This window comes from Chaetodon auriga, chromosome 3 (assembly GCF_051107435.1).
Source record: "Chaetodon auriga isolate fChaAug3 chromosome 3, fChaAug3.hap1, whole genome shotgun sequence".
Lineage (NCBI taxonomy): Eukaryota > Metazoa > Chordata > Actinopteri > Chaetodontiformes > Chaetodontidae > Chaetodon > Chaetodon auriga.
This window is the reverse complement of record NC_135076.1, coordinates 10,127,985-10,389,787: the sequence shown is the minus strand read 5'-3', so window position 1 is coordinate 10,389,787 and position 261,803 is coordinate 10,127,985. Positions and strand designations below refer to the sequence as shown.

The 261,803-nt window shown below is 41.5% G+C and overlaps 6 protein-coding genes across 10 annotated transcripts; 3 read left to right on the top strand and 3 right to left on the bottom strand.

Moving 5' to 3' along the window:
* The first annotated feature begins 17,961 nt into the window (after positions 1 to 17,961).
* Positions 17,962 to 41,038, top strand: tie1 (tyrosine kinase with immunoglobulin-like and EGF-like domains 1). 2 transcript variants are annotated; one of them, XM_076727019.1, is made up of 24 exons: positions 17,962 to 18,255; positions 19,500 to 19,796; positions 19,923 to 20,033; positions 20,232 to 20,387; positions 21,122 to 21,253; positions 22,229 to 22,369; positions 22,502 to 22,630; positions 22,799 to 22,944; positions 24,494 to 24,638; positions 24,782 to 24,940; positions 26,027 to 26,167; positions 27,747 to 28,049; positions 28,567 to 28,857; positions 29,447 to 29,640; positions 29,807 to 29,953; positions 30,061 to 30,124; positions 30,325 to 30,435; positions 34,820 to 35,010; positions 35,515 to 35,628; positions 36,331 to 36,401; positions 37,611 to 37,651; positions 37,960 to 38,056; positions 38,151 to 38,250; positions 39,146 to 41,038. In XM_076727019.1, exons 1-24 carry the CDS (start codon positions 18,210 to 18,212, stop codon positions 39,215 to 39,217), a joined length of 3,399 nt encoding a protein of 1,132 aa, XP_076583134.1. In that variant the 5' UTR covers positions 17,962 to 18,209; the 3' UTR covers positions 39,218 to 41,038. The 2 variants fall into 2 exon arrangements, with proteins under 2 accessions (XP_076583134.1, XP_076583135.1); XM_076727020.1 differs by lacking the exon at positions 27,747 to 28,049.
* Positions 41,039 to 45,121: 4,083 nt separating this feature from the next.
* Positions 45,122 to 52,369, top strand: mpl (MPL proto-oncogene, thrombopoietin receptor). The gene is made up of 13 exons (XM_076726315.1): positions 45,122 to 45,323; positions 45,525 to 45,645; positions 45,871 to 45,885; positions 46,082 to 46,251; positions 47,070 to 47,227; positions 48,152 to 48,296; positions 48,462 to 48,576; positions 48,921 to 49,090; positions 49,336 to 49,478; positions 50,024 to 50,183; positions 50,436 to 50,517; positions 50,653 to 50,740; positions 50,955 to 52,369. The coding sequence occupies exons 1-13, from the start codon at positions 45,212 to 45,214 to the stop codon at positions 51,423 to 51,425; spliced, it is 1,950 nt and encodes a 649-aa protein (XP_076582430.1). The 5' UTR covers positions 45,122 to 45,211; the 3' UTR covers positions 51,426 to 52,369.
* A 1,346-nt stretch (positions 52,370 to 53,715) lies between these two features.
* On the bottom strand, positions 53,716 to 127,628 carry ddah1 (dimethylarginine dimethylaminohydrolase 1). 3 transcript variants are annotated; one of them, XM_076726110.1, is made up of 7 exons: positions 127,385 to 127,628; positions 121,358 to 121,684; positions 75,284 to 75,383; positions 72,358 to 72,431; positions 66,356 to 66,475; positions 60,880 to 61,023; positions 53,716 to 56,965 (listed from the first exon to the last, which is right to left on the bottom strand). In XM_076726110.1, exons 2-7 carry the CDS (start codon positions 121,649 to 121,651, stop codon positions 56,849 to 56,851), a joined length of 849 nt encoding a protein of 282 aa, XP_076582225.1. In that variant the 5' UTR covers positions 121,652 to 121,684; positions 127,385 to 127,628; the 3' UTR covers positions 53,716 to 56,848. The 3 variants fall into 3 exon arrangements, with proteins under 3 accessions (XP_076582225.1, XP_076582224.1, XP_076582226.1); XM_076726109.1 differs by lacking the exon at positions 127,385 to 127,628 and adding an exon at positions 121,835 to 121,961; XM_076726111.1 differs by lacking the exon at positions 121,358 to 121,684.
* Positions 127,629 to 128,774: 1,146 nt separating this feature from the next.
* ccn1 (cellular communication network factor 1) lies at positions 128,775 to 131,555 on the top strand. The gene is made up of 5 exons (XM_076727296.1): positions 128,775 to 129,011; positions 129,198 to 129,423; positions 129,761 to 130,105; positions 130,222 to 130,424; positions 130,542 to 131,555. Exons 1-5 carry the CDS (start codon positions 128,964 to 128,966, stop codon positions 130,842 to 130,844), a joined length of 1,125 nt encoding a protein of 374 aa, XP_076583411.1. The 5' UTR covers positions 128,775 to 128,963; the 3' UTR covers positions 130,845 to 131,555.
* A 7,337-nt stretch (positions 131,556 to 138,892) lies between these two features.
* znhit6 (zinc finger HIT-type containing 6) lies at positions 138,893 to 169,677 on the bottom strand. Of its 2 annotated transcripts, XM_076722837.1 has the most exons (10): positions 169,504 to 169,677; positions 168,948 to 169,013; positions 166,026 to 166,132; positions 165,703 to 165,788; positions 162,510 to 162,613; positions 151,395 to 151,463; positions 151,024 to 151,104; positions 148,321 to 148,401; positions 142,135 to 142,259; positions 138,893 to 140,241 (listed from the first exon to the last, which is right to left on the bottom strand). In XM_076722837.1, exons 1-10 carry the CDS (start codon positions 169,617 to 169,619, stop codon positions 139,886 to 139,888), a joined length of 1,191 nt encoding a protein of 396 aa, XP_076578952.1. In that variant the 5' UTR covers positions 169,620 to 169,677; the 3' UTR covers positions 138,893 to 139,885. The 2 variants fall into 2 exon arrangements, with proteins under 2 accessions (XP_076578952.1, XP_076578959.1); XM_076722844.1 differs by lacking the exon at positions 151,024 to 151,104 and having other exon boundaries at positions 138,899 to 140,241; positions 169,504 to 169,675.
* A 954-nt stretch (positions 169,678 to 170,631) lies between these two features.
* On the bottom strand, positions 170,632 to 255,325 carry col24a1 (collagen type XXIV alpha 1 chain). Its single transcript, XM_076727297.1, has 60 exons — positions 255,238 to 255,325; positions 245,067 to 245,137; positions 239,211 to 240,592; positions 235,966 to 236,019; positions 231,849 to 231,902; positions 227,498 to 227,551; positions 226,234 to 226,287; positions 223,603 to 223,647; positions 222,908 to 222,961; positions 222,392 to 222,436; positions 220,888 to 220,941; positions 220,293 to 220,337; positions 219,378 to 219,431; positions 218,906 to 218,950; positions 214,725 to 214,778; positions 214,361 to 214,405; positions 214,028 to 214,081; positions 213,625 to 213,678; positions 212,753 to 212,806; positions 211,103 to 211,156; positions 210,945 to 210,998; positions 209,900 to 209,944; positions 209,648 to 209,701; positions 208,727 to 208,771; positions 205,415 to 205,468; positions 203,999 to 204,052; positions 202,146 to 202,199; positions 201,385 to 201,438; positions 198,868 to 198,921; positions 198,704 to 198,748; positions 197,534 to 197,578; positions 195,270 to 195,323; positions 194,620 to 194,673; positions 194,475 to 194,528; positions 194,128 to 194,181; positions 192,911 to 192,964; positions 192,509 to 192,616; positions 191,671 to 191,724; positions 191,239 to 191,346; positions 190,150 to 190,203; positions 189,207 to 189,260; positions 189,022 to 189,078; positions 187,956 to 188,009; positions 186,756 to 186,809; positions 186,223 to 186,276; positions 183,681 to 183,734; positions 183,332 to 183,439; positions 178,236 to 178,343; positions 177,990 to 178,097; positions 176,653 to 176,706; positions 176,449 to 176,511; positions 176,115 to 176,168; positions 175,972 to 176,007; positions 174,937 to 174,972; positions 174,492 to 174,518; positions 173,504 to 173,569; positions 173,152 to 173,320; positions 172,930 to 173,039; positions 172,397 to 172,633; positions 170,632 to 172,017 (listed from the first exon to the last, which is right to left on the bottom strand). The coding sequence occupies exons 1-60, from the start codon at positions 255,288 to 255,290 to the stop codon at positions 171,871 to 171,873; spliced, it is 5,181 nt and encodes a 1,726-aa protein (XP_076583412.1). The 5' UTR covers positions 255,291 to 255,325; the 3' UTR covers positions 170,632 to 171,870.
* Positions 255,326 to 261,803: the final 6,478 nt, after the last annotated feature.

Here is a 261,803-nt window from a genome sequence, read left to right as displayed (position 1 = left end):
AACCACTTCATACAATTTTGAAGTATCTGAGTACTCCACTTTATGCATATATATTGTATTTCATTACATTTATTCCCCTACATTGACAACCACAGTTACTAGTAGTTACTTTAAAAAACAGTGGTTTCCAACCTGTTTTGGCTTGTGACCCCTCACAAAGATGGAAAGTCTACTTGGGGCCACATTTCAAATGCCAATGAGTTGCAGTGTCACCAACAACAGTTGTATTTTTCTTCAGAACTTCTCAGGTGGTTTGAGGGCCAAAAGGTCCAATATTTCACCAATACAAGCATTTTCTCAGTGTTTTAGACTCTGCATGGTTTCTATATTTGCGGCATGGTTGCTTTTAATGTTTTTTTTTTAGTCTTTCTGCGGCACTTTCTTTTTTTTTTAGATGTACTTGTTTTGGATTTTTGTATGTGTTTTTAATTGACATCGTTTCTGAAGCTGCAGCACGTTTCTCCCAGTGGAAATGTTTTGGGCTTTTGCAGTGCATTTGCCCTTGTCGGCCACCATACCTGACCCATTAATCAATTATATCCTCTCAGATTTTGTGTGGCTCATTGGAGGAGGCCAGAAGCCACACAACTAAACTACCAAAGTGTATATGATGTCATTAAAACTTTCTAAAAAGCTCCACCTTCAGCAGCTACAAAAAATGCTACTTACACATTGATGCATCAATATTAACAATCAAACAACAACAATGTAATTCATAATAATATACCGGTCAAAAGTACCACTACTTTTAGTACAATTACTGATAATACTTAGGTACTTTCACTGAAATAGAAGTTTGAATGCTGAAATTAACCTGTAGTGGAGTGTTTGTACAGTGTACACATTACAGCACTTTTACCAAAGTATCTGAGTTTCTCTTCCACCTCATATGCAACAAAGAGCTTGATTTGAATAAAAAAGATAAAAATGTACATCCTATGACATCCAGTTGCATTTTGAAAACTGCTTACACAAAATATATTGGCTTCATATCAAATGCATCATACTTGACTGATCAAACATCTCTCTCTGTCTAGCTAAGACAATTACGGTTATTCATAGATCACAGAAATCAAAGAGCCGTCCTTCAGTTGACCCTCAGACCCCAACAATCCACAGAGCAACATGCAGCAAGCCTCCCTCTTTCCGTCTTATCCCGCTGCCAAGATCGGTATTTTTGTCTTGCTTTGAAAATGTGTGGAGGAGTCAGACTGAGGCATTGTTTGTCAAGAATAATGGCTTAAGGTCTGATAGTGCAGCGAGTTTTAAAAAACATCTTGCAGAGATATTGTTTATGAGCATGATTATTTAACTTACACGGTATTAACCGAGCTGACAGAGCCTGTGTAAAATATGAAAAGTACATCTTTGAATAATGATTAACCTAATATTGCCTTTTCTCCTCCTTTACTTTTTAATTGCAGAAGGTCATAATAGCTTATGGGAAGTGCCCTAAAATGTCATGTTTGGTTTTTGCCTTCTGGAATAATGGCAGTGTCAACAGAGAAACCACAGGGACACGAGTAAAAGCTCACCTTTGTGACATTAGGCTCATAAAAAACACACCTCCCACCTGCACCATGACCAAGATATGATATTTGATATTTAAAGATTAGCTTTAGCACCTGCTTCCTCTGTTAAATCAATAATGTGGATGTGAACGTGCGCTTCTTAGAGCTTGGAAAGACAACAAACAAGTGAGCTTCCAGTGGTGTGTTACTGTTTGGGGTGAAAACAGCAAGTGGCCAACATGCAGCAGGTGCAGGAAATGGTTTGAGCACCAGCTCACTGAAATCCCTTTTGGCTTTGTCTTTTCTGTATTGAGAGAGACTGTCCCTCATCAACTGCTACAGCACCGAATAATACTGATGTAGAACAGTTTCTGTGATGGTTTCTGTTGTTGCTGTGCTCAGAATTCAGTATCAAGTCGATTTTACTGGCAATGCCTTCTTCAGTGTGTCCTCCTTGTTGGTTAAAACCAGAAGTAAACCTACAAATATATCAGAGTTTGTGGTTTGTGGGTACTTTTAGCTCATTTTCAAAGCACATTTTCAAGCACATTATGACATTTTACTGCATGATTTGGTCATTACTGCACTATCAGTTAGATACAAGATAAGCTATAGCTAAACCAACAAGCAAGCCAATATAGTCATATGATCATTGCAACACAGTGTGTACAAGACTGTCAAAGCTCCTACTTTGAAGGACCAGCTGTTTTCTTCCGTCTTACCTGGTCACCTGTCTGTGGAGTTTCCTCTAGCTTCACCTGCTGTCGTCCGCTCTCACGTTTCACATCAGCCGTAACTACATTTTCTCGTGCTTTGCCTGTAAAATGGAGAAATGTTGTGCAAAGGTTGAGCGAGGTGTGCTCTGCAACTGCTTCCCAGAAGGTCAAGTTAATGGCTAACTTTGTAACTAAGGTGTGCTCCCTCCCGCCTGCTGTTGCTTCTCTCCGTCCAATGGCACAGCAGACCTGGTCAGAGGCAGTGCCGTCACTCAGCTGTGCCAAACCAGGAAGAGATTAAACGTGACTTATGAACAGTATGTCACATTTGAAATTATTATTACCAGTATGCATTCATAAGTGAATCTGTCAGAAACTAGTCAAACCGGCTTTTTTGCAGATAGATGTTTGTGTAGATGTGGTTCCAGAGGTAATCAAATAATATTGTTTGATATTTGCTTTGCGCGTCATCTGCCTCTTCTTGTAGCGTAGGTGAGTTTAGTTGAGTATGCCTGCCAGGCACCACACTTCGCTTTGTTTATCTAATGTATGAATCCTTTTCTCAGCCTTTTTCTGACGAGGGAGGAAATCAGACAAGATACAGTCTGTGGTGACAAGGAGTTTTGTTTATTTAAGACGTACAGCCTGAGGGGAGAGAACAGACTTCTGGTGGCTCTGAAAGGAAAAGCGAGGTGACCCTGAAAACAATAGGGCCACTTCCTGGCCGCTAGGCAGTCCACTCTGCATCTTTACATCTCCCTCCCTTACTCTTCCTCCTTCCCTCCCTCCCTCCGTTTGTTCCAGGATGCTTCAGCTGCATGTCTTGGGGGCAGATGGCAGGGACGAGGATGGGCGGGGACGGTAAAATGATAACTCAGCATCAGCTGAAGAAGCAATATGGGTTTCCCACCGTAGATACTAGGGGCTGTTCGCTGTCGGCTGACCTTTGGATTACAATAGTCATGTTTTTTTCAAGGAGGCTTGATTATTAATTACAGAGGTTGTTCTTTAACGATCATTGTGGGGAAATTTGGTCATGATGTGTAGAGTTGAATTAGGATAAGAACAAGGCCAGTTAAGAGCAACTGTCTTTATATGAAACATGCATTCATTAATTTTTTTCAGCCACTTGGGGGCAGCAGAAACAAGATTTTTACACTGTGGACATATTATCACCTTTATTATATACCTTTATTTTGTTTTCCACCAACTCATGACACACACATTTATCTCTTTAGCTGCTAAATGCTGCACTGTGTTCCCCAGCTAGCGGCTAACTAACTGCTGTTTGGTGCTAGCCCGGTCAAGTACAGCAGGTTAGCAGAGCCTTTTGATGAAAACGGCCGCCTGCCCCAGCTAGAAATAACAATGATGAGAACAGAGTGAACCAAAAGATTGAATAAATAAAACTGAAGCAATGAGCTCAGAGACGCTAAAAGGAACTGGGGTCTGTGTGTTCACTACTGCCACTACTACAAACCTTCACTCTACACATAGTCATTTGTTCCATTGTTAACGTGAAAATATTGATTGTAGCAGCTTTAAGTTTTTACAGGAAGCACACCATAAATAATGCAGCAGTTAAATAGAGAAAGGTGCTCCATCTTTGATGTGAATTTTACAGGTATGAAGGTGCAAGTGTTGATTTATTAAAATAAGTGATTGTTAAGAAATTCTTCATAGCTGTTGAAGTATTGTTTCATCTGACTGGTGTTAGCTGAGCTGCCATGCTTTCATGGCTTCTGAAGAGTTTAATATCCAGTATGGCAATATTTTTACCCCACAGCTACCATCCTGATTGCACCAAAAGCCAAGTCTGTCAATTTCAAAATAAAATAGCCTCTCAGCCATTTGACACACGGCTTTGTGCGGGAGTAAAAGTTGAACATCAATCTTCAATAGATGAGCACAGAATTGATAAGGATTTATTATGCATGCAGAAAGAACCAAAACAATCCTGATCACTTGTTCTCACTGTGTTTACAATATTTCAGTCCAAATGAAGGTCAGAGGACTAAAATTATCTAACCCTCTGATCAGCAGTTTGAAGGAGCTTTTTATAGTCACAGTTTATGATCCAAGAATTTCTGGAGTAAATGTGACCTTATGCACAGAGAAAGAAATCCCACCCAGACAGCTGTGATAATTCTCTAATCAGAGGGTTGTTTAAGTTCAGTTTTTCAGAATGATTAAGACAGCAGCTATGGACTCATGTTTAATGTCATATGTTTTGCTTGCAAGTGCTCAAGTCCATTTACAGCAGGCAAACATAAACAAGGTCAAGGTCATTAGTGGCACCGGTGGAGCTGCAATCAGATTCTGGATAAGATTTCTGGAGGAGATCAGGGGCTTTCCCTGCTCTCTCTAATGTGGGATGTTTACAGTTTGTGCTCTCAGTGAGGTGGTGGGGGTCTGAGGTCCAAGCTCCTTGGGAAGATGAGAAGGCCCAGCGAAGTCCTTTAGGCAGAGGGAAATAACAACACGTGTCGAACTGTACATAACAATGGACGGTGGGACTTGAGGAAGAGCTATGTGACAAACAAGCCTGCAGCGGGCCATTAAGTGTCGAGATGAGACAATCGGCCCTCAGCAGGCTGGAATCAGGGGTGGGACTTACGGACAGGCAAGCCAGGCAGTTGCTTGGCGCCCCCGGCCACTAGGGGGGCCCCGGCCACTTATTTACAACAACACTTATTGATAGGCCTGGGCTTTCAGGGACCTCTGTTGGTCCCTGGACCTCACTTTGAGAACCACTAATCTATTTTTTCAGTATTCATCTCAAATGTCCCGGAAATTGTGCATTTATGTGTGCAAAAACCAAATTTTTGCAGCATGCACGGGTGGGGTGGGGCCCCAGGGATTTTTGCTTGTAGCCCCCAGAGACCTTAGCAACACCACTGGCTGGAATGAGTGTCATATTTTTTTTTCTTGCCTCTCACAGACTTCCATGTTGTAACCATTGTGACGTGCAACAACCTAAGTGTAAATTTTACAAGGTGATAGCTGCACATTGTTCATATTTTTTGCTAGATTGTGAGGCCATATGTGGCCTCCATCTGGAAATGTGATAATGTGAGTGAGGCTCTCTGCACATCTGCTTTAAATCTGTAAATCTGTTAATGAAACAGCTGCAGTTTTATTTAAATTCAGCATTATTCTCTGAGTGGTACTTTATTGTAAGGCCTTAAATGCGATACTCTCTGTCTGGGCTCTAATTTCATTAATCAAGGTGCTGTTTGAAATGCGTTTCTACACACAAAAATGGTCCATTTAGTCTTTCTCTCCTTCACATCCTTCACTCTGCCGCTGTGATGACCCAGTTTCAGGACTGAGGTTGGTGGAGTTTCATCTCATTTGATCTAATAGAAGAGTTTCCTGACTATATGTGTCACTGGTGTAACATTACATCCCTCACTGGCTCTAACATGCAGTTGGAAGAGTATGAGTCTGTGTTTGTTTGGCTTGAGCTCCTGCCATCTCTTGCAGGTGTAATACTGCATATATAGAAAGACAAGAAGTGGATACTGTTAGTATCAGACTTCCAGCTTCTCTCTTTGATGGTGGGTGGTGTTTATTATTTTTTTTTTTTTCTCTTCAAGGTCAATGAATACTACTGATTAAAACACATAGTGTGTATAAAACATAAAGCTTGATACCTTCCTGCCCCCAGAAGTCCATGTTTAATGACCCGAATGCTTGCTCAGTGAGGAAAATGATTTATCCAAATGGCGTGTTAATCAGTAGTTTCTGTTACCTTGCTGTTTGTTTTGGATGTGATGGTTGTGTGAACATGCTCTAACAATACGCTGACAGATAAACTTGCAGCAGAAAAATGCTCCCACAAGCACAGAAACACCTCCTTTGTGGCTCACTGTGTTATACCTCTGCTCAGTTGCTATAGACCTGTTCGCTTCAGGAGATTCATGTAGAAGTCAACATGCTTAATAAGATCCAACTGTGCAGTTTTCGAGTTCCTCTATGAATGCTCTGAGAATATTTATGTGAGTAGTGAAAATGCTGCAGGATTCAGAAATGGTTCGGCGAGGAATCTGTCTTTGAAATGTGTCACATGATGGTGATACTGATAATACAGTAGAAGATACTTTTTCAGGTTTGGCTTGCAGAAGAGATCTGTTTCTGCATCTCCCTCCACAGGTGTCCAGTCTGTGAAATTATTTATGGATGCACACGATTCAGCTTTAAACCAATACACAGGTTTTGCTGGTGTTAAATCACTGGATTGATCCACTCTTATGGGCTGTTGGATGGAAGCCTCAAGAATGCTTTAAAAACAAGCTATTTGTATCTAAAAATGCTTTGGTGGTCAATGCAGCAGCTGATTGTATAATGCAGAACCAGCTGCGTCCAGCTGCTGCCGAACAAATATTTTTGTTCACATTGTTAGAAAATATTCAGATTGCGGTTTAAAAGATATCTCAGTTTAAAGAAGGCTTTCAGAAAGCTTTATGAAGCCAGTGTTTACACCCCAAACACATTTTGGAGTTCCATGTTTTGGCGTTCATCCTTGATAAGTGCATAAAATTCCAAGATCTGAGAAGCACTAGCATTAAGCTTTTGCCTGAAAGGTACATTCAAACCTGTTCTTGTTTACATTAAACAGCAAGGCCAAGCCAATGAATAATTTCTTAAACTAATGCCTTTACACACCAAAACCCAATACAAGCACAGGGAATATTGCATTTCATTTTAGCCTCTTGGAGATTAAAAATGGTTTCTCCTTCTAAAGCAGAGGTGCACTAAAAAGTGGATTTCCTACAATGACTTGCACTTGGCAGAACTAGTGTATGCAGAGCGGCACTGTTGCATGTAAGGAAATGTTTTAAACTAACTTCCCCAGTGGGGGTGCATGCATGCTTTGGCACCAGCTCTCCTCCTACTTGCTGGCTGGTGGGAACGAGAACCTATGGACTGCAAAGCTGTGTGAGCATGTCTGTGTGTTTGAGTGTGTGTGTGTGTGTGTGCGCTGAGCAAACAGCTATGAGACAGGAGCCGAGACCCTCCACCTCCGCCCCCGCCATCACCTCCACAGGCCTTTTCCTGCCTGTAGGGTGATTCCTGCCCCTGCGCTCCCTCCACTTCCTTCACACACATATCAGCCTCCAGCAGCAGTACCTCTTCCTGAATCTGGATTAAGTTCTCTGGACGCTGTGGACAAGCAACAACAGCTCATCCATCTCTCTGTCTCTCTCCTTTTCTAACTTGCTCTGCTCTGTTCACTTCAAGTATTCCCTGACTCACTATCATTTTCACTCATTGTCTCACATCTTTTCCCCAGGTAGCACCTTGTTGAGCTGTCCTTCTGGGGCTTCTCTGCAACTACAGTATCAAGGCACATTTGCACAAATTCTGTGGTCTTGCATTTTTCTGCCTTTCAGCACAGCACTCCTAGGGTGTTATTCAACTTCCTTAAAAATGCCTGTAATATTCCAGAGACATGTTGGCTGGATTCAACACCACTCCCTTTCCACAATTTCCTTGATACCCATGTTCCGATGGGATAGATATTCTATTTCTGTAATTGGGATTTGCGGCGCTAACTTGCAGGATAATAAAAACAGCTGTTTCATGTTTAGTTTCTGACCATAGCTAACAAAATAAAAATATTGTGCCAATATTTCCTTTCATTCATCTGACAGTTTGGCCATTTTTAAAAAGAATGTGGAACATTTGTTTTCATTCTGATGATATAAAGAAAGTCAGCACTATAACCTGAACTGCAGCCAAAGCTGTGACCAAACAACACAGATGGAAATGTTGGCACTCACAAAACCTCTTATTATACGTGTGACCTCCACCTTTATAAACAAGACAGTAATTGCAAAACCTTTTCTACTAATCTGGAAAATATAGCCCCCTTCTCCTGTTATTCATCTGCTGCGTCTGCCTGAAATCATGTGGTCCTACATGATCCTAAACCTGCGCTAGAGGTCGACTTCATGCTGTTATGATCAGAGCTTCCGCAGTCTGATCCAGAGGCTTTCCATAACACCATTAATGAGGTGTGTGTCTCTGTGTGTACTCTATATCTACCTGTGCGAGGTCAGTAGAGGGTATAACATCGACATCCATCAATATCCCTCACTACATGGATAGTTTGTGTCAGACTGAAGGGTCAGCCTGCACTGCATCTGGCGATGGACCCAGATCACCCCATCCCCATTCCCAGTGCCCCAGCTTCACCCCAGGAGGCAGACTGGGAGACTGGTTTCGGTTGGGGGTCACTCTGCCTCAGTTCAGGGCCATGTTTTTTTTTGTTTTTTTCCAGTGTGGGACTGATGAATGGACAGGAAGAGAAAGGTTACGAACATGTTGCTTCATTCCAGTCACACTTGTGCGAGTGCATGTACATGTGTCTGTTTGTGACCAGTTTCCAAACCAGGTGACACAGGAAACGCTGGCGTTTAGAGGTCTTTGATTTGATCATTGAATCACTGTAATTCTCCATCTTTTTTTTTTTATGAGACATGCACTTTTCAGAGTTGGATGTTAGCCTCCATTCAGTAGAGGACCCCCCCCCCCAACACCTTCATCACCTCCATCACCAGAGTAGGCAGACGTACCCCTCAAACTGCAGGAGGTGGAGGGTTAGCTGCAGCGTACACTGACTGGGAAGCACCATCATCAGTTGCTGAAACAGTCCACTATAAAAGGTCTTATACTCTGGAGCTGTCACAGAGACCACTTTCCTCACTGTGAATGAATTATAGCCAGCAGGTCTGTGACCACAGGATTCTGAGGGATCAGAACGAGGTTTGAGGGGGCGAACACCTGAAGACACACTGACGTAGCACGCTGTTGCCAGCTAGCTAACTCATGAATCTTATCTCTGAGGTGGAAGACTGATTGATGGGTGGATGTCGTGACATTATTGGGTGAAGCTGGTTGGTTAAAGCTTACATAAGCACATGTCATGTTTTGTTTTACTGGAAGAAAACGTGATTGGATTTTTTTTTTCTTTTTTTTTTCCCTTTTTTTTGTCATATATTGTTAAATCCGTGCACAATATGACCAGGGATGTGATACAAAAGGATTGAATGATTGAAGGGCATTTTTCATTTCACCTTGACTTTAAAAATTACTTGTTCCTGTGAAATGGATGTGGCCCATGCAATGTCCAAATGCAGACACAATTTTGCCATATTGCTTGAAAATAGGCTGAGACTGCTAGTCAAAACATTGTAGTAATAATCAACTCCCCTACTACTGTAGGAGAGTTGATTATCGTAGGATAAAGACGGATCACAGGAGGAAACAGCTAACTTGAGGCAGCTCGTCACATGCATTGGCTCTGGCTTCGTCTCCTGCTGACTCTCATAGACCTTGTGCAGGATCAGAAAGAAAGAAAATGGTAAGAGTTTTTGTTTCATTTTTTCCATTTTTTTTTTTAAAATGCTTTCTTAAAGTGACATCCTACCTGCTCCAGCTCACTCAGGCGGACAATTGTGCACTGAATACAGTTTCTCACATCAGATGTTGGCTAGAGAGAGGAAATGTTTCAGTGAGCTAATTTGTTCCAAATGCAGGGACAGACGAAAGCACAGAAACATAAATGTTGATATAAACACAGCTAGATGAAGACCAAATAATGCTACCAAATATATCCACGGGCCTGGTGTTGGACAGAAAATCTACCTCGTTTACCGTCCAGCATTCAGCAAATGATCGGGAGGTTTTCCAATGGGGAAGATGTGTCTCATCTGTGGGGACAACATAATGCTGTGTATACTTCATTAGCTAGAAGCAGAGAGATCTTTTGGTGATGAGGCATGGATTTAGTGTCTCGAGCTTGAAATGTCAAGGTTTGTCTCATAAAAAGTTATCATCCTATTCACATGAAAATGTTGAAAGCAAGTTGCACTGCAATAATTGAATATTATCTCTCGCTGTTGTTACACAATGTGGGAATTTTCAAAAAGAATACAGACATTATGGCTTTAAGTATGTTGTGTTTTAAGTGGGATCCTGTTAAAGTGGAATCCTTATGAGATCATTTTCATCCTTGGCTGGAAACAATGGAGCGTCCATCAACATTTCAGCAGCAATGCAGCACAGAGACCACACGTCGATGGCCTTATTGATGGGACATCCAAGCAGGACCTCTGGAGCTCTTAGGCAAGCAAGAGAGACACAAACACATTACTGTGATTATGAAGACTAACAAAGACGTAAACCCTTCTTTACTGTCTGCACTTTCAATTTCAATTTCTTAAATATACAATGTTCTGGTCAGACATAAGCCTGACTATAAAACTTGAGATGCCAGCATGCAGGATTTCTTCCATTTGTTATCCTTTCTGACACAGCTGTCCCAGATATCCAGATGTGCTGTCAGTTACCTGCTCTAGCAGATCTGCTTACCTGAACCAAAGGGCCTGAAGAGTGATATCCCTCCATACTGTGGGATTGGCACAGGCTAATCCAAAGTCAGTGACTTTCACCCTCAAAGGCTGACGTAAGCGGTCCACCATCATGATGTTTTCATGCTTCAGGTCTGCATGAATGATCCCTGCACTCCTCAGAAACTCCAGAGCTGTAGCCAGCTGGAATCATGAATTACAGTAAAAATCAGCTGGACTACAGTGTTTATTTCATCAACAAAACTATGACAAAACATCTTTATTGATGGATGTTTTTCCACAATGAGAATTCAACCATAACAAAAACAAACTTTTGTCAATGAAAACTTTGCAAAACATATTAGTTGACGTAATCGCAAACATGCATAACCAAAAATATGAACACATAAACAGCAATTTCCCTTAGACAGTGTTGAGAGAGGCCAACATTTGCAGCCACAGTGAGAGGACACAGTGAGAGTGCTGACTGCAGGAACGCTGAAGATCTTTTACCTTCATTTGAAAGAAGTGAAAATGTAAATGCATCAACCATCTCCAGCCTTTGGTAACATTGTTTGGCTTAACATTCTTTAAAATCCTCATTTGTCATTGTTTTGCTATCTAAATATGCTGATCCACACTTGCAATTGAATAAGAAGAATGTATTTTGATGGACATTTTGACAAAACTATGATCCATGCATTTAAGTACACCCTTTAGCATTATTCTAGGCTCAGGAATACAATTTATGTTACAAATTTTGTGTTGCAAAATCAAACCTGTTGCACGATGGGGCGGCTCTGTTAGAGACTGAGAGAGGCTCCGCTGAGAGATCTGGCGTGAATGCAATGCATTATTGAATTGTTACACAAGAGAAATATTAATAAGCATAATTTGTGTTGCACATCTGCCTTTGCCTCCACCATGCATCACTTGTTTTTGCCACATCTGCATAGGTGCCACTCCCCAGGAGCTCTTGCAGCTTGTAGATAGAGGAGGTGGAGGGGATCAGGCCTCCTGCAACAACCTGAAAGCCCTGATTGTCAGTCATGGTGTACAATGAAATGTGTTGTTGTTTTCTCACACCTGAGAGTAGAAAAGAAGGAATTTAGACCTATAAAGTCATGTTTTTCCTCTCAGGGCCCGGCTGCCAGTACCCATGCATACAGCAAAACGTTGACAGGATGTGATTCATCAGGTTCAGTCAGGATCAATCAGTCGTCTATCATTTTGACTGATCTCAAACCACATAAATCTAACTTAAAGACTTAGTAATATTGCTTACTTCTACTACTACTACTCCTTAAATAAATAAATATACATATTAAATGTAAACACTAAAATGGTCCCATACTGTCAGCTAAATAGACTTAAAATAAAATCAGAAAAATACATGAAGATAAAACTGCAAATAACTCACATGAAAACATCACAGACTTTTAGGTCCTTTACTTCCACTTGTTTGATTTTTTCCTGCTGTTGTCATATTCATGTTCACGTCCCTGCTCATCAGTAAGCACACAAACAAAGCTGCATGTTATTGTACATTACCAGAATTTTATTTTCAACGTATTTAAAATACAGATGGAAACTTTTACAGTTCAGTTTAAGCTGAAAACGGTAACCAGTGAGAGATGGGATTCAACTCATTTCTCACAGTATCTGCTCCTTGTAGTGTTAATATATTGTATCTACTTATCTGAGCGATGTCTGTTTTCACTGTTACTTCTAAAAACAATCTGCAAATGTCAGCTATAATTGTTGTGACCCAAGTGACGTAGTTTTATATCTATGTTGCAACAAGGGGTTCATGAAAACTTGACTCAAAGAGGAGACTTGTGATTTTTCTCTGTAGTAACTTGGCATTTGGAGAACGTCCAAAGGTGACTCGATGTCAGTGATGTTCTGCTGCTGTTATTTTGTTGATCTTGAGTTTATAATAACTGCTCTCAGACAAACCTTTCAAAGTTGTTTGCAAGTTAATTGGCCAACAAACAAGGTTGAACTGACTGAAATTATGAAGTCTAACATATATAATAATTGTCAGACACAGTTCAGTTCACAGTTCTTTTAAGCACATGCATGCATCCACATGTGTAAATTGCAGTAAAAAGTTTAAAAAAAAGAATGGATTCACCGTGTCAGAGGTTACTAATTATACATTTTTAATTCTAAAGTCCATTTAATGAGTCCAGTGAGACCTCAGCACCCTCCCACTCCACTGAAGTCCATACTGTGACAAAGCAGGGATGAGGTTTGCAGTTTGATGGCCATCGCCAGGAGTCACCTCCTGTGCGGCTCCGTGGGACATGTTGGGGGTTTAGGTCCTCAGTAGAGTTGCAATGTAACCTGATTAGTGTTCATTGAAGCTGTGCACAGTGCTTAAGTTTTCAAGTTACTTCTTCTTCAGTCACGAGCACACGGTTAGTGAGCAGATTTCTAATTAATAACAATATGAAGTTATTATTATCATAGATTTATTTGTAGAAGTCATCAACAAAATAAGAGAAACTTAAAAGTATTTATTATGAGGAAAATAGATCAAAATCAAATACAACCATCTTTCAAACAATTTTCAATCACAAATCAGATACAATAATCCAAACAAACAGGAAAGAAGTTGTGAGAAATGGTGGGATGAATTCAAACTAATAAACAGCAACCAAATACAGATTTTCTTCACATTATTTGCTGTAACAGCTCAGCACACAGTTCTGAAACATGAATGTGTCTTTTATCTTAACCTGCAGTATTTCCATTAACTACATTTGACCAAAGAAAGATTCCATTGTTTACACACTGTGGCTATTAATGGAAAATCAGAGCACGCTGTCCTCTCTGATGATGTGATTCACCTCAGGCCGACTGAGAGCATGACGTGTCAAACTGTAAATCAGAGCATTTAAAACAAAAATGACAGAAAACTAAGGAGACATGCACATGTTCATAAGACAAAATAAATGGATTTTCTGGAACTTGGCTGGTACAGTGTGTACTCTCCCTCTTTTTATCTCTCCTGCTTATTCAGTGTGTGTGTGTGTGTGTGTGTGTGTGTGTGTGTGTGTGTGTGTGTGTGTCTTTGAGTTAGAGAGGGATTATTAATGTGTGCACATCTTCGCAAGCATGTGTTCATATTTATATCTTACAGAGATAAGACGATACAGCACGTCGTCCATAACTCTGTGTGTCTTATCAGTTGTGTACATCCTGCTCACCCTGTGGTCATGCTGACTTACATTTTCTTGTCCCTGTCAAATCGTTTCCCATCATTCCATGCGTCAATCCATCTGTTGGAGGCTTGTGCTCCTTTAAGGTTACTTAAATGGCAGTTCTTTGTGAGAAAGTATACAATGGAAAGTGACAGGAAGTGTGGGAGAGGAAAGGAAGCGACTGAGGTTGGAACCAGTGTCCCATTTGTGGTGGACTAAATACACTCTTGTCTTCAAGTCCTTTGGCCAAGGAAGTCATAGATTGTACCCTGATAATGCCACATCAGTGTTGCTGTTTGGATGCTTCTACTGAAGACATACTAGTCCTTGATTAAAACTGATTCAGAAATCAGCAAAGCTTCACATCTAAATGAGACTGAAGAGTCTACAGTCATGCTAACAGCTCTGTGAGGCACAGTGGTGCTGTGAGCTCCATGCTTTTTGTATTAGTGTCTGATTTTACTTGCTTCAGTCCTGAAATGTTTCAATCCAGTTTCAACCTTGTATTTATTTTGAAAAATGCTGTATAAATAAAGTTTATTATTATTATTTATTATTACATCGTGGCCTCAGTCAGAAATGCAATTCTTGTGACACCCACTGGCTCAGCTCCAGTGGAACATAATTGGCTGACTGCCTCAGTTCAGCAAACTGAGTGGGAAATGTAGCCGGGGTGATAGTGTGTCAACCTGTCAGTTTGTCACCATGTAGTGTTGGAAATATCCTTCCTCTTGAAAAACACAGACCATTTGAGAGTGTAAACACAGTCAGAAGCTCCACAGAAGTAATACTGGGGTTATCAAGGCCTTATAGCACTTTATCTTTGGGAAATCCGACTTTGTGAGATGGGGGTTGTTAAATTCTACTAAGAACGCTCACAGACGCCCGAAAATCTCTTTGTGTCTTTCATCATCTCATTCATTCTATGGCTTCAAGACTTATCTCTCACACACACAAACACTCATGTAATCACATGTGATTTATGTCTCAGCAGGTCGGCATGATCCTTGAGAAGGACTTTCTTTATCTGACAACATGGGGTACGTTGAGATGGAGGGATTGTAACTGCAGTTCAGGAGGGTAATTTAGGGGGCCTGGGAGGTGTGAGCGACACCCGTGTTTAGGCTCCCAGGGCCCATCAGGATCAGTGCGTGTGGAGCCGGGCCAGCTCACCACACAATGAGAGGAAATGGGAATTTAATACAAACTTTCTCACAAAGTCTCAGAGACCTCCCGCCTCTGTTGCCGGTCTCACTTCCAGACACCCCCAGCATCACCATCAACACCCCCACTGCAACCACAACAAAATGTCAGAGACAACTAAAACATGGCAGCAAACGTGCTATAAATTTACTGTTTCACTCAATTTAGGTGGCCTTTCCCCACAACCTCCCACTTTACCACAGTGGCTTTTCTCAGTGGAGTAGCATTGTAAAGAAAAGAAAATATGACAGACAGAGAATGATAGCAGGACTTGAATTTTCTAATAAGATTATTAAGCTGTAAAAAAAAATCTCACTATACAATACCTTAGAGGAACACCAGAATGTAAGCTAGCATTAATATGCCTTTTCATGCATTTATTTACACCCATTCACCTCAGTTAAAAGATACATACTGCTCTTTAACCCTACACTGCAGTGTGCAGTGTTGAAGAAGACTGCTCAAGACTTTCATTGTTGCACTGTTGTTATTCCAGGGGAGGCACTGTTTTGCTTCTTGACCTCAGCCAGGAGACGCACTGAGCCCAATCTTTGTCTGGTAGTGTCATAAAGCGAGCGGCAGACACTCAAACAACAAACACAGTTCATAATTACTATAGAGTAACAAAGACTTTTGGACACAATGGCTAATGTCTGAGAAGCACACAGGGTCCTCCACCCTGCAAGTTCACCCCACCAGACTAATTTCCTTCACACACACACACACACACACACACACACACACACACACACGCACACACACGCACACAAACGCACACAAACAGTCGTGTTTCCATAACTTTAGGGGGCGTTACATGATGCTAATCACTACTTGCCTAAACCTAACCCCCCTCACCCTAACCTTAACCTAAAACTTCACCTTAAAATTTAATGATTTACATTATGGAAACATACATTTTGTCCCCAGAAAGAAGGCAAGTCCCGACAATGTGTGTAAACAGATTTATGCCCCCACAAAATGAGTAATGCATGTCTACACACAGACATACACATAACAGTCTCTGCACACACATACAATTACACCACACATGCATGCTGACAGTCTGTTTCTTCCCTCTGACTCCAAAGCACCATGCACACACATGTTCATGCAGATATACACACACATACAAAAGCACCCACCCCTGGTTTCTGGCTCTTGACAGCCTTAATGCAGCCAAAGGCTGAAGCATCTGTGTTGACCCAGCCTTTGGTCTTTTCCCTTTTGGCTTCATGTAGAGGCTCCGCCAAGCTGTGTCTGCAGCATGCATCACTTCTCTGTCTTTTTTCTCTTTGCACTTCTTCCTTTCCTCTCCTCATTTGTCTCTAATCACAGTGTACACCATTGTGCATAATCTGCAATAATGATCAGAAAAGTCCTTCAATTATGTGCAAAACTAGCTCAACAGTGCAGTTTATTGCGCATTGTTTTATTGTAGACCTTTAGTTACAGCACTTCTGTACATACTGGGTGTGCTGCAACCAGAACTGTGCAGTTAGCAGTTTGTTCTTGACAGTGCAGTATTATTGTTCTCGCTGTTAAGTCCATTCCTGTCCTTGTGTTTTTGAAGTGTGTGCAGAGGAAATAGGAGGCTCTTTCAAAAGAAGTCGTTCTGGCTTCTGAGCTACACAGGTCACACTAACAGGCCAAAGGGACAAGACAGATCTGAGCGTGGGCGCCAAGACACCTTGTTTGCCAAGAGTCAAAATGGAAAGACCGTGATATGTAGACAAAACAATTCCAACCTGGGTATATCCATTTCAGTATTCATTTGATTTCTTTTTTACTTCACCTAAATGAACCTACAGTACATCTCCTTCCTCTGATTCAGGCTTTCAGTTTGTCATTTGACTTTTTTTTTTCAACATTGGACATTAATATGCTGGCACTTTGCAAAGAATTATATTATTTTATTCTGCATTTTTGGACAATCCAGATTACAATACAATATTCCTTGCAGGCCAAAGAAAGCCACGTGAGGTCCTGAAATCGAAAACAGGAAATCTCAAACAATAAGAAGTTGACTCAACTTCAAGTCGATTGTCTGAACCCGCAAGGAAATGTAATGAAAACATCAATTCAGCCTCAGTTTTTTGGAGAGAAAATGAGAAAAGGCGTGTGCAGCTGTTCCAATGGTTCAAAGGGGGACAGTGCAGCACTTTTTAAAGATTGCAACAGAAATGGCAGAATAGACACAACAAGCATATTGTTCATCATTTCCTGAGGCTGATTGGTTCTAACACCGAGGGAAGGGGGAGGCTGACCATGAAAGCTGCAGGGTTCGTCACCATCACACTGAAGTAAATGAACAAAGCTGTTGGATTTGGCAAAACACGATACCAGCTGCTACTGCGTTTGTCTCTTCAAAGAAAATCGGCAGCATTAAAATGCAATATCTGCCTCAGAGAGCACATAGGGCATACAGTGTAGGGCTTGGCCGCATAAATGCATCTAAAGTATAGGTTGATGTATTATGGTCGAGTACACTATCAGCATGTAGGAGATGTGATGAAATATGGGCATATTTCCAAATCTCTGACATGCGCAAAAATCAGGATGCTTCAGGTTTTGCGACATGAAAACAAGTGTTCAATACGTTTCTGATAACATGGAGCTAAAACATTTTCGCACAATTTCAGAAATACTTAAATTACTACAACAAAACCTTAGACAATGAGGGTTATACTATCCTGTAGTGAAAATCGACTAATAGTCGAAGACTAACCAAACATCATTTCACTGCTTCACTGTCATTTGTAAAATATAATAAGAGCGAACTGTATGCAAATACTGTAACAGTCAGAGTGGTTGGCATTGTACTGGAACAAAAAGTGACAAAGTTTAAAGTCATAAATACATTAAAAGGATCGGGGAGGTCTGGAGCGCCAGCAGTCCTCCGCTGTCTGGTGACGCTCTTCCTTCCTTTCCCACCCAGAGAAAGCGGGGCTTTCGCGCAGGTCCAACTATGTGCTTAATGTGACGGACCGCGATACCATCTCTGAAAGCTGTATAGGACCGCTGTAGTCAATACCGAAGAAACACTCAAGATAATTCATATCTGATCTGGAGCTAGGTGTTCCGCCAAGTTATGCGTAAAAAAGCGCACTACTCGTCGTGACGCAGCGTCACCGCTTTGGATGTACAGCTCTCAATGTAAATCTGTAAATCTGATTTAATAACGTCAACTTTCCGCCTGTGAGGATTATAAATATCATGAGGATCTTGTGGTTGTTTGTATCGTGCCTCCTGTCTTTATCAGGTAAGGGGGAACTTTTTTTTTGAGGCTGTCTGTGTGGCTCTTAAACTGAGCAAAGCATTAAAGTCGGCATTTGTTCTCACGGATTGTGATGTATGTGAAGACAGAGAAATTTGTCACCCTAGATCTACACTTTTTGATTGTTAAATGGCTTTTAATAATTCATACTTTGTTAAAGTCGTAAACACTCTCTGAGTGTAGATGTCTGAACCCTTTGGGAAAAAAGGAGCTCATCCATGTTTCCTGCCATTGTTCTGTGGATCTGGGGCTTAAATACCAGGGAGAAGGAATGCAGAACAAACTGACAGTATTGGGTTTGGCACTTTTATTCAAATAACTACATTCTTGGAGGCTTTTTCGCTTTTCAACCGAAATTTTGGACAAGGGTTGGAGGTGCTGATGTTACCGGTTTCTCAATCCCTGTCTCAGGTGTCAGCGTTTAAGATGTCAAAGAGACACTTTCATAATTTGAGCACAATGACATTCAAGAGTACTCCAACCTGTGGCAGAAACAATAACTTGTTGGCTGCAAGCTACATTTTTGCTGTCATTTTGTATCGTACCTCATGTGTCCGGATGGTCTACAGCACAATTGTGTGTGTCAGGGGTTCATGAAATGTATTTGTTTAATAAAAATGCGATTTCTTTTAATACATTTATTGTAGAACACAAGCCAAACTTTCCCTTGTGAACTAACTTTACTATTAGAGACAGGATAGAATACCAACATTTCTACTGAACCCTGCACCAGACATGTGAAAAACAGAGCAGTTGAATGGTTCAAGGTGAAGAGTGAGCTGAACAATAAGACATCACTGAGATGCTGAGACAGATGAGATCGTGATGTTTTTAACCAGCTGAACAGTATGTATTTCATTGGTTTCACAGAGCATTGCAAAAACCCAGTATCCAGCCCACCTGCACTGAAAATGTTCGAGACCATGCTGTGTATACATTGTGTGTTGCCGTGTGAATCAGATAACTTACAGCAGATTTCATAATGATATTTGTGAGCAACAGCCCAAACTAAACAAAGAGGTTTGCAGTTATGGGTCTTCTCCTGAAATGGTTTATTTGTCTAGAAAAGAAAAAAAAAACTGTGTACCCTGGGGAAAGGTGACGTCAAAACTCCTGACTCAAAAGGTTTGTGAATTCGTGATAACCAACCCAAGTCCGTATGACTCCAGTAAGTTTCCCGTATGTCAGAGAATGCCAGCCTGTTTCAAACACACTGCCCTGCCCCACAGATGCCGTGATCGACCTGACCATGGTCTCCACAGCAGAGGTCACCGATGTCAACCAGTTTGCCATCTCTTGTATCAATGGAGAGCGCCGCCCTGCCCAGGTGGAGCTGGACATCAAGAGAGACAACAAAATCCTCATATTCCCCAAGAAGCCAAATTTTAAAGTGCAGAAGACCAGGAACAAGGAGGTGGTGGCCAGAGACTTTCGGGACCTGGATCATGTTGGTATCTTCTACTGTGAATCCACTCAGGAAGTTCCCCCACTTGAGTCAGTCACAATGATCAACAACTTTGGCAGAGGTTGGTTCAGACTTCATCTAATCAGTTTTATGTGTTTTTACCTCTTCTTATGACCAAACCTGAACTCTGACCTGATTGTTATTATGCCATGTCTGGGAAATAACTGTGTATCTGTGTTCCTTTTAGCAAATTTTGTCCCAGCTCACCTTACACTGACTGCTAACAAAGGAGAGACAGTTGACCTCAGCATGCAACTACTCAGCCCCCAAAAGAGAGATGTGACCTGGAAGTACAATGGTAAGCCAGCTAAAGATGGAGGCAGGAAATTTACTGATTAAGAGACAACAATCAAGAGACCGTCCACCAATAACAACAATACACTTAACTGTTTGGTTTTTTTTTTAATTAAGGATCCTTTGCAAATAAGGATAGAAAACTATTTTTTTTGACACATTGGAACCTATGCCATTATTGTTTTCTATGTTTTTTATGTAGGAAACTATTATTACATGACTCACTGGAACGATATGATCAATCGCACAGCTGTGCTGACAGTGGAGAATGCAGCTTTTGCCAACCAAGGCATCTACAGTGCCAGCTATGTGGGGGACAGCCCACTTCAGGGAGCCTGGATGAGGCTCATTGTGAGAGGTTTGTTGGATCTTGACATTCACACACAGAAACACACACACACACACACACACACACACACAGCCATTTACTGTACGCACACAGGGTCAGATTATGTCAAGGCCTTTACAACATTTGGTGTGGTGCAGATGTGACTCATGCTTAAAATGTCTTTCTATTCCACAAAAAGATGACCAACACTTCAGAAATATTTAAAAAAAAAAAAAAAAAAAAAAAAGATTAAGAATGAAATAATTCCTGACAAGACTCAGAGAAGGTCCTGTGCCCAGCCAAGAAATGGTTCAGCAAGTAACACCCTGCAAAACCACAATTTGTCACCATTACACTTCCTTTTCCGTATGGATTAAAATAAGAAATGCATGTTTTTCAGTGAGCTTTACAGGTGCTGATTTTTGAACAGAGCCAGGCTAGTTGTTTCACCTTGTTTCCAGTCTTTATGCTAAGCCAAGCTATCATAATAAATGTTGAAATGTACCTTTAAATGAACACATTTTTTGATAACAGGAAAAAACAGTGGCGAGTTGGTTTTGAGCTTATTGAATTCAAGCTTGAACATGCCATGATGGCAGGTGTTTGTTTCAGTTCCTGAACCAGAATCAGTATTTTAAAGACACATCAGCAGTATCAACACTTACTCCACCCTCCACCTGCTCTGCTTTAAAATCCCCCTGCTCTCTCTCCCTCTCTGTCTCTCTCTCTCTCTCTCTCTCTCTCACTCTCTCTTTTCCCTGTAGACTGTCCCAGTAAGAGGTGGGGTCCTTACTGTGAGGAGGACTGTCCAGAGTGTCTCAACGGCGGGGTGTGTCACGATGTTGACGGGGACTGTATGTGCCCTCCAGGATTCATGGGAACACGCTGTGAGACAGGTATGTACTGTACTCAAGGTCCTCACTGGTATAGTTGTACAAATATGTGTGCAAGTAAGAGAATGAGAGAGAGAAAGAGACAGACCGACAGACAGACAGACAGACAGACAGACAGACAGACAGACAGAGATAAAGGATGTGCATGAAGTCGGATTTCCATCGCAGTTCTCAATAAGCGTGGCCTAAATAAGACATTTTAAACAGAAAGCTAAATTTTTAATTGCATGGATCAATACACTCAAGCATTTCTTTCATACGTACTGGTAACTTGAGCACCTTAATAAAGAGCTGGAGTAAAGGTGTGCACTCTACATATACAATAGTTAGAAATACCTGACTCCTGCACATGAGCTGCATCATAAACTACTCCAACAAGACTAAGCACTAAACCAAAGCTGTGGCTGATGGGACTGCCATCAGTTTTCCAGGTATTTGATCACAAACTCAAAGGTTATAATAAATCAATATTCTAAAGCACAGTACTGAGCCAAAGCAACCCATTGTCTTGGGTTTGATTGGTGAGGCGGTGGTTTTCTATCCATGGCTACTGGGTAAAGTTAATCCAGTATAGAGTCTGTGCCATGCTGACCCAAACTGGGTCCATTTTGAGTGTGCATGTGGAGCTGTTAGCACTTGAAGTAAAGAGACTACATTTGTGGTACACTTCACTTAATGGGACATCATCACTGCATTTGTTAAATGACTGTACCTGGGCTGTTAGTCTTTGAACTTTTTAGCGGTGACGGTTTAGTTCTCCTGATCATCATATATAAACAGCACATTGCATATTATTTTCTAGACTGCATGAAGATATTGCAATCAAATACAACTATACCATCGAAGTCTATGGGATACACAGACTAGTTACACTGTCCTCTGTGGTGTTTTGCAAAGCAGGTTGAGGCATGATACAGCAAAACTCAAGGAATTTATATAAACATATTTGTGAATTTGTCTTTCTCTCATGGCTTGCAGCCTGCAGAGAAGGAATGTTTGGCCGAAACTGCCAGCAGTCATGTGGCTCCGAGCTAAACTGCAAGGGTCTTCGCTTCTGCCTACCGGACCCTTATGGCTGCTCCTGTGCCAGCGGCTGGTTTGGGAGGCGCTGTGAGGAGGGTGAGTACTACATACATCACTTCAATTTGTCCTTGTATCTTTTACTGAAGTAAAATGCGTTTTGCTTATATAACATGCTTTTACCCTTGTGTGCCACCCCATGCAGTATAGTGTTCTGCTTTCTGTTGTCAGCCTGCCCGAACGGCATGTATGGACCAGACTGTACATTGAGCTGTAACTGCCAGAATGGAGGAGTCTGCAACCGCATCAGCGGATGCCAGTGTCCAACAGGATGGAGAGGACAGAACTGTGAGAAGTCCGGTAGGTGTCGTGACACATCATATTCATTTGTTTACTCTGTTTCTTCTTCTTCTTGTTTTTTCTATCCAGTGATTTTTCTCCATAATCATTTTCTCTACTGTGACATCCTCTGTCTCTATCCACATTGTCTCTTCTTAAGCTCTGTTCCTTGGTTCTTTCTTTTCTCAGACTGGGTTCCCCAGATCTTGGACTTGGAAAGTCATTTGGAGTGGAATCTGAACTCCAGCCCCAAGATCTTTTGTTCAGCCACAGGAAACCCCCTGCCCAGCCACGACAGCATTGAGCTGCGAAAGTTGGACAGTACTGTGCTCAAGGTAGAAAGACCTTGTTACTAAATTACATGCAACTAGATAACTTAAAGTAAGCCTGAGTAAATATGAAAATAAAACACAGGTTGGATAAAGCTTAAGTCAAATACAAGGCCCCATAGGGAGAGAGATTTAGTACAGGGGCTCCCAGAGAGGGGGCACCCTGCAGTGCTTTGAGGATGGGCCAAGAGTGCCACAACATTTATCATGTCCTTATTCGTTTATTGTGCATTTAATAATTTTTCATTAATAATGTTTAAAAAAATCAGCAAAATTTGCATCAACTAAGTTGTATGTTACACTGGAGTTTTCAGGGGTTCAGTAGTGACAAAAATAATGACCATAAGAGCAAACAATGGACAGGTTTGACTCAGTGAACAGAAGAAATGCAGTTACATCGCAGCCCTCAACAGTCAGATGACTGAACCTGAGCCAACCAACTAAACTAAAATCAGACTGAACATTAACCTGTCCATTAAACTAATGGCTTAATAGACAGGTTTTGGCTGCTTGTGAAAGCACGGTGTCCACCCCTGTCAGATGACACATTCCCTGTGGTATTCCACATACCCAACATCAAAAGATGTGTGATCTGACTCTCATCCTTAGTATTCATGAAAAGAAGCCCAGAAACAACCAGTGGGGTCAGACCTGCGGGTTATGTTCTCTTCCTTCCCACATCACAGAGCGTGTGCTACAGCTGGGTCACATGTTACATTAAAGTGCCTACAGCAAATTTGCTGAGCATCAGTGTATTAAATTGTATCCGCTGTTTATTTTAAGTGAAATACAGGCCTGATTCCAGAAAATTAGGACGCTGTGTAAAACAGAACAATTTTTTTGCCCAACAAAAGTTGAACAACTTCCCAGAATCTCGGTGCCACTGTGAGGTTGAAGACATCTGCACACAAACAGAAATGTTGTCTTACAGGTGCTGACTTTTAAAGTTGGAGAGAGCTGGCTCCTTGTCTTTATGTTAAGCTAAGCTCCTGGTTGTAAGCATGCTGCATACACACAGACATGAGCTGCAGCTTTGATTTTCTCATCTAAGTCTCTGCCAGAGAGTAAATAAAAATGTCTCTCCAAATGTCAAACTGTTCTTTAAGTGCATGAAAGGTAAAGAATAACCCTGTATTTGTCACATAAAATGAATAAAACTGTGTGTGGACCTTGGGGAATATTGTCAGGTACTGTGACATCAGATGAAGAATAAAGTTAATTTGTACTGTGCCTTTAAGATCAGGCTGAAGCTTGAGTCATGCTCAGAGGAAGTCTCCAACACAATGGCCTGACCAGATAAGGCTGTATCACTCTACACAGCAGCAGTTACTGCGTGTTGCCTATAAGTGACATGTTCAATTTCTCTGTTATTCTTTTTGTACAGTTTCCTTGATAATAGAAACAGTCTGATAAAGAATTGGACCAGCACTTCTCACAGGGATTTAGGACGCTCTTAGCACAAATTCAAGCAGTGGTGAAAATATGCACAGGAAATGGAAATGTGGTTTTCATGATGCTTTGCGTTGCTATTGTGTGTTATGTATTTTTCTCTCAGGCCACTCGCACTGTCATGGACTCAAATAAAAGCACAGCCATGTTTGAGATCCCTCGTCTGACTGCTCAACAAGGAGGGTTGTGGGAGTGCAGGGTGTCCACCAATGGAGGCCAGGACTCCCGCAAATTCATCCTCACCATTAAAGGTCTGTGTTTGTGGTTTATTCTGAGCAGAATTTGAAATAACAAAGAGGAAAATATGTTATTTTGCAACTTTTTCCAGTATACAGGCACATCACACCACAGCAGCAAAGATCTACATATTAAATCTTGTGTGGTTTCTACTCAGAGCCCCCTGTGCCTGCTACTGCTCCCAGACTGTTGGAAAAAAGGAGTAAGCAGCTGCTGGTGATGCCAGTGGACTCCCATAGAGGAGACGGCCCCATTATCTCCACCAGGCTTCTCTACAAGCCTGTGGAGAACGGAGACTCCTGGTCCTCCATCATAGGTAAGCAGCCAGAGATATCAAAGATGTCATTTAGTCCACCGTTTTCACAGAAAGCAATGCTAACTGGAGTGCATTCACAAATACAATCTGACGCTCTACACTATAAAGATGATAGAAAGATGATAGAAAGAAAAAGAAAGATTTATGATAGGATAGGTTAATGTTTAATAGTGAGTATCAACAGTAAATTTACTCAGGTTTTATTTATCATTAATCAACTAAATGTGTCTAAAGATAAGGCAATCCTTTATTAATCCCACAGCGGGGAAAATTATTGAGTTCACATTATTGCACATAGGGAATGTTGATATTGCACAATTTAGTCTACACTGATATTTCACCTGAGTGGATTTGTTAGTTTGGGTGTGTGTGGTCTACTGGAAGCAGTGTTGATTGTAAACTCTGAAAGCAGCAGGAAGGGAGGATGTACGGTATCTCCCCTTCACACACCGCGGCTGAAGCAGTCTGTCACTGAAGGAACTGCCCAGCTGTGCCAGAGTGTCGTGCATGGGAGGGGACATGTTCTCCATCAGGGCTGATAGCTTAGTCATCATTCTCCTTCCTCTCACCACCTCCACTGGGTCAAGGGGGCACACCAGGACAGAGCCGGCCTTCTTAACCAAGTCTCTTCCTGTAAGCAGTCAAGATTCTGCTGCCACTTCATAGAAGATGGCTGGTGCCACCACAGTGTCAAAAAATAGATGAAAGCATTATCCATCCCAGTGCCAGGTTGTAGTGGGTCCATTGACGGGCTCACCAGGGGGCGGAAATGGACAAGGACCAGCTTCTCGTCAGTGCCATCGGCCTGTAGCTGTTGAGGGCCTTGGGGTGTGAAGTCTTTGGCATTGGTACCATGCAGGATGTTTTCCACAGCTGTGGCGCTCTCCCATGCTTCAGGCTCAGGCTGAACATGTGTTGAACTATCCCGCACAACTGGTCTGCACAGGACTTGAGAAGCCTTGAGTTGATGCCATCCACATCAGCTTTTCTTGCCGTAATTGGTGTATAGGTTGTAAGCAAAATGTTACCCACAGTTTCTGCTGTGAAACCATGTAATCACCATTTGCTACATCCACTTTCTATCAGTTTATAGTGACAAAGAGCCCATCACACTGATGAACCTGGAGCCTTCAACACGCTACAGAGTCCGTGTCCAGCTGAGTCGTCCTGGGGAAGGTGGAGAGGGGGCCCCGGGGCCAGAGACCATCATGGAGACTGACTGTCCCGGTAAGACCCACAGATTACTGCGCTGTCCAGTTCGAAGTGATCCCTCACTTACTGTACATATGTATATTTATCTGCCTGGGAACAAATGTCTATGGTCAGGACCACAGCACTTAAGCAAGCATAATTATCTTGTGTCTGGTTAGATTATTAGTAAATGCCCATCATTTCTGCTGAGCAGTGCTTTTCTCAGGCTTTAAGGAGCCAATTGTCTTTTCTCCAGTGAGCATGTCTGTCCCAATGACTCAAGTACGGGGCAAATATAGAAAGATGTCAGTGGACTGAAATGATCTGTGGACACTTTGTTTGGATAAGACCTTATGGGATCCAAACTGAAATAAAAAAAAAAAAATTGTCATCAGTCATTTAGGGATCACAAAACTGACAAAGAACAGCAAGAGCCGCAATTCAAGTGGTAGAGTCTGGCATTTTATTCCTCATTTATTGTGGTGCAGAGAGAGAGCATATCTGAGTGTTCGCATTCAGAAAGGATCATGGGAAAAAGTTAAATGTCAGTATGTGGCTAGGCCCATGTTTAAAATGCCTCTTGCACAAGCACAAGTATTTGTAATAGGGTGTTTACTGACTCCTACTGATTTTGAGAAGGACAACACATCAATTTAAGACTATAGTCTATGGAATTATATTTAAAATGGCTGTAATTATTAAAAACGCTGTATTTATGCTAGCCATTCATCAATTTTCTCATGCTACTAAATAATATAAGTTGTGGGCTCCAATTCCATACTATATACTCACTGTATACATTAGTATGTACTGCATACTGATCTTTATAATACACTGTTATACAGTTAGTAACATAAACAAAATCAACATAGTTTGTTATTTTATACTGGCAGGAAATGATACAATACTTGCAGTTGGACGTCAATCATACTGTGAAATAAAATGCTTCTGCCAATTAAACTTAACAAAGAGGCAGCATGTTCTTCACATAAAAAAGATAATATTTCTAGTTTTGGGAGGCATTCCTGCAGCTGTCTGTCTACCATCCACAGTTATTTTGTATTTTTTCCAGTTGTGAGTTCCTCCATTTCCTTTGTGAGATGCATTTAGAGAAAATAGTCTACATCGCTAGGCACCAACAGCACACTCAGAACTCAAGGGTTTTATAGCATTCATTCTAACTGTTATGAGTATGCGTTATCTTGTCAGTTTTTCCATGTAAGGAGACTGCATGCTCAAAGCCTGCTCAGGCTCCAAACTGCATACTAATTGTATGCAGTTTGGATTTGGGCCACAGACATGCAAACACATTCAAACCTGCAATCAAACTGCATTTCTTTGGACTGTGGGAGGAAACCAGAGCACCCTTACAGTTAAATTCACAAAGGACCAGGGCCAAGATTTAAAGCTAGCACTTTCTTGTTTTGAGCTAACAGTCCTAACTGCTGAACAGCAGCCAGTTGAAATATAAATTGAGGTCACCATCCAATTCACTTCAAAATACTTTATCCGTCCCTCACGGGGCAATTTGAGGAAGCCGTTATTGACCTAATGAGAGAAATTCACAAGGAGCTGTCAGTCCCTTCAGCTCATCCTGTGTTCTCTGTCGCCGCAGAGCCCATAGTTCAACCTGAGATTGACATCAGCTCGGTGGAAGGCCGCAATGCCACTGTACGCTGGCGACTGCCCGCCAACAATGGCATTAATGCTGGCACAGCCACTGGCTTTTTAGTGCAGCTCTTTGGGCCGCCACCCTACAGTGAGAAACTACAGGAGGCGACCACCCTACCCAATGTGCTTTCCACAAAGTTCCACAACCTGGAGTACCAGCAAGACTACACCGTGGTGGTGCGCATCATCAACTGTGGCAGCCAGGGACCACCCTCCAAGCCCTACCAGTTCCGCATCCACAGCCAGGGTAACTAGAAGCTCTGCCATTAATAAGCTGCAAGGAAGGCTCCTTCTAAATGTTTCTAGATTTTCAATGCACTTCATAAGGCTTTTACAGCAGTTTGTGGCAGAACATATGATGTAACACAATATAAAACATATTAAACATGTATTCAAGACATATATAAAATAAATAAATGGGATGATAAGAGCTTTAAACACTCAGGGAAAGACTAGGGCTGGTGCTTGCTGGTTGCCTGGTGACTCTCTCCCTGCCCACAAACTTTAATAGGAAAAGTTTAGCAGCTGATTTTGTGTCAAGGAATGATCCAGTTTAGTTGCAATCAGTGGAGATCAACAAATTTACAAAAAGATGCATCCGACAAAGCAGCAGTGAATGCTGTTAAACCTTTGTCTTTGGTATTAAAGCTTTCCCAGAGAACCTAAGCATAAAAGCCTGTGACTGGAGCAGTAATTTTATTGTAGAATACAGTTTTACAGAATCACCGTTGATTTTCTTAACTGTCAGCATTTCTGTGTCTCAGGTCCGTCATCCCCACGCAATGTGCACGCCCTGCCTCTGTCCATGTCAGCCATCCAGGTGAGGTGGCAGGCCCCTGAAGATCCCAATGGAGGCATCATTAAATACATCATTGAGTACCAGCCAGTTGGCCAGGGGAGCCCTCACCCTTGGGTGGACACAGACGATGGAAACAAGACCACCAAAGACGTGACAGCACTCAACGGCAGCACGCTCTACCAGTTCAGAGTGAGGGCTTTCTCAAAGGTGCCAGGAGAGTGGAGCAAGTTTGTTCAGGCAATGACACAAGGGGATGGTGAGTATAGGTTACTGTCTGTTCATGCACCGTCATCCAGCATTACTATGGCAGCATCTAATATGCTGCAGTAGAGATCATAGGAAACCTCCAAGACTGACATGTTGATATTGTCTGATCAATTCAAATTCTCATAATGAATTTGAGACCTAAATATGGAATGTGAGACCGGAAGCTTGAGAAAACCTTGTTACCAGTCTTTCCTTTCTGGGTTGGCTCACCATAATACAGAAATGTAAAACTTCTGGATTACTGGAATGGGTAATCCTTTGAAAGGGAATGATTAAATAGTCCAGTGTATTGAAATACTGTATAGTAAGGACTTTTTATGATTTCTTAGCAACACGTTTATTCCCTCTTCAAGCTAAAAGTAGCTCTCTGCGGAACATTTCTGCACTCCCATGCTTTTCCCAGGTGGCACTGAACAAGACCACCCACACAGGGATGGGGATTTACTCTAATAATACATAGATGGCCTATTTATCTCCACTATCTAAAATCATTTCCATCTGCCTACTTGTTTTTTTTCTCAATCTTCCATCCTGCCCCTCTGTCCTCCCTTTCCATCTCTTCCTCGCTGCCAAAAAAGGCCTCCAGAGTTTAACCCCGACCACCCAGGGTGTGGCTAGGATGCCTACTGCGGACGGGTACCAGCTGTTGGTGGCAGTTGTGGGCTCGGTAACCGTCACCTGTGTGACTATCCTGCTGGCACTGTTGGCTCTCTTCTTCATACGCAAGACTCTGCTCAACCGTCGGCGCACATTCACTTACCAGTCCGGATCGGTAAGGATGCACCAAGATTTTTTAATAAGAGTTTCGCAAAGCTGAGGAATTTACCGACATCATAACTGATCTGACAAAGCTCAAATGTGTTTTGAGAAAATTCTGCTTTAGAGAACTTTAATATATTTGTATTTATTTCTGAGCTTAAGACTGTTTATACCCCTAGGGTGAGGAGACTATTCTGCAGTTTAACTCAGGAACTCTGACCCTCACAAGGAGGCCCAAACCCACACCAGAGCCCCTCACCTATCCAATCCTGGAGTGGGAGGACATAAAGTTTGAAGATGTCATTGGGGAAGGCAACTTTGGCCAGGTGATTAGGCTCTTAATGGCTCTGAATATTTAAAATATTTTCTCCTTTGGTTGCTGCTCTTTATTCTTAGGGTTAAACATTTATGCAAACAACTGTTTCAAAACTAGGTCATCAAAGCCATGATCAAGAAGGACGGCAATAAAATGAGTGCAGCCATCAAAATGCTGAAAGGTAACTTTTGCACACATTCATTCAAGCACTCTCAAACATATACAGATACTGTACATGCTTCACACACAGACACAGACCAAATGTAATAGCAGTGCAGTGCATTCTTTGACTGATGTGAACATTTCATTTCAGAGACGCCAGCTGAAGCTGCTTTGCTTGCACTTTGTTTAATGATGCTGTGTGTGCTGATCTTCCTGCAGAGTTTGCCTCAGAGAATGACCACCGAGACTTTGCAGGGGAGCTGGAGGTGCTGTGCAAACTAGGCCAGCATCCCAACATCATCAACCTGATAGGAGCCTGTGAGAACCGAGGTGAGTGAGCGACACCTAGTGCCCATTATGGATATTGATGTGCTTTTGAAAACAAACTGATGGTTAGGATGTGTAATGCTGTACTTAGCAGGCATAGGAATTCCCATGTTGTACAAATCTAAAGGCTGTTTGGTGCAACACTAAGAGGGCAGTATGTAATTTACATGACTTTACTCATCTGGTGTCCAGACCTTATAAATCATGTGGTGTAATGCATATTTCATGTGTCATTTTGTGGACACTGGCCATATTTTAGATCCATCAAGACACCACTCACGGAAAAATATATTTAGAGAAATGTATGTTGAGATCTAATGTATATCTACTGAATGTTTTCTTTTATGTACAGTAAGACTAATTATACTATTACCTTATTATTTACCATATAGAGCATATATATGAAAGAAAACAATCTTAATTCAGTGTCCACATACACACTTTTTCAGCAGATGAAGTTTGCTTAGCTGTCATGGAGCTTTGGTGCATTTTTGTTCCAGATATGTCAGTGTTGACTTGTAAAGTATTGCCTTCATGCTGATACACTATTCAGTGGCATGTAGACTACATCCTGATCCTACTTCTATCTTTCCCGACTGAACTAATTGTACCCCTGTGTGCACTTCTGCAAAGGAACAGGTTAAATTCTTCCAGTTTGAGATCCAAACAGATACTCCCATTTGATCCTCTGTCATCTGCACCTGGAAAGCACCAGAATGTGGCCAATCTAAATAATCCTTGCCTGCCAGAAGCATTTTGCACGATCACATTTGTTTGATTTGTCCATCGCCCCACAAGCATACTGCTGTGTCATGTATTTATGTATTAGTATAAGGTTTCTGTGGCCCAGTTTTCACCACAGAGTATCAGTTTCCCACAGCTACATGCAATGGCTTCTACATTGAATAATTGAATTGCTTTTGTTTGATCAAAGCTTGATAAGGTATGGGAGAGGAAGTTTAGGATGGAAAGTACATCAGTGAGGACATTACCAAACCAAATCAGCCTTAGAAAATAAACATCTGACTAGCTGAGTGTGTCTCCTCCACCGGTTTCACTCTCAGTAGCACTTGACTGTGCAGACCTTCACTCTGCTGTGTTAACATCTGTTGTTTGACTCAGGCTCACTGCTTTTATTTATTGATAAGAGTAAAAAAAAAATACACATGGACTGTACTACCCCAATCTCGACCAGAAGAGCAAAACCTCATTCTTATTAAGGGCATAATTTTGAACAATCAAACATTATATGTAGTCAAAATGTTTTTGTTATTTTTAACTAAGTCCTTATCCTCCCATCATACCCCTGATTTTCTTGTCTGATAGTATTGTTTATTACAAAAAACAATATTATCATATCAACTGTAGAAGCAGTTGGATAATCCCTGTTTTCCTGTTTGTTTGGGACATTTTGGTCTTTTATGATTCAGCTGTTAGCCTGCGTCCTTTTAACCAACATTTTTTAAAATTATTATTATGCATGCCCTGTGCAACAACTTGCAATTTGCAAAGTGTGCTAATTTCTTAGAAAATCAATTTAAAGGGTCAACATGCATTTTCCATTTACAGAACCAAAAGAGTGGCTTGGTGCTCAGCTCACAAAGTGGTTGTAAAATGGAGGAAAAAGAGGGCCAAAGTAAGAGGGCAAGGAAGGAAGGAAGGAAGGAAGGAAGGAAGGAAGGATTGTTGTGGGGACGAGGAGAGGGAAGAAAGTAGGCTGGAAAGTAAAGATGGGAAAATAAAGAAGGAAAGAGGCCAAGAAGAAAAGCAAACTATTTCTATGATATACAGTTTGTCTGTGCTGCTCTTTCTCTCATTTTGCCCAGACAAAAGCTGTTTAATGTCTTTTATTGCAACAGGGAAAGTCACTGGCTTGCAGTGCAGTGGTAACACAAGATATTGCTCAATTGCTGGGTTTTTTTTTTTTTTTTTGGGGGGGGGGGGGGGCATTTTGGGAGATTTCTGCTTCATCTTTTTCTGGTTTCATGCTTTCATTTATTTGATCTGTTCAGCATCTGTCTATAATTTAAAAAAAGAGGTGAGATATATGGTGTTGTTTTCAGCTCACACACTTTCTCATCTTACAGAGATCTGGAATAAATTCACTCTTCAGATATCACCATTGTGAAAGGATTAGGTGTGTGCAGGAGGAATTGAGCATTGAACTGTTGAATGGTCTGGGAGGGGAAGGAAATGAACATAGACGATACCTGACAGATGCTCAAATGTCAAGGGGAAGATAAAGATCTGAAACAACATAGTCAGCTCTAGATTTTTTTCTTTCCTGATCTCTCTGGTGACTATATGCTTTTCTATACTACCATAAATAGACATATCGAGCATGTTTTAATAACGTTGGTCCCAGGACACGATAATTCAGTGTTTGATTCTCCTCTTATTTTGAGGAGGAGAAAGCACAATAATTCATAAACAGAATTTCACTCTGTTGATATTTTTGGTTTGAGGGAAAGATCTTTTGCTGTTTCATTTTGGGCAAAGAAATCGTTTTGCTGCAGAAAACACAGCATGTCCTGATTAGCATATCCTCTTGTAGCTGAGGAGCGTAATTGCATTAGGTTCCAGTCCTTTCACTAGTCCATCACCCTGTTCTTCTTTCCTTCCACATATGGTATTAACAAATTGTGTTGGCACTCTTTCTGGTCCTGGTGAAATCAACATGAAACCCTTCCAACAAGCACAAATGCCTCATGACCTGTAGGAACTCTGGCTTTGGCTAGAAGCCGTCATCTACTCACAAAGCCTCAACCATCTGGTTGAGCTCTGTAAGGATTTCATGAAAGGCCTGGTTTTCCTCTGTCAGTGTCAAGACAGAACTGTTGAAGGCCAAGCCCCTTACCATCTGTAGCTGCATCTCTCCCCGGCCTATTGCAGGCAGGCCAGCCAAGGACACAGTTTTTGGGAAGAAGAAGGAGAAGACATTCTCACTATGAAGAGTCTTGCTGCGCTGCTAATAACTTATACAGATAGGAGGTGAAATGTTTATTAGCAGCAGCCTCAACCTTATTATTGTATGCCGTGAGACTTTCCTGTCATGTCAAATACATTTAGTTTGGTCCCAAAATGGTTTTAAATTTTATATTATAAGACTGAGAATGAGAAGAGACATTAATGGCACATTTACCTCCATATACTTCTGTATATAACTGTATATAGTATATAATCTACATACTCTGTCCTCTTCCTAATGCAGTGGTGGAAAATAATCTAAGTATTTCCATTTTCTGGTACTTTATGCTTTACTTAATAGGTACTTGACAGGTTGCATAACTGGGTTGGCCTCTCTGGTACAGCTTTAAAATGGTTCAATTCCTGTTTGACAAACAGATATTTTAATGTCTGCATCAACATTTGTGTGCTCTCAGCTCCACTGCTGTGTGGTGTCCCTCAGGGGTCGATCCTGGGACCACTCCTCTCCTCATTTGTTTAGCTGCTTTCAGGACATGTCACATTGCTGCTATGCCGATAATACACGGATCTATATCTCTTCTATTTCTCTGCTAAACCCTAGAACCTGAATCAACTGTCCTTCCTCCATGATTGATTAGCTGCCACCAAAGACTGAATGTGTGTTAATTTCCTCCACCTAAACCATGACAAAACAGACATTCTTTTATTTGATCCTGAGAACTTTTCCTCTGCAGTTGATCAGTTTATTGGTACATTTCACTTTCATATCAAATCTGATCGGTATATGACTTTTGACCATCATGTTACTAAGCTTGTTCAGTCCTGTTTTCTTCAGCTAAGAAATGTTGCAAAAATCTGATTTATGTTGCCTTTGAGAGATCGAGAGAACTGTCAATTCACTCTTACATTTTCTCTTGCATTGATTACTCTAATTCCTTCTACAAATGTCTCAGTCAAGCCACACTAAAAAGTTTACAGTTAGTTGACCTTGCCCCCAGTTTCATTTCTGATGCTGTTGTTCCTCATTCCACTTCACGACCACTCTGATCCTCTCATCCTCTAATCTCGGCCTTTTATCCATCCCCTGCTCCGAGCACGCATTTGTGCTGTGATTTTAAGCACAGTAACTGTGTGTTTTTGACTTACTCCATTATGATTATTTTACTTTTTACTCTATTTCATGTATTTGATGAACTTTACTTACTAGTTACTTTGTAGATTCAGTTTAATAATACAAACTATCACAACATGTATTATTATAGGTTATGATAAGACTTCATTGAGACTTTGGGTGAAATTCACTAACTGGGAGTATCTAAAGTAGTAAGAATTAGTCCCACCTTTATCAGAGGCAACACTAACATTATTTCTACACTGTGGTATGGCTACTTTTATCTGAGCAGATCTGAGGACTTCTTCCACCTCTGTCCTAATGTTACTCCATCTCTGTCTTCTCCAGGTTACTTGTACATAGCCATCGAATACGCTCCCTATGGTAACCTTCTTGACTTCCTGAGGAAGAGTCGAGTGTTGGAGACCGATCCTGCCTTTGCCAAGGAGCATGGCACAGCCTCCACCCTCACCTCCCAGCAGCTGCTGCAGTTTGCTGTAGACGTGGCAACAGGGATGCACTACCTTAGTGACAAACAGGTAGGAGGAGCAGAGTGTGTGTGTGGGTGGCTGTGTGTATATTCCTCTGTATGGATGAGTAGATTTTCTTGGAATTAAAGTCTCTCATAAGACGCTTTTCACTAAATTATTGTTTTAATTAATGTTGCTTTTAATTAATGATAACTTAAAATAACTAAAGATTAAAATGAATTCCTAATGGACAGAAATGTAAATGAAATGTCCTACTTCATAAGTACATTAACCCCATTTTAAGTAATAAATGCATATAAGCGTAATGATGTGACTGTGCTGCACCAAATATCATTGTATTATTATTGAATGGCAAGCTTGTTTATATCTTTGGTCCTTTTAGAATAATATTTTATAATGCTTCAGTTCTTAAATCATGCAGATTCAGATATTATCACTAACTACGCTGTAATGAAGCTCATATTCTGAAACATCATGCTTATATGCTACATGTTTGATTAGTTTTATTGCTTATAATAATGCCTCTTGTCTCTTCCATTCTTTTGGTACAAGTTCATCCACAGAGATTTGGCAGCCAGGAATGTCCTTGTAGGGGACAACCTTGTGGCAAAGATAGCAGACTTTGGCCTGTCCCGCGGTGAGGAAGTTTACGTTAAGAAAACTATGGTGAGTGCTGGGGTCATGCAATTTTTCAGAAAATGTTGATTTTGTTCCAGTTTCAGCCAAAAGAGGGCACAAGTTGTTTGAGGGACATGGATTTCTGTATTCCATGTATCTCCCCTTTAATAAGATTGGATTAATGCTTTTACCATCAATTGCTCTTGCATTGGCTGTTGTAATGCACTCATTTCCACATGTTAAAGGCAATAAGTTCCTTTGTGAAATAGCAAAAGATGAATCAGCTGTGCCTATAGGTCTCTACACATGACATCTGTGACACCACAGTGTAATATCTTTGGTCAGTTTATTAAAAAGTCTGTCAATGTATAGTCTGCCACACAATGACTGTTATTTTAGTCATACTGTTGAGATATGTTCTTCATAATTTTAACAACTCATTTTGAAGATTAAGAAGAAAGCATACTTTATTAATCCCTCTTTGGGAATTTCTTTTTTTTCCACTCTGTTTTACACACACAGGATTAAAATATAAAATACGCATGCACAGACACCACCTGTACACATGCTTTAATGTATGAGGAGACACACAGTCAGGTGTTCTACATTCTACTGTACATGATCTCCATCATCAACTTGTGGCACCACAGTAACAAAGTGGATTTTATATTTGATACTTAACTGTTAGAGTCTTCACATGCTGATATGTCAACATAGCACAAGGTTTGACAGTCATCTCTTGGTTTTCAGGGGAGGCTGCCTGTACGCTGGATGGCCATTGAGTCCCTGAACTACAGCGTGTATACGACCAAGAGTGATGTGTAAGTTACAGTGTCAGCTCATCTGTTCAGCTACTGTAACATAAATCCTGACTTTAACTCTTGCACTCACTGCAATAGGTGGAGTTTTTCAGCTCAGGCCAAGCTCACAATGTTTGTCACATTGGAGCTTCGACATCTGGAGCATTATGACTTTGTTTGAAACTGCTATACCAAAATGCAAAAATATTTCTGAGAACTTGAGGGACATATCGAGGACCATGGCAGGCTTCTGATGCTGCAAACTTGAAACCATTGGCTTAGTGGTTCATGCACACTTCCTGAAGTACAATCTGTAATCAACAACTTTTCACAATCACAATTCTTCCTTCTCATTTCTTCTTTAGCATCACAGGAACCTTATTAAAATAATTTTAGCCTTGAGGGAAGTTTTGATTATGCACACCACAAAACGCCTGCCCACAGAAAACAACAAATCATCCCTCTGTCACTGGTGGAGTGATACCCGTGTGCTGTGTAACTGATAAGCGCAACCAGGAAGCTTTGGGTCCAACTTAGCAGACAGGCCGAGACGTTGGTCTGTCAACTGGTGCCTATATATACACAGCGGAGAACAAGTTAGAGAAGCGTAGGACAGCTAACGGAAGTCGTGGGAAGGCTGCCTGCAGGGTCAGAGAGAGTTGTAAACAGTAAGAATAATAATAGTAAGAGTGTGTATGTGTGTATAAGAGAGAGAGAGAACAAGATGTGAGACAGTGAAACGTAGAGCATGCATGAGACGAGATAAACATAGACAAAGGGACAGGCTGACAGCATAAACAACACATGATCTACCACATGTGAAACTAGTGGTTTTTCTCATGAATTCATTGGCTTATCAGATTGCAGGGAAGATGGTGGTTTCGTGCTGTTGAGACTCTAAGTGGTTCCTCATCAGTTTCCGTACATATTTATTTAATTACATTTCAAATTGTGCATTTTTTCTGCGCAGTGAATGGCAAAAACATTAAAATCAAGAGGTTTTACATGCAACAGCACCATCTTTATTCATTTTAGCGTGACTTAACTAAATACTGAATTCAAAATTTACTGTATGTGTAGATTAGCAGATGCTGCTATCTTTACATATTTAATCTTAACTCACATATGATCAACAAAGGATGGAAACATTTAATTCAGGATTATTTTCAGGTGTTAACTAATGAAACTTGCCCTTCTTTCGTCCTAACACTTCTGTCTTTGCATCCCCAGGTGGTCTTTCGGTGTACTCCTCTGGGAAATTGTAAGCTTAGGTAAGTAAGTGTACAGCCTGACACGAATCCAGTGTCTTTCTGTGCAGAAGATTTACCATTTATTTCTATTACTGTAAATTAGTAAGTACATATTTACACTTGCTAAGATATCCAAGCCTCAGAAATGCCAGAAATCTAGTAAACTGATGGACAGTGCTTAATATTTCAGGAAATTTTGCTTCTTTTATCATATCTGTGTCTGGTTTCGTGTGTTCCTGTGGTTGAATTGATGATATGATGGCGGTGACCCTTATCATTGCTTGACTCACCATCATAATGATTAACACATTTTCTCCTGTGTTTGTCAGGTGGCACACCATATTGTGGGATGACGTGTGCTGAGCTTTATGAAAAACTGCCACAAGGCTACAGGATGGAGAAACCCAAAAACTGTGATGATGAAGTGTGAGTGTTGAGTGTTTTGTAGCTAGTGACTAGTTTATTCTGTTTTTCTTTCCAGCATTTTACTGTATTCATCTACATTTCTCCCCCTGTTCAGCTATGAGCTGATGAAACAGTGCTGGAGGGATCGGCCCTACGAGAGACCCCCCTTCTCCCAAATCTCTGTCCAGCTCAACAGGATGCAGGAGGCCAGGAAGGTAATGCTGCATTCACATCATGTCAGCAGATAGGGAAGAGTAGGAAGAAGTCCTGTTGTTACTGCTGGGGAGTGTTCAAACGATCATCCAAGATGGTTACCCCATTGCAGAAACCATAGTTACAGTCACATCAGATGATTGTAAAAATAGTTATTTTGTCTGTGACGTTTCAGCTCATATTTACAGTCTGTACAATAAGACATAAAGGCAATATAAGGCTTCAGCATTTTTTTGGTTTTTAGTACACAATCACATACAGACACCAAAAATGAAAACTGAAATCACACACAGCAGCACAGCCTCTCCTCGTCCCCACAACACACAACTCCCTACGTGACGTACATTAAGCTTTTCTAAAACATACTGCTATCTAATCGTGAGTTTGATCCACTCCTTACGACAAGGTGTGCTTGTGTTTCTCCAGTACCATATTATAATGCTGGCTGCATAGAGGCAGCCTGCAAGAGCTAACCCACACCTTGCCTTTGTAAGTCCAGTTGGTAGAACAGAGATGGGAAAAACATGGTGTGCTTGGCAAGGACCGAGCCAACCACCCCTTAGTTGTCCCAACCACTGGAGTCCAAAATGGAGAAACAGCAGACAGTCTTACATGAGGTGTAGAGAAGACCTCTTACATTTCCAGCACTCATTGCTCTGGATTAGACCAACCTTTTTAAGTCTAACTGGAGTGCAATAATACCTATGAATTATTTTACAAGGTAGAAATTTGCTCTTACCTGTACTGGCAAACCTACGTCATGGACAATAGTATCCTCATGACATAGGGCTTCAGCATTAAGAAACAGATAAGCCATCATAGTTGCATGCCAAATACCTTGAAATTTTGATTATTAAAAAAAAAAAACTCACATGGAAAGCTTCTATCCATTTTCAGGCTTATGTGAACATGGCTCTCTTTGAGAACTTCACCTACGCTGGGATAGACGCCACAGCCGAGGAGGCCTGACTACCAGCCCCCCCAGACCCTAGCATGCCACGTAGCCCCAAGAGGAAGTCCCGAGGATGGTCGCCCCGTTACTGCCACCTCCCTGCCGCTCAACGTCGAGACAGGAGGACCAGGCACTCAACCAAAGCCACCCAGCTATAAATGGAGGACTGTGAAAGGACACTGTGTGGAGATATCAGAGGCACTAGGAGATGAGGAGTATCACTGGGCCTTGGATGGAGGGATGCAAACCTTTTGGGAAATACTGACCCCCCCCCCTGTCAAAACACACCAGTCCCAGAAAAAAAGACACAACATTGTACCTCTTGTTGTGGCAAAAGTTACAATGCTGGACCCTTTTCTCTGAGTGATGAGGGGAAGCGGCAAATAAAGGAGCTATGTGACTTGCTGAAACACCACAGGGTCTGTGGGGTGTCGACGCTGGACTTTTCTGTTTTCTCTCCATTGCCCTAAATGGAGAGGGATGTCTTTTCATGAAAATGAAATTACAAGGATACAGTGTGGATCACAAGCATTCAAGTTCTCAGACTGTTAGAAAAGGATTAAAAACACATACAATGTAGCACTTAAAAACAGCCTCATTCATGCCATCTATGTTTTACTGTTTGAATATCACTGCCATGTGGATGTAACTACTACTGTATGTATTTTGGCTCTTTTTAAAGGACACATAGATGTATCGAAGCCTCTTATTTGAATGTAGTTGCAGACTGACATACTGTAAATGCAAGCATGGTCAATGCTCGATGTGTTGCAGGCAAAGCTCCACCAAAAAAGTAGCTGTTTGGGAAGTGGAACTAACAAGGCAGATGCACAGCCAGTCATCCAGCTATCACCGATATAGTTTACCTTTAACACTATGCAACCTAACGTAATGTATGGAAATATACCCATTGTATGAGAATGTATAGTATTTTTTCATTAAGTGGTTCCTTGAATAAAGGTTCTTACGTGGTGACTGGAATCACCACAAGTATTGTGCAACCCTGATTCTAGAAAAGTTGGGATGCAGAGTGAAACCAAAATAAAAAAGAATGTGATCATTTCCTCACACCTTTTGACACATTCTCAATTGAAAACAGTACAAAGACAATATATTAAATGTTTCACCTCATCAGCTTCATTGATTTTTGTAAATATGTGCTTATTATGAATTTGATGCAGCAGCAAGTTGGGACAAGAGCAACAAAAGACTGGAAAAGTTGTGGTATGCTCCAAAAACACCTGTTTGGAACATTCCACGGGTAAACAGGTAAGCAGGTGATAGTATCATGATTGGGTATGAAAGGGGCATCCTGGAAAGGCTCAGTCGTTCACAACCGAGGATAGAGCGAGGTTCACTTTGTGAACACATGATTGTATAAAAGATATCACTACATTGGCTTGTTAAACATAGTTCATTTAGAAATTATTGCATTCTATTTTTATTTACGTTTTACAAGCATCCCATTTTTTGGAATCAGGGTTGTAGTTGTCCATTTGCATAAGTCCAGTTTCAGTGAGAAAGACGATGCTAACTTTAGCAAAAATTTTTGTGTTGTGTTTTTGTTGTTTCTGGCCTGCTTAATAGTGAGCATGATGGGAAACCACAGGCCAGGCTACTGGGGGCCAAAGTGTCCTAGAAGAGTTCAGGAACACTGATCTCCCCTGCTGCACAGAGCTGATCTGTCATTGCGTTTCCTCCACAAAGCAACCACAGGCACAAAAGTGTCTGTCAAACATGGTCTCAGTGGGCCAGCTTCCTGTTGATTCCCACACATAGACACTGCCTATACAACAACACAAATGTTTAATAAAGAAACAATGAAATTTATTTTCATCCACGGTCTGAAAACCTTGAGTAATCTATCAAACACTCGCCCTTTAGGCACCACTGTATCTCAAACTGTTGTTCCCTGATTCAGTCACATACAGTGTTATGAAAAGGGAAAATTCAATGCTTATTTAACATGCTATCCATCCAGGTTTAATCTTCAAATGTATTTTTGTTAAAGTTTTTTTCTGGGGCAGAACCAATGTTGAAATCCAATATAACACTGCCCCAACCTGCTGACTGCTGTTAGAACTGTGAACCACCTTAACAGTCAAGAAAGAAGAACAAAGTCGTTTAGTCTGTGGAAAGATGCAGACCGTTGCTGATAACAGGTAAAAGGTAAAGATTTTTTTTGTTCTGTTTGGGACTTCTCAAATCAAGTCCATCGAGTGTGGTTCCCGTTGTTGTAAACAAATAGCTAGCTGAGCTGTTACACTTTGTTGCTTACAGTTGTTACCCATTATTGGCAACCTGTTAGTTTCAAGTAGTTCATGAGGATTTGCCATGACACTGGGTCATGTTGGAATCCTCTCGGCCTTGTTCCTTCTTTTTCCCATTTGAACAAATCTGAAGAGAAAATTCATTGATCTTTTGAACAGTTATCCTGCAGCAAGTTGTATATTCATTCATATTTTTCTAATCTCATGTTTTTCGTCCACCCAGAATGTAGAATGTTTGCAGAAACAAAATGTTAAATCCAGTAAACCCAGGACACTGTGCCACAGCTGCCCCGTTCTGATATGCTGGCTTGGACAGGTTGGTGTAATTTAGCAGATGTGATTTAGAAACGTTGGATTTAGACCTTGGTTTTGCCATGAGCAAACATTTTGTGATGCTGGGAACACAGACATCATGTTGTGAGATCACAGCCATACCTTTGAAGATGCTGAACAACATGTAAAAAATAACATTTGAATTTTCCTCAAGTTTGTGCTATGTAGTTAACTTAGTTAACACAATAATGAGGCTTGCATTAGAGTCCCTTAACTGTTGCTGACACCAAATTGACTTCATCTACCTTCGTCTGCCAAGGAGCAAGCTAACGTTACACTTGAGCCATTTTCAAGCCAGCAGGTGACGAATGTTAGTGAAATGTGGATTTTCCTTGGAGTAGTTCCTTTAATAAACATTTTTGTAGTCGAATTTTGTAGGTTTATATTTGAGTCGCCTTGTTATGTTTTTGGCAGACACACTTAAAGTTGAGGATTAATGATGGTTTATCAGATCTTAAAGTGTTAACCTACTTGTTTATTAACGTTCCCCTGTCAGTCATTGCATCAGGAATTGTGTCCTTATTTTAATCTGCAAACTCTGTTGCCGCTCTTATTCAGTCTTGTATGAATTTTAAGCACTGCTAAACACTGGTCCAGTGATATGAGAATGCCTCCACCAAGGAAACCTGAGCATTTCTGCAATTTGTCGCATAAGTAGCTTGACAGACATTTATGCCATTTACGGCTGTTTGGTGAGTTCGGCTTATTGTTTTAGAAGTTATGTAGTTGTCAATGTCAGAAAACCATAGAAACATCTAGTTTCTTCAGCCTCGCTATGTAGGTAGAGATTCTATCAGTCTGTGGTCAGCATGCATCTGCAGAGAACTATGTTTTCCTGGTAGTAACGTGTCATGCTCATTCTTGTCATTGTTAGTGTAGAGTCAATTATTCGTTTTTGAGCTTGAGAAAATTCCAAAAACTGACGTTTTCTTGAACCACTTTTTACTAGTTTACAGTAAGATCTTTTCATGGCTGCCCAATTAGACAAGAAGTACACTGTTTTCTGAAATTTCTGAGGATAAATATCCTGCACAAAACAACAAGCACAGAAGATTACATGTTACATTGTAGGGGCACATATTTGATCTGGTTATGGTTGTTATTGGGGTTATATGTAGTTATGATATGGTTTTGTAAATAGGACACAGAGTAAATTTTACTGATTACCTTTACTGAAATGTCCATTTTTAATCTTGCAATTAGCTTTCTAATGGACTGACATTGATTAACATGTGATAAGCAGGGAGTGAGAACAGGTTGGTTTTCAAACATGGTGTTTGCCACTGCTTTATTAGGTCATATGTTCAACCAATCAACATACACTTGTGTCTGGAAAACTTAAAAATTACTTAATAACTTATTACTTACAAATGAATCAATTCATCATCAAAATATCAACCAATCAATTTTCTGTTGATCAACTAATCAATTCAAAGGGTTTCAGCTGAATTAAAAGGGTAAGAAATGTATTAGAACAGCACTTTGCATTAAATTGTACAAGATTACACAACAAAGAGGAGACTGATGTAAAAGCGATGGTGGGCAGAGAGCTCTGCACTGTAAGTAAGCATTCTTAAAAAAGATCGTATCTAGCAATCCTGTAAATGAGATAGTTATCAAGGCATAGCTGCTCTATCACACCCCTGTGACAAATGTAGTGCAACCCAAGTACAGGAAGCAAAGTGCCAACTGCAGACTAAATTCTACAGGACCACTTGGTTGGTTGCTTGGTTTAGTTTAGAGCTGGAGGTGACATACCTGCATCAGCAGCAGGTACAAGCTGTATTTGGGGTTTGATGTCTTGGTAGGGGGAGTTGAGGCATTGTTTAACAGTAGAGTTTGGCTGGATAACAGCTCTGGGTGGAAGCAGTGCTCCACTGAGAGAACATATTTGGGGAAAAAGGTGTTTTGTTTTTTTTTTAATGACTGAGCAGGCATTTATTGTCCTGTAGTGTTTGGTAAGTGAAAGGGGAAGTGGCTGAGGTGGGTAACGTTGAAGTTTTTTTTTTTTTGTTTGTCTGCATCATCAGCAGCCGACTAGGCCCCTGTTCATATGTGTGGGTAACTGCATAAATAGGCTGTTCAATGAAATAATAATTCATCATCACTCAATCAAATGTTTTGATGGGAATTTCTCACTTAAGCACTAAACTGCAGGCACTTTCAAGTTCACATTGGAAATACTTGGAATGAAACAATCAGTGAATGTTTGTTCAGTTGGGGTCTGTTGATTCAGACAGGCATTTGCGGTACAATATTTTTTTCAGATTTTTTTTTTTTATCACATATAATAATTTGAAGGGAAGAAAAAGAATTGTCTGTAGCAGCCAACCAGTGCAGTCATACTGGAGATAAATATATTTTCCAGTCATACTCATGTTGCCTTTATTTCTAAATAAGAGTGAGCTGTTCTATCAATCTTGATCAGCTTCTTAGACTAACTCATCAATTCTCTAACTGCTTGAAGAATCAAGTTAGCTTGAGGATGAGGAGCATTTCAGTTGACTTACACGATGAATACCTGGATTAGCAGGGCTATGTTTGAATTTTATTTTATTTTATTTAACCTCTATTTAACCAGATAAAAACCCATTGAGATCAGGATCTCTTTCACAAGGGTGACCTGGCCAAGAGGTCTGTAGCACATGTCATAAGAGCAGTTACAAGGAAATGATGGTATAGAATAAGAATAACAGGACCTGGTACAGCTTCTTGTTATGCTGTGGGTCAGGATGTGGTAAATCAGCAGATAAAATCAAGAGACACTTCTGGGGTAGGTTAACTTTTTCAGCCTCCTCAGACGGCATAAGCACTCTTGTGTGTTCTTCATCAGGGAGGAGGCATTGAGACCCTGAGAAAGGGTCTTATGTATGTGGGAATCGAACAACTTGCAGCTTGTGAAGCTCTCCATGACATCTCTAAGTGTTCTCCATTCCTAGATTTCCCAAAGTATATGAGCTCATAAAGCCTTTGTGATTAATCTCTCTCCATGCCCTTGATTAATTGCTCTTCTTTTTTTGTAAGAAAGAAGTGCCAACCCTGCCAGATGATGGACTGAAACTTGCACTAGTTTTCATCAGCAGCAGCGTGTGCTGTTAGCTATTGTTTCAAATTGTTCACTGAAAGTAATGAAATATGTAATTTATGTTTACTCTCAATTACTCCTCCCAAACTGCCTTTTTTTGTTTTTGGTGCTTATTTCCACTGTACAAAGCACACTTCCTGCTCTGAGGACAACCTGTCACATTGGGCCAAGCCCTCCCTACTTCTAAACCCTACCCACCCATGCCCACTCAAACCCAGAAGAAGAGACAACACACACAATGCACATAAACAAGCATGTGTTGTATTAGTTTAAATGCCATGGCTGTTTAGAATATGTAACTCCTTTTAATACCTCAGTCTACTATGAATTTGCCCTGCATGTTGGAGATACTCCTGATTAACTTGTGCATACAAGTGGGCTTTGTGCCTGGGATGCAATGCAAGGATGGGACAGTTGATCATCTGTCAAGAGAAGGTAGGCCATGAAGATGAAGTATGATTTGAATCATATCAATCAATTTAACTTCTATTATGGGAAAATGTAATTTTGTGCAAACAGGTTGTGTGAACAAAATACTACATTGTGCAAAGCCATTGTCTTGTGTCACAAAGATCTTTCAGGAACATGTTCCATCCCAGGAGTACTCATGTGTTGTGTTTGTCATTTCTGGAGCAGATGTTTTGCTCTTACAGGATGAGCAGAATCCTAAATGTTTCACCCGGACAGGACAGGATTTCACCTGCTTCTTTGAGACTGCAGACAACAAGACTTATGATTTGCTGTACAGGGATTACAGGTATGTCATACACGGTGAATTCATTGTGTTTTGTATATAAAGGGACCTTAGAAAGTCTCAAATCATTTACACAGCACTTTCCTTCACAATACTCTGACTTAGATTGTTAGGAATTTTTCATACCTTTGACATGTTACTTATTTAATGTTAGATCTTCTTGTGCATTAGTATTAGTGTGAACTTTAAGTAACTATTATTCACTGTGTTCTCCACCCTTCTCCACAGGACTACAGATTTAAGGTAAACTTACATAAGAGCCATCACATTTTTTCTCACTTTAAATAATGTAACTATTTTATTTCTCCCTTTTTTGTTGACATTTAAACCTGACACATTTTTTTACTTCCTCCATTAGTCTTATTTGTCACCTGTAAAGCACTTTGAACTGCATTTCCCTGTATATACCCAAATGTTTGCTGTGTTTGTCACTGCATAGAGAGACAAGGTGTGAAATGTCTGTCCAGAAAGCAGAAGAGGGAACTTTCTTCCACGTCTGCGCATTTCCTGACTTGCATGTTCTCTTGTTTGTGGAAACACACCTTGAAGTAGTGGAGCACAACACCAACACCAGCCTCTACAAACGGACTGTCTTTATGGAGGACCACTGTAAGACATTTCTTTTTACAATATTGACTTACACAACAACCACAGGAATGGAAATAAATAGATCCTTGCTGGAAAAAAAAGACTGAAAACAGTAGTGCTTCTGGCAAAATACACATCTATAATCCAATTTGTATGTATATAAAGTTCATTATTATTATTTCTTAATGATTATTGTTATTCAGCTTTATCAAAATCAGACCAATTCCTTTCTAACTCCATCTGCTCTCTTCATTATACCAGTTCCACTCTTCCCAGCCCCCCACCCTTCTCTATCCCAACCAGCATCACACATGTATGCTGCAGTATTAATAATGTCTTGTGCATACCTGCTGTATCTCAAGCTTCAGTCACTAGCCATGTTCTTAAGAGCGCTAACACAGTCAGTCATCTCATGTTTGGTTTTACCAATATTAAATCACTTAAATGGAAATCTCTTCTAATCAGCAATCCGATCTGAACACAACTTCATTGTATTATGGCTCTGTGAAACTTGCCTCAAAGTTTTTTTGTTAATTTTCCAATTGGTGAATATCTTCCTTACATCTCTCTCTTGCATCCTGATTTGGAGATGCAGGTGTGATAAATGGAAAGCAGCCAGCAAAACAAAATAGGGCTCTCCCATCCTGAGAATCCTCAGGTGGACTCAGGCAGGATGGAAAACTAAGTCCTCCAGTGTGTCCTGGGTCACATGACTGGGATCTTCTGTCAATCACGGCATTGCATCAAAAAGGCAGATTGGCCTCCTCACCTGTTGCCTAAACACCAGTGGATTCTGTAATGTGTTCTTCCTTATTTTCCCATCGTCTTTTTGTCTGTAGTTCTTCTGGATCCTCCCTGCAATGTGTCTTTACATCCAAATGGCCATCCAGGACAGCTGCAGGTTTTGTGGGACTTAAAGGTCTCGAACAACATTAAAAATGATGTGACGTATAGGATTCGCTTCTCCTCCAAGGGGCTGGGAGAGAAGACAAAAGAGGTACACATACATACAGACTGAGAATACAATTAGTTACATGATTTGTGTATTTATGTTCCTTCACCTTAGTTTGAGATAAAAGCTTTGGTACAGTTGTGTTGATGTTACAGTTGTACCAGTTCTCCCATGAAACCAAACCACCGTCCCTGAATGCTCCATAACGATTGTTCTCTGTATGAAATTTGAGAAACTACATGTGTTGGCTCCCCCAGTGGATTACTGCTACCTGTGACTGTGGATTGTGATGTGGAGTCATATTTCTACAACAGGCGATGTATTGTCACTACTGAACTTTACCACCATCTACTGGATTTTAACATGTATGGCCTCTATCTTGCAAAGTTAATGAAAGTGAAAAATAATTTGTCTGCCATGTGATTCGGATCCACTCCAAAACAACGAGTTCTTCCTTGGCTCAAGCTACACCCTTCAACCAGGTTTCATGAAAATTGGGCCAGTAGTTTATCAGTAGTCCTGGTTACAAACCAATAAACTGGACTGAAAACATAACCTCTTTAGTGGAGGTAATAATATTTAAGTAAAGTTTGTGTGAAAGCTCTACTTATAAGCGGTGAATTGACTTATTTTTCACTTTAATATGTGCCAGGGTCAAATAGAAGGTGAATCAATTTACTACTTGCTTTTTATTTTTATTTTTTTTGTCCTATCTACTGATTGGAGGTCAATGGTAAAGTATAAAGCTTTATATTTGTTTTCAGATTATAATTTTTTTACTAACAGTATGATTTATTGATGTTGTCAGTTGTATCTATGACATGTTCATTACACTAAACTTTGTAGCCTGTATTTTCATTTTCATTCACGACCCTCCATCTCCTGCAGGCCTGTATCTGTAAGTAAGTACACTGAGTGAAAATAGTTCTTTAAATAATGTAAAATCTATGATGTATGTGATTTCTACAGGCAAAGGAGGGTGACATACTAGACTCTTTGGTACCAGGAGAGGAGGTTGAAGTCCAGGTCAGCGTCAAATATGCCTTTAATTCAAAAGCGGGACACTGGAGCAGCTGGTCCCAGCCCGTGCAAGCTGTGGCTCCCCAGAGTGCAGGTGTGTCCACGTGAGAAGAGAGTGTGAATGTCTGAATGGATGACAGTGATGGATGGAGTAAGAGTTCAGGGTTAAGAGATTTTCATCCATAGTGAAACATCTCATCCAGTGATCTCTTCTGCCACAGATGCATTATTTGAAGGAGATTTTGTTTCTCTTTTTCAGATGATATTTCACTTTTGTGCTACACCTCTGATCTGCAAAACATCACCTGTCAGTGGAATGGGAGCAGATATGGTGGGGAGAATGAGTACAGACTTTTCTACATGATGGGTCACAGGTACATTACTTTACAGTGGTTCTCAAACTTTTCCTGGCATGCCCACCACCCCACGAATGTTGTTAATCATTACCCAGTAACAGGGAAGCAACTCATGCGAAGGAAATAACAATAACATCAGCAAACTACTGAGCAGTTTCAGAACCACTGATTTAAAAAATTATGACATTTCTACATTTCATCATTGATTGATAAAAGTCCTCAAATCTCTCCATGATAACATAACAGCAAGTTGCCTTTCATGACATCCTCCACAGCAAGAAAACGTGTATAGTGCTTTGGATTAACTCCAACTCCATTAACTTTGGCTGTGATTTGATGTGATGATATCACGACCCTTACAGTGAAGGTTTAGGCTGGACACAATGGACCGAGTGTCTCGCTGACAGGGACTTTACCGACCTGTGTCGTTTCGATGGAGATGAGTCCAGAAAAGTCAGAGTCAAGCTCAGCAGCTCTCCAGCTCCACTCAGCAGAACCTTCTATACTCAAGAGTTCACCCTCAACAAGAGCAGTGAGTGATTTTGGTTGAATGTGCTATCTGTATTTTTGTTTTTTAAATTTTTATTTTTGTTTTAGTCAAATATTCCTCGAAGATACTTTGGAGGCAGATCTCCAGAGAGCTTATGCATGGATTAAATCCACAATTAAAAATCACATATGCTCAAGCATGTGTTTAACAGTAACGTTTACAGTAACAGACCTTTTATCTGTCAGAGAAAATGTAGTTCCATGACTCTGTGCACTTTTTGTTTTTAGTCAAAACGTCTCCACCACGTCATCTGAGAGGAACACTGGAGAAAGATAAGTTGTGCTTGAAATGGGAGGCTCCACTTCCGTCCCTGTCGACTCACCTGCAGCATGAAGTCAGCTACCAGTTCAGAGGGAGGGAAACATGGATGGTATGATTTATGGCCACAATTTTAGATTTCTCTTTATCTTTTTACTGGTTGAGATACTGCAGGATTCTTTGTTTCGGAATTTTTCTCATAGTGATTTGTGTTCAGTCACAAGACTTTGATTTCCTTTCCAATTCTTTGTGTGTTCCCTCATAACTTTCAGATTCCCTTGCAATATTTATTTATTTGTTTATTTGCATTAGCATACTTGTAGTCCTCTTTGTAGGATTGTAATGATATAATACCAGTAGATGGCACCAAAGAATGGAATTTTCAATTCTACATACAAGGACAAGTTCAAAGTTAAAACATCAGCAGGATGATCTACTATACTGTTTGAACACCGGATGTTGCAAGAGAATGTAATGAGCAAAAACATGAGGAAATGCAAAAAATATTTTGTGCGACTACAACAATATTGAGAGAATGGAAAACATATCTTTATTTCAAAACGTGTGTTTCTAAGGAACTGAAAAATCCATTGAGAACATAAAGTACATCACCACTTTTCCAAACACTGAATGTCCAATCAACCTTTCTGTACCCAGACGGTGTCCCTAAAGGGTCCTGAGACTGGCACTTGTCTAGAGGTTCCAACAGATAGCCAGTACAGTGTTAAGTTCAGAGCTAAACCTATTGGGTCCATCTACTCAGGCTACTGGAGCGACTGGTCACATGTGCTTACTGGTGACACCCCCACTGACAGAGGTAAGCTCATGCTGAGGCTGACAAACATCAGCGTAAAATGCTTTAATTGATTGAGTAATCCCTACTGATTTCTATAAAAATCAGAACCAAAATCTTGTGAAATGGCACCAAATGCAGCAGCCTTAGATTCTTAGTCTACTGTCATTTTAGGTGAAGAAATGTAGTGAACCTCTTCAATGAAGTTGTTAGCTTTATTTCATTAAGAGTAACAGTCGGATACCATTCAGAACTTAATGTGAATAACCTTTACAGGTGTGTTGCTCTTGCTGTGTGTCCCCGTCTCCATGCTGATAACTGCTATCATCATCATCTCCTTCTTTCCCACGTATCTCAGGTACGACCTTCTTCCAACAGAGTGCAGTCACTAACCACTTAGTGTCCAAAAAGTTTAACTAATTCTTTGAATGACCTGCTTGACCGCACTGTTTGAAGACTCTTTGCATGTCTGTTATTTTGTCTACATTTACAGTAAGCTCAAGCTGTTTTTGTGGCCGCCGGTGCCCAACCTTGACAAAGTCCTACAAGGCTTTCTGACAGAGATCAATGGGCAGAAATGGGTAAATCATTTTACCACAGAAGTGTAATGGGATGGGATGTATCTATTTATTCATCTATATATTCATATATCAAGCGGGAAACAAATAATCATAATAACATCTAAGTAGTAATAAAATGTAAACTAGACTTAAGTGATTCAGCTCCATCATTTGCAATTTATACTCAATTTCCAGGTCTTAAAAAAAAATGAATTTCTTTGTGTTCACACTACAGAATCTTCCATTAACAGCAAAGCAGTGCTCTGACGAGACCACTTCATCTGTGGTGGAGATCATGACTGAAGATGAGGTTTCAGAATTGAGGAGGCCATCAGAGGAATCCACCCAGCTCCTGTCAGCAGACAGAAGCTTCTCCAGCAGAGAGCCAGTAAATGGAAGTCCTGGGTCTGAAAGCTTTCCAGACTATGTGACTCTAAACAAAGACAATGTCATTCAATGCCTAAAAGGAAACAAGTATGTGGAAGAGCATGTTGGAGAGACAGAAGGTCCGGCGGTGAAGGGTGAGCTCTTCCAAACCTGTCACTCTTCCTGCACTGGCGGCTCAGTCTGTACCCCATCCTGTTTTGGCACCGACTTTCTTAACCACTCCTACCTGCCTCTGGCTGAACATGCACACATGCTCAACTGCAAGGGCACTGCTGCTCGGGGGCCAGGTAACCTCTATACTAATTTGCCCTGTAGCTAAAGGTATAACAAGTGTGCTTTGTTTCCACTGATGCATGTTTGATGTATACTATGCACTGTTTTACTGACACAAGAAAGAAGAAATTGATGCAGGCTTAGACATCCAAATTTACTGCACCAGGAGCTCCAGCTGTTGGAATAGGAATGAAATCGCACAATGATTTATTTGAGGATTGACGCAGTCTGTGGTTTAAGGTGTGTATTGACATTGTAATGGGGTTTATTTGGATCATGGCATCCTCTCTCTCATCATTTGTGTTGCTTATGATGAAGTGTATCGTAGCTGAAATGCCATTAAAATGCCACAGATCTGAAGGTTAAATCAACAATTGAAAACACAAAAAAAATCCAATTTCTATGACAGTTCAAGCTTTTGGCTCAAATGCTTTTGAAGATATTTAGACATATGATATTATATATGACTTTTATATTTGTAATTGTGTATAAGGTTTCCTCCACATCAGAGCTGGCAGTTTATGTGCTGCTTTATCATTTTATGTCCACTAGAGGGAACAGTAGCTCACAAGATAGTGTGTGAGACTGCAAGAAAGACCCCACTCAGTGGCTTTGGTGGTCCAGAGGACTGTATTGTGTAGCACCTGTTGACAATAACTGGTGTTTTTCAGAGTACTGTTCTGCACTCACAGTACCTTAGATAAAGTTAAAATAAAAAAAAAAATAAAAAGTTAAAAAAAATAAGAAAAACATTTTAAATGAAGGTGTCAGGAGGGATATTACACATGGTGTCAGTTTGAGTTTGTACATTTTTATATTTAGCATTTGAATGTAACTTACTCTCATTTCCTCTGTATATTTTCTTACTATTCTAAATGATGGTTTTTTTTCCAGATCTTTTTCATTTGCTTGCCATTGTTTGTTGCTAAACCCTCATTAATATTGTACATATTTCTTCATTCTTTTATTACATGTAGCATCCGAGACAAGTTTTCAGTTCATTACGCATTACATTGTTCTGTAAGGGTTTGTATTTTGGCAATAAATACTGGAATGCTGTTTTTCTTCCACTTTCTGATGAAATGAACCATAATATACAAGACACTCAAGCGTTTTGAACCCACTGAAGCAGCTTACTGAACAGCAGCTTTCTTGCCTCCACAGCACTGTGGCGTTTGTGGATACAAACCTTGTTGTCTGTCTTGACAGTTTTGGTGTCACTAGGTGGAAGCAGAGCTCAACAGGCAGAGATGTGTTGTCACAGCAGAGCCTCCCTGAGACAATACTGGTTATTCTCCACCAGCGGTCCCCAAACACCGGGCCACAGACCGGTACCAGTAATATTGTATTGATCAGAGTCTGAAAGAAATTTTATTTTGAAAATTAGGTGCATCCGCCTGTCTCTCTGTACACATGTCAAACACACACACGAACTGATGATAATAACAGTTACAGGAAATCAGTGCAGAGCAGCTAAAACTAGACTTATGTGCTCTCTGCTCGTAGTTCTGGTTCATAGTCGAGCTGCAGAGTTTTGAATAACCTTAAGTCTCTCAGTGGTTTTATTTCTGGAGGTCAGTACCTGGTACCGACCCGGGATCCAACCCAACCCAACCCAACACACACACACACACACACACACACACACACACACACACACAAATAATAATAACAATATCAACAACCCAGGCCGGATCAGTATCTGGGACACACACACTATGGAGAATGAAAATGATAACAACAGCTGGGTCGAGTCAGCTTGAATTAAAGGCATGTATCAGTTTTCCAGCATCCGACCCGGTACCTACCCGGGTCCGACCCAGAATTTTCCCGGAACCTTCCCGAGTCGGTCCCGGCAATGTCCCGGGAAATTCCCGGGTCAGTCCCGGTAGAGTCCTGGAACTTACCTGGGACTCGTGATACAGTAGTAAAAAAGTAAGCACTCAAGCTAGCAAAAATGAGTACAAAACAAACGTCTTTGGAGACCGTCTTTGGAAAGGGGAGAAGGCCAAATGAAGAGACAGAAGAGCCTACAACTTCCAAGAAAAAGTAAGCTGCATTTTAGAGACAACATCAACAGCTACTTAAATACGGGTTTATCGCTTCACCACACCATTGAAAATGAGAGAACAGTTAGATTTTGGCCCAGGTTCAGGTTTGTTTTATCTCACCTGATGATGCTTGATGGTCTACATACCAACCGTGTCTTTGAGGGTTACATCTGTGAATATGTTATCAAGAGCTGTTAAATATTAAAATGAATTTCATAACCATGAAATGAAAGTTGAAGTTAACCTCCACAACTGCAGATGTGTGACCAGAATAAAAAAACACAGTTGAATGCTAGATATCAATTTATTAAAGAAAGTAGATGAAAGGCTCATTTTAAGACGACTCAAATAATTATTACTCACAACTTGTATGAAAACCAAGAGACCTGAGTTGGAATAAGGGCTAACACAACAGCAGTGACAACTGGGATAAGTGTGGGGATTAGTAAGAGTGATAAATAAGCCCTCAGCAAAGTCAGCACACTTTTTCTGGAGCAGTTACTCACATTCAGGCTCGCCAGCCAAGAGCCAAAAACGTATTAAATGTTATTCTGATTTTAAATCAGTGGTAGGAAAAGGTTATGGTGCCCTCGAGCTGTACAACCAAGAGGTGATTTGGAGCAATGTGAGAGTGGTTGGCAGTTTTAGATGAAATGACTTTACTTGCATAAAATCCAATGGTTGACGTTGTTCTAATCATACAGTGTATGACTGGTCCTGCCTGGAGTAACTGCGTGAGAATCATTACTGGATGCTCTGCAACTATGCTATCACCCTGCACCCAGCCAGCCACCCTCTGTTAAATATACTACTGGTGTCACACTTTTAACAGCAGGCCATCACATCTACAGCATTTGCCAGACTGTATGATATCATGGCCATAAATTAGCCCAGCTCGTCTATGAGGCAATAGCAGAGGGTGGGAGAAAGTGAGCACTGAGAGTGAGACAGTCAAGAGAAAGACAGAGAACGTTTAAGAGAGTCAGTGTTTACTGGTGTACAAGCCTCTCCTCCCAGCAGGAATTCTTTCCATGTTTCATCATCACTGCCCGCTTGCCCATACACAAACGTCTATGGAGGAAGGTTGAATCACCTCCTGATGTCATTTCCTCAACTTTCACTTACAATCACATTGAGAAACAACATGGATTCAGATCTGATGGGCTTTAACGTATACAGTATATAGTGTATGCACAGTGTACATGTTTACATACACCATGGCTACAGGCCTCAAACATGACCAGTGAAACAGAGCTCACCAACATCCTCTAAACTCCTGCTGGCAGCTGCCATTGTGAACACACATGGAAACACACCAAGCAGGGGCAGTTTGCTTGTTCTGCATGCTGATTGCAAACTCTTTCACTGCAGTCACATTTTACGGGAACAGACATCAGCTTCACAGCATGTTCTTAACCAGTTTTGGAGTAAAAAATGCCAGACAGGAGCGAAAAAAAAAGAGGCAGTGTAACGACGACATGAGCAGAACCAATGTGAGAAAACTACAGTGGATTCAGAATCATTCAGCAGGAGTGACGTGGTTAGTTTTCCATTCAAGCAGTGCAAATTAAAAGGAGGAGAGGTGTTATGTTGGACCAAATGAAAGCTTAGTTCTGTGTGAAGGATTATCTTATCTGTAGGGGATGAATTTGCATCCCCACATGAATCTAAACAAAAGCTTACCATGAGGGATGCAAAATTGCTTTAAGGTATACTATGCAGGTTTTTGCTGAAAAAACAATCCATAGATTTAGATACAAAAGTAAGCCCCCTCAGTCCTCACTTACGAGAAGTGTGTGGCAGTGTATTTATCTGCAGAGACTCTACCTGTATTTTCTTTTTTTCTTGTTATTTTGCTGTGGTTGGGACATTTCTGGGCTGCAACTTTTGGGCGTTTGGTGTGTAGCCTGTTTAGTTAGCTTGCTGAAGTATCAGCTTTTCTATTACAACAAATGTGACATTCCTTGAGGGGTAGCTTGAAGGGTCCAGTGCACCTCTGGTGGCGCTGAGCCATGGAGGAAGGGCAAAGTTTGAATGTCATGTTTACAAAGTGTAACCGACAATCCCTGCAAAATATACCTTTAAGCAAACGGCCACGGTCTCGTAAGAATCAATGAAAGTCCTTCTGTTAGCTTCTCTAGCTGGAGGCAATTATTCAGATCAGTCAAACGTGGTTTCGAGTACTGTACGATCAATAGCAATGACTAATAAGCAATAGTTGTGAAAAGTAAGAGCACCTCAGGTCTCAATGGCAGTACTTCACAAATCAGTCACAAAAAAAAACAATAATCATGATACTGCGATCATACCAAAAGCTAGAATATCTCTAGAAGGTTTTTCAAGAACAGAATTTTCAAAATGAGGAATTAAAACAACTTCTTAGTCAGATGATGGCCATGCATTTTTCTAAAACACATCATCGTCTGTCAGTGGTTTTGAATGATTTACAGTCATGAAAATTACTCAGCACCAACTGTAAAGAATCAGCAGGGATTTAACAAACACTTTTGAGTACCGCTAAAAAGCAACGGCGACAAAGAGATTCTCATATTACAGCAGAAGTAGGATTTTTTTTCCTCATCTTGCCCCAAAATGCAGTTCTTGAAAAGTACAAACTGAGTGCCGATTGCATTATATAACCGAGCACGCACAAAATCAAATCACAGTTAACATGGTGAGTGTAAACAGCAGAAATCAACAGTTTACATTTTCACTATAGATGTCAGTGTTAGTTATGTAATTCATAAACCAGCAGTGCAATGCTGACTGTAATGTAAGCCTGCTTTTCAATGGCAACAAAAACAATCAAACAGATCCGTCTGGTTGTGTTGGTCCAGTGCTCTGCTCTCTATGGCTCCCTTAAAGGGCTGCAAAAATCCAACAGCAAGCAACGATTAGCAGGCTCATGATCTCAGATCAGATCTTCATTCATTAGATTTATCATTAATTAGAATCAAATTTTAATAGACTGTAGGCTGGTTATTAAGAAGAAAATAGTCAAAACACATGTGGTTTGACATGGGGTGAATTTACGACCCGTTATCTAATCTGCAAACCTGCTCTTTTTATTCAAAATGTTAGAATGTATCCAAATCAAGAGAAAAAGGACTAATTGTGATGTAATATTCTAATTCAGATAGAGAGGAATGAACTTAACTAATGTTGTCTGAATGATTTACACACACTTGTAAAGATTTTGTAATGTAGTTTGAGTGTTTTGCAGGAGAAAGGAGAGCGGATGATTCCCTTTGATTTCTATTTCCTCTGTCCCCTCAGCAACAACTAACTTGCCTATCCTTCCTTGAAGTGCAAAGATAGTTTTGCTACACCTCGGGATCCTTGGTGAACGGATACAGGCTGCGCTTGGTTACTGTGCACTGAGAGACCCCCCCGCCCCCCGCCCCCCCAGTGAGCACGCTCAGATGTCGGCCTTCTTGTTGATGAGCACAGAGCAGCATGTGAGGGCTCCATCCACTTTGACCTTCTCCTTGTTGCACACAGGGATCAGCATGTGGTCCTTCAACTTCTCGAACACCTGCGGGACACACAGATGAGGCTTTGGTTGGAAAAAGTGTCATCCTGCCTTTTTAGATTATTCTGGTTAGAATTCTCTTGGATGAAATTGAACAGATCCTCACAGTGTTCTGCCACACATCACTGGACAAAAAGAGTTCAAAGCTATGATATATTTGGGAATCAAAAAACTGCTCTTCTAAAACATTCAACAAATAATCAAATACAAAATAGATATTGTCATGGCAACAGCTATGTTGCTATATGACTCTACCCTTGGCTGCCAGATGTGTGAGCCAGTGTATTGACCAGTCAGCACTAGAGCAGGCTGTATACAAAAGGCTGAAGCACAGCTTAGCTCACAGCAGTTAAAGTGAAAGGGAGAACTTGTGCAACACAACATTGCAACAGAAGTTTGTGTACTTGTTAACTTGTCATATGACTGATAGGACATAAAAGCCCTGCAGAGACACAAAATGTGAAGTAGTTTCAAGAAGGTTTCCTGGTCTCCTGGCAAAATAGAAAAAAAAAAAAAAGATGGGAGTGAGAACTATTACGACATTCTCAAAAGACCCTCGTAAAGTAGTGTGTCACCCTGTGGACATTTTCCAGAAGAAAACCAGTGTTTTCCTACCAGACTTCCAAACCAGGATATTTTTCTCTTTAAACTCTCGCTTCAACCCTGCTGTGATACTGAGCGAGACCTTGCGGCACATAAACCTGAGGGCTCAGCCAGAACGACCAGCTAAACAAATTCTTATCTCATGATGCAACACGGCCGATGAAGCCTCTGGTGAACCAGCGCCATGTTTAAAGCCACCACACTCACGTGCCTTATAGCTCCTGATTCTTCTCTACCCAAGACATTTTGTGTAATGTGGGCACTGCACCATCATACTCATGTGTAGCAGCATTACACCACTTAAAAATATGTCTTTTTTCGACACAATTTTAATGTCATTAATCACGTTTTTGCAGGTATGTGGTCACAAACTAAAGTATTGGATACATGTAAATTTTGACTTTGGCAAAGTCATCGGAATTGGCACTATGAATGCATGCGCCGAGTTTCATGGCTGTCTTAATAGTTGTGGACATGTTTCACAAGAAAACAAAACAAACAAATGAACCTCATTATGATGCCAGGGGGAAAAAAATCCAAAAAAAAAACAGACAGAATCATCCTCTGGAGAACATGAACATCTGTCTTAATCATCTGGAATCCATCCAACACTTGTTAAGACACTTCGGTCTGAACCAAAGTTTTAGACCATGTGAGCGAGCGGCACTGCCATCCAAAACAAAACTTCATCATATGATCAGAGAGTCAGCTCAGGGAAGGTCGTGCTTTTGTACAACTCCCCCAAAACAACATCAGTAAATCCCCTGCTGTTTATAGCATCTCCACCTCCACAGTGTCTCTTTTTCTGAACATTTCCAGCCGAGTTCTCATTACTGTGGTCGAGATTTATATGTTGGGTCGGAGGGTGGCATGGTCCCACACAGTAGGGGCTTCTATTTTTCACTGGGCCTTTTGTGTGCTCAGTTTCTTTATCTCCAACCTGAGCCCTCTAGAGCCGTCGCCACTGCTAACCATTAAAGATGTCCTGTCTCCACCCCCTCCGACCCCACCAATCCTCTCTCATGACCCCCTGCCTTTGTTAATGTGGGACTCTTATGTAACTTCACGAGCAAACTAAAAATAGACCGGAGATTAGGACAGACAATGTTTGGAGTTAGAAAGCAGCAGAAGTCTTGCAGAATGTCTCTGAGGTTGTGCTGAGAAATCTCTACATCTCAATGTAGGAAAAAGCAACAAGTTCCCTTGGGAAACGTGTACCAAGTGTAGACTTACTGTACAACAAGGCATGATAAAACTATTCCTGCTGTCTTACTGCTTACGTTATGTCTTGTGCTATTTATATTTTTTCCACTTTCTTTAAGCTACCATTTTTAAACAGGGGTTGGGCCAATTTCTGGTGGGTTTTAACATTCTAAAAGGAAACTGTATCATGGAACAAACGTACATTTCTCAAATATTGCTCCAAATGATCCGTTAAAAGGTGCGACTGAAGCAGGAAGCATGAGTTACACAAATATGCTCCAGTTGAATTCCCTCAGTTAATCTTCCTGGAAAACTGAGCCCTCACCATAGATCTATGTCCAAAGACGCATAATTTTGTGAATTCTTGCTTCTAAAAATAGCTGGCCGAGGTTGGGGTTTTAACCACAGAGTACATTTTGAGGTCTGAGCACTGTCTCTGCAGATTGTAGGGTGCTGAGTTCGATCCTGTGAGAATCCCTTTGACTTGTTGTGATGTGGAGTGACCCAAAAGCATCTAAATAACACAGCTATGGCTCAGCGTTTCCAACCCCAGCAGACAAAGTGAGATAATAACACGTCATTCACGGTGAGTTACTGTGGAAAACAAGATGCAAGTGTCCTCAACAAATGCCACATCTTGACATTGTTTGCAAGTAGGTCGCTGTAAGTCTGAAAGAAACTAAAGAATGGTTGTGGTTGTATGTGTTCATACAATGATAGTGTGAGACACTGTCAGAAATGAGTTCAGCCAGGTACGTCGAGCCAGCATACAGCCCATGACAGTTTAACAGGGAACACATGTTAAGGATAGCTGTTAAGAGGACGCCCAAGGCAACCCTTCGATATTTCCTTGAAATTAGTCTCATACTTATAGATTTCTTTTGGTATTTCCCTTTCTGGAATAGTACCAACTTGGCAACCACAAGCACAAGAGTTTTTCTATGGAACAGCAAACCATTTTACTTTCATCTCCAATAGAGTAGTCAGTCATGTCTTTAAGAGAAAGTTTTGGCATTGTGTCTTCTTTTAGAGACCCCAAGCGATTGTTTTGTGGAAGCTAATGGGGATCTAAACAAAGAATCGCCATGTTAGCAAACAGTGGCTTATTGACACACCGTTAGCATTCATTTGGGTTTGTGACCGAGTTCACCTGACAAACATAAATCCAACATTCACTCTCATTTTAGCTCTGGTTTGGTCTCCACCAACCCCTGAAGGAAATATCTGGTTCTTCAGCCGCTCCACTATGTTCACCAGCTAGTCGCAAACTTTGTCTGTCTGCTACTTAATGCAGGATGTATACACTGGGGTTTATCAATGAGTTTTTTCACTGGCACTGATGAGAGTGCTCTGCCTGACATCAGACTGAAGTGTCAACTCACAGCGGTCATTGGATCATGTGCTTTTTCAGATAAGAAACCACTGTTTCACCTCATGATGACAGGCGAGTCATGTCTGTGGAGTGGGTGGATTCAAAGGTCTGGACCCAGGCGAATGAGAGTGGTGAGACCGTAAAAGCAAAACAACGAGCTTAAAGACTCTAGAAGAGCTCTGAGGAGCTGAGGGGAACCACAACACACGGTCAGGTGAGAAGTCTCTGAGTTCAGCACGACCAGTGACTGCTTCCACATACATGTAGTCATCTGATCCGTTGTTAACAGAAAAATATTGATTATAGCAGCTTTAACAAGCTTTATTTTGAATATCATGAGGTGAAAAAGAACCTAACATTTTTTTTCCTCGGACTCCATCTCCTCAGGCTCTTACTCCGCGGTTGAAGTCATGTTCACAAAAGGTCGCTTCACATAAAACTGCACTTCCTTTGTGTAAAGCCAGTGTTGGTTGTGGTTGACCTGCAGCGGTCAGTGTAAAACAAGCACATAGATTCTTGCAGGGTTTCCCTCTCCAGCCAGTTGTTTGTCTCAGATGTCTGGACAGGATGGAGAGCAGCAAAGACAAGTGCTCTTTAAATTCAAGCCACTAAACCTACCTGACTGTTCTGGCACTTTTTCTCTCTCCTTGAGGTCTAACCTCAGGATTGTAAATGATTGTGTGTTTGCATGTGTGAGACAAAGTGACTGTGTGTGGATGTGAAATGAGCTGAGCATCACCTTTGCACTCTCTGGATACTGCTCCGCTGTGGCGTGAAGCAGCACAGGTCCCTTATTAGGCAGATTCATGTAGACGCAGTTGGCGGCGTAGTCATCAGGCACCGTCAGTTTGTCATAGCGATGGTCACTCATTTGCTGCATGATCTGCACACACAAATAACAGACGGACAGGAAATAGACATTTAAATAAACAACGAGCAGGCTGTGGCAGTCCACATGACTTTCAGAGACACAGACAGAAAACAGCTATTCAGATTATCAGAGACTTTGAGTCAGAACCAAATCTTTCTGCTGGCCAAACCACTCTCAGGGTCTGGGGGGCCTTAATGGAAAACGCAGGAGTAGACAGACATTCTTTCTCAGCAGATGTCATGTTATTTATGTAATCTGAAAAAGTCGAAGGTGGGACAGGCAGTGGAGGGAAGAGAGGCGGAGAAGACGCCCATGTTGCCAAGTGGAAGTCGGGGGGCGAGGATGTTATGACCAGAGGAGAGGCAGGTGCCTCTTAATGTTTATGAGCAGAACATCTGCGGACGGATACCTCAGAGACGAGAAGGGGGGGAGGTGGAAAGCGAGTTAAAAAAACCTATTGCATCAACATTCAGAAAAGGTATTTTAAGAAGTCACATTTTCAACAGACGTCCTTTGTCTCTTTTGTTTTGGTGCCTTCATCTTCAATGGTGGGCAGGATGAGTTGGTGCTGAGGTTTGCTCATGATCAGCAGTCAGAAAACAGAATTTATGAAAAAAGAAATGTTAAGTCTGAAGAACAGACTTTTCTCATGAAATCCACCAAATGACATTTATGAGACTCCACTGCAACAAAACGTGTGACGTCTGCCTGACGCACATATAGGTTTGAAGGAGTGGCTGTGAGTGAATGTGATGACACAACCACAGGAGAAAAAAGTGTGTTTTGTGAGCACAATGGGCTTCGTGGCTGAAGATGTTGTCATTTCACTTCCCAGTGACTTTTTTTGTGTGGGAGTTATATATAAATATGGATTACTTTGCATTATGTTACTTGCATAATAAGCTGAACACACTCACACACCTGGTAAAAAATGAGTTATTGTCATGTAAACAGACGTCTATTGCCAACTGATCCAACCCAATAGCAAATGTGCTGTTCTCAGCACTCTGTTAGGGCTTTCCTGGGAAAATCTATTCTGCACACAGGAAGTGACACATTTTATGTTTCTGGCAGCAGCAAGAGTGCTGGGTTGGAATAAATAGAAGAACAATTGTGTGGTTAGTATGAGCAGCAAATCCCATCATTAAATAGAAAACCAAAGGAAAAAGTTGCCATCGGACTGGACTTGTTAAACAGAGCAGCGATCTCTGGGAAGTGCTGTGCAAAGGCAACACAGGAATGACCGCTTTGTGCAAAACAGTGCTAAAAGCAAAGAATAAAAAAAGGAAATCATGCAGCACAACAGTATAGCAAACTGATAGAGGGAACTAATATCTTGATACATGCAATGGCCTTAACTCATTTTTGATTTCTGAACAGTAAATTAGCAGGCCAGGCAAATGGCAATGTCACATAAATCGGATTAACTTTACGGCAGCTGACACTGCAGGGCTGCAGGGTGGAGTGCAGGCAGTGTGTGTGTGTGCATATTATGACTGCACGTGTGCAACCAGACCAGACACATTCCCAGGTCACTTGTGGGTGTGTTAGGTGATTGCAGCAGCCCTAAATGAAAACACTGTACATGTGCGTGACGGCCAACAGTCTCTCACACACAGGGGGATTAAGAGTGGTAGAGGGGAGAATAAACGTTGACTCCACCAAAGATCACAGTTGTTCTTGCTTCGCTCTCAGTCTAGAAAACACGTCATTTTCTCACCAAAGACAGAGAAAAAAAATGATTCAGGATATGAAAAATGCAATAAAATTCTTAGAAAGTTGACCCGACTAATACACAGTTGGTTCTCTGTTCAGTATCAGTGGGTGCAGCCAGTCAATATAAAGACAGATTACTAGCTCAAGTACTTTTAATGAAATTTTTTTTCATTTATTCAAATCTTGAGGATCAAGAAATAAAAAATCAAGGGACTTTCAGCGGCTTTTTTTTTTTTAACAGCAGTGCATCTGCGTGATCACTTTAATGTGCCTCAGATTTGTGTCTTCTTCAACTGTTTAAGAGCAAAAGCAAAACTAGAGAACAAAGGCTTCTACGTCGTCCTCCTGGCCCTCGACCACGTATACAGCTACAGCAAATCAGCAGCAGCTTGCTTCTGGACAGTGGCTGACTTCCAGTTAATACACAGAGTGGTAACTGGGCAGCAGAACGCGCTCGGTCAGAGCTGCTAAAACAAAATATTTACAGGAAAGTAATAAAATCCCTATGGGCCGATGACAATCTTGACCAGTTAACAAAAACACTGACAATTTACTGGACCTCATGCCGTCCTCTGTGGTCATCAGCATAATCTGTGTTTTGGCTCCTGGGATGAATATTTATAATGCTCATTGTAGTAATCCTTCCAGGAAGCCTTTAAAAGTTTTACAATACTTCTTTTCACTGATGAACAACAGCAGCATGTACAAGACAAATCCTACTTGAGGCTGCTTCCAACTCCAGAGGGGAAATGAAGCTGAAATTGCTTCCTGTTGTTGTACAATAAATGTTTGTTATTGCTCCCTGATATGCATTTCACTCTGGAAATATTACTGGTCTATAGTGAATGTTTATTGCTGCACCCTTTTGTATGAAATGGAAGAAGACTTTGAGGGAAGTAAAGGGAGCGGATGATACAGAACATCTCTGATAGTAATGAAACAAGAACACGATTCTTCTTTGTCTTACTACATAAATAAGGCAACAATTCAGAGACACTGCACTGTAATCTGTGATGCTCTGTCTGACTGTGAGGCTGACTCATCATTGGTAAGGAAACCAAGTGCTCAAATACCATATATGGCCCTCTTCCTGCTACAATACATACTGCAAAACTTTACTGAAACTATCACAACAACATTGTGATTATAAGCATGTTGGCATGATGATGTTGCCATTTAGCTCAAAGCATCACTGTGACTAACTACAGCCATTAGTGTGGCTAAGTTACAAAGTGCTTTACAGTAGAGTCAAATAAGAAAAGTAAATAAACTCCAAAACACAAGATATAAAACAAGAGAAAATGATTTCAATAATTACAACATATAACATCAGTCGAGAAAAAGCCACAAGATATAAGCGAGTTTTAAGAAGAGATTTAAAAGAGGTTACTGAGGTTTGCTTGCCTGAGATCTCCAGGCAGGAGACACAAGGCGACAGTTCAGAGTCCCAAATCTGTGACCTGAAATGTGTTATCAGCTGCTACTCTCTGACACTGCAGCTGAAGGACTCCATGAATGCATGCTTTCACATCACAGGCAAGGAAACATAACGCTCAAATGCCCTTCTTCTCCTGATATCAAACTACTCCTAACCCACCAATTTATCTGTCAAAGATCTAAGTTGATCAAAAAAATGAAAAACATATTTTAGGATTCAGTTCGTGTATGTGAGTATGTTTGTGAGCAGGATTTCGTCAACAAACACAACTCATCCTGAATACGACCTTCACCGTGTTGTCACTTCATTATCTATAAAACTCAAGTGTGCAAACATCCCTGGGGAGAGGATCAAACCCTGACCAGTAGAGTAATGACCTCATGAATCAAACGGGGCCTCTGACAGAGGCAGTATTTCGGGATGATGACTTCATGAGTGAAGCTTGGCAGGGACAGTGGCAGATGGATGACAAAATCCATCCGGTCAACATGTACTCTCATCCCTGGGAGAGCTAAACACAGACAGGGGACTACACCCGGTCTACATGTAAACACATTATGAGCACTGAGACTGAAATGATTATTATTGTTAAAGAAATCCAAGATAAAGACGGAGCCAAACTGCAAAATACAGTAAAAATTAACAGCCTTCACCATACATCTACATATACATTTACAACTTCCAACCACATAGTGCAAACAGGTCCTCTTTTGTCAGTAAATATTCTATAGCAGCACAATTTAGCTCCCTGAAGACAAAGTGAATTAGTCGGGCGCCAACTTTGACTTGTACAAAGCGTCTTTGTCCAAGGGTACACAGACAAGGAGCCTCACTGCCATAAGAGCTGCATCCACATCCAAAACAAGCACTTTGAATTCATTAAAACAGCATTCATGAGATCTCACTCCCCACACAAAGAGAACATTACCTAATTACAAATCCAGGCTCGTTAAAAGTCCTTTAAAACAGGAGCTAATTGCTGCAAGAGAGGGTGACGTAAGCCATAATTAGAAAGCGAGCAGTCTGTCATTAAGTCTCGCTAACGGCCACTCCTCGCTCCAGTGGCTAATTACTGGGGTGATCAAACAGGCAGGAATCTTAATGAGTTGATGCTGGAATATAAAATCAATTAGCATTTGTGTTTATGCATAGATTCTTGACTTCTTGTGTACACTTTAGCAATGCAAACATGCTTACAAACCAACAAGTCTGACCTTGTGCTGCTCTCAAGTACTTGGCCTCATTAGGATGTGTTGTCGGATGGTCTGGTTTTAACTGCCCCTGAGATATACTGACTTTTACAATATTTAAAGTAACCTTGTGTAAGGCTGGGCCAGTAGGGGGGGGTATCACACTAGGAGGTGTGTGAAAAGCCCTTCCAGTGAGGATCCGTCAAGGCCAAGGGTGTATGTGCTTGTGTGTAAGTCTTCATACTTACGTAATTAGACAAACAGCATGTGTGTCGATGATGTGCAAATACGTATTCCACTGCACTTCAGTCGTGTGCGCCGTCCCAAAAGCTCACATACAGACTCATATGATGATGTCTGGGAATTTTAGCGATAATTCCATCATAGGGATGGGCTGAGATTTATTATTCCCTTTGTGAACAACCAATCTGTCTCTGTCAGGGTGTAAACTGCCTCTTCTTCATGTTAAGTCCTTCGCCATCCCGTGGGTTTAGTTTTTGAGGGCTTTTGCTGTGACAGAGCTCGATCGATTCAGAAGCCTTTTACGCGGTAATGAGCTCAAGCTGTTTCACGGAGGGACAATACCTTTGCGACTGAAGATGAAGTGTGAGTGCCAGGGGCAATCCCCTCAGATTAGGCGAGAATATGAATTAATGAGGAGAGATTAAGGTGACAGGTGGTTTCAATGCACTGGCAGTGGGAGGTAGCAATCAAGCTGTAAGTAAGGGAGTCTGCTCTGAGTCAACACATGTGATGTCCTGTCTTGTAGTGCTATTCTAGCTGAATACGTTGCAGAACGGGAGAAAAAAGGACGGGGCTGTTCATATCAACACGCATAGAGCCAAAAGTCAACCAAAGAATACAAAAAAAAAAGAAGAATCAGCTGCGTCAATGTGCGTCATAGTTAACCAAACAATGCCACTGCATTGATTTAGTCGTTTCCATGACTACAGCCGGGGGGAGCAAGAAACAGGATGATGCTTTTACTGCACATGCACACCTTGAGGGTCTTCTGTGCCGGTTCACTGGAGCCAATGACAATGAGTCCTGGTCCTCCCATACTGCAGATGGTTTTCAGGTGCAGCCCTTCCACCACAGGCACAGTCGACACGGCGTAGTCCTGCAACACAAAGCCCAGTTAGGTGAAGCAAAAACTGGGATGGGACAGGACCAGGTAGCAAAAAAATTATTTCAATTAATGTCACCTCTCTAAGCAGGAATCGGGTTTGTGCCTGTCTCTGCATCTGCCAACGCACTCTTTACTCACAAGTGTAATTCCTTATAGGCAGTAGTACAAAAAGAGACGAATATTATGCACAGCAACAATGTCTCAATAGCCCAATATAAAACACTGGTGACACTGTCCCACACATGCTGACAATGAACTCTGTAGATGTACAATGTTATGGTGAACAGAATATTAGAAAGAGATTTATATATGGTTTAATCCTAATGTGATACTCTTCATTCATCAAAGGACTGTAACGTACAGGTGTGTGTGATCACTCAGTGAAAGTGTTCCTTTGTCACTGACAATACTTCACAAGCCTTTCGAACCACAGCAAAGTGCCACAGCTCCACTCAGCACAAGGGAAATGATAGGATGCTCTGAATTCACAGAGCACTATGGTGGTTTATGCAATGGCATTAATCTGGGCCTAAAGTGGCCTTTAAAAGTGTTGGGCAGCTCTGGGGCGGAAACAGCAGGAGTGTCTGTGAGATGATGTTAGTGAGCTCAGGGCTCAGGGGGACATTACAGAGCAACTTGTAGGAGCCTGATTGGAGAATCTACCTCTGGCTGCAGGATGTTGCACACTAAATGTCAAGGTGTTACAAAACAAAAGGTAATATGAAATGGCACTGAAAGCAATTGCCACTGATGACGGTTTGACCACCTGGACATGGCTGCTGGTAGACGATTCAGGAATCACTTTATATCAAATCAAGTCAGGTAGTTTTTAAATCTTTAAACTGCCTCAAAAATTTGTTTCTCTACGTACGTTTCTCTACGTATTTCTCTATAATATTAAATATTGACAGATAAATGAGCAATAATCACAAAGATTGTAAAAAAAAAAAAAAGAAAAAACTTCCATAGTGTTGAGAGTAACACTCAAAATCTTAGCTAATTTGCTTCAACAGGAATGCATGGGTGTGGTTTGATCACTTTTAACTGACAGTGGCTTGGAAGCACGAGCCAACAACCCCCACAACTGTCATCACATTTTGTTTGAAATGTCTACATCTAAACTCTGATTGGTGCACGAGAGCATATGACATCACTTTTTTTTTTCTTTTTTTTTCCACTGAGCTCTGCCCTCTTCAAACCAGTGAGACAACACAGATATAAAAACCTCTCATGAAATGAGCAAAGCTGTTCTAACTGTGGCAGATGTGAGAGTGACCCCATCACTCATAGCAAGAGGCTTCTTAAGGAAATATCAGTTTCAGGGCCTTAAAATCTCCAAGCTTTCAGACTGAGGATAGAAACAGCTTTCTGCAAGTAATAGCATCCATACTGATTGATATATAGCCCATATTAGTGCAGCATATGATACAGCACTGTATAGCGACCAACAGTGTTTTATTAATTGTAGCCTTTGACAGCTGATTTTGGACTGATCCCTTCATTAAAATGCCAGTTGAAACCTCAGCAAGAATGAAAGCCTGGGCTCCATATTTGAAGAATTATTACACTGCATACTCTACTGAAAAAACATCATTTTACCACTGACTTTGTTTTGATTTTGATTTACAGGGCTGGAAGAATTTCCCCCTTTCAAGCTGACTGATTGAGCATTTGATACATGCACTCACAGTGTGTGACAGTTAGACATACTGTAAGTCTTTTGAGAAGTGCAAACGAGAGTCGGTTCCTACAGAGATTTGTAAAGGCTGCAGTGATACTGAGCTGTAATTTGAATTATGATAGGATGTGAGACTTTAAACTTATTTTCCAAGGCCTGTCCTCCCTGAATCTATGCGAGTACATTTATATGATCGTATAAATTTTGGTTTGCGCCTAAGAAAATAACTTCCCACTGACATCCATGTGTTTTCTTAATCACATAATATGTTTTGCATTGGTTTTTATAGCTCATAGTTTCATAAAACCCTATGAAGTATAGTGTACACTTTCCATCGTTACACTCCATTGTGACATTTTCCATTCAAGTATATGTTAACACTTTTCAGGTCAATATTTGCACTGCATCATTAGCTCGATCACAGCACCATGATTCACTGAAACAATTACTGTGACTGAATAAAAGAATAGCACTTGGCAGTTAATCATGCAAAAAACCTAAATTACCCCATCCTTGATGTTTTCCTGAACTCTTTCCCCAGCACTTGTTTAGCAGACACTAAAGGACAAATGGGAATTATGTAATCTGAACTTTCTTCATTCCTCATCCATGAACAGGAAGTTCTGTTGCAGTAAAATTAGAAATACGAGTCATATTTTTCTTCTTATGAAAATAAATCTATAAGGGAATGAAGGGAGGACAGTTGCTTTTCATCTGCACTAACAGGCTGACACACTGCCATGTTGTGACCTGAAAAGACCCAACTGACTAACCCGGAAGCACAGCAGACTGAGCTTCCCTGTCGAGGTCTTTAGCGGTGTGCATGTTCGTGCCTTATTGGTGCGAGTTAGAATTCAACACCTCTTAGCTGGAGAAGGAAAGATTTGGCCTCCTTACTTAATCCACAGCACCATCTATTCTGAACCCTGCAAGGACCATAAAGAAAAGAGCGTCAACATCTGCATGCAGTTGTTGAGTGCTAAACAAACCTGGCAACAAATGATCTTTATTCAGATAATGTAAGGAAAAAACAACGGCGACAGGAGGAACTGATCTGATAAAAAACGGAAAAAACAATAATGGACGCTCAAGCGATTTTTCCAAGTGTCATTTCCCAGAGACGCATCATTAAGTCTGTCTTATCAAAGATAACAGAAAACACAGAGGGATCCATAATGAGGAATTCAAATCAGATACAGATGGGAAGATGGAAGCACAGCGAAAAGGCTGTTCATGTTACCGTAATGCGTTGAACTCTTCATGCCATGACCCACCTCTGAACCCGAGAGTCAGCCGGTTTTCTCTTTTGATATGGTCTCTCAGAGAAAATCCAAAAGCAATACGCACAAGTCTGAGGTATGAAACCTCACATTACAACTACAGTAAACAAGATAGATAGAATCAGTCTGTGTTTGTGACCCACACTGTTTGTAGGCTGCGTGCCTAAATCCTCCCAGTTTGCCCGAGTCTGTTGTTTCAGTGATGTTTGGGATATTCTGTGGAACATTTCCTCTGGATGTGTGTGTCATATGTGGGTGTGATTGTTGAGCTCAGCTGTGGCTATCAAGGTCAGGCCACAGTGCACGGAAGTTATTCAGACTGTAGTTAGAAGGGAAAATATGGCGAAACCATTTAAAATGCAAAATCACTGACATTAGCAAGGGTCAAAAAGTTGTAGATCAGTCTGACGGTCTTCCTGTCACCTTTTACTTCAAGGATAAGGCTGGCGATCAATATTATTATTCACTTGTCTCTCAATACTTTCTGACTTCCAGGCCTTTTTCTAAAAGACTAACGTATTTGCAGCAGCAGGACAGTGTACAGTACGTGGGAGTGACTTAACCACACGGAGGAACCCAATGCAGCGCTGTGGGTCAATTAAGTGTTTTTAAACCTTCCTGGACAACAGTGGCTGAGTAATAAGCTTTATCAGGTTCTGGTTACACAGGCAGTACTTCAGTAGTTAGTTGGATCGATTTATTGTTGCTTTCAGGCCTTTTACTGGATTTGTCGACAATAACAAAAATACAGAATATCACCAGACTTAACCTTTTAACGGTGCTTGTCTCTGACATGAGATCACTTGACAGCTAGTTATAGATGAGTAAGTTGGTGATTGTGTTGCATTTTGTCAAAATCAAAAGGAGAAAAGACAGCATTTATTTACAAGGTAAGGAACGGAGGACCTGTATACTTTCATATTTTTATTCTGACCTCTTTATGCCACTGTGCTTGCTCTTTGTTATACTTGCTGGCTGTAATGACTAAATTTCCCTTGTGTGGGATCAATAAAGTCCTATCTTATCTTATCTTATCTTAGGACTGAGCTTTAAAGGCAATTTTTAACATGGAGGTAGTGACTGATGATAATGTTGCTGCTGCTGCTGCTGCTGCTGCTTTAATTACAAATATGACTCAACAGCAATATGTAAGAACCGTGAGGAATACATATATATATATATATATAAGTAATAACAGCACAGGACAAAGGCGTTCATAGAGTGATTCACGAGAAAGGTCCTACCCTCCCAAATCACCCTTTTAATCAGCGTCATCAGCTGCTGGTTTAATCACTGCATACAGAGGTGGCAGAAGTTTGCATCAATAGCCGATTAAAAATGCCCCAAAGCCGGCTGAGGCCTGGACCTGGCCACTAACGACTAATTGCCGCTGGGACTCTTTAAAGCTGCATCCATCAATCAATACCCTCAGAGTGCTCCGCTTCAGTGGTGCAAAATAACAAAGGAGAAATACTTTTTAATTGTATTCTGCACAAGTATTTATCTTTGTGGTTACTCTCACTTTTAGGCCAATAAAACTTTCACTTCCCAGACTATTTTTGTTGTCCCCTACACAATGTAATGTATAAACAAATATATATATAGTGTATTCAGAGTTCTACCCAGCCTGTGCAGTCACTGCAGAAAAGTGCTGGGTGGATGAATAAACATGTCAGTTTGTCTCTGTAGTCTGACATGAACTCAACAGCAAATGTGCTTTTTGCTAACTAGCTAGCTTACAAACACACCACGGTACTCTGAACAGCCAGCAGGCGTGTCAAAGGCTTTCCAAATCTCCTAGCAACAGTTCATGTTTGTATGTCTTCCACAATATATAGTCGGCACAGACAGCATGGCCCTGGCACAGACTGGAAGTCGGACATCCACAGCCGGAACAGCAAAGCCAATGCAGGGAAGGAACAAATGGAGGCAGAGATATAATGGATAGAGAAGAGGAGGTGGGGGTGAGGCAGAGATGGATGGAGGGAGAAATGGAATGGGAGAGGGGAGGTAGAACCGAATGGAAAAAGTAGGCGAAATGGAGTGATGATGCTGTTATCTTTGTGGTCTGAAGCTTTTATGACTGATAACATATTTATCTCTTCATTTCTTGTTTGTGATGTCTGATCACTCACAGCAGGTTTGCGTTTTGGGACCATTTAAGGGACTTAAGAAGTAAGCGGTGGTTTTATATTAAAAAGGGGAATCTATTTTAAAATGGTCATCCATTGTCATACAGTAATGTGGCCAGAACAGCACACAGAAGCAATATAATTTCTGTATTTTCATAATGATACACAAAGCTGCCATTCATCCTCTGAAGCTTCAGTTATTTTAAGTACATTTCTGGGACTAACCTACCTGTATTTTGTCTTGAGACAGGTTTAAGATAGACTATTTACTTTCATTTATTGATACCGAAAGCTGCTCTAATCAGTATTTTTATATAAACAATGGGTCAGATGTGTCATGGGGAAATTAGCATGTAGTGACACATCCACAGAGATATTAAAACCCCACTCTGGAGTTTCTCTCAGGTCTACAGAGCTTTACTGTTTTGGTTCACTTTCACCATGATTTCCCTCAGCTTTGCATGGAAACCAAAATAGAGCTAATGGGAGAGTGAACATTGGACTTACATTTGACAGGTGGTCAGAAACACGACTCCTAAAAAAAAGTGGATGTTACTCAGTGTCTGTGTGTAACTAGGCAACTTTTAGCATGTTTGCCATGTTAGCTTTATAAGGTGCTAATATGTTAGTGTTGTTCCTTTAGGGCTTGCGTATACAGATTATGTAATTGATCACTTGTACTTTCTCTAAAATGACTGACATAGAAAGGTCTTAATATTTATAGCACTTAAGTATTAATTGTGATTTGGCCACTTTTTACACCATCGCACCATGGAAACTCACCTTAAAGGTATCTGCTAGGATCTCTGCTCCTCTCTGATTGGTCCGCTTGGAAAGACCCACAAAGAACTCTCGGCCTGAGGACAGAACAAATGTCAAATTCAAATTCAAATTCAGGGCAATAGACCACATTCACACAGCAGCCATTTTCCCCTGACATAACCCTCAGGGTAGGAAGCTCAAACACCGTTATCAGAAGGATAAGGTCGTACTGTTGTATTCCAGATTGTAAGTCGTATAAACGCAGGACATCTGACAAACTGTTATCATTACCATGCTTCCCGATAGCAGTGAAATGATAGCAGATAACAACAACTGTGAAGGCAATGGAGAATGAAATTCAGGAGGGAAATATTTATTGGTAAGCATAAAATATGGCCCCATTTGACATTGAGCCATATGTCAAGGTAAAACAACATATTTGATAACCCATTAACTACAATTAGAGAACAACTAAGGTTAGCATTCAGCCACTTCTTAGCTACCACTATCTTTTGATAGTGTAACACAAAACACTAGAGAAGGCATACATTAATTCTGAAATGTCAACACACATCTTGGACATTATTATTGAAACCTGGAGGTAAAACACACTGGATGTAATCAAGCTGACAATGTAATGTAACGAAGCAGGTATGTGCTGCCAGCCTCTTCACGCCACACAAAACAATCATTGCTAAAGTGCTTGGAAGACATTTTTGTATTGGACGTCATCTGCAAGAACATTATACAGAAATATGTGAGCCAGTGAGCATAACGTGTTACAGCATTGCAAGCTTGATTACATCCAGAGCCTTTCACTCACAGGCTTAAATAAATGTGTCCAAGATGTGCCATGATATTTCAGAATTAGTTTACGCCTTTCCAATCACATCATGTAACACACCAAAACCGAATAGTAATGTTAGCTAGGAGTGATCCCTGCATTTATACCGCTTGCAACCTGGAGCACAGCAGCATGACGTTATCCTTTTCTGATAACAGCATTTGAGCCTCTCAAACTGAGTGAGATGTTGCATTGAGTAACACAACAGGCAGGAAAAGACAGAAAAACACTGTGAATCACAGAGCTAAAAACGATCAAAGCTTAAGCTTAAATAACTACATGTGGAATGGTTACTAAATCAGCACTTACATTAATTCATAACTGTACATATCTAAAAAGATACACAAGGTAATGAGGCCATACCAGAAGCATTACAAATGAACTATGAGCAGTTGTGAAGGCAGACAGCAGAGGGAATATGGACTATAATGCATAATATCCAAATCATGAATATACATACAACAGCTAAAAAGTTCATCTTCAAGTCTAAAAACCTTGATTACCAGCAACACAGCGAGCCTGTGGAGCCACAGCAGCTGAACACTGCAGTCACCACAGAGTGCACTTTATGCTCGCTTGTGAGAAAGGCCAACTGTGGTCAATATGGCGGGGCTAAAACAGACAGAACCCTGAATGCCTGGCAAGGCTGCAGCAGCACACTGAGCTCAGGGATGGACTCCTAATGTAGCTGCTGAGCCTTTACAAAATGAGCCGTTAGCCGGGGCCCTGCCAACAGGAAATGTTTCTAGCCCTGCCATGTGAAACCGATTTCAGCTGGAAGGAACGAGAGCACAAAGCCAGTGTCTAGAAACCCAATTAAGTGTACTATGCTTTTTCCTAGTTGCCTGTGCAGTGTAGAAGACACTGACCCACATTTTAACTCACCACACGACTGCAACAGAATGTACAGAAGATCTAATAAAGACCACCATGCTCTTGACTCTCTGCCTTCATCAATTTTATTATCTGATGACAGGAATAAGAGGCCCATGGTGAGAGCTGCAATCGGACCACGCAGTATGGTACACAATGTTTTAGCTATAGATTATTTTTCGAGAATTCTTCTTCTTAGTGCACTGAGGCACCAGGTCATCGAGGCCGTACAGGGGAAAGGCTGTGTGGAGGATCCCGAAACACAGACATGTACTCATGGACACACTTAAAAATCTCTCCTGCTCTGCCATAAGTACATACAGTACATACTTCTTATATGAAAGAAATGGCTGACAGTAAAACCCAAGTTGAAGTCAGTTACGTAAGAAATGACACATGATGTGTCTTGAGATGCTGAGAAGTGGCACAGAAGACCACAACACAAAGCATCCTGTCATAAGATTTCATCAGACTCCTGCAAGCCGACTAGAAACATGAACATCACGCTGCTCTGTTAAATATGTTTTGGAATGGTGGGAGAATTTCTGCGTTTCTTTATGGACGTGAGGGGGATAATCTAAAGTAGAAAACACGTCATTACTGACCTCAAGCATTGAAGCAAGGTGGAAAAACATGGACTCCTCCTGTAAAGTTTTTGTGAAGCTGCTCACGAGAACCAGATATTTATTGTACGGGTCGAAGCCAAAAAGGGACTTATCTGTGTGCTGATTGACGTAAAGGGCGCAGTGCTGGAAATCAAATTGAATGCATTGACGCTCGTAAAATATGTTTTTCCAGTTTACTGTGCGCTGAGCAATTCTCATTTACTATCATATTGGGAACTTTTGTGCTGAGGGACACCAGCATAAAAATAGAATTTGCATTGCATTACACCTCTCCTTGCTTTATATAAGGTTAATGTTTTTGTGCATTGTCCCCGACACATCCCTAGTTCAACTTACAGGATGAACTTTTGCAGTTAAAAGCTGTAAGAAAATCAAAATCAACAGTATGGTGTGTGATCCATCAAACGCTTTCTTACTGACAGACGTTCTGAACACTGAAGTCTGCTGTCAATTCCACATTTGCTCCCAGTATGAGCAGATACAAACGTCATGATGCCACCTCTTTAAAGCTACTTCATGCAACTATGTGATATAACTTCCATATGTGGGTGGCCTCTGGCTGTTGCTTGATTGGTGTAATAATGATTGAGGGGACAAAGTTTACCTGTAAAAAGCACATCTCCTCCATCCAGTATGGCAGTCTCATCAGTCATTTCCACAATGTTCAGATTCAAATCCTTCAGGGCTGCTTTCATATGCTCCGCCTGGAACAAACACAAGGGCACAAACAGAGACACGGTTGAAGCATCTCCTGGAATGATGTAATGACTATGATGACGTGTAGTTTGCCATCCCACCAAATGGGCTGCACCATCAGCATTTCCTATCTTCACAAATATGGTCCAGTTCTAAACAGACACCCGTTTACAAGATGAGGACAATCAGTTTGAGGATTTTCTATGAATTTCTGTGAGGCACAGTAACTCGCAATACCCAGATTCCTGAGCCTGAGTGCAAAGAAACGAAACCTTTTCTCACCAACAGGTTGCAATGACATCATCTTAATGAGCCATGAAATGATGTCATTTTGGAGGAAGTGTGTTAAAAGTTTTACAAGGCAGTGGCTGCGGAAAATAGGTACGCTGAAGGACCAACACAAACTCTAAAAAAGCCTCTTCCTGTCCCCATGTTCTGGGTCACCTGTCTTTCATATATTTATAGGAAGGAAGTGAAAGGATGGCTGCCACCCGGATAACATTAGCATATATTATGAAATGCATTCCCTGGATGGAAATCCACATTTAACCTGCATGTCCCCTCTGCTGAACTGGAAACCTGAGAAAAGAGCAGGTCTGTTTCTGGCTGGACTTCGTCTGGTCTGCTCTCCCGTCTGACCGCCCAGAGTGATTTTACTGTCCTGTTTTTGGGGTTCCTGCGGGGGTAGTTTCCAAGGCCAGTCATGTTAGCGAGAGCATCAGTGTTTCCACAGGCCCTATCTCACTATGACCTCAGCCTGCTCACTGTGCTTTTTGGCCAACAAAATGCTTCTGCTTCTCCTCACTTGCAGAAGGCCAAACCATGAGGTCATCCAGGTAGACTGCCATGCATTCCCAGATAACACAACGAAGGCCTGCATGAGGACACATGAATACACAAAGGTCCTTTCCTCGAACCCACCCACACATTCAGTTCACATTCACCACAAATACTTACACAAAGTGGCATTATGCACTTTATTAGGCACAGCTCGCTAAATCTAGCAAGTCCTGCAATAAATCCTCCTTACAACTATTGTTTTGGAGGCTGCAGCTCAGTTGTATTGCATTATACCGACAGGTGTTTCTACTATTCCGTCCACCTATTCATATCAATGTAGGCTAAACAAGAGAAACATCGCTCTGTAAAACTAGATCTTCCAAAATGATCACACATTTGTATCAACACCTCTAAAACAGTTAGAACAAAAACATTATAACCCTCATGAAGCAACAGCACGACTATTAGACTACATTAACTTTAGCGAGGTGTACCTAATAAACTGGCAACTGAGTGTATACTCATTAACATGCTCCTATGCATTCCTTTTCACAGCTGTTTGTTTGGATGACTGTTTCTTTAACTGGACCTGTGACCCAGTAGCGCTTCTCTGATGTGCTCACTTTCCAGAAGTAAGACAGCATGACCCCACAGAGTACTCCAACTTTCCTCCTCCGTGTTACATCTTCACTGCAGGCATTTCGCTCGTCTTTCTGCTTCATTTAATCAGGCAGAACACAGTGTCCCTCAAAGGAACTGGCTTCACAAATGTATTAGTGGTTTCTTAAAAGCTTCGACAGCGGCAGCAAGCAGCATATTAAGTGTAGGTAACAGTTAATCCCTCTCATTTTTTGTTTGAGCAAAACAAAGACACCGCCAAGGCACTCTCTGCTATTCATTTAGTTGGGTTTGTAGATATGTTGGGTGGCAAATAAAAGGTTGAGTCAGATTCTGAGGGTGTAAATAATCCAAATGGTTGAAAGAGAACTTGTACTTTTGATGTTACTTATGTGTTATGTTGTATTTTTGTGTCCCATTGCTGTTGAGTCTCAGCTTATCCCAGCAGAGTTATTCCTACTGGTTCATCGTTAGTGAGGAAACCTCAGCTCAAATATTTAATGTATTAACAAAGACCTTGTCTGCATGTCTGTGCCCATCAGCCAGGCCAGATTTGCACAACAAAGCTGGAAAGCAGACACCTAATATTTTATACCCACATCATATTGAGTATATAATTAAACAACACTCTGACAACAAGGCCACACACATCACACACGCTGCGCTGTGTCTCCACCATCATTATCAGCCACTGCTTTTTGCTTTCTTCTTCTATCTGTAGCACACTCGAGCCTCCACTATCACAGTGATTGTCTGCCCAGGAATCTGCAGGACTGTATGAAGCAGCTCTTTACTTCATCTCTCTGGCATTTCCTCTGACATCACTGGAGGTGATGTGACCCAAAGGGTGTTGAACCACCCCCCTCACCATGTGAAACTTAATGGCCCCTATACATAGACAACAGCATGATATCAGCTCTGTCTGCTGGGTGTGTGAGGTGGAGAACATCAATTAGACTGTCTTTCTACAGGGACCAAAAAAATGTAGCTCATGAGTTTGGATGAGAGATTTAGTGCACACGGAAAATAAGGACAGAAGAAAAAAAAAAAAAAGAAGAAATGCTCGTGTTGAAAAAGAAAAACTACATTAGTATCATGTCACCACATTTTAGTGGAGTTCCTCCCACTAAAACATGAGTGCACACTGAGGAGAAGAGTGATTGCGCACTGTGTGATGTAATGGTCTTGTGTATACAGTTTGTGAGTGGTCCGACATACATCTGACTACACATACATAAATTACAGGCTTCATCACTTACTATAAATAAACAAAGGCTGGTGGCCAAACCCTGCAAGAAAAACTAGAATAAGAACAACTAAAATGTCACAAAGCAAACCTTATCTAGTATCAATTTTTGGCTTTAGAGCCAAGTGGCAGTATCTCTTCCAACATCAGTTTCCAGTGAATTAAACTTGCAGTTTACATCAGCACCATGTATTGGTTCGGTCTCATTGTCATTTAAGTGTCCTTGCACTGTACGACCAGGTGTGAGCTGGCTCTGGCCCATAAATGGCTTCCAGATTTGGCCTTTTTTTTTTTTTGGATGCAGACAGAGAATCAGCTTCACTTAGCAGATGCCCATTTTGGCCTATGACAACATCAAAAACAGGACAGGTAAGCATGGGCTGTGCTGGATTTAGGACACCTTTGCACCAAATTATTCTACTTTCTGAAAGACTTCAGAAAAAGTACTTCTCCCAGAAGGAACTGGTCCACATCCTGAATCCCACAGCATTCAAAGTCCCAAACAATCCACTCGGGATTCTGACTGTGAAACAACACTCAGGCTTTGCACGGATTAAAAAGAAATGCTACATGTTGCTGCATCTCATCCCAAATGACGCCCCGCTGGTTTCTGAGATCCTAGGAGTTATCAGAGCACCTCTTGTTTGTTGGCGGATTCATTTGAAAACACTACAATGGCCACAAAGCGACCTACACTGTTTCCATACAGTGTGGTGTTTAAACACTTCTCAGCTGGCACCGTAAGCCAAGAAACCCCCCCCCAACACCATCACACCTCCACCTGCCTGCATTCTTCAAGTTGTTTACGCCACATTTTGACGCTACCATCAGCATGTTATCAAAGCAACAGCGATTCAGTGAAGCAGATAACCCAAATACTTGTGCTTTGTTGGAACGATGTTCCCTGCTTTCACACTGAGAGGTTTCAATGAGGTTTCTGTTCTGACATACCTTCTGCACTCACTGATATCTCACACTTTTCAGCCACAACTCTTGTTTTAATTCAGTTTTCACGCAGACCACACATTGTTCACACACGTGTCTGTTGGACGTACTGTTCTGGAGTCACGGCCATGTTATTCATAGACAAACAGAGAACTGCCTGCACTAACAGGCAGCTGTCCTTCAACGATAAACCAGCCAATGAATATTACTGACATTTAAGTGTTTTCTTCTTAAGCCATCTTCTCCTTATTCATTTAATAAAATGAATGCTTGTTATCAGTTGTGGTGTAGGTTTTTGCAGAGCATTAAGTGCTGTAATCATGAATGACAAAGCTAGCCGCTGTACAGCAGGAATACAATAAGCATGCCACTTCAAGTCCTAAACAGCACACCAGAGATACACTGTTAATGACAGCAGAGTAAGCTTGAAGCTAAGGTTCTGCAGTTTCCTCATGTGATTCATATTGCATTTACCAAGACATAAATCCATCCACCGCATGCAGTCACCAATTTCAGGTCCATTAATCATTGAGTCAGGTATATCTTTGTCAATACTTCCTGATCTGACTGGTTTTGGTAGTTACAGTGCTCATTATGTTGGAGGCACACAGTAGAGGTCATTATACCGTCAGACTGAAGGTAATTTTCTGTCGAAACACTCAGTTATCGTCAGCAGTAAGGTGCTAGTGTAGGCCACACTAGCACCTTAAAGGAATAGTTCAACACTTTTCATGTTTGTTCAGTATGCAAGGCTAGCAGTGTCCCCTTTTCAGTCTTTGTGCTAAATTAAGCTAACTGCTGCTTTGTGGCTCATGTTCATTTAACTCCGGGTAAAAAAGCACATAAGTGTATTTCCCAAAATGTGAAACGACTCCTCTAACATGAACAGACGTTTTAAGCTTCATATGATGACCTCTGACTAAACTGGAGGCTCTTTTTTAACAGATTATCCTGTTTTTTAGCCACTCTCCTCTCTGGCCCTACTTCTCTTCCTCTTGTACTTCAGTGTCTTTGTCTCTCACATTCCCTCTTCTCTCTTTAGACCCTCGTGGCAGGGTCAAGAATGCTCCTACAGTGGCTTCTCATGCAGAGTGGCCTATTATTTCTCACTGTGAGGGACATCCAATACCCCACCCGGCTTAGATGCCAGCTCACTTTGCCAGCACCCCCCCTCCTCCCAGTGCTTGGCCAGGCAACATGCTGTTAGCCAGCACCCTGCTTTGAATGAAAAAGGCCTTTTAAAATTCATTAGGGGCTGAAGGCTCTGAGATCCAGCCGGTCTGCCTGCCACATTCCTGCCGTTCCAGCACAGGACAGGGGAGATGGAGCAGAGAGAACAGCCTTTTATTTGGGGCTTTTTGTGGACCTCTCCTCCCTTCTCTCGCCCCTGGTACCCGTGGATATCGCATTCTGCTAAAAAGGACCATCAGTCTGATAGAGCACAGTGCATTTGGAAAGGGAATAGAGTACACAACAATAGCATTCCTGAAGGTCATCCTAGCCTCCCTACACCAGGCAACAGAGTCCCACGCTCCGACATAATGGGGATACAGCATTCCTCTGCACCTCACACGCAAGGAGGTCAACCCCTTTAAATGGAAGTTATCAGCTGCAGTTTGTGCATTTAAAAAGTACATGAAAACAATGGCACAATATTATATTAAGAGGACTTTAAGCAGGAATTTTGTCACAAATAATAATTATTTATTTTTTCTTGCCTTCGATAAATTTGTCCAGTGTAAAAATTTTATTTAAACTGTTTAAAATAAGACAAAATTAGGCAATACATTTTAAAAACAGATTCTTTTGTTGACCTGAATGAGGCAGAAGAAGTTGCAACTGCTTCACTGACTGATAAACTGATTATCACCTCATAATGTTGATATGGCGAACATGTTAACAGCTGTGATGGCAACATTTACATCAACTATGTCTTAGGTTTTCAAATATCAAAAGAGAAGAAAAAAGCAATAAATACTGAAATCACAGTATTAAAAGCTAATGACATGAACACTCAGGGTTACAGGCTGCCACAGTAACACAACATGCTATTCAGCTTGGGAGTTTTTCAGGAGCCTGAACTCACTGACTCACACTGTCTGACCTTTTGTTTGTTTGTCCTCGTGCATGTTAAATATAAGCTAATTTAATTTATTTTGAAAGATTGGGAACTGCTGGCCTCTTTAAACATCCAGCAGACACAGAGCACCATTAGCATTCATCTGATGCCGTGTTTCTAGCGATCTGGCGAATGTAACTCCAGTAGTCACGCTCCTTTTAGCTCTGTTTTGTTCTCCAACAACTCCTGAAGGAACGATCTGGCTCAGTAGCTGCCAGATGTTCCACTATGTTCACCAGCTAGTTTGTCTGTCTGCTGTTTGGTCCTGAGCAGGTGATGCACAGAGGGTTTATGAGTGCTTTTGTGTTATAAATAAAAACATTGACTGGTGTAGCTTCGAGGCTTCTTTTACAAATAACAAAGGACCCAAAAACATACAGAAACAATCAGCCAAAAGTTGTAGTGTACTGACTCAAAGAGCCGTGCGAAAACAAAGGGAAAAAAGTGACTTGTTTGTATTGACACATGGGCACAAGTTTGAACAGTGACTCTTGTGCGTCATAGCTAAGTTTTGGCTGGACATCCAGAACACAGATGATGATTGTAACAGATAGCAGACGTCTATTGCGGAGGAAAGTTCAAAGACCAATGGATTACAGAATGGGAACAATTACTGCATTTCAGGGCAATTGACCAAGTGGAATTCAAAATAAATGTACAAATCTCATTAGCTATGCAACAACTAGGTAGACAAAGCTATCTGAACCTTCCAAGTAAGTGCGATTAAATGGCTCAATTATTAATTTGTCAAAGGGATGCCACAGGCAGTGGTTTCACTGAGTGCTTCTTCAGACAGAGCGCCTGAAAGCTGGAATAAATGGCAGCCATGTGGGAGAAAATCTACAGAAGCTATAATGGGGTTCTGACAGGGCTATTGTTACATTCATACACCTCTTACAGTCCATTGCACACACACACATACACACAAACACACACAGGCGCACACACTAAACACAAAGAGGATGCTCAGCGAAAGAAATCAGAATTTTAGAGTGTGAAGGAAATCAATACTTAATGATTATTTTTCCAGTCTCTCTTGTGGGAACAGTAATCACAACGGACACACAAAGCACTCATACATGAGTCACACAGGTGGGTGCATACATGGAAAAAAGGGCCCAGTCTGATGCTGTCATGGTGGTCAAACGGTGCATTCCTAAAGGGAAGTAACTGCGAGGGTTAGTGCTGTCACAGCCTGTAACCAAAGTACGAAATGACAGCAACTCATTTAGCAGCAGCCAAGAGAAAACAAACCCTCCATGGCCTGTCCTTGCGTTATCCAAACAAATCCTTAGTGTATGTTGGAACATACCTGTGGTTAACCAAGCCATGACAACCCCCCTGCTCCCCCTGCAATCCACCCATCAGCTTTAGGATTACATAAATGTTGAGAAGTAGGTCAATGTGAAGGCGTGCACAGTTAACAGTAGCAGATCTGGAGACCCTCACACCACATCGACCACAAGGATCTGGCAGTCTGCCCCAGTAAAAGAGCTGTTTCAGCCAAACCTACTGCACTGCCAGACTGCTTTCACTTGGGGCTCCCAGGATATCAGGGCTCCAAGGAGGAAAATGCCACACTTAAGTCCTGCTTGGAAACATTTACAGCCGTCTAAATGGTGGGAGATAGCAGCGAGGTCAGGATTACACAAATCATTTGAAAAGAGAGGGAGAAACACACTGAAAGCACAGGGCATTATGCCTAGTTAAATGGGGTGTCTTCAGCTTTGTAAAAGCATATGGTGTGTCTGTGTGTGTGTGTGTGTGTGTATGTGTGCGCATGTGAGAGAGGTAACTGCATTTTGGAGGGCTGCGAAAGGCTGCTGTACCCCTCATTTAATTACACATAAAAGTGTGGATGGATAGCTGTGCAGACACTCATTAAACAGAATTAAAGACTTCTCCATAATTAGTTTTCTATTAATGCCCTAACGTCTGTTCATTATCCGCTCCTTTTATTATTTTTAGTTGGAAAACCAAAATTGAAAGAGAACACCAAAATTGCATCCCATCATGAATCGCTCAATGAACATGGGTCTCAAATTGGGGCTGATAATACAAAAGACTCTACCAAGGAAACAGAAGTAGTATTTTGTCATTTTGTGGAAAGGGTTAACCAGGGGGGAGGCTATACATACAACAAAGCCTCTACCTCCAAGAGACTGAAGCTCCAAGCATGTATATCCCATTTTCTATTTTAAATACAAGATTTGTGGCATGTTACTGATAAGCACTGTAACGACAGAGGTTCTTAGAAATGATTACAGATTAAGGAGTACCTCTGTTAAATAAGGTGTGTAGAATCACTTTTAGATAACACTCCTAACCTCTGAGAACAGCTGTTATCAGGAACATTTCTAAGCAGGACAGCAGGAAGCAACTGTCAAAAATGCAGTAGTATATAGTTAAAGCGGAGGGAAATGCAAAATATTGAGAAACTGTATTAACAAAAGGCAGGGAGGCAAATGTAACATCTTGTACTGTAACACCTTGCTGGTCACAGTGCACGCTCGCATACTACAGAGAGACACCCAAGTGGAGGCGAGTACTGCAAAAATAAACAGAAATATGAGTCTGTTTGACAAGTCCAAAGTCTGTCCCAGAGCAAATAAAGCGCTTGCTCCAATCAGCAGGGCTGTAAAGAATGTGTCTGCTGCTTACCTCTCACTGTGAAGGCTCCACAAATACAGGAGAGCTGCAGGCTAGGGACTGTTGGAAAGCAAGAGGATGGAGGCCATTGGTTAGGAATGGATGTGAGCCTCCACTGTGGGGAAAAGCAGGGTGGGGGGCTTCAGTAAATTCATGTCCACTTGGCATCGACTCCTCTATGTTTATTGGGTTTGACCCCCACAGAATGGATCTCTATACCCAAACAAGGGGGAAAAGCCAATAAACTCACCTACCTCATGGAGAATTACAGTTCACCATTCCCCAAAGTTAGCTTCCCTATGTCTGATTTAAAAAAAAAAAAAATTCCAACATCATGACATGGCTGAAAAATATAGCTTCATTTACTACACATTACATTCACAAGCAAGAATTCAAGCTGAATTGCTCTTTTCTTCAGGAAAACAAAATATTTGGCAACCTCTTCAAGCACTGCTGCAATGCAGGCTGGTTGTACGTCAGCAATGGTTGTTTGTTCTCAAGACGAACAGCTTGCATGCCCTCCAGGTCGCTGCGCTCTATACCACCGACAAGCAGCGCTAATAAAATGCTTTTATGACCAAGACTGCCTGTGCTATATGACATCAACTGGAAAAGAAGTGAAATATTCCAAAAATTGGAGGGCTAGCGTATGCACTGTGAGTGCTAGCTTGATTAAAGGTTGCCCCACTGTCCTCCAACTTTTTAAGAAGGGCTATAAGTTCTTGATAGCTCTCCAATAAACTGACATTTACACTTGAACTGTTTACCTGATGTTATCATCAAAAGCAATAAAACACTAACAGCCAGATCAGTAAAAAGTCGCATTTCATATTTAAGTGTTGCCCATGCTGAGAGGGACATAAAGAGAACAGAAGCCTTTCTTCTTCCTCTCTCTTTTTTGTTTTCTAGAAGGTAACCTGAGTGGGAAACCCCATTCGCCGTCACCTTTGGCCTACCTGGGCTGACAGACACAGGACCACCCACATCTCCGGTAAAGGGTGACAAGCCTTATTATGTCTGTTAATCACTCCACATGCCACAGTGTCACTATAAAGTCTGTGTGTGAGCAAAAGGCCATACAGCACTGTTTAAGTCCATTTGCTACAATTTGCATATACTTTACATCACAGCTAAGCACTTTGCAACTCTTGCATGCCAAACCATTGAAGCCATCCACTGGTTTCTATTAAATTCTAAACAATATGTAAATCTCTTTGCAGAAACTGACTGAAACTTACTTGGGTTGTGCAATCCATCATACTAAACATCAAGTCTGCCTTTGTTTTTGTTCAAATAACAATCATGATGAGTTTTAGGCTTTTGCAATCACCAGTCTGTTAATTGATTTTCATACTGCACAGAAATGAACAGAAGACAAATCATGTGTGGAAAGATGGCAAACACATTAAAAAATCTAAAACTGTATAAATGGTCAACAAAAATGTAGCGTATAAACGGTTAGCACATATAATCCACAGATCTCACTGTTTTCATTGGTGCTACGTCCTACCAAAGTACTCCCTACGATAACATGTTCAGTGGACTGTCCAGAACAGTGGGGACACTGTCTCCGGAAAAACAAGCTGATGTTGTATTGAAACTTCAGATGGGGATACCTGACCTGGGCAAATTAAAAAAAGAATAAATAAATAAATAAATAAATAAATAAATATTGCTTCAACAACAAATGGAACCCTCTTGATTTACCTCCACAAGAAAAACTGAGAAAATGCGTACAGTAATCTGGGCGAAGCAACCCTTTGAAGGAGCTTGGGAAACTCAGTGGTATAGCACTTTAACGAGCTGGAAAGACAGAGTGGGCTGCCTGAAATTTCTAAAAGCTGTTGCTGAACAATTAAATGACGCTGTACTGAAAGACATTCGGAAACAGATGAATATAAGATGGCAATATGCTTCAGCAGACATCTGCCAGGGAGGTTTGGTGGAAGTACATATGGTTTGGGATTGAAAAGGGAACTATGGAAAGTGGAATGCCTGACAACTGTCACCAGAAGTCATTTCCCATAACCTGTCAAGCTTTCCGAATGTGCGGTTAACCAACTCTTATTACCCCTACAGAATCAAAACTTGGCACCCATCTTGTGTATACCAAAAGATGATTCAGTTGAGATGATTTGAGTCGGGATCCCCATTGTGTTTGTTTTTGTTCCATGGGTTGAGGCCCCCGGAAAGTCAAAGAAAAAATGCCCAGCGGTTCCACATATTTAAGTTGTTTCAACATTTATGAGGCCCAAGGTGTGCCACAGAAGGGAATGTCCAACCAAACACGCTCTGCAAAGGTTTGTCTGAATCTATGTGGCCCGGAGCCTGACCGACCATGGCCTTTTCCAAGGGAGGAGAAAGATATGTTTGGCGCTTCAAGGGCAGTGCAAAAAGGGGAGTACAGAGCTGCAAGTAAGGTCAAGAAAGGAGGCGGAGAGCTTTGAGTGAGTCACGTTAAGATGAAGCTTGTGTTGAAGGCTTCCCTCTCGCTCTCCTCCCTCCCACGCAGGGAGTCCTCTTTAGTGTATGGTGCTGGCTTGCTCAGAGAAAGGGGAACCCCCGGCTAAAAGGTCAGGAAAGCTACACAAGTGAGGGAGGGAGTCAGAGAATTTTGACCTCACTGGATATGAGGAGTGTGTTCCCTCAAAGGTTCCTCTCACCATGTGCTCTGACACTGTTTTGGTTCATGCTATTGACATTCTGGATATCTGAAAAAAGAAAAAAAAAAAAAAAAAAAAAGAAGCTTGTCTGCGAGCTTGTATAACCACAGGATCCAGGCACCTTTCGACGCCACGCATACTGTCTAAATTGTAAAAAAAATCTGTTTATGTCTTTTCATATCTGCATTCTTTTCATTGTTGAGGTGTTCCAGCAGTTGCTCCTCTTTGCTCTGTCCAGAATCCTAAAAACAGCATGGAAACACTGCGTTCTGGAGCAAAAAAACACCATCATACCACACGGTTACACCCACGATTTCCAAAGAATGCAATGGATGTGTTCCCAAAGGGGAAAAAAGCAGAGTTCGCCAGGCAAAGTACAGACTAACTGCCCATTATGAGGGATTTCCCAAAACAGCCATTTGAAGTTAGATGTATGGGAGGGGCTGCTATGGAAAATGAGGAAAGGGACTGTGTTTTAATATTGAAAGGGAAAAAAAACAAGATGGGGTAAAAGGTTTCCCATAAATGTTAATGAAGGGCTTTCCCAGAAAAATTTTTTTTTTCCTTCTTTCAGCATGAAACAAGAGGTCAGGTGCTAATGTTAACCAGCAGGGCTGGATCCAGCAATCTGGCTCTTAAGTATAAAATAAGAAAACCATTTGGAATTAACCATACTGCAGGGATTTAGTAGTGAGGTAGCTAACTTGATGATGTGTGAGAAGAACTGAGCAGGCCTCGTGCACAGAGAAGCACAGAATTCTGAGAAAAGCCAAGATGACTGTGTCATTTTTTACTTTTAGAAACAGCATCATTTGCAGTCAGGTAAACCTCTAATGTGTCTGGTCTGTGCTCAGGTAGTCACTGCTGTGGCCGCACTGTAGCTGTTACTCTGAACATTAACAATTAACAGTTGGTAATTGGATGTTTGATGCACACTGGCTTATACACAGTATTCTTTGCACGTACACTGCATGGTTTCTGTGTATCTTTATTCTTCAGGGCCTTTGCTGGCTTGTGGATACAATTTTGTTTCCGATCTTCACAGTGGCCCATCTAAAGATAGCAAGATCAACTTTAAGAATCAATACCTACCTTCAGGAGTTAATTTAGGAGCAATTAAGCAAAACACAAGTGCAGATTGTGGAATCAATTTCAGCGGTCTCTGGCATTGAGAGGTAGGTCATAACACACCATGGACTACTATTTTGCCTTCAGGAGGTTCCAAAGTCATCTGTGTTGTGAGAAACTCATTAAATAACCTCAGTGACACAGCATACATGGATTTACACAGCTAATCATGTAGCATCTACTGAATGACTGCACCAGTCTGTTGGTCCTGTAAACTGATGATAACCTGATGTCTGAGTCACAATATAAATATTTGTAATATTTAACGATAAGATACACAAACGTGTGCATTAGATAGTTACTGAAGAGTGAGCAAGAACCATATCAGAAACTGCACTGGGTTTGGAAATGAATGCATGAATGCGATAATGACAAAAATGACTGGAGCATTAAATCCTTTGTGTTCTTTATTTTTACATGTTGAAACTAAAGAGGCCAACTGCATTCATGGCCACCTGCATGCAAAAAGAACAAGGGCAATGGGAAACCACCAGAAACCAGAGCAAAGCCCCCACCAACAGACAAACAATAAAAAGCTTTTGGCTTTGCTGAAGCTGAATCACTGTGGAACTAATGCACCACTTCCCTGCCACTATCTGTTCTGTTGCACAACACATAACAATCATGAGTTCATCTGAAAATTAGATTAGATTTAGATTTAGATTTCTTTGTCCTTTTGCAAGGCACATTGTTTCCACCATCCGTACAGCCTCAGAATACACAAATACATCAAGCTCGACAGAATACATCAACCTCAACAAGTACATACATGAATCCAACAACATACAACCACTACTGCTAAATGAAAATTACTCCTGTAGTGTAGGGCAGAGTGAACCCACCTCTGCTGACTGCATCATCAGGTGCAGTCCAGCTGAATCCAAGAAGGACTTTTCGGACTTCATGGGTATTTGAGCACTTATCAAGGGCTTTTGTGCACACCTTATATTTTCTATGACAGTGTGATAGAAAATGCCGGATGTGAAATGCCAGGAAAGACAATAAAAGCAAGTGTCACTGCTACAAAGAGAGCTTAATAGTTATGGAACTGAAATGGAGGATGTATTTCCCAACTAAGTGTCCTGACAGTGAAGAACAGCAGACACAACTGAACTCACAAAATATTTAATATTTCTTTCAGATAGGCCATTAGGACAAAACCATTGGACAGCTCTACTCTCAGTCAGTGAAGCAGCAGGTGGTTCCGTTGTGTCAGTGTATAAGGATGTCTGTTCAGTGGGACGGTTATAGTTTGTTGCCTGTACCTATTGACTGTCCTGACAGCTTTACTGCAGTTGATATTCTACACCGTTAATGACTTTGCATCACTCAAAAGTTGCCTTAACTGTATCATTATGTTTTAATGGCAAGATGGGCTGTTGGCGGTGTGTCAGTCTCCATTGATCCAACATATTAAGATTTACTACATCATTGTAGGCTACAGCTGTTTGACAATGACTAAGATGATGCATACTACATTTGATGGCTGATTGTTGACTTAAAGCAGCTATAAAGAACTCACAGTGATGAAACTATAGAGTTAAATTATCACCTTGGCTCCACTCAGCTTTACAGAGCTCGAAAGTGAGTTCCAGCTCATTGTTTAGCTGTCTTTACTGTTCTGATTCACTCTCACATTTTCACAGCTGCAAGCAACTGTTGGTGAAGTTCTAACCCACTGCAGACTTCCTGCTAAGCACCAAAAGGCAGACAGACTCTTTCAGGAGTTGGTAGAGACCAAAACAGAGCTGTAAGGAGGATGGATATTGGGTTTACATTCATGAGGGGGGAAAAAACACAGCTCCATATGAATTCTAATGTTGCTCTATAGCTGTTGGATGTCGATATCCACAGCTGCAGTTTGCCTTGCCTCCAGTATCACCTTAGTCGGACTGCTAACTAACAAGCGTATTCCCCAATCATCTAGCTAACTAGTCTGAAACCAGACCCTGGCAGCCTCCTTCGGCTTTCCTGTCAGTGATAACAGGCTGCCAGCAGTCCAACTATGTCTTTGAAGCTGCACATGTAACCCATGTGTGTGTCTAGGAGGGCCACAGCCACTCTCTCCCCTTAACTTGCACTACCGAGACCTGGACTCACAAGGCCACAGAGCTCGCCCCTTACCCTCGGGCCTCCATGCAAAAACATTGCCACTGCTGGAGTGAAACGAGACAGACTGTAATGGAAACTGCACACTTTCCAGACACTTGAGGGAATACCAAGCATCTCCGCCTGAGCCCTGTCAAAAAAACATACAGACTACCAACCCACCTTCTCCGCTCGGCTGGACAACAGGACATCTTGTCTTTCAGGAAATAACTGGGCAGGTTTCATAATGATTAGAACACAGACATTATAGATAATAAACCCTCAGGTCAGAGGATTTTCAAAAGATAACAAAAACAATGAACAGCCCAATGCATCAGAGATTCAGTATTCAGTATATGCTGCTCCTGCTAATTTTTAGTGATACAAGGTTACATACTTTCCTTTGGAGACAGACATTCCTTAGAGTCATATTTCAGTGTTTTGTGTTGCATGCTGATCATTCTAAGACTCACCTGATGGATCACAAACTGGGAGTCTAGACCTCCAAAAGAGTCACAAGATAGTTTAAACAATCTGAAAAATATGAATTATGATAATAATCTTGGCACTGAGTGTCTCTTGTGGAATTTGCAGCCTCAGCCGTGTACCTGCCAGGTATGGGAAGGGTCCAGTTACTTTAAGGTGAGAAATTATGAGGATTTGCTGCTGTTCTTGCCTAGTCTAGGAATACAACCGGCAAATTAATCGATAATGAAAACATTTGCTTGTTGCAGCTCTACTCTATGCTGTACAACAAAGACTGCTCAAATGCTCAGTTTGCAAAGGTGCTATTGTACAAAATTAGTCCAAATGACCTACTTCACCTCAGAAAACATACATCTGAATGGTGACAGGCGTTTGGTTTTGTTATCAACTGGCTCATTTGCGGTGCACTTTCAAACAGCGTTTGAACTCCAAATAAATAATCCAATCTAATCTACAACTTGGGGTTAAATTAGGACAGATCCAGCTTTTGGCACCAGGATAATGCAATAATCTGAAGTCAGACTTAAAATTTAAATGAAGCAGTGTTGAAGTGAAGTCCTGGCATCTGATGTAGGTGAATCAAAGATTAGCCATAGAGAAGCCATAAGGTGAAGAAGTATGTTACTCCCTTCCCCCTCCTTCATTTCACTGTTATAGAAGTGGATCACATTTTGACCTTGCCTCTCAAGCAGCCCCCTTCCATCTGATAACATATAGTGCTGTTCAGAAGCTCTTAAACCTGGCCATTCTTGACATTCTCAGGATTCTGGATGGTGTGACCTCATTGGGTAAGCGAAGCTGGTAGGAAAATAGCCCCCGGCCGAGCCTTTGCTTCAACATGGAAAGTTAAGCTAGCAAAGAATGCATGACTATGTGCAAACTTGACTGTGGCTGCACTTGTAAGTGAAAACAACATGTTTTCCAATGTGAGCTTGATTTCACTCCAATGTGCAGACTATTCTGTAGGTGCAAATGCTGACTGTAAGTGTGAGCATCTGCATGGTTCGGTCTCATCTGAGTGAAATGCTTGCATGTGCTACGTGCACGTCCACACACATACATAACACCCACAAACACACACTGACACTGCATCCATCTGCACTTTTTAAGAATTGCATCAGACTTATGAGTCAACTGCGCCTGCTCAAACTTGATAACCTTCCAAGTCAAAGCCCAGTCTGACTGCACCAAGGAATAGTAATAATATTTAAAGAAAACTTAAAGGTGCAAGATACATTTCAGAAAAATTAACAGTAAAGTGAAATCAAACCAAATGCAAATCATGCTGCTTCATGTGTCCTGACTGCACACAGTGACAGGCATTTACTTATTACATCTGCACAGCAGAACAAAATGTATCATCTTCTGCTAACACCTTGCTATCTCTCAGTACTGCTGCCTGACTGTTGATTTTCTGCACCATTGCCAACCAGACCACAAACCACAACTCTTGCAATTCAAGGACATAAAATATTCCTATTTTGAGAAAAGCGTATGCAAGAATACTAATGTATATATTTAATTTGTCCTAGTGAGTGAACATGTTTCCTAATTTGATCATTCAAACTGTGAAATCTAAAGGTCCTGTTGGAGCTCTACTCACTTATGTTGCATTTGTTGAGAAGACAGAGTTGAAACTCACTATAAAGCTGCAGATGTGAGTGATTTTTGACTGCTAGGCAGCAGCAAACAAAAGGAACTTACACAATTACAAGCCTGAGCTATTAGCAAAAACTGCATAGTTACATATCCAACAGAGTTTCATTCTGGACAGGCAGCAAAAAACTTGCCAAAGCTTGTTTACTGGAAACTGCTGTGTACCGTTTTATATGGAGGGTTTATGAGAGCTGTGAGACTCAACTATACAGTCTGCAGGTGAAGCAAAACAATGGGCTAAAAACTGCATAGAGATGCAGAGCTGGATTTCAATTCTGTGGTTTGATACTAAAAACAATTATTTTTTACAGTACAGAGAATCACTTGATTCAGTGGCCGCATCCAAAAAAAAAAAAAAAACCACATGCAGCAGATTTACATGGCTTCTGAGAATGACTTCATTTATAAATCCAAATGGAAAATGAGGGGCAGTATGAGAAGAAGCAGGTTGACGTAGGAGGTGCAGGTAGAGGTGGATGCGGAGGAGGAGGAGCAGATGGGGCGACGATGAAGAAGAGGAGGTGGCAGTGGTTGTGCAGTAATGCTTGTCACAGTTTTGACGGTAGAAAGCAATTTTATGGCCCTCTGCTTTATGGAATGTTCTTGGAATACAGAGCAAAGCGATCCATTAGGTTTGCTAATCAAGGTGAGTGTGTGTCCCTCTGTGTGTGTTTGTGTGAGTTGCATGCCTCTCACTGGAGCACATAATTACTAGCTGGTGATAAAAAGAGGAGAAGGGGGCATTGTGGGATAGCTGTTGCGTGAGTCGCCATTTCTACCAGGGTTTATTGAATGACCGTGGGTGGACATGATTAACTACATAGCTGAGAGCTCAGGTATGCACTGACACACACACACACACACACACACACACACTCACACACACACACACACACATATATATATACACACACACACAGAGGGCCACATGCATGTTAATCAATGCTTTATCAAATAAATACCAGAATTAGCAAAAGTTTAGAAAAATGGCACATGTATGCAGAAAATGTCACGTCGCCTAAGATGTGCAGCGTATACACACAGACAAACCACAAATTTGGACCGATCAACACGTCAGGCCAAAAAAAATGGAAAGCTGTTTATACTCATAACCAGGCTCTGAAAACATTCATTTAGTCAGGCTCTGCTGAATCATTTACCAAACTGAGGTGGAAAAAAATATATAAGCTCGGAGTCTGGCTTTTACGTAATGCCAGCAGCCAGTCAGTCAGAACCACAGGATGCATACAGGGAAGCAGAGAAAACAAACAGTGAAGGATGTCCTTTCTGCATACTTGATGCTTTTCCCAGCCACAAATACCAAAGTTCGCCCGGGACGCTGCAAAACAGATTCACTCTAGACCGACCTGCGATTTTACCTTATAAGGGTTTGAATACTTTGGGCCTCAGGTTGTGTGTGTACGTGTCTGTCTGTCTGTAGGCCTGCTGGAGGAGCAAGGCTAGTTTAAGGGAGAATACTGTATTTCGCACAGCTGGTTAGTCTTTGTTATCATCTAGAGATGGTGTCTCTGGCAGCATCAGTGGTGGTTTAGGGAAGCTTAAAGCAGATGAAGAGAAAATTCCACAGTTACCACTTGGTCTAACATCGTTCCATTCCAGTGTTCCATGCCAGCAACACACACAGCCACACACGCACACACACACAAACACAAACACAGAAAACCTCCTGGTGGTAGGTCTGAACTGGAACATTGTTGGAATTCTAGTAGCCTCGATCCAAAGCCTCCCTTCCTCTGCACTTCTTGAAGATTCTGCTCCATTAAGGCTAATATATACTGCAGTCTGCTCCACTGCTGCTGGCTGAAAACTGTTTGGCATTCCACACATCACAGGCGATGTGCCGCCCTGATCATTGTTATTTTTCTAAAAATACTTTGGTCTTTTTGCAGGTTGATTTTGAAAAAAGTCTCTCCTGCTGATAAGCCGTCAAACACCCTCTTGGAAGTTTTTAACTCAGGTGACATTTATTACTAATGGAGGTGCAAGTTTGTGGGTTTTGACAAAACGCTCAAAGCACTAATTACAAGTTCTTGCTACATCTGTCAATGTCTACGCAGCCTCTCCCAGGTGATTAGAGTGAAATGGTGCTAAGAAGCCTCTAACAAATGGAGGTGTCTGTTGGCTTGGTGGTTAAGACACATACCAGGTACTGTGATGTCACCATCATATTCTTTTCCCGTTTGAATTTTCCTGTGACCTTACCTTGTAACTTGTTTACATTAGATAAGAAAGATGAGGAAAAAAAAGGCTTATGCCTGGAATGATGGATGCCTGTCAACCCAGGGAATCACCTGAGATCAGTCCTGTGCAGTTTGAATGGATGTGGTTTTATAAACTCGCATTCAGTGCACTCAAACCATCAAAAATAATAATTCAGTCTACTTACATGTAACACCCTAATTTGCTTTGTAATTAAAAAGCTGTAATCCTACAATAAAGTTTACAGTCTACAATTCATGTCCCAAATAAGACATCTGATGCGCGCATCATCTTATTCAAACATATTGGAGAAACTGGCCAGAACTATTGGTGAGATGACACATAACTCTTCTATAAATATGGTCTTGAGTGACTTGCAGCTGCTAAGCTTTGTCTACAGTGACTTCACAGAAGAACACTAAAGAAATCTGTTTTGCTGCACATTACTATTTTTAGACTTTTTGTTAAAACAGTGTTGCCTCTACTTGAAGGAAATTGAGGTGTCATATCTGCACTGCCACAAAAGGAAGTTCACCAAAGTGATCCTATATAGCATGTCAGATCTAATCATGGCAGTTCAGACACAGCTGCACATCTGAAACAGAACACTGATTGAGACGCCCAGACCCTTGAATAAACATGACATAGCGCTAAAGTGCGCTCATTATGGCAAGCATGAAGGGGCAACGCATGCCCAGCGTTCTCCCTTACAGGGGCAAGGCCACAGAGTTCAACATTGAGGTCAAGAGGACACATGTAGCAGCTCACAAAGACAGCTCACGCACACACAGCCATGCATGCATATAATCAGACAAGCATGCACGTGCATACATTCAGCGCAAGTCAGACCCTCAACTGTCAAATCGACAGCTGCTGAGCCACACATACGAGTGTGCTGACTTCATGCCAACGATAAGAGTAATACCTCACTTTGGAGTCGTAGTTCAGGGACGTACATGATAGCAAATACCTTTGTGAGTGCTGAACAAAGGCTGCTCATTTAGGGTCCCAGCTATGTTTAGCCCCTGCAGTCACTGCTCTGAACAGCATCTCCATGCATGGCATATAACACTTGACACACTTTCTGTGCTCTTCACACCAGCAATGACACCATGAGTGACCGGCAGTCATTCATTTCAAATGACTGGAGTGACAAAGAGAGCAGCGTCTGAAAGCGTTAGTAACAGCTGGCACAGGAATCTTAGCAACAGCTCAACTTCATGCAAATGAGATGCAACAACGAGCCAGCTGAAGGGCAAACGTACTTTGTTTTGCTTCCCCATAAAACTTCTTTTGACTTTCTATCCATCTGATCCAATCAACTCTAAAATGCACCTGTACCTGTGTCACACACAATATGTCCCCATCTTCAGGATGAATCAGTGCAAAGAGTAAAGCCTGGAGGCGCACTGAAGAGGCTGATTGGGCCTGAGGTAAAGTTTATTTTAGGAATTTCCACTTAATAGTTTATACATCAGGAAATAACCATTGCCAAAACTAATGAATCTAACTATATTTAAGCAAAGTAACACAGCTGTAAGTGTCCATAGTTCTATTATTGTTGTGTAATAAAAGATATTCCTGTAGTCAGTAGAGCAAACCAACCAGAACAGCTCCACTCATGACATGATACATTTACTCTGCAACCCATGATAAGCAGCTGTCTACAAAGTGGTAAATCCCCCAATTCAAAAAAAAACTCCAGCACATTTCAATGAGCCTCACTGCTGACACTATTTATGGTTGTTGGCACACACTAAAATCAATTAGAATATCTCCAAAATATGCAGCAGCTGCATGCTGGATGCTGGTACAAGGATGAAATTTAAATGTAATATTCAATGATTTAATGTGCTAGTTTTCAAGAGAGCACTTGTAGACATGGAGTCACTGACTAAAGGTCTGTGGACAGTGAGTTCATGAAATATCTGTCACAAAGGATTCATTTGACATATTCTTGCCCTATCTGCTCCATCTTTAATTTACCATTCCTCTGCAACTCAGTTCAAATGGCTGAAAGTGGAATAAGCCAGGCTCTACTCGATGAGTTCAGACCGTGGCTTATTCCTGTGACAAATCGCGACCCTGCTGGTTCTGTTCCACTTATTCCATCAGCTTCTCCACAGACACCAAAAACCCCTGCTGGACGGTTCGAGGAATCTGCTCACCAGTTGCATAATAGAGTGGATTACAAAATGAAAAAAGTGAAACTGAATCGCATGATGTAAACTGACAATTTAACCATTTGTGCAGAAAGGCTTAAATTTAAAACAAATAAAATTTTAAAGTTGACGGACGTGACGGCAAATGAAGGAGAAACAGAAACTTTCCGCTGTCACCAAAACCCTAAGGATGACTTGGGAGGTGTTCTCCATTCACAAAGGACCCTAGATGAACTTCTGCTCTGAGTTAATGGGCCGAGCATGACCAGCTCTATCATTTTGCTATAAGCACTGAAAGCAGGAACAAATGTTCTCATGCATCATAAAGGAAAAAGATCTGACAGACACAATCTATTCGTACATCACTATAAAACCTTTCCAAATCCCTTGAACTTTGTTATGATTTCTGGCCCAATCTATTAAAGAGTTTTCCCGAAGAAGCCGGCGGCCCTCATGTTGTTATCGCCCGGTGATGTCATGGACCCAATCTGTGAGGATTACGCAGATGGTGGGAGAGATGAACAGTGTGTTAGCTGAAGGAAAATGTGGATGCCTTTGACAAACTATGGGAAGAATGACGGGGAATTTGGCTTCACATTAATCTCTTCCTTCTTATGAAGGAGGTTTGGCTCGACACCAAATTGTTCCATTGTAAATGCTCAGCCTTGTGGTTGTATTTCCTCCAACAAAAGTCAATTTCTCCTCAAGACGGCAGGAAACAAACAAAAAGAGGGAGTCTGAGACAATGGCGGGGGTGGGGGGGCATTCTGTGTCAGAACAATCAATTCAAGGCGCTCGCTTTCTTGTGTTCCATTAGTCATTGTCCTTGAGTGGGAATCACAATTGAAGTGGAAGAACGTAGCAGTGTTATTACTGCGATTCCACTTCCATGACATACCAACTTCAATAAACAAGAACAAAAAGACTTTCCAAGGACAAAAGTACAGTCGATGAGTAAGCGAGTGATCAAATATTGTACTGTATGACAAACAACGCAGGTCGCTCAGTTGGAAGGCACACATATTTTACATTCCTGATGTTTTATTTCAGTACATTGACGCCCGTCATGGAATAGCTGTTAAATAAGTCATTCTATTCTCTTCCTCTGCTGACGCTTTACTCACTATGCTGGGCTCCATAAATGGTCAAACAGCTTGTTCTTCCTCTATATTTAGGGTTAATCCTTACTGCTTGACATCTGACTTACCAGACAGCTTCTTAAGAGGTCTGAAAATCCTTGCTCGCTCATTAGGATGCTACACTGATGGATATTATGAAAACCCTCAGGGATGCAGCGACCTTAACACCTTAACTTAAAGACCAACACCAACTATAAATGGATCCAACTGACAAATATTGCCTGTGCATGACATAGCTCGTTCCTGTGTTTCATGGGCTTTCACTGATGTCCACACATGGCTGACATGTTCCTACGTTATCGTGAATATCGACTGTGTGGCTCATTTGATTCAATCCCACATTCATCATCTTGCTCCTGGAGAGCTTGCTGGTAATAATAGCTAAAATTAAATTACTGAACTGTTTTTAAGTAAACATTTGTGACCCATTACATGTACAGTGGGAAACAATGAGTTAGTGAACTCAGAGACTCATTTGCTTTGCTGACTTTAAGTGCTGATCAAAAGTAGTACTGGCAGCCTTTTTCATTAAAACTGACTGCATTTCATTCTTAAGAAAAAGCTGTGGTTGTCTTTCAGTCTTTCTATTTGGCATAACCTTGAGAGACGATTAACAGGAAGGGAAGCAGCCTTTGCTTTGTGAACTGCTGCAGAATTCTTCCTACTCAGGCCTCTAAAAAGAATTCAATTAAGTAATCTGAGAAGGAATAATCACTCTTCAGACATGTAAAGCTATGTCCACCTGTGACCAGGCAGCTCAAGTGGACAAGATAAAAAGGATGGGAACCACGAGCCTAAATGACCCACGAAACAGGTGTCTTCTCTATCCATTCTTAATCTATGAGGCTGTATGAAGCCACACTGAGTCATAATCCACACTGGCACCAGAGCCTTACATGGTCAGTCTGCCCATTTAGGTGTCCACTAGTGATGCTGACTAGTGGCGAGCAGGCGACGGCCGAGAGCTCTGTGACATTCCTGAGGAGACCTTGATGCCGTGCTGCCGTGACAAGAACATTCCTGTGAGCCAGACGCATGGCTTCCCATCTGTTTGCAGGTTTATCTGTAATTTGGCCGGCATGTTGACAAGCATAATATGACTGCTCAAGTCCGCTGAAGACTTGTGGTTCAAGCACGAATGCTGATTCAAAATGGATCAAATCTGAGCCGTGAAATGAAAGAACAGACATTTCATGTGTCTGCAACATAAAGATAATCTTTTCAGAATCTTCCTCTTAAATGTCTCTGACAGGCCAGTGCAGCCACTGGCGTTTAAGTGATATTATGCACTATTTTTAGTGTCCGTCCACGCAGATATTGCACCAACAAATTACCAGGACTGAAAAACACTAAGAGGGGAGCGCTCTCACTGCAGAGAGATACATAAAACACACATTTCTTCCTTTTGATGACATTTTTTTCCACACCACAGGTACATGTAAACTGATTTCTTAGTAAAAACGACTTGTACAGTTTGACTTTAGTGGAACATTCTCATCATAGACGTCCTCTCTGAAAATATACGGACTCATGGAGGGGCAGAGAGTTTTTGTTCCAACACAGTGAGTTTTGAACGCCTGAAATCTCATCTCACTACAAAAACATTTTTTTTCTTTAAATCAACCAGTCTTTATCAGTCCCTTGCAGATATATCATGACCACTTTCTTCTATGCAGCACAGCGTGTTGTTTTGCCCACCCACTGTCATTATGTAATGTAATTCTAACTTGCATTACACACTAAAAGAGTCAAAAGTGATTGAGCTTGAGTCCATAATGTGAAATTGTGCATTTAATTGCAATTTATGACTGCTGTGCCCTTTCCAGTCTTCCCATAAGTCTGTATATGGTTTCCATGCATATGACCCAATGAAATGCCACATTTCACAGATGACATAAAATAAAATCTTAAAAAAAAAAATCAATAATAAGGGGGATCAATAGAGAGGCAGTGATGGAGCCACAGATCGATCTGCCTGGAGGGCTGTGCAGCAGCAACAACCATTAACCATCTGAAAAATAATTTTCTTTTTCCCAAATGGAGGAGAGAGTCAAACAAAAACAAACAAGTCTTTCAAACTAAAGGTGTCATTTATTTTTTTGTAAACCTTGAATATGATCATATAAAAGCAGACATGCTGTCAGATGATTGGAATGTGAAATGGAGCACAGTGGGAATGTCTCACAGGCCGTGTGTGTGTGTGTGTAACTCGTCAGCTCTGGCACAGGACAGGTGTGCTTCTTGGGATAGAACAATCCCGGTTATTGCCCAGCCAGCCTTTTATTAGCGACTCATACTCAGCCAATCACACTGGTAAACAGGTAGAGGAGAACAACCATCAATCACTCTGTGCGCTGAGACTCGATTTGTGCCAATTACACACACACACACACACACACACACACACACACACACACACACACACACACACAGAAAAAGAACCAGCAACACAAAAGAGCAGAGTGTATTTTTGGAGGACAATCCTATTTTTCCAGGCATGTTTCTGTCATTATCATTCCTGAAGTAGCTCATGTTTGAAGTCAGCGGGCTGTAGAACAGCACCGCGCTTGCTCTGCACAGAGTGGGATGTGCTACGGAGAGATGATGGGGAAAGCAGGTGCTGTGATTGGGGCCAAGCTAGTGGCAGAGAGATAGAAAAAAAGAGGGAGAGGAATAGAGAGGAGGGGGCAGCAATGACGGCAGAGAGAGCGTATTGACCTTATTTCCCTCACCAGACCCCAACTCCTGTCTGATTAGTTTTCATTGCCACTTCCTGCTGCTGTCTGATCAGTCGGTTTAGTCTATCACGCCCCTTGTCTGCCTGTCCGTGAGGCTGTGTTTATGTCTAACAGAGAGTAGTAGTGACAAAAGCAGTGAAGTTGAGCTGTTTTCCTGCAGACAGCAATGGTGCTGAAACCTCGTGGTAGCCTCCGATTTTAGATTTTGTGTGCTGACAGTTCATATCATTTTGAGCTTTGACCTTATTTGCCACTGACAAACACTGGCAAGCATGTTCAAACATATTATAGCTTACAAAGACAAGCTAAGCAAAGCAATACTCCAGTTTATTAGAATTTGGGTCATATTTTGTTGTTCTGGCCATCATTAATGATCTTTAAGAGATCTGGGAACATGGTGACATCAGAGGACTGACAGGACGAGACTATGAGACAACAGTTACACTAGACTATCTAAACCACTCATGTAGATGTCTTAAACTATCCTTCATTGCACAAGAAAACTGTGTGCTTGCAACTATGTTAAGTACACAAGGTCACTTAGAACTAGAAAGTCTGTGATGGATGATTACAAAAGGAGTGTGGCTGACCTGAGGGTTTATCTAAAACCTGCATGAACTTCTGTGTTTCTCGCATTGTCTTACTTCTTTTTGGCAGTGCCAGACTTGTTAGATTTCCTAATCTCAGCGAGGAACTTGATGAGTAATTATTAGCAAAGAAAAGGCAAACAGTGTGCACATCCAAAAGCAGCATCTGAAGGAGGCAAAGATATATAAACAGCCAAAACGTTGAGCTGAGCTCTCAGCAGCTCATGCTCAGACGTGTAGGCAGCAGGAGAGGAGACTCAGTGGAGGATGCGGATATTTGGTCTGTGCGGACCAAGCGTCTTCCAGCAGATCTGGGGCTGATGTCATCTTTCTCATGGACGATTGGCAGGAGAGACGAAGGCGGTCGGGCCGTTACAGAGGTCAGAGGGGAAAGACTGATGTTACCTGATGGTTTGATGGATATGGCTTCCATGACCTCTACTACACATGCACACCAGGATAAGTGCTATTGAAAGTGGATGACAGCATGCAAAAAAAATGTGCTAGTAGAAGGCGAGTGAGCACATCAGGGGCTGATGTAATACCTGCCCCAAAGTTCAGAGCTCAGATAAGCATTTTAAGGGGGGACCTTTAATTTGAAAGGTATCACATAGACCCTCCTGACATGTTTACTATTCATCATTGTTTTATTAGATAAAGTTGTGCCAACAAAAAAGAGAACAGGCCTAATTCAATTAAGCCCACATGAACTAAAGACACATAACCTTATGAGAAAACCTGCTGCCTGACGAGCTTTAAGGTTCAGATGAGATGTGATAAAAGGACATTATCACTGTGCTTTTTCTCACTTTGATTCTCAGCAGACTGAGAGGGTTCACATCTATTAACATCTCAGTAAATAAGAGGATCATTTATAATCCCTGAGTGCTACAACCTCAATCACCGAAAATGTCAGAACAAGCTGCCAAACATTGCTGGTTCTCATTTGGTATTCATGAAAACAATGTCTTCAATGGCACCGAAGCTATTCAATTGAACATTTTACTCTCCTTGCTATTCATAGTGGATTTGCAAAGTGAATACTGAATCATGGGGCAAAGTCACATTAGGGGTTTTAATCATGTTGTGACGAAAGGAAACCTGGCACATGACAAACTCCAACAGAATGGAGAAAGAAGAGTGGAGCTGCAGTGGACACTTGGTGCCTGGCCTAGATTAAAAGCATGCACTCAGGAGCCAAATCCATCGGGATTCTCCTGAAAATACCCGAAAATTTATTGCAAAAGAGTGGCAAGAAACAGCCTGCATGCATGACAACACCAAAGAAAAAATATGTAGCACTTAACAGTATCAATACTACATTTGTGTAGACACTGCAGCTGGTGAGTCATCCTGCAATAAAAAGGTGGAAACTTTGACTAACTGTGGCACTAAATGAGAAGTTAGGGATTACCAGAGTTATTAGGATTCATTCTCTCAGGATCATGAACGCCAGATCCATCTCAAGATGCTGTATTTCTCTTTGGGACACAGTCTGGAAGTGTCAGACCAGTGTCTGATCAACAGACCAAAGCACTAACAAATCAACCTGAGGGACACACTCTTTGTCAACACTGTACTGTTCAGATCTGGAGTTTGTTCAATGCTGCTACACTGCTGAAAACACAAGAGGCTGAGACTCAGAAAGATACGCACAAATGTACTTCTTAAGATACACATAAATGTCTCTGGAGCGGCACAAAGAGAGGGGTGTTATGGGTAACTGTAGGTCGCTGGAGCTCTCTGTTGTGTTCAAGCAAGTTTACAGGTTTACTTTAAAACCATCCCCAGAAGATGGAAAGGTGTTTGGAGCAGCTAAAGCTGCGTAGACCTGCATGTGAGTCAGTTTCGTCCATTGATTATTCCCATTAAGGTTATTCATGTTCAACCAACATGACCTCATCCTCAACAATGTTGGCAATAAGAGAGAAAAGCAGCTTTATTTTGTATAATTCTACTATGGAAAGTAAGAAGAAAAAAGAACAATATGGAGCTGCCAGCGGCTGAAGATGCAAACAATACGCTGAAACTAAGTTCGATTCTATGTCACAGCAGTCTCAACACTACAGCTTCATGTAAAATGCTTGTCCAGTGATTTCAAAACAAGCTCTCTGACCACGACATGAACATCTACTCTGAAACATACAGTCTAATATAGCAGCTGCTGTTGTTACTTACCCAGAGTTAATGAGGCAGATCAAATAAGCAGCACATCTATGGAAACCTCTGACAGGACAATAAAGGAAAGCACTGATAAGATAAATTACTGTTCAGATTTACAATGTAGTACCATGCCAAACACACACACACACACACAGACTTGTGTCTTGCCTGTAAATCATACACTATATATATGACTTTATAAACACTGCGAAGCAAAGCAGCAGCAACCACAGCTGACCTGACATGCCTGGTTAAAAAAGGTCAATCAATAGCATCCCAGAGCAGCGCAGAACAGTGTCAGGGAGGAACTGTGCGGTCTGTTATGGCTGGATAGCGAGTGCAGCTCTCAGCCAACAGGAAACAGACGATGAGTTCTGTTCACTGCTGCATGCTGGGACACACTGACTGTGTGTGTCTGGAAGGGATGTCTGTGTGTACAAGCTTGTATTTTGAGTGTATGGGATAAGCATTTGAGGGTGTGTGCCGTCCTTGGACTTTTTGTTTTTCAGACTTGTTTTCTTATCTAATGGTGTGTATGAATCGGTCTGGCTCTGGATGTGTTTGTGTATTTATCTGTCGACTGCTTCGTGCGCATCTGTGTGTGTCTCTGTGGGTTAGATGGTGGGATCGGAGGACTAAGACACGTGAAGAAGAGGAATCCCAGACTCAAGATCAGCACGTTCTCAACACTTCCTTCCAGACTGCTTACATTGGGATTGGGATTGTGTGTGTGTGTGTGTGTGTGTGTGTGTGTGTGTGTGTGTGTGTGTAGTCTAAGACAGAGGTATTCAAAGTCTGACAATGTGGATCCCCCCTGAAGACAGAATCAAGATAACTGACAGCCCTCCACCCCCCTGGCCACAGCTTAAAATAGTTTGTTTTGTTTATTTGTCTGCAGGTTTTTAACAAAGGATAAATATCTTCATATGAACAGAGGAGAGTGTCAGTCTTCACTTTCATTCGCAACATACATGAGATAATGTTATAGAACCTAAACGTATGTGCATCATGGCTGTGTGCTCAGGTCTGACTGAGCTATGACCCAGAGAAGAGGTATAATTACTAACGTGTAAAGGCTTTGTATGTCACAGCCACTGCTGATGATGTTACAAAGGTCAAATCTGACCAAACTCTAATAATTAACTTTTGGTTGCTTTCAGAACGCCGGCATACACCTGTTCCTTTCAACTCACGCTTCTTTGCCTCACACCTCTCCCTCTGCACCTGGTCTATGCTGTGCATGTAGTTGTGAATGTGCTTTTGTAGTGTTTGTATGTGCACATTTTGGGCTGTGCTGCAGACTCCTCGGCTGAGACTGGTAGAAGGAATGAGAGCTGAAATAGATTCAGCCGTGCGCTATCAAGTTTTTGTGCTATTTTTGCAGCTGCTACTGCTGAGTGAACCCTCTGACTGTGGTTTGTCCATATTATCTCTGGCAAACAAGACCCATAACATGACCCGCACACTCCTCTCCATCACATGTTGCTCTCCCTGGAGACACGTTTCACTGCGTAACGTGATGAATTGCTTGAGACAAGCATTTGTGAGCAGATTTCTCAATGTTCCATCTTAAATAAATGGGTTTTATAGCAGAACTAAACTTTCATACTCAGAGGCAACTTCAACAGATGCAACCAGCAAGAGAAAGCCTGCTCTTTAACAGCGTCTGACATTTCAGTTTATGGGCAATTATTGCCATGCATCTCAATATTATGTAATTATCTTGGAGCTGTCAAGCAAACTTTGCTTGAGGATCCAGACTATTTCCACAAAGTGACAACAGTGTAATTTCAAATTTATTTGAGCCAATGGTTCCCGTGTGTTTCAACCTTTACAGCAGAGTGTGTGCTAAAAGGGAAATGGAGCCATTATGACAGAGGAGAGGGTGGCAGACTCTTCCTAACAGCTCTGCTAATAATGACGCTGGCATCTGCAAGACACTGTACCGTTTCCAAAACATTACCGGAGCTACTTGGCCATCATTCAGCTCCGTCAGGCCTCTGAGAATTGTAGGACCTCTGATAAGTCGACCCTCAGGCTCAAAAGATCATAACAAGCCTAATTTAGTCCTTTCAGAGCTGATTTGGCTTCAGGCTATCTGAGTCATCACCACCTTTCAAGTCATTAACAAACCCCCCGAGTCATGCAAGGTGTTTTACCTCTGACAGTGACTGAGTGTGATATAACTCCATATCTCTTCTAAGCAAACAGATGAAACCGCAACACATTAAAGGACTTATCACGCTGATTAATCCGAGTCAACTGACAAAGATTATTCAAGAACAATTTAGATAATCACCATCATCATCATGCAAAAATGTCAAAAGGTGTATTTTCTTCCAGCTTCCCACACTGTGAGGACTTCCTGCTTTTCTCTGCTTTCTATCGCTGTAAAGTGAATTTATTTGGATTGATTTCGACATTTTGTTTGGACCAAACCTGAACATGTCACTTTGGGATCTGCAAATCTGTGTATTAACTGAGCATTTTTGAACCATTTTCTAGCATTTTAGAAACTACGCAATGTCTTGATTAATTGAAATAATCAAGAGAGTATTTAAAAATTAAATAGTAATGGTTAGCCTAGACCTGCTACAAATCAGTACAAAGATGTCAGACACTCGAGCTGGACCAAATACAAGGCCAGTCCGTTGCTGTTGATGATATAACTGTGTGACCTGCAAAGCTGATACTAGCAATCAGGCTTCCTGGAGCGCTAATGTGCTGATCCAGTCTGCTAATCAACTGATAGGAACACATCCTCTACTCGCCGACGGGATTCCAGTTCATCAGTCTGCCTGCTGACCCTGCAGCCCCTGACCTGTGATCACCTGCCAAGACTGTTTCCAGTGAAGCCGGGCAACAAGCGAGAGACTGGCCGAGTGTGATGTGCCCCCCGCGGTGTTTTTATTATTAACTTGATCTTATGACAAAGATACGACAGCACGCATACATACACGCACGTGCACTTACATACACACACACGTTCCTTTGCTCTGGGCGATCAAACATCTGTTAATTGGAAGTCGTGCGCAGAGTTAGCCGATGGCAAATGTGGGTGTATCTGCGCACATCAGGAGGTGCAGGAAGAGAAAGATTGATTTCGTCAAACGATCAACTTACAAGCTCACTGTGTGTGTGCGTGCGTGCACACGTGGGCCTTTTCTACTCTTTCCAATTTTCCGGAAGTCTGATGGAGCCTCCCACTGCTCTGGGCCCCAGTGGATGAGTTCTTATTGTGGGTTTGGAGCCCTGGAGCAATTAGATGAGTTTATGGTAAGCGCTAAGAAGCGGAGAAGCTTGTCATTCTGTCAGAGCTGATTTCCCCCTCGCTCCAAACGCCGACCTCTCTGGGCTGCCAAGGGTGGACGCGGCCCACAGCCGTGTATTTAAGAAAGAGTTGAGGGAAGTGGAATGTTTTTGAACCCTGCAGTGATTCAGTTTTTACTTCCTGTAACTACATTCTGTTGCCAAGCAATCTGAGCCAAAACATGCTTGCTGTATTTGATGCCTGGCAACATAAATAACTCTTATTCAGTAAAGGGAGACTTGGGATACGTTTGTGTGAACAGATGGACCCACGGTGGCTTGGGGAAGTATCTGGGGCTCTTCAAAGCTTCCATTCTAAGGGATTTTTCAGATTTTATTGGTTACAGTACTACACATGCATTCTGAATATTAATAAAAGGTTAGGGAGGTTGTAGGTCTTCAAACGCAGCAGAGGGAATCTGGATGAACACACTGGCACAATGGCTTTAAAAGTTACCTACAGTGGTGAGGTGTCCTGCCATGGCATGGCACAGGACTGAAGTCCAAAACATTCTTTCCACAAGCAGAGTAAAAACACATTATAAACAGTGAAAGCACTAGCATAGCATTCCCTACACATGAATGAAAAAAAAATCTATGTTGCACCTCCCCATGCAGTCCCAAGAGCATTTCCCAACACTGTTGATGTCTTTTTTTCCAAGTGCTGTGCCAACAAAATACTTCATCCGCTCCACCTCTGAGGCCTGTGTATCCTCCTGAGTCTCTCTACGAGATTCACCTCTTTACTAAAGTATTTGCTGGAAAACTAAATAAACACAGTTACACAATGGAAATGGGGGTCTTACGTAACTGACACCAGCCATGCAGTGGCCCAAATGTAACAATTTTCACCGCTCTGAACTTGAATACCACCCACACGCATGCATATACACACTGTAATGTATATACACGGACCTGCTATGTAACGTGCCTCTTCACATCTGCAGGGATTACGGAATGATTCCTGAAATAAACACCTGGAGGTGAGGCAGACCTCTCTGACGCTACACTCAGACACGAAGGTCTCTTATACGCAACATGTTCACTGTCATTTTCAAGCATATGTGACCATTGTTATCATTCAGCATCCAGTGTGTTTCCTCTGTCAAACTTTACCACTTCAGAGCTATGAATAAGCTGTTAACGACAACATCAGAAGTTAATTAACTCATCTAATACATGCTGAATTGGTCTCTGAGGGCCTCAGAGTCATGGGCTGAATTCCTGTTTTCTTGTAAATCTGAAAAAAGGCAAGCGCCACATCTCATCTGTTACAAATTTAAGTTAGATAATGTTAAATTTTCTCTTGGGGAAACTGATGGCTCAAATGTGTAGTGCACCTAATCTAACAGTAGAAGTCTGTATTGTTAATAGCTATATTGTCCACACTTTCCGGTGTCATACCAGTGAATGTACGTGAGTCAGTGGAGGTCCAGGAATATACAGAGCTGCTGAGACCAGAGAGACAATAAATGCCAGTTTACACAAGATACACAATTAACTGATGTGATGTCAACTGCGACCATCTCTTTCAATGACTTCTTTTGTCCAACTAGCCGACCAAAACCCAGAAAGATTTCATTTACACTGGAAACTTTTGGCATAAAATACTAAATCAGCTCGTTATTTTCACATTTTTCGACGATTGTATTAATCAACTGATGTTTTCGGCACTGACACATTTCAGTGCTGGCTCTGCTCTGCTCTGCTCTGCTCTGTGCATGACTGAGGAGACTGGCTGGCGGAGAAGAGGTGTGTGTTTTCAGTATGATCCTTGGCGTGAGAACAGACTGAGAGCGGACATCACACCACACTGTGACAGCCGAGGGCAGACAGGAGAGGCAACACACACCTCCCAGCCCAGCCCTGATACCTGCCTTGCCCCTCTGGACCTCTCACACATTCACACATTCACATACACACACACACACACATTCACATACACACACACACACACGCACACGCACACGTACACGCACACAAAAACACACCATATACATGTGAATGCGTACATACAAACACACAGAGCACAAATCCACTGTCAATTTACACAAGATTCAAATAATTACTACTGTCTGGTGGTTTTAAACTTTGTAGTTTTGTCTGTGAAGGACAAAAACAACAAAACTGTGGTCGGCTGAAATCTGTGGGAACTAACAGTTTTCCTCTCCTTCTTTTGCATACACACGTCTAATAGCCCGTCTGTGAACATGTCCAAAGCTGCCACATACACAGACTATCAAAGATCTCTGAAAATACGCAGGTAATGACTGATGCTTGATTGTTTTGGCTCAGGTGGCTTCTTCAAGTCTGAGCAGTTGTCTCTGCTTGTCAATTAGATACTAACTAAATACAGTATGGCATCAGAGGTGCTGGGAATATCTGTAGACGCATCTAAAATGACTTGAATTCTGGTACTGAACATGAATATCAATGCAGACATGCTTATAAATCACAGCAGATCGTGGTAATTGCTCAATGCAGCCCCAAGCGGTAGGTCACTGCTGCTGGGTGCACACTGGTATGTGTGAAAGAGAGTTAGTTTTATTAGCTGCTACCGGCAAGCTAGGCTACATACTTAAACAGCAATGTGATAAAGTAGAGGTGGACAGCTGTAAAACACTTTACACTTTAAATTCACAGTCACTGTACGATGGTGGCAGCAGAAACCTAAAAACCTGGGCAAATAAAACCAACATTATCTCAATGGCTACAGGTGAACTTGAAAATGTTCCTTTGTGCTAAAGTGAGCCAATAAAGGCTGTTTGATGTCAGCAGCTCAAAAGAGATGTAACTGAGACACGCCACTGTACACACGCACAAATTACACATAGGTGCAAGAGATACAAGAGACGAACACCCGCCCGCGGCCCGCAGCCTGGTCCTGACACTCTAAGCACATTGTAGCACCCAGTCGACACATACTGTCTCCTGACTCACCCTCATGTGGAAACTAGACACCTGAATCTCACCTCCTGTGTCTGAGAATGAATGCACTCACATGCACAGACAGCAAGCATGTGTGTGTGAATGAAGACAGGCTTAATTGTTAATACACACATGCAAATAAGACACATTCCACAGATGAATTCATGCAGACCAACGCTAAAAAAAGACATTAAAGGGTAAGTTCACAGATCTTATACCTTGCAGTCTTTTTCGGTCTTGGGAAGTACTGCTGCATACACGAAAACATTGTGTTAAGTGTTTGGAAAATGTAAAAAGTTTGAAAAAAGTGAGAGCAGAGACACTAAACAAAAACAGTTCAGCTGTTGGCCATAAAACCAAAACAATGAGCTGAAAGATGATAAAATGCTTCATAGAGCTGAGGGGAGTTAAACAGTTGGTGTTAATTCTCTGTGGATTCATATCAGCAAGTGGCCTCTCTGACTTTACACGTCATCACTTGACCCATTGTTAATACTGGAATTACCACCTTGTGGTTGTCTGCCAACCAGTGAAGCTGCAGTTTACTGAGATACTGTGTTCACAAGAATGGGATAAACGTATGGATACAGCGCGACAGATAGCCCGAAAACATAAGATAAGCCTGCAGCCACAGCTGTCCACAGCACGGAGGCATAATAAAACTGATTAATGCAGCTTCAGCGTCGATATTTTAAATTGAACTAAGTGCCTGTAATATGCTTATTGTATCTATATACATTCTCAAAGACATGCTAATACCCAAGTAATCCTGAGACAGTTAGAGGGGACAGGCTATCACAACAGTTGTAATGCAATTTAAAACTCAAGCAGCTTCAGGATCAGAATATTGATATCAGCTCATTCCTTGTTCCTTCTAAGGCCTCATAAAAAGAAATGAACTGAATACTGCTCGCCGCTGCTATGAGCACTTCTTTGCAGAGAACAGTCAGTGCATAATGAATCCTGAATCCTCTAAATCACCGGATCATTAGCCCGGCCTCTGTTAATCCCACTTACATCAAATGGCTCACCGATTGAGGAGTCTGACAGCAATCTCTCCGGAGGGAATGAGAATCACAGCAGCATGCAGCAGAAACCGCTCAGCATCCTGCTCAGAAACATGAAAATAGAGCACATGGGTACAAGACCACATATTGCTCAATGGCTGAGATTCTCTCATTTTGTTGGCCAAGATTCCCCCGCTCACTGGTAAATTCAATTTGAGAGTGCTCCGAACTTTGGCATGATTAAAAACTACTCTGTGAACGGCATTAGTGGGACTGAATGATGGAGCAGAGAAAAATGCTAACTCAGATAGGGCGGTTCTGGAGCGAAAACGGCGTCAGAGATATATCACTTTCATCAAAGACCGATGAGTAGACCTTTCCAACGAGGCGGAGTGCACAAGAAGTTCATACAGTGACAGGAATATTTGCTCCACGCTGTGATGGATGGGCCAAAAATTAAGAGAAGACATGTGAAGCATGCATCAAGGATAAAGTATTCGCCGTGATGAGGAGTTATCATGTTTGTGGTTAGTGAATATGTCAACAAAAAACAGGCCGATGCATTCCTGGTCAGTTTCAGGTTAAATCTCTATAAATCTGCGGCACTACAACAGGTTTGCCGGGGAGAGACAAAAGGAAAAAAGATAATTGTGCTGGCAAGAAAGAAGAAGGCAAGGAGAGAGCTACGATGACAGGAATAAAAAGTATACCGAAGCGTGCTGCAGAGACAAATCGCTTCATGTTGCTGTCAGAATGATCATTTTGAAACAATATTGGCTGTGGGTTCTGGGAGTCGAGCAGATGTGAAAACAGTGTTTTTGCCTGGGCAGTGCTCTGGAGGCTTCGCATTTTCGACACACACTGCCACAGCGATGTGCAAGGTATGACTGAGCCTTGCTTTAGCTTGTCCTCCCAGGACGCCATCCAAAAATGAGACATGAAATTGACATGATTGAGTGTGTGCGCCTGCCGTCTGTATCAAGGAGAAAAGATAGATGGGGAGTGACATGCAGGTACGTCTGCAGCTGAAAGCTTTTCTGTGTGTGGAACTTAGCACACATTCATATGCATACCACGTTGGGTGAGCTCTATTGGTGTGTCTCTTTTTTGTTTTCCACAGTTTAAACAATGACTAGTCATATTGTGAAAGACCAAAAGGGTGTGAAAGGGCAGTTTATTTAAGGTGTGTGCTGAAGCGGATGTAGGCATCATAGCAGTGGGTCGCTGTGCGTCAGGGGTCTGGTTCAGGCCGGCTTAATCTTGACATGTAAATACAAAATCCAGCCCTTCCAAGTAATGTGAGGCGAAGGGGTGAAGAGTTTATAATTTGCTCAGTGTCTCCGAGGCAGTTCGCTCCGAAACAACCTGATTGGAATTGACATGGAGGGCCTAAAGTTACAGTCGCACTTCGAGGAATTTCACAAGGAAAAAGTGCAACGGATAACCTCTTTAGTCCTAGTCTGAAAGTTCATTTTCAACTTATTTCCCTTGTTTTCACCAATATTACATGGCTTACTTCACTCTTGATGTAGCTCCAAGTCACCAGAAGCACTGCTGTGCCTCGCACGGACACACAGTGCCAAAACCAAAACAGTTTCAGCCATGTCTCCTCAGCACTGCACTGAGCACAGCCTACGTTACATGTCTGAATTGTGCGCAGAATTAGATTACTTCAGATAGCATGAGCTCATCGGAAAGCAGACGATTTAAGTAAGCAGTCTGATGGCGGCCTCCTTTGATGTTCTGTCAATTTAGACTGCCGACGGGAAAAACGCAATCACGTCAACACCTAGGTGATAATTATGCGTAGGATATGAGGAGCTATTTTGACAGCCGCATACCTGTAGTCGCACACTGTGGAGGTAAGAAACATTTCTACATTTCCATATGCAACTTTCCAGGCACATATCCAGGTTACATCTTCATCTGCATTTTAGTATCCTGTTTCGAGCTTGCAAACAGACTCACTTACTGCTGCAACTAATGATCACTTCCAATTATTGAGCAATTGTCTTTAAAGTGTCAGAAAACAGTGACAGTCACACTTCTCCACATCATTCTGTGACATCTCAGAAGCGCCACCTGGACCACACTGTTGATTGTCAAGTGATGTCTGTGGGGTGCAGCACTAGTAAATACTGTACATTACAGCAGTATATTTTCAACAAATCACTGTCTGTTCATGCAGAATATGGGCAGCAGGTGCAGCACTTCCTCAAACACGGGTATATCTCATTTTAGCATCAGAGGTGGGAGCCAAATGCCGTCAGCAGGCCTTGAGGTAAAATGAAGGCCATTGAGACAGTTGTTTGGTGGAAGCAGAGTAAACCGTGACTGTCAACTGGACTGACAGGAAAGAGTGGTTATAGCCTGCAAGACGCAAGATTTTGGCTCTGCATCTCCTGCAAGCAATGAAGCTGATGTCGACGGTTTGTATCTCTGAGGGAGGGTGCTGTTTTTAAGAGTGAGAACAAAAGGGACGGAGTGAGAGTGAGAAGTCAAACAGTGACAGAGAGAGAAGAGTGAGAGAGAGCAGAGAGAGAGATTATAAGATCTTGCATAGATTTGTCTCAATTAGTCTTGATTGATTTCTGCTATGTTTACAGAGTGCAGCAAAATGTGGCAGAAGCCATCGTGCCATTACCACTGAAATATTTGTTTAAGTGAGAGCCAATGCTAAGTAAGCAAATGCAATCCTTCTGCATCCACCCAGTCCTCAGTATTAGAGGTGTTGCATAATCTGCCTTCAAACAACATCTTTCAGCACTGTTTTAACTAAATAAATATGGCCAACACGCCCAAAGCATGCAACCAATTACAAATTAATGACAACTAGGTATTTTTGTTATGTGATTTAGAAATTCAAACACATCAGTACTTCTTCAGCGAGGGATGGTATATGTTTAGGTATTCAGGGGGGCTGTGGGTTTACTCTCATCAACACCGTTGGAATCAAAGGTTAACAAGGCCACCCATCAGACCTGATGAAAAAACAAAGCCTGTGATGTAAAGCACAAAGTTTCTGCTCAAGGCTGAAAGCAATCATTTCCAATCACAAGTTGAACATTACTAACAAAACGTGCTCCATTACACAAGGGCAAGGTACCCTTTCTTTGCACAGAAAGCATCCTCAGTCGAATTATTATTATTATTTTGAGTTACTCGAACCTTCAAGAGGAAAAAAGGGTTTTGTCTTGGCTTATGTGGCGCCCTCTTTGACCTTAGAGCGACTTTTCTCAACACCACTGCACCCGGCCCACTTCCTGTGTCTTCCCCTGCTCTGTCTCACATACCAAACCAGACATTCACACACCCACGGTGACGGCTGAGCGTGACCCGGTCATTCTGTGAGGCTGAGAGGAGTTCCTGTTCACGAGTGCGCCGCAGCTGTCTCGCGGGCTGCTGGCTTGGTGGGGTTGCAGTGGGTGAACCCATGGCCAAAAGGGGGCAGGGTGACAGCAGGGTGCAGGGAGAGCTGTCTGGTCTATTCACGGTCTTTACGCAAGACTTCCTGGTACACAGGAGGGGAAAAGCCCTGGCACATGCTGACCAACCCACACTGAACACATTGTGATGATGCTGGAACAAGAAGCAACCTGGAATGGGCTGCAAAAGCTCAAAGTTCATCCCAAGTTAGCTTCTGTCACACCGTGAAATTCTAAGAAATGTCTTGGCTTTTAGTAATGTGTAAATCAGTAGCTTGGACACATCTTTGGTTCCATCCAATAAAAAACAATCTATGTAAAAAGAGCATCACAAGCTGTAACATAGCTGCCAAAAATAAGAATTCTATAGTATTAGTTTTAGTTTAGTTTACGTCACTATTAATCTATTCATTAATCCACTATTTATTTCATACTACGTTATCTGGTCTCCTTGTAACAGGTCACAGTTAAAGGGTGCAAATTTTTAGTGACAGCAAATAAAAAGTAGACTTACGTGCTTTGTATGTTCCTCTGTTAACCCTGTTACTTAGTCTGGTCTAGAATGGTAAAAGCTAGAATAACACAGTTCCTACTCAGAGTATGAGAGGCTAGATTAAGAAGTCTGGTTTACAGCAAAACTGTTTATGTGGAATGCAAAGACCTCATGTCTATTTCACTGATGCTTCTCAATGTGTTTTCAATGCGAATACATTTTCATGCCAAACAAAGACATCTCAGCAAAGGAATTTACTGCTGCCATTATCGTATTACTGGAAATATAAGTTGTGTTTTCTGTATTGAAAGCAGGCGAACCTATACTGATCAAAGAGAAATTCTGACTTTTTCACTGGCAGGCCATGGACGCTGTTGAGTGGTTGATTCATGGGAAGGGTGATGGTGAATTTCAGGTAAATATAAATCTTTAATCGGCTTAACCTCAGAAGACCTCGGAAGACCTTAAGATTTTTAACAAACTGAATCAGAGTCAGAGGACGGGAGAGGCAGCAGCACCGCGATGTTACGAATGAACACGCCAGACGAGGAGTCAGACGACAAACAGTGCGAGGAAGGGCGGGTTAAATGTGGTAGGAATGTGACAGACAGATGGGGAAGGCACATTGACCTCGGCCCACATGCTACTTGGCGGGTTACAGGTGTCTCACCCTCCTCCCACGTTCACACACGGATGTGAAGCCTCCGTGACGGAAACCAGGTCGGTTCCGTTGGGGAAGTCATATAAGAGCGGGAAGGATGGCGAGGAATCCTCATCTGCAGGCTGTCTAGTCAAAACAAGGCTTCTGTGCTGTCTGGTGTTAGTGCGGGGGCAACTACACGAGGCACGACCAGAGAGGGGCCTGCATGGACATAAACTGCAAGGACTGAACCTAAATATTACGTCTATAAAAACATGACCTAAATACTGTGTCTGTGGAGCAGATTTTCCATCCTGTCTCCAGACTTGAATTGACACCTAGGCCTTTAACACTTGTTATGACAGATTTTAGCACTTTTTAATGACCATTATTTTCCAGGCTCCTTAAGCTTAACTTACAGTAACTGCTTACAGCAGTATACCATTTTAAGATACAGTAAGTATCAATTGGCACTTGCAAAACAGATAATAGCTGCACTTAAGTCATCACTGTCTGAGCTGTGGTGGTAAAAGGTGGCAGGTTTAGTAATCATTTCACGGTGGATTTAAACCAAAGTTCATTCGATTGATAAAGCTAAAAAGCACACATTTCTGCCCTGATCACATGTTCTGAACTCAGTTTTTTCAGCTTCAGTGAAAACAGTATGAAGTGAAAGTACTAGAATAGAAATAAATTCTCTTTGTCAGTTCAGGAAATGACATTTGTCTTCACAGTCATACTCAGACAGCAGCAGCACAGCCTGAAGTTCACGATATGAGAAAAAGTCACCCAACTGCAGCTACTGGGAGACAGCTAAAATTACATGAAGCAGTTTATCAGAGTTCAGAACGAAATCACCACTTGTCGTGGCTGCTGGATTGAGAGTTTATTCTGTTTTTGACCAAAAATACTGCAAAAACAGTACTGCAAAAGGCAAAAGTGCTGTAGTTTTTAAACCCCAAAACCAGTTTCAATAACACTTAGAGAAAATAAAAATCTCATAAATCTCATCAGAGCGATTCTCCCGGGCTGACATTTGAACAAGCTTTCCAAAGTTTAAACCTTTAAAATGATGTGGGAGAATCTACGACTGCATTAGTGAAGGTGCTTCACCTTGTTGTTGAATATGTAGTGAAAATGTCATCGAAGCACTGGGTAATGTAACTGTAAATAATATCTATAGAAGAGATTAAGATAGATGGAGCTGGCGATGTCAGACAGCTGGGTGCAAAGCCACCAGCTTCATCAGAATTTACTGAAAGTGTCTTCAGCCGTGGTAAATGCACCTCTGTCCTCTGAGATGCTTGAATTACACCCACCCTGTTCTATCACCTATAATGTAGAAAAAAACTTTAACCACACATCTGCTGAGTCAAGACTATTTCAACTTCAAAAAATAAGCATTTCTCTGTAAATCCTGTGTCTTTGGGCTTTTTCAGCATGCATCTGTAATGGTAATTTTGCCGCTTTCAAGTCCAGCGTGCTTGTCTGATAATGTCAAGGCTCCAGACACCAGCTTATTCCGAGGTGGTGAAGTGGCACAGTGAAGGTTGTGTTTATGCAGATTAGGCAGAGAAGTGCAATTTTGGAACTGGTTTTGTCTTGAAATTGGACTTTGCCTGCTCTGACCACCACATCGTGCAAAAGCAAGTGCAAAGAACACTTTTTTGTGGCTTTACCTGGTGAAGGCACACATACTGACCTTTTTCAAAAGTCACAAACATCCATTTCACACATGCATGTATGCTTTGGTATTCCCAATTTAATGTCCATGTTGCTAGATACCAGAGATAGACTTAGGTGAACTGGCCCTTTAACTGCAGATTGACTGTGATTGCTCAGCTCTTCACTCTGTCACAGTGAGTGAACCCAGATATCCTGTGGAGAAAACTCATTTTGGCCACTTGTGTCCAGCACCTCTCTGTTTCAGTCGCAAGCTTGTCACCACAGTGAGAATGAAGACGGTAAGCTTAGATTGTTTTTCTGTGGCTCAGGCCACACTCAATAAACAAATATCTGCACACAAATGACCAATACTTACTAAAAACAGTATATACAATGAGCAATATTGAGTAAATCATTGCACTCCTTCGACCAGTCAGAGACAAGGACAAGGACTTGGACAAGATGGCTCACCAGCTTCCCATGAACTAACCAAACCACTAATTATGTAACATGGGGGCAAATTACATGTACTGCTGCTTGGCGCCATTATCTCTGTACTACCTTGACTAAATCTAGTAACTGTCCCTTTAGTTCAGGCTGAGCTGCAAAAACATTTCCACCTTAAACTCCCCTGATCTTTGAGTCCTGCGATACCCTTTTACCCTCACACATACAAAAGGTGTGACACCTGAACTCCTTTACCTGAGTTGGTGCTGAAAAACTATCAATAAAGTATGTAAGCAAGCGAAAACATGTGAGTTTTGATTGGCACAAGGAATGCCAGCAGCTCAAAACTTGCATTAGAGCATCTACAGAAAGTAGTGACAACATGCTGCAAAACAGTCTTCAACAAGTGCACCAATAAAATTGACTTTGAACTCATCCACATCTGCAGTATACTCATTTCCTTCCTGCCAGACATAAATACTTGATGACATTTTTAATTAGAACATTAACAGGCGGCTTGATTCACTCGTCTTTAAATTTATAGAGAAGGTATTCAAACAGCGAAGGTTACAGGAAGGAAGGTTTGGCAACCACTTCTCATCTGAAACCAATGATTAAGGTCAGGAGGGTTGACAGAAAAACTCAGATGTTGTCAGCAGGCCGGGGAAGTATTCATTATGTGCATGCCGAATACATCCCGGCGAGACTTTCCTTTGTGGCTGTTGGATCATCTAGTGAGAGTCTTCAAGGCACAAGGAGTCAATACCAACCACAAACCATTCAACACCTTAAGATCTCTGTTGGTACACAGTAAAGACCCACCTCAAAAGACTGGGTGGTGTATGACATCACACGCAACATCTGTGAACACTGCATCAGTGAAGTGGTGAGGGCCCTGAACAAGAGCTTCAATGAACACTGGAGGCAGACAGACCTGTATGCCAGAGCAAACGTTTTGAGACATTTAAAAAGTCAACTTTAACACAAAGCTAGGCTAATATTTATTATCAAGCTCTAAATGTGTATCAAATGAAACTGACTGTGGGTCAGTCCCTCAGCCTGGTCATCACACTGCACAAGGTGGTTATGTTCAATAAAAGACAAGCACACTGTTGTATACTATCTAACTAAAAACACAACTGCTTATGCTTATGACCCAATGGGCCATGAAAGACAGTCAAAGCTCATAATGGTGTTTAAGAAATGTGTTCCTGTTGGCCTTGAGAGAAGCTTGACATTGTGGAAATAATTGGGTATCTAATCTCATCACAAAGTAACTAAGGCAAAAAAAACCCCAGCAGGTTTACTTTCAAGCCATTTTTCATTAAGATCCCTAAATGGCTTCTCAAATAAGCAAGAAAATAAAGGTCATCTGACAATCTGCAGCTCTGCATTCATCTTGGCGAACGGGTTCAGTTTATCAGGCTAATGTTTAATATCATGGAATAATTAACTTTGGCTCCTTGCTGGAGGTTGCCGTGAACAATCATGTGGTCCATTTAGACAAGCATTTCCCTTAATAATAAAGCTTTTAAGCCACAGCCTAATGGATAAGATTCCTGCAACCTTCAAGAAATGTTTAAAAGCTTATTCCACTCCATATTGACTGACAGAGCCAAACAATAATGATCTTGCAATGCCTACAGTCAATTACAGAAAGTAAGGACCGCATCCTTCAAAGGCAGACAGGAGAATCATCAACTTGTGTAAAACAACTAGTTAATCTCCTCTGCACTGACTCAAAAGAGCAGACGAAGCAGAGGGGAACTCATGCAGACCTGATGGATGAGGGAAACTCACCAAAAACAAAATCCCACAGCATTTCAAACAGACTAAAGTGATAAACAGCATCAAGTGATTACTCCCAACTTAGATAAGAACACCTCTGAATTCCCACATCAATCCTCCTGCTGCATTGCACACCTGCACTCCACAGTATCCCATCCAAAGATTTTTAAGAACTGCTTTAGAACTTTTGTTTTTCCCCCCTGACAGCCCAAATGACCTGGCAGCACATGAAACTATGCTGGCTAATGACTGCAAACAGACTTCCAAAAATGACAAGCAGTGACAAGGCTTTCCTTCTAACTGCAACTGAAACCGAGTCTTTCCTCGTACACCTTGGCAGTAAACTGGCAGCAACAAATGGAAGACTGAGAGGGCTGAAAAAAAAAAATGTAGATTGAGGAAGGGAAAACAGACAGGGCCCTGGTTACCCATGCAGCAGGTAGGAAAGTTATGCCCTAACAGTCACTCATCAGTCTTTTTGGTCAGAAAGCAGATTCATCCAATTACGGTCGCCCAGTGCGTTTGCTGATTCTGAAGAATAAAGCTTGATTCTCTTGACTCGGTCCAACACTGAACTAGAAACACAGCATTAAGATGTAGTGTGGCAGCTGAAACGGTCGTTACGTGATGAAAACCAAGCCTCATCGTTCAATCAACAGCGAATGGGAGACAGCAATTATTCAAACACAGCATGTGTAAAGACTTAGAGGAAGGGCATTCAAACATATTGATATAACTGTACCTGACCGAGCAAACACAGGCAGGAGAAACACTTGTCATGACTACAGGAAGTGATGGATCACATAACTGTGGCTCACGTCCACTCTATTCGCAAGAGAGCTGAGAAAAAGATGAAAAACTGCTGTTTGCCATTTTCAAGAATGTCTCCCATCAAAAAAGATGTGCTCAATAATAACAGTACCATATGTCCATCTGTGAATAATGAGGCAGCGCTCACACACCAAGTGTACACTCTATTCTTAAACTTACAATAACATCATTATATGCATTATAATTATCTTATGATGTGTTACACACTGGGGACTCTCAGTCAAACAGTTTGAGAGGGGAGAGGTGTGCTCATGCATTACTAAAAGCTGCACCTTGTCATGGCAGCTGCTGCAAACAGCAGGCTGGATAAGAGTTTGGAGAAAACTTTTCACAGTCTACACTCTAGTGAACGTTGAACCTTTTACACGCGGCATGACCTGGAACAAGGAAATAACATCTCAAGTATTATCGCTATCATCACTGCAATAAAATACTAAATAATGTGCATATGATAAATTATACTGTTTGTGCTATGAACAATAAATTGAGCATGGTTCCAAAAGGCACAAATGAAACAGATTTATGGATCACAGTGTTGATGACAATGATTAACATCAACATTACCCTCTCTTTTCAATCACTGGCAAAAAACCTCAACTCTGGAACAAAAGCCTGTTTGTCTTTTTAATGTGAAAACATAATTTTGTTGATTATTCACAGCGCATCCGGCAGGACAGCACTTCAGCTCACATTATAACAATGAAATCACTTACAGTTGTGCCAAAGACAATAAATGCTCATGCATTCATTGGGATCCGTCTGTGCTGTTCACAGTCCTGTTGTTGCAAACATATTATTTATGCTCTTGCACCTCAGAAGTTGCCAATTTCTCATTCATCACAGCTGACATCTCCCATGAGCAGAATACGGGCGAGAGACCAAACCGCTGCTATAGCCACATGAAATGTGAAAAATTTCAAAATTTACATGTGAGAAAGGGTTTTGGCAGGGTGCTCATGACGTGCACACATGTGCATGCAAATGTTGCTTGCACCACATTCGACATTAATGAAATGCGCTGGCTGAAGGTAGCAGCTCCGGGCTTTTCAATCAATAACGCTGCTGCCAGTGAGGCTGGGGACCATTAGCACCACTGAGCCAAGTAAAGTGACTCTGATGTGAAATGACAGGGGCTTTCACAGAAGCCGTCCTACCGTTTCCCTCATTGTCATTCTCTCTCACACACACACACACACACCCCACATTGCAGCTACCCTCACTAGGTAACACAGCACACTCATACTGTTGTTTTCTTTCCAAAAAAATGGCTTGATTCAGAAATTTCAGCAGTCATGAAGCCTCTCGGTTTCTTAAGTCTATGTCTTTATTCTTCAGGTTATGATCCTAATCAGCCAATTGCTGTGTGAGTTATGAAGTAAGAGCTTGCAACATATCCCAGAGTGGGAACTGAAATTCAGAAAAACTGAAAACCTGTACAGTACATGCGGAAGTAACAACTGGCAGTAAAGTATACACATTGTACTATAAGCATGCACAAATTTAATATATTTGAAACTGTAGTGCAGCACCAGCATATTGTATAGAAATGTACTGTAGTCTTTCAAATGGGCGTTGCCTCATTCCTAATCACCATATGTTTTTAATAGGCTGGTGCACAGTGGTTAAAATGCGATCTCTATATGGCTCATCTGCTGATATGTCCAGCCGTCAGAGATGCAGGCCTCCCGCAAATTAAACCCTCTAAAAACTAAAGTTTCACACATTTTTGCATTAGGTTTAATTTGCTATTACGCAGCTGGAATGAGCGTTAATTGAGTTCATTATAAACTAACAAATACTTAGAGGAGGAAAACGCTGCTTTTATAAATCACACTTTTTCCTTTTTGTTTAAATCTCGGCTAAAAATCACCTACAGACTGTCACATGAATCAGCCACCTTTATGTTTAGCACTACAGCATGGGAACCTGCAGACTATTAATTGCATGCTAAGTGAGGACAGGGGGTGAGGGGGTGAGGGTGAAGGGGGGGGTGCCTTCCTCTCCACTTCCAGATCAAACTTTTTATTTTCGGCGTATCAAATATATGCCGACACTTCCCTACCTCTCTCCTCCTGCTCTCTGCCCCCATTCTGGGGATGAGCGCCGTGTCACCGCACACCACGGCCGCATCCTCCACGAACACGCAGTCCGGGAGCGACTCGTCCACGGGGAGCACGATCAGCTCCAGCCCGAGCCTGGTCCCCAGGATCTCGACGTACGCCTCGTGCTCCTTCTGCGCCTTGGCCAGGTCCACCTCCGCATGGACGGTCCGGAGCGCTCCTTTGGCCAGGGACGCGGGGACTCCTCGGACGACGGCGTGGGTGTAATGACCAAAACCTGCCATTAAACCAGCCATGTTCTGCTCTCCCTTGACTTGGCACGCTCAAATCTGCACCAAAAAAAACAAAAAAACACCCCAACAGGCAACTCAGCAAATGAATGAGAGAAACTGCTTTCAGTTAACCCGACGGTGCCTGGCTTGCTTATTTGTTCCCTGTTACTTGGTCGGGTTTTTATCCTTTATTTACTAATAGCTAACCTAAATGCAGCGTCAGTGTGTCAGTCAGCCCTGTTCCAGCCTCCAGGCGAGGACGGCGCTTCGGTGACGCGCACCGACCATCACGTGTAGCCTGCGAGTCGTCGGCGAGGCGCTCAACCCAACAAGTGACAGTCCGAAACACACTGAACCGAAAGGCTCCATCAGTTTCACGCTGCAGCAGCAACGCGGAGCCTGCAAGTCAAACTTTGTCATCCCTTCAAAGTTTCTTTAAGAGACAGAACCAAAAGAAATATTCAGTTAGCTTTCCATATATTGAAACATATCCCAATATTACGTCTTCATATTTCCGTGGTTACTTATAGATATACTTAGAGGAATCAATCAGACCTGAAATAATTGGTGAGTGATTTTATCGATTAGTCGTTTAAAAGAAAATTAATCTGCAACTATTTTTATGTGTTTTTATCACCGATTAATGATTTCAGTCTTTTTTTTTTTTTTTTTTCCAAACAAAAGTGCAAAACAGCATTTCAGTTTTGATGAGTTGCTACTTTTCTTTGTGTTATGTGAAACTAAACTCAAAATCTTTGGGTTTTGGACTCCTGGTTGGACAAAACAAACAATATGAAGACACCAGGCTGGGCTGCAGGAAACTGATCGGCAGTGTTTTTGCCATTTTCTGTCGATGAATCAAAAAATAAATAAATTGTTAGTTGCAGCCTGAGAGAATCCAGAGTGGTTGAGATGTTTGAATTTGGACTACTGTAATATTCCTCCAGACAATTTGTTGCATAAGAGTCAGATTTATGTGATGTTATGTCAGATTTATGTTATGTGCTTTGCAGAATTAGGTCACTTTAAGTTGCTGAAATCTGCAACACATTAAGATGAGTGATATCAATATACTATATCAATATGTATAAAGGGGGGGACCTTTCCCTAAAAATGGGAGAAATGGATGACATTCACACAGAAAAGCAAGAAAGAAAGACCATGAGAGCGCATCTAGTCAACCTGAGAATTTGGAGACATATGTAACTGCTTCACTCTTGGCAGACTACATGAAATAATGTACACGAACGTCAAGGGCGAGGAATATACAGTAAATCAAGGAGGAGCTCCGCTTGTCCTGCAGTGTGAGAAGCGTATGGCAAGAACACTGTGAAAGGAAGAGCGGTGTCAGTAAGCAGTGTGTATGGGTGGAGGAAGGGAGGGTGAGATGAGGAGCAGGGGGGTTATATTCCCTATGGTGCCATCTAAGGAAGGTTCTGGGCCCGGTGAAGCTGTCTGAATGGATGGAATGTTTCTTCAGACGTCCCAGAAGCACATTCTTCCACCGCGGGACCTCGGTTTGTCTTTTCTTGTTCCAAATTCACTCAATTATCCCCGACTGCTCTAACATTCCAGGACATTCCAGGAGCCCCACATTCCTTTTTCCACTCCAGCCACGATCACCAACCACCACCACCACCCTCCTCCCGACACTAACACCTGCCCCCACCCAGATTTCTTTTTTTTTTTTTTTTTGTTTTTCCATCCCTCCATTCCTCATCATGGATGGACGTGCCCCAAGAAAAGACCCTCTCTTTCTCTTTTCTCTCCTTGCGGAGGAATTTGGGTTACTTTAGATGAAGGAAAGCCCTCATATTTTAGGCACACCTGGCGAGTATATTGTGCAGCTATAAAAGAAATGAGTGAAAGCAGACACGATCCTCCAGCTGCAGCTGAAGCGGTACCTCTCATTTGTCTGGTATGATTGGACTCATGATGAGATCCTCGACGTCTAAATTGTCACAGACATGCCTGATTACACAGGTGCACAGAGCATATTTAACTCTAAGCAGCCTCACACATTTACGAATCTAATTACCACAGAAAATAAAGTGATGAAATGACATGAGATGAAATGATGAAGGTGGCGTTTCGAGATAGACGGGATTGTATTTTGGGGAATTTTGATAGCAGCTACAATTAGGTACAAGATGCACAAGACATGTTTCACTCACTAACCCTAACCCTACTGTTCTAAAGTAGTTGTTTAGCAACTTACATGCACTTATGCCCACAACTGAGTGGAACATCTTTAAAGGACATTTAAAGCACCAAAGTGCCTTTTGGGGAATTAAACCACAAAGAAAACAGGAAAAAAAGACGCTGTTGATACTTGTAGGTGGGTTCTTTTTAACATCAAATCCTACATACGCCGTCCTGCAGTCATAAATACTTGCTATGGCCCAAATGTAAACTGAGTTTTTCTTTTCTTTTTTACATTTTCAGTGGGAATGAATGGACTTTGACAGTCTAGGGAAAGCACGTACTGAGCGGCAGACTAACACATTGTAGGTATTGATCTTTTCATTTGTTGACAATAAGACCATCTAAACTACCTCCATGCTTTTCTTTTATGTGCCGTATTTGTACAGGAAGTATCTGAAACTAGATAAAGCAGGTTGAGGGAGAAACTGGGCACACAAAAAAATCTAATTACAACACTTCATCACTGAATTACTCCTGGAACACACTGAGGTCCACAGATTGGTAATATTGTGTCGGAGCATCAGAGAGTGAATTTTACCTTCAACACATCTTTGCTGTAAATAATTTAGACAGAAATGGAAGACATGTTTCCACTCTATTACAGCTGGGAATTGTGTTTTTTTGACAATGAGGAGGTCCCTGTTTTGTCATTTATTGACAGAGCCGTAGATTACTCAGATTTTTTACACTAAAGGATTGGCATTTGTGTTTTAACTGAACCTATTTCACTAGGATTACTGCGTTGTCCTACTTTGCTGCATTGCCTCCCATTTGGCCGGGCTACATCGCGTCTAAAACGGATTCAGTTTGATATCAACATGCGACAACCTGACCTATCTTTACAGCCTGTCAGGTTCTCACCCCAACAGCTGATTGGAGCCCATCTCAAAAACATTTCAGGTGTGATACTTGAAGAGGCTGAAGACTTGTTGAGTAAGTCTTTAGCCTGCTACAGAGTTTGCTTCACTGCTCTCTATGCTTTCCTCCACTATTGAAGCTCTTTACATATTCAATGCAAGATGTGCTTGAGAAGTATGAGGGCTACTCAATCTGTAGCTTCTGCTGCATGTGTGGCGTTTAAAGTAGTCAAGAATGCAAAATGAGGAATGCTATTTTCTTGTTTTTGCCAACACAGAAATACATTCGCTTGCACTTGATGTAACCCCTTCACTGGCTGTGCCATGCTAAATAGAATACCTTATTTTTTGCACCTTCCTGAAATGCGACATTGCAACAGATGTTAGCATTACCTTTAAAATGTTTGGACAACACACTAAAAACACCATAGCTTCACTTTGTTTTCAATTTTCCTGCTCAGGGCTCTCTATAACCCAACTGAACACAGTGAGCGTGTATGTCAAAAATATCCTGAACATCCCTAAAGACACTAAGAGGAGATATGCTACAGCCATGTGCTGGCTGTATGCCCCGTGTCACAGACAGATGTGGCCTGCTGGCTGATTATGTCATGACTATTTGGAAATAAGTAGAAATAAATAAATAAGCACAAACTGTCCAAAAATAATCTTGGGGGGAAATACGATGAAGAAACAACAAGATTATGAAATAACCATCCTCCCTTAAGGCTTTTTAATTAAATCAAGCCAAGATAACAAAGATAAAGGGAGAAACCACATCAATCAAGCCTGGGCTGCACCTTTTGTCACTTTTAAAGAATCAGTACAACTCACTGAGAAAAGGCGTTGAAACAAATCCAAAGACATAGAGAGCTCTGCCTTCTCAAAGCCTTTTCACATCCATATTTCTTCAGAAGTTGACTCAGTACTTTAATCTTTGGCCTCATCTCTGTCCCTGTTCACACGAAGACGACCCATAATTCAGCAGACTTCCTGCTGCTCCACGAACTGACAGAGAAAGGAAGTGTTGCAAGTACACACTGCATACCCGTTATGACATTTGTCTTGAGTATACTACAATGGAATCTGTTTTTTAAACATGCCAGGCTGTCCTGTTCTGTTCCATCTATCACATAGACATAAAAGGGGAGGCTGAGGGCTGCTCGCCACAGACTTCCTGAGAACCAAAACTGAGGGCTGCTGTCACCTCAACTGTGAATGCTCCTGGTGGGGCCTGTCAATGGGCTTCCATTACACTGAGCCACGATGCAACACAGAATCTCTCAAACTTTGGTGAACAGTGAAACCACTTATGCATCCCAGCTGGAGGCTGTGGAGCTGTTCAGACAACCATGCAACAGGGCTGTGAGCATAATGCGATGATCATTTCTGTGGAGGACAGTGAGCCCCTTCCCATTTCTGTGGGGCAAAGGCGTGTGTATACTGTATGTGTGTGTGATGGGGGTTCTCAGTGGAAACTATTACGCCTGGGCAATTTGAACATGGAGACACATGTCCAGCTTTTGGAATATTTCCTGAACCCAATGGGTAATTAAGGAACCAAGATTGCTGTAATGTTATTCTCCACTGACGTACAATGACAACACTGTTTCCTATCGCCGGCAGACACGGGCGGATGCACACTTGTCACCACACACCGCATGTCACATCACATACAGTATGCACATACACACTTGAGGGACTTCAGGTCAACATAGCAGTCAAACAAAACATGACATCAGACCTGTTAGAAACATTAATGGGAAATTCCAGCAATTTAGCATTGCACGTACACAAAGTTAGGAGGCTTGGGAACGAAAGAATGATTTAAACCAATAGCAGGGATACCCTGACTTTTACTGCCTCATATGGGTCGAGCTCCAAAAACTCTGGATCCCACATTTCCCATAATGCAACAAATAGCATGTTTTCGTTAAACCATCACTGCTAATAAATGCCCATGTCTGTTTTCATGGCCACAGTTTGTCACGCAGGCTTTCTGTGCAAAAATATATATTTAGTGCTGAAGCCCAAACTGAGAGGATGACATCATCGGGGTTATTTTTTTCAAGCTCCCTCCAGATCCAAGATATTTTACAGCTGTTTGCACAGGCTGTGCTGAACTCTCCATGATGAGTAAACAGATGTTGGTGTGTAAAATCAATGACGTGCCGCTTTAAAATCTGACATTTACAAAATCAAATCACACACACGAGCATAACACTCACAAGACAGCGTTGCACATGTGTTCACACAGACACACCCCCTGTCCAAACGGGCTGCACACACCTCCTGTCCAAATCCTCCCACAGGCGCAGGCTGAATGTTCACAATGTAATCATATACGTATCATAATTGAAGTGAACAGTGTTTACTGACATGTATATCGTCAACAACCGAAGCTCGGACAGTCCACTTGGAGACACCTACAGCCTAGGCTGTGAATTTAAAAAAGCTTCAGAGCTCAAAGAAAACCTGACTGCATCGCGTCTGGAGCGACGCGCAAACAACACTATCAGGAGTTATTTAGGTTTTCTGAATGAATGGGATCCTCTCAGAACACATTTAAGCAGCTATGACTCATATTCATGTAACGAGTGTATGATGATGATTTAGGGTTTAGCTGGCAAATAAAATGCGGATTCGGAACTCCTCAAGCTTAAGTCCGCAGAAAACAAAAGAAGAACAAACTCACCGGAGAGGTTCTCCAGCCGTCGCGTTCAGCGCTGCTGTCTCGGGTTTTCGTCATGTTAAAAACTACACGTGAGCTTTCAGGGGACAGAGAAGTGAAATGTCCGATACTTACAAAGACAAATAAACAGCCTGCCCTCATGTAAAAAAATGTCTTCTTTGGATTCTGCCATCCGTTCATGGCAATCTTAGTGGTGTTGGTGGCGCGTCTTTACGCACTACGTTTCCGTCTGGTGAAAGTTTTCATCAATCGGAATAATTTGAAAACTTCGGTGGAAGGGACTTATTGAGACCCTTTTTGGGGGAAAAAAAAAGGAGAGACAAAGACCAAGTATTTGTCTCCCCCCTCTAACACCACAACATCTCTTGTGGAAAATTGGACCACTTCACCTACAACGGGACCCACTGCCCCCCCTCCCCAAACGTGATGGACAGATTGCGTGAAAAGTCAAATTGCCTCAAGGAATGAATGCAAAGGAATTTCCCTGCATGAAGAACATATTTAACAAGCCTTTAAGCTGTCAGGAATGCTTTGAGATCTGCTGGCCAAAGGGAGAGAAATATGTTAATAATGTAGGCTACTGCCATACCAAATATGGCAATATTGTTACGTCTGAGCTGTGGTGCGCATCTGGAAACGCTTAGCTCCTCTGAATAAAGGCACTGGAAAGCCAGAAATAGACGCTGTTAAACGTATTTCTGCCCACACCTTTTGACTCACAGAGAGAAACCTACAGCTATTTTAAACGTGGTTACTGCAACATGCCATAAAGTGTGTTTAACAAATTGCTTTAATCAGCAAAAGAAATACTGACATAAAAATGACTAGTACTCTAATAATAGGGACACTGTATAACTGATACTGGAATCAGTTTATAGTAGAAGATGTTACTTTAAGATGCTCTTTGGCGTGTTTTTATTATATTTTGAATCACAGGATAACAGTTGCAGTCAGTTTTTAAGTGTCAGCTGGTGCACTGAAACAATAAGTTACAAAATAGATGATCTCTTTCCTTCATTTGTGTGTAAAGTGAAAGGCAAAGAAAGTTAGGGAAAAAAAGCACCTAAAAACTGCTGTGCTTCTCCAAAAAAAGTCCACTGAACCTGAGTTGATAGATGTGAGAAGCGAGCAGAGGAAGAAAATGAGAGAGGGGGATAAACAAGGAGGGAAAAATGTGAGACGGAAAAGTGTGTTCAGATGGGATCCAGGGGGGAAAAATCCATTTGAGAAAGAAAAAAGAGAAAGGTTTAGACAGGGTGGAGCTTAGAGTCTTGGATGGAAAATGCGCCGAGAAACATTCCTGGCATAGTTTGGGAACAGTTCAGCAGGCAGCCCAGGAACGACGTCAGCTTCCCACTACGGTATAAAAGTTCGGAGGTGGCCGGACCTCAGCAGACTGCAACCGCTTTACCGAGAGCTTCATCCACTCTAAAGGAGCCTCTGACACGAGAGACTACCAGCGAACACATCAAGGCAGACGGCTGAGTGAGGGAATATCTAAGGACTCCTCCGAAGACTGATCACTTTTCATAAAACTAGGAACAGGATTCCTCTTGAACGCGGAGAAGACAATTTATCCAAGATGCTGATGCTTACTGTTGTCGTTGCCTTCCTTGGAAGCCTCAACTTGGTGAGTAACTTCTCGAGTTCATCCTGACAGAGAAACGTTTCAGCAGGTCTGATTTTCTGTATTTAGCCTTATAAGAAGAGGAACATGAGGAAAGGAAATGCTTAGAGATTTGCTATAGTTTCTGGATATTCTGTGTGGCGTGACTTCAGAAGTCTTTAATGGAAGATTTTGTTGTTGGCTGCGCAGGTCCTCTCCTCCTCCTCCTGCCCCTCCGTGTGTGAGTGTCCGCTGGAGATGCCAAAGTGCGCACCCGGCGTGAGCGTCGTCCTGGACGGCTGCGGCTGCTGCAAAGTTTGCGCCAGGCAGCTGAACGAGGACTGCAGCCTGACCGAGCCTTGTGACCACACGAAAGGGCTGGAGTGTAACTTTGGAGCCAGCTTTGCTGCTGCTACTACTCGTGGCATCTGCCGAGGTATGTATAAAGACCGTCCAGCTCCAGATGTGCATGCTTTTGGATTAGTCTTAAGTAGTTTCTTTCTTTTCTTATCTTTTGAATAAAGGGTTTTAATTTAGGAGTATGGGGACCTGTGTGATTTCAACACTGTGGAATGCAGATAGAAGGAAACTTAGACTAGACCTCAAAGTACAGACAGCCCACTGTGAGCGGAAAAAGACTCCTCAGGCAGCCTGAAGAATTTCACAGTTTAACTGATCCTTACCTGGCAGCCATGTGATGTGTTCAGCAGACGTCTCTGAGCAGAGCAGGAAAGAACAACATTCCTTTCCTCCTGTTTTTTCTCCTGCTGCAGCCAAGTCAGAGGGCAGACCCTGCGAGTACAACAGCAGGATCTACCAGAATGGCGAGAGCTTCCAGCCCAACTGTAAACACCAGTGCACATGCATCGATGGGGCGGTGGGATGTGTCCCACTGTGCCCACAGGAGCTCTCCCTGCCCAACCTGGGCTGTGCCAACCCCAGACTGGTCAAGGTAGCAGGCCAGTGCTGTGAGGAGTGGGTGTGTGACGATGGCAAGCAGACAGACATCCTGGAGAGGATCTTTGGCAAAGACATGTTGACTGATGAGCTGGAAAGAGACCTCACCAACAGGAACGAGCTCATTTCTATTGTCAAGGGAGGACTCAAGTCTCTACCTGGTAAGAAAGCCTTTCATCTTGGAAGTCCTTTGTTTTTTCTGGATATATACATAGAGGATCTTGAAATATGTAGGATTCTAAGATCCTTATGTTTTCTTTCTTTCTTTCAATCACAGCATTCAGACCACAGCCTGAAGTCCACATGTTTGACAGCCAGAAGTGCATCGTCCAAACCACGCCCTGGTCCCAGTGCTCCAAGAGCTGTGGAACAGGCATCTCCACCAGGGTCACCAACAACAACAGCGAGTGCAAGCTGGTCAAAGAGACAAGGATCTGTGAAGTGCGGCCTTGCACCCAGTCACCTTACTCCAGTCTGAAGGTAAGCCTGAGCCACCATGACTGAACATGATGGAAGCATGCATGATAGTGAAAATGCATCACCTCTGGGTCTGACTTCTGACTAATCTCCATCTCTTCATTGTTCATTTCTCTGCAGAAAGGAAAGAAGTGCAGCAGAACCAAGAAGTCCAGCCAGCCAGTGAAGTTCACCTATGCTGGCTGCTCCAGCCTGAAGAAGTACAGGCCCAAGTACTGTGGCGCCTGCGTGGACGGCCGCTGCTGCAGCCCCCATGACACCAGAACCATCCGTGTCAAGTTCCGCTGCGAGGATGGCGAGACCTTCAACAAGAACATCATGATGATCGAGTCCTGCAAGTGCACCTACAACTGTCCCCATGCCAATGAAGCCTCCTACCCCTTCTACCGCCTCTCCAACGACATCCACAAGTTCAGAGACTGATTGGTGAAGAACATCCAAACCCCTCAGCAAGAGAAAGAGATCATCCGCAGCACTGGCAGCCAATGGCAGTCCAGATGAACACAGGGGTGTAAATAGACCACCAATCAACTACCAGCTTCTTGTTGTAACTAGATTCCCAAGGAATTGTGGGCTTACATCATGAGGACTTAATGAAGTGCACTGTTTGCTGTGACTATATCAGCATTCTTAACTAAGAACTGCTTCATATTAATGGAGCATCCGAAGTAGCTTCGTTATGGAGCAAGATGTAATTAATATTTGTACATTTATGTTAGTCGCTGATATCAATTCACTGTGTATATTTTGATCCTTTACATCAGACATGACACAGACTGTAGACTTGTGTGTGTATATGTAGATATGCACATGCGCAACTTCAATTAGCATACCATCCTGTATCTTAAGGACAAGACACCGAAATGTAGCCTCTGGACTTGTTTAACAAGTGTGCGGTTGCATTCCTTCCTGACGTGGGCATTACTGTTCATGTTTTGTGGCAGCTATTGAACTCCCTTCATGAAAAAGACAAAGCGAAACATGTCAAAGGATGAATGAATGTTTTTATTATTGTTATTAATATTATTTATCTAAAAAAATGTAGCTACTTTATGTGGATATTATGTGTCATACTGGAATAAATTGTAAAATGATTTAATTTTATATGCTACAAATAAAACTGATTTATTTATGAAATATGACAATGTCTGAGTTGAGTCTGTTCAAACTACTCTGCAGGACGGCACAAAGTACAGTGCTCACATGCACGGGGCTGGGGTGGATATTCAAAGTCACTATTTCCAGAGAAAATCCCCCTGTTATATCATTCTGTAGACCCAACAGATTCTCAGACAGACACTGAGCAGGGTCAGTCTGTTCTTATATAACACAACCTTGGAGGCTCTCTCTCTTGACTTTCTGTGCTTTGGAATGCCATTCTGCAGGAAGCTAGCTTTCTTTCATTTGATCTGGCTAAGCCATACACTTGACTGATTCTGGGAGGGGGGGGGGGGGGGGGGGATTAAGTCCACGAGTGGCAATGAGTATGGGAGTATGCCAAGAATCTTAAGTGCTGCTCTGAATGGGCTGGGATTAGACACCATGCAGGAAGGACAATGACTATTATTGTATACAATGGGCTGTATACAAAGAATGCATTCCGGGGGAAGCTTTTTTTTCATGCAGCGGAATAGCATGACCAAATTGACCTAATTCATTAGCAGTTGCCTTTAAAAGTGAATTAGCTGCATTGGCCTCTGTTGGCTCTTAAACTGCAGGGGTCTGCTAAACAGTTGTAAACAGCCCTGCAAAGTAGGGAGGGCTTAAGTCTCCCTTCCAGATTTCAGTTTAACAGGCATTAAGAAATACTATTATGAGGCAGAAACAGGCAAAGCACAGGAAACAGGTGATCATAGAAACTCCAAATCCAGTTTTACAGCTACTGAAACAGTGCGCTGCTACTGCCACAAACAGTTGACTCCCCTGCTCTCCTGTTTTCATAATTTATGTTTACCTGAGCGCCAATTGGTGCTGTAAGTTTTATGACCCAAATGTGCATGAAACCCATGCAATATGAAATGTATAATTAAAGAAGACAACAAGTATCAGCCTGGAAAGGACATGTTATTTTTCTCTCTGAGACAGTGTCCGATGGCAGATGCTTGCACCTGGTACAAATACCTACAGTACAGTTTGAACTAGGGCAGGGAGAGCAGAGCTCAGGGGCAACGACAGGGAAGGGTTTCTTTTTTGATCCAGGTAGAGGGAGCGGCTCAGGAATGCAGCAGTGGCTCAGAAAGCAGACATCCTGATGGGCGGCAGATGTTGGAAAATATTTCAGAGCAACATGTTCACTTTAGCTAAGAAGATTTTCCAAATATACACAAACACTCCCAAGTCCTCGCTCGTGTCCACAAAAGGCATTTTATCTCCTCACAAACAACTTTAAAAACGCGTCTATCTGAGGCTACATGGCATTCTTGCACAACTTTGCTGTATAGCTGCTGGAAATAAGTCTTAATCGAGTGTGTTTAATGAGAGGTTGAGCAGGACACATTGCCTTTGATTGAGCTGCATACCGCACAGGATGTGCCCACTGAGGTTTTACAGATTGCTCACATGAAAGGCTTCTGAGGTTTTCCTAATCACAAAGATGTGTGGCTGCTCCTTGCAGCCTGGATTTACAGTCCAAACACTTTCAGGGAGCCCTGTTTTTGCTCTTTCCCTTTCTGTTACTTTCTAAAGAAAAAAAATTTCCATCCCGATCCTTCAGAGTTTGTAAAGTGCCGTGCAATCAGACTGTCATTCGTCTTGTTAACACAATGCAGCTAACTTGGTTATGTAATGGCACCTGTATGTTATGTGAGCAGTCCTTTCGGTCATCCGTAGCATTCCTTTATAATGCACAGACAAGCACAGTGGCGGGGTTCACAATCCCCCAGCCTTCACTGTCTCAGAGAACCCAAAGATCACACTTGTGGGAAATAAATCGTGGTGTCCCAGCCAACACTGCACAAACGTGTAAAAGCTATCGCTCTCTCTCTCTCACACACACACAGACAAAGAATGCTCTCACACACATGTGCCCCTGCAATTAAATCACTCTGTGACTACCTCATTCCCTGAACTCAAAATGTGTTTATATGACAAAGACATTAGCATTAAAGCTTCATCAAGCACTACGTAATGCTGTGCAACCAGAAGCTAACAGGACCGAGAGTGGCCATTACAACATGCTGGAAGCTGCTGAGCACTGATGTCAGTTATTTTACAGGCCCCTTGTCTATAACCTCAGGTTAATATTCACTCTTAGTAGGAACCCAGGGGCAAGCAGCAAGGAGGGTTAGAGGTGGCCTCTCTTGAAAAAGCACCATCTGCTGGACAAAACCGGAAAAAGCGTTCTGTGTTTGAAATGAAAATACACTGACTCACCTGATTCCACCTGCACATTTTAAAGGCTCATCGCTAAAACAGGCAAAACATCCTCATTATTATACCATTATGTATTTACATTTAACAAGTTGAAATCCTCACTGAAACAAAGTGATGTAAAAGACATCCATTTGCCAAATCCTGACAGGGTGTGGGACCCTGTCATTGCAATCAGCATGAACACACACACACACACACACACACACACACACACACACACACACACACACACACACACACACACACACTAGTGACAGTGATGCAACTCTCCTGACACACCCATCAGATCCCCATCTGCAATTACATAGGAATAACTGATGAGCAGACTAAGGGGAAAATCAGAGTCAATTCCCTCCCAGGCTGTTGGATTGTTCAGTCTGTCCCCAGAGGGCTGCTGGCTACTGGAGTGATTATTTGCTCAAACAAGCTGAGCATTGATGGGAGAGGCAGCACTTAGTCTTTGGGCGTCTTGACTCTTAGCCCAGAGGAGACAATGTTGGACTGAATAATCTCCAAGGGGGCACATACCGTCAACAGCTGAGCTAATGTTGGCATATGTTGCTCTTGCTATTGTTTAACATGGGCAGACCAATGAGATCACATCATCAGAGGCTGTAATTTTGCCTTCATGTCCCTTAAAATGTTCAAGGGATTTAACACTACAGCTCCTTTCTTTTGACAATTATGACTGCCTCCCAAAATGGCTAATGTGAAACATCATGAATTGAAAATGTGGAGCCTTGATATCAAGGACTAAAGGCAGAGGTTGTATTTAATGCCAGTTCAGTCTCAGTCTCTTCTCTCGTATAAGTCTATTGGCTTTGTCATTCATTATGCTGTACTACGTTCTGTCACTTAAATTAATGAATAAGTGCAAACAGGTGTCAGGGTAGTAAGCGTAAACACTTTATCTCGAGAGCCCTGAACAAAGTATATCCTTTTAATTTAGATCTACAGTCTTTTATACGAGTCGATCACCTGTACAGATCTAAATGATACAATTACTCAATATTAAATGAATCCACAGCACAGGGTGACGTTTGTGACTACATCTGTCCAGAAGACAGATATGGCCATCTGCTGTGTTCCACGTAGATATTCTCACATTCAACAATGAAACTTTTAGTGTTACTGGTCTCATAAATGCAGTGAAGCTATATTAATTTCTTTAACAGATCATTTCAAACTTCACCACAATGATTGATGTCATAAAACACAATTTTCTTGGTTAGCATTTAAAAATGTGATTTAAAACTCTTAAGCAGCGGTTGGCTTTGAGATCAAGACTTTGCTGATGTTGCTATGGAAAATTAAGTGACAAGAGTGATGTATTTTCCTACTCTTTTGTCGCCCCCATGCTGGGTAATTGCAGCCTGGTTTCCACTATTGTGAAGGGATAAGGGCTTGTAAGACTTTAGTCATTATATCACTCCCCACTTTTCCCTATACCACAATTTCTGATCTCCTCTGCGTCTTTTGATCTTTGGAGCTGACAATTGTCGTGCATTGGAAATGTAGCTAATGAATGGCAACTATGACTCTAGGCTTTACGCAGAAAAAAGCGCCTGCTGGCCTCCCCTTGTCACTAACTGCAATTACATAAACATACAATGAAACAGACATAAATTTAAGAAAAGAAGCACACACACATGCACTTACCAACTGTGGCCTTACACTGAGCAGCCTTAATACCAGAGTCTGTCGATTGATGGGCTATGCAGAATAGATATTAAGACACAATGGGATGACTTCAGATATCATGATGCATAATCAATATTCGTGTTTAGTTGTGTTGAGCACATAGAATGCTTTCTGAATGCCTTATCCTGGGCCACGCAGAATACATAATGCCTTTCAGGATGTTTTAGGCCTGCCCGATTGGACATTGGACACACAGGGAGGCATTCAAGAGGCATCCTGCTCAGACGCTTCAAACACCTCAACTTCCTCGGCTTCTTTCAGTGTGAAGGAGTTTCACTCCGAGCATCCTCTTGATCTCTGAGCTCCATATGCTATCCCTGAATTCATGACTATAAATGAAGCTTGAAACATAACTAGATATTAGTACAATCCCTGCATCACTGCCAGTGGCAACCTTGCATCATTGTGCCGCTCGATCTCATGCTCCATCTTCAACTCACTCATTCTAAAATAGATGATCTTGACTTTACGAAGGGGCAGCATCTTGGACACTTGGAGGTACTGAGTTTCATCCCATCTGCTTCACACTCTACCACACATAGTGTCAGTTTGGCTGATGTTGGGTTGCCTTGCCAGCTCGTGACTTGTGTTGCATGTCATTCCTCTTCTCTCTCTCTCACCCCATTTCCTGTTATCAGCTATGATAAGAAAATGAGAGAAAATATGACGAGAAAGTCTCACGAGGCAATGGCAGGTGCCCTAAAAACGGTTTCACCACGATAACTTGAGGCTGATAATAAAAGAATAACAGACGACAAGCAGGCTCTGTTGATTTGGACTGTCAGATTGACACAAGACAGACAAAAGGGAACAAGTGAATCATTTCCTGCAAACAACTTACTGGGGATCAGTTTTCGAGGTGACTGTGATGACAACACTTCTGGACCGTTTGTGTTGAAGTGTGACAGTGATATTTGCTTATCCTTGCCGTAGGATGAGTTCAATCCGCCAAAGGCTCTGGAACATTTATTCATCTCTTAAGTTAACAACAGCTCCAACAAATTTTTGGCTTCATTTGACATTTGAGCTGCATGTTATGAGTATGGATTTATGAGGGAAACATTTGGGAAAATCACAAAGACTGAGCCTATGCATCCTGAAAAGGCAATGTTTCTGTTGGCCAAACACACCTGGATATGTTACAAACTATCTTCACGTTTCATAATAGCACTATGAGCAGGTCATAGAAAACCATTATTGGTAAAGCATTTATTTTTTAGGAAAAACAAATGGCCTCATTTACTTCTCTCTGTTTGGAAAAGTGAGCTAAGTGAAAACAGTCGAATGTCAATTGAAAATCTGAAATATGCATGCAAAATCACAGCCTTGGTTGAAGATGAAAAGTGTTTGATTTTGAACACTGAAAATGTTTTCCAGGCATTTTGAAGGTTCTGCTTGATAAATGATACTTCATGTGCCTCATGACAACATCTGAGTGCGCCATGTGAAAATGGGTGACATCAGGCTCTGGAAGCATGATTTGTGCTTTACTACCTGCTTTTCCTGGTGAAGAGCTCTGCCAACATTCACCAGTTTCTGGATTAGGCCACCACAGCAGAGCTGTGTCCCGAAGCTGGTCTCATAAAAAAACAGCTCTGCACGGAGCACAATTGAGCCCTGCCCACCAAATCAAGACTAATTAAGTGCAAACCAACTTAAGAAATTTCAAAGGGCAATCTTCTTAAATTGGAGGCATTATTTCCAATGCCTGTGTTCTCCAAACACTAAAAACAGCTCACATTTACTTTTAACAGCTAACAGAAACAAAAGCAGAGCTTTTGTGTGGTCACATTGGGTTACTTTATTAAGACACAAAATTAAGAGAACTGCTAAAATAAAACGGGTGGTAATTCAACACAGGCAATGACGAAAGAAGGAACAGATGTGCAGGCACCAGAGGTTACGACAGTGTACTTTCATCCACTTTGTGATATGTTACATTAGTTTCTAACCAGTGCAAACAGTTGATAAGTCTGCTCAAAAGGTACCACAATATAAAGCACTGTGTGATTTTGGTTCTGTATGGACAACAGACTTTGAAAAGTAAGACTATCAGTCGTCAATATGAGTAAAATGCTCACTACTGTGGGTGGCATGAGACGGTCTGACACCCACCATTGTGGCCTGGCAGGAGTACACAGCATTTCTGTTGCTGGCTGAAAGGAATAATTTGACATTTTGGGAAATATGCTTCTTACTTTATTCACATTGTCATATCTGTCTGGTACATATGAATCTACAGTCTGCAGCTGGTTAGCTCAGTTTTGCAAAAACAGTGAAAACAAGCTGGGAAAAAGCTAGCCTGGCTCTGTCTGAAGAACACAAAAGCCCTCTACAGCTCACAAGTTCACACATTATATGCTGTTTGTTTAGTACATACAAAAACTGAAGTATATGTGTGAGACTATTTCTGTTACTGGTAGGCGAACTTTGGCAGAGGCAGGCAAGCTGTTTCCCCTAAGCTAAGTGAACCACCTGCTGACTCTAACCTTGTATTCAACAGACAGACATGAGAAAGGTGTCTCATCTTTATATTTCCTAAAATGTCAAACTGCTCTGTTAACTCCTTGTTTGGTTAAAATTTGTCAGCCCGTTTTGTACATTTTTTTTTCCAAATACTGTACACATAAGGTCCAAGAATAAGCCACAAGGCTCAACAGTTCTGCAGCATAAAATAAGCAATGCTTTGGGCTGATGGTTATTAAAAAACTATATGAAGACCCAGCTGGATATTGCATGAGCACACAGTCCAAAATGTATGAATGTATGGCAGAATTTGAACACGGACATTAAAACAGCACTAAGTAAATGAGTGAGGGGTCTCTGCATCCTCCCTCACCAGGGGATGCGCAGTCAGATGTGAGATCATTGCTTCTGACTGCAAAAGGGTGGAAAATGCGTCATCAGAGGCCAGACATCAAAGAGCGCCTGTCCACAGGGGTTAACATCCAAAAGGGGTTAGCAGAGGTTATAAAAACACATATATAAACACAGGCCCCACCAATGAGCCATACTGTCAGTTATTACTGGCACTCTGTTGTCGTAATAAACTAACATTAGGTAAGAATACAGTCTGTAGAGGCACCACATGCGTAAGAACATTCACACAGAGACACCCCAGAGGTGTCAGAAAAACGAGCATGTCAACATTAACTTTTATTACCTGATGGAAAAATGAGACTAATGGTCTTACTGACGCTCAGCAGAAAGGAGAAATTTGTTGAATTTCAAAGGTGATGGAGGCACAGTTTCCCTTAGTTTACAATTAAAACAGATCGTGAACAGAGAGACACATTACCTCATGGGTGTTAAACACAAAGATATGGACTCTGAGTGGAATGTGTTCAGACTTCGCTTTAACTGCTGAGCTTTAAAATAAGAGTATTTTTTTTTTTTTTGAGTGTTTTCCAACATACTCAAAGACCCTTTAGTTCAGTTTTGACAGCCAAAAATGCAAAAGGTCACACAGAGCATCAAATCAAACATTAAAGACCATCTGTTCGCAAACTTTATACTCACATTTATGAGCTACACTGGAGCTTTCACTCACATCCCATGATCATCATCACATGGAGTTTAGTCCAGTTGTCATGGAAAGATCCTTTTTTCTGAACTCTAGGATTTCCCATCCATGCTAATTTAAAAATTGAGCTTCGAAGTGCACACTCTGGAGCTTTCAACCATATCATATGCTCATTATGAACAGCTGGAGACTGAAAGATGATCAAAAACTCAAGAACAGTTAATATTTCAGAGCATCAGCAGATATAGTCATCCACCGATACTGATACTGCTGAGGTGACCTAGAATTGATGTAGTTGTATATATATTGTTGCATTTGGTCTGATACTAGTGTCATCATCCACCACCTATTTGCACCAGTATAACACACAAACAGGTTTCCAAAAAATGTCTTTATTTAAAAATGCCTTCAGACAGATGAGCTAAACCTAAAGTCTAAACATTAATATTGATATGATTCTATGTATATACACTGACACAATAACAGACATTCAAGCCAACCATTGTTCTTTCCTTTTTAAACAAACTGTTTAAAACAACTGAAAACACTGTCCGGCTGCATCAGTCCACTGTATGCTGACACAAGATTGATGACTTCCTGTCAGATATGTCTGCCTCCATATTCATTTCATCCTGAACATCTGGCCATTATCATTCCAATCCACAGCTGTCAGCAGCATTAGCTGACTCATTCCCATCAAGACAGTGATGGGTGTGAGCAGGCCCTAGCTCTTGCACAGCATCCTCCTTAGTCATGCTGACCTCAGCTCTCTCTGGCAGCTGAACTGTCATCAGTGAACCCAGTGATGTCCTAATTTAAACACTGATCCCTGCGGCTGCCACTGTGTGGATTAATACCAGCTTCAACATTAACTGTCTGCTGGTTCATCTTTAATCACCTCCACATCGTTAGCAGGGCTTTTGGCACCATCAAAACTCTTACCACATGACGTCTTTTCTTCAGTATTTCCTCCCTCCTCCTCCTCCTCTTCATCACTACAATCTACAATCTCTCCGTCCTCTGCCTCTTCCCCCCCTGCTTCTCTCTTGGCCCTTTTCTCTTGTGGGGCTTCGGTTTCAGGGCTGGTCTCTGGGGTCACTGTCCAGATGGAGGCTCCCCTCGGGGTGCAAGAGCCTTGTACTGATGGTGAAACTTGGGCCACATCCTCCTTCTTTTGGTCGACCCCTTTGTTCTTTGTTGTAAAACTACTGCAGGCTGGTTCAGCTGAAACAATAAAACCCGCATTTGTGTATTAAAAAAAAGCACGATTAAACATGGCTGTTGTGACAGTAAAGTTTTACATGGACAAACATCTACACATGTGATCTGAGTGGTCAGTTGCTCAGTTAGCTAGTTAGAGCACAACTGAGGTCATCCTTAAAGAGACATGGTGAGAAAGAGAAGGAGAGGACAGACAGCTCGGGAGTGATGACGCTAGGGTTTGGTTCCATGCTGGTTTCCAGAATGAGGCAGCATGCCAAGCAATTAGTTACACAATAAAGAAGGGTGGACGTGTGAAAGAATGGCTACAGTATAAATGACTATAAAAACAATAATTGTGAATTATAAGCAATTACTCCCCAACATGATCTCCCCACAGTCCATTCGAGGAAAATTCACTTAAAACCTCAGACACGTTTTGTCGACAAATTTTGTCTGTACTCTAGAAACTGGTTATCCAGCTGAGCCCATAATATGAAAGATGAATGTGATTCAGCTTTTCTGCTTTGTGCTGTAAAACACAAGACACAATTAAAAAGCTATGCCTGTCTCCCACTAACCACTTATCTTTGGCACGCATCATTACTTAGATTTTAAAGGCTCCACCATTTTTTGACCATATTATATTTGAGGCAAATTAACATACGTTGAGTTCTGGTTTTGAGTGCATTCTCAGCTAACCATAAATAAAGATACAGACCTGCCTTAGTTCACTGCCGACAAACACTACTGATAAACAAACATTTTACAGCATGAGAAAAGATCTGGTGTTCTCTAGTGTTAATCCCTTCTTGAGAAACCTGCCAATAAATCTCCAGGTTACTTCAGCAACCCCAGTTATTGGTTAATAGTCATGAAAAAGATGCTGGCTAAGGGTCAACGAGAACACAAAAGAGAGTCAGCTTTGACTGGCTGAATGTAGTTTAAACCAGAATACTGACTTGCTGCATGCTGCATGAGCCTGCTAGACCCTCAGCATTACTTTATTCTCGCTGGATATGCCGCTGCCACAGTGTCCGATTACGCTTTATCACTTCCTGTCCAGCTTCCCAGGCCATGGCATGTGTAATTATCAGGATGTTTTTATGACTAACATTATAGCAAAACAGTGTGGCACCAAGGCCTTATCACTGACAACACACTGTGTGTGTGTGTGTGTGTGTGTGTGTGTGTGTGTGTGTGTGTGTGTGTGTTTTCAGACTAAAATGACCTCATTCGTCATTCAGCCAGTCTGGCTGTCTGACAGTATAATGATACTAGGTTAGTGTGGTCTTTTGTGACCATACTGACCTTACTGAGATATATGCAGTTTGACCAAACTGTGAGCAAATCGCTTTTTCCATGATGTGCAGTACCACTGCCATGACTCTTGGCCCTCAACATCCGGCACTGGAAGTTCCCGACACACAGGTGAGAAAAGCCACAGGCTGATCTCTCGTTTTCTCATCTTCTGTCATTTCACAACTCATGAGGTCACTGTTCAACAGTAAGCCGTGTTTGATCCTCTTTTTGGACACGGTGGCTGCTGAGGTTAAGTTGGTGTGTGTGATGCTGTGCAGAACACCCTCATTTCCGTTGGGGTAGCATGTTGCCATAGTGAAAAATAAGGGAACAGGGAGTCTTAAAGTCTCTGCTGGAGAAACCAGGACATGATACAGTGCTGCTGGAATTGGGGAAGTGTACAGGGGTTGGTGTTTTGGGGCTACATGGGGTTCTGATTCATGTCATATATCAAGCCTTTTGTTTAATTACAGAAAATGTGGTGAAAAAGGAAGCATTAAGCTGCATTAAGCTTACTAATGAAGAATCAGTAGGTTAATGATGTTGAAGAAATTAGCTTCAGGGGAGGAATTAGTAAATTCATGACATGTAAAGCTAGACAAGGGTGTTTTTTACCTGGTCCTTTCAGTGGATAGTCCTTCCAATGATCTCTGAGTACGACATGCAGCACAGGATATTCTATCAGTGTTTTGTAGCTCAGGTTGTCCCTTAGGCTCTTGTGAATGTCCAACTCATGGTACCTGTTTCAGATATAATTGAGGCACAAAAAACACAAAGATGTGATTACGAGACAACTCAGTTGCAGCATACTGGGTAAATTATGTAACATTAGCCTCATTGGAGGCAATTTCAAATTTTTAGGTGATAGGTAGCGACACAGACAGAGTAAAGTTTCGTTGTTGAATCTCTTTAACTGGCAACTGTAGCTCTTTATTTCCAGCCGCCTGTGGCATGCTGATGGCTGAGACTCTTCTGAGGATTGATAGAGATTTGAGTCATGGCTTGGCACGCTGGAAATCCATCTTGGTGTTCATCTCAAGAGATGGAAACTGACTTTACTGAGAATCAACAAAATCTCTCACAAGCACATGAAGCAGCTCTCTTGCCCCTCCTTTAGCTCTTTGTATGCGATGACATCAGTCTAGTCTTGTCTCTAAGTAGTCCTGTCATGCATTAGGGATGGTCATAAATCACCAGACTAAATGGTTAACTGGATTCTTGGGAGACATGGCTTGCCTCTATACTCAACTGATTCAGAACCATCCAGCTTAAGCTGTCATCACCAAAATGCAAGGCATTATATATTTTGGATACATACAGTAACTGGCACCATCCCTACCAACTGTCAAAACCTGTGCCAGACTGAAGATTATTGAGCCATTGTTTGTTTAGCTAAAAGCACAAGCAGACTGAGAACCGCCCAGGTAGACACCCACTCCCAAAGCCAATCAAAGCACTCTGCTATAATGTGACATTTACAGGTCTTTACTGTTGGCGGGCCAGCTTCCAAGAACCCTCCCTCTTGGAAGAGTTTCTCTTAGGTGGGCTAAAGATCATTTCACATGGTCCTACAAATAAACAGCAATATGTGCTGGCACTTCCTGCAGGACAGGATAAAGGAAAGAGTAATAGCCTGTGGGTCCAAAACACACAGGAAATTTCTTGCCACAGTGCAACAATTGGTTGCAGGGTATTTCTGGCACATCTCCACACCAGAGGACTACAAACAGTCTATGTAAAGATGGTCACAATATTTGGAACATGGATTCTAATGTAGAAAGGAAAAGGCACCAATGATAGGGTCAAAGGTTAAGCAGTCAAACCTGTTTTTAAAGCTGGTATGGCCAAAGTCATTAAAGAAAATATTATGGCAAGCAAAAGCAGGATATCGGCAAGGACTGCATCCATCTGCAATGTGCATAGCAGACAAATACGGTTTCCATTTCATTTGTTTTTATGTCTAACTTGTAATAAATTAATGTTCACGGATGTTTTTTATTTTTGTAAATATACAAGCTAAACTAAAACAGAAGTGTTTGTGAACAACACTGAAAGAGGGGTAGACAGCAAAGCAGAATGTAGCTCCCTGTGGTGTCGATGGGATTGTTAAAAGCTCTGGCCATTTCTAGAAACACGGCTGGATGACTCAGCCAAGAACACGCACACATCTGGTCTCTATATACTGTTCTAGTGAACGAACAGAACACAGGGGAAGACTGATGTTCTCTTCAGGGAGGTTCCTTTTGTTTTCCCCTCCACCGCTGAGACCGATCAGCAAGGATACAGCAGTGCTAAGGTGTAAGGACAAAGAAACTGAATGGGCAGTGCAGTAATAACAAATAGTGTTGAACTGAAAAAAAATCTAGATTGGACATGTCCTTGGCTGTCTACTTGTTGGTAGCAGCATTATTTTGTGAACTGACTCACTGCAACGTATTGTGCGAAAAATGTTCTTGTTTCAGTTCATGTTGAATTTGGACACTCTTTGCATGCTGTTGCCTGCAAAAGGCCTCCAGGTTGGCTTGGTAATGCTTTGTGTCATTTTTTAAACTGTTGTTGTCACTAATACTGTGTCCTCAGTGTTATGTGTCCTTGTGTTATGTCAGGCCAGGACTTCATTTCTAAATGTTGTGAGTGCACAGATCAGACCTTAAAAGATGCACATGCTACTTATGCCAAAGTTGAAATGTATAAAATCCAAAGTTTACTGGAGAAAGTGCAGATGTCTGAAATCTGTAAGCCAAACATATAGTATGCAGTTAATGGACAACTTTGGGATTTCTCCAAAGTCTGTGCTGAACTCATTACATTACTCATTACAACCAGAGCTGCACGATAGGAGACTAGTCGAAAACAAAATATTTTAGCTTTACTTCGACAGATAAGAAAACAATTCTACCTCTCCACAGCTAAAAGTTTAATGATGGTTTACACTTTAATGATGATTATAATGTAACATGTTATTGTTTTTCAACCCTTTCCTTCCAAAATTAATCATTACTCAGGGGCTTTGCTGCTATGATCCAGTTGCAAGACTCTTGGATGCACTGGACTGTATCAGCAGTGACACTCCTGGGGTCGTGAGGGATTTCAGATCTTTCAACATCAGACCCCTTTGGCCTGGTGACCCAGCTGGGGTTGGCAAACCAAGCGGTGCATTTTGCTCAGGATATCTGTTCCAGTGTTAGGCTGCCCTTCATGTTGTTTTGGCAGTTCAGTCTAACTTCGTCACGCAAAGAGCCTGCTGTGCTGTCCAAGATGCAGGGCTGTGTCAACAATAACAGTCCGCCAAAATATGGCATGTCCAAACTAATTTTCTATTACACAATTCAACAGTCACAAGTTTATAAAATGACAATGTGGTGGATACATTATGGTAGCTTTTGTAGTGCATGGAGGTGCATATCAGCATCCTTACATTTAGCAAACAGAGTACTTATCAGACTTGCCTTTAGACTCAGTGTGAGGGTCAATGTTTGAACTAGTTAATTTCAAGCATCCTGGTATATAATCATAAAGTACAGCTGAGGCTGAGCACATCCAATAAATATGGATGACCACAAATTTATATAAATAAATATATAAATATTACCAAAATCCAACTGTGACACTGAACTATTACATAACACAATATGCAGCTATTAATGTCTTGCTATTTTAGTAAAAATACCGAGAACCGGTCCAGCATTGCAGGAGACCTGAAGAAGCATCTGTTGCACAGAAACAAACTTCAGCACAGCTTTAGGGCAAACTGAGGGAGAGCAGATCGACAGGCTCAGGATGGCTAAGGAGACAGTTTGCCACAAATATGTGAGAGAAAGCGCTGCTTGGACAGGACAAAAGCATCACTGTGTGATGGGTCCACAACACTGGTTAAAAAGAGTGCATCCACTCAAGTTTCCTTTTTTGGCAGCAAAAGTAAAAACAGCATCTCTACTTCTGGCAAGTCAACAGGCATAGATGATCTGTGGGACTCGGCTGGGCGAGAGGAAAAGAAGATGTAAGGGAAAGGAGGAAGTGCAACCAGTGGTATGAATAAAAAAACAAACATTAAAAAATAACACATACAAATATCCGGAGGGGTTGAATGGGTCTATTGATGCACAGTCTGTCTCCTTTCCAGTAAGAGAATGTTGACTGGTTACACAGCTATGTTTAGTTTAGCACAAGAGCTGCTTTACTAGAGTGGCCTAATATTCCAGCAGACATTCAACAACAAAAACAGGCAGTCATACCCTTTGTGTTAGACTTGGCAAACAGCCTCTAAGTAGCCATGACTACTGCTGTCCATGTTACTTCATAACATTAATGATACCTCTGAAAAATAGGGGCTGTATTGTACTGTAATGGAGAGGCCCCTTTTGTGATTGTAATGTTCTGACCTTGTTTGGGGAGCCTAAAATGGGACATGACCTCAGTTTATAGGAGACCTCTCTTCTTATTAGAGCTATATTCTGTGGCCTTGGTCCTATTATGTAACTGCACCTGGTTAATGTAAGATAATTCCCACTTGGACACCCATCCTAATTTTGCTCTACTTCAATTCATCCATCCTCAAAGTAATGTTGACAATAAACACTTGAATTATGGACTGAACAGTCCTTCATTATGCACCCAATACTCAGAGCTATTAAGGTATGACAGGAAAAGGTTACTGAGAGAGAGAAAGTGGGAGAGAGAGATGGAGATTTATGCCACAGAGTTAGTCATTAAAGTCAAAACATTCTTTATCTGAAGTCTGATTTACGACAGTGACTTTATCAGGATAATAGCTGTTAGGAGTCATCTAGAAAATCTTTCTCTCAAAACTGGGAACACAGTTTCGTGAAGATGACAACTACTATGACTCATTTAATTAAAAAAATTCTCAGGAAATGCCTGTGCCTTTGTACCTCTCCGTTTTGACGTGACTATTTGATGTGATACCACTCCCTCACTAACACGGAGTAGCTACTATACATTCAGAGAGCTGGCAGAAAATTGTAGTGGTAAAAGACAAAGAAGTACATTTAAATGAAGGCGCAGAGAAAGGTAACACTAAGCTTTATTTTGTTATACTGTATTACACAGCGCACAAGTTATTTAGCACTGTGTTGCTCCCATGAGCATTGAGGCATGTGCTAAAATCATGAAACATCTGCACAGTTGTGTCCTGGTAACTCATACTGGAACACCATCACTGCCACCGACAGAGGGAAATCTACGCGAAGCACGAGAACTTTTCCTAAGTGTGAAAATGTGGACAAACCCTCTGGTTTACCAGCCTTTCAGGATCCCTGCTCTCTGTCTCAGACTTATGTCACATTATGGAGGGGCATAGTTGTCCCTTGTTTGTGTGTGAGGGTAATAAAGTCTTCATCCACACATACCAAGTGAATATTATATTAGCAAAAACATATTACGTTGTGATTATGCAGTGTTATAAACTACCTGAATGACTGTCATTATGAGGGTGACACTAAAGGTGTTGAGGCATCATAGACAATGACTCATTTAAAAGCTTTCAAACTTTCATTAACTTCATGTTACAGTAACGGTGATATCCTGACAGCTCTTGGCTTGCAAGCCACATCTCTACACTCATCTTTTGGTAATTCCTCTTGATATCCTGCCGTAAAATCTAATTTATTTGCTTAGAAAGTGTGTGCAGCCCAGCCCATCAGGCAAAACAAAAGGAGCATATGTGCATTACAAAAATGAAGGATGGGATGGGAGGTTTCATGACGTTTCACGTTGGCCAGGGGTGGAATTATTATGAGCATCGAGGATCATCATTCACTCCATGACTAAGTGGAAATGGCGGAAAGCCAAAGAAAATCAAAAGTGGGCGAGGCAAGTGGGTGCTATCAACACCATCCCCTGACCCCCCCGGAGGAAGAAAAAAAAGCAAGATAGACAGACAGGACAGAAACTACTGAAAGCCGAGTGTGAGGGAGAGGAAGATGTACATAGATAAAAGTTGCAGAGCATTTTCTTGGTCAAAGGCATTTCTCAATGTTGGAATCAGAGTCAAAAGGGGAGGAGAAAACCCCCTGAAGGCCTCCCTGCCAAGTCTGTGTAGCCTCGCAGGAATTTACAAGTCTGTGATGTCATGTTCATGAACAAATTATGTCGATTTCCTACATGCTGAATAAATCAGTCATGACTGGCAACTCAAATCGAACGGTCAGAACGGTCAAACAGACAGGATGCCTGAGCAATGATGGCACTCTGACGCACTTCTGAAGATCTATTTTATCCTCAAAACTAAGGCGCACAGTATGAAATTATTAAAAACCCTGTATCTTTAAATAATATATTTGTAATTAGTGTTTGTTTTACTACTTTCGTCATTCGTCTACTCGATGACACCTTCTGCATTCGCTAAACTTTTGGCTGAAGACATTCTTGTTGGTATTTCAGTAACTTAAAGTTCTCCATTCTTTAACTGTGTGAACTTGAACCAGATAGTATTAGCTTATCACAGATATTTCTGTGTCGGTGTGTATGTCAGTGTTGCCTGCTATGTGCTTGAGGTAGTTAAGAAAAAAGTGTCTCATCAAGTCAATTATACTCAAATAGCCTAATATCATAAATTTGTCTCAAAGGTCTTGAACATGTAATGGAAGTCATGTGAGTAACCACATCAGGTGATGAATAACTGCTTTCAGCACATTAAACACAACAAGGAGCCCTGTGGTTGGGGAAGCCTTTCTTCAATGGGGTCTGAAAACATCCAACCTGTTCAGATCCAGATCTCTATTGACCCTGCACCCATAATGCCAGAAATTCCCATGCCAGAAAGTAGGAAGTAAAACTCACCTCACAGAGTTAGCCTTTCTCCCCTCTGCTTTCATGAAGACTTTCACATGGTCAAATGGAGTGTGCACATACATCTTCAACCTGAAACACATTAACACAGGAGGTCAGAGATGCAACTGCAACCTAATCTTAAAAAAAAAACGCATACAAATACAAAACAAAACTTAGACTGTGCAGAATTTCCTAAGGTGGTTACCATAAAGGTCAGAACACAAAGAGCTCATTGAGTGTAACACAGGAGAGACCCAAACGTACACTTGTCTGGAATGCTGACTGATATATGTACTGGCTTGGTGTGTAAGAGACACTCCTCCACAGTACTATGACCCTGGCACCTGAGCCCACAGTAAACAGCCAGTCAATGCATCACAGAGAGTTAAACCCCACTCATTTGAATGCAGACTGAGCAGATGCTGTGTCGAAATGCTTGGCACTGAACTGCAGTTAGGTGTCTATTCTAAAGAGGTGCACCAGTCTACAATATGCTCTCGCTGTAGGTTTTACAGTTGACTGCTCACTGCTGACTGTTATCAGTACAAAGGCTAGGTCAGAGGAGTCAGATCGCTGTTCTGTTCAAGGCTCAGATTAGAAATACTGAGTGTTCTGCAATCAAAGAGCCTGCCTTGTTCAAAGACTGCAGTTCATGTTGGGAGAAACATAAGCCCGGGAAATTAAAAAGAAAGTGAAGCGAGAGCAAAATTACAAAGATAAATGCAGGAAACAGGATTGTGGGAATTAGACAGAACACGGCACCAACCAAATCCTGTGTGAATAAATTGGATTGAGTTGGTTGATATTAAAGATAGAAAATGACCTTTGTGTAACAGCTTTTGTCAATTCCCCAACTGAATTTTCTCCTTCGGTACACTGAGATAAATTGAACCTATTAAAAGAAGCCACTCCACCTATTCATCTCCTCTATTAGAAACACTCACATTCAAGTTAAGCACAATTGTAACAAAGTGTGGTGAAAGAGATCGGCAGATTGTTGAATTCGTTCATACGCGTTCACTTTCTACAGCTAATTTTCATTAGAAATAGAAAATACATTTGAATATTGTGGTGGAGAGGAGAAGAGGACTTTAGAGGACTTACATGTGTCTCTTAAGGGCTGTATCTGCATCTTGACCTTTTCCTATGCAGACTGATTCGTACTTAGTCTGCAACGGAGGCATAAAGCCTAAACACACTGCTGCCAAACTCAATTACAGGGGCTTTGGTCAGGCAGGAGACAGTGGACCTGATACAGGTCATCAAAACCAAAGCTGTAGTCATGGCTACAAATGGCCTGCATTTTTAAATGAAGAACAGTGAGGACATGAAGTAAGTCTGAAATACAGGTCGGAGGTATTCCTGTGTTTGAACAACTGATTCATATATGCAGCAGTGACGCTCAGGCTGGATTCTGACAACACAGCTTTAGACAATACAAAAAGCTCATATGCTATGTAATGTTCCCAGAACAATACAAAGCAATAGCAAATTAATGTAGCAGCATCACATTGTTGTTGGAGTTAGGGTACGTGTATGATATCATATTGTGCTTTGAAAGTCCAGATACCACTGTAGCTGCATTTCAGCAGCGACCATTTCAGGTAACCTTGTCCTCCCCAGTGTCATTTCAAGTTTGTATGACAAAGAGAATCCAGTAACTAAGTACATCGTCACAGGTGCTGCCATGAACAAAACTGTCCATTTGAACTATTCTCACAAGAAAACAGTGGGCTGAGCATCAGCCTTTATCCTTAAACTTAGAGGTCTTCCAAATCATGCACCAAAAACTGGTGTTGATTTCTGGGTCTGTTATCACTTTACGTTTTCTATTTCTATTCATGTGACCAGTGACTGAACCAAGAAAAGTATGTGGTTGGATTTCTACCACTGAACGCAACATATTAAGTAGAAGCATGTAAATTTCACAGCTTTGCTGCAGGATTAAGCAGGAACTCTAGTCCAAGGATATAAATTTACTTAATACAACTAAACAGACATGGTGACAAAGCTACACACACTTTAAATAATGCCCTTGGACTTATTGCCAATAATATAGACACCGCTTTCTATCCAGTACGAGGCCTGCAGCAAATTCCCCAGCAGACCCCCAGCTAGCACTATTCATTAAATTCATCAGTGTGAATTGACTGCTTACTCTGCCATAAACATGGACTCAGTTGGACATGGAAGCAGTTTCCAAACTGGCCTGGTAAATACAAACGACCAACAGCATATATCAAGCAAGAATGGCGCTGAATTTCATTTTTAAAACTTAAACAATTAACATCCTCAGTTCACAATTGCTTAACAAGTGTCTTACACAGTGAGTGTATATTTACAAAAACAGTAAAAGTTACCAGTTTGAATATTAAATATCTTGTCTTTGTACTGTACTCAATGGGATACACGCAGAAAAGGATTTGCAGATCATTGCATTCTGCTTTTATTTAGATTTTGCACAGCAACCTGACTTTCTTGGAATTGAGTTGTAATTAAAAAATGATCTGCTGTTTCAGACTCACACTGGCTTACACATCTCAGTCAGTGTCATGCATTTTTTGCATTTTGGAAAAAAGAGCACTGCTGTTGGATTGGTACCATGCATGTTTTTGGGTATCTGTATGAGGGGAGAAAAATTGGACCGTGGCAGCTGTACAAACAAAGCAAAAATGTCACATGAAATTTCTGTGTTAATAGGACAAAACTCACTTTTGACGTGTCACAGGGTCTGACTCTACAGGGTGGATATAAGGGGTCAAGATCTGCTCCAAGGTTTGCTTGTCGGACACCCTAAAATAAGGGATTGTGAAAGAAAAACCAACTGTGAGAGAAGATATGAAAATGTCGACATCAAAATCAAATGGATCATGTGTCTGTGTAGCTTTTACAATCCTGGATAAACATATAGATCTGAACGGTCATTCTTGCCAAGTCGCAGATTGTAAAAGCTACAGCAACAAGCACTCCTGAGTACTGAAACAGCACTGATGATTTGCTTTCAGTCACTAAAACCATGGTGCTTCAGCATGAAGTTTGATGAGTATATTATTCAAGAAATGGAATATTGTTGTGTAACTCACCTCCTCTGGCTGAACTCTGTGCTGCTCTGAGGGAAGATGAGCTTCAGATGCCACAGGAACAGCTTTTCTCTAAATGAGACACAGAAAAACTCATTTTTAGTTTCAGTTCATCAACAACAGTAGTTGCTTGATGCCTGTTTTTCAATACAGACACATGAGGTCAGCGGTGCTCTCACAGTATTCCCTTCACAGTCAAACACAAATGCCTTTGTTTGAATTCAGAGCAGAAAATGGATTCAGCATTAATCTGTCCAAGACAATACGCCTGGCCACTTGCAAAATCTTGTCCATCTGTGTAACTGTGTGTGTACATGTGTGTGTGTCTGTGCGTGTAAATGAATAAACCCATGTCACCATGGAAACCATGACATATACACTCAATAATAGGACACCAGCTGGTGGATATCAAATAATGATGACTTCTTCTGGGGTAATGCTTTGGGCAGTAACTATTAAACGTGGTTGAGTTTTTTGGGGGGTTGCTGGGCGTGCTCTACAACCAAACATTTATCCACTAACAGCTGCTGTGTTCATATCTAGTAATGTCATCATGATGCAGAAATAGCCAACAAAATGTATCCTATCGAACAGTTTGGGAGATATGAATAACAAGATGTAATTCCTCATTTGTTCTTTTCAGCAATGGATTAGCAACTTGCTGTCTCGTCGCTCATTTGAATATTCCCAACCTATGAACCAATATGACACATTAAAATACACCTGACATTACAGAGGAAGATGCCTGGAATGGAGATAAAACCAAAACAAACATAGAAAGTATATTTTTGCTGCCCCTCAGGAATAGAGTAGAGACTATTGGCACAGACATCAGTAAGTCCTTCTCTCTAGAGTCTTATACCCCACATACTGAGCTGAACCTAACTACAAGGACATGTGTTGACCAAGACCACAGAATGTGCCATATATAGGGTGGAGCTGATTCATCAACCCACTCTCCATCAGAGTAGAGGGACCAAGGGCCTTGATGGATCTGAGGGATGAAGATGAAACATGTGAGGCAACGCATAATTGTAAGGCAGATGTGGGAGACCTTGTTATTAGGGTTCGGTACTCCCCAAGAGAGAGTCAGAGCACAGCTTGGAGGTTTCTTTTGATATCTGTGATATACAGATTGTTGTATCTTTTTGACATATCGAAAAACAAAGCTCCGTGCAGCTGTCTGCACAGTTACCTTGGACTGATTCTTACCCCATTCTGAGAATAGAGCAGGACAATTTGTGTTTTCGTGCGCACGCACGACTAACAATCTATATCCACTGTGCAAATATGTTTTAATTTAGTAATGTTTACTATGCTAACATGATATGCAGTTAACATGGTTACATGCTAATGTTCGACATGGTAGTATTTCAGGTGAAGATGAAGATGAAGATGAAGTGTCTGAAATGATGCACTGCTGAGAATGAGACAGACAGACAACCTAGAAACATAATGCCTCTGGCCACAGCTGTCAGTGGCATGGAGGCATAAAAACACCTGGCCCGAGCATCAACTGCGGAGACTTGTTATTCTTCCCTGTTTTACATAATTGAATAATAATAATAATAATGACTTAGTTAATCAGTAATGAAAACAATCATTTACTTTAGAGCAGGGCCCATCAATTGCATAACTCCTTAACTCAACAAAAAACTCAATACAACAGTTGTCAAATGAAAACAAACCCAAGTAAGCAAGTACACTTCAACGTGCTGGCTAACAAGTTACTTTACCTTTCTTGTGTTCCATCTCTAGATTACGTTAGCCTGCCAAGTAACATGACGATTCCGGGCTAATGCTGACAGGACATTTTATATGGCTTGGAGAGATAAAGTAAGTTACGGCAAGCATCACTCAGAACAGTCTGACAGACAGCTAAGCTGTTCAATCAGATGATGGCTACATTCATTATGATAATTTGGAGAGAAAACTTCACATGACTTTGGGGTCGTTCACTAAAAAGCTTGTCAAGATAAAGGTCGTCCTCATAAGGTGCACATATCGCGTTAACAAGATAAGGCTAGGTAATTCAAGTGCATTTGACACGTGGGAGAAGTTTTGCTTCAGGGTGCTCAGAAAGCGTCGTTTGTGTGATTAATGAGCGGAGCCACAGGTGAGCAAGCATGCTCCAGCTGCAGGCAAGGGAGGGCTGGGTGGAGATAGAGGCAGGCACTCTTTGCATATTCATAGATCTGCACATACTAAATGAAGGCAAAGATGTAGTCTTACACCTAAGTCATTTCAAGGCATGAAGGGATTTTTTTTTTTTTTTTAATGGGAAAAAGCTTGGAAATATGGAATTTTGATGAACACACATTAGTTTATAGAGGTTTAATCAATACCAGAAGAGGAATGCTTCTAGAGGTGGTGCTTCATAGAAGGTCAACAAGTCACCAAAGTCATTATGATTCTTCCTCTGAGGAACATTAATTTCAGACTGACAACAAACCATAATGTAATGCAGCTACATCAGCTCAGATTGAGACACATCAAAGGAGTTTGAGGTGAGAATGACAGACACATGTTAGGACAAATGATTTTCACATATGTTATATATGTAAATTACATACTACATATTAAATGTACATGTTAGTTTTCAAACATATTTGCAGAATAACCAGCAGCAAGCATTTAATCATTTATGTTTTCATTCTCTTTGACAGACTGGCTCAACATTTGAACATATATCTGACTTTTATTTGGGTCAATTCTGTGCAATCCTTCTTAACAGGTACAAGCATGGCATGAAATAACCCAGCAAAAAACTGGTCAAATAAATTAGAACAATGAAAAGGTATAAATGCAACGTTCTACATAACTCTATGCCATTTGTCTTTTGACAGCAGGCATGGTTCAGGCGCTTATGAGGTTGTTTTTTGGATCCAGATGGTACCATTATACAAGAAAGGGGCGGTTGGGCATGTTCTTTTTTTCCTTCAAAACAGAAACGGGATGGGTAGGAGGAGTTCAAACGTGAAGAATTATGTGCAGAACTGGCAGAACACCCAATGAAAGGTGGTTATGAGTTTCCACTTGGCTGTAAGGGGAGGCTGTAGGGGTAAAGCTGTGGGTCGTGAAGGCAGCAGCAGGCATGTTGCAAGTGAAGACAAGGGGCTGGGAGGGGATTCCCTACGCAACTGTGGGAGGTACCAAACACCTCTAACCCCTTAGTCAGAGGAATTTGTGTTTGCTCAGGTTTGGCTAAGTTTCTTGTTTGACGCATCAGTGTGTGCATGTGTATACGTGTGTAGGTGTGTATGCATTTGTACGTGCAAGCAAATGAGGATGGAGTACCAGGTGTGATGCCATTATTCTGTCATTACAGCAAATGGAAACTTTGTCTATGTCCTTTTCATTGGAAAAGGTGCTTGCCCAAAGATACATGCAGTTATTTCAGGCAAGGCCACCGTGCATACCTGGGATAAGTACCCTCATTCAGTGTCAAGAAAAAAAGAGCAGAGATCAGCATAAAAAAGTCAAAACAGAAGCACCAACAATACAGGACAACTGCTTTCAACACCAGAACATGCTGAAAAATATCAGGACACGATGCCTAGTCCTTCAGCAGTTACTGCTGAAGGGCTTTGAGCAGGGCAATAAGCAGTGGCTAATTGTGAACAGTGGCAAAGAGTGAAAAGCTAGTTGTGCAAGGTAGTTCCTCCTGAAAACAAGCTTGTTGACAAAGATTAAGTGCTTAATCACAAAAAGATTGTGTGGAAAGGTTCATAACCTCGTCAGAATTCCTTGCAATAAGCTATCTGCTACCTTACATGGCCTGCACTAAAAAGGTATTTTCTCCCCCAAGAGGGCTTATTGATCAAACAGCTTGTTGAACCTCAAGAACTAAGACTAACCAAATAAAATAGGATTGATACAAAACAGAATGGAAAAAGTGCTCAAGTGATTAACTGCTTGTTTCTAGAAGGAAAACCACTCAAACCTCTCAGTTCATGAGATTCATGCTTTCTGTTTGCATACACAGTATATGAGGACTCTCTTGAGTCAAAATTTTCTTAGGGTAATGTGGACCATTTATGATGAGCTATGGAAGTAATACTGTGTGCGCTGGGCTTGGATTCTGTTTATTTTGTCTCACTCTGAAAGCCCAGTGTCCTGGGTAAAAAAACATGGAGTTTCAAATTACTCTCAACATCCCAAGCTGCATACAGAGGATGGAAGCCATCATATCTTGCTGCTTCCCAAGCGGTTGATATTTTGTCTTTCTTAAATTGGAAGAACAATAATAGTATTTTTTATTCTCTCCTCACAGAGCACACAGTACACAATATTTACAAATCAAAAAACATTAAAATCACTTGTCTGATTTCATGTGAACTTAAAACTCTCAAAATAGATCCTACAGAAAGCCACATTTTTGGGAAGAAAGGCGTGTTGCTGAATTTGTAAAAATAAAAGCTACAGCATTTCAGTCAATCAATGCAAGTTAGAAATTCACTTATCAAGCTATTTAATCCCTGGAGCTAAATTAAAAAGTCAGCTAATTCATAACAAGGTTTTGTGTTTCACATCTAAAAATCTTTGGTAGAAGTGGTTATTCCAGCTAATGGCCACATTAGTCACCTCTGCATTGAAGATCTTTACAAACACAATGCCTGGTGTCTAGTCTTTGATGAGCATTACCTTTGTTCTGCGCTTTATAGGTCTGACTTCAAAACATTCAGTGTGCAAAGGATGCTATTTTTGTTTTAAATGCAAAATAAACTCTTACAGAAAAATCTGCAAACCATTACAATTCCCAGATGCAACTTTGCCTCTCTCTTTAGACTTACACAGAGTATGAGCAATTCTCTGCATTCATGACAGAGACTAAGGCCGAGACTGCAATAAAGCAGACTCAGAGGAGGATGGATGGATTCATTAACATGAACGCACTCTTGCTCACACACTGTTGATTAAGCAAGTGGCTGGAGTTGCTCGTGCCATCAACACTAAAGAGCAGAAAGCCTGACTGGTGGTCTGGCATTCAGAGCAGATCCATCTGGCTGGATTAAGGGTCGGACAGATCCAACAAAAATGGCCCAACACACAAAACCATGTGTCCTGGGTATCTGCACATCAGTGGTAGATGCCAGGATTTGGGTGGCATGTGGGTGCTGGTGGAATGAGATGACAGGACTCTGGGGCCTCTATACTGACATACAATAAATAAATCCAGTATCCAAAGCCATGGCGGGATCCACAACCTCAGAGGGTGGAGTGGCAGAGAGGGTGATGGACGAAAGGAAGAGGAGACAGAGATTACAGGCAGCTGTATCTTAAGACTCCTTCTTTAAGTTCTGGCTTGAGTTTCAGTTGCCAGACAAATGCCGCAAATTTAAGCCATGGGTCTGCTTTCCCTGAAAAGCTCAGAACACACTCCTCTTCAATTATAGAAAGGCAAAAAAGATGTTAACGTGTGTAGGGACTACGAATGAGTGTGTACGTACAGGGACTAGACAACAGCCACGTAAGCAGTCCCATGACATTGTGATGATCATTACTTGAGAGAAATAAAGATCGTTTAAAGGATGATAAAAATGCAGAGAGATTTTTGTTACTCTTCAATTCTTCCCACTAATGGAGCAAAAAATATATATTAGGGTCTGATGAGCATAGGTATTAGCTTAAGCTATCCTGTCATGAATGGACTGTTGGCCCAGTGGAAAGTTTGACCAGCTGGTCTCGCTAGATATAAAGTCAAAGGATAACTCAGGTCATTAGAACTAATCCAATGGACACCGGGCATGCTTCTACCAAATTTCAGCATGATCCATCCAATAATTGTCCATATCTTTTGCCAATGTTGCCGCCTCTTGAGCCAAAGTATTAGTGTGGCATAAAAAACATGAGAAGGGCTACATGGCCAAAAGTCATTAACACTAAAGTTCTTCTGTGTCATTTATTTTGAACAACACATGGGAACCTAATTATTAAAATTCAGTCAACCAAACATGGCACATGGCAAGTATATTCTCTCCATCTTAATTTACAGTTTGGAATTTCACTCAGAGCCAGAAAGCAGCATGTAGCCCATAGTTATGTGGCCAATTCTGACGACAGCGTTTGCAACACTGATGAAACTGCTGTTTGCCATTCAGATGTGAGGTTTGCCTCGGATGCCAGCCGACATAGACTCTGCTCTGCATCAGCAGTGGTTAATCAAGCCGATGACAGCCAGAAGGTTGTCTGCTGGAGTCTCAAAAACATTTGATTAAAGCTGCTGCTGATTGTGTCATTTGAACTTAATTTCTGGAAAGAAGGAATTGTGATGAACGTGAGCGTGCAAAGTGATGAATAGTCATTCCTCTGCCATGAAATCTGTGGTGAAATATGGCTCTGTCTGCTTTAATCCATTTGTGCCTTGATTCATCACATGCAATATTTCATACACCAGTCCGATTTCTACAAACCTGTGATGAGAGTCACTGTGACATTACAGCATTTACAAAATTGCATTAATTGACCTAATTGAGGTTCTTAAATTACAACCCTTTTCTACTGTCCCGGTATTGCAAGCTTTAGCTGTGGTGTGTCTTTCTAAGGCAGAGAAAAACTCTGCTGATCACTGATATTTTGATTCTGCTTGGGAACTAGGCCAAATCATTATTTGTTGGAAATGGCAGGTCCACAGTGTTCAGCTTTTAGTAGTTTTAGAGATGTGGAACACTGTCAAAAAAACATGTAAACATTCCTGTTCTTACTTTGACCAGTCACGCAATTCATGCATCAGTAAATGTGCAAACTCTTTGAGAGGACTTTGTCTACACCTAGACATTAACATTGTTTGTACATTTATGTTGGCAGCTCAGTTTTCCATAATAAATAGCATGGGTATCTAGAATGTGTCAGAATTTGGTAAAGCAGCACAAACATGGAACGCATTTGTCATTGACCAGCTGCATAATGGACATGAGGAACAACATGTTTGTAGTTTCACTGTAGGAATCCATTGATTTATCGTTGGCCATTTAGCCTCTGGGGGCACAGCCGATTTTTCAGGGCTTCCAGTGCAGCCAGCGGATATCCAGATAATGGATAATGGATATCTGGGCCAAGACATTCTCGTCTGTATGCTGGTTATTGTTTACAGTCTGATTAGCAACTTCAGACACGAGCATGAGGTCAAACGCCATTTTGGCTTATCTTTCTAAAAACATACCTGCATATTGATGAGGATCATTTTTTTTAAAAAGCTGATAAAATGCTAAATTGTCCTCAGATGATAGCCGGTGGGCTATGAAATTGCATTTTGGCCAATGTGTTCAGCCTCTTTTGCTCTCCACACAGACTCCATTCAATACTACTCAGACTATAAATGGAAATCAGAGCACTTCTGATATCAAAATCTTGCCTGCAGATTGGGCATCTATATGGAGTTATCTGTTCACAGAGATTAGTGTTCTTTTGGCTCAAAATATATGAGCCAGATAAATCCACATTTAATAATCATCACTGAGTAAAGGCTTCCATACTACTCAAAGAAACCACGTCATTTGATCTGTCAACTGACCAATGTTTGAAGTCAAAAAGTGTTTAGACCTTTTCCCAACAGCCACACTCGAAGGTAGAGTGAAAAGCTTACTGTTACAAAGAGTGGAGTGTTCACATCAAGTCGGTGTAGCTACACATAATCATTATGTGGCAATAATATGCCCTTTAGCAATGCGACACCAGCCAGAAAAGAAGAAGACCGTGTCCATTTCCTTCCACACAATAACATGGTTACGTGCAGAAAGTAACAGATGCAGCAAGAACAAGTGGATGAGGAGAATTTGGTTTGTTCAGCATCTAAACAGTCAAGAAGGAGAGTCTACCATGCTAGGGAAAAGTGCATGCAATTGATCATGCATCATATTTTTAATAATTCAGGATTACTGCATAGATGCTGACAAGCTTGAATGGCGAACACAGTGTGTCCAACAGATATATCTACTCAGTTCACTGGATTCAGGGATCTATTCATGGGTGATTATGACTCTTCTCCATTTACACAAAGATTAATTTTCCCTTACAGTATCAACAAGTAGCACTTGATTTCTGAGTTCACTGTTCTTCAACACCTGTCAATATCAGGGAACAAAATTAGGTCTCCTCTAACCCAGAGAGCTGATTGACGCCAATTCCCAAAAGATGGCAAACCGACATGGCACAAATCCTCAGCTGCTCATGTTACTAATTGTCTCAAGTTATTACAGAAATATGTTCTGTTAACATCCACAGTGACTGCCATTGCAATGTGTTGTCCAGTCCACTCAGGCTGTCTATGAGGAAAATGCCCTGCCATGCCAGGCTGAGGCTGTAGAAATTCCACCCTAACACAGCTACTCCCAATGTTCTGCCAAATGCCAGCTCTTATATACTTACCCTCCAAGGGCTGAACTGAGAGGCAGCCTGTAATTTTTCATCAGTCTCTTTACTGGTTGTGCCTTGTTTTTGAAATTAGTCACCGGCAAGAAGTGGAAAGAAAGTAGTTGCACGGCCATTATGTTGCATAAAAAACATTTAATCAAAGAGACACACGAACTCTTTCACACACATACACACGTACACACCATCACCAGACATGAAAGCCCTCTAGTCAGCTGTCTGCCAGTAATGATCCTTCTCTGGCAGTGCAAGTGCGTAGCATGAATATGTCGCTAACCAGCTGCAGTCACACTGCTCGCACATCTGCTTTTTATATTATGTACTTGGTACATTCTGAAGCACATTCTCTCTAGATCCCTGGCAATTCATTGTATACCTTTCATCCTATCCCTTGTGTCCATTTGCTGGTCTGTGAATGGGACACTTTTGCGGTTAGTTGAAAAATCTTGCAGTGAAACTAACCAGACTAAACAAATAAAATAAGGCTCTGCAGCTGGCCAGAGATTCCTCTACAGACAGTGCAGCAGCAAAAGCATAAACATTCTGCTTATGTCCTTTGCTGGAGCAGTCATGGGAATTCAGCACATTTCCCAGGTGCTGAACCTAAAGAACAAAAACTGACATTCTGGTCTCATCCAACAAAAACTTTCTGTCACCATCAGACGAGCGCTGAGCTGGGAATAGGGAGTATGGGGCTGGAGGGTGGGCAGAGTGTGCTACTACAACCTGACATAATGTTGCCTCATTCTGAGATGTGACGTGCACATTTAACTCACCGCCTGCAAAACACCAGAGACAGACATGACAGAGTGGGAGACTTTAAGGATGGAAAAGAGGGTGGTGAAAGGGAAAGTAACAACATAAAACCAGCTGGAGGGACTGACAAAGGATTCTTTTAGTGGCAATCCTGATTGGCACCTAATGTTGTCCCTGGGTATTTCAGACCCGTAAAACTTTAATATGCAGTTCAATAACCATTTCCCCCTCTTTCCCTCCTCTATTGTTCCACAGATGGATTAGAGTGACAGGACTCAGTCTCAAAAGAAATGGGAAAATGAGTGGCAGAAGGTTGTCCAAGGAGGAAGAAAAGATGTCAGACATGACAAGGCCACCAGAAGAACTGAGCAAATTGGAAAAGTACCCATGCGAAAGAATTAACACTACATCAGGGTCTAAAGGATGTAATGAGCCTCAGTCTCTAAATGTCTGCAAAGTTGACTACACTGAAATTATTTCTTCCAAAATCATTAAACTACCAACAGGGACAGTTTAACCAACAACAGCAGCCTTGTTGGTGGTGTTGTACGTCACTATGCGTGTCGCGTGTAATTTCAATGACAAATGAATGATTGAAATGTCCTTTTATCCTGTTCTACAGTTTCTTCATTTGGGTACAAGTTGTCTTTTTCTATTATTATTCTTTTCTCAATGAAGTTTATAAGGCAATGCTTATCTGAAGATCTGTCACATTTCGTGCCATAATTGCTGTCAACGACACAAAGGCTATTCAGCTGTAACACAGGGTAACACATTAGGAGACCATTTATCAAAAGATCAAACATTTTAATAACAATGAAACCTGCTCCCGACAAACTGCAGATGAAGAGTAGCTGACTGGTGACGAGTTCCTGCCAGCCTTTTCTGAAAACTCATCTTTAATTCACCAACTAGTCTAGCTACATATTTGGAACAGAGAGCGCTATTATTTACGTAATATCACAATGGAGGAGATGCACTGCAGCTGCCCAGTGATGGTTTGTCTGCAGCATGGAGCACGCTGCCACTGATCCAGTAAGAGAGCGTATTTGTTGGTCCGTGTGCAGGTTGGAAACTACAAAAGCACTGAAATCAAACACATCTGACACGGGTTGACAGAATGGCTATAACCTACCAGTTTGAAATGTCTCGTCCTGAACAGGCTTGGGCTGTTGTGATCTACAGCCTAACTGCAAATTCAGTCGTGCAACAGCTCAAGGACAACATCATGGATGAATCTCCCTTGACAAAATGGTACAGCTCAACTAATCTCAGAGACTACAGGTGTTAAAGCCAATGACACCTCGACTGCCTCAGGTAAAATACTGATCACATGCTGGACACACATGGGTAGATGCCTTTCATCGTCTCGCACCAGACTGCCATAAGATAACCTGTAGAGAGCCAGCTCTCGACACACTGTTGTTAGAGCTTAACAAGAGTGCCATCCTGTGGTAAAGTCAAACATCACTAATCAGCAGCTCATTTTACACCGGACTGAGGACTGAACTTCACCAGAAAACCATGAAGTGCCATCTTTGACTGTTGCTGAGCGTCTCAAAATATTTGGGTGGGACTTTAAGCGGCAATGCTCTGATGGAAATGGAAACACCTGTGGTGTTTTATTACTATCACTTGTATTTCTGCTCTACTGTGTTTGTGTTCTGTTTTTTCTATGATACGGTAGCATGTGGGCAGGTTATTAAAAGACATCATTTACATATATCAAACTGGGCAAGATTTTCTCAAGACAGTCCTGGCAGAGTAAAAAGACCGTTTTTCATATTACTCTTAATTGTGTCACTCCCTGCTGCAGAGCTCTAAGTAAGTGCTGAGCCTGAGTCAACTACTGCTGCAGTCTGGGCTAAACTGATATAATCTGTTGCTCTTGTACTGCAACAGCAGTGTTGTCAAACTACAGCTAAAGACAAATGATAATATTCTCATTGAAGTCTAAACACACTGTCTGCATATGAGTTACTTTATTCTTACTTTGTCAGGAAGAAGGTGGAGTTTTCTCTGCTCTTAGTGAAGGTGATTGGGAGCAACCTCAATGTGATATTCATCTTTCTGGCGTTGGCTGCCAGCCTCTTTGCCTGGAAAACAGAAAAGTAAGGACAGTATAGTAGTGAAGTACAGTACAGTGCAGTCATTGATTCATTTAACTAAATGGAACAAAAGCAATATGCAACAGTTTTGACACTCACTGGTTTCAGCTTATCAAATAACAATATTTCCTTGTTTCTTAGTCTTCTATGATTATTAAGTGGATAAACTGGGTTTTGGACTGACAAAATAAACTTTGAATATGTCCAAGCCTTATACATTATGCACAACATTACCACAGTATACTCTGTATAGGGTCACAGAACCATACTGGGAGAGGTACAGCACAATAACCCAAAACACATCAAGACTGATAACACCACACAGAACAACCCAACAGAGCTTTAATAAAGATCTCACAAACACACACTTCAGACAAACAACTGTTTAGTTAAACAGGATGTAAGAGAGAGCTTCTATTTCTTCTTGAACAGATTTGTTGGGACCACAGACATGCTGGCATTTCAGTTCAGTGGAAAAGTCGGGGAGGGGGGGGGGGGGGGGGGGGGCATATCTTCTCCAAGAGCAAATAGGTTTAAATACAAAACATCTGTTCTGCATCACTAAATCCGGCTGCGCAACTTTCATTAAGAATTAAACCAAAGATGAGCCGGACTTCTCCACACTGGCCTCATGTGAATTTGAAAGGACAAGCCTTTCCGTTCTGGCGCTCATGTAGCTCCTTCATGACTTCAGATTGGCGAGTAGCGAGAGTCAGTATAAGATTTATTAAAAGGTAGGGCTACACAATGCTAATAACACATCACTGCACTTGCAATGTTCTGGTGGAAACCCAAATCCCAAAGCTCATCATGTGCCAAGGCTTTATCTCTCGCTGAGAACAAGCCTCATTATTTTGATAGATTTGACCACTGCAGCAGTCGCTGCCTCTAAAAAGCCCATAAAAGAACAGGCATTACCCAACCTATCAAACATCACTTGTGTTGTCTTGTAGAAACAGCATAGGTGAAAGCTGGCAGGGAAACTGGATCTTACGTAACTGAATGACTGTGGTTTGGAGAAACAGCAGTAACCATTGCATAACTACAACCACAAATTATATACAAGCGAAGCAATTAAAGCACAAAAACATTTAGATAATCCTGGTTTCTACTATGTAATTTTAAGTTAAGGGCAAGATACTGAACCTCAAATTGCTCCCGATGCTGTGCCATTGTTGTGGGAGTGTGCATGAACGGTTATTGTTCCTGATGAGCAGGTGGCACCTTGCACGGTAACCTCTGCCACCAGTGTACGAATGGGTGAGTGTTGGCTTGTGCTGTAAAACACTTTGAGTGGTCAGTACGATTTGCTAATCACTATATTAATGAAATTATAAATCATGATGTAGTATAACAATGGATGGCTAACTTGTATATATTTTTTCTCTAAATTCAACTGAAATCATTGTGAATCCCACCACATGCATCTCTTATTACATTTTCAGTTTGCTTCTGAAAAGGACTGAAGGCAATCACACAAATTACTTGCCTCAATAAAGACGTTAGCTTGGCCTTCAAGGTCAGTATTTATCACCCTGCTGAAAGTGAAATTCTGAATAAAGATAAAGAGTGAAAATCCTTCCTTTTTACTCTTACTCACGAACTTAAAAACAAACACTATTGAATTTATTCTGACTTAAGAAGGCTCTTCAATGTAAGCGAGCTCCATGAGCATCAATCTTAGATGACTGCAGACGGTGGTTAGTACACACCTGTGACCTATTGTGTGATTGCACAAAGTACCATTGGTCACGTTCGCTGAAGGAGAAGGTATGAGTCAGAATAGAGTAGTTTTAGCCGACGATTTGCATTTGATTTGAGCCTTTGAGTTACGCCACTTCTTTGTTTTTGCATTTATCAGGCTTACAAAACAAGAGCAAAGCTGGCTCTGATTTGCTCGACATCACTTTCACCGTGTGCACTCATCAGTTATCTGATGTACCACATCCACCAACAGCAGAATATCTTTCCTGCTTCAGCTTTGTTCTTCCTCTTGTTTGCATTTCAGCCAATGATAAACACAGGTGCTGGTCTTTAGATGCTGTGGTCAGAGTTGGGTCAGCCTGTTCTTGCTCTGAGTGAAAGTGCTTCAGTTTGTGTAAAGCTCTAAGCTTTTAAATCTTACCCGTATTAAATTTCCATTTAGCAGTGATTTAGTGGTAAGATAGACTTTTCAGCACTCAGGAGAACAGTCTTGGCTGAGCAGTTGTGAACTGTTGTCTTTTTTCAAAGCTCACACATGAGCAGCAGTGACAACAATGAAGAGCAGACCATCTGTTTTTGGTTCTTCAGTACCAAAACAATTCACACTGATTTTCAGACACATCCATGTGTTATTATTTGAATAAAATAAAACAACTACATTAAAGGGTTGGGCGGTATGACATTATAGGCCATGCAACAGTAGAAATGTTTTCACCAGTGGAGATTTGGCAATAGCTTTCACTACTGGAGTTATCCCTTAAAGCGTATTTACACACTGTGATTCACACTGTATGCACTGCTAACCTGAGTGGACGTGTTGATGACATTTCATTTCAGAAAAGAGTGAAGCTGCTTCATACTCTTTTCTGCTTGTCTGTATATCATTTTAGATTCTTTCATTAACATTGCAGATATGTCTAAATGCATGTAGTGTTTAATAGAAGAAGATAGTTTTACTGTTTTGAGAGAAAGAAATCAAATGTGATGAAGTACAGTGCAGTTATTTTAGACCATTTCTTGACAGGACGGGACGAGAACACACGTAGAGTGGCAGGGGCTTGGTGACGACCAGGTCATGTAGGTCTATGTTTGGGTCAAATCTATCCAGTCTGCATCTGATCAAGTGAGTCCTATGAACTGTTATGCATTGAATCGCCGCACATCTGGCACAGATAGAAGTGTTACCGCAAACTGTTGATCAGCGGGACAGTGTGACACCAATGAAAGCACAGTATATCGCATCACTAAGGTGTGTGTGTGCATGTGTACGGCACAAACACAAAGGAAAAACAGCTCCACAGTACTACTAGAGGACAAAAACTCCACTGGGAACCTTTAAGGTGCCAAAGATAGTTCGTAAATTAAGAACATACTTTTAAACTGGCACGAGGAGTCCGGATGAGATTGTCTCTGGCGGCACCATCAGCAAATCGTCCTGTATCCTCCAGAAACCTGTAGTCTACAGTCAAGGTGAAGGACAAAAAGTAAACACACATAAAAGTACAAGCATTTACTTTTATAATACCACTCCTTAATAAAACACCCTGAAACAAACACACATACGCTGCCAACTTTGACTTAAATCATATCCTTAAAATTTAACAGATGCCTAAGGTGTTTGAGAATAAACACTCTCACAAGAACTTCTGTTGTTTTCAGTCTTTCAGTCGTGTGAAGGAGGAAAGAAGATGCTCACCGTTTAGAAGTGCCATTTCATCAAACTGTGAGAGGGTCACAAAGGCAGTTTTATTTCTAACTCCGCTGCATCCTGAAGCTTCCTTGTGTTTCTTCACACACTTCAAGCTGGAAAATATACACAAACAGAATTGGTTAGGTAACGTTTCAATTATTCTGAAGAATTTGGTTTGGCAGACAATGAAAAGAAAACTGGACAAAGAGGCATAGAAGACAAAATGCAACAAACATGTCTGTCCAAGGACAGCTGGTCTGCTGAACTGAGCGAATATGAAACAATAATACACCCCTGACTCAATGAAACAAATAACTAGTGCTGCAGGTGGACAAACACTCGGTCGTTCCCGTTATCTAAAGAGGTTATCATCATTCCAGGAAGCTTTTAATAGCTGTGTGCTATGAGAAAGCCCCAGAGGAAACAAGTGAGCGCTTCCCTGATTCAGATTTCAGAGGACAACATCCATCAACTACAAGCCCAGACATAAAAACAGCACCAAAACAAGCTGACAGTATTTTTTGCTCCACTTCCTTCCAAATACCAACTGAGACCCCACTGACCTCACAGTGTTATGTGTTATGTACAAATCAATCACAAAACAGCACCTATAGATAACACACCAACAAGGACATTTTCATGGACTGACTAATAATCAGTCCATTAATCGACTGTTAGATTAAAGGACTGATTATTTCAGCTCTAAAAAAAAGGGTCAACTCTGCTGCACAATCAGAACTTTCACTTGTGACGTGTTTGGTTGTTTTTCTAATTGTTTAACTAATGTTGCTAATCGTACTTGTGTACTTCTACTCAAATTATATTTTGAATGCGGGACTGTACTAGTTTAATGGAGTATTTTTACATAGTTGTACTGCTACTTTTATTTCAGTAAATGACTAAAAATACTTCTTCCACCATTGCACAGCTGCACCTTTGACTGAGATGTCTTAAATTAAAACACTACTGGAGTTAATATGATTATTCAAAAGTTCCTGCAATTGGCTTTCTGAAGGATCTTACCAAAACACACACACACACACACACACACACACACACACACACACACACACACACACACACAAAAGGGATTTAAAGGAAGCATGGAAAGACCCATTTTCAGACATTTGCTGAGAGACAGGTATTTGGTCAGGTCAGACTGTAACACAAGAAACTATGTAAAAGGAATGCTGAATGATGCCCAAAAACAACAGGCAACCATGAGACAAAGGGGAAGGACGTCCCCAAGCACCCGTTGATAAATCTTAATGAAATTTTCAGGTGTGACCTTCACTATGCCATTTAATACTTAAAGGTTATGTTGTAAATGCTTCAGCATCCAAAGAACTTGAGGAATAGGTCATGGATCGTTGCCACTGCCGGTGGCATGTTGTTACTGGCCGTGAATTAAAGTAAAGTTCAGTCAGTAAAAACAAAAATGTGGCCAACAGTCAGTCATAAATATGACGTTACTGCACGCAAAGGTACAACAGATTTTACTAATACAACTCTTCTGTCATTTTTGTTTTTTCATCATAAAAAGTTGAACTATTTCTTTGTGTTTTATTACTGTTATCAGACACAGATGGAATAAAGCTTTTATGCTGCATGAAATGATATGATTTCATCATAGAGAAGGAGCAGAACATCAAGGGAAAATCAATTCACCAATGGAACACATCGTATTCAAGTGATCTCACTGCAATTTAAGAAGACGAAGAAGAAGATGAGGAATTTCTTTACTAATCCCCCTTGGGGAAAATTCATCTTTACACTCTGATTGGTATTTTATTAGGCACGCAGACCACCTCTGTGCAATATAACAATATAAGCAAGTACTTTCCTCTGATGACATGATAAAGGATTAGTAATTCTGGGAAAATCTGCCCAGCTATTAAATTATCTCAGGTCCAGGAAAAAACAAACTAGTGCAGAATTCTACGTGAACATGCCACTCAGGACAGCAATGATTCATGATTCATGTTTTCACTTTGACTAAATTACAAAAACTGCCAGAAGTCTTGAGTTTGTGTGTGCCCCACTGTCTGCTTACAACACAGTGCTTTTTACTCAAAAAGAATCCAAAGTGGAGCTGCAACTAAAGACTATTTTCATTGGTGATTAATCTTTAGATTATCATTTCGATTAATTAATAGTTGTTTGCTCTATAAATGTTAAAAACATAATAATAATAAAGTGGTGAAAACCATCGATCAGTGTTTCCCAAAGACCAAGATTACATCCTCAGTTGTCTTGTTTTGACCACAGATATTCAGTTTAGTCTCACAGAGGTAAAAAATAACACTGATAATATCGACATTTAAGAAGCTGGTATCAGAGATCTTTGACTTTATTCTCTTAAAAAATTACCAAAGGCAATTAATTATCAAACTACTTGGCAATTCATTTAATAGCTGACAAATAATCAATTAACTGTTGCAGCTTTAATTAAAAACAACTGTGCAAAGGCTCATGAACACCTGACACTGCTAATATTTAATATTAGGCCTTCAAGTAAATTATAGAGCAGATATGGCTGGTTCTATGATAAAAGATGACATTACAGAATTCATACATATAAATATATACACTATGGGCAAAGTCATGTTACATGTGTTTAGTGGAATAATAAACAAATTCTGTAGAGCAGAAGTTGTCATCCAGTCTTTTGCAATGTCTACCTATAAAGCATTGTCGCAGTTACAAAGTAAGTGTGAACATGAGGTGTGATCAAGTCAAAGCGGCCAGTATTTCACATGAAAGACAGAGCAGAGTCAAAATAACGTGATTTTGGGCAACAGATATGTATATTCTTTATTTATCATCCCTTTATTCATATTGTGTTTAGGGCTCCCTTGGGCCTGTTCATTCGCCGGTAAAATAACATATATATCTGTATGTATAATATTATCTGCACAATAATCTCACCTGCAAGAATGGGCCAGACAGGCTGGGCATCTGTACTTCGCCTCCTCTGATCCACACACACCACACCTGGAAGACAGACAACATGTCAGCATGGTGCGAGCAAATGTCAGCTTCACAGCTACACTCAGGAGGAATAACAGGGACATGAAAGGCGATAAACAACCCGCGTGAGTGATATACATGTTCACAAAAAACATTAAAAAGCCCACACACGCAGACCCTCAGCAGTTATGACAGTCTGCTACTTGATAGGGCAACGTAATTAACAGGGGCACGTGACAAAAGGATGAAGACCACGACAGATTTGAAAATGAAAGTTTGGGGGCGGTGGTGTCTGATGTAGCTAGCTGACTTGGCTCGCTAACTCTGTAGCTAACGTTAGCATTTAACGCTGTCTGGGCGTTTTATGTTTGCTACTCGTAATAAATGCACGACCCTGTATATCTTTATAAGCTCTACTGTGGTCCAAACCGGGCTCACTTAACGTTAGGCAAACACGAACCTGTTAGCTCAGTTAGCAATTTGCTAATGACTTGTTGTCTGTTCAAACACTTACGTGGAGAGGGAAATCTTTCTTTTGGACCCCTTCAGCTCTTTTCCCGGGCTGCTGTTTTCCACTTGGTTCTCCACAGCTGACATTATGTCTATCGTCTTAACAATTACGGAGCACATTACAGAACAGTCGCCACACGTTGGGCATAGCCGACGATACCCAAACAAACCCTCTTCCGCCGGTGGCCACTTGCCGCACGTGGAGATGAGTTCCGGTAGGAAACCTGCTCGTTGGCGCCTCCCGGTGTTAGAGAACCAGAACTACAATGTCCTCCAACAGTGTCAAAGTAAACATGGTGACAGCAGTGATGAGAATGAGCAGGATACATATATAATGCAGGTGTTTGACAGCCGCGAGAAGGCTATTGGTAGATATTGATACCATGTTATGATAGTAAATACAAATTCTCAATCTGTGTCCAGCTGCATGTTGCTATTATGACCCTCATGTGGCTGCAATTATGTAGAAAGTCATGATCTCTGAAACAACTGAGGTGCTTATTTCCAAGTCTAGTCCGTCAATGCCTTATATGTATGCTCATATAGGCTTAAAGAGGTGGGTCTTGGTATAAGGTTTGTGCATGTGTGTGTGAGAGAGAGAGCACAAAATAGGAAACCTGTGCTAGAAAGGATGGCACCAGACAGCATGATCCAGCCATGTATAAGGACCAAAGTAAGATTACATCTTTCCTTGATTTGGACTATGTGGTCTCAATATAACCAAAATGCTCTCCTGGAATCTGCTCTTCAATGTTACTTTCATATGATTCCAAACAATTTCTTCCGCTTTTTTAACCTTTAATTGAATACAGAAATATCATTAAGAGTCACACTTTTTTTCAAGAACACACACATTTAAATCTGGAAGCAGCCCAGTACAACCAGTCTTATCTGTTTGCAGCTGAGCAGCTCCACTGGAGCAGTTAGGATTGAGGTCTTACTGTAGCTCTGGGGCACCTCGGAGGTGTTGATGAGTTAATTCCCCTTTTTCCTCCAGGATTTATCTCACCAGGGTCCAAGTATCAAACTGCTCCTTTAGGCTTTATGCCACCACGAACAGATTTGTCAGTAGGAAACAGGTTATATGCAGTTTTAATAATAATTCTTCCATAAAGTACAGAAGCATTTGTGGATAAAATGTTCCATTTATTTGTCAACTTATTAATTATTTACACATTTGCATCTAACCCCTTTATATAATTACACTTTGTTCAAGGTAATATAACTTAAGAATATGATGACTGCGTTTTCTGTGTACTCTGGCTCTGGCCCACTGTAGCTGCCAGTCCACCGAACCACCACTGAATTAACTGAAATAACAGTATGATACACATAAAGTCACAGGTGTGAACACACAAACACACCTTTAAAACATAAATACTTCTTTAGACTGAGTTGTGGTTGACCAAATAGTTCTCTGAGAGTATAATTTACTGTGGCACAGTAATGTGAACAAAAAACAGAAAGGATATAAATAAACATACAGTATGCTGTCAATATATACACAGGAAATGTAAAAACTCACTGATGACTCATTCTCTGTTGCAGCACCAATGATAGGTTTCCCCTGAAGAACCTACCACATAAAAGGCAAGGCTACAAAAATATGTAGTGTATCAAAAAATGGTTCATAAATTAGAAATGACCAAATCAACATAAGTACTTATACAACATAACAAATCTTGATGTAACCGGTACATACAACACAAAGGCAAAAAAAAAAAAAAAAAAAAAGACTAACTTGACATGAGCAACTATTCTAGAAAGCGAATGAGCAGGTAGAGGTAGAGCACCATCTGTCGAGATGTGCAGGTCCAACTGGGCAGGACCGAAGACAAAAAATATCATGAAAACAATGTAAAATATAGCCTTTGATCAGAGAATGAAATATTTAAAGCAGTCACACATTATCCGCATGCTATTGCACTCATAAAAACCTTTAGTTAGACAGTGCTCCTATGGAGAGGCCTGGCACGCTCCTTCGGGTTAGGCCTCTGCTTAGGATGGTCTGGGTATGTTTGAGGGTTTGGACAGGCTGCTGCTTAGTGAGGCCCTACCCTGTGATCAGGGAGTAATATCGGTCCATATACAGCCAACCTAAGCACCGTTCGACTAATAATTATTAACAAAACAAACTTTACACAGTTATTGATAAATATTGGTATACACTGTTCTCCTCTGGCCTTCTTGGCCTGGATGTTCCACAGAGACTGAGATCTTCCACGCAGATCTGCCTTCGACGGGACATTTGTTGCTCTGACAGGTCCCATTAACGGTTTCCATGGCAAAGTCTGATGGACACTCGCTCTTTGGTTGGCAGCCATATTTTAGTAGCTCATGTAAATAGGTTACATGAGAGGTGATGTTGGTGTCAGAGGAAGCAGACTGGGTCGATTTCTATATGCCGCTGACTATTGGGCTGTGATGTGGGAAACTCCTGTATGTCTACAATAGGTAGCTGACGACTGTCCTGAGTATGGAAGAAGAAACGTGACTGGTGCCAGCTGCCATCTTGGATCTGAAAGAGGATGGGTGGAGGAAAGAAACAAAAAAACATCATTCAATTGATTCATATTCCAAATTGATAAAAGGCAGTTACTGTCTTCAATATCATATCTTCAATTTCTACCAAGTCATCTATGCACAGGACAGTTCAATCAGTGCAGATTTCTGACAGCATTACCTGCATATGTTTGCACTAGATATTCCCTCAAATGTGTGTCAGATCAGGTAGAAAATACACCATATATCTATATGCAGTCACAGCTGCATCAAACCGACCTGTCAAAATCTCAACCAGTGAAAACACCAAAATGAACAGTCTAAAAACCACATCAAGCTGTTGAGTCTGTTCAGTCCTACGATTTGCTGAATCAGCTCTCTGTCCCGCACATCACCTTGCACTCATCTTGTAGCACATGTGGTTCAAGTAGTGTGTCTTTCTCAAACATCTGTTTGTTCCAGCCACGAAACCGAAGTGTGGTGCTCTCTTGTGGTATGGATCCAGCGGAGCTGAAGCTGTCTGTGGTGTCGTAGGGAGGATCATTTAGGCAGTGGACTGTGATGCTTTGGCTGGCCTCAGTACTCAGTAAATGGAGAAACTTCATTTGAACTTTCCCTACACCAAACACCATCTGTGGTGGGAAGCAGAAACACAAGTGTGATCAGTCTGCCATCATAACCACAACACGGTAAAGACTTGCATTTCAAACGAACAGAGGGCTGTTGCAGTTGTGTCATTTGAAATTTCTGGGTTGAAGTTATTTGCAATTCAGGTTCAAAATGAATCTATATTAAGGTTTTATCGCTGTACAATCTGTATTAGATAACATGGAAAGGTTCAAATAAACCTTTACCGCTATGTTTATTCATTTAGGCTAAGCCCTTTATTTTATCTAGCACTGTGATATGTTCACCACTTCAGCGTTACCTTATTAGAGGCCACTGGATGTAAACAGGTCTGACCTCCTGCAGTAAAGTTGCAGAAGACCTTGAAGGCATCAGAAGTGCAACCCAAGTTTGGATCAATCCAGAACCAACCTGAAAGTCCGCAATTCAAAGAGAGGACAGAGACAGTGAGACAGAGAGATATCAAGAATGCTACATAATGCAAACGCTTTTCTGCCTGTCTCGCCATCACGCAGACTCTCACCATCTTGGAGCTTCTGATGACAGTCGAGCAGATCTTTGCAGACACGAGCCGGGTTCTCCCGTGTGCCCAGAGGCTTTTTGATGCTTTCAATCACACTACTTAAATAACGAAGAGTCTTGAGTATCTCCGTATTCTGGTCTGGCAGGCTCATCTCGGTGTTCTGGAAAGTCTGGTTAAGAATGAGAAAGACAACACTGTCAAACTCCAAAAATTCTATATCAAGTCCCTTCAGTATAGATACAATACCAACAAGGAGCAATTCACTTTTTAATTCATTTGCCAACTTATCTGCCATCCATCCACATATCCACCCATTCTCCCCATCCATTGAGTGAGTGCATTAGCGCCTTACCTCGGTCCTGAGGGCAGCGTTGGAGTCAGATAGACCGTAGACTGCTGAGTCATAATATATCTGCCTCTGTGGATTCAAGGTCAACATATTCAGTTTAATGAAAACATAACACATTCAGTGGCCTGTTCATTATTTAACTGAAAGATTTTAATCTGTAGGCTTGTTCGTTGGTTATAGAAAACATGGCCGTTCCAATACGGGTGCAGTTTACAGAGAAAACTTTAATAGGATAAGAATACACTTTAATACCAGAGGAAAGCAGTGAAATAAGTCTTGCATCAATAAACCTTCGCATTCCCGACTTCAGCAGGGGGGAAGGATAACACATTCCACTCAGCATAAACACCACAGTTATCACGTAATGTGTGTAAATAGAGGCATCTGATATAGTTGTTTTTCTGGCTTCTTAGAACTGTTCGAGGTCATTCAGATAGCAGAAAGCTCCACTTTATCCAGAAGTTAGGACAGATAATGAATGTGAGGAGGGTTTCTCTCACAGCGCCAAAGAAGACTAATCATTGATCTCCACTGGCAATGCTACTGAACAAAATTACAAGTGTTCTCACAAGTCTTATCACTGAAATGGATGAATTGTTGGCGCATCTATGGTTCAGCAAATAAGCAAACAAAATGCTTTCCCTGGCTCTGTCACAGTCTGGCTTTACTCTGCTGTCAGAGAAATGGCTCCAAGCAAATTTCTCTGGGTCTTTGAAAAGTCTTCTGAAGTTTGGACGGTCACACTGATTGGGTTTCAGGAAGAAAGACAGAAAGTACAGGATTGCTCTCCAGCCAGACTGAGAGTGAGACATACAACAGGATACGGATAGAGGACTTAGCCAACTGTAAAATACAATAGATTTTTTTCAAATCAATTACCCTGCAACTTCACGGTCCAAACTTTATGTCTATTATCTCAAATTCAAAACAGGCCTGCTGACTTCAAGCCAATCCTGTCTACCTGTCCATGAGAGTGACATGAAGCACTTACTGTGGGACCTGGAGCACCAGGAGGTCCCTAAGGTGGGAAGAAAGAAGAAGACGAAATGAGTGGCACAGGGAAAAATGATCCCGTTGTGGTTTCAGTCAGTTCACTTCCTGGTAAATCATGCCATATTTGAGTATGACGCTAGATATCAGACTTGTCTGGTCTGACCAAATAAATCTGGCGTAGGTTAGTCTTATTCACTCTGTAATGTATATGTATATATGTATAGAAGAAATCATTCTAAATCTAAGATTGTCCATATGGTAATGCCACCAGTAATTCCAACTGTTTTAACCTGTTTCCAGAGTTTTCATTCATTCTGATCCAAAATTAAAAACTCTATCTGGACTAACACTCATCCATAATTCTTTAGAATTAGAGATATCACAGAACCTTATTGTTTAATTTAAAGCGTATGTGTAGCATAAAGCTGACAGTTAACACTTACTCTGGGTCCTGGACTTCCTTGTGGTCCTTGAGGCCCCTAAAAGTGAGAGAAAATCAGCATTAAAATAGCTAAAATGATGCATGCATTATGTATTCTTTATTCCTGTTTGATCTGGTGACCTCAAGACTTTATTGTAGCATTCAATGTGACAACGCCTGCACCTTACATTAACACCCCACTCCTAGCTGAGAGCTTTAAAAATAATATGCATTGGGTAATTCAAGTACAGCATTAGAGTGAGCAGAGAAAGAATAACTGCAGAACCATGATTGATTTTCTCCCTTCACCTGTGGTTACCTACTGCCCCCTCTGGCTGCCTGCTCTATAGGAACTACCTATGGACAGCTGGACTTTATCAAGTCTGTTGGTGGGGTTCCAGGTAGTTCACATCCATATTTGTGAGCGTATGCACATATTTGACACCACCAGTGTCTGAGAAACAGCAAGAGTGAACGGGCCATTGTATACACTCTCTGTGTGAGTGTGTGTATGTGTGTCAACTACGGAGGTATTTAAGCTGATCTGAGAATCTTACTACTGTTTGCATTACAGACAGGGAGCAGGGATGAAGAAGTGACTTTGCGGATTGCACTGCGGTTTGCCATGCTAACATTTTGACAAGGCATTTCCTCAAGAGTGTTTACTCAAGACAGTGTGAGAGTACTGCAAGGCCCCACAGCGAGCTCCAGGAGACACTGAGTAACAGCTACGTTCACTATGACTCAGCCGCAGCAATATGCTGCCACTTCAGGACAGTCATAAAAACAAATCTACCACGGAACCCCAGCTAGCTTTCATGCATCATTGAACGCAGCCTTCATCATCTGCAGTAGGTCATTTTTCACAACTACAATCTGCTTTGAGGTGGTGCCATGACAACCAGCAAAGCTTTCCCTGTAAGGAATCATCCGGTCTGACTTTTGGGAAGTGATATAATCACATGGAGTGGAATCATACGTATATTATAAACCATTATCATATCATCAGACTGACTGACTTTTCAGTGTCTGACTCCTGGTTTGAGTCAGATCTTACCATTTCGCCAACGCTTCCCTTTGGACCCCTTGACCCCTGTGGAAAAGAGAAATAACAACATGAAAACACATACAGTGTTGTATCCATCTCTGTATTTTATGTAAACCAGACATACATACACAAACACACAGAGAGAAACCTACAGGTTTTCCCATTGGGCCCATCATTCCTTCAGGGCCCACAGGTCCATTGAATCCCTGAAACAAACAGTCAGGTGGATTATGAATAAACAAGTCAGTCTGACTTTATACGTTCTCAAGAAGGTAATTATCATTCATCTAACACACTTCAGGGGGTCCTAAGTAATTACAACGAAAGGTGTGTGTACTCTGTTTTTCTTCATAGGGGTTTTGTCACAAAACTACACAGAACTGTACACTTATATCTGAATCTTGTATTCCTTTTTGTATTATTCCATTGCTGAGGTTGGACAAAGTGCTGTGGTGTGTCTACTGTTTCTATTTTTACTAAACTTACCAGAGTACCCATTGGGCCTTTTGGGCCAGGGATGCCTCTCAATCCCAAATCACCACTTGGCCCCTGTTTGAAGGAAGAAGAGGTCTTGTCAATCCTTGTGTGTCATTGTACCATGACAATACATAATATATGTCATCTGCTCTTCCCTTATGTTGTATCCATCTTTTACACTCTGAACTGTTGGTTAGCTAATCAGTCTCTTACCGTTGGCCCTGGAAAGCCCTGTAAACCAACCATTCCCTGATCTCCAGATTCTCCCTACAAGCAGAAAAGACAACAACATCATAGCAACAGTGGAGCCTCGCCTTTTGGACTCGTTTATCGTAACATTTAACAAACACATCATTGAATAACTAAGGGTGTGTGTGATTGTGGGTGATTTTTCATTCCATTTTACAGCTCCGGACACAGTAGGAACACAGTAAGTTGGCCATTTAAAAATGTCCTCGTCCATTTCAAAAAAACTGGGACACACACAATCTACAGCAGCCCCAGACCGCTCTCACACACCCTCTTAGAAACACACTGTGGGTTTAGGTGTCTGTACCCTCTTGTGTGTCTGAGCACTGTCTGTCGTCCAAGGTGGCAGACACCATGTTTGTATAGCCAGTCATCCACATCCTCTAGACAGCTCTGCTTTCGGGCCAGCAACTTTGACCGAGAAACTCTATTCACTGGAAAGTGTAAAGGGATCTGACCCAAGGGCCCAAGTCTGCTCTATGTTTCACAAGCATCAATGGAGAAAACTAGTGGAGGGAGGGGAGAGCAGGGGACTGAATATTGTTTCTTTTTTCTTCTTCTTTGAGAAGTTACATAAGTAAAGTGGAGCACCTCTTTTTCTGGTCTCTGGAGTGTGGGGATCTTACATAACTTGGCTTTAGCATGTGGAATGTTTCCATTCCTGGTCTCGCCCAGATAATTTGTTACTCCACTCGGGGTGGAAAAGTGTCAGACACACACATTATAAACCCCACCACAGACTATCTGGCTATCTAAACCCCCGAAGCTATATTCAGAGAGGTATTAAAGACTGTATATACGCTTATAAAACCCTCTTTTAACAAGAACATTCCTTGGTATGGTATCAATTTAAAAAGTGCAATGTAGTGACCTATATTTTTAGGACTTATGTGGAAGACATCTGAGTGAACGTTAAAGAAAAAGGCACGAATGTGAGGGTCAAACAGTTACAAATAAACACCAAGGGTAGAAGACAAGAACATAACACACCAGAGGAGGATCTCGTCACATCATATATCTTGTCGTGTACCTTCTGTCTATCAACATTTCAGTTCGACTTGATTTCAATTCTTTTATTGGGATGTTGGCATGTTTGAGGTTCAAATCTGTCAGTAGCTTTAGCATTAATATGCAAATGCTACTGACAGATCTGAACCTCAAACATGTGCCAAGATCCCAATAAACTACCTCAAGATCTGGCACAATATCTATGACACAGTTATTCCAGTCTATAGAAATAAACTTGAGGCTATTTTAGGATGGACTTCTGCTTTAAATCACAAGTGCCTGTATATACTCACTGGCTGTCCTTTGGGTCCGGGGTCACCTTGTCTGCCCTGGTCACCTGTAGCCCCCTCCATGCCTTTGCTTCCCAAGGCTCCCCTGTCCCCTGGCAGTCCCAGTTCTCCCTGAAACAACAAGGTCAGCACTTAAGTTAGTACAACTTAAGGAAAATGTTTCTTCACCGGAGACCTTTTTGCACTACAGACACACTAAAACAATTAACAATACATTAGATTGATAATTAGCAGTATTATCGTTCTCACCTTCTGACCGGGCGGTCCTCTTTCTCCAGGTGGTCCAGGAAGTCCAACCTCTCCCCTGGATCCTGGACGTCCAAAAGGCCCCTCCTGTCCTACCAAACCTCTCTGACCCTGCATGCACACAAGGAATTGACGTCAATAAAATTCAATTGTAAATGTCAAATCAAAATGTCAAATAAACAATATGGTTATATTAAAATAGATCTTTCAACTATGAAAAACTTTTTTTTTCTTCTTCTTTCTATCTTTGCTAGAACCCTGCTACTTTTCTCTGAGCATTACAGCCATTTCTGTTGAACAGTAGAATAGCATGGAACCATCTGCAGTGTGTATGAGCATCCTCACACCAGGTATTAACAAAACAGTACTCTGCTCTTCAAAACATTGCTTCACAGTGTTACGAGTGGTAAAAAACAAAACCTCTATGTTGTACTTTAAGGTTCATTTGAGGTTAACACACACAGATGTTATGAAGAGAACAATGTGCATTTGGATGTATCTTGCTCTACAACTCAAAACTCAAACAACTCCAACAAACAAAGGTTTTCAACAGCTAGTGGCAAGTTATGTCAAACAAACAACACAAACAAACAAGTGAAATTGGAATTTTAATAAAGGTGATTATGTGTTTGATGATGAATAACTGCCACAGTCACTTCAGGGAATAACACTGGATACAAGTATGTGTAATAACAACTGACAAATTACTTATTTTCGATGTTTCAACTTCATTGCCTTTTCAGTATATCCACACATATTTCTTAATGTGCTGGGTCATCACAGCTGAAAGCTACAGTGCTGAAGTCTGAACCCTCCCCTGGTAAAAATATTTCTTGACAGTGTGCTCCGTAAGTGTACTCATAAAACTGACTGCCTGTCACTGAGTTGCTGTCTTGCACCGCAAAACCACAGTGGTTTCCTGCTCCATCAGCAGTGTGGCGAGGCAGACAGGAGCGAGTGATATTAAAATAACAGATTGAGTGGGTCACATATGGCTTCTTGTTCCTCGATCACCGTGAGGAGAGCGGAGGAGTCAGGGACCAGGTTGGAATTACACTGCTGTAGGTTAACTGGGCGAACCCCCAACCTGCAGGTGCTCTTGCATAAGAAAAACCCATTGTCTATCAGCTTAATAGGATCAAGTAAGATCAAGCTTAATTATCAAGATCCCAAATTTTTAGCAGTGTCCCTGTATGCAAGCATGTAAAACTCAACACTACAGCAGCAAATGCTATCATTTAATCATGGGAAACATGACAACGTTACAGCCTCTTCCTGACATCATGTCCAGTCTAACATCATGTCCTTCTCTTCACCCTGTACACATCAGACTTCTGCTACAGCTCTGAGCTGTGTCAAATTCAGAAGTTCGCCGATGACACAGCCATCGTGGGATGCATCAGGGACGACAGAGAGGAGGAGTACAGGAGCCTGGTGAGGAGCTTTGCTGCCTGGAGCCACATGAACCATCTACAACTCAACACCTCAAAGACAAAGGAACTGGTCACTGACTTCGGGAAGTCCAGACCTAGACCACGTCCAGTTCTGACAAGTACCTTGGGCTGTGGCTGGATAGCAAACTGGACTGGACAACACACACCAACCACCTGTACAGGAAAGGACAGAGCAGGCTGTACTTCCTGAGGAGGCTGCTGTCATTTAACATCTGCAACAAACTCCTGTGGATGTTCTACCAGTCTGTGGTCGCCAGTGTCCTCCTCTACATGGTAGTGTGCTAGAGGAGCCAGCACATCCAAGAAGGACACATCCAGGCTGGACTCTGGTGGCAAAGAAGAGGATGCTGCAAAAACTGCTGGACATTATGGATAATGCCAGGTATCCTCTGCACACCGTCTTCAGTAGCCAGAAGAGCCTGTTCAGTAGAAGACTGCTCCTTCCCAAGTGCAGGACGAACAGACTCAAACACTCTTTTGTCTCTCATGCCATCAGACTGAACAACTCCTCACTCGGGGTGAGGAGGTAACATGGGACAGAGAGTGGTACACTACTACTACAGTTCACTTCATCATTGTATATATTGTATAGCACCTATTTTTCCTCATACTTTTCTCTATTTCTATTGTATTTCATTGTATTTTATTACCCTTTATCTGTATCGGTTTGAGCTGCTGGAACTCCAATTTCCCTGAGGGATCCTCCCAAAGGGATCAATAAAGTTCAATCTAATCTAATCTAATCTAATCTAATCTAATCTAATCTAATCTAATCTAATCTAATTAATCATAGTCTTATGATCTTATGGGTTCCTCCTTCAAAAAACAGCAACCCAAACTAACAAAACTTTACTGAATACCAAATATAGCAATCAAGCGCAGAGATGCTGGAAAATAAGCTTCTGCATTATCAGCATATGACTTCTGACCATTGTGTTACTCAGCTCATCCAGTCCTGTTTGCTTCAGTGGAAAAATATCACTAAAAAGAAATGAAACTTCTACAGATCTGTAACTAATGATTCATACTTTCACTTTCTCCCAATTAGATAACAGTAATTCCCTCTAAACGTGTCTCAGTCAAGCTGCTCTTAGAGGCTTACAGTTAGTTCAAAACGTAGCTGCCAGGATATTAACTAGAACGAGCTGATGGACCTGCATTGCCCCTGTTTTTGCTTCCTTCCGTTGGCTTCCTGTAAAATTCAGAATTAACTACAAGATCCTGTTGATTACTTATAAGGCTCTGCATGACCTTGCTCCCAGTTACGTTTTTGATCTCCTCGTTCTGTATTCCACTTCTCGACCACTCCAATCCTCTAATCTTGGCCTTTTATGCATTCCTCGCTCCAAATGCAAAACAAAAGACGACTGTGCGTCTCTGGAATCATCTTCCCTCATCTATCAGATGTGCTGCTTTCAAGCAGCTTCTAAAAACTCATCTTTATTAGGCAAGCCTTTTTATAGCCGTCTCTCTTGGCTTTGCTTCCGTTTGTTTTTTGTCTGCTCTGTCTCTCACTGTAATGTATTTTGTCTTTATTTGTTTAGTCAGATTTATCTTTTCGTGTGTGTGAAGCACTTTGTAACCACATCTTTTAAAAATAAAGCTTTACTTACCTACTTATTATAGACATACAGATGTTTTTTGACAGGAAGAAAAAATACTCTTCCAGGCTTATTCCTCCCTATTTAAACAAACTTAGTTCACAGTCAGCATTTTCAAGGCTTCTTAATACATATTAGTTATCATCAGATTTTCCTAATTTTCCTCTTCTGTTGAATGACTGACCCAAAAGCAGGAGAATCCAGCAAAATCACCTGTCTGGTGCTTGAATTTTAAACACTCTTTTCAGAAAATGACCTCCATTGCATTTCTTTCTTGTTGCTCTCAACTATTACACTTTCCAATAAAGCAGAAAAGTTCCAAATCAACATTTTAAAAAGGTCTTTCCCTTTCACAGTGCCAATGCATCCAACTGGCAGTGCGAACAGAACTGAATATGCAGCAGATAATGAGGAAAACGATGAATAAGAAGATAATTGACAATCATTGGGAATAATGGGAATAATGACTAACAAGGACAAAGAGGATGAGGACTATTCTGCAGGGACTCTGCAACCTGCCAACAGAGGCAGAAGGAAGCCACATTACAGTATCTTTCCCAATATGGGCATGTAGAGTGAAACTGAAAATAGAGTTTCCTGCAGACCTCTCCCACTGAGACAGCGTTCAGAAAAGTGTTTGTAGTGGAAGAAGACTCTGGATTACTGAAGCAGACTGTTGGCTCAAGGAAGCCTGCTATCTCCAGCAACAGCTCATGTGCATGAAAAGGTTTCTGTGAATAAAGTAAAGCTTTTTTTTTTTTTTTACATTTACAGCTAGGACACATTTTATTCAATTATAGAAAGTATCTCGTGTGATTTAGGAGTCATAGATTATTGGATGGACTCTGCTAGTGAGAAACCATATCATTTCAGTTAAAGTGAAAAACACCAGTGGCCAAAATTAGACTTACTAGACTTTCACACAGCAAAATTATATAAATGAAAGGCAGACTGGAAGGACTTGGCTTTCCAGCTCTTGGCTTAAAAGGACAGAGACATTCATGCATGAAATCCCAATCCCCTCTGGCTGTACATGTATTTGGATAAACCCACTGCGTTGCAACCAGAGTAAGCCAATCAAATCAAACAAGGCATTTAATGATTAGTCAATCTCAGCCGTACGCCTCAGTCTTAAAACTACAGATGGTAACAGCTGAAGGAGAGCTTTGGGGAATCAGACATTCTCCAAAAAATCCCTGTGCTAAGATGACAATGTGGCACAAGTTTGCAGGATGGCTGAGTGGGTAGTGAGGTCTGTATGGTGTCTCCTGAGGCACAAACAATCGTAATATTCATACAGCTTTATTCATTGTGGACCATATTCGGTCAATCTCTGCCACTTAAATGAAGATGTAACATCCTGTAAGGTTGCTGAATATGAAAGTGAAATCTGTGAAGTCAAGGTCCTTAAAAGGTCAAGGTGAGGAGTGTGTATCACTGGATTCTTATACCCTCCGAACAGACCGCATGTCAGCTATAGAGGTTTAGCACTAAGTACAGTAAAGGATGTCTTCTTCTGGAAAGTTCAGTTATGTAAGTAAATTCTCCATCTGTGACCTATATCTATGATGCTGAAGAAGAATGCTTTCAGACGTAGCATATAACTGGTTTCCTGTTTGTGAGAGCATCAGCCACATAGTCAGCTTTGTAATTTTCAAATACGAACCTTCAAACTTTTGGCTGGTCACGATTGCTCGAGCTCGCTTGTGTCTACAGTGTTATATGGTGTCAAACTTGGCATCATCCATGTAGCTCAATAGTCTGTCATAACTGACATTAGGAACACAGCTGTACCTTTTATATGTTTACAGATATATGAGTGGCTAAAAGGGCAAGCAAATCAGCTACCTTACAAATTAAACCTAGTTAGTATTTGTCATGATGCTGACTGCCCTTAAGCAGAGCAAAGATCCATTAACACAGTGAGATGTGTTGCCAGGAACAGAGCAACATGAGAGAAACAGAGTTCTCAGAACACAGAACTACAAACAGTTCTATTCAGCACACACATCACTGTCTATATGATACCGCTGTCGCTGTTTACCTGCCGTCCTTGTTTTCCTGGTAAGCCTGGTAAGCCGGTCAGTCCTGGGGGACCATCTGGTCCTGGGTAACCCCTCATTCCCATGAGTCCAGGTAAGCCAGTTGGGCCCTGGAAGATTACCATAACAGTGACAGTGTCACTCAATCTCAGCAATCTTGTGGTGTTTTTAAAGTTCACTGAGTTTACTTGTTAATCAAACAGTGTGACGCTTGTTGACTTTTTGCTGCTTGTTTGTTCTTCCTTTGTCTATTTGTCTGTCACTCAATTTTGATTTTCTTGAGTTGGCACTGTAATGATAGGAATTCATGACTAGAGTTACTGCACTTGGTGGAGGTGGTGTATTACTCACTTCAATGCCAGGAGATCCACTCGGCCCACTTGCTCCTTTCTTTCCCGCTGAGCCCTGAACAAACACATCCATGGAGAGCAAAATATACATGGGCACTCACAAAAACACAAGGGGTTATATAGTATATCTCACTCGCTTCTCATTGAAGAGAAGAAATTTTAAAGACCATGTCTAATATGAGTCTTGTGGACAATCCATGGTCACGACTGTTTCTGTACTTTACTCCTGTCAAAGAAATATACAGTACTGTTAACTGTATATTTAACACCTCAAATGGCATTGGATTAAATCACACTGAGGTGTTACTATAACACTAACACAGGCTCCCTCCGCTGCATAATGTTTTTTAATAATATATGAAGTAATAAATGCATATTTGAACATGCTTGACAACATAAACATTAGAAGCTTTTTTTATATTTGCACATTTCAAAGCTAAGTCAAAAAGACAGGGTATCAACAAAGATAACAGAAAAATACATGAAGACATCCTCTTGCTTTGCACATATTCTCTCCCTGATACAGTAAGTTTTGCATGTGCAGTCCTAGAGAGATATCCCTCCAGGAATGCTTTACCAAAGTGGTTAATTTGAACCAGACACACAGCAGATCCTAAAAGTTTCCAGTGTTTCCTGGCAGACAGTTAATTTATCGGTGCTTCTGAACAGATGGGTCTATATGTTGCACGTGACAACACGGCTCACACTCAAGGTTAAACTCAAGCCAAGCTGGATACACTGTCAGACTACTATTTGAAGTGTTTATATAATCACTCTTACATACAAGCTGTTTCACATGTGGAGGAAAGTCAGTGGTATCTGGAAACCTGTGAATACTTCACTATTAAGAAGGCTACGAGGAAATTGATCAGAGAGGCTCAAAGTGAAAATGAACTGGAATCAGAACGCTGGAAAGCAAAGCTTATCAGCTCAGGAAGACTTGATTTACCAAAGATGTCTGCTTTGATGCCAGCTGCTCTAATTTAAGGTGTTCATATGAACTATTTAATATGGAAGCCCTGAGAGGCAAGAGAGAAAAAGAATCTGACGATGCCTTTTCGTAAACTGATCTACATCTCAAACAAGGCTTTTGCCCTTTCCAAGTTCCTTATTATTAATATTTTTTGAATCCGTGAAACAGGAGGGGAAAAAAAGTTTTGCCAGGAACATTTTTCTGTGTATGTTGTTGTAATACTAATTTCTGCCACAAGAGACTGAAGTGCACCACCATCCCATGTTCAACAGCAGGGGTAGGGAAACCTTTTTCAGCGATAAAGGAAATAACATAAAATAGCAGACCAAAACGTTTTTCCTCATGGTCCCTGAACGCAACATGCACGTAGTGGTTGACATCACGTCAACACATCATGGCGACTGTCAACAAAACTAAAGCAGATGTGGAGTGCTGCGCCTTCCAAAAGAAATGGACGATCTTTTCTTTTTTTTTCTGACATGAATGACAAGCCTCTGTGTCGAAGTTAGTTTTGTGTGGATGCGCTCGCAGTGATGAAAAAGACTAATCTCACTCTTTAGTCACTGAGTCACTACAGCTTTCACAAGACCACATTGTGACAGAGACCGTGTCATGCAGGCAAGTTTTGTGGTGAGCGAGCTAATGGCTAAGAAGCTGAAACCTCTTTCAGAAGGAGGATTTGTGAAGGACAGCTTTGTTGCTGCTTGGAGCTGCGAGCAAAGCCTCAGTTTGCCTGAAATAATTCACAGAGATGAAGAGAAAACCTGTTGTGGAAACTCAGTGATAGCAAGTGTCTGCGTGATTTGGCCTTCATGGTGGACATGACCAAGAACCTCTCAGAGCTGAATTAAAGCAGTGGCAAGTGCAACTGGAAAGGAGTAAGACATTTTCCTGTTACACTTTCTGACAATGCAAGAACAAAAGTCTGCTATAACATCTGAAGATGCTGCTGAGTGTTCAACACTACTACAACCATTACTCTGAGCAGCTCTCTTCAAAACTGACATGTGCAAAGACTTCTGCTCATGACTGACCCGAACCTAGAAAAGTAGCTGTGAGTAGAACCATCATCATCATCATCATCATCATCATCATCATCATCATCATAATCATCATCATCATCATCACTACCATCTGACATCGGACGCCTCACCAAAGAGAAGAAGTCTCTATTTCTACTTCTACCACCTGGTTTCTGATACTTTACTAAAATTCCACCACAGCTGAGATGAAATCATCAACTACAGCTCAAAATCTTGTACTAGTATGCTCATCTGTGATTGGTCTTTCAGTCTGGAAGCACACAGAGGGATTTGTTTTTATCCACAGTGTCACAGCCAAACTTGCCAGAGTGAACAAGGTGGAGTTAATACATTTATTGGTTTTGTTTAAAAAAGGCCTACTCAGCACAAAAACAGCAGCCCAGATTACTAAACACTCTGATGCTGAACTAGTACATCTTATTTGCAGGGAGGAGGCCAAGTTTAACGGATTCTCAAACTCTTTCCTTTACACATCAGAGAAATCATGTACGTAGATGTATGTATGATTTGCCTGCTAAGGGACTCACCGGTGCACCTATCTCTCCTTTTGGGCCTGGTTCTCCAGGGAAGCCTGGTGATCCCTGAACAAAGCAAGACGACAGACACACACACACAAACAATAATAGTAAGCTGTGATACGAATCCATAATCCATTTACATGACAACTGTGGAAACGCTGCCATTGAAATTGTGACGTTCTTCAGGAAAACATTCCTGTTTGTATTGTATTATTGTTATTGTCAAATTACAAAATGGAATCAAAATGTATCTAAGTGGCTGCTTAATCTGAGCCTGTCCATTTTGGACACAAAGGACGGCACAGATTCCCACTCGGGGCACATTCACACTCTTAAGGGGGTAAACCCTTGTGATTTAAAGGACTCTGTTCTCTTTATATTTACATATTTCATATATTTAGTGCCACCATAGGTAAGGATGTTTTGTTCTTTCCAACACTCAATCTTTTTACATCACTGTTTATACTTAATGTGATGTATATGTTATGTAGCACTGTTACTACATGCTGTAGCTAATGTACTACAGATATTTACTGCCTTACCGGTGGGCCCTGTGGTCCAATAGCTCCACGAGATCCGATGGTACCCGTATGGCCCTGAAACACAGTTTTAATATATTTAATATTTTTCTCCCTGATTTTAGTCTTAATCAGGGCTGAGAGACGTCACAAGTACATGTTTATCATCATCAACATCACACCCACAGCCATGTTATGTGTATTCTTGTGAGTACCGTTTACACAAACAGGGAAGAAAACCGCTCAGTTACAGGCTCCACCGTTTCAAAACCAAAGCTTTTAATACATGTGTTCCATCACAACCCTGATTCCAAAAAAGTACAAAGACAATACATTTATTATCTTACCCCATCAACTTCATTGGTTTTCGTCAATACATGCTTATTCTGAATTTGATGACACTGTGAAAGCCTCTAAATGGCTCAAGAACATCCTAAAACTGGTTAAATTAAGGTAAACACACATTCTGTTTTGACCCTTTACACAGAGCCCCAACTTTATTGGAACAGGGGTTGTAAAACAGGTATCATAAACAGGATTTATAAATCTGCACTCAAATGACTGGCAAAGAAAACCGAGACTGACCTAATAGACCTAATGACTGCCAAAACTAAATTTTAGTTATGACTATGAACCCAGGTTGGAGCTGGAGATGGGTCACTGTGATCTCTAGTGATTCTTCACAGGACTGTCCTTACAACAGTTGTGCAACAGTTTGGGCCTAGTATGAGATACTGCACTTAATGACCCAAACACAATGCACTGAAAGCACCTCTACTGTCCTCCAGCATGCAAGCAGGATTCATGAAAGTCTCTATATGACGAGAATTTTAAGGAGGGTCCTGAGAGGGTCTGGGATGTTTTAAAAGTTTTTGAAAAACTGTGATTGGACACCCACTGCATCCTTGAGTTTTTGGTAATTTTACTGTTTTTACACATAACACATCGAAACAGTATAATGATATGATCAGCTCAGTCAAACAGACCACATATGTCAATCCACTCAAAATGATGTGCCTGAAAAACATGAAGTGACAAAAGAAACACATTTCCCAGCCTTATTGCTGGGAATCTGGTAATCCTCTCCGACATGTGTGGTCTGCTCTAACCTGAGCAGAGGAGCATTCAACTGAGCACCAAAACAGTATGAACAACAATCAAGCAGACAAGCACACTGAGCGCTGACTGTGTGATGTCTGATGTTGATTTAATGATTTTGTCTACCTGATATCCTTCATCCCCTGGTTCTCCACGCTCTCCTCGTTCTCCTGGGGGCCCCTGTGAAAACACAAATGCACACACATGAACACACACACACTGTATGTACATGCCGTCGTTTATACCCGAAAAGCTTCAATTGAGCTGGGCAGCTACATGAGGCTTATTCTTCAGATGTGACCTTTGAGTCTGGATCTTTACCGGAGTCAAATGGAAAGGCGTAATTTCACCTTGAACCTCACTTTCAGCCAATCTTGGTCGGGGCCACATCAAGACAGAGGCTGCCATTGTATTGCTCATTCTGTGCTCTGCAATACTGTGCCAACTTTATAATCTAGTGCTACTCATATGGGAGGTTGCTATCTACACTTCTGCAGACACGCAATAACCCTTTTTGCTCATGCTGTGTCAGCCTGTCTCCATGGTCACATCCAGTGCTGGGAAATGTGTCTCAAAGTGCATCGGAGTCATGGTACTGTATAACAGTGAGCTTTCCAAAGCTGCTAAGACTCTTTGATACATCCTGATCCTCTTTTGATATTAGTCTAAGAATGACTTTGTTTTCTTGTGCACAAAATCCTTTAGGTAATTCAGGGTGAACAATGGCTCTCATTGGCACTCTTGCTGTTGTCAAAGGCAAAAATGTTTTGTATAAATGTAATGAAGCCTGTTTCAGTTTTAACAATGAAACACTTGTGTTCATCACACTATATTGTTATTATGGGTCAATATAAAGAAGACGCACAAAGCCAAGCTTAAGCTTTAGCCTGACTTATAAAAACCCCTTGTCAAACATTTCTTTCTGTGCACGCTCTGTTTCGCCGGCAATGAACAGAACAGATCTGAGCCACACAGGTTGATAATCGGGGTCCACAGGCATGACAGGTTTAAGAGCAGAAATGCTGACACATTATTGTCAATCTGGAGGGACAAAACACTTGGTGTTAAAATCAGGAGATGATCAGGATTAACTTTTACTTCCAGAGTCAATCCGAATTTAAACGGCTTGGACTAAACAGAGCGAGCAGTGTTAGGGATCAGAAAGGAGAGTTTAAAGGAAAGCAAGACCTACTGGTTCACCTAAGGGCCCTGGTGGTCCTGGGGTCTTATTGTCTTCGCCTGGATAACCCTGGAATGTAACAAACACACACAATCACACAAACAGACACAAAATTTTACAACCAGACACACATTAAAGCTAAAACCCAAAATACTAACATGATTCCATTTCAAATGCCAGTTCAGGTATCATATTACCTTTTCACCTTTAGGCCCCGGTGGTCCAATGGGCCCAGGCTTGCCAGGGTGACCCTAAAAAAAAGAAAGCTGATTATTGTTCCTAAAAAAGCTGCCATACTTCTACTGGCTACGGCATGTTTCTTGGAGGAACATGAGTTCTGCTGTCAGCATATTAATCAGAACTGTTTTATATAAACACATTTCTTTGTAGAGAAGCTCTTCCATTCTGTCACTCAAGGATTTGGTTTTTGGCACAGACTTACAAATGCCTCAGCAACCTGAGTCAAGTGTGAATGAGTCTGAGAGCCTTCACACACACACACACACACACACACACACACACACACACACACACACACACACACACACACACAAAGAAATAAAAAAAAGGAATAAATGAACCGGAGGTACCCTGTTCGAGTTATGCAACCTAACCCACTGGTGTTGGCACTGACCAAGCTGTGGAGTTGCCTGGAAAAATAAGCTTGTAGATTTCACCATGTTCAGATGTTCAGCTGCACCCCTTGTCTTTGCACTGGTAGTTATTTGTGCAGTTTTCCCCCAAGTCTTATTCAGTGTTCACTGAATAATTAAAAGTAAGGAGTAATGTGAACTATAAGAACGGCACTGATGACGTCCTCAACCACACAAACTCAGGATGTCTCCAGCACATGCTGGGCTGGTGGTGGGCTAGTGGTGGGTACCCCTTACAGCACAAGGCTACCAAAAGTGAGCTAGCTAGATTGGAATTAAATTCAACAGCTATGTTGAGTTGAGATCAGTTTCTGAAGCGTGTATGTTGCTTGAAGCAGGATTACGTTGATGGATAAACCGAGAACAGCTACTTCTTACTCCCCATGTTGGTCATTTTAGGGGAATCCAGGTTTATGTTGCGTGGCGTACATAAGTATGTGCACATTAGAAATTGATTCTCATAAAACAGCAGACAGGAGAAACTCACCGTGTATCCTGCCAGTCCTGGCTGCCCTTCTATCCCCATGACTCCAGGCTGACCCTGGAAACAACGCAGAAAGAACACACAAAATACGAGTCAATCAGTCCCAGTGCTGTTTGTTCTGCTTCTCTACCCTGGTTCAGTTAAATATAGGCCTGGCCTCAAACCGACACACATGCCGACTCAATCCTGTGACCAGAGTTGTTTTAAGATGGGGATATAAATCTTTTCTCCACAGCTATCACAACATGGTCTAAGTGGTTCTGCTGAACGGGGAGCTGTCATTCTCTGTGAAGAAGAATGGATGCCTTCCTTTTGGATTTTCACTGACTTTTTTTTGCTCTCACTCTGAGGCCTGGAACAAAGAAAGGCATTTGATGCTTTGCTCTAGAGGGTTTGACACTCAAGAAAAAAAAAACAGCTATGGCTTTTTGTCATAGTATACAGTTGGAAGTCCAGGTGAAATGAATTTCACTTTTTGTGTGCTACAGCATACATATCTACTCTATCACTTGTTTCGTGTTCTCCTTTGACAAAAAATCAGAGAGAAAGGGGAGAAAATATTGACGATTGCTTGGTTTAATGTCAGTGTCCTATCAGAGGCAGTCAGACAGCAGCAGCCACAGACTCTGAACAATAACCACATTAGTCTTGGTCTGTCTTCTGTCAAACATTCATTGGGAAAAGTGCAGTGCTAACATCAGTTTGCATGCTAGATAGCTGATTAGCTGCTCAGCTGCAGCACATTAAACTGGTCTGCACTTGACACACAGGCTACAGTTTACTTTGTTTCTTGTTCACTACAGGTGTAACAGCGGCACTCTGGCAGCCTGCCAGCTGTCAATCAAACAGACACTGACACACCCCTCCAGCGGACTAGACAGAAAGGAGCATGTTTTCTGTTTGTTTGCAGACCATTTTCTCCCCTTTAATAATAAAAGACAATGCATACAAATATGTCACGACTACAAAAAGGGACGACTAAATGTGATTTCAACTGCACTTTAATGTGATCACTTATGACTCTGCAACAGATTGGTCCTGATTCTGAGACAGGACTAACTGGGAGAAAGGACAGGAAGAGTGGGAACTAACTGGTGTGCCTCGAGTTCCTCTGGCTCCTTTCAGGCCCGGCTCGCCTGGTTGGCCGATGTCTCCTCGTGTGCCAACCTCACCAGCAAGACCTGGAGGACCTCTCTCTCCCTGGAATGAGACAGAGAGTCACTGGGGGTGAAAAACAGCAAGCCTGACAAAAAAATCTGTTAAGTTGAAAGTCGGCTTTCAGCCCTTTTTGATAGCAGGGTACTTAAGAAAACAAATCAAAATATGTCTCAATGCTGGCTGCAGTTACTTGTTTTTGTCCTCAGAAGTTGAGTCAACAACTTCACATTTGACTCAAATGATAGTTCAGGCAGGTCAACCGAGATGACTCAGAAGTTCTCTGGAACCATTTGCAGGCCAAAGTGCCTTGGACTGTGTCCTCATAACATGCTGTATATGAAAAGTGTCGGTGAGTGAGGTCCTTACCTTCTTGCCATGTCGCCCTCTGTTACCTGGGGGCCCTAGTTTTCCTTCTGGTCCCTGTAACAGGTAATTCATTAAGTGATTACCACACACATAAAATATATATTTAACAACCAGAGGCACTGATAACTGCAGCTGTAAACAACATTCAATTACGTACTTCAGCTCTCTGACTTTAACTGACATCATATTTTGTCTCACTTTATTTTGCCTTCTTCATTATTCTTTCTCTATCTTTGTGTACTGGAAAACACTGCTTTTGCACAGAGCTTCGTGTGTCTCCTGAGGCTCCGTCATGGTGACCTCCCTGCCCTCTACACACAGAGCTGAATTGGAATCTGTATCTGAAAATAAACAAGCACTTAGAGGAGACTTTGATTGACATCAATCATACTTTACTAAACATCCACAGTCTATGACACAGTTCCTTTTACTGGCCTAGCAGCAAAAAGTCTTTGCTGAAGAGAAGGCTGACCCCTGCTGGGATACTGGGGCATTATTTGGTTAAAAGCACTTTTGTAATCTGCTCTGTTGAATTTTTGAAATTCTAAAGGTGTCATTTATTTTTGCTGTGTTATGCTATCTAAGAAAAGTCTGCTCATGATCCATCAATATCTTCCCGGCTCTACCCACAGAGAAACCAGAGGAACCAGTTCTGTCACAAACTGAATCTTCCTGACCTTTCATTCAGATCTAGTTTTCACGTCATCTGCGTGCATGTCTTTTCTGAGTCAATCAGTCAATGCAGGCATCAATTTCCGTTAAGTGCTCCCAATTTAAATGAAGGCTACTTAATTAAAACTGTTTTATTTGGCAGTTTGAAAATGTAAAATAAACTTACACGAAAGCCCTGTTTCCCAGGCTCTCCGGGTGGTCCTAGGGGCCCTGGGTCTCCTTCTACTCCTTTATCTCCTGGCTCTCCGACTGGCCCACGCTCACCAGGATCCCCCTGACAGTGTGATGGACATAGAGAAGGGGAAGCAGACAACCAGCAGAAATTACCAACAGAGAGAGGTCAACAGGTGAGACAGCATGTGGTATGCAGAACCTCTCAAAAGGCTTAAACAGAATAGTTTTAGTAGTTTTTTAACTGAAACAAGCAGAATCTTCTGAAAACTCCCTGTTATTGCTGTCATATGGAGAACCACGAGAAACAAATCCACAACTCAATTTGACTGCATGCTTGATCTTGTTAAAGGGGAGTGAGGCTAAGTTAACAAAAACACAGTCTTGCTATGTTTACCTTGGCTCCATCTTTCCCTTGAGGGCCGTCCTCACCAGGGGGACCAGGAGGACCCTGAAAACCACATCACAATTTACAACCAAACCTCTCCGCTGCTGTAAAAAGTGATTGATAGCAGTCTGTCTTTCTGTAGCTGTTTGTAAGCATCTCAAATTCAAATCTCAAAATATCTGCACAGCTAGATACCACCAAAGGTACATGAGAAAATATTTTGCCGAGATCATCAAAGTCAGAGTGAGGGATCATGTAAGAGTTCAGGTGTGTCAGAACGGGCTGAAAAGCAGTCTGTCACTGCTCTCTCTGGCTGAACGTTTCAAGGCTGTTTCACATCTGACCATGGCCAGCATCACTGATGGGTGTGGTTGGGTGTGGTTCCTGAGAAACACCTGTACATCATTGCATCAATGTGAGGAGGTTCATGAGCAGAGGTCAGCAAAAACAAGATTTGAAGTGTTTTGTTAAGTTACTCTTTTAAATTCTATGAAAGGACAAGAGATACACTGACTGGATTATTACAAGAAGAGGAAGAGCAAGAAGTTAAAATTCACTGATGAAAACCAGACGTGAGCTACGTAATGAAGAGATGAATTCTGAAGACAGTGGAGTGACTCAACTGTCTCGATCAGTGGCCAAATAACCACTTAGAAATGTTAATTTATTCTGCCTACATTTGGTTTAACATGTCAAGTTTGTGGCGAAATCTAAAACAAGTCATTTCCTTTGCTAAATGATACGACTGGATGGGTTTAAAAATCCCCAGTGTGATCACAGTCTCACTGACTAATAAACCAAAAATAACCCTGTCTTTAGACTATTTATATTGAGGAGACTTAAACTCCAACATAATGACAGTCAGACAAGATATGACAATTCCAATGTACAAAGGGGACAGCTTCTCAGAAATCACCGTATTTCTTTAATCCTCCTTCATCCTTTAAGATGATGTGAGTCAAAAATAGTACAGTGGATCTGATGTTTGAGCAACCTCACTAAAGAATGTTGAATCTAATTCTGTGGACAGGACAGAAAGATGAGACTCAGGAAGTCCAAGAGCTATTTATATAGTCCATCAGACAAAAATAATTCCATCGCTCTGCTTTCTTCGGCCGTGGGATTAGACGTCCTCCTCAAAATGAGGGGGAGCAAATAAACGGCCGGGTCAGATTTACCCAAACACAAGGAAGGAAGGGATTAGTGGGTTGTTTGGAGTCACTCACTCTAGTTCCCTCCTGTCCCTGCTCCCCTTCAGCTCCTGGAGACCCAACATCACCCTGCAGGGACACAAAACACAACAAAGGGCTGTCTGGAGGTCAAAACACACATACATGCTCACTCCTCCACTCACACCAATTACTGCAAAATGAAGCTGAGGCAGTGTTGCACTTGGCAGTCAGCTGTTCCACCCAGGGCTACAGCTACACCCCGCAGAAGACTGACTGAGTAAGTTCATGGCTTTTCACATTGCTGGAGGGTGGCAGGAACTAAAGATCCACATGACAAATGTGTTTTTAAGATGCAGGGGTGGGAGGGGTCATAGCAAAAAAGATGGTGGGGTGTTGCTGACCTTTAACCCTGGCTCTCCAATGACACCCGGTTCGCCCTCTGCACCAGGCCCACCCTACAAAGATGAAACAAAGGGCATTAGCCATGTTTATTTTGCACTATATACATAGGAAGTTCAACTATATATAATATTTAATGAATAGTACTTCAGGCCCTTGCTCTCCATCAGGTCCAGTCTCTCCAGGAGGTCCTTTGGGTCCCTGCAAGAATAACAACCATCATAAGATGCTTTCAGGACCCTAGCTTCATGATACAATAATCTCTTGGACTAACTAGGCACACGAGGGAATAGAACAAACGATAACCTACCTTCATAAAATAACTAGCTCATGACGGCGACACAAACACAAACAGTTCAATGTTTAAGTCTATAGTGGAGGGAAAGCTGAGAGCTGAGCGAGCCTGGTGTAAAACTGAAGACCAGCCAAAGGCAAGATGAAACCCATAACATAAACCGTGCCTCCAGCGTGACTGAAACCTTCCAGCCTAATAAATATTTGTATCTGATTGTTTGACATTCTCGATGTCTCTAAGGGGTTGGCACATTTCCATGAATATCAAGAACTTGAAGACGAATCCAAGAAGGGAGGCACAAAGTATGGAGCTTTAAGGTGTGAAGACCGCAAAGACAAACAACAAATAAAGAGAAATGTCAGTAAAGCCTTCATTTCCACCTCTGTTTCTTGTAATGAGCAGCAACAGAGCTTCTGAAGTGTTTTCACACATCATTTGGGCTTTATCTGCAGTTTCCTGAAAAAACTGCACCAATGCAACAATGAGAGGATAGAGTACTCACTGGTTCGCCGTGGGGTCCCCTCTCCCCGGTGCTGCCTGGAATACCTGCTTTGCCCTGGAAACACACACAGTCATGAGCTCAGTGCAGCTTCAGTCATTCATTTGCGTAATTACAGAGAATAAGCATGAGAAAACACGGCTTTGGACACGGTCCCCTTCTCATCCTTATCATCAGCAGCAGCATAACCATAAACATGATGACTGAGTCTGATGTGTCAGTGCCTGCAGACACGACACAGAAACTCTTTGGTGCAGTAGGAATGGACTGGCTTTGCTGCCATTTCACATCTCGCTGTTGTGGTCCAAACATTGTGCTGCCAAGTGTTGACAAGACTAATTTCAAACAGTGTTTCATTCATCATTGCTTCTGTGTGTAGAAGAAAGAGCTGGTTCTGACAAGCACTGAAACTTATGTGCAAAAGCCTGATGAGTTAGCAGTGGATTCAGTAGCATCAACCACTAACTGGACAATAAGTTGGTTCAGTAAACTCAAGTATAATAAATTACTCTGTGACAACAACCAGAAACACTGTCGACTCATAGAACACAAAAATGGTGAGGAATTTTTCAAGATAGATTTTGATGAGATTTTTATCAGACACCAGATGGCGCTACGAGTTCAGAGGTGGACAGTGGAAATCCTGCCCCCGTCAGCCGCCAGAGATGCAATATTAACGGCAGATACAGTAGGTTTATTAGAGCAGTGAGGCCGATATTCTTCAGTGAACATCAAGCAGTGAAAATGAGTAAATGCATAACTCACTAACAAGGTTTCTACCAGAGACACAAAGCCCAAGTTACAGTGACTGTAAGCATTAGCTTTCAGTTTGAAGGGCAGGTCAAAACACACAGTGACCTGAGTTTGAAAGTGATCGCAGCCTCATCAAACGCAAAAAGACCTCGGTTTGTGCCGAGGAAGACAAGTCGCAACTAGTCCCAAGTATGCGTTGTTATGTCCATAGGTGTGCATGAATCTGTGTGTGTGTGGGTGTGCAGACATATCTGCGAGCGTGAGCACAGGCCTGCACGTGCCTGTGTGTTTTTGTGTGTCTGTTAAGAATAATTACAAACAACCCTCGGATGTCAAACGTTATGCCAATGCGTGATTAGAGTAAGTGGAAAGCGGCTCGTCTATCGGTGGAAAACCAGACAAGCCAGACAACTCAGGCCAACAGCACTACATCATGCAGGTGACAGGGCTTTTCTCTGACTGGCAAACATCCTCTGTAAGTCCTGCCATGAGCGGATGAAACAAACTGCAGCGTAAGAAACATACAGCGGATGTAGTGACGATCAGACGGCCCACACGGACCTGCTTTTCCTTTCGCTTGTCAAAAGCAAATCAAAACTACATCGATCATTTTCCTGATGGTAAAAACAGAAAAACTAAAACAGTACTACAACAAAAAGACACTGTAGTCAGTGTTAGTTGTTTTCTCTGTGTGCACGCCCGAATGTGCATTAGCTGCAGAACGGTTTCTCCTCAGGGATTATTAAAAGAGGAGCCTGACCAATAAAACTGATCATCGACCAATTTTGGATTGATAAACTGAAACTGGCACACGTCAGTGGATAGGTAACAAGACACAGCAGCACAGAAATGCCAAAGTTATGTAGAAACAGTTTGGTCATTACATAATCTGTCCACCAGAGAGCACTGACAAGTTTATTTTCCAGCTACAGACATTATTTGGTTACAATTCTTTAATAAAAAGGTTAAAAAGGAGAGCTATCTGACGCAAAAATCCAGTATCAGTAGAAGTTCAGAATAAAATAAACAACTTTTACTCATTTATTACAATTAATAGTTCCTCTAAACTCAAAGCTTTGTGTTTGAAATCACTCTTACAGAAAAGAATTACTTCTTAAACACAGAAGCGGGAAATGCAACCAAGTTCTAATTATGTTGGTGTGATGTGTTCATTAAATGTGTAAGTCATTCCAAACTGATGTTAGTGCTGCATGCTGAAAAAAAACCTGGCACCCACACATGCACCGACTGCACATGTGTTTTGATTATGAGCCTGGAAACACCGGTCAGTGTCTTCTTTCAACTATGACAACTTCCTCTTGGGTGACTTTACTGGCACACACTCTTCAAATGATAATTATATATATTACAGGTGAAAAGAGGATGTGGACGTGTTTTACGAGTCTGTGTTGTCTGCTGTAGTCATAGTGATGCTTCTTGCTAAAGTGAAGAGGATAATTAAAGCTCTGACAGACATTCAGCAGAAAAATAACCACAAGGTAAACATTACTTACATGCTTCCCAGGAGGGCCTCTCTCTCCTGGACTGCCAGCCTTGCCCTTCAAAGCAAAAATCAGTATTTGAACAAGGAACCTGCAGATTCAATCAACTCGACTGATTTCCATTTATTTTGAGAAAAGTACTGGCAACATGTTCTTCTTCCACGTTTGATGAATGGCGATTCAATGTGCTGTGTTTTTAAAATATGATTTTATGCATCATTTCACATTTGCCTGCAGGCCAGCTAGAGCTGGCAGCAACATCAGTGCACCGGTGAATTTACTGGCATCCTTTTTAGACACTTTAAGTTTTTGAGAATCTGTCTCAGATAAGCGCAAAATGCAGCTAGTGCCACTATGGGCGTATATGGGTGTGTTGCTAATGTAGCTATTTGAATGATTCAGCTCAACAAAAACTAACAAAAAAATTAATGTCACTTGGCATTAATTTAGCCCCAAAATAAAAGTTTTGTCTAAAGTACAATGATAATAATGCTATAAAGTGAAGTATCACTTCTATATCAGTGATTATACACATACAGACAAATACCCTTGTCCATCACTTACACTTAACCTAAAAGAACAGCACCTAAGAAGGCATCACATACAGACACACAAGCATACACATGACATGGCCGCAACTAAAATGCCTGTGCTGAGACACTTGAACCCTTTTGGAACATCTTTCTCAAATCAAAGCATCAGAGGACAAACATGAAACATTTCACCAAGATCAGCTGAATACAGAGTTTACACTCATGCTGCTACTCTTCAGCAGGTTTTGCTCAAGCTGGCAGTAGCACTTAATAACTGCATTTGGGTATAACCTGATACTGAGGTGAGAAGACAAAGGAAAAGAAAAAGAAAAACCTGATTAAAGCTTTCAAACAGGCCCGAGGGTTATTCTAGATGAGGTGAACGAGAGTCTTCAAAAGAAATATCAGTGTTAACCTGGATGCTTGAGGAGGATGCCAGTGATTAATCTTGGCTTTGGATGAATGACTTTCCATAAAATTGGCTTTCTCGCTTCTTAAGGGCCTGAGGCCTTCTTCCAGAAATGTGTTAGACATTTACAGAAACATAACCAACATAACTTTGTAAAATGTTTTTAAAAATGAAAAACTTTCTTTTCCATTCAAGCTGAAAGACAAAGTATAAAGACATATTGATTTTGAGACTACTTACTATGAATCCTGCCTCTCCTTTTTGTCCAATGTCACCTCTTTCACCCTGCAAAGAAAAAATATGACTCATTTTGGAGAGGCAAGAAAAAAAATACTTTTAGAGAAGTATCCCATCTTCACAAGCACATGGTGATGTTTTCAACAGGGGTGGCTGTGCATGTTTACCTTGGTGCCCTCGGGACCTGGTTCTCCCAGTGGGCCATCTGGACCCTGTGGCCCCTGTGTGACAGTACAGGAATACATTTAGCATCCAAGCATCATAGACAAGCTGACATATGCACAGCTAACTCTGATTACGGGGCGGGGGGGGGGGGGGGGGGGTGTCCTCCCTGATGTTGCAGCCTACCACTCCCACAAACATTCCAGGGGGTTTCCAGGCATTGTAGCACCATCAGACAGGTAGGGTGGCAGATAAAGATCTGTAAATAGATCTAAAGACTCCTTTCTCTCTCTCCGTTGCTCACTCTTTCAGCACTTTTCCACTTTCAGCCTATCGTTTCCATCTCGTCTCCCCACTTTTATATCTCTGTCTTTCATGGCTCTCTGTCTGCTCCGATTTTGCCTCTAGTCGGCCTTTCATCCCTCTCAGGTCACTCTGCCCCCTTTAAGCTTCCAGGCAGACAAACTCAGCTTTATCTCGCTCTCTCTTTGTTCCTTCCTGTAGTTCATCTCTCTTTCCAGTCTTTACTCATTTGCATTGAGGAGATCATTTCTGCTACATGTTTGAGGTGATCAATGCTACTGTAACTTGTGTTTTTAAATGGAATCCTTTTAATTAGTTCAGTCTAAGAAGTCAAGAATTAATTGAAACAGTGGTAGATTAGAATATGAGGGAAGCAGCCGATAATTCAGAGGATGCACTACCTGTTTTCCCACAATGACATCTCCCTTTAGAACTAGTGGAGGTGTGAGCCAACTAGGGCAGGTGCACTCCAGATAACTCAGCTCCAGTATATGACTTGCTTCTTTTATAGCTCAGAGGGAAAAATCACAAGAGCGATAAGCAGTGTGACAGCTCTATTTGGCTTCCTTCATGTTGCATCATGAGATTAAGAGTTGAGAAAGGATGTATGTTTATTTCTGACACCTCTTCCAAAAACATCAGAGTGAGGGGGAGTTTGAAACTCTGGCTCAAATGATTAGCTTTTGCAATTTTCACTGGTCCTGGTACCTCGACGAGACAGGAAATGCAACCACAAACTGACACATGTATGGATTACAGTAAACAACACAAGCTGTGGCATGTTAAGCGCTGCCATGTGTTTTGCATGGAAGATTGTTAAAACAGGAGGAAAATAAGTTCACAGAGGATAAAAGGATGTGAAATATGGATGAGTGATGAAGTATGAGAAATAGTCTGGTAGTTAGTACTCAATGGGCTTGTTAGCATTTCTTACTCATTTTCTTGCATTAACTGACATGGACGCACATTAAAGATGAGCGCTTTAGCCATGGCACTGTTAGGCAGGCTGGCAGTGGAGTGAAGCAGATGCAAACCTTCAATTTAGGAGAGATTTAAAGTAAATTAAAGGCAAAACTAGGAGTTAAAATGTCTGGCAAGGAGGCCCCTCCAGGATGTGTGGCTCCATACGAGCAATCAAACCAAAGTGGTGAGTAACAGAGAAACTGGCAGACATTCTCAACCTCAGCGCTCTGTGCTATCACACGAGGACCCGATCACTGATGAGGAGAGACTGACACTCTCTAAAACACTGCCTGACATTTGACTATCGTGTATAATACCTGGCTAACATGCAGTCTGCAGAGTCCTCACTGGGAAATGTAGCCAGCCAGGGCAAAATATTATTTCAGAAAATAACGGTTCATCTAAATATTGATGAACTGTAAATGATTATTCATAGCTGTAGGTACATTTCTTTTTGGCCACATTTTTTGGTTACTGTTGAAGAACTACAATATATTTCTGGGTTGAATACAATACTGTCAGAGAGATTAACATTCCATTGCATGACTCAATGATTGTCAGTGGTGAAAATATTTGGATTGAGTATTTGTATGTGCACATGTGCAAGAGTTCAGAACAGTGGATTTGGCTACCAGTAAAAATGATGGGATTATTGTGATTTGCACACTCACCAATCATTTGAATAACAAGTATTTAATTATTCTTCATAAGGAAACACACACAAACTGTGATACAGATATCACCAGATATTTAAGAGGAACATGCTGAGATGAAACATGTTCTCCTTTTTCCTTTCTTTGTTCTGATTTGCAACTCTGAATCATCAACACAATGCACCTCAGTTGCTTCTACTGTGAGGCTGATATTGCGCAAAGCCTCAAAGAAGGGGGGGGGTGGGGTCCATAAATGTATCTCCCCCCCACACCTGAAGGTGTCATTCTCCTCTCAGCCACATGGTGTCTCACCAGTATTGCCACACCACACCATTACATACAGTCTCCCAACATGAGATTCATGGGGCTTTTGAAACAGCTGTAAATGCACCTATAAAGAAGCCCAGACCAAGTGGAAGGACAAACACATGTCTTTTGATCGCTTTAACCTCTGGTTTATGGGAATGGAGCTGTGATGTGAAACAGACAACCAAAGGTCTGATAAGTGAACTTTTCATGGTCACCAGTGAGTTGAAGTAGGCTCACATACAACATACAAGGGACTAGTATAACTAATATCCCAAAGGTAAAAACAGCTCTCACCCTCCTGCCTTTCGGCCCAGAGATGCCTGGACTTCCTCTCTGCCCCTGTGGACCCTGTGAGGGAAAAACAAGACAGACACAAGATGGAAGGCAGAGAGAAAAGATTGGAAAATTGGAGAGAAAAAAGATATAATTGAGGAAGATTTTCATAGTGTTTGCTTGGCACGATGCAGTTGGGCCAACTTGAAACACAGTGAGAATATTTCAAGGCCAAAATCTGTCAATGCATCTTTTAGCCCACATTAACACATTAGTCATGTAACCCTAACAAATGTGCAACAAAAGCTTCAGCAGAGCTACTGAACAGTCAGCCAGTGAAGACATAATGTTTACAAAGGTCTAGACTAAATTGTGGGAAGCAGGAAAACTGATATATCAAATCATTCTCTTAAATTTTATGTGTTTACAAATCCAAGAGTACGTTCCTCCAACTCAGAGTTCAAGTTAATCTTGCAATATGAGCATATATAATATCCAGCCAAGACAGTGAGGAGAAAGATGAGAGTGAATGCATCCAAGCTTCTCAGTCCATTAAATGCTAATGTGCGGATGACTCAATCCAAAATACAGAAGAAGCAAAAGAAAAAAACCTCAGCAAAGGAAATGAATGAAAAACCATCTGCATATATTGTTACACCTCGTGCACACCTTGCAGTACATCTTTTCAATAAATACAGTAAATATAGATTTACAAGTAGACATCCCAGAGCAAAAACGCACTATTTGGTACTATACAGTAGAGATGAGGGTATGACACTTACAGGTGCACCTTGCATGCCGATGTCCCCTGGACTTCCTGGCAATCCTGGATAGCCCTTACAAACAGTACAGAAAGGTGGACAAGGTATCATGTCACCGTTTAAGGGATTCTAACAATGACTTTTGTGGAGCAACAGCACTGCAGCAGTGCAGGACTGTGCAGTAAAAGGTGGTTACATCTGTGACTGGAAAGCATTAGGACTAATCTGTAGAATTGTGTTTCATATTAAGTTGTCTTAGAATGTGTTCCAGACCCTCGAGAAAAAAAACAAAAAACAAGAAGGCTGGATGCCGTGGTTCTCATCACAGCTCTTTCTGCAATAATCTACTGAGGAATAACACCACAGTAACAGTCAGTAAAGACAAAAGTTCCAAAGATTCGCCAGGAAACGCTAATCCGTGCAAATCGTCATTGAACAGAAACAGAACTGCATTAGATGATCGTTATAATCTGTGATGAAACGGCCCAAATTCTTCAGAGTGAAATGCCACTCCTCGTTAATGTGGCTACATTATCGCGCAAACAGATTCACACAAATCACCATAATTCCTGACATAAGTCACAAAGCTCTCTATGTCAGTCAAACATTCACACACACTAGAAGTGATTCAATCACCTAACTATTCAGCCAGCCAGCCCCCAGATTAGTCATTCTCCCTTCCAGCCAGCCAATCAGTCAGCCTGCTAGCCAGCCTGCCAGCCAGCTAGGTCAGGACTGGGGCCCAAAGCCACAGATAGGGAGTTAATCCAAGGCCTCAGGACAGTGAGCTATGCAGGCCAACCCTCTCTCTATGGACTCGTGCAGCAATACAGAGGACAGCGGAAACACTGCTGCATTGGACAGCAGCTTGTTTTTTGCTTTGGGGAGTCAACACTGTCAAAATAATTTCCATGGAAATGCATTTTCCACAGTAGTGAGCTAGCTAATGCAAAATTAACCTGCTATTAACCTGCAAATACACAAACATTTATCAAACCCAACTTGAACACACTGCATGGATGTAGGGAAGTCAACAAAACACAATCAACCACTTTTATTGTTTCTCAGTCTTTACCAGGCTTAACAGAAGTGCATGTGCTGTTTGTAGAGGATGGGTCCGTTCCAGTACTGCAGAGTGGGTGAAGCCTCTAAAACATCATGCCTTCAATAAGACAGTCTTACTCAAACACTGGAATTTGTAACAGCTTTAAGATCGGAAAAATGTACTTTTTTTGTTCCACTTACCATTAAAAATCTCAACACCAACAGTTGTTATTCTGTCAATGACAGGGCAAAACCGTCTGCCACTGGAGCCCTTTACTGCCCTTTACTAAACACCATGCCTTCAGTTTGTTAACAAATAATTTTAGGGCTATAAAGAAGCACCACAGACAGAAAACACCAAAATGTCTTTCAACATATACAAATCCAAATCAGTGTCTATGATGTCTAGTCACTGGATTCAGTCAACCAGACCAGACTGAGACCTTTAACTGCAAAAAAAAAGGAAGTTTATTTTCTTCATTCCTATCCTCAGCATTACTGTGGGAAACCCAATTTGACACAGCTGAATTTTGCAAAGATCTACAGATGTTACAACATTGAGGAGTCTGGAAGCTTTTAGGCCTGGTGTGTTCATTTCCATAAACTAAACCTTGTTGCTAAGTAATGTCTGCCAGCCAAAACTGTTAGTGGTCCAGTTTTGTATTCATCATTCTGAGACATTAGTTTACTGAACAAAATATTCAAGCTCTGGTAGACTGTTGCTGATTTCTTGGAAAAACTTTTTGAATATATACACTGCATCTCTGGGCTTTACCAACTCTCCGACAACAAGCAGAGCTGTGCAGTACATCCTGAGTGACTGCACTTACCCTTGGCCCCTTCTCCCCAACTGGACCTGTTGGACCCGCTGGTCCACGGTCGCCCTGGGGAAAAAAACAGTAAAGCAGAAACAGAGAGATCATTAAACTATGACCTGAAACCTTAACACGGAAAACCCAAACACAGCTCCACATACATCTTTCCTAATAAAGAGCCATGAAACCGGAGAGCAGCTTCTGAAATGCAGGAGGTGAGAGTGACAGCTGGTCGAGCCGAGTTTGAAAGCGAGCAGGCACTTTGAAACCCAGTTGGTGGCATTCTGCTCGGTGTGTTAAAAGTAAAGGTAACTCTAGGTGAGCTGTAAAGCTGCCTGGGTCTCCACTCTAAGGCCACGTAACACTTGTGTCAGTGATGCTATAATCCTCCTTGAACTGTGTAACATTCATGACTGTACAAGTCCCCCTCGAGTTCTTGTTCCATTTCTATCAAACAGTGAGCTGAAAAGTTTGAAGGTTCTATATTGCAAACAAGTCTAAATCAGAATATTGTAGTAAAATATATATATATGGAAATGCATGTGGATATAGTATGAAAGGAATTTGTGGGCTGTCAGGGTATGGCTGGTGCTGACAGATTGAACGAGGAGGAGGATTTTTGCATAAGAGGAGGCGGAGGACAATCAAGTGTCTGACAAGCAGACGGCTTCCCATCACAAGAACATGTTCCAACACACAGGGGGCTTCTGGGTAAGAAGGTTAAGGGGAACAGGGTGAAACAGAGGGAGCGAACAGTGGAGATTAGAAAATGCAGGTGTTTTTTGGGAGGACTTTAAATTATCGACATCCAGAGTCCTGCTAAAAATCACTTCACCTGAGCAATAAAAGCTGCAGAGCAGCTGAAACCTTTTCTTTTAAACTGAGAGGCAATGAGAGCTGAACCTGGAGGAAGCCTCAGGGCCTCTTCACATTGCATTAGAAGTATCTTCACATTACTTACCTGTGTGGTGCTAAAAGTTCAGTCAGGAAGGCTATTGTTTTGCATTTTGTATTCTTTTTTATGATTAGGTCTATAGTTTATTTCTCATAATGTACCAACCCACATTCACTCCTCTCACTCATATCTTCCTTGCTGTCATCATCTCAGTCTGTCAGTCGAGATATCATCTGCTCTCATCAGCTGGTAACATCAATCCAATAGCACAGCGACACACCTTCACTGTTAGCCAATGATCTTGCCGCTGTCTTTTTAAATATGATTCTCTCTCTCTCTCTGCCTTAGTGTGTTCATGCTGCTGTTATATGCGGCCCTCATCCGTTGCATCATTTCAGCAGTCTCAGCCTCTGTGGTGTCTTACATACTGTTCAACCAGGGCTGCTTAACTCAGCCCTAATTATAGGGGTCTGCCACTGACAAGCAACCAGCTGATGCAGACTGACAGCCTAATGATCGAGAAACACACTCCTTACCTTTTCACCGGGAACTCCTATCACTCCAGCTATTCCAATCAGGCCTAGTGGACCCTGGAGAGGAGAGACAGAGTGGAAAGAGTGCTCAACACAAACACATCAGGAGAAAGTATGTCAGTGGACCTGATCTTCACTCATCTAAAGGTTACTTTCCAACCTGTTGTGACACCTGGAATGCAAGAGGTCGCAGATTACGACAAAATGCTTACGAGAGCAAAAAGGAGCGGTTGTCGACTTTATCTGAAACGTGTAGGTTGACTCGTGAATCTTGATTTTCATTAATATAAATACATGTTGCATGCACATTTGCTTCAAAATGATACTTTCTATTTATATTTGTGGGTCATAGAAGATGTAAAATCAGTTCATGCTTGAGTAAACAGTAAGACAGACACAAAGCAAAAGCAGACGATACAGATGGCAGCCACCATGGCAAACTACTATTGATTGAAGATCTGTTGTAACAATCCATATGGAAATGATAATAAATGATTATCTAACAAAGAACTACCAATGGCAGAAAAATGTTGCAACCTCTCAAGCTTTCGTGAGTTGTGGAACTTCACTATTGTCTGGCAAGAAGCAAGAATAACACATTTTTGGGGGCACAATAGCAATGATTAGGAATTCTTAGGGAGACAATTTCACAGCATACAGGAATTCAATACAGATGGCCCCAAGAAAATACACACTACTTAGTAAAGGAGTCCGCATGGGCAACTAGCTAATGTTAATATGAGAGTTATCAGAGGAGCTTAACTGCTTCCAGATCAGTTGTCTGGGACAGAGCTGTGGTCTGGACGACTGCCAGACAATCTGGAGCTCCAGGCCAACAGTAAGACTGATGGGTGGCTCAGCAGACACTCAACCAGAAAGGTCAACTATACCTTTTGAAACCCTGTCATTGTGTTTATCTTTAATAACCCAAAAAGAAAAAAGCAAAACAACACTCAGTGATAAAATAGTAGAAAGAGTGAAGTGACAGAAGCGATACAGCAACATGGACTTATCATACGCCAGACCAAAGCCATAATACTGCAAGCCATGTGCGCTAAGCCACTGGGACGCTGCAAGCTACCAGAACATCTGAACCTTGCTGAAGTTTATTACTATTGTAATAATTCATATGACTGTCGAATTACAGACCACGGTCTCACTTCTGGCCAACCACAAAAGCCAGTGCGGTCAGACTGCGGCTGTCTGGTTGTGAGGGCCAATTTTAAACTCGGTGTTTCCTCCTTTCACGATGATGCATTCACACAGCTAACAGGTTACGAGATTCTGCATGACTGCTATACTTACCTCTGCATAATCACATAGTGTGCAATATATTCTTGTTATTTATTTTTGTTCATTTTCTTTTTTTTCTTTTCAGAAGGTTTTTTTAATCCCTCTATGCATCTGGAGAATGGGAGCAAGAGTAAGAATCACAAAGAGAAGAAAGAGAAACTTAAAGGGTAAAATAACAGATTGACAAAGTGAGAGCGACAAAGTGACAGACAAGAAACAGACCACAAAGACAAACACAATGAGATTTTGTTCCATTTGCTATTCCCCAACTCAGCCAAAAAAGGCCGACAGCCTCACAGTGTACCTCATATATCCTGACTTAAACAGTATTACCCTGTTGGATGCAAGGAAAGCAGTTGAGCGACGGATTAGTAGCGGAGTGTCTGTGAGGGGATGCAGCCTGCAGGCATGGAACAGGAGCTCTAAATTGACCTCAAATCCCTTAATTGGGACACAAGTGGGACAATGTGGTACTCTGCATCATTTAACAGAAGGAAATGGTTTTAAAGGGGTTTCCATGTGACAGGGCCTTGACATGGGAGCCTTTAGAGCGCTGTTCTGAAGGTGGTCTGGTTTCCAACATACTGCCACAACCGCTAACCTTAAGTTAGGGAATACAGCCCAATTCACATTGTGTTAAGAGCATTACTTACCTCTTTCCTACGCACACATATAAGTACACATTGAGTCACTGACATAGAAATCAAAGCATGGGGGTTGACGTGAACTACATTTCAAAGCACACCTGTGGCTGCTTTTGGTAACTGATACATGCTTTACGAGATGTCGGCTGGAAGGTGACTTGAAACTGTACGACTAAGCGGCCAATCTAAATTGGCTAAAATACACAACATTGTAAAAACCTCCAGTTAAATTGAACTTGAAACAGTTTACGGGAGGCCTCACGTTGATACAGGGGCACTCTATGAAGACAGGCAACCTAAGACCTCCTTGCATCGTTTTGTTTCTCAGTTTCTTACACATCCAGTTTATTTGGGAGGTGATGTAATGGCATTCATTAGAGCCTCCATATGTTTTAGAGTTCTATTTTTTCTCTGCATAGCCCATGGTTCCTCCTTGGCTTCAAAGGCCCCTCTTTTCAGTAAGTGCTTAATCCCTCTCATATGTGCACTGCAGCAACACAGTTCAACATGGCCTGCTTGGATGCCTCCACTACACACAGAATGCTAATATTAACATTAAGGGGCCTCCGAGGAGGATGGACATACTTGGGGTGTTCAGAGCATTGTACAGAGAGGAACCTTGTCCCAACATTTCTCTTGAGTATTTCTGTTGGATATAAAACATTAACTGGAGCATGACCGAGAAAGGCAGACATATGAAACTGCGATTTTGCAGTTAATTGTTCCATTTACCAACAATCCTAACACAGATGTTCCAGGACACTTGCGAAGCCACTTGGTGGACAAAGACCAACATCTTTTTGTATCATCATTTTCTACTTAAGTTGTTATCCTCTGACAAAATGCACCATGAGTGCGATTCTTGGGAAAAAACAGATGTCAGACACACTTTGGCAGGCTTTGAGTCATAAACAAATGTGCAACCCAAATGAGGTGACTTCCACAGAGGATCTCTGATTGGTGTTCCTTCTGTTTTGCTGTGCTGTTCTGCCAGTTTCATGATGAAAACACTTTTTGGTGGTGGGAGACGATCCAGATTTCTCTTAGCATTAAAAGTGGGTCAGACAAAAGAAAAAGCTCCTGTAACTCCCTCCACAGTTGCCACACTGGATGATTTCATTCACTTAACTGTGGAAGCATTGTGTCCATCTTGACATACTGTGTACAGTAATATTTAAGAACTGTTTTAATGGTTTGCTTAAATTACACATTGCATTACTCTTAATGTTTTAAGGGCAGGAACTCACGCTTATAAAAGCTGCAGCAGAGGCTCGACATTGACACTTAAAGGGGAATTTAATGAAAAGCTACTAATCCACAACAGGATGACTGTTAATTAATGTCAGTGCTACACATTACAAGTGTGAAAACAACTTACTTGTGGTCCATTCTTTCCAACATTTCCCATGTCCCCTTTCTCTCCCTGTAAGCAGAAAACATCAAACATTTTGCTGGTTGGCTTCCTGTAATTACAGAGATGTTTGCAACAGGACTCACAGGATATTACATGTGTAAAAAGGAACACACATACACAGATAGTATGGGGCTGCGAATCATTTTGTGTTGCTTCTTATTGTGGTTTGCTAATATGTATGATAACAGTCCTGGAAGAAATCATTTTCTTTCCAATTAAGAGCATGTTTACAACAAGTCTGGGCTTACAGTCAGTGGATCACAAGCACGGGGGAATTGGCACTCAGAGGTAAGCACCAGACCATAATTTAGAATAACAGAATCTTAAAACACATCATACCATGATTATGGCAGTGCGTTTGTGGTGGCTACAAAGGCCAATTACAGCCAATAAATACAGGGTGAGGAACAGGTCTGGAATGTTGTGTTTTGCTCAAGTAAACAAGTGAGAACAAACTGACAGTGAAGTAATATAAACTTAAGACCATAGGACTGTCCGTGTCCCACAGGTGGAGGTATTCAGTCCTGGAATAGTGCACACAGCAGATAATTCTCATTTGTTTGGAATCACAGTTCTATGACGTGAATGGCAGGAAGGTAAGCAGAGGTAACAATGGGCCCAGCACTGTTTTACAATAAATACGCAGCCACTTCATTTTCTTGGATTTCTGTGTGTGCACTCTTACAGAGACAACACTGAGCAGATTACATTGATAGTAAAACCCATTTTTCTAGTCTTTAACACATTCTAATATTAAACAACATTGTGGCATGATACATTGTTAAATCAAAATTGACACAAATGCATGAATCAATTAGGATAGTGGTAATACAGTTGCGATACAGGAGTGACAGTACAGTTACTACATTAAGAAAATAGACTCACTTCCAAACCCTCTGGGCCAGGTTCACCTATGTAGCCTTTCCTTCCAGATCTCCCCTACGAGACAAGACAGACACACAAGTAAGGATCAAAAGAGTTCAAAGCTCATAATGCGTTTATCACAGCTCATCCAAGCTGCTTCCTGATAGAACATATAAGCAAATTGTTTGATTCAAACCACCTGGAAAAGGCTCTGTTTGTGTAAATGTGTGTCTTTGTATATACAGTGAAGTATGTGAATCTGGGAGCTCTTACAGTCGGGCCAGCGCCGCCGGGTGGGCCAAGCGGTCCTTCATCACCCTGCCAAGACACAGTACAGTTCATCATACATAAGTATTCACAAACATATACATACAGAGGCATTACCACTCCATTTGCATGCTGTCTAACTCTCAACATTAAAGGTCTCCCCTGCTCACCTGCCTGCTGCTTTATTACTGTCTGAGAGAAATTCCATTTTGATGATGACAACGGGGACAGCGTTTTATATATAGTATATTGTTTGACTTGGAGGTACAAAGACCTGCACTGAACTGCAGACAGATGTCTTGCATACTACTTTCACTGACAGTTGCATATGTGAAAGGCCCAAAATGACATATTGACTGTTGCTTCCTTATAATTGAGGAAGAATCTTGATTTCAACCAGTTCAACATGAACGTACAAAAATGATTCTTCTCTGGTTCAGTGATGCTCTGCAAAGTTTTCAAAGAAAACTATCTCACAAATGACTGTTTAAGGGAAAATAGGTTGGAATGGAATAATGTGACATAACAGAACAACTGTAGGAAACCTTCTAATTCTTACAGATCACACAAACAAAAAATCTATTTACAAAATCCTTGATTGCAGAATCACTTGTTGTAACTGTACATATACAGCATTGATGTGAGACAAGAGCACATTTGCCAGCGACACCTCTGTGAGCGGCTGCCAGATGAATGCTGTAACATTCAGCACAATAGAAAAGCGTGTGTGTGTTGTATACCTGCCAAAGGCTTCTGTTCCTTTTTCCAAGGCTGGAAAACTTTCAGCCTTGTTTTTATAAGCACCCAGCGATGAATCATGACTTCATCCAGTGGAACATGCCCCGAGAGATATTGCAGAGAAAAACTCCCAATAGGATCTAAGCTGCGACTGTTTGAAATATGACTAGATGCTAAATGTGAAGCACTCAGTTGCCTCAGACTAATGATCCAATGGAAATCTCTTGATGAGCCATATTTTCCACATTTCTGTGTCAGTGAGCCAAGAACCAAGCAGAAGTGTAGAATTCAGTTGGGTGTTGAATCGTCTCACCTGTGTTCCTTGTGGCCCTGGTGGGCCTTGAGCCCCTCTGGCACCCTGCAGACCCTGAAACACAGCCAAATACATGATTAACTGAATGAATGCCATGGATGGATGGATGGATGGATGGATGGATGGAGAGAGAGGAACAGAGAGAGGTGATATTGTACCTTTGGTCCAGGTGGCCCGTTGGGCCCTGGTACTCCAATGTCCCCAGGAAACCCCTTGTAAAAACAGGGGAGATATATGTTATTATTATTTCACGAGTCGCATGACTAACTGGTTGAATTGGATCCTACCCATTAAATCAACTCACTGCATCTCTGTTTACATTTCAGGAGCAGTAAGATGACCTTGCATTTAAAATGGCAGATAGAAAGTAGGCCTGTTTCTGTGCTGGTGTACTACAGCAGGTCCTCTTTGTATCCTGCATTCAACTGACAGAAAGATAGTGATGGATTGCTACTGAGCTGATGAAACCTAAATATCCTCCAGCTCACCTGCCATGACAAAATCACTCATTTCAGAAAACTATGCCTTCTCACTGCGGCCGAGGTGACCTATGACCACGACTGCTGTCTGTGTCTTTGACATTTTCCACGCTCTTGACATACTTTGCAGCATCAACAATGACCTCTTTGACAAAAGGTGACATATTCTACATCCAAAGCACAGACTGGAGGGAGAACAGGGACAGCACGGAACAAAAGTTCCATGTTTTTCATGCAATACATGGATGTAATGAAGCTTTGGAGCACACATTTAATATCCAAGTGGAATGTTTGATGTAAGGGTGGCAAGTGAAGGAAATGACACAAGATCATTAAATGTCATCTAATGACCAAAGTGAACCAAACATTATTTAATATTTTGTGTACAAAGTTCAATACTTGACCTGATGGTAATGCTAAACGAAGGTCTGGGGAGTGTCAAACGTTTGAAAAGCTTACCATTTGGGAACATGAATGCGTTCATTGTAATCTGCTAGATTTTCACATTTCTTATGTCTAAGTAGAATTGACTCTCTACAGCTCACAAACATCTATAGCCAATTCCCTTCCTTTAATCCCTCCTCTAGTTTTGATCAATGCTGATCCTGCAGAAATAGCTCTTGGAGTCACGAAGATCACTAGGAATCATTTAAACTATCATCAAAAAGTCACCCCAGCCTGTGGCCAAAACTCAGACGTGCAGTTCAGTGACATTTGCATTTTTCAGCTACCTGCTACCCTAACTCTCACAAAGACTTCCACATTTCTCCAATGTCTTATGTGATCAGAATCCTGAGTGGGAGCATTCATAAAAGAGGCCCCTGGCTTGGCTCTCGCACTCTCATAGAAAAGTAAAGATACAGCAGGGTGATTATGCTTTATAGTTGCATATGTGCTTGGGCAGGCTCAATATCCATCTCTGCTCTACTCAGTGTACTACACTGCGCCAAAGTCCCCAAGAAGTAAAGCAAAGTAATAATCTCTTGTTCCACCATCTTTCTTTCTCAATCATGCTCCATTTCTAAACTTTCCAGTATTATGCCACGATGTCCTCCACGAAAGCTGAAAGATTTTCTTTCTTTTTTTTTTTTTTTACCTTTCTTCCCACTGTCTACCTACAGAAACAAAAAAAGAGGTTGCTTACTTGACGTAAAGTGAACTACCTACTGTTGTAGCTTTTTTGCATTTGGCTTTTAAACACAAAGCACTGGTCACCACTCAAATCATGTGATCATGTTTTGTGGTCCTGCTCCTCCATTCTAAGAAAACTTGGCAAAAATGATATGAATGAATATTGAATAACACTTTTAATATATAGGAATGTCCTACCTCTGGTCCTGGAGGCCCAGGTGGTCCTTGTGCCCCCATCTCACCAATTTTACCCTGTTTAAAATACAGAAAACACACGAGGTCAAGAACAAATAAGAAATCACACTTTCACCATTGTAATTATATTTTTTTGTCTCTGAGCTTTTGATAAAATTCCTCTACCTCTCTGTCAACACTTAATGTATTCTGTTAACATTTTCCATCATGAACTTGACAGCGTGGATCTGAAAGATGATGTGACTGATTCAATATGGTGTCACTTTGTGTTCTTATAGCTATTTGATGTGATGCAACAAAAGCTAATTACACTGATGGTGGAGAGCAAACAACAAAGTCTTCACTAATCAGTCACAACACAACGCTGCATGTGCACTTGGTACGTGATCAAGCTTCAAAGCTAAGTAATAAGTACCAATGCTTTTATTCTGATTACTCGAGTACAGCCCCTTCAGAAACTTAGACCATCTGAATGTGTTTACAATGCATCTGCACGAAGAGAGGGGGAGTTTTCAGTTTTTCATTTATTTTCTTAATTGGAGCTCGTTTCTGCTGATAAACAAGCAAATTGTTTAAAGAGATTTATTCTACTTCTTTCTTCGGGAAGAAAACGCATGATGAAGCCGACATGTTGCGACTGTGACTAAACTGAACTTCAGTTTACAAGCTAACAAAAATAGAGTCCAGATCTCAGTGTGGTACACAACGTTTATTTGGCTTTGTCTATAAAAGCTGTAAAAATGGCATGCACGCACACACACGCAGATAAGTGGAGAAACACATATGAGCAAATGCAGAAACTTTCACTGATGTCTACACACGCACACACACACACACCTGTGGCTGCACAGACATACACATTCACACGAACATACCAGCGGTCCTGGCTTCCCTCTTGGCCCAGTGGGACCAGGTGCTCCAGCAGCACCCTGAAAGATACAGACATAACAACTGACAACACACCCTTTGTGCATTTTTCTTTTCATCTATTTCCATATAACTGAATGCATACCTACATGTGTGTACGGTATGTGAACAAACCCTTGTTGACATGGGACAAGCATTACATGAGGATTTCATGTGATTAATGAATCACATTCTACATTTATTCAACAAAATGCTTTTCTGATTTGTGGCTATGTTGTGATTTTTCTGATTTAGCAATGATGTTGTTTTCAGAGATTGCTGGTAATAATAGCTCCATGTCTAACGCATATTGTTCAAACATTATGAATCTGTGTTCTGCTTAAAACTCTGCTCGTGTGACAGCAGACATACCTTATCGCCTTGGTACCCCATCTCTCCTGGTTGGCCCCTTTGTCCCACTTCACCCTGAATTTCACAGTATCACACTGAGATATAACACAACACTACCCCGCCACAGTGATCACAACACCAGTGTAGATAAAGAGATTTCTGAGTCATCAAAACAAATGGCCACACTGCAAAGAACCAAAACACACTGTGGAGCAATATCAGTGTTTCAGTTCATATCGTTGGCTGTCTTATCAAAATATCAACAAGATTTCTTGTAATATACCCAATTATGTGAGCTGGGCTACTGACACAATACACACAGACACACTGCAATAATATAAATATTTAGATCACCTTATCACCTTTCAATCCAGGCAGGCCGGCTCGTCCTGCTGGGCCCTGCCACAGGGAGAGGAAGGAGGGAGGGAGAGTAGAAGAATCAGTCCATTAGAGAGAAAGCCAGGAAGGGGGAAAGTCTTGTGAGGAATCAGTTACTTCAATTACACATTCGTTTTCGAAGTAGGCATCAGCATATCAAGTGATGATATATGACGTGAGAAACTTATTTATCACATCATATTACTTATGATTACGTATATTTGGTGGTACTTTATGATGTGAGACACATACAGTGGTACATACTTCCATTTTCTGGTGATTTAATTTGATTACTGACAGTAAAGTAAAGAGCTTTTGCAGTAGACAATGTCTAACCTACCTGAGGTCCCACCATACCAGGCAGTCCTCGCAGCCCCTCAGGCCCCGGGTCCCCCTGTGGAGGGAAGGAGGCACACAGTGGAAATTATGCCTCACAAACACACAGACCCCCCACCGACACATTTTCCAACTAAATGTTGCCGGTTTGTTCGGGGCAGAAACATTTTGATATGAAAACTATCTCCTGTTTCCGACACAGAGAATTCCTGTTTGTCCCAACCTTACAACAGAGCTAAGCTGTGCTGACAGTGCATCCAGTTGTTTTGTCTGGGTCTGGGCTTGGCCCTGCTCACCACTGCCAGCCCACAACATCCACTCTAATTGACAGAGGCGAGGTGAGAATGGCCAGAATGTGTGGCTGGACTGAAAAAATACCCTTTACAAGTAGGCATGCAGTTAAGCTGCCCTCTGATTGTGGTTTTCACTGTAACTGCTACAAACTTGCCAGTAGCAATGATGTTGTGGTGACAATGATGAATGTGTGTGTGTCTAAGTACACGCAAGCACATGCACATATTGTATGTATCATTCATGCAGAAGCACACAAACACTTTAACTAAACACAGCCTTTGTACCAACAGGACGTATATTCCCATGCATTGTGGTTAACATTTTTATTGTCTCTTTGAGACGGCTTAAAGGAGAAGCGAGTCGGGGGAAGATCCATCAAAATTTGTTCCAAAACAATCAAGAGCAGAGACGGTGTCTGCAGCATAGTGAATACAAATGAATAAAAAGACTATTGGGAATCTTGAATTTGTCAGAGAGACTGAAAAACTGAAATGTTAGTATCAGAGCACTATCCTCTATCCAAACACCTGTCAGTGCGGTCAATATGTGACAAAGTGTAAGTGAGAGGCAAGTGTTCTTGGCTTAATTTTATGTCATCATGGACATGTGGCCCAAACTAGGAGTCCATCTGGACTCTGTAAGGCTGGTGTTTGATGCTGCGGCTCCACTGTGGTACTGCAGCAGGATGGACACAAATCACACGCACTCCATGAAAAGAGGCTTTCAACAGAGACTATGAAAAATGATGTACTGAAAGGAGGAGATATGCTAAGAAAAAGAACTCTGGTGTCTACTAGCCTGGTACATCAACATCCCACACAGAGCCTTTGCACATACTGCTGCCAAGATGTAGCCTGACTGCCAGGTGGTTAGAGATCATCCAAACCATTCTGGATGATCTTGACAAAAAACAGATTGTTGCATTCCTGCACCTCTTGCTTCAACGCAACTGCTGCAGCCACAGAGAACACAAACAAACAGAAAATGCTTTATCACCGACTGAACGATATACAAGATTATCGCATGTGACACGTAAAATGCCAGTGGAGAAAGTACAAGTAATTTACTGTATTTGCAGCCAAATGGTTTAAGTAATAAAGGAGTAATACACAGAAAAAAACGCCATAAAATTTCAAAAAACTATTTGTGTCTCCACTTCACCCTTTTTGCTTTTCACTCAGGCTATCAAAGAGTGTCTGGCTGCATCACATTTTGTTGAGTCACACACTGGCAGGGACATCAAGTGCATACCAGAGCGAACACTTGCTGCTCTGTTTCTGCTACTTAACTAAAGATCTAACTTTGTGTAATTGCCTTTCAATAAATGAACAGAGCCACAAGGGTGTGACAGACACTGGGAAGTGAAAATGAGACTTTGATTCGGATTCTGATGTCAAATTAAAGCTCTTTGTGAGATCCATCCTGTGTCAAAATCACTCAGCTGGAAAGTTGACTAAATATGAATTACATCAAAGACGGGATTAAGAAGGTGTAAGTATTTGGGCTCTCTTGTGTGATTACTCAAAAGTACTTAGAGGCAATAATTTGTTGATATAAAGACAAGTAACCACGACATCAGCTTTAATTATCAAGAACTCATTTCTCTGCTTCTAAATGTTTTGGCCTTTTTCACGGGGCTGGGTCATTTTTGTATAAAAATATATATAATTTTGTAGTTTGTAAAAAAAAAAAAAAAAACCCTCAACACAGAATTTTGAAGATTTGAGCTTTTCACAACACTGGCCATGTCTTTAATGAAAAACATTTTGAATACGATCAGCAAATCATGAGCCCATCATTAACTCGATCGGTTTATTAAGGCTTGATGGTGTTTGGATTTTTTTCCATGAAAGCTTGCAGCCACACTGGTGTCAGAACATAATGTGCAACAAAACTACACAGGGTGAAAATGTGCAAGGGCAATGAAGTAACTTCAACAACACACAATGTTTTGAAGATTAATAGAGTCACTAAAAGGCAATTAAAACAAAGAAAGGGAGAGGAGACGTGGAGAACAAAGAGAGTGAGAGAGGACGTGCTCTGGCCTCAGGAGGTTTCAGTGACACGGTGCCATCAGACATCTGATTCTGTTTACGCTACGACCAAAACCATTCTGCCACAAACGTCACTGTCACTTCCACTCATTCCAGAATGATGCTTATTTTTAATCTCTTCATTTATTTATCATTTTAAAGAAAAGGGAAATCAGACAGTTCACCATCTCTAAACATGTTTTAGATAACACATGGGGAACATGGACCACTGTTGTTGCTGAATGCATTGTAATGAAAAGCAAACAGATGTGTGACATAAATAAAATCGCCATACCTTGTCTCAATTTCATGCACATGTGGTTCAAACCTAGCAAAGAAATTCAACCACTCCTACTGAGAAACCTGTCAGGAATCACAGCGTCTCTTCTGAATCCAACATTAGATGTTGATTATAATGCTACAAAGAGAAAATAAGGCTAACTAGGTGCGTGTGTATGTGTATGTGTGTGTGTGTGTGTGTGTGTGTGTGTGTGTGTGTGTGTGTGTGTAGTGCATGCAGCCCATTAGTGCATGCATGTGGGAACATCTGTGTCACATTTTGTTCTTTCCAGACCATACAAAGTGATCTGCTGTGCCTCAGGTCTGACTAAAATGTAAGGCATGGAGGTAACCTTTGTTCAACATACAAATGAGCAGACACACACATGGAGAGGTTTTCAGTTAACGTGGCATGACAATGATTTGCTTTTGTCAATATTACCACCAACTTCTACAGCGACAAACAGTGCCACAACGCATTGCATAAGCAGGGTCATACATATACAAGCATCTCTTTGATAAGAGCCTTGTTAGAGTAAAAACAAAATACTTAACAATAGTGTCTACAGGTTTCATGTCAGTGTGCATCGTAAAGATGAATTACAGGCCGTGGCTGAGGTGAAAGTTAAGGATAGCCTATCCATCCAGGTCTGCCCTGAGCACACAGACTGACCCTTCAAGCACCCCCATAAATCCCGACGCCCTGACAGCGAACCAGTGTAAATGAAGTTTGAAATGATGGCACAGGAGAGGTGCCATGCACAGTTGTATCTGTTTTGCTGACATGAACTGGGGGCTGTTTCCAAGGCCTCTGTGAACTCAAGGCTTTTTAACACTTGTACATTCCACAGTAAAAACACAGCATGCTCTCTATTAGGCCTGTGACAGTCGATTTCTTCTCTCTGCAATAATAAGACGGAGCCTCCCAGGTGGTTATGCTGGTAACATTTAAGGTCTGCGAGTGATGTTTTCAAACAAGCCCACACACTGGACGATTACTGAAACTGACACTGGACTTTTCTTCATTTGATGTACACCAATAACAGTGTTTGTCACATTTCTATATGTTTAGGGTACTAGGGTACTATGTGATAAGAGGGCTGCTGCATACAATGGGAACGGCACCTGTGGCTTACTTGGTTGCATGGCTGGTTTGTTTGAAGGTTTTATGTTCTCACGGTCTTCATCTAATCAGCTCTCTGTATCGGTTTGTGCTTACAGTATTTCATGCTGTGTATGTGAATGTGTGTGTCACTTGTCAGTGACTCAGGCAGAGCGGATAGGAAAACAGTTTGCCAAGTTTGCCACCAATAATCATTCAAACTCCACTCCCTACATCTCCATTACTATACAGTACACGTTCAGCACATCCTGCTATCCATCATCCAAACCCAAATCTAACCACTGAAGACAGACGAGCACAGAGAAAGACGGACAGGCGAGCAATCTTGAAAACAAGAACAATGAGTGACAGAAGCGGAACTGTGAGTCAAGTGAATGACAGATCAAACACAGAGCGTTTGGCACGGGAAATGTCACACATTAATAAAAATGATAACATTACGAAACTGATACTCACCCTCAGGCCAGGAAAGCCGCTAATGCCAGTCCCACCAACAGGCCCCTGTGAAACATCACAGCAACATCCTAAGTACACAGGACAGGACACTTACAGCATTGCACATTCCTCATTTCCAAGGCTACATTGGAAATACTGCAAGTGACTTTATGTTTTCATATGCTCACATCTGGGATGACAAAGCATCGAAACAAATTTATGGCCGAAACCCAAAAATGTATTGCTTGTGTTTTTCTATTACACGCTATGGATACATTTTGGAAGTGATGACAACATGCCTTCTGAACAGGTTTAAGCAGGAAATAGCTTGGCATTGTGCACTTGCACGCACAGTCACTGACGAGAGAGGACAAGCAAGGAGCAGGGAGAGCCAAACTTTAGAGATGGAAGACAGAAAGGTGGAGGTAGATGAAAAGTGTAGGACAAAAAAGAGGACAGTTGAGTTCACCAGGAGGCAAACAAGAGTTCTCACCTCATTGCCATCAGGACCAGGAGGCCCCCTCTCCCCAACATCACCCACCACACCCTGCAAGGGAAGGTCATCCACATTCAGTTTAAGAAGGCCAGGGCAACCACTGCCAGTCACACCTTCCACTTGCATACAATTTTCACAACGTGTTGATCAAGATCACGTTTGCTTTTATTGCTTTTTGCTTTATTAATAATGCTCATTTAATGAAGCATAATTAGCCAGTGCACTGGTGAAATGGTGGACTGGCTTACAGCAGCCCTGAGGCCACAGACTTTGATCCAGTTAGCCAGACATCGCTCAGCGTTCCAGAAAAAAAACCCTTTGGATGAAAGAGACACTGGGCTGTCTGCCCGCTTGGCAACTCCACTGCAGAAAAGCTAGGGCTTGTTTTTAAACATTAACTTTTCACAGTGTGAGGGCCCAACTTTGACATTCCATCTGTGTCTATCTTAATCTAACTGGGTTTTTTCTGATTGCCACCCTGGAACAAACTTGGTATTGCAGGACCTACGCCAAAATATATGCCATTAAACATTTCCAGTGTGATTTGCCACACCTTGAATAGTGTTAAATCTCTGAAGGAGCTCTTTATTTTATTTTCTCTCTCTCTGCACTGTTTAAACAGTGGCCCTCAGTGTCCTGCTGCTTTAACACATTCACAACAGTTGCAGCATACAAATGAATCTCCTTTGGTTGTTCCTGGGGCTTTTGTGAATATGAATTACTGCTATTTGAAGAGGACATGCTGTATATATTAAGAGATGGATAACATCTCTATCCATTTTTACATTTTTATTGCCCTGATTTTCCAAAAGATAACACAGACAATCACACCTGCAGCTGTCCCCTCATAACTATTGATAGATGGAAATAATTTTGGAGTTACGGGAGAAATGAAAATGTATTCATTATTACGTGTCTTCCTTTGGGACCAGGTTTTCCAACAGGACCAGGGATGCCCTTCAAAAGAAAAACAAGAGGATAAATGTCTCAAATGTGGGACATACAACCACACAACAGACTTTACAGACTATAGAAGACTGAGAAGGGAGAGTTCTTCTGATCTCTTCTATATATCTCTCTGGATAAAATGGAGCACAACCACCCACCTGTAATACCATCAAATTGAGAGAGATTCTTAATGTGGCCTATTGTAAGCAAGGATTCAAAAACTGATTCATCACAATGAATTAATAGTTCCCTTGGCATAAAGCAAGCAGATGTGCTGCAAGCCACAACAGAGCAGCGAAGACCAGGATTTCCATGAGGCTGGAATCTCAAAAGAATGAAGGAATGAGTGACGTCATTCAGTAATTGCCTAAATATAAACTGTCAATTTGCCCCACATTTGTTTCTGTTAACAATTTTCAGCTGTAAACGAAGGCTCAGAGAGGTACCAAGTATCAGACAAAGGAGGGGAAGGCAAATGGACTGAGAGGACATGAAGAAGAGGACATTATTGGAGGGATTACTGACATCATGTAACTGAATACAAAGAAACATCACTCACTTTCTCCCCCTCCAGACCCAGCGGCCCAGCAACACCAGGAGGCCCGATGAAACCCTGGAAATTAGCAAAATTTTCTATCTCAATATCGTCAGAACATTACAACAAAACCATGTTTTTCAGCAGTCACCTGGATGTATCCTGTGGGAGACTCTAGAGGAACATGTGGAGCCATTGGGCAGGCCGCTGTGTGTTATTCTGTTCATACAAACTCTCTTTACATTCTTTGTAAGTTTCATTGTGAACATGCAAAAGCTCTGTTTACATTCAGTGTTGCTCACCAAAAGTATTGCATCCATGAGCTCTAACAAAGGTGTTAATGCATTTCCTTCCTCTTAAAAGAAGTGGAAAGCCAAATTTTAAATGTTTTCAACTCTGTGTTGCATCCATCCGTTACTTGCAAGCACTCTTCTTCTTTCCTGTCTTTGCCTGCGCATTGCTGCATATGTTGGTGTGTTACTACAACTTGTCGTTCAGTGGAATTCAATTTGGAATTTGCTGCTGAGTATGATGTGGGCTGGATCACTGTCTGTACCTTCAGGTCTGAGACCATGAATCAATCAAATTTATGTCTGAATTCCCTTTGTTGAATCTCCAACACATCAACAGCATCATTTCAAAGGTTTGAGATGCCAAGTTTCATCTGCACTGTGCTTCCCACCTGCTGTGGTATTTGCTTACTGTGTCAGGATGTGTTGGCTTCAACAAACAGTGAATGAATCCAACAGATGCAGGTCAATGCATATACTAGAGGTGCTGGAATATCTGATGATGTGTCAGCCATTAAAACTAAAGGTCTATCATATTATAATTAGTTGTGTGTTGTAGTCTAACGTATATCCAAAACAACTCTCCCATATCATATTTTCTTAATATAAAACCCTGACATACATTAGCTCTACCGTCCTTCTGGTATCTGGATGACTGTGAGCTTGTTTTTTTGGATTCAAATACTTCTAGCAGTTGGCACAGGACGTAGTTGGTATGTATGAGTAATCTTTCCCTTTCATCTTCTTTTCTCTCTCACTCATATTTTATCCTTGCACTGAGTGTCTCTGTGGCTCTTTTTCACCTGCCCGCCTCACTCTGACATAGTAATCCCAGCTTTCCTCTTTCTTTAAGCTGCAACTCTCCATGCAAGTCCCTTCTCTCACTAGCTCATTTCACTCCCTGCCGTCTGTTATCATACTTTCTCCCATCTGTTTGTCCTCTGTCCTCTTGTCTTTCTTCTGTTCTCTTGTTTTTGGGGGCATTCCTGCTTTGCTGAGGAATGATACTAGCAGGAACCAGCCAGTCTTTATAGAGACAACCCAGAGCGTGGACCGGCCCCCGCAAGCAGTCACACGTCAGGCAGTATGTCAGAAATACAACTCAGATCCTGGGAAGTCTCTCTTGACCGAGGCTGAAGGTCTGACACTGTCCTAATCCTTTCAGGAAATTAAATGTTCAAACCAGTACTGCAGAAGAAAAGAGGGCAAAGTGAGAGCAGAGAGCCACTTGTACTTACACGGACACCTTTAGGACCCGGGTTACCTTGTGGTCCAGCTGAGCCCTGCAGCAAAGGAAAGACTGGTGAGGAGGACCTATTGTCACAACAGCTGCAAACTCAGTGATTTGACATGATGAAGCAAACCTACATACATAAGGATCTGAATGGAGAAGTACAGCAGATTTGACTGACAGCTAAAAGAAAACATGTGGTTTTTATACTTTAAGTTGCACTTTATATACTCCGTCTGCACTGCTGGCAGCGCACATGGTTTAAGTCCACAGACTGCACACATAAAAGGACATCAGGGAACCAATTCCACTACTTCATGCATTTTATTGTAAACTACATTTCCAATACATTGAAGTGCAAATGCCAATTTTCTACCCCTTAATTCCAAATCCGAAATGGGTGGTGCATAATGTCACCATCATTATTGCTGTATATTCTCTGTAGTGTTATTAGTAGAATAGCGATGAATGTAAGAGGATCAATGGAGGAACTGGAAGCGTATTTTTGTATTTTTCACTGCACCTGCCTGCCAGGGTAACCTGCAGCCCCCGCTTCCCCAGGAGGTCCTGGTATGCCCTGCAGCAGAGACAGAGAGACAGAGAATGAATGAACGGTGAATAGGGAGATTAGATGGATGGATAAAGCGAAAGAGGAGACACAGGAACCTCTACCAGCATTGCCAACTGAGGAATAAAACAAGCACTGTTCATTCAGCCTCCACCAAGACAATCCTGTCTATTAACTGTACCTTTCTACAACCCTCCAGCCCACCCCTCCCTCACTTGCTCACTCTGCTGTTTTTCCCACTGTTAAACTGACACATTACACTTTCATCTTTAAACATTCAGCTGATGCTGTCACGTCTGTGTAATCTTGTTAATTGTTAGCATTTTGATGATTAAAAGAGTTTTTTCCATCAAAAAGAGGGGGATTAAAAGGAGGATAAAGGGAACTACTGACTAGAGAGGACAGCTACAGGACTGATGTAACTGGCTGGTGACGCACAAAAGCACAACCGTGTGTTTTGTGTGTGTATGTGCATATAAAGACTAACATGGACCAATTCTGTTTGTGTATGAATGTTTGTGCATGTAGGAATGCTGATGACTCCAATAGTCCATGTCCCATCAGTGCTAACGCCTGAACTCTGGCTAAATAAAACTTTTTCTTTTGCTTAGACAGACACACACGCACACACTCCCACCACACACACTTACCTGTTCTCCTGGCAGTCCGGGTGGCCCTGGATAACCTTTAGGACCCTTGAAAAATGGAATACACAAATATCTTTTGAGTCATTTCATGTAAAAACACTATGAACACTAAGATTCTCGAGCCAGTAGCTGATGACTCCATATGTACTTCGGCCTCAAAGCATCTCAGCAGTGCTGTGAGCTTAAGGATAAAGTGAGCATGTTAACATGACAAACAACAACAAGCTAAACACAAAGTACAGCTGAGACTGATTGCAATGGCATAAGTGTTGTAGGTATTTGGTCATATGTCAAAGTATCAGTCAGATGAAATTTTAGACCAGACGATGGCATTCCACTAAAGGTCAAGTTAAGGTCATTAAATAGCTGTCAAGACTTTTACACAAAACCTCACTGCGGCAATAGAGTAAAAGTCAGTGGATCACTTAAGTCACTAGGATTCATCCTCTGGGAACCATGAATATTTGTACCAAATTTCATGGAAATGTATCGAATAGTTGTTCAGGCATTTCACCAAAAGGCAAAACTGGCAACCTGCTGGTGGGGTCAGAGGGGAAAAAGTCAAGGAATCACCAAAGTCATGTCTGGACCATGAATGTCTGCATTAAGTTTCATGGCAATCCATGTCATAGCAGAAATATTTCAGGCTGGACCAGGTGGTGTACCGAGCAACCAACATTGCAAAGGACACTGCATTTCAAGATGACTACTAGTGAATCATCTAATATAGAACTGCAGAGTTGTTGTTCTTATTGCAAATCTAAATTACTCTCTGCATTTTAATTATGTATGCTTGTGGCATGCATCCATCCCAGAGACACCTGAGGGATGCTAAGTAATCTAGGAATCTGCATCCTCTTCAGCAGCCAGTATGTGGGGATGGTGTGATTGGGAACTAGCTACTAATTCTGACTTTAAATCTCCATGCATGCAAGACTGATATTTAAAAAGTGTTGGTCAGTATTAACATCCACATGGTCTGTACTTCCTGTTATTGTTGGGCAGAGATTGGGAAGGAGATTAGTGTGGGTGTGTGATGATAAGTGATAATACAGCATATGTGCATGTGTGTTTTAATGTTTCATTCTCTATATAAGAGAAGTTTGCTCATTAGAATACATTATCCTGTTTGTCCTGTGTAGTGTATCTGGAAACCAGTCTGTGGCCCATTTTGGGTTCTGGCCAAAAGCTTCAATGTGAATCTTTTCCAGAGTAAAGTGTGGGTGAGGTTTAAAAGGAAAACTGACACAACCGAAACAAAAAGATGACCTATAAGATTAATAGCTGACTCATTCTAATCCTCAGTCAATTTTGTGCCATTTAGTTAAGCAAGCATTTCTCTGGAAATTTAACAGGATTTTTTGTTTGATAAATGAGAGCTTTTCTTCTCGTAAGACCTTTTATTTTTCTCTTGATCAACAACAGATGTTTACAGCTCCAAACACAAAGTCAGAGCCAGGTCAGTACCTTTTTGGGGCAGTGAGAGACCTTGAACGGTTCCATTGACTCCACCGTGTGCTTCCGAGGTTGTGACACATGAACCTTCACACTCAATAAAAGGCCCACTTGGGGGTAAAGAGCATAGGCCCCGAGCCAGTCATTTCCTCTGAAAATACTTGAGGGGGCACGGTTCGTGTGCTGGGTATATTAGGTTCAGCTACTGCAAACACTGGGACGACCTCCTGGGACGTAAGGTGAAGGCCAGCTATGTGAAGGCCAGTCTCAGAGTTTCAATCAGAAGCTACCTGGACAACTGTGCAGACAAAGCCATGTGGGTGACCTGCTACAGCACATTGATCTGTTTTGTATCCAAAGGACATGTGTCCTTGTGTGCACAGGTGGACACAGAGAATGCCAAGGTCCTTCTTTTTACTGATAGCAATGTCAATGAAATCCTCCATCTTTAGACGTCACAATTGTTGACCTGAGGAGGCATGGGGTACTGTGCATGTCACTGACCCCCTAGCCCTGGGCAGGATGCCTTTCCTCTTTTGGATGACCTTTGACCTTGACCTCAAACCCTATCAGGTTTAAGTGAGGCAGCACCACATCCTAACAGATCTGATGCTCTGACTGATACAGATGGAAATATATGCAGAGAGAGGTATGCAAAGACAGTGAACGAGAAGACAGTGTGAGGTAATCAGATGAAGTAAGAAAAAAAAACTAAGAAGGTTATAGATATATATATATGTACACATTTCTTTCTAATAACATAAAGACAGACATAAAGACTGAAGACAGACAGGGAGCAGGGTGGGCTGTAGGCTGTCTCTGACAGGGTAACCTAATGCTGACCACATTAAGAGGCCTCGTTAATGGCTGTGGCTAACAGTGTGGGGGAGATCACAGTGGGAATACAGATACCGTGTCAGCTACTTTTATACTTAAATCTTAATCTCAACTCTAGAAACCATTGACTTGTATGAACCAGTAATATATGTGCAAAACCTACTTTTGCCTCACAGTAATACAGAGAATTCAAAGACACTGTAATTTTAAGAGTAAAATATAAGCAGGGGTCCAATAGATTTCTTGACAAAGTGTCAGACAGTTCATACAAACAAAGCCTTCTTCTATCTTCAGCATCAGCAGCTAGTTTAAATACAAGCAGTTTAACATAATAAACCTTACCGGTAGACCTGGAAATCCATCCTGCCCAAGCAGACCTGGTGGACCTCTGTCTCCCTATTGGAATAAATGAAAGAGAGAGTATCATAACATTTTCAAAAAAGCAGGATGCAATGCACTCCACCATTGAATAGTTGATTGTAGCAACATTAAAATTTGCAAGAAGTAATCCACCGATTCCATTGCAAAAGCTTTATTAAGGCATTAAAACAATGAATAGTTCTACACTTTAGAAAAGTATGTTAAGAAAAGAAATTCAGTTCATTGCTTTAGTTCTCTTACAGTTAATCTACACACCATAAAATAAAATTGATATAAACGACTTAACACTAAAGAGCAGCACAAAAAGCTCATTAATTCTTCTTTTTTTTTTTTAATCTTAGTTGACAAATGAACAACAAGGAAATGGTTCAACAGACTCTTCATCATTCATCATTATTCATAATCACTGTAAAAAAAATAAAATAAATAATAATAATCTAATGTTTAACTTGAGCAGGAAAAATCAGTAGATTTTCCACAGGAAAGTGATGTGGACAGTTAAAATGTAATTTCCACTTCAGGCAGCGTCTACTGTACCATTGGTTTATTTTAGATTTCTTCTTCAAGCTGCTTCTAAACAAAACCATATGCTGGGCAACATTTGGTAATCATGAAAAAACAGATAAGACAATACAGACAAGAATGCTAAGAGAGGGATAAAGACACAAAAGTAAAAGACAGTGCAGAGTGCAGAGAGCATGAAAACTTGGGCAAAAGATACTTTTCAGAGCTGAATCACTTGAAGACATTTAGGAGTGTGGCTCAACAAAATCATTACTGTGATGGAAGAAAAAGAGACAAGGATGGAGAGCGTAAGGGAGACCAGCTGTGGTGAGGCCAGACAATGAGTGATAATAAAATGAGTCAGAAATGCAGAGAGGGGGTTTAGAGGAGGCTGTTGAATGAATTAAATTGGATGAGGAAAACCAGATTCTCAACCTCATTGATTGAGCACTCTATCAAATCTATACAAAAAACATGGTATGAGATGGAATTTTTTCATCATCCACTAACTAGAAAGCATTGAGACATGAGTGACCCATGCTCAAATTACTGATAAAGCAAACTGTCTACCAGCTGAGGTGAAATGCCACCAGTCATGGGAGTTGTGACAGACAGGGGGAACAGAAGAGAAATACACTGTAAAGAGACCGAGGTGAAAAGGGCCGAAGAGAAACACAGAGGGACAGGGAGTGGGATTGGAGAGTGGTGGTAGATTTCTTACCTTCTCTCCTGGCGGAGCCTGGCCTGGAGACAGCCCAGGGTCTCCCTTTGAACCCTAGAAAAGAAACAGAGTCACAGGGTTAAGGGCACCTGAAGCAACTGAAGTTTATTTTTAATGTATCACTCACTGGCAGCACCAGTCTTATATAATACAGCCATGAATATCCTTCACATAAACAGACTACGTCTGAAATGAAAGCTTGGCTAAGCCTAAAAATTGTGAAGACAGACGTGAAGTCAGTAGGATGAATTTGCATGTTTTCCTTTTCTCAAAATCTAGACTGCTTGGTCCATAAACTCATTACTTCCTATTGGAAAACAGATGTTGTTCCCTTCAAACCATCACGTAAGCCAGTCCTTGCACAAAATCAAACCCAGTGATACACTACATAATAATTGGGTGAATTTACTTTGATAATGTTACAATATCAATACCTGTGACTTTATTGATAGATTCTTGTCACAGAGAGCATAAAGTTTTTTAAATTCAACATGTGAAATTTGCAACTGAAATATCATGCTTCAGTAAATTCACAATAGATCTTGTAACCACACTGCTGTACAAATGGGGTTACTGTGGCCTGAAACAACTGACCAGATAGCAGCGGGCATAAAAATTACAAAACTTGCCCCTTTATGAGTGAAGACTAAGATGTTACACTCATATCTTGCAAACATGCTTTTTCTTTAGTTTATAAGCGGTAGTTCATGAAAGCACTGCAGCTTGGCAACGACCATTGATCTTTTAGCAAAGCACTTACAATTGCGTGCAATTCTTCATGTAAAATACTGAGCTAGAAATTATTGCAGACTTGGCATCCACATTTCTGCACAGTGACCAAACGAGACACTTAGCAATGAAGCACAAAAGCCTTTGAGGTCCCGGACCTCACTCAGTTTCTGTGTCCTCACAGACCACATGTGCAATTCCCACAAGGCGGACAATATGTCAAAGTCTGCCAGAATGGAGCTGATGCTCAGTGCATTTCCACAGACCGGCAATATTACATTTCAACAGGCAGAGTTCTCAGGGATTTTCTTCCCAGACTGATGTGAACTGGGGTAATAAAACAATTTCTATTGTCATAAATCTAAAAATAAAATTTAAACTCAAACATCCTTCCAGACAGTCATGCATCTAGAGCTGTGTTATGAAATGCCTCAGCAGCAAAGTTAAGAGATCTCAATTTCAAAGCACAATTTCATCTGATTATCTGACTTATTTCTGTCAACACTCTAAATTTCATGCTCAGGTATTGTTGAATGGTTAGCTATTCCATTGGGGCAGGAGAAACAGCCAATGAAATACATCAATACACCCTTCTGTACATTTCAAAAATTGAACCAGAAAAAAAGGGTTTGGATAGTAAGAAAATACATCAAAACAGTCTCAATCAATACACAGCAATAGCTTCTCTGATTGTTCAAAATGTGGTGTGTACATGTGATGAGGTGTAGCATAGACTTCTGAACACACAATGTATCTTCTAAGATTTTCAGCTGGCTCTGGTGTAAGGTGCTAAGCCATTGTTTGGATACGCAGATTCTCCTTAATAGCTGTCTGTACCCACTCCAAACAGGTACTTGGATTTTTAGCATCACATTTCCAGTTTTGACTGACACCCAGTGAGGCATGGAAAAGCTTGCGGGTGGGAGAGCACAAACTCGAGCAAGGCATAAAACCAGGGTTTCTTCCTTTTGAAAAAAAAAAAAAAAAAAAGTTAGCAGTGCATGAAGCAGACTGAAAGGCGCTTTTAAGTTCTGCAAGCACATCGTCATAACATTTCAAACTGTGCTTAAAGCACATGTCAACTGAGCTCAGCATCAAGGACTATATCCCTCTGTATAAGCCCTCGTAACCAAACACATTTCAACTGGACATATTTTCCCAAACTGAGACAAAGAGTCTCTCAATCCCTGTTCCGCCTCCACAGAGGGGTCGGGGGTGTGAGAATGACTCACCAATAGGTCACTATGGTATTAGATACACTGATTTTGGTTTTGCATGTGCACACAGCTGCCCCATATTTCATAATAACCAATTGGAGGTCCTTACCCAAACATGCACAGTGTCCCAGCAAGGTCAGAGGTGACACAGAACAAATCCATCTATCTCCCTGTGCTGCTTGACGACCGAGGAGAAAAACAGAACATTCCTCTCTTTATGTGTGCGGGGTGAGGGAGGCGAAGACATTACAACTCATGAAAGTGCTTTCATTTGTTTCATCTTAGTTAGAAGTCTATGTATGTACTATCTAAAATGTCAAGTAAGGAGCTATCACTTACAAGCAGAAAGTTTCACATCCTAAGACCAAGGAGGGGAGGCTGGACCATACACTTAGCTTTTGTTTCCGCTCCTATAGCATGACTGTTCCCACAGTCTGCATGGTGTATGCAGCCTCTCTGTGGTCGCCAGTCGGGACCGCAGTCACCACAACCATCTGCACAGAGCTGCCCACATCCTTGCTCACTTGTACCAACATATTCTTTACATCTGGTCCCATGCTGGAAAAAGCTTACCAGGGCTTTTTTTTTCTGTCTTTCTTTTTACCTAATATTTGAAGTCAGTGTCATGGCTAATGAGCCAGGACAATTATGCTCAGTGGTGAAAAGCAGGAGAACAATGATCTAGGCTAAGGGTTATGTCATTTAGGCCAATCACTTCCCTTGTCTCCTCCAGTCTTTCCAGCTACACTGTGACAACACACTGGTTCATTATTATCATGCTTGCCTACATCTGGCTGTGTCTGATTAAATCACACTTGCACACACTCTGAGCAGCAGAGATTGGCTCCTCAGGGAACAACACATCAGACTCTGCTATAATTGATGCCACTTGTTAAAAACTAAGGACAGCAGATTACACTTTTGTCAGTGTATAAGATTTAACAGACAATTCACTGACCTGCCGAGATGCAGTAGTCTCCTAACAAGGTCTACACACATCTTTGGGTAATGTTGGGCCTAACATAAATAGTACACACTACTTTTAAAAATTAGTCTTAATGTCAATATTAAACTTAAAATGATATACTGATTACAACAAACGCAGGTCATTTTGTCATCCTACAAAACCACAGTACTCAGCACACAACTCATTTCGTCCCAACCACCTCCTGAAGTAGACACCTGCAACAGGAGCGAGCAGCACGTCCCAACGTGTCAGCTAGCATTAGCTAACTGTTTTCACTGTGTCCTTGATGGTTTTTCATGGAGAATATAAATTAGAAAACAATGCACAGAAGATTTCTAACAATCCCCAAGTTGTCAGGTTTTAGAGCTCCTTTTCTTTGTGGAATTAACAGGCTGTTAGAGATTTGGAGAATCTTTGTGAAATTGCTGCTGTCATTTTGTTCGTCTGGCAAAAAGAAGTGTTAAGTAAGTTTTGATTGACTGAGCAACTGTTGTGGACTATGACCATACACAGTCTGGTGTTTTGCCCAGCAGAGACAGGAGATGATTGATGAACTTTGATCAGAAAGGAGTCAAAGACATGGTTTGGGTAATGACACCGTCATGTCTTGCTCTCGGGTCGGCCTGTCACTGGTGATTGGCAGGCCAGTCTGTACAATGACAGCAAACTTCCTCAGGCAGTACAGAGAGCTCAGGCTTGCCACATCCTTCTTTCAAATCTCACTTTTACTGTACAGTAATTAGACTCCCAATTCAATTAGAAACAATGGTGCAATCACATTTATCCCCACTTATGTGACAGGAAGTAATGGAGATATGAAAGTACATGACTTTGAAGTCTTTAACTTTGGGTGCAGCCTGCCACAGTATACAATCAATCATGTGTTTAAAGCTCAAATTGTTCACATTTTCTTGCATTTCATAACAAAATCCTTTGCGGCAGCAGTTCAACTGAAATTCGATTATGTAGAATACATACAGCATGAAGCACAAACGGAAAACAATACAAAACCATTGAAATTGTGTTGCAAACATATGCTCATATGATAGTTTGTATCCTTGATTTAACTAGAATATAATGTAATGTGTTTACTAAGGAGTATTTGTTGAGAGCTCACTCAAACAAGAAAGCTCTTCCACCAAATCTGACTCTATATCCGATTGCTATAAATTGAACTCTTTGATGAACCCCAGAGTGAACTCACCATTATGCCTAAAGAAAGGTTGTAATTGGCCTTGTCTGCAGCATCAGTGCAACACACTGTTCAATGTTTTTCATTCATAGTCCTAATCAAGATTATCTCAGTTACGAATAAGATTAACAAAAACATAGCTGAGGGAACTCCTCTGGCCGTCCACACAGACAGATACTAACCAGAGCCCTGTCTAGCACTCTCAGGGAGCTGTTGATGTCTCTACAATGGGAGAAGGTCACTAACCTTGGGTCCAGGTAGGCCGGGCTGTCCTGGGTTTCCATGTGGGCCAGTGGGACCCTGGAACAGATGCAGAGAACACAACATTAAATTACTGTGTATTGTTGACAACAACAGTTCGTTATTTAAAATGAGTCATAAGACAGCTAAATTTCCAGCAGCAATCTGAATGAAAGAAAGATAAAATTAAGGTGTTCTCGTGAAAGAAAATAGTTACTCCAGAATCTTTGAATACCACAGTTCTCTTTCAAAGCTCGGTCATTATCTCACCATGAGAAGCACCTTCTGGAAAGACCAATCAAGTCAATCAATCAGTCTGTAATGTTAAACAGAACTGGCCCACAAACATAATATGGACCACCAAGCCCCTGTTCTCAATAGGTGCAACGCATGTTCCCAGTAAGTTCGTTTTCTTCAACTCTGGTTGCCATTTATCTCCTTGTGAGTATCTATTGGACAATCTTTAAATAGTTGAATCTAGCCTAATTCACCAGGACTGCGCTTATGTTGGATTTTGTTTTGGCTTTTGGACTTCCCTTAGTGTTTTCTTTCTTTCAGTGCCTGCCAGCCAGCCACGTCTAATGTCCTGCTCTGCCTCTACCCCCAGTTGTGTTTTCCTGTTCAGCTCAGTTCGCCGTTGGTTAAAGAGACTTGTTAAATAAATTTTTGTCTTTTTTTGTACCCTCACACCTATCCCACATGTCTACCGGTCTGCATCATTGAGTCCAGTGTTTTTGCAAAGCCAAAGCTTACTGGTTGCTGTCCATGTTCCCACTAGGGTAATGGTTCTGTCACCATCTCCGCTGTCATGTTCTACCACAATATGCATTTTGCAATACTGTCATTACTGTGATAAATGTTTTTGCAAAAACAATGTGCTTTACTATGTGGCTGCAATAACATGCAGGCAGAGGGCTAGGCAGGTACTGGAGTTTTATCAACTAACTACTATTTCCTTTACTCTAACGCCAGTAACACAAAGATGTGGAGGGCAACATTATGAGCAACACATCCCAATTTCTCTGCTGTTGGCTGCAAAGAGAACACAAAAGTCTCCATCTACTCCCATCACCCCATATTGGCCCAGCAAGCTACAAATGGCAGGACCAGTGCAGCTCTTTTGCAGCCAGCCCTCACTGCTAGGGTTGTGCGGGGACTTCATGTCACAGGTCAGGCTCAGTCACACACATCCTGAGTGACTGGCTTTTAAAACTTGGCATGTGAGTGATATCTCTGGTGCTGTAAGCTGGACATGCCCGCACACATTTATTCGGTTTTACTGCCTTGACGTCAAGGCACCTTCATTGGTGCACTCAGCCCTTAGTGTGGGTTCATCGCAGTTGTGTATTTGTCCATGGGGGGGCTACATGTTGTGGATCTTCCTGGGTCAAGGTACTGTGGGCTTCAGAAAAGGCAATTCAGGAGGGGGCCACATCTCCCACAGTGAAATACCAAGGTTCAAAAGAGAACATTTGGTTACCATGAGGTATCTCACCGCACCGCCTGGCTTGCATATATTTGGGCATGAGGAAGAAATACTTGAGAATACGGTGTTTGGGGGCACAGGTTGTTATAAAGGGAGCTGGGCCAACATCTGTCATTCAGATGATTGGCCTATCCTGTGACAGACATAGTGATCATGGAGCTTCTGTGATTGAGCATGACAGAGGGGGCCTCCCATAGTGAGATACCTCCCTCAGTTATCAGATGACCGGGGTTGTCCTGGTAACAAAATGTTACATCAGAATTGCACATACCATACATGCTTACGATAAACACAGATATTTTTATTGTATCACCTTTGTTCTCAATGCACCACTGAAATTTCATTCCTTGAACATCGCACATGTGCAATGAATGTACAATCATACATGCAGATGTGTACCTACAGCTAGATGTGCACCTTCCGATGCGCGCACACACACACACACACACACACACACACACACACACACACACACACACCAAGAATAAACTACATTCCTATACATCTGTAACCCTGCTGCTTGCAGGCAAGACATTCTCTGCACTACAACCAAGAGCCAAGAGGAAGGATCTCCCTCTCTCTCTCTCATTTTTAACATCAGTAGTCTATGCCTGGATTCCACAAGAGCATGTTGACCGTAGAAAATCCAAAAATACAAAGTCAACTCTTAAAGTCAACATTTGGTTCAAAGTTTTAGCAAATGTTGGATCAAATGTGACAAAAGAGACTTCAATTTTAACTTACAAAATGTTTTACTTAGACCCACCTCTAATTCAAAATTAACCAATCACTTTGGGCATTACTGTACCTGATATGTATTTGGCCAGGAAATGCACAACAATAAAAAAAGTTGCTTGTTTGCAAAAAGACTAAACAGAAATATAAAACTTGACTGCAGCCTTTTCCTTCCTAAAACACATGTTTGCAGTATCAATCACCTCCTCAATACTTAAACTATCACCTTCAGGGAATGCTTTGAATAAAACAAACTCTAAAGTAAATTGGTCTGTTTCCACAATAAATACCCACAACAAATGGTGTGCCCGGATTCATAAGTCCTGTGTAAGTCTGATAACGTTAACAATTAGAGGCACCAAAATAAGTGCTGCTTTGTCCTAAGTCTGCAGAGACTCAACCTCTGTACCGCATACTGCCCTTAGCTTCCCACCACATAATGATTCCAAGCCTCCCTGTATCGCTACTTCATGACTCAGCCTATGGGGTTAATGTCTTATTGTCTACTAGTCTGTCTTCCAGTCTATCTGCCTTCTAGTCTGCCTGTCACGTTCTCTATTAAAATACAGGATAACATAAGGCCACATTCAGACCAACTTCAACCCTGCGTGAAAAAAGCACCGCCCTCTCATTCATTTGAATGGGGCCAGTCCATTGACACAGGAAAAAATGCTCAACCTGTCTCAACTTTTACCTCAACTTCCTGGATCATCTTTCACTGTCTCATTGGTCCCTTAAACAACACGCCACCACCAACAAAGCTCCCTGCGCTGTTTCAAAGCTTTAACAGCTGGTCTAAATCTTCGCAATAAGAGAAAATAAAGCAAATGAGAAAATGTTACTTTGAACTCATGTATACACCTGACTATGAACTCACAAACCAACCACAGACATGTACAGGTGCATATACAATGCATGTAGAGAGAAACAACCCCACCCATGTACATAAACATTTACTAACCACATTTCCCCGTGTAAATAAGCAGAGATTTGTCACAAGTAATTATTTGGACATTTAAGAATTGTCTGATGTGGTTCGAAAACAGGTGTTCAAAACTGTCTTCACGTAATCAGGCACTGATGTGCTACAGATATTTACATTCCCTGACTTAAATTAGCTATGATGATGTTGCTCTGCAGGGTGGAACTTCTACAAAGACCAAGTGTGGACTATTTATACACCTTCCCTCTAACACATACCACATCAATTTAGCAAATGTGTTATGATCTGTTTAAAGATGCCTCCAGGGCCTGTGGCATTATCGCAGCATTGCATCATGACAGCCGTGGCAGTTGCATAAAGTGTAGTCTCAAGATCAGAGTGGGAACTCAGCCTGTGCCGCCGCCACGGACGCTGCTGCTGCAGCTAGTTGCATCTGGAACAGTTTGGTCACTCAACCTTGATGCTCCAAAGTGCAGACAAGTAAACAATGCTGCCTGCCCCCTCAAAGTGAATCTAATTGTCATGAGCCTTTCCAAAGCAAGACTTGTTCCTGAATTTAATCAAGATAGCCACAAACATGTCTGTCAACACCTCTTAACAGTTGCAGCTGGAGTGTGATGGTAAATGCAGGCAAAACACAGTGCTATTGATTAGCAAGTCCACTTCCCTAAAGACCAAAACAACCTGACCTTAACATCTTCATAGCGACTCAGTGATCAAACCACAATACTTTCTTGGCTATGATGGCTCCTTATAGAGGCCAGCAGCTTTTTTTTTCTTTTCTGTTTTCCTTTTATGACCTCCCATAAGGTGTTTATGTTCATATTATCTAGGATCAGTCTAGCAACTAAAAATCTCAGTACAGCCCTCACTATATAAAGGAGTTTTCTAGTATACTGCACAAAGAGAAAAAAAGACATATGAGGTAGTGTACCATCACCTTTGCTCAAGTTACTCACCCGTGAACCTCTTTTTCCTGGAGGACCAGGTAAACCAGGGGGACCAGGAGGACCCTAAATCAGAGAGACAGGGGGACAGGGAGAGAAAGATGGGAATGTTGGAGAGAGAGAGAGAGAGAGAGAGAGGGTGAAAGAGATGAAGAAAAGAGAGATGGGGTATATAAATGGCAAGCAATAACATGCAGTTCACTGTCCAGGCCTCAGCAATGATGAGTATGTGCTATATTTACGTAAGACCTATGAAGTTCAGAGAAAAGAGCCAAGTTTTCCTACTAAAAGTTCTAATAGGAAAGCTCTGAGCAGAGGGGTCGAGTTACATTTTCAAGATAAGAATGAACCACCAGCCTTTGGTCATGCTATGGGATTTACATAATCCTTTATTATGGAAAAGCATAGCATGAAACATATGGAACAACTGCATGTCATGTTCTGGTGCAAAACCTCATTGAGCCAAATGTTTCTTTTAGTATTTGGTTAGAAACAAATCTATAATTTTATCATGTACATCAGGCCTGTAAACCTTTTCTCAGTAAATGTCTTACTAGATGGCTTTTAATTGGCTGATTATCAAAGTCTTACCAAAGAGGAAAAAAAAGTTAAATTTAAAAAACTGAGAGCTCAAACTTGATTCTTGGTACCTCTTCTGATGTCTAAATTGTATGAGACAGACATACATTATCTCCATATCTTTGGAACCGAATGAGGTTGAGGGCCCACTTGCTCTGCTGGGTGCACTTGTGACATTGCGTTTTCTTATTGTTGAAGGATGTGAGACAAAATTTCTCATTTTCAGTAGCTGGTTCCAGACTTTAAAGAGCATAGGATATCGCCTTTCACTGCAATATATTAACACTTGCCTCTGGGGATAAAGAAAGTTTTTGTATTGGCCATTCCATCCATAACTCATGCTGCTGAGTAATTGCTGCCAGCATATTTTGTCTACGGCTCCTTAAAAATGCACTGGCGTGTCAGTTCTGCTCTGCAGTGAAAACAGATATCTTCCTTACTGATTGGCTTGGTCTAATATCTATGACAAGAAAATGCCTTTCAAAGAGGCTATCTGATATAAATATTCAAACGGCACAAAAACAAAACAAACAGAATGGATTACTTAAGTTTCTCAAAGAAAGGTCAGCTGAGTTCAGTGAAGTAAGTTATTATTGCTAAAGGGGATTTTGAATAAACTTAAAGGATGAGGAAACAGAAGAGCAAATCATTTGTTGTTTGTTGTTTTGGTGTACTTACTATTCTAAATAGTTGCTATGGCAAGAGATTATTATGGGGTGTTCTGGAGCATCCTTATCCCCATCAGAGCAGTAGGTGGGCACAGAGGGAGATACGAATAAAGAAACAGCTGTTTGTTCTTCTAACTCCCACACACAGACACATGGAAACTGTGAGTACACCACTGCCATCGCCACAACAACAGGGCCTAAATGAAACCGAGGCATTCATGCAATAAAAGGATAATTTTCGGCTGTGCTGCCAAGAGAAGGGTCAAATCTTTCCCAATGGAGACGATTCAAGAAGTCAGTTAAAGGGTAGAATGAATCATCTTTTGAACTTGCTGCATTGTGTGACAATAACTTTGAATCACAATACCCACTGCATTGTTGCCCAATGTGGTCAATTGGTAAGACATTACCAAGAAGAGAAATGCATTAAGGAGGTGATGACTGATTGAAGTCCACACTTCCACCCTCCTTTTGAAGTGTTCAGATTTACTCTGAGGCACGGTCATAATCACATATAGTCAACCCTGATCCAATCAGGTTCCATCTGACAATTCACAAAAGTCCCTGTTGGTACATCTGTACACACATTGGGCTCAAGTGAAAAAAATGCAGTTTCATCTGGCATAAAAGGTTTAGTTAGGCTTTTTCACTCTGACTGACAACCTATCATATTAGCACTTCTACTCTGAAAGTAATTGTAATGTCAGTGGGTACTTTGTTTCATCCAGACCTATTTTATTTATTAATATAATGGTATCCAATACTAGATCATCCCATTGTCGCTGATACCTGATCCAGTTGTCGGAGTCAGTATTGACATGTGAGCAACATCCATATTGGTATCATTGTTTCTCTAGTGTGTCCAAGAGAACAAAAAAAAATTCTAAAATGCAGGTTTTGTTTATTTCAATGACAGATTAAAAATAAATAAATAACTTGCTGTAAGTTATGTAGCACAAGAGCAAAGTAAATATTAAGTAAATGTGCCTAAACACAAATTACTGATCATGGAGCATCTACTGAGGCCAGAGGTAGCCTGTACACATGCCTCTGTATTGTCTGGTTATGTGGGTGCAAAATGTGAAATACTTCCAATGAAGAAGTAAACCAGCTTGTTTTCATGCTTTAACGAAGAGGCAGCTGAAGGTCAGTGAGTGAGCCACTGACCTTCAGCTGACCCAACATTCAAAACAGGCCTGAATCAAAGTGGTCAGAGCAGCCAAGACATACAGTTTTAAGATAACAGCTTATTCATCCATTTTTTTGCCAAATTGTGTGCTACTGAAAAATGGCCTGCGGTTTAGACTCATTCAGGCTCGTAATACAACAGTACAGTGTGCTCAGGGTCTCAGACGTTAAGAGTGAAGATAAGTTACAACAGCTCAGAGCTGGCAAAGCTGTGTCCCACCGACAAACCTGCAGGCACTTTGCAACTGAGGGAGTACTATGGAAACTTGTGGATGAGTCGAGACATCTTACATCATTACATACTCTCCTAGGTTTGAGGAGTTGAGACAGAAGAACCTGACACATCTCAGTAATGGAAACATAAACAATACCTGAAAATCTGAGCTATAAAAGCCAATTCAGAGACAACCTGATTACATCATAAGGTTGGTTGGACAGCTAATTTTTCTTGCCGCTCTATACCTCCAACCGTCAGGTGACTTATCCTCTCTAACCTAAGAGCAAAAGCAGCTGGCAGTGTTTCAGCTAGGGAACGCATGTTGTTTTAACAACTTGTAGATACATGAAAAAAGAACAGTGCTTGGACATGTCATCACTTCTTAATCATGACACCGCCCTCCCCAAATATCTTTACATATATCCTGGGTGTATGTAAGAAAGCCACATTTTACATAACATTCAAATAGTAGCCATAAATTAGCTTTGATTGCCTTGTATTTTCCTCATGATCATGTACAGCAATGCACTGACGTGTGTCAGCTCTTTGAACACCTCCATAAACACTGATAACTCTGCTTGTCATTCAGAAATTCAGCCACTTACCAGAGGACCTGGCTCTCCTTTGGGGCCACGGAAACCATATTCATAGTCATATAAGAAGTCTGGCTCTTCATATCCATAATCATATCCTCCCATGTCTATATCATCATAGCTGCCATCCAGATCATGCTGTTCTGAGGTGTCCACTTGATTCTCCCGGTACAAAGTGGTGCCATTGGCTCTCAGATGAGTCTCCACAAGCTGATAAGTCTCTTGGGCCACAAAGTCCCTGGAGCTGGTGATGGAGTTGTTCCTGAGTCCTTCCTTCACTCGACTTTGCCTGGCTGCAGAAATCAAACCGGTGGTGGCATCTGGACTCTGCAGGTTCCCAGAGCTGCTCTCTTCCTCTGTACTGTTTTCAGAGTGATCAGTGTCCCCCTCGGGGCTACTCCCTTTTCCCAACACATTTTTCGTAGTGGTGACAGTTGTGCTATGAGCGAGATCCAGAACTGCTTGTCCACCCAGAGTGGTTAAGGTAGGGCTGTCAGGCTGAAGCAAGGATGTGGTGGAATGAGCGAGGGAATCCAATGTGGAAATGTGGCTCTCATCCCCCCTGTGAGGTTGTACTGATGGGCTCAGAGTTGAGTACTGTGTGACCAAACTACCAGGGGACAGATTGAAAGCTGCTGTGGTTTTTATTAGGGTATGACGGGTCGCGGTTGCTCCAACAAAGGACTTTACTATGGAGTCAGACGGAGGGTTATTTGCCTCAATATCCAAACCAGCGTGTGGTAAAGGCAATCGGTAAGTGTCGGCCAGCCGGCACTGTGTTTTAAGGTAATTGCAGTAGTGAGCGGCAGCTTGGGCTGAGGGATAGATATCGAGTTGGCAGACTCGACCACTGAATGGTGCCGCTTTGGAGTTCATCCTCCCCAGAGTGAAGAGACCCCCGGAATCCCCCAGTGTCTGAGATCTCCCCAGAGTCTGTTCCCGCTGCTGCACTGCCCCACAATCTGCATAGAAGGACACTGAGCGTGCACGAACGCCAATAGCAAAAGGGTGCTGGCGCCCATCCTGCCAGTTGTAGGTGAAGTAGATGGGGGCTTTTTCAGCGGTGTACACCACCACTCTGCGTGGCAGCAGCTGAATGCCAAAACGCAGCCTGTCCCTGCCATCTTTGACACTAAAAAGAAAAGCATTGTTTGCTCGCCAGGAGCTTAGGCTAATCACAACAGAAAACTCTTCGCCAATCTCTGGTGGGAAGAGACTGCCCGCTGGAGCCTCATAGAGGGAGTTTGAGTCGAGTAGTACCCCATATCCGGAAACAGGAAGGTTCAAAGGTGAGGGAACAGTGGTGTAAGTAGTCGAAGGTGAGCGTGTCCTCTCGTAGGGATTGTCTGCATTGCTTTGAGCTGTAAGCCCCAATCGAAAGAGGATATCCACTCCTGAAGGACAGAGGAGACAATGGTATGTTTAACATGCTGGGACTGAATCACAAAGCAGGTAGGCTTTCACTAATTAGTTTCTAAAAACTTTTTTAAGGTATTCATTTTGTGAAACCTGACAATTTCTTACCAGATAAATTGACCAATACAACTTTAAATATATGAAACCATATTGGAATAAAAGAAAAAAAAATAAGTGAGGCAGTCTTTATGGACTTGATGTTGACTTGAGCTTTCTCCTTTTTTAAGAAACACAATAATACAATAAGTTTGGATTGTAATGGCAGATGGCAATGTACCCACTGATTTCATTAGAAGACTGGAGATTGTATTTATTTATTTATTTGGACAGGTCCAGCAGTCAAAGCAAGCATATATCATTCAACTGTGAAGTGCCAAGTTCAAGTCCTACCTAAACACAGCAAACAATAAGAAAATACAGGGCAAGATCCCTATGAAGAAATATGCATGTGATGATTGAGAGGAATTAGTTTTGCATGATTCTATACATAGTTTTGTTTTGTTTGTTTTTTTAGGAAAATCCTGAATAGTATACCTTTAACTATGTGTCAGATTACAATGATCATTGAGAAACATCAAACCATCACAAACAAAAAAAATACTTGCTCATTCTTCCTCCCTGGCTGCTAATTTTAATTCAAGAAAAATATGGCTTTGCTACAAATGCAAATAAATGTGGAACATTACATAACCTGTCCTCAAGTGACATGACTGAGAAAGAACAAAGTCACTGGTCAGACATTATACCCGTACAACTGTCTCCCATGATGCTCATGACCACTCCTGATTTTTCTTTTGGATTAAGTACCAGAAAGGCAGCTGTGTCCCAGATGACTGGAGGGGACTAGTGAGGGATGGGGCCAAACTAGGATACAGGAAACCAGTCCACACAGCCTTTTTGAATCAATCTGTCAACAGAGATTCATGAGAGCAGCTTTCCTCCAAATGCTCCTGTCATTCTTTTCCCTTGCCCACAGGTAATTCTTCAAAGAATTTATGTTAACTATTCTGACAGTGAGGCACAGCCAGGCAAAAGCACTTAAACATTATTTAGAGGGTATTGTGTGCAGTTTGGGCTTTAAGTAAAGCGCAACAGACAGATCACTAACCTTTAGGGCAAAGTGTCACATGTGTCACAGATGTCAGGACTGAACAGCCAGTAATGATAAAAATGATATTATTATTATTATCTGTGTGTTTCTGTGTTGAACTGGCCATGAAAACAAATTTCCCTCTGGGACAATGAAGTCTAAAGTCTAGTAGTCTTATTAATATGACAAATGGGAACAAGAATACCTGACACAAATTGTGATTGTAAATGTCTACGGCATTGCAGACGGGTCAGCCATTTCAGAAGCTGTCCTGACCTGTATGTCTCTGTGTGCGTGCACTTGTGAGAAAAAGAGAAGGAAATACAACCTCAATGAGTGTGTGCATCTGTGAGTGTGCTAGCAGACCGAGGCAGCAGCGATATACAAGCCTAAGAATTGGGAAGCTTCTTAAGCCTGTGTGTTTGTGTGCATGTGTGTGAGTGCATCTAACTATGTTGATGGGCAGATCTCAGGGGCAGTTTGAGGTATTTTCATTGCTAATCCAGAGACACTACCTTCCTTTGAAGGAACTCCTCCTCTGTTTTTCAGGAGCCAGCTCTCAAAGAGAGGTTATTTGATGCTGTATTACTGAAGGGGAACTGAATGCACAAACCTATCCCGTGATCTGCATCTACAGACCAAAGCTTTGAACTGCACCCTTGTCTTCTATTATTTATATTACCTGTTAAAGGGGATTTGAAAGGCTGCTTTCTTACTAAGAGCATTGTGGGATCACAACGGTAAAGAAATCAGATGGCCAAAAAAAAAAAAAACTCATCAAAGCTACAACATGTCTATTTCAGACGAGCTGCACATGTACAACCTTTTGGCAGTTTGATCAAATCAAACTGCCAATAACTTAAAACTTCTGTCAACAGCAGCAAGATGGAGACTTTCTTGAAGACTTAAGCATACATGCTTTCTTTTTTCAGCAGTAAGTATTGGTAAATAAATCCTGTTATTACTTCTGAAAAGTTCACATTCTGGAAATACCAGAGCAACACTATAGTTGGTATGCAGACCTCAGAATGTGTGGCCTCAGTCTACAGGTGTGGATTTCTAGATCTGCGAAAAACAAGCTGTGACATTCATTTTAAAGAGTTTTAACATAATTTTATAGAGTGTGGCTACTGCAGAACTCGTCATAGAGCAGGAGTAGTCTACTAGTATTGTTGCTGCTATAGACGCGTCTGTTCAGAAAAGAGAAGAATTCTTTCTCTGCTACAGTGCTTTGGAGGGAGGTCGAGAGAGAAGGCAACAGAGCCAAAGAGGGAAAGTGTGAGAAACAGAAATAAGACATAGACTACATACATAGACATGGATGCGGTTTTGCAGGATTTTCAGTCCTGTAGCCCAGGTAGGGAATCTATCTGCAGGTGATCTAAGCACGCTGAGATGTTCTTCACATTCTTAGCCCAAGGAAATGTCAGCCCAGATTCCAATTAACCTGTCTCATATGTGAAGACAAGCTGCTCTAGCACTCTGTGTGCATTCCTCCTCCTCTCATTATGATGAATTGATCTTGGTCTTCCTTAAGGGCTATTGTTTCCTCTCTGCAAGGGGCAGTGGAAAATGCACATGTGAGGATGCATCCTGAGGTCAATCTTAACTTAAGTGTACATGTACACTATGTGTTAACCTATTTCTGGCAGTGGTCCAGTGAATGTCCCAAAGGCTATAAAGAAACTGATGTCAAAATCAGACCACATGAATTTTTTGTCTTTAATGATGGTCCCCGTGTCAGATAACAATCACAGCACCCTAAACACTTGTGTGTCTTGGCCAGGTGACTGGCAAGACTCCATATATGATTCCAACCAATCACAGCATGTCTTATTTCACGATCACACACAAGTTCAGATGTCATCAGGTGAGTGAAGCGCTAGACCATTACATGCAAATGCAAGAAAAATGTAAACTTTGGCCCATTTATTCCTCGTCACGAGAGATGTCAAACTTGGCGTGTCGAAAAATAAAAATTCTGACATGCCAGTCTTGTCATGTGGATGTCTTGGGGTCGTTTAGCATGTCACACTACATGGGTATAGGCGCCCCATTGTTGTTCACGATCAGCCATGATGCGGGTAATTGGTCGGCCACAACAAAATCGTCTTAAAATTGGGCCAGATTCATGTAGTCTGATCCAGGCAGAAGCTGTACTGATTCTACAGAACCCTGATGAAAAAATCTACTCTGCTATCTAGTCAACTCCTAACATCTACACTTCTCACCATCAACTCCTTTCATCCTTACTTTGAAAAACAAAAAATGAACAAAAAACAAAACAGATGGATATCACCTTATCCAGCATCTGGCTATCTGAAGCAGAGTTGCCAATACCTGCTACCCATTTACCTGAGATTTCCTCTTCCTCTTTGATTGGTGTACTTTCCCAGAGGGCTCTTCTTAGCATGTACGTCAGACTATGTTTGCATGTGAAATGTTTAGAGCCTTCACTGATGGACCAGAGAGATGAGAGCAATGAGAGGAAAAGAGACGGGTAAATGAGGAGGAAGCTAAGGTTGCGAGGCTATTTAGGCTGCTTCTACATGCATGCTGTGGCCCAGAGAGCAAGAGCAGACATGTTGAGGGAGAAGGTTAAAAATGAGAGGAAGAGCAATGAAAGAAGACCTCCTGTTTGCAGCCACTGTCCATATATATAGTTGCTCCAGGATGAAATATAAAACAACAAAAATTCAGTTGAATTGTTGTCACATTACATGTTTTTACTTTAAATATTTCCCTGCAAAAATGGTTTTTTTTCCCCCAAAAAGGTAGTGTATTTCACTGCAGAGAGATGCACTAATCCTGCTTCTGCTGCTTCTGGAACTTTAACTCACATTATCCACAGAGTATAAATCTGATAACAGAGTTCTATTTTCCAGATATCTTGAATCTGTACAACTCCAAACATGGAACTCACTTGAATGATGATGATTTTTATGTCAGGTAACATGAAGCCGGCTATGGTTGAAGTGCTACAAACGGAGTCAGTAGTGCGATTGAATCATTATAGCTAACGGCTGAAACTCTAATATCATGATCCTAAAATTGACAAAGACACTGTATTTAACGTGGACAATGAAGTCTAGTTGATATACTATCCACTTTATTATGTAACTACATGAACAACAGCGAATATATATCATCACTTGTCTATCATTCATCCATTCATGTGGGGAGACAAAAATCAGTCACTATTTGCAACCCTGTCCATGTATATATGGTTGAATGATCGAATGTCAGAGGAACAAGTTCACAAAGATGAGAAAAGAACAAGGGAAAGGCCTTCATACAAAAAGTGTGTCAGTAATTATGTAAATGCTAACATTTAGGTATGCCTTAAGAGTTCTGTTGTTTACCTTGAGCTAGGTAGTCTTCTTCTCCAGAGAGTACTGCTGAGCATACTGACAGGAGCAGGATAAAGTTCCACCTGGAGGGAGAAATTAACAACAGATTAGATCATTTTAACAGCAACCTAATGAACCATACAAATGTAGGCAATGTAGACAATCCAATTACTGATTGTATCAAGCTAACTAAGATTAATTCTTTGTTCAGTATGTCCACTTCCTATTTTTGAGCAGTATGTTGCCAGTCCAACACAGGGCAAATACAGACATAAACAAACACTTCAACATTTGTGACTAATTTAGAGTGTCTAAGTCGCGTCGAAGTGAGTGTTGCAGCCTGGGATGAAAACCAGAACTCCGGGATGACACCAAAGCAAATACAAGGGAGAAAGGAGCATGATGACTATACAAATAGAGGAGCAGGGCTGGAAATTAATGTCTAATGCTTCTTTCCAGGAGGCAAGACTGCTAACCACTTTACAAATCCTTCCCATGCAGTTACAATCCTGGTAAATGATAAGTTGTTATTTATCATAAAGATGCATGTGAGGTTTCAGTGTGTATGAAACACTTTCAAAGGAAAGTTTATATCCTGACTAGATACTGAGTGTAGTCACAGGACACAAATGAACCAACACTCAACAAACACTCAGTCAGCTCAACAGAAAAAAACTGCTCATTTTGTCTCAATCAAAATTGTGGTAAGTCTGAGAAAAACACCACAGACGATAACCTGGCTCTCTTTCCATTCAGGCATTGACCATTATGAGTCAAGCCTTACCCTGCTGACATAAGGAGAAAGAGTCTGTCTGAAATCAGAGATCAGCCTAGAGTGACAGTGACTGATGCTGAGATCGATCGACTGATGGTATACCACTCTTGCTGTGTTGATTCTGAGTGGTGCATCACTGTCGCTTTCGTATGGCACTGCTGTTTTACTGTCTTGTGGCACTTGAAAAGTGGCTAAGGACATGCCACTCATATTCTAGTTTATATCACTTCACTGCAGCTTTCGGTAAGTCAACTTTTTTACTTGCATACACCCCACTGTTGTTCCACCAGCAGATCTGCCAGTGGTATATGGCAGTGGAGGTGTGTCAAACTGTTTTCTTGCCCCATAAGCCAATGAAACAACAGCAACATCCCTATAATGAAAGTTGCATACCACTAAGAATCAACATATGACAACAGAAAAAGAGGGACAAGTCACTGGTATGCCACTGCACAGTAGTTATCTGCCAGTGAAATTGAAGTGATACACTGATTATAAGTCACATACAACATCAGCATATTATAATCAGCAGTAGATAATTAAGTAAAGACAGTGAACGGAGGTTGGAAATATTTCCTGCAACAGTACAAGTAGGCATTGTGTGTGGAAAGTATAGAAATGGCCGGTCAAGATATGAACTAAGGATATGAGCAGGAGCTATAAGGAGGAATTAACTTTTCTCACAGTGGTCATTTTGACTTGTAGTGTCCTGTCAACACACAGGTGTAATTAATAGCATTATATTATGACTATGTTCAATTTAGGCACTTCAGTAAACCATGCCATTGAACCAGTCAGTATAATACAAGGACCCTGGCACTAAAACAGCTTTATCTATAACCTTGCTACACTTCTGTTTGTACATCACATCAATCCTTAAAAATGAAACGGATACGGCCATTAAATCTGTTACCTGTGACCACCTATAACACAGATTTGTATCTCCTCTCAGTGTATGACAAGAGAATGAAATGGCATTAAGAGAAGACCTGACCGTGGCAGCCATAACTTTAGGTCATTAAACGTGAAAGGTCCGTACAACAATATAAGCTAACGGTAAGTCTCGCGACGAACTGTAAATTAACAGGACCAACATTAGATGACCTTTCTTCACTAAAATAAACCTAAAGTTAGTGTCAATGCTGTATATATGTGAAGTTGTCAAAATGTTAGCCATGGCAGCATCTGCAGACAAATTTACAGACACATTACATCAGACACTGAGACAGCTCACTTTGCCAGAAATGTCTAACTTCATGTTAGCTAGCTTACTAGCGTTAGCTTAGAAACTAAAATGGTCAATGAGAAACATTATGGCAAAGCCTCGCCCTCTCGCGGCACATTTCAAATATATTCCTAGGCATTACCACCTGTAATAGGTCACTCAGCGTATTGAAGATAAAACAGTTTAGTATACAGTATTTCTTTTCATTATTACTGTCATTCATATGTCAGAAGTTGTCCCAATAAGCCTTTGGCGACCAATACCTCCAAACCCCGCAGTATTTCCTCAACACCTGTTATGTCACTTTGGCAGCTCATGGTGTATCACTGATCTCTACAATGACCACTTTGGAAATGAATTAGCTGTGCTTCAGATTAATTTAACTCATGTTTACTGTTAAATTAGTTTCACCAGCACCTAAAGGAAACCCGTTAACTACTGTGAGTTGGCTGGAAGTCTGTTTGATGTGTCCTGCTTGATGCGATTTTAATATATACCTGCCAGCCAATAACAGTATGTCGTCATCCTTGGCCTCACCGAAAATATTCATACGTTATATATACATATACACACACACACACACACACACACACACACACACACACACATATATATATATATATATATATAAAACCACTTCACAGCTGTACAGATTAACTAATGAATTCTGGTGTGTACATTGTACCCTGTGCAATGTGAAAGGGATATATAACAAGGAGTTTTTTAGTATTTTCTTTTCATTTTGTAGACTTAACAATTACCCGATTGATCAGGAAAATAGACTACATTAAATGATGATGACAATAATCGTTACTTACTGGCCTAGTCAATATCGGGTTGAAATTAGTAGTTGGAACATGTAAAAAAGAAACCTATGAGTCCCTTAAAAGGCAACCTGACTCCGAAGGCATTAAACTTTTACATTTTTATTTCTGAAAATATAGTCATGCAGGGAGCCTTTCTTGTGCCATGTTTTATTGTTTCCAGACATTGATGGGTTTGTCTCAAAAGCATAGTTAGTAAATAACAATTTAAAGCTGTTCATGGAAGCATGCCTCAACAAAGTTATGACCACAAAGAGGGAGAAGCTCCAGCTAAGATTTGGAGAGAGAAGTGTCACGCCTGCCTTTTGAGATTCATTTTTCCAACTTGTAAAGAGCACTTTGTTTCGTGGATCTTCACTTCCCAAGCCAGGCTTGTTTGGTAAACAGGAGAAAATGATCTGCTTTATATTCTGAAAAGCCACAAATACCATGTGCATGATGACAGTGATCAAACTCAATATTCTGTCGTCATATAGCAATGCACAAGCTTCATACACTCTTGTGAAAATCTCATCATACACAAGATCTTGTTTGTGAAATTTACACTTACAATTGAAATAAACACATAATTGAACTTATATTCCACAGTACCAATTCAGACAGTACCAAACACACAATGAGATATTTGGACCAATGTTACTCATACTGCATACAGTGACCGGAGATAGATTCATTTGACCTTCACTGACCCCACCTCTAGATGGCACTGCCCACCATGTAGCTAGAGGGCAGCACTTACTATCTACAATCAGTATAAGGCCACAGAAATGCAAAGGAACCAAGAGGAGTGTGCATTTACACATTGCACTGACATTTGTTTTTCCTTGTTCAGATGAAATTTCACATACAGGTTATGGTCTAGTTATTCATTGTGTTTTCTTCCTGTCCTCTTCTTGTTTTCTGTTAAGAATACAGCACCACTCCTGTTAATACACACAATTACTCAAAATTGTACACAGATTTAATGGATATTTGGTAAACTCAATTTAGCTGTAAAAAATAAAATATTGGAGATAGTCGTGTCTACTAAAAAGCACGTGGAGTGTAAAGTTGTTTTGTTTGCTTGCTTGTTTTTTGGCTCAAGAAAGCACACACTGAGAATCCAGGGATTACACAGACCACTATGCACAACTACACCCACATGTTTTCAGTCTTTATTCCCAGTTTCACCGTGAAATCTTTCAAATGTGTCTCTAAAACAACAGCAAGGATGGCAGAACATGTGTCATCCCTGATATACAGCTTCACTATCCTACCAATGAAATGCTCTTCAGGTTTTTAACAGTGGTCCAAGCGTTACAGCAGTTAAGTCATGTCATCTCGTTTCTCCTACAACTACAACCCCGGACATGGGCAGAACATTCATCATGTAGAGCTTCAAAGCACAGGTCTGTGTGTTCACTGAGAATCAATCACATCGACAACCATGCACATAGTAACAGCTGCTGACACAACTTCAAGTGGCTTCTGGCAACTAGTGCGATGATTTTCAGCACAGTGTGGTGCCTGCACAAAAGACACAGGGAGACAGTCATCCTGCTATTCTCATATGCAGTTACGTAAGACTACCAAAAAGAGTGCTATCAATCATAGTCTGCTGTCACACCTTAAACCTTCAGGGATTGTTGTGTGAGTGTGATGGCTACCAGCAGCATGGTAGCTGTCTTACAAACATCTCTCCTTCATGGCCTTCATTGACCTGGCAAAGAGGCTACTGGTGTTTATGTGGATCTGTTTGACGGAAAGCCACAGACAGGCACCCATGTTTGTTTTCCCGGAGCAATGTGGCCCTGCAGAGTTCAGCAAAAGAAAGAGAAAGAGAAAAAGTAATTGACAGGGGAGCCAACGAGAGAGGGCTGAAGAGAAAAAGACTCTAAGCAGAAACACGATGAGTTGTGCCTGTCACCTGTTCCCCATCGGGAAAGTGGTGCGACATTCCACAGCCGGGAACACAAACTTATCCCCAAAGCCGGAAAAAGCAACAGAGGAAAACAAAGGGGAATATATGATTACAATCATTCATCTGCTGAGAGAGGATAAAACTGACGTTCATGAGGCCAACGAGTAGCTGCTCCTGCTTAAAAGTTGGCAGGGTTTAAAAGTAGACCAAAAAACAAAACAAAAAAAAAAAACTAAATGTAACACTTAACATTCCCTTTTGGAGTGTCAAGTGGGGCCATCTGATGCTGATTCAGACAGCCCTTTTCTGCCAGTCTGTCACACAGTCTCCCTGGTCAGAGCTATTTAAGGCATCCCTGAGGCTCAGGTCATCCTTTCAGTACATCTACAGTGACGTAAATGTGGTGGGAATTTTCTATTATCTTAATCCTGCCATTTGTCATGCTTTTGTTTCAGCATCAGTCGGTTCAACTGTACAATACTTATTTCCTTTGACATTACCTTTGTGAAAGCTTTTGTAAGAGTTGGATTCATATCCAGAGCTACCAGTTTGACTGTTCCTTTATTAAATCCTGAGGTAAATCCCTGTCTAAGTGACAGCACACTATGACATGCTTTCCAGTCCTTGCAGTTAATGGAAAAGACTGCTGAAAGCAAGACAAAGCTCCCCAAACACTACTCTGTTGACTAAGGGAAATACCACCATGTGGGAAGTGGGTGTCACGTCAAGACTATAAATAATCACAACTTAAAACTCCCCTATGCAATGAATCATTCCAGAAGTAACAGATCTTGCCTTTCTCCCCTCAAAATTAGCTTGGATCCCTAACAATGGCTCATTCAACTGTGCAAAAGGCTGAGAGAGGCAAATGGGGCTCTCAATTTGGCTTGGTAAATAGGAGCAAGCTCATTTAAGTTCTGTTTACAATCCTCATGAAAGGGAAACAATTTTCTTACGTTCATCATTGGTGTCTGTCAGGGGGCAACTCTGAGCAGAGTCATTCACAGTATACTGTTTACGTGTCTAAGGCCACTTATCAAATCCATTAGTAGCTACAAAGCATGCAAAACTCTTAATTCACCAAAACAAGTCTGAAATGTTTAACTTCTTGAAGTGCTGTTGATCTGTGTGGGGTAAAAATCATGTACAAAGCCAACAGCAGCTCCTTTGCCTTTAGCGGAAAGGTTCTTTAATTTGTAAGGACATGTTGGACCATCTAAACAAACCCCTTGACTGCCCCATCTGATTCCATCCCTTCCGTTGACTTTGAAGAGATTGTTTCTTTCAGAATATCACAACAGTAGATTTAGTATTCTTTAGAAGGACTCCACACAAGAGCCATTACTCAGAAAATTGAGGTTTATAGAGCTTGACCTTGGAGCATTTGCCTAACCTCCACTGTTATTTGTCCCCTTGGGAAAAATGTGGCTCAGTTGAGCCCGAGTTTTAAATGGAGTGAAGTTCAAAACAGAGGGAAAGCAATAACTCCAGCACATGAATTGACACAGTGCTCTAAGGAACTGTGCTTAGGCTCATAAGGGATGTCAATTTGCCAAGACGTCAGACTGGGAGAGAAATAAATCACAGAAATGAAAAATTACATCCGTCATATATGCAGTATCCCATTATGTTAAGAACCAGCATCACACAAAAACACACACACACACACACACACACACACACACACACACATTGTTCACATACTGAGAGGAAGCTGATATTTCACGCAATGGAAATATCTGAGTTTCTTGCTCATCAGGTGTTCTGTTCCTGCACGCTTTTTGTTCCTCAGCCTAAACCAGCACATTACTGGACACGAACAACCAACAGATCCACGGCCAATGTCTGTTCCTGCTGGCCGTGTTTCAACTTTAGCACCTGTATCCTGATCATAATTACTTCATTATGGAAGCACTAAGTGGGCTTGTCTTCTTCTCACGTCCAAATGGCCATCAGCCAAAAATTAGCAGGTCAACAAGTTTCCAAGTTTCAGTCGCCTACTTGATGTTCCTTTATGTCCAAGGCTTGAGGCCAGATCTGATTCATTTCCAAACTACCCCCAAGCAACAGATGAAGACAAATCTAAATCTAAATCTAAATCTAAAGCTAATTTTCTTCTTTTTGAGATCATTTTTTTTATTTCATTGTCATTTGTTTAATAACATGTAACAATGAGGGAAAAAAGTGCATCTCAAAATGAGTAACAATAATGTACACAATCAGTATGCAACAGGTAACAAGAGGGAAGCAAAAAAACAAACAAAAACAGCCCACAAGAACATGAGCTGTGAATATCTCTAAGTACATGGTGATGAGATACATTAGGACCCACACTCGAAAGGAGAGTGAATGGGGCGGCTTCCAGCACGTAGCAATCAATTTGTTGCTGCAGTAAGCCCAGTTAATAGCACTCTCTTTGTGATCAGTGTCAAGTCCAGCTTGGACAGAGCATTTAAACAGAATACAACGGAAGAATGAGGCATGCTAATCTCAAACATATCGGGGAGGTTAGAGGCGCCCATTTCCCAGAATCTGGCCACTGGAGAACATTTCCAAAACATATGAAAATAAATACCAGCAGCCTTTATAGAACACAGAGCACAAACAGGGTCAACAATCACTTTGATTAAATCAAAAAACCTCATTTTCTAAGACCAGTCTGTCATGTCCAGATGCTTCTTCTCTAACAAAGAGCTGAGCGTGGTGCATGTTTGTGCTCACTCAGAAAGGTGACTGGAGTCAAGAGGTCACTGCAGACCAGAGTAAAGATTGACTTAGTCCACAAGACAGCGAGCAGACAAAGGGCTGTGAGTAAACTTCCACTGGCCTTTATTGGTTTGCCCTTTTCCTGCTGCGGGGGACATGCAGATGTTAGGAGGGTTAAATACGCTCACTCACACAGACAGGCCAGAATCTCTACAGCCACTGGTGTGGAGAAGGTGAGTATACTCCCACAAAGAGGTGGGCAGCTGTGATCCCACCATGCATTATTTTTCAAGGCTAAGCAGGCCGACAGGTGGGAATACTCTGACGTTACCTACATTATTGAAACCATCAAAATATTGTCTCATTTTTTGCCAGTTTCACAGCTATGATCATTACTTTACACAAACAATGACAAAAAGAATAAAGTGATTTTTCTACCAAGGCAGTACTTTGCCTATCAACAGGCTTCCCTGTGGGGATTTTTCTGCTGGGAGAGAAAACAGTTTCTGATGAAAACATTCACAATGAAGTCTGTAAGTCATCCTGAGTAACCTGGACGCTGTTCTATTAAGAATCTTGGCTGCTGAGGTTTTCAGAAGTCAGACGTTGATTGAGTTCCATGAACAACTTTCACTCACCTCCATTGTAATGGGGCGGTTGCATCTCAGCAGAGACAAACTCATTCAAAAAGCTGCCTGGTTAGATACCCACAAATGGGACATTGGACAGTATTGTTCTTTTGAATTTGGGTGAACTGCTCTTTAAATCTTCTTCTTCACCACCTGAATATGATTCATATATGTGGTGGTGAGCTACAGTGTTCATGTAATTCATGTAACAACAACAACAACACTTGAACAGTAGGAACATGTCATATGGAAAAGACTGTCCCTTCTATCTTCATTAGTTTCACAGTACACACAGTCTACTTCACAGTCAAATAGAGTGTATGTTGATATTTGCATCTTCATACAAAGGTAGTCTGACTGTATTAGCCTTCTTTCTGTAAGTGTTATGCCCCATTACCAATAGGGTGTCCTCCTCAGAATAACAGAGGAACCACGTATCCAACACCTTAGCAACGATGCACTGACCACACAAATCATTAAAGCACAGATGCAGCACACACAGTGGATGAAACCATCAAAGGAAACATCATTGTGTGTCATCATGTAAAAGAAATTAACTTGTGCTGTGGACTTGAGGCAGCCATAAGACCAACTTGGTTCAATTGACACATCATAAATGACATTTTTATCAGCCATTAGTCTTGACCTCCTCAAGTGAACTAAGCAATGCCCATCTCCACTTCCTCAAAATTGCATCATCAACTTGTTATGGGAACTACCAGCCAGTGTTATGGAGACAGCATGCACTCAGTCAAGTGTACAGTAAGCGAGTCTCTGCAGCTATACAGTCCAACCACTGCCAGCAATGGAGCAGCAATTCCTGCAACAGTGGGTGATTGTCTGGAGCTCAGGAACCAGTTAACCACTGATGCATACACACTAACTCTCCCAGTGAATTCAAGGGAGGCCACACTTGTTCTCAGTCAACTCAGTCCTTCCATAAGGCTCTCATTTTCACTCTCAAGGACCAAAAAAAAAGGACCTCTCAGGATTTCAGGTCCACTTTGTTTTCCATCGAGCAAACACTATCTGCAGAGAACAACAGAATGCATTGTGTGGCCAGCTCTTTTTAGATCTTATCTGGAAGGGCTTCTTAATGGAATACAGACAACTTGGACTCACTTCTGATAGAAGAAAATACATTTCCTGTTAAGTTGCCTATGGAGCAGTGCACATTTCTGGCCACAGCCCCAGCTGAAAGTGGCAGGACAACAAAACCTGCATGCAGGATGTCAATAATAAACACTTCCATGAGGAATGTGAAGGTTTAAAGGCACTAAATACATATATTTCTCCATTTAAAGCCTATCCACTTAGAGTTTGAATAATCTGTTAGATGCTGAGTCCTTGACAGTTGCTCTGATGCTTATATCATCACACAGTGTAACAATGATTTATCACGACTGACATGCTGAGTAAACACCATTGCTTCCAGGCCATTCTCATTCATCCTCTCTCTACATGCTCGACTGTTTACTTCTGGGCTTATCATAGCTATGTGAGTGAAAGATAAATAAAAAGAAAGGGGGTTCAGCAGTGGCTCACATGGTATTCATGTTAGAATGTTGGAGAGCTCAGGCTGCATGTTCTTATGGAGTTCAAAGCTACGACTTCTGCACTTACTACTGCTGAGCTGTCAGCCACATTTATCAAGATCAACCAGCAATAAAGAAGTTCACTGTCAAATATGCAAAACATGCAGTCATAGAAAAGTACACTTATCATTTGGGAATGAGCTGCATATGTCCAGCTGTACAGTTGGTTCTATGATTATTCTGCAGAACTAAAGCGTGAAAATTCAACAAAAACAAAAGGATTTCACTGAAAATATCCTAAAATGAAAAGCAATAATAATAAAGATCAATGCTTCCAACACTAAACTCAATGCATTCATCATATTGATCGAATAAAAACACTGTCTCACGTTTTGGTGGCTAAAACTTACTAGTGAGGGATTCTGTTTAGTCAGTTGGCGCCCCTGTCAGGGAAAGATGCCAACAAACCAGAACAGAAATAAATCTCCCTGTTGCTATATGAAAATCTGTTCTGGGAACAGTCTCAATGGCGCAAATGCGCATAGGTAAACCTCATATCTGAATACTATTTAACCAAATGCCCACTTACGTTGCTGCCGCGGAAACGTGTCCACTCCTTGTCCGTTGAGCTCCTAAATGCATTTGTATGCATTTGTCCAGGCAGCAGAGATCTGGGTGAAAACAGAATCACACTCAAGAGGATACCTACTCATGGGCTAACCCTTTGGCAACAGCCAAAGAAAGCGTAAAGCGGACGTTGGAGCAATGCCACCTCAGAGTTTCCTCATTGTAGAGCAGTCCGGAGGAGAGATCTCTCCAGCGCGTTCAAACCTGAGCTTCTCAGATCCTTTGCGCTCTGCGGCGCGCAGTGATCAGGATATTTCTATCCAAAGTGGAGACGCGCAACAGTTGCATAGAAAAAAGTTAGCGTGGAGAGCGGCTAGTCGGCGTGGTGCAGTGTTGACTCGGCTGCTGTGGGGGATAGAGAGTCAAAGCTCGGCTGCTTGTCTTAGACTGGTCTCCAACACGACAGACCCAGCTCTGCGCGGCTTTACCTCCAGGCGGTGGTTTCTGCTATGTGCCTTGACTTGCACTGATGCTAGGGGACCCGTCTTCACCCCAACACAACTCCTACCAGCTGGTGGTGTTGGATTTCACCACTTACAGACTCGTGACATCACGGATAGACGTTTGGCTTATCTTCATCACTGCCCTTTGTCTGCTTTGACTACTGTATTAACCTAAATACAGTGCTGAATGTATGTTTACTGTGTACTCAGCAGGGCAGAGGGCATGTTCTGATTGTAAAAAGCAGCATAAACTTGCTTGCAAAGACACACACATGCACTTACTGGCAGTGCACACTCACACTGAAACAATGTAAGAGAAAAATAGAACAGATCAGCAAGAAGAGCCTCATGCTGTTTGCTGACTAGCAAATATGCCAGGTGCTGCCGCTTAAGGCACCACTGCTCTGGCATAATGGGAAGAGTTATCCAGCATTGGGCAACTCTTATTGGGACTAGTTTACAATACAGCACAAAATGGTTCTAAAAATATAATTCTACTCAACAGTTGGGGTGGAGTCCCATTTTGCTCTGAGGCATGAGTAGATGCACTTGGCAGCATGAAGATACACACTGCAGTCCAGATGTATGTGGTGCTGCTGCTGCTGCTGTTGCTGTTGCATTCTCATCTTCATTGGCCAGCATCCAAAATAATGACATTTTACAGTAGGACCTCCTATTAACCACATTTTTACTCACATAAAATCACCAAGAATAATGCTACAGACCACTGTTTGACATGATCCTGAGAAGGTCTGAGAATCTGAAATGTGAAGGAGGTTTACCAGGTTAGGCAGCATGCCATGTAGTTTGAGGGGGTTGGATTTTCCATCAGCTCCATCTGACAAGATTTACACAAAGACAGATTTATTAGTGTATAAACCCTTCTAGTGTTTATCATAAAACATTTCTGCTCTGGCACTGATTAGTTGGAAATAACCTTTCTTTGTAATCTGAACACACACATCAGAGTGTTTCTCCATTGAAAATGACACCGTTTTTGTTTTTTTTTTTATCTCGCTCATCGATTTTTCCAAACAAACAAGCTTTAACCCATTTCCACCTCTCTCGATCAAGGTTAATCCATTAATCTAGAACAAACAGCTCTCTGTGGGTCCACACACACACACACACACACACACACACACACCACCACCATCCTCCTCCAGACGTGCTCAGCCAGGACAGAGAGGGAGTCCATATGGTTTGCAGTTTAGGGAGCTGGGGGGATGCTACTAGGAGACAGAGCAGTTCCTGCCTCTAATCCCAGGTGGAGCACAGGGTTTCTTAACCTGAAAACAGCAGGACAGTTACAGTGAACAGTCACAATGTCCAAACAAGGAGTAATGTAAGAGAGGTCAAAGTGACATGGAAACCAAGCAGGCCCACCAGCCACTAAACAGTGAGGTAAATAAAGACCATTCATTTCATGGTGCCTGCAAACAAGGCATCTACTGCTCTGTGCACTTCAGAGGTCTCTCTCTCTCTCTCTCTCTCTCTCTCTCTCTCTCTCTCTCTCTCTCTGTATGTTTGTGTGTGTCTGCAGCAGTGGGTCAAACTCTGCTCCCCCTCTTCATCAAAGACAGTCATCTCAGAGGAGGAAGCACTTGCACGGGATTGCACTTTCTCCCTCTCTCGCTCGCTGGCTTTGCCATCAGCCAGCATCTTGGGAAAGCAATGCTTCGACCAGATGTTTTCTTCCACTTCCAGGAAAGAAAAATATTGAGATGCTGGTTCTCTGACAAGACCATGAATCAACATCGTGAACAAATGAATTACATGATCAGTTTGTAGCAAAACCCTGACATAGACATTGCAGGCTTAAATAATATCTCTCTTAGAGAAGTGAAGCATTTGCCATTTGCTGACTGGTAAATATTTGGAAAAGTCTGAATCCAATTGTGTGTCAAATTGATAAAATTGTTATTAATATAGGGCCTCTCATGCTGCTAAAAGGTTCTATAAAACGTTTTACTATACTATGCCATAAAATTACTTCAGCCAAATATGCACGCAGATTTACAGCAAACTTTTCAAGATGAATCTTCTCTTTTTTTCACATGTCCAGATGTGTACTAATCAGTCCATTGTGCACCGAGCACCAGAACATTAGGCCCGAAGAGTGACTGGTGTCCGATAATCAGAATCAGAGCACCTCTTTTTCTCCCATGAGGAACGGGCAGATGAGTGTACACCGACCCCCTCTTGAAACATGTGGTATTCCCTTCTCATGGCCTCATATCTTATCCAATGAGATGGTCAATAAATGTGTTGTAATCAAGCCAGGATCGCCATGGCAGTCAATGGAGTCAGTGTTTTCGGACAATGACTGCAGAGTTTTAGAAGTACATGAAAGCCAGACAGGATTATGATCAGAGCAGCATGTGTTCACAAACCATATGCTGCCCTACCATATGAGCAAAGATTACATAATGCACAAAGAGCACATGTCCATTCTAGCTCAGCTTTTTACTGTACCAACATTTCAAAGAAAAAATTTGGAAGCAACAGACAACAGATTTTTTTTTTTAAAACAATTAGGCTGACTTTTCTTGCTCTGCTTCTTATGGACAAGTCTGCACCTAATTTGGGGTGTCCCTGGCCCCAGTCCCAGGACCCCCATGTCCTCCTACCTGCACATTCATGATTTCAGCCTCAGAGCTTCCAACTGGAAGGCCTGAATTCAAACACCATGTCCTGGTCGGGGAGCATATTGTCTTTCAGGATAGCAACATCTTGTAAATGTAGGTAGTGTGGAAACTTTTAGCCTCACAGGGCCAGAGTGAAGCCAAAGTCAACCGGGCTGGTTAAAGAGGGAAAGAAACAGGAAAGGAAAGTGGATGAGGAAGAGGAGAGGCCGTATGGTTGGTTGAGCGTAAAACATAATGTTGTCTTGTAAACGGCCAGTAGACGTAATAAAAATGTGCTTTTGAGGGCCTACTGTATGTGCATTCTTCCCAGCAAAAAGCTGCAGACACGGTTGGTTAAGTCTGCCTCATTAGGTAAACAGCTCATCAGTAAGCGTCTGCCATGAATCTGATGGAGGGAAAGCAATTTGTTGGCATGCGTCTGCGTGAGCAGGTTGACAGCTGACTCTACCTGCAAACTGGCTAGACGTTAAACATGGCTCCGTCTCTAATTAGCAGACATGGCCCTGTGTAATTTCTGTCCTGCGTGCGTGTCACCGGCGTACAGGGCTGTTATTTTGCCGAGTGGGGAGAGAGTGGGCAACAGCTGGGAGAGTGCTTAACAGATGGTGCAACACGGAGCGGCCGATAGCTGAAACAATGCTCCATGTAAGAGTGTGTGTGTGTGTGTGTGTGTGTGTGTGTGTGTGTGTGTGTGCAGCGAGGTGATTTGCAGAGCTTAAGGGACCAAGGAAAAGCAGGGCGAGAGGGGCCAGGGGAGTCCAGGGTGAAGGGGGTGTTTGGGCTGAGAGGAAGTTTTGGAGTGTGTAGGGAAAAGTGAAAGTCCCTCTGGGGGTCATATGGGGTGGAGAGGGGCACAGTGGAGGAACACACACACTGCACAGGGAGATGTTGCCTCATGTTTGGCTTTTGGTTTTTGTTGTGAAGCCTTTTAAGCACTCTGGATGGATTTTAGAGTTATTAAAGCTCTTGAAACAGTGCCCGCTTAGTTGATGGTTCATTTGGACATAATCCCAAATCATCATTTAAAATTACTGAAAACTGATGAGGTCATTTATTATTCATTATGTGTAAACGTGATTTATATTGTTGCTTTGTTACAAGGTAATTGCCAGGAAGTGGTCTTTCTTTCACATCCAAATGTTTGGCTGCACCAACAGAGGGTTTTGTGTGTGTGTGTGTGTGTGTGTGTGTGTGTGTGTGTGTGTGTGTGTGTGCGTGTGTGTGTGCACATGCGTGTGTTTGTGTATGTAATTAGTTTTGCACATTTTGAGCAGAGGTCAACCAAACCCACAAAAACAAGCCTGTGTGTTAACTTTTAAAAACCTCCTGACATCCAAATGCTTCCAAAATCACATGTTGCAGCATCATAAATTACTGCAGTTTAAGACGAATGTTAAATAATTTATGGCTTCCTTAACATCATCAATTAACAGTACCTGAGAGAACCAGAGCAGTGTCTGTACTTGAAAAGAACTATACTGCCTGGCAGGAAAATGAGAACAGGAAAAGAAGAAATGTGCTGAGTGAGATGAAAACATTTTTGCTCTTTATATTTATACTATTTATCACCTGTTGTTAAATCCGGCCTACATCCGAGAATACTCTGATAGTTTTCCTGTGTCTCTCTGAAGGGAGGAAGGGAAAAAAAATTGTGCAGTCTCCAAATGAAACAAATATGAAGTCCAGAGGAAATTTGAAGGGATGTGGCTCCACTGTACGGGTGGGCAAACCCTTAAGCTCTAATTTAGGGGTTAATGGAAATGCCACTGAGTGTATTTAACTCATTGGTTGTCATTTTTGGATTTGACCCTGATAAAATGATGAATGAATACAGAGCAGTGGTGAGGTAACATTATCTGAGGTAAATTGTCACTGACATCTAAATTTAGATATATCATTAAGTGCCTGACCTTGTCCTGTGTGAACTTGAAAGGTGAGGACAATGATTCTGCAGTGATGATGCTGAGATTTAACATCAATGCTTCTTGGGAGAAGAGTTAGGATGACTTTAGAACTATGTCTGACTTTCTCACACTTCTCCTCCACATGACACTGTTATCCTCCATGAAATGCTTTTACATGAACTGTGTAAGGAATAACACTTTAAGGACAACTTACCAGTCGGCACAATCTGACGGAAAACAGTCTTTTGCTTAATTCACTGAAGGTTGATAGTTCAACATTTTGAGAAACACAATTGTTTGCTTTCCTAACAAGAGTGAAATGAGAAAAACAATCCCACACGCAAACGTCTGTATGCTAAATATGCCAGCAGGCGATTAGCTTAGTTTAGCATGAAAACTCTAAATTTGACAAATTAAAAAGTGATATCTTGTTTGTATAGAAACAGATTGTGAGCTGGACTATTTTGGTCTGCCTTTTGCCTCCAGCTTTATCTCACAGCATCAGAGCATCATTCTTCTCATCTAACTCTCAACAAAAAAGCAAACAAGAGTATATGTCCCAGAACTCCTTTGTGAGGCCAGTGTTTGTCGACACAGCGCTGCCTATTATATAAACTAGCAAACAACACCATTGCTTACGTAGATCATTACAACAGCAATAAAACTGTGGTAAAAATAGCTGTAACTGCAAATAATCCATTCATCACGACAAATATGGTGGTTAAGACACCTGGAGAAGACAACCAGGCACAACTTGTCCAAAAATTTGCAAACGCAGCTCCTCTTTGACATCATTATCCGTCATTTTCCAGAACTGTGTCTGCTCTCAGTTTGGGATGAGGAGAGAGGAGACGAAGGGAGAGGAGCTAGGGAAGAAGTTTGATTTAGGGATGAGGAGGAGGAGGAGGAGGAGGAGAAAAAAAGCCACCTTGACCTCACTTTCATCTCTGGAGCTGATCCTCTGTCTGGCGTGAATTCTCCGAGGAGCTGGCTGTGGAACAGAGAGAGGCTTTATGCTTGCTTACTACAATGTTCCTCATACAAAATCACATTTCATTTCTCGAGAGGGTTGAGAGAATGGCTTGAAAGGCATGCTCTCTCTTATCTCCATGATACCATTAGGCTGCAAGTAATTTAGGCCTGATCCCCTATATATTCCATGTAAAATGATGCCAGGGCCGATCATGCTAATGTTTATGCAAGAATAATGCGTTGAACAATCATGATTGAGATTCAGAGAGCCACAAACAAAATCATTCTTATGTAACCTTGCATGTGTCATGAGGCTAAATCCTGTTGCTGCAAATATCATTTCATCTGTCTGAAAAACTCCTGCATTCACACTAACCATTAAAGAAAAAAAAAAAAAAAAAACAGACATAAAACATGAGCGGAAAATATTGGATAATTTGATTAAATGCATTTATGTTTGATGAGAAAATTGATCCACTTTCATGTCTGTACGTACAGTATAAAGCTACTAGCAGCAACTGGCTAATTTAGCTTAGCATAAAAATGGTTTAACACATGCAT

What these genes read in the sequence shown, in the direction of transcription:
- col24a1 (XM_076727297.1), bottom strand. Translation starts at nt 255,290, where the DNA reads ATGCATTTAGGAGCTCAACGGACAAGGAGTGGACACGTTTCCGCGGCA. An exon ending in CTGGGCCTCCAGGACCAGAG is followed by an intron (nt 211,157 to 212,752) that starts GTAGGACATTCC and finishes TGTTTTTACAAG; the next exon opens with GGGTTTCCTGGGGACATTGG. An exon ending in CAGGACTGGCAGGATACACG is followed by an intron (nt 189,261 to 190,149) that starts GTGAGTTTCTCC and finishes TCTTTTTTTTAG; the next exon opens with GGTCACCCTGGCAAGCCTGG.
- tie1 (XM_076727019.1), top strand. Translation starts at nt 18,210, where the DNA reads ATGAGGATCTTGTGGTTGTTTGTATCGTGCCTCCTGTCTTTATCAG. An exon ending in CTCCTGGTCCTCCATCATAG is followed by an intron (nt 24,941 to 26,026) that starts GTAAGCAGCCAG and finishes ACTTTCTATCAG; the next exon opens with TTTATAGTGACAAAGAGCCC. An exon ending in CTGGGAAATTGTAAGCTTAG is followed by an intron (nt 37,652 to 37,959) that starts GTAAGTAAGTGT and finishes TGTGTTTGTCAG; the next exon opens with GTGGCACACCATATTGTGGG.
- ccn1 (XM_076727296.1), top strand. Translation starts at nt 128,964, where the DNA reads ATGCTGATGCTTACTGTTGTCGTTGCCTTCCTTGGAAGCCTCAACTTG. An exon ending in TCCTTGGAAGCCTCAACTTG is followed by an intron (nt 129,012 to 129,197) that starts GTGAGTAACTTC and finishes TTGGCTGCGCAG; the next exon opens with GTCCTCTCCTCCTCCTCCTG. An exon ending in TACTCGTGGCATCTGCCGAG is followed by an intron (nt 129,424 to 129,760) that starts GTATGTATAAAG and finishes CTCCTGCTGCAG; the next exon opens with CCAAGTCAGAGGGCAGACCC.
- ddah1 (XM_076726110.1), bottom strand. Translation starts at nt 121,651, where the DNA reads ATGGCTGGTTTAATGGCAGGTTTTGGTCATTACACCCACGCCGTCGTC. An exon ending in TCCTAGCAGATACCTTTAAG is followed by an intron (nt 66,476 to 72,357) that starts GTGAGTTTCCAT and finishes TTTGTGTTGCAG; the next exon opens with GACTACGCCGTGTCGACTGT. An exon ending in AGTATCCAGAGAGTGCAAAG is followed by an intron (nt 56,966 to 60,879) that starts GTGATGCTCAGC and finishes TGTGTCCCGCAG; the next exon opens with GTGTTCGAGAAGTTGAAGGA.
- znhit6 (XM_076722837.1), bottom strand. Translation starts at nt 169,619, where the DNA reads ATGTGCTCCGTAATTGTTAAGACGATAGACATAATGTCAGCTGTGGAG. An exon ending in TGAAATGGCACTTCTAAACG is followed by an intron (nt 165,789 to 166,025) that starts GTGAGCATCTTC and finishes CCTTGACTGTAG; the next exon opens with ACTACAGGTTTCTGGAGGAT. An exon ending in CTATCCACTGAAAGGACCAG is followed by an intron (nt 140,242 to 142,134) that starts GTAAAAAACACC and finishes TTATTGTTTCAG; the next exon opens with CTGAACCAGCCTGCAGTAGT.
- mpl (XM_076726315.1), top strand. Translation starts at nt 45,212, where the DNA reads ATGAATTTGCCCTGCATGTTGGAGATACTCCTGATTAACTTGTGCATA. An exon ending in TGATCATCTGTCAAGAGAAG is followed by an intron (nt 45,324 to 45,524) that starts GTAGGCCATGAA and finishes TTTCTGGAGCAG; the next exon opens with ATGTTTTGCTCTTACAGGAT. An exon ending in AGATCAATGGGCAGAAATGG is followed by an intron (nt 50,741 to 50,954) that starts GTAAATCATTTT and finishes TTCACACTACAG; the next exon opens with AATCTTCCATTAACAGCAAA.